Genomic DNA, 229,228 nt, shown 5'->3' on the forward strand with positions numbered 1-229,228 from the left:
TTGGGCTGGGAAGGTGGCTCAGTGGTAGAGTGCTTGCATTGCAAGCCAGAGGCCCTGGGTTCGATTCCTCAGCACCACATAAGCAAAAAGCAAAAAGCCGGAAGTGGCGCTGTGGCTCAGTGGTAGAGCGCTAGCCTTGAGCTGAAGAGCTGAGGGACAACGCCCAGGCCCAGAGTTCAGGCCTCACGACCGGACAAAAAAAAAAAAAAAAAAAGAGTTTCATGGACTTTCCTGCCAAGGCTGGCTTCAAATATTGATCCTCAGACTTCAGCTCCCTGAGTGGCCAAGATTATACACATGAGCCACTGGTACCTGACCATCATGTACTTTTATGCATTAAATAGTTCTGAAATGCATAAAGAAAAGCTATTGGAAATACTTTGGAAGAGAGGCAGATCATAAGGCCTAGCGTTCAAGCCACAGTACTGGCATACACACGTGCGCACATGCACACACACACACACACACACACACACACACACACACATACATGTCCTTTCTTCCTGGTTGACATCCAATGGAAAAGAAGACTTTGGTTGTGATATTTTTTCTTTCTTTTTTTTTTTTTATTAAAAAAAGGAAGGTCATAAAATTCTTTTCAATTCTCAATTGGTCTACCAGATGGACATAAATGGGTTCTGTGGAGTTTGATCTGGGTAATGAATATAGCATCTTATTTATAATGAGATTGAAAAAGATAAGGAAATCAAGTCTGTGACCAGTCTACCCCCAAATGTAATTTCTTCAGTCTAAGGGACAAACCAGTAAAGAACTTAGAGAACTTTCTTAATAAAAAGCACTGAACTGCCACAAGTCTAATGGACTATTTAGAGCTTTAGAAGAAGATGGAAAATTACCTAATAAAAAATGGCAATTTGCATAGATTTGCCCCATAATTACAGAACTTAATAAGCTCCATTTTCCTGATAGACTATAATGGGGTTCACCTTTCATTTAATGTGATTTGTGATCACTGACTATACTGCGGGCAGCAAATGTTGGGAAAATCAAATCCATAATTATATTTTTGGTTCAGACGTGAAAGGCTGAAGTATTCATTAGCTGATACATAATCTATTTGTTAAAATTAAGTAGAAGGAAAAATCTGAAAGGGAGATTTCCATTTATTTATTTATTTATTTATTTATTTATTTTTGAGTCAGTCCTGGGGCTTGAACTCAAGGCCTGGGCACTTTCTCTGAGCTTTTTGCTCAAAGCTAACACTCTACCACTTGAGCCCAGAGCTCTATTTCAGGGTTCTTATCTGTTTGTTTGTTTGTTGCTGGTTCATTAGAGATAAGAGTTTTTACAAACTTTCCTTCTCAAGTTGACTTCCAACCTCAATCCTCACATCTCAGCCTCCTGAGTAGCTAGGATTATAAGCACAAGCCCCCAGCACCCTACAATAGACTCTATTTTAAGAAGAAATTGTAGGTAGAAGGGCCAGGTCCAGCCAAATGGGAGCTTGCTTTCTTCAGGGAAAGCAGATCAAGACATGAGCATTCTACCATTTGAGCTGCATCCCCAGCCTTCAAGAAAACAAATCTAAGAGACAGAAGAGACCAGGACTCTGGGAGGTGGTCATCTATTCATGAGCAGAACCCCCAGATCACAAGGCAGAAGGGGGAGAAGGGGGAGGATGTTTCCAGAAGAAGAGTGATAGAATCCAGTCCGCATGCTGTGAGCGTCTCCCTGGTAATCAGCTTCAGACACAGCCAAGTCCTTTGTGCAGCTCAAAACACAAATGTCTGCCTCCAAAAGAGAGGTTGTTATAGCAACTTTTTCAAAGACAATGTCTTCACCAGAAGCCGGTTGCTTAGACTCTAGAGAGGTCAATCCTTTTCTTAGTTTTCTTTCTGCAATGACAATTAGAACCCAGCAGGAAGGCAGAAGCAGGCAGCAACAGTAAAACAGCACCAGGAGAGGGTTAGAGGCATGGCTCAGAAGGTAGAGTGCTAGCCAATGCACAAAAGCAGTCTCGGGTATGGAGTTCGAGTCCCCATCTTGGACTAGAAATGAAAAAGCACTAAGAGTTTTCAAAACATTCAAAACTCAACAGAAACAAGGACTTACAGACATATGGTTACCTTTAACAAAAAATAAGAATTAAAAAAAAAGAACTCATTTATTGCTTAGATCAAGTGTTTTACTCAGGAGGCTGAGATCTGAGCGTTGTGGTTCAAAGCCAGCCTAGGCAGAAAATTCCCTGAGACTCTTTATCTCCAATGAACCACCAAAAAATGGTAGAAATGGAGCTGTGGTTGAAAGCTAAGGGACAGAACTCATGCCCTTGAGTTCAAGCCCCAGTACCAACACACACACACACACACACACATACACACACACACACACACACACACACACACAACTGGAGGAAAGCTCTTGCCCAGTGCTGCATACAGCAGGCACTTGATAAAAGTTTAACTGGATAGATGGAAACCAAAACACAGAGATGGAAAAAAGTAACTTTTTCCTAGTGGTGACAAAAGAATTCTGTTGATGAAGGTCTTAATAAAAATCTACATGCACTGGGCACTGTGGCTCTCACCCGTAATCCTAGCTACTCAGGAGACTGAGATCTGAGGATTGTGGTTCAAAGCCAGCCTGTGCAGGAATGTCTGTGAGACTCTTATGTCCAATTACCCACCAGAAATCCAGAAGCGACGCTGTGACTCAAGTAGTAGAGTGCTCACCTTGAGCTGAGAGACAGCGCCCAGACCCAGAGTTCAAACCCACGACTGACAAAAAAAAAAATCTACATGGTGTGTGTGTGTGTGTGTGTGTGTGTGTGTGTGTGTGTGTGTGTGTGTGTGTGTGTGTGTGTTTTATTGGGATTTGAAGTCAGGACCAAGGTACTTTCCCTTAGCTTTTTTTTTTCTTTTTTAATCAAGGCTGGCACTTGAGCCACAGCTCCACTCCCAGCCTTTTGGTATTTAATTGGAGAGAAGAGTCTCAGGGACTTTCCTGTCAGGGCTGACTTCAAACTGCAATCCTCAGATCTCAGCCTCCTGAGTAGCTAGGATGCCAGTGACAAGCACCCTGTTACTTTTCTGCAGCATTTATTCATTGATTTGCATAGTGTGGCCACCACCTCCCCCCCACACACACACACCTATCCTGTGCTAAAAGCAGCCAGCCCCAATCCTAAATCTAAAGAATTGAAGAAACAAAATGTGTTTCAAAAACTATGACAGGCATATGTGGAAAAAACACTACAGACACAACAAGACTCCATGTAAATTGCTTTGGCTGAAGTTAGACACTCAATTAGGCACTTAATTATCCTGAAGACTTATTGATGCCCCATTAGAGGCGGCCCCACCCCTCAGATTGAAACAGACAGAGACAGGTCAACTCCCTTGAGGAGCTGAAGGCTGGTGGCTGGCAGCTAGGGCAGAAACTGTCAATCAACAGCTAGAGGGAGTGGGGGGCTCCTCCCCTTCTATGAGCCTGCTCGTGCTACTTATGGGCAAGCTTCTCACCCCAGAGATCCCCTAAAATCTAAATTCTTTTTTAATTTCATTGTGCTAGGACTGGGGCTTGAACTCAAAGCCAGAGCACTGTCCCTTAGCTTTTTCACTCAAGGCTGGTGCTCTACCCCTTGGAGAAACACCTCCACTTCTGGTTTTCTGGCTGGTGAATTGGAGATAAGAGTCTCTCAGATTTCCCTGCCTAGGCTGGCTTTGAACCATGATCTCAGATCTCAACCTCCCGAGGAGCTAGGATTGCAGGCGTGAGCTACCAGCACCAGGCTTGAAATTCAAATTTTCAATGCAGGACTTCATTCAGAGCTCCAAACACACAAATGGTTTATGTGATCACCCCGCCCCCATCCACCTGACCCTTCTCCATCCCCAAGGGTCATCTAGCAAGCCACTCGGACATGCTGCTGGGAGCTTGGCTCTGAGGAATGGAGTTAATGGTCCACACCCCCCTCTCAATTAGAAGTTCCAGAACTCTACCCTTGAGATCACATTACAGGATCATTATACTCAGATTAGTTTTGCATAGCCTTTGGACACGCATGCTAATTTGAATTCTTATACATTCAACTCATACAAAGTTTGCTAGTGACTTTAGGATCCATTTCTCTCTCTCTCTCTCTCTCTTTCTTTCTTTTCCTTCCTTCCTTTCTTTCTTTCTTTCTTTCTGTGGGTATTCTAGTTTAGAGGAAAGGCATAGCTGTCAGCTTCCTGTCAAGAATTAAGCCAGGTGCCAGTGGCTCACACCTGTAAATCCTAGCTCCTCAGAAGGCTGAGTTTTTGTTTTTGTTTTTGTTTTTTTGGGTCCGGTCGTGGGGCCTGAACTCTGGGCCTGGGCGCTGTCCCTCAGCTCTTCAGCTCAAGGCTAGCGCTCTACCACTTGAGCCACAGCACCACTTCCGGATTTTTTCTTTTTGCTTATGTGGTGCTGAGGAATCGAACCCAGGGCCTCAGGCATGCAAGGCAAGTGCTCTACCACTGAGCCAATTTCCCAGCCCAGAAGGCTGAGTTTTGAGGATTTCCGTTAGCAGCCGGCTCAGGCAGGAAAGTCTATGAAAGTCTTATCTCCAATGAACCATCAAAAAGCTGGAAGTGGAACTGTGGCTCAAGCGGCAGAGTGCCAGCCTTGAGCAAAAAAGCTAAGGGAAGCCCAGCACAGGTGGCTCTTGCCTGTAATCCTAGCTACTCAGAAGGCGGAGATCAGAGGCGCTCTGTTCAAAGCCAGCTCAGGTAGGAAAGTCTGTGAGATTCTTATCTCCAATAAACTACTCAGACAAAATCAAGAAGTGGTCCTGTGGCTCAGTGTTGGAGCACTACCCTTGAGCAGAAAGAAGCTCAGAAACACTGTCTAGGCCAAGTTGAAGCCCCAGGACCAGCAAAAAAGAAAAAGAAAGAAGGAAGGAAGGAAGGAAGGAAGGAAGGAAGGAAGGAAGGAAGGAAGGAAGGAAGGAAGGAAGGAAGGAAGGAAGGAAGGAAGGAAGGAAAGCATGCATCTGGGAGTATATGGCTTAGTGATAGAGTGCTTGCCTAGCATACATGAAGCCCTGGGTTCGATTCCACAGGACCACATAAACAGAAAAAGCTGAAAGTGGTACTGTGGCTCAAGTGGTAGAGTGCTAGCCTTGAGCAAAAGAAGTTGAGGGACAGTGCCCAGGCCCCCAGTTCAAGCCCTGGGACTAGCAAAAAAAAAGAAGCAAGCTAGCTAGCTAAGAGACATTGTCCCAGCCCTGGGTTTAAGCCCCACTATTGGCACAAAAAATATCAAAACAAAACATAAAATATGAAGTATGGAAGTAGACATATACATACACACATATACATGCACATATACAGATACAGATACTGATACAGATACATTACCTAAACTGGCAAACTACCATTAGGCCATGTTTCCAGCCCAGTATATTTGATATAGATGAGGGGTACATTTCTGTATATTTGACATTTTATGCAGGCATGGAGGCATCCACCTGTAATCCCAGCTACTTAGAAGGCTGAGATAGAAGGGTCACAGTTTGAGGCAAGCAGAGGCAAAAGCTAGAGACCTTATGAGAAAAAATGAGGGATTAGAGGCGTGGCTCAGTTGGTAGCGTGCTAGCCAATAGCAAAAGAGGTAGGTATGGAGTTTGAGGCCAGGTCTCAGACTTAAAGAAAAGAAGAGAAAAACAAAAAGAAAAGGAGCTGGGTGCCGGTGGCTCACGCCTGTAATCCTAGCTACTCAGGAGGCTGAGATCTGAGGATCACAGTTCAAAGCCAGCCCGGGCAGGAAAATCCATGAGACTCTTATCTCCAATAAACCACTAGAAAACTGGAAGTCGTGCTGTGGCTCAAGTGGTAGAGCACTCAGCTTGAGCTGAAGAGTGCAGGGACAGCGCCCAAGCCCAGAGTTCAAGCCCCATGACCGACCAAAAAAAAAAAAAAAAAAGAAGGAAAGGAAAAGAAAAGAAAAATGACTAAAAGCAAAACACTGGGGACTTGGCTCAAGCAAACTAGAGGCACTGATTCCATCTCCAGGACAACAAAGAAAGGTAAAAGAGTCTGAGGGAGTTCTTAACAAGGCCCTCAGTCTGTTCATCTTTTAGCCAGGAGAAGGAAGTCCTGCTGTAATCCAGCCTTTGTTCCCTGGCTCTCCGGTGTGAAGGAAGCTGGTATCCTAGTGAGTGACTACAATAATTTAGGCACAGCTGCTCCTGAATTCAAAGACTCTGAAACAAAGACTCTTTCAGACCAGGAATTCTTTTCTGGCTGGGAAGGTGGCCCAGTGGTAGAGTGCTTGCCTTGCATTCATCCTTAGTACCGCATAAACAGAAAAAGCCAGAAGTGGCGCTGTGGCTCAAGTGGTAGAGCGCTAGCCTTGAGCTGAAGAGCCGAGGGACAGCGCCCAGGCCCAGAGTTCAGGCCCCACGACCGACAAAAAAAAAAGATTTCTTTTTGTGCCCAGTCTGGGGCTTGGACTCAGGGCCTGGACACTGTCCCTGAACTCTTTTTCTTTTCTTTTCTGTCTTTAGCTCAAGCCTAGTTAGTGCTCTACCACTTGAGCCACAGCTCCACTTCTGGCTTTTTTTCATATGGTTCACTGGAGTCTCAAAGCAGATTTTCCTGCCCAGGCTGGCTTTGAACCCAGATCCTTAGAGCTCAGCCAACTGAGTAGCTAGGGTGTAAGCCATGGGTGCCTGGGTTACTTTTCTGGTTTCTGTTGGACTCTCCAGCTAGTCCTGGGTGGCAGCTGGTCTGGGGTCAGGACTAAGTTAAGAAGGGCTTCTTTTGTGTGCTAATGTTTTAGAGCCAGGTGCCCTTAGCTCATGCCTAGCATCTGTAAGGCCACACTGCTTAGGTAAAAATCAATGATAGGGCCGAGTGCCTGGCTCACACCTATAATCATAGTTACTCAGGAGGCTGAGATCTGAAGATCATGATTCAAAGCCAGCCCTGGCAAAAAATAAAAAATAAATAAAAGTCTATGAGACTCCAATGAACCACAAGAAAACTAGAAAACTGGAAGTAGAGCTGGGGCTCAAGTGGTAGAGCACTAGCCTTGAGCAAAAGAGCTCAGGGACAGCACCCAGTCCCTGAGTTCAAGCCCCACAACTGGAAAGAAAAAAAAAAATCAACTCTGGGGTTTTCTCCCTCCTGGTTTAAAGAATCCCTCCCTTTCCATAGTGTGTGAGCTCCCTCTGCTGCCTGCAGGAGACACCGGGACTCCAGACGCCAGGGGCTGCTGGGATCCAGCGATGGTGATTGAAACAGGTGACCTGCCTTGGGGAGGGGAAGGTGAGGCTGATAGGGGCCGAGGGACCAACTGGTCATGTGGGCTCTGCTCTTCGGGTTCTAGAATTGCTCAGCTCCTGCTGCTCATGGAAGATGCACAAAATGGGAGGGAAGATAGACTGCATGGCTGTGTGCCTAGCAAAGTGTAATGAAGCCTCCAAACATGGCCTCCCCGTCCTCCCTCCCTGCCTCTCCACTCCCCGCCTCCCTCCCTCCTTCCTTCTATGCTGTGGGCCTCGCCTCACGCTCTCCTCCTCCTCTTCTCTTCCTTCTCTCCAGATCTTCCTTCCTTCCTTCTTTCCTTCTTTCCTTCCTTCCTCCCTCCCTCCCTCCTTCCCTCCCTTCCTTCCTTCCTTCCTTCCTTCCTCCCAATATGCGATTTCTACCCCCTCCATCCCTTCCTCCTTTTCTTTTTTTGTGGTTCTGGACATTGGAAGTCAGTGCCTTATACTCACAAGGTAGCATTCTTACCACTTGAGCCATGACTCCTAGCCACTTTTTTTGGTTTTTGCCAATCCTGGGGTTTGAACTCAGGGCCTGGGCACTGTCCCGGAGCTTCTTTTGCTCAAGGCTAGCACTCTATCACTTCAGCCACAGCACCACTTCCGGCTTTTTCTGTTTATGTGGTAATGAGGAATTGAACCAGGGCTTCTAAGCCACATTCCCAGCCCGCCTGCCCTCCTCCGCCATTTCTTTTAGAATTTTATTTACCTTTTTTGCTTTTTAAAAAATATAATTTTAAGCTGGGCGACGGTGGCTCACGCCTGTAAGCCTAGCTACTTAGGAGGCTGAGATCCGAGGATCGAGGTTCAAAGCCAGCCCAGGCAGGAAAGTCCGTGAGACTCTTATCTCCAATAACCCCCCCCCCCCTAGAAAACCGGAAGTGGTGCTGTGGCTCAAACGGTAGAGTGCTCACCTTGAGCTGAAGAGCACAAGGACAGCGCCCAGGCCCAGAGTTCAAGCCCCACGACCAAAATAAATAAATAAATTATATACATATATATATATGTGTGTATATGTATATAATTTTAGGGGCTGGGAAGGTGGCTCAGTGGTAGAGTGCTTGCCTTGCATGCATGAAGCCCTGGGTTCGATTCCTCAGCACCACATAAGCAAAAAGAAAAAAGCCGGAAGTGGCGCTGTGGCTCAAGTGGTAGAGTACTAGCCTTGAGCTGAAGAGCTGAGGGACAGTGCCCAGGCCCAGAGTTCAGGCCCCACGACTGGACCCAAAAAGTAAAAATTAAAATTAAAAAATATAATTTTAGCCAGGTGCTGGTGGCTCACACCTGTAATCCTAGCTACTCAGGAGGCTGAGATCTGTTCAAAGCCAGCCCGGGCAGGAAAGTCCATGGGACTCTTATCTCCAGTAAACCACCAGAAAATCAGTAGTGGCACTGTGGCTTAAGTGGTAAAGTGCTCACCTTGAGCTGAATTGCTGAGGGACAGTGCCCAGGCCCAGCGTTCAAGCCCCAAGACCAACAAAAATTTTTTTTTAAATTAAAAGTATAATTTTAGGGGCTGGGAAAGTGGCTCAGTGGTAGAGCGCTTGCCTTGCATGCATGAGGCCCTGGGTTCGATTCCTCAGCACCACATAAGCAGAAAAAGCCAGAAGTGGAGCTGTGACTCTAGCAGTAGAGCGTTAGCCTTGAGCTGAAGAGCCAAGGGACAGTGCCCAGGCCCAGAGTTCAGGCCTCACGACCAACAACAACAACAAAAAAGTATAATTTTATTATTATTAAGGCATTGTACAGAGATGTTAACAAGTTCATAAATCAGGTAATAAGTACAATTTTTCTAAGATGTCACCTTTTCCTTTTGTTTCGATGCCTTATATTTTTAAATTCTTGTGTATTTTATTTTAGATTTTATTGGTGGTAGGTGCTGGGCTGTGAACTCAGGGCCTCCAACTTGCAATGTCCACAGGTGAACTGCAATTTTCTCTGATTTTTCTCCTCCATGCTTCCACGACAACCCCTCAACGTACTTTATTATTTAATTACATATGTAGTTTTCATTTATTTTTCTTTGTTTATTTACACTGTTCACTTTGGTGGTGTGCAACCATAGCAACAATTAAATTCTAGATCTCCACCCCATGCTCAGCCTCTCTGGAACCCTGGCTCCTTGTCCATAAATGTGGAGTCAATAAATCTAGCACATATATATATATATATATATATATATATATATATATATATATATAATTTATTCATTCATTCATTCGTTTTTGTCGGTCGTCGGACTTGAACTCAAGGCCTGGGCGCAGTGGTTAATGGAAGTTAAGCGTCTCACGGACTTTCCCGTCCAGGCTGGCTTCGAACCTCAATCCTCAGATCTGAGCTTCCTGAGTAGCTAGGATGACAGGCGTGAGCCACCGGCGCCCGGCCCGGTATGTTGTTTTTTTTTTTTTCCAATTATTATTATCTTTAAGTAGTTGCACCAAGGAGTTGCCTTTCGACAAAACAGTTCATGAATAGCACGCACCTTGGATCCAGCATCCCATCCATCACGGAAGACGGCTGGGAATTGGTTTGATCCAGCCGCCTCCAATCGCGAGATCGGGCATCTCCTCGTCGCCCTGGCGACGGCCAGGGAAAGGACGGGGAGGGCGTCAAACGGGGAGGGGAGGAAGGGGGAGGGATCCGGAGGCGGGGGACTCGGGGCTGGATTGGCGACGCCTGGTCGCCCGGTGCGCCTGCGCAGCGTGCGGCCGCCGTCGTGCAGGCTCGCGCGAGGAGCCGCGGGATCCCCGCCGGGTGGACGGACTTCGGGGCGAGGGTCTCGGCGGCCGTGAGACACCCCCCCCCAGTCCCCGCTCCCCCGCCTCAGCCGCACTTCCCACGGCCAGAGCCATGGCGGACGAGGAGCTGGAGACGCTGCGGAAGCAGAGGCTGGCGGAGCTGCAGGCGAAGCACGGGGTGAGCGGGCGGGGCGTGGAGGGCGCGGCCCTGACGGGAGGCCGCGGGGGCCTCGGGGCGCCCCGAGGGCCGGGGTGGGGGCGCCGGGAACGCCGGGGGCCCCCCAGCACACGCCCGGCCGAGGGGCGCTGCCCAGCGGCCGGAGGTGCAGACTCTTCTTCCAAGGGGGCCCGGGACCTCCCGCCTCACCGGGTTAGTCATTACCACTCTAGTGAGAGCCAGCGCCCAGGAGCAGCTCGTGGGGCCCGAACTCAGGACCTGGACGCTGCTGACCCCGAGCCTTTTTTTTTCTTTTCTTTTCTTTCTGTTGGCTCAGAAGCCTGTCCGTTTCCTCCTGGTTACCTGATGCTGTGGTCTGAATAAAAGGCACTTCCCAAATGCTAGCTATCATTCCCCCCCCCCCTGCCCCCCAGTCTCTGTGTGTGTGCTGGTAGTGGGGCTTGAACTCAGGGCTTGGGTGCCGTCCTTGAGTGTTTTGGTTCGCAGTTAGCACTCCACCACTTGAGCCACAGCACCACTTTTTATGGCTTTTTTTTGGGGGGGGGGGCGGGGAGGAAGGTGAGGAGTCATGAAAGTTTCTTTTTGGATTTTTTTTTTTTTTTCCTGCCCAGGCTGGCTTCAAACCTGTGATTCTCAGATCTCAGCCTCCTTCCTGAGTACTTAGGATGGCAGTCGCAAGCCACCGGTGCCTGACATTCAACATCCGCATTTTTAGGCATTATTCTTTTAAAAAACAGGAGCTCTGGTAGTTAGTATAAGGGAGACATTTTTCCCCTGGGTAGGCTGGGGGCGGTGTGTGTGTGGGGGAGTAATGGTGGTGGTTGGTGTTCTGGAAGGTTCTGTTACATTGTGACTCCTTTAGAAGCCCACTGAAAGTTCCCCTTGGGAATTGGAATGGTGTGCTGGTGGCTAACAGGGTGCTGGCCCTGGGAACCCCCCTACTCCCCACCAAACAAGCCAGAACATGGCAGGTGAAAACTTCTTGATTTATTGCTCCTTCTTGATGGATTGGTTGTTTGGTCCCTATATCTAGGCTTGAACTCAGGGCCTGCTTGCTTGCTCATGGCTCTGCTACTCTACCACTTGAGCCACACCTCCAGTCTGACACTTTGCTTCTTTTTTATTGGGGGGCTGTTGCAGGTAGTGGGGCCTCAACTGGGTGAGAACCTTTACCTTCCCCCCCTCCCCCAAAGCTGTCACTCTTATTTATCACTTGAGCTACACCTCCACTTCTGGGTTTTTGGTATTTGATTAGAAATAAGAGAATCTCACAGACTTTCCTGCCTGGGCTCACTTTGAGCCTCAGTCCTCAGACTGGGTAGATAGATGAGCCAGACACCCAGCTTGCTGGTCATTTTGGAAATGGAGTCTCATAGACGTTTCTGACTGGGCTGGCTCAGAACAAAAATCCTCTGCATTGCCAGGCACCAGTGGCTCACACCTATAATCCTAGCTACTTAGGACGCTGAGATCTAAAGATCTCGGTTCAAAGCCCAGGCAGGAAAGACCATGAGAGTCTTACCTCCAATAAACCAGAAAACCAGAAGTGGCGCTGTGGCACAAGTGGTAGAGCGCTAGCCTTGAGCTGAAGAGCTGAGGGACAGTGCCCAGGCCCAGAGTTCAGGCCCTACTACTGACAAACAAAAAATCCTCAGCCTCTCAAGTAGCAAGGATTGTAGGTGTGAGCCACCAACATCTGGCAAGAGAGCCAGTTTTTAGTAATTAGGCGGATTATTTACTCCTGTGAGGACTCTATTATATCAGAAGGAAAAGAGAATAGGTCCTCCCTTCCCCCTTTGGAAATTGTACTCAGTGCTAAGGTGAAATTATTATTACTATTTTTTTAAGGATCCCGGAGATGCAGCACAACAGGAAGCAAAACAAAGGTACGTGCTAGAAAACTGAACTTCCTTCACCACGGGATTCCACCACCACCACCACCTCCATTTTAGTAATTTTGATAGGTGTGTGAATGACAAAGGTTTTTGTGGCAGAGTGGTCTCTCCAGAAATCTCCCATCAGAGTACGATCACTTTTGTTGTTTTGTTTTTTTGTCATGGGGCTTGAACTCAAGGCCTGGGCGCTGTCCCTGAGTTCTTTTGTTCAAGGCTACTTAAGCCACAGTTGCACTTCCACCTTTGTTTGGTGGTTCATTGAAGACAAAGCGTCTCCTGGATATTCCAGCCTGGGCTGGCTTTGAGTCATGATCCTTAGATCTCAGCCTCCTGAGTAGCTCGAATTACAGGCATGAGCCACCAGCACCCAGCTATTTGTTGTTTGCTGGAGATCTTCCTGTTTGGCACCCTTGCTTTAAGAAGGGGATCTCTTACTACGCCCTCACTGAAGGTGTCTTCATCCTTCGAGGTACTGGACACTGGTGTGTCACAGCTCCTGGCATGTTAGGTGCAGTGACATAGAGTGACAGTATAGTGGCTCAGCAGTTGTCAGCAACTACAAGGAGATGGCCTATGGCAGAAGCTACATGTTTGGGCACAGCCCACTCCAGCCATATCACCTCTGCTGTAGTCTGTGCTGTAACTGCTTTCTTGGGGGAGGGGGGGGCTTCATTTACAGAACAAAAAGAAGAAAATCTACTTTCCTGCCATTTGGGGCAGGAAAACCCCTGAGACTCTTTATCTCCAATTAGGCACTAAAAAGAAAAGAGGGGGCTGGGAAGGTGGCTCAGTGGTAGAGCGCTTGCCTTGCATGCCTGAGGCCCTGGGTTTGATTCTTCAGCACCACATAAGCAAAAAGAAAAAAAGCCGGAAGTGGTGCTATGGCTCAAGTGGTAGAGTGCTAGCCTTGAGCTGAAGAGCTGAGGGACAGTGCCCAGGCCCAGAGTTCAGCCCCCACAACTAACAACAACAAAACTAGTGGCAACAGTATTTTGAGGGAATTGGGGAGTGAACTCAGAGCTTGATTGGCAAGTGCTCTTGTCACTTGAGTCACACCTGAGTCTTTTAGATTTTTAGTGTGTTTTACATACCTCACTTTGGAAGGGCTGGCCTCTAATGGAGATCCTCCCATCCGCACCTCCAGAGTAACTGGAATTATAGGTGTGCAACACCATGCCTGGACCAGAACTGAGTTTTCTTGGTGGTGGTGGTAGTGGTCATGGTCATGGGGCTTGAACTCAGGACCTAGGCACTGCTTCTGAGCTCTTTCACTCAAGGATAGCACTTTACTACTTTGAGCCATAGTATCACTTCTGGTTTTCTAGTGGTTCATTGGAGATAAAAGTTCACAGAGTTTGCTGCCCAGGCTGGCTTTGAACCATGATCCTCAGATCTCAACCTCCTGAGTAGCTAGGATTATAGGTGTGAGCCACCAGTGCTCAGCTCTGGTGCCAGTTTTTTCTATTATTATTATATTGGTGATATACAGAAGAAGAACTGAGTCTTTAAACATGAGGTCTGGTTCTAGCTAGGCCACGGTTGCCTTTGTCTCTTTGACACAGCTTCCTGGGCCTGAGCTTGCTGTATGAGTACATTACACAGATCAATCACTGTCCTCCTTAATCGTCTGCAGTCCTCACAACACATTACTGGCATGGGTCCCCCACAGTGGTTATGGCAGTTGGAAGGGTTTGGTGTCTGCCTGGCCAGCTTATACCTTGTAGTGCAAAGCTGGCTCTTGGAGCAGTCACTGCCGGGGTTGCAGCCTCGTGCCTGCCCTACTGTCTCAGGACTCATGGAGTGCACATGTGCCAACAGCTGATTTCTAATGTCTGACCTGTGTTCTGTTGCAGGGAAGCAGAAATGAGGAACAGTATCTTAGCTCAAGTTCTGGATCAATCCGCCCGGGCCAGGCGTAAGCATCTTTTTTGTTGTTGTTTTGTTGGTCATGGAGCGTGGACTCAGCCTGTGCGCTGTCCATGAGCTCTTCAGCTCAACCATTTGAGCTACAGAGCCACTTCCGGTTTCCTGGTGGTTAATTGGAGACTTTCCTGCCTGGGCTGGCTCTGAATTGCGATCCTCAGATCTCAGCCTCCTGAGTAGCTAGGATTACAGGCATGAACCAATGGCACCCAGATTGTTACTTTCATAGATGGGCCAGAGTTATTGCTATTCACTGAGCATAGAAATATTCAATATGCATTGTTTATATGAAGTGTGAAGTCAGTAAACCAGAGAAAAGTACTTAAGTCCTTGTCAAAGCTGCCAACAAGTTCTTTGCTTACCGGGGACATGATGTCTACATGCATTTCCATCAACATGCAGAGTTTCATAAGAAAACTACGTCAAAGGCTGGGTACAGTGGCTCATGCCTGTAATCCCAACTACTCAGGAAGCTGAGATCTGAGGATCACGGTTCACAGCCAGCCCAGGCAGGAGGAAAGTCCATGAGACTTAACTGCTAGTGAACCACCAAAAAAGTTGGAATTGGAGCTGTGGTTCAAGTGTAGAACTAGCCTTGAGGAGGAAAGCTCAGGGACAGGACCTAGGCCCAGAGTTCAAGCCCTAGGATGGTACCAAAAAAAAGTTTAAAAGAAAACCTATCCAAATGGTCCAGTGCCATCTTTCTGTGTAATTCCTTGAAGCCTAGGGTAGAAGACACAGCTGGACAGTGACCCACCATTCTGTCATGTCAGAATAATAAATTGCTTTGATGAAAATGGTCATGCATTTTACACAGGAAGGCACAGGGCTTAGGACATGAGCACCCACAGTGGCCTTTCCCACTATCTGAGACTGATGTGGCTGAACTTTGCTAATACTGGGGTTTGAACTCAGGGCCTCATATTGGCTAATCTAATGCTCCAGCACTTTAGCCACACCACCAGCCCACAGCTGAACTTTGGCTTTTGTGGGTTTGTGGGTTGTTTTTATTGTTCTTTTTGGTTTTTGGTTTTGGTTTTGTTTTTTTTGGCCAGTCCTGGGGCTTGAACTCTGGGCCTGGGCACTGTCTTTGAGCTTCTTTTGCTCTCTACCACTTGAGCCACAGCACTGCTTTCGGCTTTTTCTGTGTATGTGGTACTGAGAAATCGAACCCAGGGATTCATGCATGTGAAGTAAGCATTCTACCACTAAGCTACATTCCCAGACCTGGGTTTTGATTTTTATTTTTCCATTTTTAATAGATACAGTGCCATGGACCTGACTGGTGAATTGTGAGGTGTTTAGGGAATATTAGAGCTTAGTTCTTTTGTTTTTTGTTTTTTTTGTCAGTTGTGGGGCTTGAACTCAGGGCCTAGGTACTGTCCCTGAGCCTCTTTGTGCTCAAGGCTAGCGCTCTACCACTTGAACCACAGCACTACTTCCAGTTTTCTGGTGGTTCATTGGAGATAAGAGTCTCACAGGAACTTTTTTGTCTGGGCTAGCTTTAAACTGTGATCTTTAGATCTCAGCCTCCTGAATAGCTAGGGTTAGAGGCGTGAGCCACCAGCACCCAGCTGTTCTTATTTTTATTTTTTTGTCAGTTTTGGGGCATGAACTCAGGGCCTGGGTGCTATCCCAGAGCTTTTTTCTTTTTTTTTTTGGTCGGTCCTGGGGCTTGAACTCTGGGCCTGGGCGCTGTCCCTCAGCTCTTCAGCTCAAGGCGAGCGCTCTACCACTTGAGCTACAGCACCACTTCCGGTGTTCTGGTGGTTTATTGGAGATAGGAGTCTCACGGTCTCTCCTGCCTGGGCTGGCTTTGAACCGCGATCCTCAGATCTCAGCCTCCTGAGTAGCTAGGATTACAGGCGTGAGCCACCAGCGCCCAGCTCCCAGAGCTTTTTTCGCTCAAGGCTAGCGCTCTACCACTTTGTCACAGTTCCACTTCCAGTTTTCTGGTGGTTCATTGGAAATAAGAGTCACAGACTTTCATGATCAGGCTGGCTTCGAACTGCGATTCTCAGATCTCAGCCTCCTGAGTAGCTAGGATTACAGGTGTGAGCCACCAGTGTTCAGCAAAATTGTCCTTTTTTTTGGGGGGGGGGGGGGTCCGGTCGTGGGGTCTGAACTCTGGGCCTAGGTGCTGTCCCTCAGCTCTTCAGCTCAAGGCTGCACTCTACCACTTGAGCCACAGCGCCACTCCTGGCTTTTTTTTTTCTGCTTATGTGGTGCTGAGGAATCAAACCCAGGGCCTCAAGCATGCAAGGCAAGCACTCTACCACTGAGCCACCTTCCCAGCCCCTGTCCCTTTTTTTAAATGTAAGTGGGATTAGTGTTGATACCTCTCCCCCATATGTATATAAATTTTTTAACCTCTTTTCAGTAAGTAACTTGGCACTTGTGAAGCCAGAAAAAACAAAAGCAGTAGAGAATTACCTCATCCAGATGGCACGTTATGGACAGCTGAGTGGGAAGGTAAGCTGGACAGCTACTTCTGGAGGTCCTGAGTGACTCCAACTTTGCTAGAGATCACTTCTTTCTTTCCTGGACCTTGTGTGGCCCACCCACAGCTTGGGCCAGTTGGCATCGGTTTCTGCCCAGAAGCAAATCTGGCTGGCCAGTGATGCCACGTTCAGCCCTGTGTACACAGCCCTCACCCACTGACTGTGTGGGGATCCCTCCACTTGCCCTGAACCTTTCCACCTTATGTGCAGAACACACAGCTGGTTGATTTTTTTTTTTTTTTTGGGTCCGGTCGTGGGGCCTGAACTCTGGGCCTGGGCGCTGTCCCTCAGCTCTTCAGCTCAAGGCTAGTGCTCTACCACTTGAGCCACAGCGCCACTTCCGGCTTTTTTCTTATTGCTTATGTGGTGCTGAGGAATCGAACCCAGGGCCTCGAGCATGCAAGGCAAGTGCTCTACCACTGAGCCACCTTCCCAGCCCGCTGGTTGATTTTTATATATATGTATGTGTGTATATATATGCATGTATGTAAATGTATATATAGATATACATATATATGTATTATATATACACACACACACTTACATACATACAGCTTTTTTGGTCAGCTATGGACCTTGAATTCAGGACCCAGGCATTGTTCCTGAGCTCTTTTGCCAAAGTAGTAGCGCTCTATCAATTGAGACATAGTACCACTTCCTGATTTTTTTTTTTTTGCCAGTCCTGGGGCTTGAACTCAGGGCCTGGGCACTGTCCCCGAGCTTCTTTTGCTCAAGGCAAGCACTCTATCGCTTGAGCCACAGCTCTGCTTCCAGCTTTTTCTGTGTATGTGGTACTGAGGAATTGAACCCAGGGCTTCATTCATTTGCCACCTTCCCAGCTCTCCTGCGATTTCTTTTTGGACAGTACTAGGGCTTGAATGCCCTCTACCGTTTTGAGCCACCCCTCCAGGCAGCCATCTTGCTTCAGTGTGGGTCTCACGCTTTGTCTAGGACCAGATCCTCCCGGGTGTGCTCTCCAAGTCCCTGGCTTACAGGTGTGCGTCACCACACCCAGCCCTGGTGGATCTTTTGTTTTTGAGAGTGACGTCATCTCTAAGATGATGTTTCAATTGTGGGCAGAAATTGTGTAGCTTTCCCTGCAACACTGAATGGGCTGAAGCGTGGGCTTGTCTGCTGGTGTGATGCACAAGTCCTTCCATGTGCTCCATCAGAAGCTTCTGAGGAAACGCGTCGGTCAGTAGTCCTCCTCTGAGATGGCATCATCTCCCACTGCCATCCCAGCTGAGGTAAAACAGCAAAAGCCAGTTCTTTGCAGCTTGAATCGGTTGTTGAGTTAATGGTCCGCTTTCTGCCACCCCTTCCTCCCCTTCCACCATCCCTCTCAACGCCCTAGAAAGATCACTAAGTAATTAATCCTGCTAAGATTTATTCTTGGTTTTAACGGGTACTTTTTTCTTTCTGGTTACCCTAGGTTTCAGAACAGGGCTTAATAGAAATCCTTGAAAAAGTAAGCCAACAAACAGAAAAGAAAACGACAGTAAAAGTAAGTGCTACCCCCACCCTCACCCCCGTGTTGCTGCAGAAGAAAAAGTGTTGATATTTAAATGTTGAGTATTGAGCTGAGTGCAGTGGCTCATGCCTGTAATCCTAGCTACTCAGGAAGCTGAGATCTGAGGATCACAGTTCAAAGCCAAGCCCAGACAGGAAAGTCCATGAGTCACCTTATCTCCAGTTAGCCACAAAAATCCAGAAGTGGAGCTGTGGCTCAAGTGTTAAAGCACTAGCCTTGAGAAAAAAACAAAAGTGCTTAGGGACCAGTCCCTGCCCAAGCCCTGAGTTCACGCCCCAGGAATAGCACACATACACCCCCCAAAAAAAGTTGAGTGTTGAATGTGTATCTACTATATCGGCATCTTGCAGCCTGTAGACTGATTTGATGGAAGTCCTAAGGGCTGTGGGGAGGTCTGGCTATATCAAGGGGCTGTGTCTAAGGCCCCTGTGCCGCTTCACCCACCTGGCAGCCACGGATGTTTCTGCTCAGGTCTGACAATGTTATGACGCCTTTAATCCTCCCCAGTTCAACAGAAGGAAAGTAATGGACTCAGATGACGACGACGATTACTGAACTCTCAAGCTTAGCGGCACAGTTCTAGGATGGAGGTTAAAGCTCTTCAATGTTTACTTTGTTTATTGTCTATATGCTTTTACGAAATTAAACTTGTTTATGCAAACGAAAGCATGGAGTGAGTGGTTTTCATGCCATCTCCAGTCACCAGAGGTGTGTGCATCTCACTTTGCTTCTAAGCAAATGGCAGCGTGGACGAGACCTTCATGAAGCATCCAGGCACACTGTGGACATTCAAATGGCCTTGTTGTCCGAGCATATCTGAAATTTCTGGACGTAGGTCCTCCAAGCAGGAAGCAGAGCTCCTCTTGGAGGTGGCACTGCCCTTGTACAAGAAGTTCCTACTAAGGGGGATTGGCTTAAGAGGTAGAAATGCCTGGCTCGGATTTCAACTCCATAGTACTCCAACAACAAGAAGCCAGGTGTGGTTATACATCTTTATAATCCCAGATGTCAGGACATGGAGGCAGGAGGATTGCAAGTCTGAGGCCAGTGCAGGAAATGTTAACAAGACCTTGTCTCAAAACCAAACCATAGCCAGGCACCAGTGGCTCATACCTGTAATCCTAGGTACTCAGAGAGGCTGAGATCTGAGGATTGCAGTTCAAAGCCAGCCCAGGCAGGAAAGTCCATGAGACTTTTCCTTTCAATAAACCACCAGAAAACTGGAAGTGGTGCTGTGGCTCAAGAGATAGAGTGCTTGCCTTGAGCAGAAGAGCTGAGGGACAGTGCCCAGGCCCAGAGTTCAAACCCCATGACCAGCCAAAAAAAAACATAAAAAGGCTGGGGCACTTGCCCAGCAAGGCAAAGGCTCTCTGTTTAATATCTGGGGTGCCACCAAAAACGCTTTCCAGGCTTTGTTAGGGTGGGAAAGGAAGCAGTGATGCTGAACTCAGATCCTGAAGCGCTGGCTCTGCTTTTCTGCTCAAGGCTGGCACGCTACCACTTGAGATTTTTGGTGGTTCACTGGGGATAAGTCTCACAGACTTCCTGCCTGCTGGCTTTGAACCCAGTCCTCAGAGCTCAGCCTCCTGAATAGCTTGAACTACGTGTGAGCTGCCAGTGTCCAGTTAGTATCAAGGTCCTTAAAGGCAACAGGGTAGAGATGTTATAGGTCAAATTGTGTGGAGTAGATATTCTAAGTTTTAGCTATACTGCCAGTACTGGTGTTTGAACTCAGGGCCTTGTGCTTGCTTGCTCAGCTGTGCTCCACTGCATGAACCAGGCCCCCAGCCTTTTTGCTGGCTATTTTGGAGGTGGAGTCTTTGGGATTTTCCTGCTTGGGCTGGAAACCCTGGTCCTCCTGTTCACTGCTCCCTGAGTTTCTAGGATTATAGGTATGAGCTTGAGGGTCTCCTTTTCCCTGCCCCCAAACAGGGCCTTGCTGTGGCCCAGCCTGTCCTCGTGTGCTGGGGTTATAGGCATTTGTCACTGAACTGGGTGCCCAGCTTTTTTTTTTTTTTTGGTTCCAGTCCTGGGGCTTGAACTCAGGGCCTGGGCACCGTCCCTGAGCTTCTTTTGCTCAAGGCTAGCACTTGAGCCACAGTGCCACTTCCGACTTACTCTGTGTATGTGGTACTGAGGAACTGAACCCAGGGCTTCAAGGAAGCTAGGCAAGCACTCTACCACTGAGCCACACTCCTAGCCTCATCATTTCTTAATTAGGATGTTACAGAGCCACAGCAGCCAAGCCCATAAGGTGGTTTGTATAGAAGTGGAGAAAGGGAGGAAAACTCAAAACAAGAAGTAAGGAAAGCAACAGTGCTTATCAGAAACTTGTATGCTCATTCTAAAAGATGCTAAAATGGTGGTGTGAGCCCCAAAAAGTACTGGGGCCCAGGAGCTGTGTGTGCTGCATCCATCAAAGTCGGTCCATCCTAGCCAGGCGGATGGACAATCAAGGTCCCCGTGCAGCGGGGACGCTGTGTACAGACCAGGCTGAGAAACAGCAAAATGGAAGTACAACAGACACCCGGACTCACTCAGCAATCAGCGTTTACTGTTTCCTCTCCATCATTTGGCACACATCCAAGGCACGTTAGAAAATTAGAAATCATAAATTACTTTGTAGAAAAATACTGCAGCCTTTTTCCTCTGTACAGACACAAGTGTTTCCAAGGACATGCAGAGCCATCCTCATCCCACAGCTACAGGGAATGGACTCGAACAAGCCCCACGGGCGCAGCGCTGGGCCAGGAACAACAGAAAAATAGTGTCATCTATAGAAATCCATAAAAAGGAGGAAGGGACAAGACACCTGAACTCAAAAAGTAACTTTGACCTGCTTTGTGCTGTACGTGTGAATGTGAATCAAGACGAAGGAAACACGTGCCAAATGTACGTGCTAGTGACCATCTGCGGCTGGCGGGCCGGGCTGCGTGCGGCGTAACAGTGCGTCTGCCATGGGACGGTGTGTGCTCATGGCGGCGTCTCCTGATGCATGGGGCAGGCCAGGTGGGGCAGGCCAGGGCTCCCCGCCACCTGGCACTGAAAGGAGCGGCCACCAGGGACTCCAGTGGCTTCCAAAGGTTCCATTCTTCTTTTGAGGAACCATTCTTCCCCGGCTTCCCCAGCCTCAGGCAATGTCTTTCAGCTCCTCTCAGGGTTTGCCCATTTCTGCTGTTCCTGGTGGCTGGGTGCCTTTGGAACCAAGGCCGGCAGAGTCTGACACCAAAACCTATCCCCTAACCAGGAAATTGTTTTACTTAGAAACATCTGGGATGAAGGATCTGGATTCAGGGTTGTCATACATTAGCTTCACTCAATGGTGGCTGTTTTTCTTGCTCACCCTCTTGCCCCCAGCCATAGAAAAACTCTTGATTTTCTCCCATGGTGGGCATAAAGTCTGTCAAGTCTCTTTATAAGCATCGTAATTTCCAAGCCACATTCTCCCACAGCATCTCATCTCACACCTTGGTAGCAGGCCTGTCAGTTCCTTCTGATGGCTTAGATGGGGAGAGGCTGGGCTCTGGGGACGCGGCCGGCTGGCTAAGGGTCTCAGGCGTCTGCGGGTCTGGTGTGTCGTTCACTGTGTCTCTGTGGATAACACACTCAGGCGCCGGAACAGCTGGCCTCAGCCCAGCACTCTGCGCAGGCCCCTCGTCTCCTCTGTCTGCAGCTGCACCTCTGGGTGGCTCTGGTGGGTGGCTCTGCTTCCCTGTGACTCCTTGCTTCTCTGGCTGAAGGAGAGGTATAATTTGGTTTCCAGGTGCACTGTGCATAAAGCACCATTTTCACAGTGGCTGCCATGGTCAGACAGTGGGCTCAGGACCCCTCATAAGGCAGAATCCACATCTAACTTAAAGTGAGTCACATTATAAATTTTGTGTATGTGTGCGTGCCATGTATGAACGTGCACAAGCACCAGTACTGGGGCTTGAACTCAAGGCTGACATTTTTTTGGGTTCAAGGCTGACACTCTTACCAGATGAGCCACAGCTCCACTTGTTTTGTTTATAGTGGGTTCACTGGAGATAAAGAGTTCTTCTCGGGCTGCGAAAATGGCTCAGTGGTAGAGTACCTCACATGCATGAGGTCCTAGGTTCGATAGCACCACATAAACAGAAAAAGCCAGAAGTGGTGCTGTGGCTCAAGTAGTAGAGTGCTAGCCTTGAGCTGAAGAGCTGAGGGACAGCGCCCAGGCCCAGAGTTCAACCCCATGACTGACCAAAAAAAAAAGAAAAAAGAAAAAAAATTTAAAGAGTTCTTTTCATGGACTTTATTGTCTGAGATGGCTTCCAACCACACTCCTCAGATCTGTCTCTTGAGTAGCTAGGATAACAGAGGTGAGCCACCAGGGCCTAGCAAGAAATGTAGCTTGAGTGACTCTAAGAAAGCTCACTTTCCTGTCTGTCCCAGTGGAGGACTGCAGTTGTAACTGTTGCTAACTCTCAATGAAAGAAAAAGAAAGGGAAACAACTCATCTGAAAAAGTAGGCTTTAAAATTTAGGATGGTGGCACAGTGCTGGTGGCTCAGGCCTGTAATCCTGTATTGAGGAAGCGAACATCTGAAGATAAGTTTGAAACCAGCCTGGGCAAGAAAATTTGTGAGACACTTATCTCCTATTTATCACCAAAAAGTCAGAAGTGGAGCTGTGGCTGGCAAGTGGTAGAACACTAGCCTAGAGAAAGAAAACAACTCGGGGACAGCATCTAGGCCCTGAGTTCAAGGCTTGGACTGGCCAAAAAAAAAAAAAAGAATTATTAGCCAGTATATAACAACTCACCTCAGTAAAATTAGGGACACTTCTACCTCTTGCCATAATCTCCTTTGAAGTTTTTTTCCTAAAACTCAAAAGAAATGAAGTGTTAACCATAAATAAACCAGTATTTGCAACAGCAGTATGCAGTACTGTGGTTGACCACAAGGTGGTGGCATTGACCGCGGATTCCCCAGGACTGCTTTGAGGCTCAGACTGTCCTGGGGCTTGAACTCAGGGCCTGAGCACTGTCACTGAGCTTCTTTTGCTCAAGCTAGCACTCTACTACTTGAGCCACAGGACCACTTCTGGCCTTTTCTGTGTATGTAGTACTGAGGAATCGAACCCAGGGCTTCGTGCATGCTAGGCAAGCACTCTATCACTAAGTCACATTCTTAGCCCAAGGCCCAGATCTTTAAACCTAAATTCCATACTCACTCAGATCCACCAACCGAGGGCCCGCAGTAAAACTGTCTTGTAAAAGGCTCATCAGGGAGATCATACAGTGTTGAGTTCCCTGTAGATAAAAGGATAAACACTGGAGAATTCCAAAGTGACCGTCTTACAAGTGCAAGCTTTCCAATTTCTTAGCGTAACAAAATTGAGAAAATAAAGCACCAACTTTGCTTAAGGAAATCTAGTAGCAGATACCTGTTTATTAAGACATGAACTGTGAGACAAATAAACCCTCATACACTCAAACTTGCCAGTCTTATTGGGGTCACCTCCCAATTATCCAGATTGTATATTTGCTCACACATTTTAAAAGGCCATGGAACAAGGACACCCCATTAAACTTTTGAGAAAAGAATATAGCCAGGGACAGGTGACTCACACCTGTAATCCTAGCTACACAGGAGGCCGAGATCTGAGTACCACAATTCAAAGTCATCCCAGGAGGCAAAGTTTGTGAGACTCTTTTTTTTTTTTTTTTTTGGTTGTCATGGGGCTTGAACTCTGGACTCGGGTGCTGTCCCTGTACTCCAGCTCAAGGTGAGCACTCTAATGACGTGAACCACAGCACCACTTCCGGTTTTCTAGTGGTTTATTGGAGATAAGAATTTCACAAACTTTCCTGCCCAGGCTGGCTTTGAACCGTGATCCTCAGATCTCAGTCTCCTGAGTAGATAGGATTACAGCTAGTTTGTGAGACTCTTTTTTTGTTTGTTTTTTTATTTTTGGTCCAGTCATGGGCCTGAACTCTGGGCCTGAGCACTGTCCCTCAGCTCTTCAGCTCAAGGCTAGCGCTCTACCACTTGAGCCACAGTGCCACTTCTGGCTTTTTTTCTTTTTGCTTATGTGGTCCTGGGGAATTGAACCCAGGGCCTCATGCATACAAGGCAAGCGCTCTACCACTGAGCCACCTTCCCAGCCCCATAGTTTGTGAGACTCTTATGTCTAGTTAACCACCAAAAAAGCCAAAAGTGTGATGGGGCTGGGAATGTGGCTTAGTGGTAGAGTGCTTACCTAGCATGCATAAAGCCCTGGGTTCACTTCCTGGTACCACATAGACAAAAAGCCGGAATCTCAAGTAGTAGAGTGCTAGCCTGAGCAAAAGAAGCTCAAGGACTGCACAGGCCCTGAGCTCAAGCCCCAGGACTGGCAAAAAAAAAAAAAAGAAGAAGAAGAAGTAGAAATGTGGCTCTAGTGCCAGAATGCTAGCCTTAGCAAAAAAAACTAAGAGCGCCTAGGACCTGAGTTCATGCACAGGACTGGCACAAAAAGGAATATATAGTGCCATAGCTGTCTGGCAACCGCTAGCACTCACCAGGCCCTGGCTAACCTGTGCATCCTGGTGCTGGAACAGAAGATGGCTGAGACTACAGATCTGTGCCTCCTGTCTGGTTAGTAATTAGAGCTTGAGCCTTCAGGCTCATGCTATGTGTGCCTATTCTTAACTCCAGGAAACAACATGACAGTCAAGCAGAAAACTAGTATCAGATTTCAGCCTCACCCCTGTCATCGTAGCTACTAAAGAGGCTGGGGATCACAGTTTGAAGCCAGCCAAAGCAAGAAAATCCATGAGATTCTTATCTCCAATGAACCAGCAAAAAGTTCAAAGTAGAGCTATGGCTTAGGTAGTAGAGCACCAGACTTGAAAAAAGAAATAAGCCCAGGGACAGCACCTCAGCCCTGAGTTCAATCCCCAGAACAGGCAGAAAAAAAAATTATTAATAACCCTTCCACCTGAAGAGTCTGATCCTCACATTTCTGTGGTTCCCTCACACCACGATGCAGTTTGCCTTGAGTAGTAAACGAACCCTGGGCTCCCACGAGAGTCCCAGTCAAGGCAGGTAGAACTTTCCAGAAAGCAGGAACACTTACACTTTTTCCGGATCTTGACAGTCACGTATTCCCCGGCGTCTGATTCTGAAACATCGTCTAAGGAGGTCACACAACTTGGTACTACCTGAAGTAACTCCATGATTTTTGACTTCTGCAGTTCCATGGGGAAAGGGAGCGGTAGAATGTGAACATCAGTAACCCACGGGGCTATGCGTGCTCTAAGCCACTTTGGAGGCTGTGGTGCTTGGTAGCCTGTAGTGTGCATCCTGGCTCTGCTGTGTGTCACTGGGGACTCGGGACTGGCTGGGTATGTAAGCACTATGTGCAAATGACAGGGCCCATTGCTGCCTGGGAGCTGCCACATGGCACTCAGACAAAATTACCACTATCACCCTTTGAAATAGCACGAAATTGGAAGTTTAAAATGTTTCTACTACAGCCAAGCACCTTGCCTATGACTCACGCTACTTAGGAGGCTGAGATCAAAGGATCGTGGTTTGAAGCCAGCGCCAGCAGGAAAATCCTTGAGACATCTCTAACCACACACACACACACACACACACACACACACACACACACACACACACACACACACACACACACACACACACACACACACACACACACACACACACACACACACACACACACACACGAAATGTAACAGGCCCTGAGTTCAAGCCCCAGAACAATAAAAAAATTCCATTCCAGCTGGGCACCATGTGCCAGTGGCCCACACCTCTAATCCTTGCTACTCCAGTGAGATCTGAGAATCATGGTTCAAAGCCAGCTTGAGCAGCAAGTCCATGAGACTCTTAACCACCAAAGAAAAAGCTGGAAGGCTGGAAATGTGGCTTAGTGGTAGAGTGCTTGCCTAGCATGCTTTAAGTCCTAGGTTCAACTCTTCAGTAGCACATACACACACAAAAAAAGCCAGAAGTGACACTATGGCTCAAGTGGTAGAGCGCAAGCCTTGAGCAAAAGAAGCTCAGGGACAGTCCCCAGCCCCTGAGTTCAAGCCCCAGGACTTGCAGTAAAGAAAAAGCTGAAAATGAAGTTGTGGATCAAGTGGTTGCGCACTATCCTTGAGCAGAAAAGCTCAGGGACAGTGCCCAGGCCCTGAGTTCAAGCCCCAGGTCCAGCACCAACAAAAAATAGAAGAAAAGCATGACAGCAAGCTGTGAGCACACTAGTGGGTTCCTAGCGTAAGAACTGGGCCCAGCATAGAAGACGAGATGTGGGGAGACAGCGGTGGCCAAGCTGTCCCAAACTGGGGTTGCACAGTTCCTACGCCACGTGCTCACCTGGTCAGCGCAGTCTATGGCTGTGCGCTGCCTCTTGTTCATGATATGAACCGATGCTCCGTGGAGCAGAAGCAGCTCCACCACGAACACATGGTTTCCTATCACTGCCTCGTGCAGGGCCGTGTTGCCCTTACTGTTTGAAGCATTCATAGAGGCCCCATGCTGGAAAACAGAACACCAGAAAGGGATGGTGAAGAATTCCTGCACAAAGGCCAGGCACTCTGGTTTATACCTGTCATCCTAGATACTCAGGAGGCTGAGATCTGAGGATTGTGGCTCCAAGCCCACCCAGGTAGGAAAGTCCATGAGACTCTTATCCCCAGTGAACCACCAAAAAAAAAGCCAGAAGTTGCTGGGTGTCGGTGGCTCACACCTGTAATCCTAGCTACTCAGGAGGCTGAGATCTGATAATCACAGTTCAAAGCCAGCCTGGGCAGAAAAAGTTTGTGAAACTCATCTCCAATAAAACCACCAGAAAACCAGAAGTGGTGTTGTGGCTTAAGTAGTAGAGCGCTCGCCTTTAGCTGAAGAGCTGAGGGACAGCGCCCAGGCCCAGAGTTCAAACCCCATGACCAAAAAAAATTAATAAAAGCCAGAAGTGGAGCTGTGGCTCGAGTGGTCAAGTGCTAGCCCTGAGCACAAAAGCTCAGAGACAACACCTAGGCCCTGAGTTCAAGCCCCAGGACCAGCACCAAAAGAACTGCACAAGCGAGGTGGTAGTACTTTGATGTTTACTATAAGATTCTTCCCAGGTTGGGAAGAATTTACTAGAAGATTCTTCCCAGGTTTAGTGGTAGAGTGCTTGCCTAGCATGCATGAAGCCCTGGGTTTGATTCTTCAGTACCGCATACCCAGAAAAAGCTAGAAGAGGCACTGTGGCTCTCAAGTGGTAGAGTGCTAACCTTGAGCAAAAGAAGCTCAGGGACAGTGCTCAGGCCCTGAGTTAAAGGACTAAGACTGGCCTTGAGCATTTGTCACTGCAATGGGAAGACCAGAAGCCATCCACTCATGTAGTTACTAATGGACCAAAACATGGCTTCCGCCATACTTGACCACTGTTTTTTATTTGGGGTATTGTTGCTTAAATTCAGGACTTCCTGTATGCTATACAAATGTTCTTCTACCTGAGTTAAACCCCAGTCCAAAAATCAAGATTTTCATCAGTTTTTTTTTTTTTTTATGTTAAATGAAACAAAACAGTGGGAATCTAAAATTAATCTTTTTTTTGTTGTTGTCAATTGTGGGCTGGGCGCTGCCTGAGCTTCTTTGACTCCAGGCTGGTGCTCTACCACTCTGAGCCACAGCTCTACTTCTAGGCTTTAGGTGCTTCATTGCTTTGACCCTCCATCCCCAGATCTTAGCCCTGGGTAGCTTGGATGGCACATGTGTGCTACCAGCACCCAGCATCATCAGTTTTTTAAGTGTTGAACGAAACAAAACAATAGCAATCTGCAACTATTCATGTTCCCTTTTGAGACAAGGTCGCTCTCTGGGGGCCTAATCCTCCTGCCTCATCCTCCTAGATGCAGGCATTACAGCTGCGTGCCACTACACTAGTCTATACATACACACGAGTCTATACACATATTGTTCCTTTTTAGGGGGGGTTGTGGGCCTGAACTCTGGGCCTGGGCGCTGTTCCTCAGCTCTTCAGCTCAAGGCTAGCGCTCTACCACTTACGTGGTGCTGAGGAATTGAACCCAGGGCCTCGTGCATGCAAGGCAAGCACTCTACCACTGAGCCACCTTCCCAGCCCTCTCTCTCTCTCTCTCTCTCTCTCTCTTTTTTTGCCAGTCATGGGGCCTGAACTCTGGGCCTGGGCACTGTCCCTCAGCTCTTCAGCTGAAGGCTAGTGCTCTACCACTTAAGCCACAGCACCACTTCCAGCTTTTTCTGCTTATGTGGTGCTGAAGAATCAAACCCAGGGCCTTATGCATGCAAGGCAAGCACTCTACCACTGAGCCACCTTCCCAGCCCCTCTCTTAGCTTTTTTTGATTAAGGTTAGTCACTCTGCCATTTGATCCACAGCTCTACTTCCCATTTTTGGTGGTCCATTGAAGTTAAGAGTCTCACAGACTTTTCCTGCCTGGCTGGCTTTGAACCCTTATCCTCACATCTCAACACTCCAGAGTATACACTTTTTTTTTTTTTTTAAAGTCCACCCAACCAGGTTCCTTAACAGATGAATCGGATTTTTCCTTTTTTCTTCTACCTTCTGCCATCAACTTATATAACCTTGTGGGAAGAGGTGCAGTGACATAGAGGGACACGTTAGCTAACAACTCCACTCATCCTGCTAGGTGAGGCAGGGCCTGAGCCTTCAAGCAAAGCCCAGCCCCGTCCTGAGGCTGCCTCCAGAATCAGCATGGACACAGAGGTGCTGGCCCATGCTAACACAGATCCTCACATGACCGCAGCAGGTGCAAGCCCCTAACAGGTGAGTGGTGGGTGGGCTGCTCCAAACACAGGGAAAATGGCCTAGTGGCTTATGCCCTTACCTGTAACAGTAGTGCTGCAACTTCGTGATGGCCCTCAGCACAGGCACAAATCAGGGGTGTGTTCCCGCTCAGGTCCTTTTTATCAGGCTTCACATTTGAGTCCAGCAGACATTTCACCACCTACTCCAGAGAAGCATTTCAGCTTTCATGAAAATCCTCTACCTGGATGCTGGTAGCTCACGCCTGTAATCCCAGTTACTCAAGAGGCTGGGATCTGAGCCTCGTAGTTCAAAGCCAGCCCAAGCAGGAAAGTAGGACTCTTATGTCCAATCAATCAGGAAAAACCCAGAAGTGGAGCTGTGGCTCAAGTGGTAAAATGCCAGCCTGGAGCACAAAAGCTCATGGATAGAACCTAGGCTCTGAGTTCAAGCCTCAAGACTGGAACAAAAAAGGAAAAATAAAATTCCTAAAAAAGAAAGGCTCAGCCTTTCTTTGAATGGATCCAAACTTCCCCCAGGACTCCTCTGCATAATACACATTTGAGAAAATCTTACGCCATTTGGCACAGGCCAAGGGTGGTGGTAAGTCCAATATCTGGCCACCAGAGCCAGCTCTTACTGGGTTCAAAATTGGAACTCATGGCTTTGGGCCACTCAGGTTGATAGAGAGTGGAAGGGAGTTTCTCCATGCCCTGGGACCAGAGTTGTGTGTTCTAGGGTCTGCATCTCAGGATCTTAGGGTAGGAGAAGGAAGCAAGCCGGTCCTCTGGCCAAGCCCTGGCTTTTCTCTGTCCACTGTCACCGGGTGAGGGTCTAGCCAGCCCCTGCGGTCCATGAAGGGGCCAGAAGCCATACCTCAAAGGTGCCAGAAGCCATACCTCAAAGTGGCCCTTCCGGCAGGCCAGGTGGAGGGGTGTGGCTTGCGCCTTGTCTCTAGCACTTGGGCTGGCGCCATGCTTCAACAGGAGGAGAACGAGGTCGGCCCGGCCATGAAGGGCAGCCACATGCAGGGGGGAGGCACCGTCTTGATTGGTCACGTTCACCCCCAGCCCACTGGCAGGAACCTTGGCCAGCTTCTAGCAAAGGCACATGATGGAGAGAAGAGTTGTAAGGGTTCCAGAAACCCACCTGAAAATGGATGCCTTGTGCCCTGGGGTCCAGAATTCCATCCCACTGCCCTGGTGGATCCCCTACTCTTTCAGCCTTGCATAACAGATTCATTTCTCTTTTTCAGCGTTTTGTTGGGATTTTTTTTTGGTTTGGTTGGTTTTTTGGTGCCAGTCTTAGGCTTGAACTCAGGGCCTGGCCACTGTCTATGAGCTCTTTTGCTCATGGCTGGTGCTGTACCGCCTGAGCCACAGCTCCACTTCCAGCTTTTTTGCTGGTTCACTGGGGATAAGAGTCTCACAGACTTTCCTGCCCAAGCTGGCTTTGAACTGTGATCTTCAGATCTAAGCCTCCTAAGTAGGTAGGATTATAGTTGTGACTCACCAGAACCAGGTTTGTTTTTTGTTTTGTTTTGTTTTTGCCAGTCCTGAGGCTTGAATTCAGGGCCTGGGCACTGTCCCTGAGCTGCTTTTGCTCAAGGCTAGCACTCTGCCACTTGAGCCACAGAGCCACACCCAGCTTTTTCTGTTTATGTGGTACTGAGGAATTGAACAGAGGGCTTCATGCATGCTAAGCAAGCACTCTTCCACTAAGCCACATTCCCAGTCCCCAGCACCAGGCTTTAACTTCTGTGTTTAATAAAGCAATCTCCTGAAAATGAGCCCCACCCCACCCTCCAGTGACAGGCAACTCAATAGTGAAAGTCTGTGGCTAGCCCCAGGAAGAAACTGAAACACCTCATCTCACTCCCAACACAAAAGGTAAGGGTAGCACCGTTGCTCCTACCTGTAATCAAACCTACTCAGAAAGGCCAAGATCTGAGGATTGTGGTTCAAAGCTAGCCTAGGCAGGAAAGTCTGTGACACCCTTATCTCTAATGAACCAGAAAAAAGCCCTAAGTTGTGGTTCAAATGGTAAACTTTACATCAGCCTTGAGTAGAATAAGCTAGGGGCTGGAATGTGGCTTAGTAGTAGAATGCTTGCCTAGCATGCATGAAGCCCTGGGTTCGACTTCCTCAGTACCACAAAAACAGAAATGGGAAGTGGTTCTGGGGCTCAAGTAGTAGAGTGCTAGCTTTGAGCACAGAGATGCTCGGGGATAGATCCCAGTGTCTGAGTGCAAACTTCAGGTCTGGAAAAAAAAAAAGAAGAAAGAAAAAAGATAAAAGCTAAGCAAGAGTGTGATGCCCTGAGTTCAAGCCCCAGTACATGCACATTAAAAACAAAACAAAAACAAAACTTAGGAAGGACCCAATTGATTGGGACATGCCCTGTGAGACCTGTAATTACGATGACATTTTTTCCCAGGCTACTAGACTTGAACCACAATCCTCCTAATTCTGCCTCCAAAGTAGCTGGGATTACAGGTGTGACCCACCGTGGATATTGAACCAGGCTGACAAGGGTCTCTCCCTCGAGTCTACTTGAACTGCGTGGGCTCACCCTGCCCACTCGGTGCCACGTGGCAGGCAGCCAGCCCAAACCCCACCCTGCACCGTGTCTGCAGCCTTCCATCCTCTGCTACGGAGACACCAGCACTGGGGGCCATTTATTCACCGACACTCCGTCATCACTGGCTGAGAGGCAGAGGTGAGGCATACTTCCCCCTCCCCCTAAGGACAGAACAAGAGCAAACCTTCTGAGCCGGAGCACACTTTGGGCACTGGCACAAGGGGTGGCAGAATTCCACACCTGCCACACCAACAGCATCATCGGCTTCATCCAGGTCCTCCTCTGTCCACTCCAGAAGGTAGCGCACCTGGTGGTGGGCAGTAAGGAGACAGGGACTAAAGGCTATCCTGAGTGACACATGCATGCACACATGCACACTCATGTGCGCACACACACACATATGTGCGCACACATATGCATACACACAAAACTGCTGCAAATTGACCTACACCTCACTGTTGAGCCACCAAAGACATTAAGACATGGCTTCCCAGAGAAGACTCCAGGGTTCCTCATGTTTGAGCTTTTCTATGTTTTTTCAATGGAAACACAGGGACCAACCTACCATCATCACAGCTCACACGAACTCTCTTCCTCTTTCTCAAAAAAGCAACAGGTGGCCAGGTACCAGTGGCTCACACCTGTCATCCCATTTACTCAGGAGGCTAAGATCTGAGGATTGTGGTACAAAGCCAACCAGGGCAGTAAAGTCCATGAGACTCTTATTTCCAGTAAACTACCCAAAGAAGCCACAAGTGGCGCTGTTGCTCAAGTGTAAGAAGGTGTGCACAGACACACACACACAAAGTGGAAAGAAGCCATGCACTTGTAGCTCACACCTGTAATCTCTACCATTTGAGCCACACAATTTCACTTCCTGCTTTTTGGTAGTTAATTGGAAAAAAAGAGTCTCATGGACGTTCCTGCCCACACTGGCTTTAAAACCATGATCCTCCAGATCTCAGCCTCCTGTGTAGCTAGGATTACAGGTGTGAGCCATTGGCAGCTGGCTTCTTTTGGCTTTTTAAAATGTGCTTATAATGCTGACCACATTTGGTGAAAACCACAGGTAGTAATCCATGATATTTGGCTTACCAAATATATTAACAGTACCCTCTAGATAGAGTTGAGCAAAGAGTCCACACCACTTGAGCCTGAGCAGGGAAGACCCTGGGATGTAAATGTTTTACATCCCAGAGCCGAGAGCAAGCTTTAGGCATTACATGTCCAAAAACTCACCATTTCTAGATCTCCGTCTGCAACAGCTCTTAATAGTTTTTCTACCTTAATAAAAGGAAAAAAGAATGTCAGGGAAAGATTTTAATATAAACTAAAAAACCAGAAGTAACATAAATCTTCTGAAATCTTAACAGCCTCTATCTGTACACTTTGATGGGTGAGTTTATTTTTTGCTTTTGTTTGGAGCCAGTACTAGGACTTGAACTCCGGACCTCATGCTCTCATTTGGCTTTTTCACTCAACACTAGCACTTTACCACTTGAACCACACCTCCACTTCCAGCTTGTTGGTGGTTCATTGGAGATAAAAGAGTGTCACAAACTTTCATGCCCAGGCTGTTTTTTTTTTTTTTTTATTGTGAAAATACTGTACAGAGGGGTTACAATTACATGGGCAAGATAATGAGTACATTTCTTATCAAGCATTGTTGTCTCCTCCTTTGTTTCCCCTTCCCATCTCATGCTCCCCCTCCCCCCCACCAAAGTTGTAAAGTTCGTTTTCCACATAACGACTTGTACGTCTCATTGTTGCAATGGATCCACCTGTATCCCTAGTTAAACGATTTGTTTTTTCCCTTCCCCTCCACAAATTATAACAACATCAAATACAGTGAAAGCAGGGGTTATACAGTGGGGGAGGGCCCAGGCTGGTTTTGAACCAGTGATCCTCAAATCTCAGTCTCCTGAGTGGCTGTGATTACAGACATGAGCTCTTAGCACCTAGCCAGGCTACAGTTCTTTAGCCAGCCACCATGATACTAGGATCCCAGAATCCTCTTCACCATCTCCCACCCGAGACTCACCTCTCTGAAGTCCTTCTTGGCCTCTTCTTGCCGAGAGCTCACCAATGCTGAGGAGAAGCTGGAGGTGGATGAGTCCTGGCTGACGGAGTCCATGGAGCGCTGAGGGGACTGGGAAGGGACCTAGGAGGAACAAGACACGTGGAGCTGGGGTTGGAGGCATGGCTCCAAAGTTGGTAGAGTTCTAGCCAATGAGTAAAAGCCTCAGGTACAGAGGTTGAGTCCCAATCTTGGACCAAAAAAACCCCCACAAAAACCCAGGTGCTGGTGGCTCGTGCCATCCTAGCTACTCAGAAAGCTGAGATCTGAGCAGCACAGCCTGGGCAGGAAAGTCCTTGAGACTCGAATCTCCAATGAACCATCAGAAAACTAGAAGTAGCGCTGTGGCTCTAAGTGGTAGAGCACTAGCCTTGGCACAAAAGCTCAGGGACAGCTCAGACCCTGAGTTCAAGCCCCTCGACTGATTTTTTTTTTTTTTGTTGGTCGTGGGGCTTGAACTCTGGGCCTGGGCACTGTTCCTCAGCTCTTCAGCTCAAGGCTAGCACTCTACCGCTTGAGCCATAGTGCCACTTCCGATTTTCTATAGTTCATTGGAGATACGAGTCTCATGGACATTTCCTGCCCAGGGTTGGCTTTGAACCGCGATCCTCAGATCTCAGCCTCTTGAGTAGCTAGGATTACAGGCATGAGCCGCCAGTGCCCAGCTACGACTGATTAAAAAAAAGAAAAGAAAAGAAAGAAAGAAAAGAAAAAAAGGAGACAAAGGGCTCAACAACCTGTGAGGCCATAAGAAGAGGCCAAAGACACCACTGTCAGCAAGCAGCCCGGCTTGAAGGACTTACCTCACCAAGTGTGGGCCTCCTGTCTGAGGGCAGCTGGTGGGCTTGCATTACAGACAGAATCTGGAGGACAAAGAGGTAGGGAGAGCATTAAGCAGAGGCCCCACTGACTGCCTGCCCTACAGAAAACAGCACAGCCAGCGTCCTGAGGCCCTCATACCAAAAACCAAGAGCCAGAGTGAGTGGGAAGTTACTGGGGTACACAGCAGATAAACCTGGCTCCTCAATAAGAATGAAGAAATGCTCAACTCCTCTAGCCATAAAAGAAATGCAAATCAAAACAACATTGAGATTCCACCTCACCCCAGTTAGAATGGCTATAATCAAGAACTCTAATAACAACAGACGCTGGAAGGGATGTGTACAGAAGGAAACCTTACTGCATTGTTGGTGGGAGTGTAAACTTGTTCAACCACTTTGGAAAGCAGGATGGAGGTTCCTCAAAAGACTCCACATAGAGCTCCCCTATGACCCAGCAATCCCACTTTGGGGCATTTACCCAAATGATCACAAACAAGACCACACTAAAGCTACCAGCATTATTGCAACATTATTTACCATAGCTAAAATATGGAACCAACCCAGATGCCCCTCAGTAGATGAATGGATCAAAAAAATGTTGTACATATACACAGTGGAATTCTATGCCTCCATCAGAAAGAATGACATCGCCCCATTTGTTAGGAAATGGAAAGATTTGGAAAAAATTATATTAAGTGAAGTAAGCCAGGCCCAAAGAAACATAGGTCCCATGGTTTCCCTTATTTGCAATAACTAGTATATGCCTGAGACAAGCAGAAAAGGTCAGATAAGATGATGTTAAGCGAAATGAACCCCAAGATAAAGACACAAGTAGTTTTTTCTTTCTTGCTATTGTTTCTAACGTATTTATAAGGTACTACGTGATTTTTGTGTTGCTTTGTATGTCCCTCCCCCACGGCATAACCCCTGTTTTCACTGTATTTGATGTTGGTATAATTTGTGAGGGGAAGGGAAAAAAACAAAATGTTTAAATAGGGATACAGATTGATCCACTGCAACAATGAGCAATGAGATGTACAAGATGCTATGTCGAAAAACGAACTTTACAAGTTAGGCATGGGGGTGTGGGTGGGGGGATGGAAGGGAAAGGATGGGAGGGGAAAAACAAAGGAGGAGGCAACAATGCTTGATGAGAAATGTACTCATTACCTTGTTCATGTGATTGTAACCCCTCTGTACAGTATTTTCACAACAAAAAACTTATTTAAAAAAACAAAAACAAAAACCTGGCTCCTCCACTGCCATGGATTTCCTGTCCAACGCAGAGTCCATTTTCCCTAGAAGATCTCAAAGACTCCATCATTCCGGGCACTGGTGTAGGATGCCTGTCATCCTAGCTACTCAGGTGACTGAGCACTGAGGATCATGGTTCAAAGCCAGCTCAGGCAGAAAATTCGGATTCTTTTTTGTATGTGTGTATGCTGGTCCTGGGGCTTGAACTCAGGGCCTGGGTGCTGTCCCTGAGCTTTCTTGCTCAAGGCTTTCTTGCTCTATCACTAGAGCCACAACTCCACTTACAGCTTTTTGCTGGTTCATTGGAGATAAAGAGTCTCATAGACTTTCCTGTCCATGCTGGTTTCGAACTGTGATCCTCAGGTCTCAGGCTCCTGAGTAGCTTGGATAACAGGCTGGAGCCACTGGCGCCCAGCTAAAACTTGATTCTTATCTCCAATGAACTACCAAAAAGCCAAAGTCAAATGTAGCTGAGCTAGCAAAAGAGACAAGAGCCTAGGGTCTGAGTTGAAGTCCCCATGATGATACAAAATTTGAATACGTATTAAAATAAAGCTAGGGGGTCTGGGAAGGTGGCTCAGTGGTAGAGCGCTTGCCTTGCATGCATGAGGCCCTGGGTTCGATTCCTCAGCACCACATAAGCAAAAAGAAAAGAAAGCCAGAAGTGGCGCTGTGGCTCAAGTGGTAGAGCCCTAGCCTTGAGCTGAAGAGCTGAGGGACAGCGCCCAGGCCCAGAGTTCAGGCCCCACGACCGGACCCAAAAAAAAAAAAAAAAAAAAAAAAAACAAATAAAGCTAGGGGCTGGGAAGGTGGCTCAGTGGTAGAGCGCTTGCCTTGCATGCATGAGGCCCTCGGTTTGATTCCTCAGCACCACATAAGCAGAAAAAAAGCCAGAAATGGTGTTGTAGCTCAGGTGGTTGAGCGCTAGCCTTGAGCTAAAAATCTAAGGGACAGCACCCAGGCCCAGAGTTCAGACCCCACGACTGACAAATAAATAAAATAAAGCTAGTCATATTGAAAGCCATTAAGTAAAACCCAGGAATAGTGAGGCCCTAAATGAAGCAGAGAGAGGCAGGCCATGTGATTGTAACCCCTCTGTTGGCCTAGGGCTGTGTGCCCAGTGAGGCCGCTCTATCACCCTGACCCTGGGTTATTTTTTGGTTGTTTTTTAGTTGTTCCATGGCGGGCTACCTTTGCGTTTAATGCACACTGCAGTGGTGTTTCTTTCATTCTGTTCTGGACATCCGTGGGAGCCCCATTCTGCAGGAGCGTCTCGATGATGCCTTGGTAACCCCAACGCGCAGCTATGTGGAGAGGTGTGTCTCCTTTCTCGTTGCTGATGTCCAGTCGGCACGACTGCGCGTCATAGTATACCAGCGCCTTCACACACTGCAAAGCAATGGGACAAAATGGCTGGGTGCATGGTGGCGCACACCTGTAATCGCAGGTGCTCGGGAGCCTGAGATCCACCTGCAGTGGAGGTATGGCTCAAGTGGTAGAGCACAAGACTTGAGTGAAAAATCCAAGGGACAGAGTCCAGGCCCCGAGTTCAAGCCCCGTGACTGGCATTTCTCAAAGGAAATGCTGAGTGACAGTAGATAGGAAATGACGTACGTCCTCATGGCCGTGGGTGCAGGCCAGGTGGAGTGGGGTGTGGCCGTTGTTGTCCTGGATGTCGGTACTGGCCTTGTAGTGAAGCAACAGGAGCTTTGGGGGACAAAAGACATCAGCTGAACCCCAGCTAAGGGCACAAGCCCTGACCCTGAGCTCAAGCCCCATTACAGGAAAACCTAATAATTATTATTTTATATATTATGTTACATATGCATATAACATTTATATAACAGCGATATATTTATGTAGTATATTAAAATATATTTATAAATTTATATATGAACATATATATATAATTATTAATATAGCACTATTGTATTATACACTACATATAAGTGTATTATAACATATGTTGTATACTTATACATTATGTTAACCTATAAAACATTTCTCTATTATATATTTTTATATTACTATATGATACCTACTATATATATTTTATTACTATTATTAGTATTGTATAAAGCTACCTTCTATGTATCAGAAACATAAGTGAATTTTGGGTTTGGAATTGGATCCTATCCCCAACAGACATCATTATGCACATGTAAATTCCAAAATTTCCAAAGGATCTGAAATCCAAAACATCCCCCGCCCCCCAAGTGTTTGGCAGATGGCATTGCTCAGCCTGTGCTATTATTAAAATTATGCCCCCTCTCACCCTTCCACCAGAGTTTAGAGACACGGAAGGCAAGCATCTAGAGCCCTGCCCTTCCCTCTGCCAAATGATCAGACGTTTCCCCAGTCAACCCAGGGCTGTGGTCTAGTGAGGCCAGGCAGGCTCCCCACTGCCCTGCGAGGACAAGGCCTGTGTGGCTCAGAGAAGTGTGGCTCTGGGAGCAGGCAGCACAGTATACACTGCCAGACCATCATGTCGCCTTACAGATCTGAGCTCCTGTGGGCACCGTGCCACCCCTACCACTCACCGTCACGCTTTGATAGCCCTTCTGACATGCCAGGTGCAGCGGGGTAGCACCATGGTAGTCTGTGGCATTCACTGCCGCGCCCTTGGACACCAGCAGGTCAACGAGTGACGCCTGTCCTGTATAACAGAGGGACATCAGGCTGGGGAAGGGAAGAGAGGGGCTGCCCAGAGAAAACAAACCCACACACATGCTCACCCTCTTGGGCCAGGCATGACAACTGCTAGGTAAGAGCCGGAGCTAAGAAAGGCACCAGTGGTTCACACTTGAAACCCCTGCTATGCAGGCAGTGTTGGGATGTTTTGTTCTGTTCGTCACATGTGCTGGGTAAGGGGCCTGCCACTGTGCTACATCCCAACCTTGTACTTTTCTCCCTTAAAAGTCTAGCTGGGCACTGGTGGCTCATGCCTGTCATCCTGAGATCTGAGGATCGTGGTTCTAAGGCAGCCAGGATCAAGAAAGTCCATGAGACTCTTATCTCCAATTAATCAGCAAAGAGCCAGAAATGGAGCACAAATGGTAAAGTGCCAGCCTTGAGCACAAAAGCTCAGGGACAGCACCCAGGCCCTGAGTTCAAACCCCAGGATCAACATGTATACACACAGACACACACACACACACACTAAAAAATTCATTTATTGATGTAGTTTTGCTACGCTGCCCAAGCTGACCTTGAACTTGTCTCCTTCCTGCCTCAGGATCCCAAATAGCTGGGATTACAAGTAAACACCATTATGGCCCCTGACTCCAAAAGATTTTCTAAAGGAGAGCTGCAACAACCAACTTATCATTCTCAATGAGCTGAGACTCCAGCTCATGAGGTGCAGGCTCCATGTAGGGAGAACCATAAACAGAGTCCTCTGGGCCAGGAGGGGGTGCAGTAGCCAGCAAGGCCTGGGGCCATTTGCTACTCTGCCCTTTCCCGGCCCAAGGAGTAGATCCAGGACACAGCACCTGCTGCATCGCCGTCAGCTGGGCTTCCCTGGGGTCCCAGGGTTCCAGAACCCACGGGAACCAGCCACGGCCACCTACCGCACAGAGCAGCCATGTGGAGAGGCGTGTAGCCACTGTCATCTCTGGAGAATGGAGTGACAACTGAGGGATCGTTCATCCTGCTGTAATCAGAGACAGAAGACACAGCAATGAACCCTAGGGGAGATAGGGCGAGGCTCTCCCTCGGCCATGACCGTCTAGCTGGGGTCTGGGACCATTACATAAACCAAACATTCGATGCCACATGCGTGACGGGGAGAACCTTGAAACCTCCCATCCTGAAGCCGGTTTCCCCAGGCTGGGCAAGCCCTACAGCAGCCTGCTTCCCTGAACAGACAGACACAGCCGATTGCAGATGCTGGTGGAGGCAGGCAAGAGGAGGTAAGAATAAAGAATAAAGCCTCCATCCCCAGGGCATGGAACACCAATGGAAAGTTCCACCAAACCCCCATGTGTGATTGCCTTCTCTCCTCTGTTCTTTTTGGTGCCAGTCCTGGGGCTTGAACGCAGGGCCTGAGTGCTGTACCTGAATTTTTTCTGCTCAAGGCTGGAGCTCTACCACTTGAACCACAGTTCTACTTCTGGTTTTTTGGCTGGTTTAATTAGAGAGAAGTCTCCTGGACATTCCTGCCCAAGCTTGGATGCACAGATCTCAGGCTCCTTGAGTAGCTGGGATTACAGGCATGGGGCATGGTGCCAGCTCCCAGCACCCTCTTACCCAGACACAAGTTTCTCGCAGTCATCACAGAAACACAGCGGGTGGCACATTTTCTGAATGACATCCCTGTCACAGTCCTGTTGGCTCAGAAGCTTTTCCACTTCCTTCTGGTTACCGGATGCAATGTGCTGAAAAGCCACATCCCAAATGCTGTCATTCTTCTCCAAAACCACCAACCATTTGTAGACTTAGTGTGCATGTGCACGCTTGCACACACTGGCAGTGGGGCCTGGGTGCCATCCCTTCGTTTTTCCACTTAAGGCTGGTGCTCTACCATGTGAGCCACAGCTCTACTTTGCAGGGTTTTTTGGTCAGTTGTGGGGCTTGAACTCTGGGTGGGCGCTATCCCTGAGCTCTTCAGCACAAGGCAAGCACTCTACCACTTGAGCCACACTGCCATTTCCGGTTTTCTAGTGGTTTATTAGAGATAAGAGTCTCATGGACTTTCCTGCCCGGGCTGGCTTTGAACCGCAATCCTCAGATCTCAGTCTCCTGAGTAGCTAGGATTACAGGTGTGAGCCACTGGCGCCCGGCTACACTTCCCAGATTTTTAGCTTCTCTTTCTGGATTGTTTTTTTAAATGTGTGCCAGTCCTGGGGCTTGAATTCAGGATCTGGGTGCTGTCCCTGAGTTTTGCTCAAGGTTCCACTTCCAGCTTTTTTGCTGGTTCACTGGAGATAAGCATTACATGGATTTTCCCGCCCGAGCTGGCTTGGAACCAAGATCCTCAGGTCTCAGATTCCTTGGTAGTTTGGATACAGGCATGAGCCACTAGTGCCTGTTTTTTTTTTTTGGACACTGAAAGCTGGGCCATTTGCCCATGAAAAAGCCCCGGGACCTTACCTTAAACAGGCAGTCAGTAGGAGTGGAAGCCATCTGTGACAAGAAGTTCATTTTCTGCTTAAGGAACAGTCTGTCCCCCAATCCTTCAGACTCCTACAGGAAACACAAACAACCTGTGATCACAGACCAACTGAGCTATCAGTACCGCTGTCCAGGCCCAGGTAAAACCCCAGTCATGTAGCTCAGGGCAGGACAGGAGCAGAAGGGCCCTCTCACCATCCCTGGTCCGCACACCGAAAGAACACAGCAGATTCTCCTTGGGTGGGTGGAGGTGGGGCCATAGAGAGCTGCTGCCTCCAGGGACCAATCAATCTCAGGGCAGTGGCTTCATGGGTGTGGAATGTGTCACTTCCAAATGTGGAATGTCCCATCCCCACGCCATCAGCCTCCAGATGGACATCTGGACCCTGCAGGCCCTCTGTACACCTCTGTCCTGGTCTACGCTAGTGCCTACACGGTCCTCCCTATGTTGTGCCAACCAAGGGTTCTGTTATAGTCAGGAAGCCATCTGATAGGCTGGATTCTGCATCCCAGTGATCAGTGGGAGGACATGGACCAGACCTGTGAAAAGATCAGGCACCAGAGGTGGAACTGTGGCTCATGTGGTAGAGCGCCAGCCTTGAATGGAAAATGCTAAGGGACACTACCCAGGCCCTGAGTTCAAGCCCCACAACTGACAAAAAATTAAAATTACAAAATCAGGTATCAAATAGAGACCAAAGTCTAGGAAGACACTTCAAATTCCTGGCTGGGCACTGGTGGCTCACACTTGTCATCCTAGTTACTCAGGAGGCTGAGATCTTCAGCTCAAGGTAAGCATGCTACCACTTAAGCCACAGAGGCAATTCTGGTTTTCTTGTCTCATGGACTTTCCTGCCTGGGCTGGCTTTGAACCGTGATCCTCAGATCTCAGCCTCCTGAGTAGCTAGGATTACAGGTATGAGCCAAAAGCGCTGGGCTTCTGTGGGACTCTTATCGTCAATGAGCCTGCAAACAGAAGTGCAGCTGTGGCTCTTGTAGCGTACCAGCCTTGAGTGAAAAAGCTCAGGGACAGTACCCAGGTTCTGAGATCTCTTTCTTGGGGCAAAGGAAGGGAATGATGTATGAATGTAGTATGAATGTAAGAATGCTCTCACCTATAGCCAACCCCAGAGTCCCACTAATGATGCTAGGACACCCCCAAAGCACAGTGGGGTGGGAGAGCTTACAGGTGGCTTTGCAGACAGGCTCCCTTGGCGGATATACTGGATTGCAGCCTCAATGGAGGTCAGGCAGTATCCCAATTCATCTTTCGCTGAGCTGCAGAATCGGAAGCTTTTCATATAACTCAAATTTGCCATCCTGACAAAAAACAAGCAAACAGTTTTACTGCCTCAAAACATGATGCAGCTAGGGCCTGTGGCTTGCATCTGGGATTCCAGCTACTCAGGAAGCTAAGATCTAGAAGACCATAGTTCAAATCCATCCTGGGCAGGAACCACCATGAACCACCAAAAAGCCAGAAGTGAAGCTATTTATGGCTCAAGTGATAGAGCACTAGTTATGAGCAAAGAGCAGGTCAGGGACAGAACCCAGACCCTGAGTTCAAGCCCCAGGACTGGCACATACACATGCACACACACAAAAAATATTGCAACAAAAAAGAAAAGTTACCAATTAGGGATTTCTGTCTTCACAAGCAAATACAACAGGACTGATAGAAGATCATCGGCACACATGGTCTCCAAGTTAACTACAAGGGGAGAAAACACAGTTCAAAGCCAGCATGTGCCTGAAACAGGAGAATGTTTATGAATGGTCACAAAACCAGGCTCCAGAGAGCTTGGACATCGGGAGGGATTTCATCACAGTTTCCTTTCAGGTGTCTAAATCACCTGTCAGATTCAAAGGGATAAAATACACAGCACTAGCTGGGCTTGGTAGCTCACGCTTTTAATCCTAACTCCTCAAAAGGCTGAGATCTGAGGATCCAGTCACAGCCAGCTTGGGCAAGAAAGTCTGTGAGACTCTTGTCTTCACTAAAACAGCCAAACAGCCAGAAGTGGAGGTACAGCTCAAGCAGTAGGGGACTCACTAGCCTTGAGCAAAAAAAAAAAAAACAAAAACAAAAACCCACAAACAAAGAAGCAGCAGCTTAGGGTTAGTGACAGGCCCTGAGTTCAAGTCTTAGGCCTGGCACGCGTGCGCACAAATATACACACACACAAAACACATAGCACTGCTAGGTATTGTTGGCTCAGACCTATAATCAAGAGGCTGATATGTGAGGATTATGGTTCAAAACCAGCCTGGGCAGGAAAATCCATGAGATTCTTATCTCCATTCAAAGAGTCAAAAAACTGGAATTGGAAGTTTGGCTCAAGTGGCAGCCTACCAGCCTTAAGTAAACTAGCTAAGCAAGACTGTGAGGCCCTGAGTTCAAATTCAGGTTTGGCACACACACACCCAAAATTGTTTTTCAAGCAAACAGGTGAACACTGCTGCTTCTTGGTCTGTATTTCCACAGACTGAGCCTAGTCTAGCCCTCCAAGACGCTTAGGGCAGCACGCCATCAGGTAGGGGTGTGGGCGCTCCCCCTCCCCACCCCTGCCGGCCCCTTCCCCAGGCATGCACCTCTGTGGCTGGGAGACTGGGTGATGAGCTGTATCACCTTCCTCAGGCAGAGCAGCTTCTGCTGTGGGGAGGTGCATTTGTTCAGCTGGGCCAGCTCTCTCTTCGCACGAGGGATGTTGAAGCTGTGAAATCATTGGGAGGGACAACTGCAGATGACTGCAAGAGGGCCACTTCCGGTCCCAAGAACGGAGCTCACATTATCCATCTGACTTTGGGTCACAGGCCAAACAGAACAGGATTTAAATCCTACTCAGGACAGGTGTAGTGGTTCACGTCTATAATCACAGCTACTTGGGAACCTGAGATCTGAGGATCATGATTCAAAACCAAACCAGGCCAAGAAAGACCAGAAGAATCTTATTTCCAATGAACCACCAAAAAGGCAGAAGTGGAGCTGTGGCTCAAGTGGTAAAGCACTAACCTTGGGCAAAAAAAAAAAAGCTCAGGCCCTGAGTTCAAGCCCCAGCCAGTACTACCACCAAAAACAAATTAATCAATCCATCCCATTCAGGCTTCTTGGGTGGCTCAAGTGGTAGAGTGACAACCTTCAGCAAAAAAGCTAAGCAAGATTGTGAGGCCTAGTTCTAGCCCAAGTCTGGTACATAAAAAAAAAAATCATCAAGTATAAACAGAATTAGGGGACCAGCCTAACAAACAGATGAACCCTGTTGCACCAAAACTTTGGAAATAAAAAAATCTCAGCCCTAGGGATTAATAGCCCATAAGAGGAAGGAGCTTGATGTGTGTGTGTGTGTGTGTGTCCTGGGACTTAAACTCAGGGCCTGTAATAGCCCATAAGAGGAAGGAGCTGGGCGCGTGTGTGTGTGTGTGTGTGTGTGTGTGTGTGTGTGTGTGTGTGTGTGTGTGTGTGTGTGTGTGTGTGTGTGTGTGTGTGTGTGTGTGTGTGTGTGTGTGTGTGTGTGTGTGTGTGTGTGTGTGTGTGTGTGTGTGTGTGTGTGTGTGTGTGTGTGTGTGTGTGTGTCCTGGGACTTAAACTCAGGGCCTGGGCTCTATCCCTGAGCTCTTTTGCTCAAGGCTGGTGCTCTACCACTTTGAGTCACTTCTGATTTTCTAGTGGTTTATTGGAGATAATAATCTCATCGACTTTCCTGCCTGGGCTGGCTTTGAGCCGAGATCTTTAGATCTCAGCCTCCTGAGTAGATAGGATTCAGGTATTAGTTGATTCGGCCTGAGTTAATTTATATTTCATTAGAATGCAGAAATGAAGTTGCTCGGTGACATGTCACCCTAGTTATTCGGGAGGCTAAAAGCTGAGGATCTCAGTTGGAAACTAGCTCAAAAGGCTGAAAGTAGAGCTGTGGCTCAAGTGGTAGAATAATAGCCTTGTGAGAAAAAGTCCCCATGAGTGATAAAAATTAATTAACTCAGAATTAGGTTCCTCTATGGCAGGATTCCCTTCCGTTGAGGAGTGAGAGGTCCTGCATGTAGACTACCTGGGGCCAGAACTCCTGTGAGTTCTAAGCCAGTGGAACAGCAGGTATGGAAGGCTAGCAAACACACACAAGTAAGTGTCAGCCTTCTGCAGCTGCACAGGTCATTAATGGTGACCACATCAACTCAGGCTGGCCAATGCCACTGAGAGACTCACTTGTGGGGAAAGACTGTACCCCATGTCTAGGGATCCTGACCTGATGTAGGCACTTACCTGAACTCAGGTTTTACACCAAGATCTTTCTGCTGAAGATCTTGAAGGCTTCTTGTGATTTTGTTAAAGGCAGCATCCTAATGACAGATTTTAAAAGGAAGCTTCAGATTTCTTTTATATTTTGGTGCTGGTCCTGCGGCTTGAACTCAGGGCCTGGGCTCTGTCCCTAAGCTCATTTTGTGCTCAAGGCTAGAGCTCTACTACTTGAGCCATGGCTCCACTCCCAAGTTTTTGGTAGTTCATTAGAGATAAGAGTCTCAGGGAGCTGGGTGCCAGTGGCTCATGCCTATAATCTCAGGAGGCTGAGATCTGAGGATCACAGTTCAAAGCCAGACCAGGCAGGAAAGTCCAAGAAACTCTCACCTCCTATTAATCACAGAAAAAGCCCAGCAGTGGTGCTGTGGCTCAAATGGTAGAGTCTTTGCATTGAGCAAATAAAGCTTAGGGACAGTGCCCAGGCTCAGAGTTCAGCCCCCAGGACTGACCAAAAAAAAGACTTATGGACTTTCCCGTCCAGGCTGGCTTTGAACTGCAGTCCTCAGAGGTCAGCCTCCTAAGTAGCTAGGATTACAGGTATGAGCCACAGGTGCCTGGCTAGATTTTTTTAAATTTTGGTCATGGGGCTTCAACACAGGGCCTGGGCACTGTGAGCTATTTTGCTCAAGACTAGTGCTCTACCACTTTGAACCACAGCTCCACTTCTGGTTTTTAGGTGTTCAATGGAAATAAGAGTCTCTTAGTAGCCGGGCACCCGTGGCTCATGCCTGTAATCCTAGCTACCTAGGAGGCTGAGATCTGAGGATCAAGGTTCAAAGCCAGCCTGGGCAGGAAAGTCCATGAGACTCTTATCTCCAATTAATCATCAGAAAACCAGAAATGGCATTATGGCTCAAGTAGTAGAGTGCTCACCTTGAGCTGAAGAGCTGAGGGACAGTGACCAGACCCCAGAGTTCAAGCCCCATGACCAACAACAATAACAACAACTTTCCTGCCTTGGCTGGCTTCGAACCAGGACCCTCAGATCTCAGCCTCCTGAGCAGCTAGAATGACAGCTGTGAGCCACTGGTGTGAAGTTAGATTTCTTAAAAAGAAGAGGGCGGAGTTTCCACCTGCAAGGGGGCCGGATTTGCAACCTACCTCACTTGCTTCCATGGTCCCCACGGATTTAAAGATGCGATCATAGGTAGCATGATGTACATACATCTGGGAAAACAAGGGACTGGCTCAGCAACAGAGAATGCCTCCCCACTCCCCCCTCCCCCCCACACCCCCCCATTTCCCCCCACTGCCCCCCCACTCTACCCCTTCTCACCTCTACTGCCTGCTTCATCAGATTCATTTGAGCTTCTTGCTTCGCAAGAACCTTCTAGAAAGCAAAAGAAGTGCAGCTAGAGAGCCATAATCTACATGTGGGCCAATGACAGGTCTAGCGTTTGAAAGTCCTGCCACTTACCAAATGAGAGTCTCTCAGAAGCTGCTGGAGGCATTTGGTGTAGAGTGCATTCACTGAGTCCTGTGAACACATGTGTGTGTGTGTGTGTATGTGTGTGAGAGAGAGACAAAAAGAGAGAGAGAAAGAGATTCTCTTAGAACAGAAGCCTGACGACAGGACACATAACATACTGAGATAAGAAAATCCTCAACAGCTCTATCTCCTGGGTGACAAGCCTGAAGGAGCAATGCAAACTTCTTCAATGTTTGTGTGTGTGTGTGTGTGTGTGTGTGTGTGTGTGTGTGTGTGTGTGTGTGTGTGTGTGTGTGTGTGTGTGTGATTGGGGCTTGAACTCAGAGCCTGGGTGCTATCCCTGAGCTTTTGTGCTCAAAGCTAGCGCTCTACCACTTGAGCCACAACTCTACTTCTGGCTTTTTGGTAACTTACTGGATATATGGACTTTCCTACCCAGCCTGGCTTTGAACTGTGATCCTCAGATCTCAGCTTCCTGAATAGCTAGGATAACATGTGGGTGCCACCAGCCCCTGGCTTGCTTCATTTTTTTCTTTCAAGTTGGGCATTCTACCATTTGAACCACACCTCCACTTCTAGCTTTTTGCTGGGTGATTGGAGATAAGGTCTCACAAACTTGTCTGCCTAGGGCTGGCTTTGAACTGTGATCCTCAGATCCTAGCCTCCTAAGTAGCTATACAGGCATAAGCCACCTGCGCTTGGCTTCAAACAATTTTTTTAAATCAACTGTCAACACCTTTAAGTGTCCATGCATTAGAAGTAGGAAAAAAATCCTGCCTTATGTTAACTTAGATGATAATAACATTCTGTTGGTGCCGGTGGCTCATACCTGTAATCCCAGCTACTCAGGAGAGTGACATCTGAGAACCACAGCTCAAAGCCAGCCCAAGTAGGAAAGTGTGTGAGACTCTTTATCCCCAATGAATCATCAAAAAGCCAGAAATGGAGTTGTGATTCAAGCAGGAGAGAGCTAGCCTTGAGCAAAAAAGCTCAGGGTCAGCTCACAAGCCCTGAATTCAAGCCCTAGAATTGGGACAAAAGAAAATTAATTTTAACAACACTCATATTTCCACTTCTCCAGGATTCTCAAGTTGTGGTAGTTGCAAATGCCACTTTTATACTTAGACTCGTTTAAACACCTCAGCAAGGGCAGGAGAGGGCCTAGCTGGGAAAGGGGAAGAAGGACATCTGGGCTCTGAGCTGGCTCAGACAGAGCCACCAGGCAGAGATAGAAAGACAGGGCCACTGACTATGAGGTGACGAAGGCTCTTTCTGTCACATTCCCGGGATGTCCGGTGGAAGCAGGCGATGTTCTTGTCAAACCTCTCAGAGTGTCTTCCCAAAAATTCTCTCACATCTTCAATGGTTTTCAGGAAAAATGGATCCGAAGGCACTGAAGGCTCTTCTAAACAAAAAGAAGAAATAGCCGGGCACTGTTGCTCATGCCTGTCATCCTAGCTACTCAGGCTGAGATCTGAGAATCGTAGTTCAAAGCCAGCCCAGGCAGCAAAGTTCATGAGAGTCCTATCTCCAATGAATCACCAGAAAATCTGTAACTCAAAGTGGTAGAGCACTAGCCTTGAGCAAAAGAGCTCAGGGACAGTGCCCAGGCCCTGAGTTCAAGCCGCATGACTGTTGCACACGTGTGTGCACACACACTAAGAGTCCCAAAGAGAAAGTCAATGCTAAAGTTCTATACAGCTCAGGGATGGACATTCACACCACAGATTTATCCCAGACATGGTGAAGCTGACATGGAATTGTCTAACACCCAACCAAGGCAACCATTCATGCACCGACCTCCAGTCCACTTCTCTTTAGCAAGACATGACTTTAAGGTTTCTAAAAGATTTTACAATGCTATGCTATGCTTTTTTTTTTTTCTTTTTTTTTTTTTTGTCGGTCGTGGGGCTTGAACTTTGGGCCTGGGCGCTGTCCCTCAGCTCTTCAGCTCAAGGCGAGCGCTCTACCACCTGAGCTACAGCGCCACTTCCAGTTTTCTGGTGGTTTATTGGAGATAAGAGTCTCACGGTCTCTCCTTCCCCAGGCTGGCTTTGAACCGCGATCCTCAGATCTCAGCCTCCTGAGTAGCTAGGATTACAGGCGTGCCTGTAATCCTACACCAGTGCCCGGCTATGCTATGCTTTGTGTGTGTGAGAAAGTCCTGGAACTTGAAGACAGGGCCTGAGCACTGTCCTTGAAGTGTGTGTGTGTGTGTGTGTGTGTGTGTGTGTGTGTGTGTGTGTGTCATAGGGCTTGAACCTCAGGGCCTGGGGGCTGTCCCTGAGCTCCTCTGCTCAAGGCTAGTACTCTACCACTTTGAGTTACAGCACCACTTCCAGTTTTCTGGTGGTTAATTGGAGATAAGAGTCTCATACACTTTTCTGCCCAGGCTGGCCATGAACCTTGATCCTCAGATTTCAACTTGAGTAGCTGGAATTACAGGCATGAGCTACCAGTACTTGGCTTTGTGTCATCTTTCAACATGTGTGCGTGTGTGTGTTTTAACCTTTCAACATGAAGCTCAACATGCATGCTTTCCCCCAAGTACCTGGGCCTCCCCTCTTCTCCAAAGGATGGGCTATACACAGGATACTGAAACTTTCTTCTTTTTCATTGTAGAAAGTCTCTTCAAAGAGGATGGGCACCGGGAGGAGACAAGAAAACCCAGCTCCTAGTTTAATCCTGTTTCCTTGTATAAAGACATCCTGGAATAGAGACAGTGACTAAAATTTAAAATAAAATAAACACGGGGGGGGGGGGGGGGGGGGGGGGAGGGGGGGGAGTTAGCCGGGTGCCAGTGGCTCACGCCTGTCATCCTAGCTACTCAGGAGGCTGAGATCTGAGGATTGTGGCTCAAAGCCAGCCCAGGCAGGAAAGTCCATGAGACTCTTATCTCCAATTAACCACCAGAAAACTGGAAGTGGTGCTGTGGCTCAGATGGTAGAGCACTGGCCTTGAGCTGAAGAGCTGAGGGACAGCACCCAGGCCCAGAGTTCAAGCCCCATGACCATAAAAAAAAAAAAAAAAAAGAGTTAATAGTTGGCTAATCTGGGAAAGAGTTCAAGAGCCTTTCAGTGTTCTTTGAACTTTACTCAGCTTTCTGTGGTGGGGGAATGAAATTAATTCAAAATGTGTGTGTGCACACACATGCCCATGTATGCTATTTGAGGGTGGGGTTTATTTTGTGGAGACAGGGTTTCACTATGTAGCTCAAGCTGGATTAGAACTTTTGATCCATATGCTTCAGCTTCCTGAATGCTGGAATTATAGGTGTGCACTGCCATGCCCAGCCTGAAGATGTATTTTTGTCTTGAACAAGACAAAATATCCAAGAAACTGCCTCAGCATCTCAGCCTGACAGGGACCTCACTAAAGAGGACGACCATGACTCCACAACCCTCAGGAAAGGGCCCACCTCAACTGAGGGAGAGGCAGCCCCTCCCAGCCTCAAGACTCACTGGTACCACAGCCTTCTTCCCTCTAAGGCTCCATTACATGGGCGGTGTCTCCCCCGACCCGAGTCCACCCCCACTGGTGCTGTGTGCCTGCCACAGCTCGCATTTAAACACAACGTCTGTGGAAGGGTTGGAAAACAAGATTCTCAGTCCCTCCAAATACTGACGGAGCCACCCAAGAAACAAATACCTTTCCATCGAAGGTCTGAAAATGTCCTTCTGCTGGTATCAAAAGGTAGGACTCGAACTGATACGTGGGCTTAAGGTTGCTAGACAGGCTCCCTTTGCAGGGCACTAAGACCTTGAGAGGGTAAGAAAGAGAGCATGAGAGCGCTGGAGAGGAGGGTCCTGGGCAGTTGGGACAGCCCTAGAGCGGCTCCAAAGATGGCTGAGTCACTCCTGGCCGGAAGCTGCTGGCCCAGATGCGGCTGGCAGGTCTCCAGGAGGCCACACTGGCTGCCCACGGGGTATATCTGTCATGGAGGTGACATGACAGAAGCAGGCAGACCAAGGATGAAGGTCCTTGTTCATCCTGACTTGGAGGCTGTTGGGCCCAGCAGATATTTGCTCAGCGTGCCCTACCGCTGGCTCTAAGTACCACCCACCCCGAGATCTGAGTGGCTCTGGAGGCAGTGCAGGGACAGTAATGGGGGACACAGAAGGGGAAAAGTCACATGGGGCTAAACACCAGTGACTCATGCCTATAATCCCAGCCACCCAAGAGGCTGAGATCTGAGGATCACAGTTCAAAGCCAGTCTGGGCTGGAAAACCATGAGACTCTGATTCTGCAATAAACTACCAAAAAGCCAGAAGTGGAGCTGTGGCTCAAGTGGTAGAGTCTCAGCCTTGAGCAAAAAAGCCAGGGCAGAGTGCAAGGCCCTGAGTTCTAGCCCAAGAGTCTGTACATGCACATGCACACACACACACACACACACACACACACACACACACACACACACACACACACACACACACACACACACACACACACACACACACACACACACACACACACACACACACACACACAGGGAACTGGGAAAAATTAGCTCCTGGCTACAATCTCAGGAGGCTTCTTGGAGGAAGCAGCTCCAGGCTGCCCCCGGTTGCTGGTCTACCATGATCTGGACATCATCTGGGCCTGGAAGATAGTCCTGAGCATCAGTGCACGTACCACACCGTGGATCTGCGCCACCCTGCTGCACAAGTCTGGCCGTGCCTTCTGAAGAGCCACATAAAAAGGATTTTTCAGGATGTCTTCATCATACAGAGCCATATGGACTTCCCAGGGGTCAGAGAGTCTCCTGGGACAAAGGACAAGAAAGCAGTGAATGACCACCTTCAGGGTTGGGTGGGTTTTTATGGGGGGGGGGGGGTGTTTTTGTCGGTCATGGGGCTTGAACTCTGGGCTTGGGCGCTGTCCCTGTGCTCTTCAGCCCAAGGCGAGTGCTTTACCGCTTGAGCCACAGGATCACTTCTGGCCTCAGCTGGCTTTGAACCATGATCTTCAGATCTCAGCCTCCTGAGTAGCTAGGATTACAGGCATGAGCCACTGACACCCAGCTGTGGTTGTTTTTTTTAACTGCCAGTCCTGTGGCTTGAACTCAGGATCTGGGTGCTGTGCTTGTGCTTTTGTGCTCAAGGCTAGCATTCTACTACTTGAGCCACAGCTCCACTTCCGGCATTTTTTGGTGGTTCATTGGAAATAAGAGTCTTTCCTGTCTGGGCTGGCTTTGAACCATGATCCTCAGATCTCAGACTTCTGAGTAATTAGGATGACAGGCGTGAGCCACTGGCGCTGTAACATTAGTCCTTAAAACCTCAGGCTGAAATTGGAGGATCATGGTTCAAAATCAGCTCAGGCAGAAAAGCCCATGAGACTTTTAGCTCCAATGAACTACCAAAAAAATAAAAAGGTGGAAGTAGAGCTATGGCTCAAGTGTAGAATGCTAGCTTTGAGCAGAAAAGCTCAGGGATAGTGCCAAGGTACTGAGTTCAAGCCCTGAGACCACCACTACCACCACCACCCCAAAAAAAGAAAGTCTCTTGTAATGTCTTGTCCACATTGGTTTCAAAGCCAGCCCAGGGAAGATAAATCTGAGTTTTTTGTTGTTGTTGTTGGTTCTGGTGCTTGAACTCAGGGCCTGGGTACTGTCCCTGAGCTTTTATGCTCAAGGCTAGTGTTCTACCACTTGAGCCACAGATTCACTTCCAGCTTTTTTTTTAAATTTTTATTTATTTTTTATTGTGAAAATACTGTACAGAGGGGTTACAATTACATGGGCAAGATAGTGAGTATCACTTCCAGCTTTTTGTTGTTAACTGGAGATAAAGAGTCTCACAGACTTGCCTTCCCAGGCTGGCTTTGAACTGCCATCCTCAGACCCCAGCCTCCTGAGTAGATAGGGTTATAGGAGTGAGCTACCAATGCCCAGCTATTCATCTATTTTTAATACCAATAGAAGCAACTCAGTGATGTGATGTATTCTTTATAGTCACGGTGTCCTCTGGCCTGTAACATTTATAGATGTGATCCATTTTTTTTTCTTAAAGTTCCTCATTAAAATGCTCAGTCCTGCATCCAGCTACTATGAGAACTGTATGAACTGACCATTGGGGTAGTTAAGAGAGGAAGCCAGGGGGAGTTTATCTCTCTCATGGGGGTTCCCAGACCCTTGTTCATGTCACATTTGGTGAAGGGCTAGACCCAAGCAGTAGCCACTCGGGTACAAAGGCAAAAAGCCCCAAACAAACAATACACTCAGAGCTGCTCAACCACAGTGGAATTTTGAATGTGCAGAGTTCAGAGAGGGAAGAAAAGCCGGGAGCTGGTGGCTCATGCTTGTCATCCTAGCTACTCAGGAGGCTGAGATTTGAGGACTGCAGTTCAAAACTAGCCTGGTCAGGAAAGTCTGTGAGACCCTTATCTCCATTAACCACCAGAAAACTGGAAGTGGAGCTGTGGCTCAAAATGTTAGAGTGCTAGCCTTGAGTGAAAAAGCTCAGGGACAGCACACAGGCTCTGAGTTCAAGCCCCACAACTGACCAAAAAAAAAAAAAGACAGGGAAGAAAAAGGTTCCCGGCCTGCAAGAACAGTAGGAGCAAGATACCTTCCCACTTGCAGCTGAACCCACTAGGCAACCATTTTTCTGCCAGGATCTTTAGCAGAAGTACAGGCGTTCCCAGGGCCATTTCTCAGCATCTTTCAGAAGTAGAATCAGACAGACACCATGGCTCACACCTGTAAGCTACCCAGGAGGCTGAGATCTGAGGATTGTGGGCCAGAAAGTCTATGAGACTCATTTCCAATGAACCACCAAAAAGTCACAAGTGGAGCTGAAGCACAAGTGGTAGAACACCAGCTGTGAGTGAAAATTCTGAGGAGCAGCACACAGGCCCTGAGTTCAAGACCCCAGTACTGCACACACGCACCAGAAACAGGAAGAGTACCTATTCCTCTAAATATTTTTTTGGGTCAGTCATGAGACTTGAACTTGGGGCCTGGGCACTATCCTTGAACTTTTTCACTAAAGGCTAGCGCTCTACCACTTTAAACTACAGCACCACTTCCGGTTTTCTGGTGGTTCACTGGTGATAAGAGTGAAATAAACTTTCTTGTCGCAACTTGTTTTGAACCACGATCCTCAGATCTCAGCCTCCTGAGTAGCTAGGGTAACAGGCCACCAGTGTCCAGCTAGACTAAACTCTTTCTAGGTCTGGTCCTATGATCATGTGGTCACATTTCCCTAGAATGTCTCTAACAGGACAAAGTTATTGGACCCCAGCCTAATGCCAATGACTAATGAGTAGGAAGAGTCCCAACAAGAGAGATGCCAAAAACAAATACTCAACAGCATAAAAACACATCAATAAATAAAGACCAGGCTGCCTGTCCAAGAAGCCCATGGAAGATCAAGGTACAGACAAAACTTTGACCTTAGTCAGGCGCTTGTGGCCCTCATGCCTATAATCCTAGCTACTCAGGAGACTGAGATCTGAGGAGGGAGGCTTGAAGCCAGAAGTTCTTATTTCCAATACACTACTAAAAAAAGAAAAAAGAAAAGAAAGCCAGAGTTGAGCTGTAGCTCAAGTGATAAAGTGCTAGCCTAAAAAAAAAGCTCTCAGGTACAGTGCTCAGACCCAGAGTTCAAGCCTTAGGACAACACACACACACACACACAAACTATAATCGGCTAGAGCACTTAATTAAGGCTCAGTGTGAAGGGTTTGCTGTTTAGTCAAAATGAGGGCCTCACCATGATTAGCAAACCCCAGCTCCGGCGCATTCTCATAGTCCCTTCCATCTTGCCACTGTTCCCCCAATTCCTACATCCTCCCCTGCTCCACCACCACCTAGCAAGCATGAGTCTCTTGACCCCAGAGTGTCACAGCCTGGCTCCCATGCCAGCCGGGAGGTCTGTTTGCAAAGTATAAGCTGAATAGATGCAGAATCTGAACATCTGGGGGAAGCGGGACTGAAGTTTTCCAGAAGTGATGGTTACGTAGTGGACCAGGGGACCCCTCCTTTCCCCCATCCCACAAAGGGCAGGCAGGCAGGCTGGCAGGCTGGCAGTGATCCCCCCACACACACCACCACCACCAACCCGCAGCCACACGGCCTGCCCCCACCCCACGGGCCACCAGGAAACCTTAGAGGCGACTTCCAGGCGCTGCCCACTGCCCCTAAGTGCAAACTATCTCCCCACCCACCCCCGACACACACAGCTGGACCTAGGTCCTGAAATCCGGAGGATCCGGAGTACACATTCTGAGAGCCACCTCCCTGTCCCTGTGGACACTACAGGCAGCGTGGAAAGAGTGCACCCCACTGTGGACCGGATGGGGTGGAAGGGGTAGGGGGTCCAGGACCCCCCCCCCACACACACTCCCAGCTCCCAGGGAGGAGCCCCTCCCCCCTCCGCTCCCAGGCCCCGCCCGGCCTCGGGCCGCCCCGAGGCTCTGCCGCCGTCCCGAGAGAAGGGGGGACCCGGGAGGACCCGGGACGCGAAGACACTTACTCCCGCGGCTACATAGTTTTACTCCGGGTGGCCTCAGCACCTTCCGAGGGGGTGGGGTCTCGGCTGGGACCGCGGTGCCCACCACCCTGGCGCAGCGACTCTCAACACCACCCACCCCTTTTTACTCCGCCGTTGGGTGGAGCCGCGCCCGTAAAGCTTCCCAGATTGCCCAATGAGCAGCCAGTCTCCTCCAGAGTGACGGGGGTGCGGAGCAATCCTCGCATCCGGCTCCCCGCAGGGGGCGGGCTCAGCGGCCTCCCAGACGCTTCCTATTCAGGCTTAGCCCCGCCCATCCACGCCGACTGCGCTTGCTCCGAGATGGGAGGGGGCGTGGCTTCGGCAGGGCTGATACTCCTTAGGGGTGGGGTCCAAACACCAATGCTCCGAGTCGGGAAAACTGGGCCAAGTTGGGAAGGAGAGACGCACCCCCTAGGGAACTGGCGGGTCCGGAGGGGTCACCCTTCAGTGCTTGTTTTGCAGGGACAAAGATGTCCAGTCTTACGAGCTGCACCACTTAGTGTGGCCGACAGTGAGTTGTAGTCAGGGTCCCTGGGTTCGAAACCGCCCCCCTCCTTATTTGCAAAGACTCCACGTGAGCTAAACTTTTTTTTTTTTTTAAACCGGATCATTCGTTTTCTTATTGTCAAAAAGAAGGAAAGGTTGTGTCTGCCGCCGACCTCTCGAGACTTGCCAGAATGTTATAACCGAGGGAGATTAGGGGAACCCACACGTGACTTCTCCATCTGCGCCCCCCCCCGGGTTACCCCGGGACTGGGGGGGGGGAGCACTCAGGACGGATGAGAGTGGGCGGATCCTAGGTAACGACCCGACCGCCCTTGGCAGAGGCTAAGGCTCTGCGCTCGCTCCTCTGGAAGGCCTGCTCACCAACCCTCCCCGGGGCTGGGGCTGGGAGGAAAGATGGGTCCCGCACCCCCAGGCTTCTCTGGGAGACGCCGTGAAGGCTAGATGACTGGGTTCGTATCTGGGGGAGGATGGATAAGCCGGTGAGAAGCAGCTAAGGGGACTCGGGGGAGAGTCCCCCTCCTCAATCTCTTCACGCCCCCCCGGAGTTCCCGGGAAGGGGGGGGCATCAAACATCGTGGATCTCACTAACTGCCTTTCCGTGGGACGGAGTCTGCAAACGCACCCGAACGAGTTGGACGGGCCATGAGGAAGCGATCGGATCGCCCAGCCTGAGGCTGGCATCGAACCTCCATCCCGAGTCGCCGCGGGGTTTGCGCGCGGCGCGGAGCGCGCCGAGATGGCCAGGGAGGAGTGCAAGGCGCTCCTGGATGCGCTCAACAAGACCACCGCGTGTTACCATCATCTGGTGCTGACGGTGGGGGGTTCGGCGGATTCTCAGAACCTCCGGGAAGAGTTACAGAAGACGCGCCAGAAGGCCCGGGAATTGGCGGTGGCCACCGGAGCTCGACTGACGGTGGTCCTCCGTGATCGCAGCCTGGTCGCCGAGGAACGTGCCGAGTTCGAACGACTCTGGGTAGCCTTTTCCGGCTGTTTGGATCTGTTGGAAGCCGACATGCAGCGCGCCCTGGCACTGGGCGCCGCCTTCCCTTTGCACGCGCCCCGCCGGCCGCTGGTGCGCACCGGGGTGGCGGGCGGCTCGTCCGCGGTGGCCGCGCGCGCCCTGAGCGCACGCAGCCTGCGCCACGAGGCCGAGGGTGACTTCGATGTCGTAGACCTGCCCCAGTTGGAGCGAGAGATCCTACAGGTGGGCGAGATGATCGACGACATGGAAATGCGGGTCAACGTCCCCCGATGGACGGTGCAAGCTCGCCAAACGGCTGGCGCCGAACTCCTCTCCAGTGCCAGCGCTGGCGCTTCCTCGGCCGGGGGCATGTCTCTAGAAGAACGATCCGGATCGTGCGATCCCAGCAAAGCCCTGGCTGCCACCGTCTTCAGCGCCGTGGTGCTGGTGGCTGTGGCCCTGGCCTTGTGTGTGGCAAAGTTGAGCTGACCCCTGCCCGGTGGTTGCCAACCGCGCGTCTCCCCCTGCTTCCCAGGGATGCATTCACTGGGGAGAGACTGGAGGGGTTCTGGCTTGTTCAGGGTGGAGGGCTGAACTTTGCAGGGTGTCGGGGGTGGGGAGGGGGGAATAAACCTGGGTGCATATGCATCTCAAGGCACATCTTCCGCTTTGGCTAAATGAGGTTTTTTTCCTCCTGCTGGGCTGCCCCCCCTCCCCCCCCCCTCGCCACCTCCAAAGAGTTAATTTTCGGGCGTCAGGGCATTATGGCTAAGATCTACCGGAGCTTTGTCTCCTATTAATAGAAAATGGTCCCCGGTGACCCTCCCAGCTCCCTCTGAGTTAGGAAATTAACATGTGTGCTCCTGGGGCATCTTTATAGGATGGAGACTAAGTGTGGTAACCCCCTCCCCTCCCACCCCTGCTAGCGTCTCCCCCTCTCTGCATTTGAGAGGGAGGGGGAAGTGGAAGGGGGTTCAGAGAAGGACAGATAATGTTGCTCTTTGTGGGTGATTGGTTTGGTTTGCTGGGGACTGGAAACCAATTGCAATCGGATATAAGCACCTGTTATTACCTTAATCCTTCGGGGCCCTCAATTTAGGCGAGTGTGCAGTTAAGAGGTTTCCACCCAGTCTTTTTGTCGAAAGGTGAAAATGATTATTTCTACTTCTGGGCACAGTCAGTCATTGAAGGCAGTTCTGAGAGGTTTAGGATTGTGACCCTAATTGGGAAAGGCTTGGTTTGCCTCCCCCCCAGAGCTGGGATGGGAAGGAGGTAAACACGAGAGGCTTACAGAAGGGCCATCCACTATGTAAACAAACAAGGTACTTTCTTCCTTTCTGGGGGCTTTATTTTTGTTCCCTTAAGAGACCAGAGTGTTTGATCCTCCTTTGAGGTAGGGCTGGGGAATCCTCTTTGGAGCACTTAATCCGGTCTATCCCCTGGAATTTGCTGGCTGACCAATAGGCTGGAAGCTGTCTGACCCCCACACAGTCAGAAAGGGCATTGTGGCTTTATTGGCCCAACTGAAGCTGTGAGGCCATCAGTTGTGAAACTGGGTTAAAATGTAACTGCTTTAATGGGGCACCGGTGGCTCAGCCTGTAATCCTAGCTACTCAGGAGGCTGAGATCTGAGGTTGAAGGTGTAAAGTCGACCCCAGCAGAAAAGCCCCTGTGAGACTTTTACCGGTCCATCAACTACTCAAAAACCGGAAGTGAAGCCGTGACTCAAAGTGGTAGAGCACTAGCCAGAAGCAAAAAAAGAGCTCAGGAACAGCATTCAGGCTCTGAGTTTAAGCCCCACCACCCACCAAAATAACACACACACACACACACACACACACAGAGTTCAATTTGGAAATAAAATCATCATCTGAAAGGATATCATATCATGAACTATTCAAAGCTATTAAAAAAAGAAGCAAAGGACATTGGGTCACATTTATATGTGCCAATGAGCCAAATAAAAGTCTGGCACTAGGTGACTCATCTGTGATCCTAGCTACTCAGGAAGCTGAGATCTGAGGATGAGGTTTGGAAACCAGTCCAGGGAAGGAAAGGGAAATCTGGGGCATTGTGTGATCCTGTGTTGGGAAATCTTTAAAAATCCAATCCCTATTCTGCTGTTTCTAAAACTGAGATGATTTGTTCTTATCAAGGCTTTTTTTGGCCCATAGAGGAAAAAAAATTGCCCAGCAGAATCTATTAAAGGAACAACCCGTCTGTGCAGGAAAGTCCAGGAGACTTTTATCTGGATTTAACCAGCCAAAAGATGAAAGTGGAGTTATGACTCAAGTCATAGAGGGCCACACTTGAGCAGAAAAGCCAAGTGAGAGCATGAAGCCCTGGGTTCAAGACTCAGACTGCCACACAAACAAATAAACAAAAAGGGAACAACCCATTTCACTGTTGGGTAATCCATTGAGAGTAGAGAGTATTTAATTAATCTTCATAATCAGTTATGTATTTGATTCTGAGAGTCTTCCACTCACTGAAATTAGTGATGTTACAAAAGGGCCAGGTGCCAGTGGCTAGCACTGAGATCAAGGATCATGGTTCAAAGCCAGTTTGTGAAGGAAAGTTTGAGACTTTTATCTTCAATGAACCACCAAAAAGTTAGAAGTGAAGCTATGGCTCAAGTAGTAAAGTGCTAGCCTTGAGAAGAAAAAAAAAAGTGCTCAGAGACAACACACAGGTCCAAAGTTCAAGATCCAGGATTGGCACATATATGCACACACATAAGTCACACAAGAGGAAATGCTGAACTAAACATATTTATTCTGTTGACTGTTAGCCTAAAAATGTTGTTTGAAATTTTTAAACATTAGAAATATTCATTGTAGTTATAACATTGTCTAATACAACTTCTGATACATAACACAAGCAAATTTACTTTCTGCCTGTGCTTTCTAACTAGTATCTTCGCTCTCCTTTTCTTAATATATAATTCAAAGACAGGTTTTTTGATAGTAGATGGATTCAATTTAGATGTTTTGCCATTGAAGTCATTATTTTTCATAAGCATTTGGTATGATCTTATACCATGATACAAATATATATATATATATAAATTTTTTAAAAAAAAACCTCAAGATGCATTAACTTGCCCAGTGAAGATGGCTCATGCCTTTAATCTTAGCTAATGTTAGCTGAGATTAGGGTTCAAAACTAGCATAAGGCTGGGACTGTGGCTTAGTGGTAGAGTGCTTGCCTAGCATGCATGAAGCCCTGAGCTTGATTCCTCACTACCATATAAACAGAGAAAGCTGGGAGTGGTGCTGTGGCTCAAGGGTAGAGCGCTAGCCTTGAGCAAAAGAAGCTCAGAGATAGTGCCCAGGTTCTGAGTTCAAGCCCCAGGACTGGCAAAAAAAAAAAAAAAAAAAAAGCCAGCATAGGCAGATAAATCCAAGAGATTCTTAACTCCAAATAGCCAGTAGAAAAGCTGGAAGTGGAGGTATAGGCTCAAGTGGTAGAGCACCAGCATTGAGCAAGAAAAGCCAAGCAAGAACCTGAGGCTCCAAGTGCACGAGCACAAAAATAAATAAAAAATTTAAAAAGTAACTTGGAATGTCAAGGTATCTATCTGCTTTGTTTGCTGATCTATTGCTATTAGAAAAGTAATAGTCATATTTGTAGCAGAAAAAATGTCTGGGAAATTCTCTGTATGTTCTGAAGAGATATGTTTTTAAATTGCATGAGGGAAAATTTTTTGACAAAATCATAAATTTAGCCAGGAGCAGGAGGCTCACACCTAGTCCTAGCTACTCAGAAGGCTGAGCTCTGAGGATCTTGGTTCAAAGTCAGTCTAAGCAGGAAAGTCCATGAGACTCTTATCTCGAACATTTAAAAATCCATGAGACTTTTATTTCCAAACCACCAAATGTTTAAAAAAGCCACAAGTGGAGCTCTGGCTCAAGTGGTAAAGTGCTAGCCTTGAGCAAAAGAAGCTCAAGGAACAGTGCTCAAGCCCTGAGTTCAAGCCCAGGCCCGGCACCAAAACAAAAGATTAAATCATAAACTTCATGATTTACCTAAGGTTTACAGTAACATGTAAAAAGATATGCGATAATGAATGATTGACAAGTGTCTGATATTAACAAGTAGTTCAGCTGAAGAGAGTCCTGGTCTGCATGAAGACCCTGGTAATGCTGCATTTGTTTTCCCTAATGTTCACACTGATCTGTTTTTAGCTATTCAGTCTCCCTCCCCTCCAATGTCCTACTCTGTTGTGTAATGAATGTTTCATAACAGTGTGAATGCTGAAGTTTGAGCCTGTGTGACAACCTGAGGAAAAAGTGTTGTACAACACACTTGGGCATCGCTTTGGGATGTGCCTCCTCCTTCAAACCCTAGCCAGCTGTGATGGCTGGGAGCGCTCTCTCTCTCTCTCTCTCTTCAAGTACCTCAAGTCATTGATCTCCTTGTGCCTATTTGTGAAATGGAGGTCATGACTGCTTGGCTCAAGATCCCTTCTAAATTTTTTTTTTTTAACAAAATGCAGTTAAGCAAAAAAGGGTGATTTTTGTTGGTTTTAGTTTTGAGTTTCTTGTTTGGATGTGTCTTGGAATGCAGTCTGATAATTTAGTGGTTACTGTCTAGAAGTCGTGAACAAAATAAATAAAATTTATTTTAAACTCAATATTCATTTTAAAATGATTAGTCATTCTTTGGTAAGTATTTTTATTGTTATTATAAAGGTGATGTACAGAGGGGTGGCAGTTACATAAGTCAGGTAAAAGGTACATTTCTGTTTGGGCAATGTCACCCCTTCCCTTTCTGCTCTCCCATCCCTACCTACAAGTTGTATAGTCCTTTTTTGTTGGTGGTGGTTGTGAGGCTTGAATTCAGAGCCTGATGCTATCCCTGAGCCTCTTTGTGCTCAAGGCTAGTGCTTTGTCACTTGAGCCACAGCACCACTTCCGGTTTTTGAGTGGATAACTGGAGATAAAGCATCTCATTGGGACTTTTCTGCCCAGGCTGGCTTTGAACCTTGATACTTAGATCTCAGCTTCCTGAGTAGCTAGGATTACAAGTGTGAGCCACCAGCGCCTGGCTGTATGGTTCATTTTCAACTGTGTCCAGTGAGTACCATTGCTGCATTTTCACCCTTTGTCCCTCCATTTCTGTGCCCCCCCCAACTCCCCATTTGCCCTCTCAAAGACAGATAAACAAGACAAAAAGAAAACACAAAGAAAAAAAAACCTCATTTCCATTTCCTGGAGTTCATTTCAGTAAAGATTATTTTATATGATCAGCAACACGTAGGCATTGCACCTTTGTGTCCCTCTCCTAAGAATGCCTACAGTCCTGTATCATTTATCATGTCCTAGTATATTTTAGATCTAACTTCCACATGAGAGAAAATATTTACAGTTTGTTGATTAATCATTTTAATGATCATCATTAACTGATCTAGGCACCAGCGGCTCATTCCTGTATCCTAGCTACTCAGATGGCTGAGGATGGCAGTTGGAAGCATATCTGGGCAGAAAAATCCATGAGACCCTTATCTCCAATTAAGGAACAAAAAAAGCCAGAAGTGGAGCTATGGCTTAAAAGTGGTTGAGCAAAAAAGCTAAGGGACAGTACTGGAGACTCAAATTTAAGTCTCACCCCCCACCCCCCCACACTACCCAAAGCTATTTACAGAGTCAATTCAATCTATCATAATCTTTTCTGGGGCCTGAACTCTGGGCCTGGGCGCTGTCCCTCAGCTCTTCAGCTCAAGGCTAGCGCTCTACCACTTGAGCCACAGCGCCACTTCCGGCTTTTTTCTTTTTGCTTATGTGGTGCAGAGGAATCGAACCAAGGGCCTCATGCATACAAGACAAGCACTCTACCACTAAGCCACCTTCCCAGTACCAATCTATCATAATCCTAATGACAGTTTTGTAGAAACAGAAAAGATCATTCTAAAATTCCTTTGGAATCTCAAAGGAACAGCCATAATGTCTTAATAACAAACAAAGAAGTTGTAAGACTCATACTTCTGGACTTCAAAACTTAATTATAGCTGTTTGCCAGAGGCTTAGCCTATAATTCTAGCTACTTGGGAGGCAGAGATCTGAGGACTGTGGCTTGAAGCTGACCAGGGAAGAAAAGTCCATGAGACTTTCATCTCCAATAAATTACTCAGAAAAGGCCTGACGTGGTGTTGTGGTTCAAGTGGTAGAGTGCTAGCTTTGAGCAGAAGCTCCAGGACAACACCCAGTCCCTGGGCTCAAACTCCAGGATCTGTAAAAACAATTAAAAAAACAACAACACAAAAAACCTTACTCCAAAGTCACCATAGTCAAAACAAGGTGGTACTAAAATAAAGACAAATATATAGACCAATAGTGCCCAGAATAAACCTTTGTGTATACAGTTAAATAATGCAGAAAGAAGTGGGTTTTTTGGCTGGGCACTGGTGGCTCACACCTGTCATCCTAGCTACTCAAGAGGCTGAGATCTGAGGATCATAGTTCAAAGCCAGCCCAGGGCAGGAAAGTCTGTGAGATTCTTATCTCCAATTCACCACCAGAAAATCAGAAATGGCTCTGTGGCTCAAGTGATAGAATACTTGCTTCGAGCTGAAGAGCTCAGGGACAGTGCCCAGGCCCAAAGTTCAAGCCCCATGGTGGAAAAACAAAACAAAAAAAGTGAATTTTGTGTGTACTGTCTTTTTGCTGATTAATTAGAGATAAGAGCTCATGGACTTTCCTGCTTGCATTGAATTGTAATCCTCAGAACTCAGACTCCTGAGTAGCTAGGATAGGCATAAGCCACTAGAGCCTGGCTGAATTAGGTCATTTTTAGTTATGAAGTGAGCAACTGTTGTCATAATCAAAGCCACCAATTCTCTGGAGACCTAGTGGCACAGAATAATTGGTAATGCTCATAGTGGTATGGCTGTGTGCACTTGGTGAGGCCTGGAACAGCTGGCCTGGTGCCATCCCCGTGGCATTAATGGCAGGGCACTCTGGGAAAATGCTGGTAGGTTCAGAGAGAGATCCTAATACTGGCTAGTCACGAGGGACAAAGTAAACCACTATCAATAGCCTCTATCATGTTGAGTTTTCTTTGCAATCATTTTTTTTCCTTTCCTCTGAGAGAGGGAGAGTGTACTGGAGCTTGACCTCAGGGCTTTATGCTTGTTTAGCTTTTCCTGCTCATGCTTGTGCTTTTTTGAGCCACACCACTTCTGTCTTTTTGCTAGTTAACTGGATATGAGATATAGATTTTCCTGTCTAGACTGTCTTCAAACTTACAACTCAGACCTCAGCCTCCTGAGTAGTTAAGCATTACCGGTGCCACTGGTGCCCAGTTGTACCTCTTTTTATACTCAGGGCTGTCCTTTATGTTCTGATTCTTGGCTACCATTCAGGTAATTGAGGTTATATAATTTCTGGTTCCATACATAAATCAGCATTGAATCATTTAAAGAGCTCTTTGAGTAGAATAGACGCAGCAGTGTGCTGTTTTTGTGGGTTTTTTGGTTTTATTGGTTAGTCAGGGGGCTTGAACTCTGGGCCTGCACGCTGTCCCCTAACTCTTCAGCTCAAGGCAAGTGCTCTACCACTTGAGCCATAACACAACTTCCGGTTTCTTGGTGGTTAATTGGAGATGAGTCTCATGGATTTTCCTGCCTAGGCTGGCTTTGAACTGTGATCCTAATCTAAGCCTTGTGAGTAGCTAGGATTACAGATGTGAGCCACTGGTGCCCGGCTTAGTGTGCTGGTTTTGAAGATGGTTCTGCATTGGTCAAAATCCAGTTGTTTTCCCTTTGCTCTCCACTCTGGGAGTGAGTCAGAAGTGACCAGCATTTACTCAGGAAAACCAGTTCAAATGAAGACATTTAACTCACAAAGCCATTATATTGTTCTGTAGTGAACAGTGTCCATTATTAAAGATATTTAATTCTGGGGCTGTTAAGATGGCTCAGTGGTAGAGTGCTTATCTTGCATGCATGAGGCCCTGGGTTCAATTCCTCAGCACCATATAAGCAAAAAGAAAAGAAGCCGGAAGTGGCGCTGTGGCTCATGTGGTAGAGTGCTAGCCTCGAGCTGAAGAGCTGAGGGACAGTGCCCAGGCCCAGAGTTCAGGCCCATGACCGGACCCCCCCAAAAAAAAGATATTTAATTCTTCCTTAAATGGCTAGTAATATGTGAAACAGTGATAACTTTCTACCATAAGTCCTATTTCTTTTGTGCCAGTTCTGGCACTTGAACTCAGGGCCTGGACCCTGATTCTTGGTTTATGGGGAGTTTTGCTTGTTTTTTTTTTTTTTTGGGGGGTCCGGTCGTGGGGCCTGAACTCTGGGCCTGGCTACTGTCCCTCAGCTCTTCAGCTCAAGGCTAGTGCTCTAACACTTGAGCCACAGCGCCACTTCCGGCTTTTTTCTTTTTGCTTATGTGGTGCTGAGGAATTGAACCCAGGTCCTCATGCATGCAAGGCAAGCGCTCTACCACTGAGCCGCCTTCCCAGCCCTTGTTTTTGTTTTTGATCTGCTGTTGCTCTACCACCTAAATCACAGCTCCACTTGTAACTTTCTCAGTGGTTGTTATGAGTATATTAGACGTTGTCAGAAAATCATGCAGACATCCAGGTACAAAGAACAAAGATTTATTGCCAGCAAAGAGACAGGCAAGAGACCCACAAGAGAGAAGTGAGAAGTGCTGCCTATTGTCTGAGATGACCTACATAACCTACTGAGGCTAGGAGGGACTAGAAGGGTCTAGGAGGTGGAGACCCTAGTGTGGACATGAGGACCAGCGGCTTCATCATGGTGGACTAGGATTTACGGCTGCTGCCCAAATAGTAAATAAGGGGCCTTGCAGCTGCCCAGACCTGAAGATCACTCTAAGGGGATCTTGCTGCCTTCTATGGTGGTAACTGCCCCAGAGGGGTGCTATCTCAAAGTAAAAGGGGTTGGAGGCTGATTATTTACTGCCTTTACTAAATGGGCCCTAGTGTTGCCTAGGGAAGGAGCATGCTAAGCTGTGAGAAGAGAGCTCACTGGGCTAACAGTGGTTAATTGGAGATAAGTCTTAAGACTTTCTTGCCAGAGCTGGCTTCAAAATGTGATCCTTAGATCTCAACTTCCAGAGTAGCTAGAATTACAGGCACGAGCTCCTGGCTATAGGGTTTTGTATTACATAACAAACTTGAAGTTCCTAGTGCCTTATGCGGAATCCAAGCAACAATCATGTTCCTCTCTTTTGCTGTGAATATTTCATCAATTATCACACCGCATTAAGTCTTCCTCCTAAATGCTCTCTATTTCTCATGCCTAGTACAGGCTTTTGAAATCAGGGCCTGGCATTCTGGCTTACCTTTCTGGCTCAAGGCTGACACACTACCACCTGAGCCCCACCTCCACTTCCGGTTTTTGTTGTTGGTTCACTAGAAACAAGAATTTCTCAGGTTTGTCTGCCCTGGCTTGGCTTTCCCACCATGATCCTTAGATCTCAGCCTCCAGAGTAGTCAGGATGATAGGCTTGAAGGCATCAGGGCCCTTCTGGAGTCCAAACGTTCTGAGTGAGAGACAGGTTAAGTCTCCCTATTAAGGCCAATCGCTGGATCCCTGGCAGTGGTTGACAGCCCAAGTGTTCCAGGAGACTGACCAGGGGGCAAAAACAGGCCTTTGGTGGGACGGGAAGGAGGAGAGAGGTAGAAAGCGGAGGAAGGGGTAGAGACAGAGGAGGGAGGAAGAAGGGGGAGAGGAGGAGGAGGAGAAGGGGAGGAGAAGGGTGTGAGGAGAGTGGAGGAGGGCAATGCTCCTCCCACGGGCCGGCGTCAGTCTGAGCAAAGGCTGACTAGGTCAGCTTGCTGAGCACCGGGTGCTGCTTCTCCCGCTCGGGAAGGGAGCCGGGATTGGCGCCCAGCCCTCCAGGCGATCTAGGGTCGGAGCCGAGCTCCGTCTCCCTCCATGAGCACCGCTCTGCCTCCCGGCCCCAGCCTCTGGCGGCGGGCAGCCACGGTGATCCTGGCGGCCGGCTGGACCCGCCCGGCCGCGGCCGGGTCGTTGCCCCCGCCGCCCGCCGAGGACTTCCGGCTATTGCTGCTGAAGCGGGCAGCCAATCAGGGCTTTCTGCCCAACGCTCACGTCTTCCCGGGCGGCGTGCTGGACGCGGCGGATCGCTCGCCGGACTGGCTTCGTCTCTTGGCGCCGCACCACGAGCCTGCACGCTTCGGCCTGGGCCTGTCGGCGCGCCCGCGCGCCGCCTTTCTCCCGGGGCTGCCTGACTTCCAGCCCGACGCCGCCGACCCCGCGGCGCTGCCTGATGATGTGGCCGAGCGCATCTGTGCCATCCGCGAGACCTTCGAAGAGGCGGGAGTGCTGCTACTGCGGCCCCGGCGTGCTCTGCCGGCCCGAGGCGCCGGGGCTCCGGCTCCCGAGCCCGCCCGCGCTCTCGCCCCGCCCGCCGGCCTGGACGCCTGGCGTGCGCGCGTCCGCAGCGACCCGCGCCAGTTCCTCAGCCTGTGCGCGCACCTGGACTGCGCCCCCGACGTCTGGGCCCTGCGCGACTGGAGCGGGTGGCTCACGCCGCCCTTCCCGGGCGCCCGCCGCCGCTTCAACACCGCCTTCTTCCTCTGCTGCCTGCTCGAGCCGCCGTCCGCCGATCCCGACCTGAGCGAGGTGACCGAATGCCAGGTAGGGACGGCGACGCGTGGTGATCGGGAAGCCAGAGAGCCGCCTGGACCACCCCACCCCACAGACACACCTCTCCCTACCCTGCCTCTCTCCTGCTCCTTTGACTCCTCTTCCCTCTTCTTCCTTTCCCACTTGATTGCTTGCTTTCCTGCATTTTTTCTTTTTATGTTTCCTGGGGCTTCAACTCAAGGCCTGGGTGCTGTCCCTGAGCCTTTGTGCTTCAGGCTCACTTGATCCACAATTCCACTTCATGCTTTCTTGGCCATCTGGTTCATTGGAGGCTAAGAGTCTCCTGGACTTTCTTCCTGGCTTTAAACCTGGAACCTCAGATCTCCACTTTCTGAGTAGCTAGGATTAAAGGCGTGAGCCAGTGACGCCTGTCTCTCCCCTCCCCTCTTTTATTCCCTCTAGTACTGAGATTTGAACTCTGGCCGGCCATCCCGCATTCTAGGAAGTTCTCTTTTGCTTGCGACATACTCTGTTTTTCGTCCCCTCCCCCTTTATATTCTGGTTATTTTCAAAAGAGGATCTCACTTTGACTTGTACAATTCAATCTATTTATGCTTCCTGCCATAGCTCTGATGATAGGCACACCTTTTCTGTCTCAAGAACTAACCAATCATCTGTATACTAATTTATACTAATCAACCATTTATTTGCATGTGCATGGTAATCCTTTACATTTGTAGCGCCATTCAATACTACTGCCAAATTTCTCATTTTAAGCCATTTCCCAATCTGTTATTTATTTATTTATTTTTGGATCCGGTCATGGGCCTGAACTCTGGGCCTGGGCGCTGTCCCTCAGCTCTTCAGCTCAAGGCTAGCGCTCTACCACTTGAGCCACAGCGCCACTTCCGGCTTTTTTTCTTTTTGCTTATGTGGTGCTGAAGAATCGAACCCAGGGCCTCAGGCATGCAAGGCAAGCGCTCTACCACTGAGCCACTTTCCCAGCCCTCCAATCTGTTATTTAAGGGATTCACTTGGCAGACAGATTGGCCATCATTGACTACACTAATTTCAGATTGGCTCTAAAAATTGATCAGTTTGTGTCAACTGGGATGTGATAATTTGGGGCGGCTATGGGTCACTCTGGAAGAATAAACAGGAAGAATGTTGGGGGACTTCTCTTTCAGGGCACAGATCTTTATTTATTTTTTTCCCTTTTCCATTTTTTTCCTGTGGCCATTTGCTGAAGAGCTCTCCAAGCCCAAGCTTTGGGGATCGGGATCTGTCCTATTCATTTATTGGTTCTCAGGGCTAATGTCTCAAAAACCAAGCTCTTAAGAACAGACCGAGGAGCCGGGCGCCCGTGGCTCACGCCTGTAATCCTAACTACTCAGGAGACTGAGCTCGGAGGATCTCGGTTAAAAGCCAGCCCAGGCAGGAAAGCCCGTGAGACTCTTATCTCCAATAATCCTCCCCCCCTCCTCGAAAACCTGAAGTGGTGCTGTGGCTCAAGTGGTAGAGCTCTCACCTTGAACTGAAGAGCCCAAGCCCAGAGTTCAAGCCCCATGACCATCACCAAAAACAAAAAAGAATAGACTGAGAGCTGGGGAGATGGCTCAGTGGTAGAGTGCTTGCCTTGCATGCATGAGGCCCTGGATTGGATTCCTCAGCACCACATAAGCAGAAAAAGCCAGAAGTGGCCCTGTGGCACTAGTGGTAGAGCGTTAGCCTTGAGCTGAAGAGCTGAGGGACAGTGCCCAGGCCCAGAGTTCAGGCCCCACAGCCAACCAAAAAAAACTGAAAAGCTGGGTACTGGTGCCTCACACCTATAATCCTAATTACTCAGGGGACTGAGATCTGAGAATCCTGGTTTAAAGCCAGCCAGGCTGGCCTTGGTGCTGTCTCTCTAAGCCCCTTTGTGCCTCAGGCTAGTATTCTACCATAAGCCACAGCACCACTTTTCTGCACCAGCTGGCTTCAAACCATGATCCTCAGATCTCAGTCTCTTGAGTAGCTAGGATTACAGGCATGAACCACTAGCACCTGGCAATAAACATGTTACATTTGTTTTGTTTTGCTGTTTTTCTGTTAGTTGTGGGGCTTTTTTTTTTTTTACTTCTCCTGAATGCGGACTGTCAGCTCTTCAGCTCAAGGCGAGTGCTCTACCACTTGAGCCACAGTACCACTTCTGGTTTTCTGAGTGGTTTATTGACTTTACTGCCTGGGCTGGCTTTGAACTGCAATCCTCAGATCCTAGCCCCGAGTAGCTAGGATTACAGGCGTGAGCCACCAGCACCCAACTTCGTGGAGCTTTTTAACTCAGGGCCTGGGTGCTGTCCCTGAGCCTCTTTGTGCTCAAGGCTAGCACTCTACTACTTGAGCCACAGTGTCACTTTCTCTACTGGTTTCTTTCAGCATCTTTAAGTTTTGTCACCCACAAAGTCAGATTTGCTAATACACATCTGTCATCCCAGCACTCTAGAGGCTGAGGCAGAGGATCATGAGTTTGGGACCACCTTTAGTTAGATAGTAAGATCAAGTCTTGCTGGGTACTGGTGGCTCACACCTGTAATCCTAGCTACTCAGGAGGCTGAAATCTGAGTATCTTGGTTCAAAGCCAGCCCAGGCAGGAAAGTCTGTGAGACTCTTTTTTTTCTTGGTCGTGGGGCTTGAACTCTGGGCCTGGGCGCTGTCCCTCAGCTCTACAGCTCAAAGCGAGTGCTCTACCACTTGAGCCACAGCGCCACTTCCGGTTTTCTAGTGGTTTATTGGAGATAAGAGTCTCTCCGAGTTTCCTGCCCGAGCTGGCTTTGAACCTCGATCCTCAGATCTGGGCCTCCTGAGTAGCTGGGATTACAGATGTGAACTACGGTCGCCCGGCTTGTGAGACTCTTACCTCCAATTAACCTCCAACAAGCCGAAGGTGGTAGAGCACTAGCCTTGGGCAAAAGAAGCTCAGGGACAGCCCCCAGGATGGGCATAAAATAAATGAAAAAGACTAGAATGAAAGTTGAGGTGGTGGCTCATACCTATAATCCTATTTAACTTTGGAGGCTGAGATTTGAGAATCTTGAGTCTCTTGCCTTTAATAAACCATTGAAAGGCTGGAAGTGGATCTGGGGCTGAAAAGGTAGATGCTAGCTTTGAGTAAAAAGGCTAAAGACAGCATTCAGGCCCCAAGTTCAAATCCCAATACCACCACCCACTTCCCCTCTACCCCCACTCTCCCTCCAAAAAGGTTTAGTCTCATTGTGTTGTGTAAGCTAGTCTCCTATACTGAAGCAATTCTGCCTAGATTTTTTTTTTTTTTTGTCATGGGATTTGTACTCTGTGCCTGGGCGCTGTTCCTCAGCTCTTCAGCTCAAGACTAGCACTCTATCACTTGAGCCACAGAACCACTTCTGGTTTTCTGGTGGTTTATTGGACATAAGAGTTTCACAGGGGCTGGGAAGGTGGCTCAGTAGTAGAGCGCTTGCCTTGTATGCATGAGGCCCTGGGTTCAATTCTCAGCACCACATAAGCAGAAAAAGCTGGAAGTGGGGCTGAGGCTCAAGTGGTAGAGTGCTAGTCTACAGCTGAAGAGCTGAAGGACAGCGCCCAGGCCCAGAGTTCAGGCCCCATGACTGACCAAAAAAAAAAAAAAGAGAGAGTTTCATGGACTTTCCTGCCTGTGCTGGCTTTGAACTGCAATCCTCAGGTCTCAGCCTCCTGAGTAAGCTAGGATTACATGTGTGAGCCACCGGGGCCTGGCTTTAGGAAGATTTTGTAAGATACTTCAAGGAATTAATGTTATGTCTGTCAGTAAACCTCATCTCCCAAACCTAACAATGTCAATGAAATAAATCTGACCAAGCTGACCCTTTATCTCCCACAGTGGTTATCTCCATCAGAGGCAACTGAAAATTTCCTTTCCAAAAATATTTGGTTGGCCTGCCCACAGTTCTATGAAATAAGAAGACTTGCAAACTTCACTTCCTTTTCTGCCTTACATAAATTTTGTTTGGATCATGCATTGGAGGGGCCTGAAACATGGATGCCCATCACACTGAAAACTGCTGACTCTACCATCAGGCTTTTTCCGGGTAAGTAACAGAGCACCAGTAATAGTTATTGCTTTGATGCCAATACTGGGGCGTGAACCTAGGGTCTGGGCGATGACACTTAGCTTTTTTGCTCAAGGAGGTGCTCTACTACCTGAGCTATACCTCAGTTCTGGCTGTCTCACTTTTCGCTGTGGCTGGCTTTGGACTATAATCCTCATATCTCAACCTACAGAGTAGCTAGGGTTATAGGCATGAGCTAATGGCATTGGGTCAGTCATATATCTTTATGTGCCTAAAGAAAACACTTGGCTAGAAGGTAGAGATATGAAAAAGTCCAAGAAAGAAGTTGAACTTAGTGTTATTTAACAAGTAATTCAGTTCCCAAATACACAAAATACATACAAATATTGGTTTATATGTCACTAAATATACTGGGATGGTGATATACAAAATAACATTTTATAAAGTCTGGATATTGGGGGTGGGAATGTGATTTAGCCTAGCATGCCTAGCATGCATGCAGCCTTCATAAACAGAAAAAGCTGGAAGTGGCACTGTGGTTCAAGTGGTAGAGCACCATCCTTGAACAAAGGCAGCTCAGGGACTGTGCTCAGGCCCTGAGTTCAAGCCCCAGAACAGGCAAAAAAAAAAAAAAAAAGGCTGGATATGTGGCTTAAATTGTAGAGTCCTCATCTAACTTGAGGCCTGAAGTCTTGTATTCAAACTTCACTGTGGGGAAATAGAATTTCAATTCTAAGGAATTAATGCTTTTTTTAAAAAAAATTTATTTTTCAGGAGATGAACTGTATATAGAAGATTCATACTTTGTAGACAATTGTATGTCTACTGATAAAACAACTGAAGAAATCATGAAAGAAGGCAAGAAATTTCACCGAGTAGTAATGCACAGTAACTATCTTTATAGTCTCCATGTGACTATCCAGCCAAAGTCTAAACATATTTATCCTAAGAACTACATAGTAAATAAAAGCCGTTTGTAGAGTGTTGCCTACTTCAGCTGTGCTAATGAACTTGATTGAAAAATTCTAAGGAACTCTATATCTACAAAAATTAGAATGTAGTTTCTTAGTTTATTGTGGTGCTTTCCTTATTCTTTCAGCTGTAGTGTATCATGGGAGTAAAGTTTATAAAGTATTAATTTATGACTAGAATAAGAAAATAATCACAGTGGTTCCCACTTTTTTTTTTTCTTTCTTGTGCCAGTCCTGGGCTTGAACTCTTCTGAGTTTTTTGGCTCAAAGCTAGCACTACCACTGGAGCTTCAGCTCAACTTTCAGCTTCTTTGGTGGTTCATTGGAGATAAGAATCTGATGGACTTTACTTCCAGGTTTAGTTTCAAACTGTGATCCTTAGAGCTCAGTCTCCTGAGTAACTAGGATTTATAGGGGTGAGCCACTGGCACCTGGTAACTTAATATTTTAAATATAAAGCCTGGCAAAAACCACTAACTTTTATGCTCTGAAGTGGCAGGTAATGAATAAGTAGAAGTTAGAATGGAACTAAATGAAGTTTATGTTTTCCAGATTAATCAAAAAAATTTCACTTCCATTAACTTTTTTTTTTTAAGGTGGTCTCACTTAGGTAGCCCAGACTGGCTTCAAAATCAAAATCTTCTTGCCTCAGGTTCCTGAGTGCTGGGATTACAGGCATGTACCACCATGACCATGTAGTTCATTGTTGGTACTGAAGGGGTTTAAACTAGCTAGGCTGGTACAATATTGCTGGCTATGCCCCTGTCCCTGGTTTTTCAATGGCCATTTTAAGGAGAGAGTCTCCCATTTCTACCCAGGCATGTGTCTGATCTTTGATCCCATATTGCTGGGATCCTGGGTACATGTCATCTTTCCTGTGAACATGGAATCTTGTGGATTTTTCTTCTTGAGCAGGGTTGGGATTGAGGTCCTTTGACCTTAGCTTCCCATATAGCTTGGGAAGACAGGTGTGAGCAGCTTCACCCAGCTTTCAGTTAAGAAGGGAATCTCTTGAGCTTTTAGGTCCAGGCTGTCCTTGACCCTTGGGCCTACTGATAACAGCCTCCCATATAGCTAAGGTTATAGATACAAACTACTTTGGAATAATGGCTTTGGAATAATTTTGTTGTCAAAGAAAGATGGGAAAAATTATGAATGTACTGATTCTATTTTAAGGTATTTGGCTAAACTATATGTACAGTGAACTTATTTTTTCTTGAAATGTCTTGATTTTGCTACTAATAAAGATGATAAAATAAGACTTCTATATATTTCTGATTAGCGGAATATATCTGGAGCAGTGGTTCTCAACCTGGACACTGAGTTGGGGACTTTGGTTGTCTGGAAACTTAGTTGTCACAAATATAGAAGAAATGCTACCACTACCTAGTGGAAGGAGGCCAGGGGTGCAGCTAAATAGCCTGCCACAGGGGAACCACCCATAGCAAAGGGTTAGAACAGTTTAGTGGGGGTGCTGGTGGCTCACACCTATAATCTTAGCTTCTCAGGAGGCTGAGATCTGGAGATTGAGGTTCGAAGGCACCCTAGACAGACAGATTCAACGTTCTTATTTCTTAATGAACCAATAAAAAGCCAGAAGTGAAGCTATGGTTCAAATACCTTTGAGCAGAAATGCTAAGGGATAGCAGCCAGACCCTGAGTTCAAGCCTCTACAGCACAATATATATACTCATATATGTTAGGCTGGTAAGTTATACTCATGTTCTTTGGGACTGTAGTTCACTCACTTTCTAACAGGGTCTGAAGCTTCCAGGTGAGCTCATCTTTGCCATGTGCCTTGATTGGGTTCAAGGCCTTGTTAGCCCAATGTCAGCCGACAGGTGGACTTAACGTCTTCTACAGCTGTGCTGTCCTGAGGTGTACCCACAAATCTATTCTACAGTCTGGCAGAGGCTTCAAGCACAGGTTATTTGCAAAACATGGTAACTGATGCTTACTTTTTTTTTTTTCTTTTGCTGGTATTGGGGTCTGAACTCCAGGCAGTGTTAAGGTTCTCAGCTTTTTTTGCCCAAGACTGGCCCTTTACCACTTGAGCCACACCTCCACTTCTAGCTTTTTGCTGGCTAGTTGGAGATGAGACTCAGGGATGTGTCTGCCGAGGCTAGCTTTGAACCAGGATGTGCAAACTCATTCTCGACCCTTCCGGTCATGCTCCGCCCGCCCTTTCCTGTTAGTCCAACCCCTTCCTGTAGTTTCAACCCCCTCGTTGCCACGCCCCTTCCAGTAGTGACAGCCATTCCCCGCCCCTTCATAATGCCACGCCCTTCCTGGAAATGTCAGCCATTCCCTGCCATCTCCACTCGTGTCATTCCCCGCCCCTTCGCCTCGCCACGCCCCTTCGCCACGCCCCCTCACTTCGCCACGCCCCTTCGCTTTGCCACGCCCCTTCCGGTTGCGCCCACCTCTTCCCTGCGGTTCCCTCGCTTTTCTGTGGCGCTCCACCCGGCAGGCAGTGGGGCAGCGTGCCCGGCCGTTGTCAGGGCAGTTAACTCCACGTGCTTTCCCGAGGCCTCGACGCCTGCGCGGGCGTGGGTGGCGGGGTGGACCGTTGGGGACGCGGGCTGGGGGTGTCTACAGGCACGCGGTGCGGGCCGAGGCCGGGGGGTGGCGGTCAGGAGCCAGAGCGGGAGGAGCCGGAGCGGGAGGGCCGCGTCGGGTTGGAGGGCGGAGCACGTGGTCCCGGAGGCGGCATGGCGGCGGCGGCGTCCTCGGCCTGCGGCACGGCGTGCACGTGCAAGACTCTAGGACGAGGCCAGGCCCGAGTGTGGGTGGGCGCAGCGGGTGGACTGCCGGGAGCGGGGAGGGGGCGGGTGCTGGGGGCCATCCAGGGCGAGGGGCCGCGGGCCGCAGGCGCCTCGGTCAAGATGCTGGAGATCCTGGTGCTGAAGGTGAGTGGGGAGGGCAGGGAAAGGGGCGGACCCCGACGGGTGGCGGGGTGGGGGTTGGAGATGGGGGGGGCTGGGGGAAGGGGGCCCCCTGGGGATGGCAGGTGCGGAAGGGGAAGGGAAGGGGGGCGAGGGAGGGGGGGCTGCTGGAGATCTGGCGCTGCAGTCGGGGAGAGGGACCCGGACCCCCGTGGAATGGGCTTGAGGGCCTTCTCAGGCGCAGAGCCCAGTCTTGATTTCAGACAAGCAAGGAATGTGAGTTTGAGGGTGGACGAGCAATTTGGGGCCGATTCTGAGCTCATCCCAGGTGATTTCTCAGAAATAGGAAGACAGCTGTGTCTTATGCCCAGGGATGAACGTTATTTCCTAAGCCTTCCTAAGGGTTGACTCCAGCAGAGCACTGCCCTGACTCCTGTTCCAGGCCCCTCGGAACTTGGCTCCTTGGGCAGGATGGAGGTGACTTGGGCCTTTCCCCAAACACACCCTTTCCCCAAGGTCTCTGCCCTACTGGTATCTTCCTACCTTCTGGAGGAAGGAGTTAAGATCTAGCAAAGAAGCTTGGGTGATTGAGAAACATGTGTCAATCCCTTAAAAAAAAAAATCACACTTCAGCCGGGTGCAGGTGGCTCAAGCCTGTAATCCTAGCTACAAAGGAAGCTGAGATCTGAGGATCACGGTTCAAAGCCAGCTCAGGCAAGAATATCCATAAGACTCTTGTGTTTTTTGTTTGCTTGTTTGGTTAGTTTTTGTTTTTGTCTGTTGTGGGCCCTGAACTCTGGGCCTGGGCACTGTCCTTCAGCTCTTCTGCTCAAGGCAGCACTCTACCACTTGAGCCACAGTGCCACTTCCAGCTTTTTGTATTTATGTGGAGCTGAGGAATCGAACCCAGGGCCTCATGTATGGGAGGCAAGTACTCTACCACTGAGCCACCTTCTCACCTCCCATGAGACTTTCCAGTGAACCACCAGAAAACCAGAAGTGGCCCTGTGGGTCAAGTGGTAGAGTGCTAGCCTTGAGCTGAAGAGCTGAGGGACAGTGCCCAGGCCCAGAGTTCAAGTCCCAGGACCAACCAAAAAAAAATCACATTTTAAAACTGACCATCTGTAGCCCACACCTTGAGACAATATTCTGAGGCCATCCTGCATTGAGATACTTCTGTTTACATTTATATATAACTAGGACAATGGATGTGTGCCACCACACCTAGCTTCTTATTGGTGAAGATAGGGTCTTGTTAATTAGCTGTGTTTACAGGCATGACCTATAATGCCAGACAGTCAATGATTTTTATTTTTTTGTCAGTCGTGGAGCTTGAACTCTGGGTCTGGCCACTGCCCCTCAGCTCTTCAGCTCAAGGCTAGTGCTGTACCACTTGAGCCACAGTGCCACTTCCGGCTTTTTCTGCTTATGTGGTGCTGAGGAATTGGACCCAAGGCCTCATGCATGCAAGGCAAGCACTCTACCACTGAGCCACCTTCCCAGCCCCTAATCAATTTTTTGTTTTGTTTTTTTGTTTTTGGGTCCGGTTGTGGGGCCTAAACTCTGGGCCTGGGCACTGTCCCTCAGCTCTTCAGCTCAAGGCTAGCGCTCTACCACTTGAGCCACAGCGCCACTTCCAGCTTTTTTTCTTTTTCTTTTTGCTTATGTGGTGCTGGGGAATTGAACCCAGGGCCTCATGCATGCAAGGCAAGCGCTCTACCACTGAGCCACCTTCCCAGCCCCATCAATAATTTTTTATACTTTTTTATTGTAAAAATACTGTACAGAGGTCAATTTTTTTCAAAAATACTTTTGACTTTTTTGTATTTTCACTTCTAACAATGAATATTTTGGTTTCTAATAATAACAGTAATACATAACAAGCTACATTCAGGGAATTCTAACTTTTTCTCTGTTTACCATTTCTTTTTCCCATAGATAATAATTCATAAGTATTTTGGTGTATCTGCCAAAATTTTAATATTAGCAGATCATATATATATTTATTTCCCTTAATTAAAATATTCTGAACCTTTTGTATATTACTATATTTTCCCAATACAGAAGAACAGGGACATCTGCTTTTTGAGTTATAAGACATATTTGAGAATTCCGCATCATTCCTTAAAATGCTCTAGAATATTACCTTTGACAGGGGGGACTGTCAATTCATTTGGCCAGACACTGGTAGCTCACACCTATAATCCTTGCTACTCAGGAAACTGAGGTCTGAGGATTGTGGTTTGAAGCCATCCCAGGCAGGAAAGTTTGTGAGATTCCTATGTCTAACTGACCAGTAAAAAGCCAGAAATAGAACTGTGGCTCAAGTGGTAGAGTGCTACTCTTGAAAAAAAAGTCATGGCCCAGGTCTGGCATAAAACAATTTGTTTTATGAGAAGTAAGCCACAGGCTTTCTTAGGGTACAGACCTGCTGGGCTGCTCCAAGCAGGAAAGGAGGTAGCACTTCTCCTAAATTGAGATTGAACTGCTCCTACTACATTTACAAGACAAAAAAGACTAGGCTTATGCCCACCCCCATCCATGCCTCACAGGCCTTGGAGGTACAGGGGTGAAGTTTAACAGAAGGAGTTTGCTTAGAGAGAGAGATAGACAGGATGAGCAAGGAGAACCAAGAAAGCCTGAATGTATGGAAACTTGGACCATTTACCATTGTTGGTAGAAATTGTCCAGCTCTGCGAGTATTGTAATGTGGCCAGACTTGATTGTATAGTAGAGTCTTTTTGGCTTTAAGTATGTAAAGGGAGTCTGTGAGCATGTAGAGGGGGAGGAGGCCACAGAAAGATGGAGTCCCCGATGAGGGGGTGTTGGGGCCCTCCTCAAGCTTTAGTTTTTTTCTTCCCATATTGGGGGAGGACTGAGAAATAAAATAGGAATGGAAGAGAGCCATGCCCATGGGAATGGATTCAATGCGGGTGAAGCGCTGGAGGGTGTCTGCCACACAGCTCAAAAATTTACTGGGAGTCTTGTTGGGACACTGAATTACCTCCCTCAGTTTGTCATAGTTGGACAGACTTGCAAGCAGTCCAGTCAAGTCTATAGAAGAGGTAGAGGACCATGTCATCCCTAAGAATCAGATAGGGGTGATCAGGATGGTAATTTCACCCTGGGTCGGAGTGAGGTACAGCTTCCTGATCAACAGATTTTAGATTAAGGTATTTAAACTTCTATTTGGGACCGGTCAGAGAGGGAGAAAGGAATGTGAACATGAACAATGCCTTTAGAGCCAGCCATCTCCTGAAAGGGAAAGATGTGGGCTAGTGTCACAGCAGATGATTGATGGGCAGTGCAGTAATGGGTGTGAGGTAGAGAGAGATGGCAGAAAGGGGTGGCAGGAATAGAAGAAGGTGGGGGTTGATAGAGTGTAAGAGAGGGAGGAGGAGCTCAAGATGAGGAGTTGGTTGGGGAATTTGGAGGAGGGCAGTGGTCAGTGGGGTTTGAACAGCAAGTCTGCATCAGGGAGAAGGGGCATGAGGAAGTGTAGGTTGTGAATGAGCTAAAAGGATTTAAAGAGTACTACAGGATTCACAAAGAGAGGGATGAGATCAGAAATAGGAAAAACAAAACAAAACATCGAGTATAAGGGATTTTTTTTGCCACGTCAGTGACAGAAGTTATCCAGGTCTGTGAGGATATTAAAGGAGAAGGTGCCATTTTCAGGCAATCAAGACCGATTGTCCAATTGATATTGAAGCCATGCCATATTACAATAGAAAATGAGTCACTTGGGTTTATTAATGTCCAAGGGACCCTGTTCATGAAGATTAGCCAAGAGACAGCCCAAAGGGTGTTTTGAGGCAGTTTAGATTGAGAGGTACCCATTTTAAGCAGTGGATGGCCATTGAGATCCTGGTAGAGGAATTTTCTGTCACTCTGGTAGCCTTGGGAGCACAGAAGAATTCCTAGTAGAGTTAAGGCAATGGCGCAAGGTGTCATTACCCAGTGAGACAAGTCAACCGAGCATTTCCTGGCCAGGCACCTGGTCTTTGGAGAATGAAGTGAAAGTTGGCAGGGAGGTACGTAGAAACAGGAGGTCAGTGCTCACCCTTGCAGATCTAATCATGAGCATGCAGAAGTCTGAGGAGGTGTTTGGGAGAAGGGCCGGGGAGCCAATCAACCCCTATAGGGGGATCATCCAAACCCACACTATTGCTGGGTTTCAGCACCAGGAGGTAAGTAATGAGAAGCGAGTGACCCATACTGGCTCAAGGCTTTATTGGGTGACAGACTTGCTGGGCTGCTCCAAGCAGGAATGGAAGCAGCAGCAGTAGACAGGGGTGAGTGGAATTTAAACAGAATTTTAGGGGCCAGTCACATGGGTCACATTACATGGACTATGGGAGTTTGGGAGTAGGGCAATTCCAAGAAGTATGTGGACTATAGGAATTGGGGGGAGAGTCAGAACAATGTAGATTGTAGCAACTAGGGTAGGGCTTTGTACATCACACCAGGAAAACAGTATATGGGGAAATAGAAACTTAACAGATTTTTGCCAACAGGGGACCTAGGGTAGGGACTTAATCAGCAAGCTGACTCTGAGACTTTAGAGGGCTTTTTTGTTTGTTTTGCCAGTCCTGGAGCCTGAACTCTGGGCATGGGCACTATCCCTCAGCTCTTCAGCTCAAGGCGAGCGCTCTACCACTTGTGCCACAGCACCACTTCTGGCTTTTTTCTGCTTATGTGGTGCTGAGGAATCAAACTCAGGGCTTCATGCATGCAAGACAAGCACTCTACCACTGAGCCACCTTCCCAGCCTCAGACTTTAGAGTTTTGATCACTGGGCTTAAAAGTTTTGTCATTCTAAGGTTTATTATTTCATAATTTCACTGTTAAATCATGCATTATTTTCATTTTAAACACTTTACAGGTTGAAGATCCAGGTTGTTTCTGGGTTATTATCAAAGGATCTGGGAACTTTTCAGATAATGAAGTCGACTATCAGAAATTAAATAGTGCCATGAATGATTTCTATGACCACATGTGTCAGGATATAGAAATAAAACCATTGATCTTGGAAGAAGGACAGGTATGTATCTGATTGTGATTTAGTCACTGTTTCTTTACAGTTAGTTGTTATTTGAGACAGGGTCTTACTATGTAGTTCTGGCTGACATTGAAATTGAGATTCTTCTGATTCATCCTTTCAAGTCCTTATACTACAAACACGCATCACCTTGCCTGGTAATAACTGCCTTGAAACACTATTTAAAACGTAGAATATTGTGCACTTAAGATGAAGAAAGTGCTGGGTGCTGTTGGCTTAGGTCTGTAATCGCAAGAGGCTGAGATCTGAGGAACAGGATTCAAAGCCAGTCTGGGCAGAAAAGGCTGTAAGACTCATATTTCCAATGAACCACCAGAAAAACTGGAAGTGGATCTGTGGTTCAAAGTCATAGAATGCTAGCCTTGAGCGAAAGAGTTCAGGGATTGTGCCTAGACCCTGAGTTCAAGCCTCATGACCATCAACAACAAAAAAAGATGAAAGTTTTTCGAATATTTAGTCGCTTTTAATCATTACTTTGGAGGTAGGTTCTTAGACTGTTTTAAGATTCAGAATAGAGGGGCTGGGAGTGCTTGTCTTGCATGCATGAGGCCCTGGGTTCGATTCCTCAGCACCACATAAGCAAAAAGAAAAAAGCTGGAAGTGGTGCTGTGGCTCAAGCGGTAGAGTGCTAGCCTTGAGCTGAAGAGCTGAAGGACAGTGCCGAGGCCCAGAGTTCAGACCCCACGACCGGACCAAAAAAAAAAAAGATTCAGAATAGATAGTTTGTGGAAAGTGCTTTTTTGCTCAGGGCTAATATTTCACCACTTAAGCCATAGTTCCACATCTGTTTTTTTTGATGGCTAACTATAGACAAGAGTCTCATTACTTCCTGCCTGGGTGCTTCCAGCCAGATTGAGCTCAAGCCCCCTGAGCTCTTGTTAGACCCCAGCTCTGGGCTTCCAAAGTGTTGTGGGGTTTTTTTTGTTTGTTTTGTTTTGTGTCATCCATGGGGCTTGAACTCTGGCGCTGTCCCTCAGCTGTTAAGCTCAAGGCGAATGTTCTACCTCTTGAGCCACAGCTCCACTTCCGGTTTTCTGGTGGTTGATTGGAGATAAGAGTCTCAGGGACTTTCCTGCCCAGGCTGCCTTTGAACCATGATCCTCACATCTTAGCCTCCAGAGTAGCTAGGATTACATGCGTGAGCCACTGGCGCTAGCTCCAAAGCAGTTTGTTTGTTTGTTTTTGGTCGGTTGTGGGGCTTGAACTCTAGGCTTGGGCGTTATCTTTCTACTGCTTGAGCCACAGCACCACGTTGTGGCGCTTGAACTCTGGGCTTGGGTGCTATCTCTCTACTGCTTGAGCCACAGCACCACTTCCAGTTTTCTAGTGGTTTATTGGAGATAAGAGTCTCATGGACTTCCCTTGCCCGGGCTGGCTTTGAGCTGTGATCCTCAGATCTCAACCTCCTGAGTAGCTAGGATTACAGACGTGAGCCACTGGCGCCTGGCCCCAAAGCAGTTTTGAAAGAAACTTTTAGTTCTCTCATTATGACTATAGAGATTTTTACATTGACCGTAGAAAAGAAAGCTTTACTTTTCCTCTTTTAGGTTTGCGTGGTCTACTGTCAGGAGCTGAAGTGCTGGTGCAGGGCCATTATTAAGTCAATAGTTTCTTCAACAGACCATTATCTGGCAGAGTGCTTCCTTGTGGATTTTGCCAAGTTTATACCAGTAAAATCTAAAAAGTATGTATGTATTTATGTTGCCTTACACTCTTTAAATGTTGTTTTTGTACTGTGGTTTGAACTTGGCTTCATGCTTGTAAGCTGGTTCTCTACTACTTGAGGCATGCTACTAGCTTAAATGTTGTGTTGTGTGCGTGTATGAATGTATGTATACATGCATGAACTGGAGCTTGAATTCAGGGCCTCACACTCTTGCTTCCTTGTTTTTATTTTTCTCCTTAAGGCTGATGCTCTACCTCTAGGTACACTTCCACTTCTGGCTTTTTGCTGGTTAATTGGAGATAAGTCTCATGGACTTTACTGCCCTGGCTGGCTTTAATTGGAGATAAGTCTCATGGACTTTACTGCCCTGGCTGGCTTTGAGCCATGAACCTCACATATTAGCTCTCTGAGTAGCTCAGATTACAAATGTGGGCCACCAGCCACCTGGCTTTCTGTGTGTTTTTACATTAAATATATTAATAATATAGGTATAGTTAAATGAATTTGTGTCTAATTTTTGTTTATAATAATCTTTTCTGCCTTTTAAGTATCAGAGTTGCAGTAGAATCTTTCATGAAGCTTCCATATAGAGCCAAAAAATTCAGACTTTACTGCACAAAACCTGTTACATTACACATTGACCTCTGTGAAGACAGTGCACAAATTGTGTAAGTATTGCTTTTTGACTTGGTGAACCCTGAGAAGAGCCTTAAGTGTATGGTGTTCATTTGAAACCACTTGCTCTGTACAAGGTCTGAACTGACTATAGGCCTGTCTTTTGTAGGAGGCAGGAGGTGAATTCTGGGTCTGTGGGTGTCAAACTTGCCCCTGGGCCATGGGATACCTGAGCAACCCTATTACTAGAGGAGAACTGAGTTCTGTGCTTTTGTCTGTTTTTTGAATTTGCAAAAAGTAGTGAATTCACTGTAAAGAAAACCATAAGACATAAGTTCATAGATCATAAAAAAAAAACATTAGCCAAGCATAGTAGCCAGCACTAGTAGTCCCAGCTGCTTGAGAGGATGAAGTGTGTGTGGGTGTCTCTTGGGCATAGGAAACCCTGACCAAATCAGGAAACATAGACTGTTTCCTCCCCCACCCCACCTCCCAACAAAGAATGAATGTTGATTGCATTCCTCTCTAGCCCCATGCCACCCTCATAAGAGGCCGTGTGGTCTTACCAAGACTGAACTTCCAACTGGGTACTGGTAGCTCACACTTGTAACCCTATTTATTCAGGAGGCTGAGATTTGAGAATTGCATTTTGAAGCCAACCCAGGTAAGAAAGTCTATGAGAACCATTTTTGTTGTTGGTAGTAGTGGTGATCATGTGGCCACTTCCTGTTTTCTAGTAGTTTATTGGAGATAAGAATCTCATGGACTTTCCTGCCCAGGCTGGCTTTGAACCATGATCCTCAGATCTCCTCAGTCTTCTGAGTAGTTAGGATTACAGGCGTGAGCCATTGGTGCCCAGCCCGTTTTTTTGTTTTTTTTTTTTAGTTTGTTTTCAGGTAAAGTCTCACACTGACTTGGCTAGGATTGTGATCTTACTGTTTCCATCTCCCAACTAGCTGGAATTATAGGCTTGTGCCACTTTGCCCAGCTGTGGAGCGTTTCATGAAAACTTTGTAATGCTATTTCATTTGTAAAATTAGTTTACAAAGCTATATTGAAGCCATTTACCAATATGTGTACCTTTCCTTTTAGTTTTTTAGTGTTTTTCATGGTTGTAGTTTTCATACTTTAGTTCTGGACACTTGGTAACTCCGGGGACAGTGTTCTTGCTGCAGAAAGTGCTATGTGTTGGGCTGGGTCATGTCAGCAGGGTTTGTGTGTCTCGAGTCTCTGCAGTGCAGTGGTAGCTCCCGTAGTGTGAGAGTCTTCCCCCACAGAGCAGCCCTGAGCATACTGTCTGCTAACCGGCTCATGACTCTGCTAGGGAATAGCAGAAACACCCAGTATATTGTCTGCCAGATGATGTTAGTGCACTAGCCAGGAATTTTATTGAATAAAGTTGCGTTGTGTCTGTCTACTGTTTCAGCCCTGCCAAGAAGTGGGACAGTGCAGCTATTCAGTACTTCCAGAGTGTTCTAAGAGGTAAGACCAGCTGTGTTCACTACTGCCTACTTTGACCTGACACCCATTGTGGGCTTCCTATCTGCTGGCAAGGGGTTTAGGATGTACCAGCTGAGATTTTTATCTGTCAGACTCTTACCTGAGTCTTTACACCCTCCTCCTAATGGCTCCATGTTTCTTAGAGCTGCTTCCATGCTAAGTATTACAGTCCCTGTGTTCTTGCAACTACAGGTAGATCTGGACACCAGTCATTGTCAGCTGAAATCAGAAAAGTTGTGTTAAATTTGTATAGTCCGGTTATGTAGAAGGAACCCTATGCAATAATAACCCCTGTCTCTTAGCTTGCTTAAAAGCTTAAAAGGGGGCTGGGAAGGTGGCTTAGTGGTAGAGTGCTTGCCTAGCATGCATGAAGCTCTGGGTTCAATTCCTCACTACCACATAAACAGAACAGGCTGGAAGTGGCGCTGTGGCTCAAGTGGTAGAGTGCTAGCCTTGAGCAGAAGCTCAGGGACAGTACGTAGGCCCTGAGTTCAAGCCCCAGGACTGGCAAAAAAAAAAAAAAAAGCTTAAAGGGGCCAGGTGTCTCACACCTGAAATTCTAGCTCCTTAGGAGACTGAGATCTAAACACTGAGGTTCAAAGCCAGTCGAGGCAGGAAAGTCTGTGAGACTCTTGATCTCCAGTTAACCAGCAAGAAGCCAAAAGTGGAGCTGTGGCTCAAGTGATCTAGCACCAGCCTCGTGCAAAAAAGCTAAAGGATAATACCCAAGCCTTGAGTTCAAGACCCAACCTTGAGTTCAAGACCCAGTAGCAGTGTGCATGCATGTGTGTGTGTGTGTACTCACACACAAATCTAAAAGGATGCAGATATGTGTATTAAGGCAAGAGTCAAGAAAAAGCCTAGTTTCTTTTTGTAGGGAAAAGCAGATGCTATGAGCTGGGAAGTGGTGGTCAGGATTGGGGTTGAGCTCTTTTGAGACCATCACAGGTGTTGGAGAACTTGGGTGAGGAAGAGGCCGGTGGCCTGAGGTCAGGTTCTGCCTGCCCCTTTCTGTGTAGGCTCACCACCAGTTCTTGCCTGTGTGACACCACCAGTTCTTGCCTGGAGCACTGCGATGATGGTGAAGCACAGAGAGGTGTACAAAGGGCTTGGCGCAGTGTGCGGCAGTCCACTTAGCAGAGCCGCTGTTTGGTCATTAGGTGACCAATAGGTCACTCTTGCTGGCACATTGAGGGCAAAGGGGCACTCAGTGGAAACAGTATGCCTGAGAATTTGGATTTGAGTGTCGCGGGGGAAGAAGAGAAGACCCCAGTGTTGAGGCATTTATAGAGTAGTAGTAGAGATGCTGCTGATGGGACAAAAAGTGGAGGCTTACTCCAGCTAGGAGAGTTGTTTCCATGGCTTGTCCACTCCATCTGCCCTCTGCCTGAGAGCCTGTCCTGCTCACAGTCGTTGCTGGCCTTTTTGGTGCCGGTGAATACATAGTTAGCAGAGATTGACTAGTTGGAAATCATCATGATGCCATAGTGTGTATATGCACATATATGTGTGTTGAGGTTTGAACTTGGCCTTTCAGCTTTTTCCATTACTGCTGGCACTGTTATCAGCTAAGCCATGCCTCCAGCCTGGAATTTAGCTAGTTATTTTGGAGCTAGAGTCTATGGGAGTTTTTTGCCTAGGTTGACCCCAAACTGTGATCCTCCAGATCTCAGCTTTCTGAGTAGTTAGGATTACAGATGTTAGACTGCAGTGCCTGGCCTCAATTACACTTTTAATATAAGCTCATTTGTGCTTTCATTTAGCAGCTACTCAGGTTGAGGCCAAATTATGTGCTGTGGAAGAAGATGCTTTCGAGGTTTACCTCTATGCAACAATAAAAAATGAAAAGGTGAGATCCTTGTATTTTTTAAATATTAAAATTACTTGAGGTTTTACTTTAATGAACAGAAAGTTCACACATGATAGAAATCTTTTTTTTTTTTTTTTTGTCGGTCATGGGACCTGAACTCTGGGCCTGGGTGCTGTCCCTCAGCTCTTCAGCTCAAGGCTAGCACTCTACTGCTTGAGCCACAGTATCACTTCAGCTTTTTCTGTTTATTTGGTGCTGAGGAATTGAACCAGGGCCTCATGCATGGTAGGCAAGCACTCTACCATTGAGCCACCTTCCCAGCCCTAGAAATATCTTAATCTTTCAAGGTCTGCCTTACAAATTAGCTAGTTTCTTCTTTGAACTTATTTATTTGTTGTGCTGGCAGATGAAACCAGGGCCTATCACACATTAGGAAAAGGTTCTAACACTGAACTACACTTCCTCTTTTGATTACTTAAAACAATTACTTCAGCAATCGTTAAGATAGTATTTTATTTAGGCATGGGCACAGCGACTCACACTTTTATCCTGGCTACTCAAGAGGCAGAGGAATGGAAGATTATGGTTCAAGGCTAGTCTGGCTAAAGTTAGCAACATTTCATCTCAACCAAAAAAGCTGGGCACTAGGTATATGAGACATGTGAACAGAAGGATCTTGGTATATGATGGCCCCAGGCAAAAACTCTTATCTGGAAACTAAAAGTAAAAAGGAGTAGGGGCTGGCTCAAGTGGTAGTGTGCCTGTCTAGCAAGCATAATACCTTATTCAAACCTAGTACTACTGCTGGGCGCCAGTGGCTCACACCTGTAATCCTGGCTACTCAGGAGGCTGAGATCTGAGGATCACGGTTCAAAGCCAGCGAGGGCAGGAAACTCCATGAGACTTATCTCCAATAAAGCACTAGAAAACTGGAAGTGGCTCTGTAGCTCAAGCAGTAGAGTGCTAGCCTTGAGCTGAAGAGCACAGGGACAGTGCCCAAACCCAGAGTTCAAGCTCCATGACCTACAGAAAAAAGAAAAAACAAAAAACAAAAAATGTAGTACTACCTAAAAATATTTTGTAATGAGACTGGGAAGGTAGCTCAGTGGTAGAGTGCTTGCCTTGCATGCCTGAGGCCCTGGGTTCGATTCCTCAGCACCACATAAGCAAAAAGAAAAAAGCCGGAAGTGGCGCTGTGGCTTAAGTGGTAGAGCGCTAGCCTTGAAGTGAAGAGCTGAGGGACAGCGCCCAGGCCCAGAGTTCAGGCCCCACGACAGACCCTCCCCCCCCCAAAAAAAAATTTGTATTGGACAAGGAATATGTAACTATAGTGATGTTTGTAAAATGTTAAGACTTTTTTTGTAAATACTTTCATTTGCTATAGTGTTAGTGCTGTTTTTAACCCCTAGATTTTCTTGTATGTAATTTGTATTATGAAGCATTCAGATATCAACGGTGTGCTGTGGCTCTTGCCCCTGTGAGATGGAGATCAGGACAATTTCTCAGTTCAGCAAAGTTTCAAGTTGTGATAAAATATAATTTAGTAGTTTCTCTTTTTTTTTTTTTTTGGGGGGGGGAGATCCGGTCATGGGGCCTGAACTCTGGGCCTGGATGCTGTCCCTCAGCTCTTCAGCTCAAGGCTAGCTAGCACTCTACCACTTGAGCCACAGCGCCACTTCCGGCTTTTTTCTTTTTGCTTATGTGGTGCTGAGGAATCGAACCCAGGGCCTCAGGTATGCAAGGCAAGTGCTCTACCACTGAGCCACCTTCCCAGCCCTAGTAGTTTCTCTTTTATCATTAGTGATCTCCCTCCTAGCAGATCTCTGCCAGCCAGGTCGCATTAGCTTTCATTAGTCTTTCATTCAGACTCTTGCTATTTTCTTGACAGGCAGCTGGTAAGAAGTATTTAGTTGACCAATACTAGACTGGAGACAAGATATGTTTCTATCAAATCATGTCATGTAAAACAATTTTTCTGAAGATAGAGTTCTAGCTAAGTTTGGAACACTTGCCAGTCCCCTGACTACACTTGTCCTGTTATCTCTGAAATGTTTCACATTTTGCAGGTTTGTGTGAATGATGACTTGGTGGCAAAGAACTTTGCTTATTACGTGTCACCTATGCAGAATAAAAAGCGTGATTCTTTGGAGAAACCAGCACTCAGTATAAAGTCCACGTCCCTTTCCAATCCAGCGTTTACTCTGTGGCCAATGCTTTGGCAAGGAAAAGACTTTCAGGCAATGAAGAGTGAGTGGGTCACCATTGTCTTAACTTCTTGCCCTGGTACATGGATAGAAGTGGTTGCTAAGCCCTTCCCTATTCCAAGCCCTATGTGGTGTTTAATGATCCCTTGGATTCTAATGAGCCTGTGACAGGTTTTGAGATTCTAAAGCTGCTACAATTTGTCTTTATGAAGCCAGGGGGAAAAAAAATCAATTTCCTATTAATATTGAGTTACATTTTCAAGCAGCCCAAATGTTTATAGTTTAAAGATAACTTAAGAGAACATAGTTCTGAATATTTACAGTTTTAAGCACTCTTTAGTGAGAGCTATTGATAGCAAATGATACTTAACATGAAAGTATGAGAAGAGTTAGTCATGGACTGTGGAAAGAAATTTACACTGTTCTTTCCTATTTTAGATGTTAGCTTCCTTGTTAGGTCTCTCCTATACGCTAAAGCAAGGGTAGCGGTAGTAAGCCAGCCAGCTTAGATTTTGTTTTAGTTGCGTCTCATGTTTTAATGTTGGAGTTGATTCTTCTCAGATTCACATGGTCTCAGTTTTCTGGCACAATCTCTCCCACGTTCATGGTGCAAGGATGTTGCTGGTGAGCGAGGGCCCACTGCTGTGATGCTGGGTGAGTCCTACCTCTTTGGTTTATTTTCCAGGCAGCAGACAATAATGCTGTATGTATAGTATGAGCAGGTGTGCACGCGCACACACACACACACACACACACACACACACAATCTAGGGCGTGGTCATGCTTCACCTCTCAAACCACCCATGGAACCATCTAAAGAATATAAATATTGCTTAGAAGGGCTTATTCCTGACTTTAAAAAAATTTAATGGCCGGGCTCTGGTGGCTCATGCCTGTAATCCTAGCTACTTAGGAGGCTGAGATCTGAGGATCATGGTTCAAAGCCAGCCAGGGCAGAAAATTCCGTCAGACTCTTATCTCCAATAAACCACTAGAAAACCAGAAGTGGCACTGTGGCTCAAGTCGTAGAGCGTTCACCTTGAGCTGAAGAGCGCTGGGACAGCGCCCAAGCCCAGAGTTCAAGCCCCACGACTGACCAAAAAAAAAAAAGGAAGGGCTGGGAAGGTGGCTCAGTGGTAGAGTGCTTGCCTCGCATGCATGAGGCCCTGGGTTCGATTTTTCAGCACCACATAAACAGAAAAAGACAGAAGTGGTGCTGTGGCTCAAGAGGTAGGGCACTAGCTTTGAGCTGAAGAGTTGAGGGACAGCGCCCAGGCCCAGAGTTCAAGCCCCACGACTGATTAAAAAAAAAAAAAATCATTGGTTTGGGAAGGTGGCTCAGTGGTAGAGTGCTTGCCTTGCATTCGATTCCTCAGCACCACAAAAGCAAAAGAAAGAAAAAAGCCGGAAGTGGCGCTGTGGCTCAAGTGGTAGAGCGCTAGCCTTGAGCTGAAGAGCTGAGGGACAGCGCCCAGGCCCAGAGTTCAGGCCCCATGACTGGACCCAAAAAAAAAAAAAAAAATCAATGAAATCAATTTATGCTAACAGTGATTGTCCTGTAGTTTGTACTTAATATTTGACTGTAATGTGAAAAACTTAGGTGCTGGTTCTCCCATTTGTAATCCTACCTATTCAGGAGGCTAAGAACTGGAAGATTGTGATTTCTGCCAGAATAGGCAGAAAAGTCCTCAAGACTCCCATCTCCCATTAACCAGTAAAATGTTGGTCTAGAGGTATGGCTCAAATGGTAGTATACCAAGTATGAACAAGAGAGCTAAGTGAGAATGAGAGGCTCTGGTGCCAGCATACACAAAAAGGACACAAAAGGCATTGCACACCTGTCAACCCACCTACTTGGGAGGTGGAGGCAGAAGAATGGCATGTTTGTGGCCAGTCTGGACAACCTGGCAATGCCTTGTCTTAGAATAAAAGTGTGAGCCAGGTGCTGATGGCTCATAGCTCTTTTGTTTGAGCTATACTCTTGGTTCTCTTATTGTTGAATTTTAAAGGTTCTTGTATTTTTTGGTTAATAATTCTTTTACAGATTTTTTTGGGGGGAAGGGGCAGTGCTGAGACTTGAACTCGGGGCCTAGGTGCTGTACCCAAGCTGCTTTTTGCTAAAGGCTAGCACTCTACCACTTGAGCCATGATGCACTTCTGACTATTTCACAGTAGTTTATTGGAGATAAGGGTCTCATATCTAAAATATACCTGGAACTCAAAAATTTAAATCCCCCAACGTCAAATCCTCAAAGAAACAACTGCCCAATAAATAAGTGGGCTAAAGACTTAAAGAGAAACTTCTCTGAAGAGGAAAGAAGGATGGCCAATAGACACATGAAGAAATGCTCAACCATAAAATGCTCTAGCCATAAAAGAAATGTATATCAAAACAACATTGAGCTACCACCTCACTCCAGTTAAAATGGCTATAATCAAGAACTCTAATTAAACAACAGATGCTGGAGGGAATGTGTACAGAAGGGAACCCTACTGCATTGTTGGTGGTAATGTAAACTTGTTCAACCACTTTGGAAAGTAGTATGGAGGGGGCTGGGAAGGTGGCTCAGTGGTAGAGCGCTTGCCTTGCATGCATGAGGCCCTGGGTTCAATTCCTCAGCACCATATAAGCAAAAAGAAAAAAGCCGGAAGTGGTGCTGTGGCTCAAGTGTTAGAGTGCTTGAGCTGAAGAGCTGAGGGACAGAGCCCGAGCCCAGAGTTCAGGCCCCACGACCGGACCCCAAAAAAAAAAAAGTATTATGGAGGTTCCTCAAAAGACTCCACATAGAGCTTCCCTATGACCCAGCAATCCCACTTTTGGGCATTTACCTCAATGATCACCAACAAGACCCTACTAAAGCTACCAGCATTATTGCAGCATTATTTACTATAGCTAAGATATGGAACCAACCCAGATGCCCCTCAGTAGATGAATGGATGAAGAAAATGTGGTATATATACCACATTCTATGCCTCCATCAGAAAGAATGACATTGCCCCATTTGTTAGGAAAAGGAAAGACTTGGAAAAAAATATATTAAGTGAAGTAAGCCAGGCCCAAAGAAACATAGGTCCCATGGTTTCCCTTATTTGCAATAACTAGTATATGTCTGAGACAAGCAGAAGTGGTCAGATAAGTTGATAAGCGAAATGAACCCCAAGTTAAGGACTCAAATGTTTTTTCTTTCTTTTCTTTTTTTTTTTTGGTCGGCCGTGGGGCTTGAACTCTGGGCCTGGGCGCTGTCCCTCAGCTCTTCAGCTCAAGGCGAGCGCTCTACCACTTGAGCTACAGCGCCACTTCCGGTTTTCTGGTGGTTTATTGGACATAGGAGTCTCAGGGTCTCTCCTGCCCGGGCTGGCTTTGAACTGTGATCCTCAGATCTCAGCCTCCTGAGTAGCTAGGATTACAGGCGTGAGCCACCAGCGCCCGGCAATGCTTTTTCTTTCTTGCTATTGTTTCTAATATATTTATAAGATGATTTCTTTGTTGCTTTGTATGTCCCTCCCCCATGGTATAACCCCTGTTTTCACTGTATTTGATGTTGGTATAATTTGTGGAGGGGAAGGAAAAAACAAATTGTTTAAATAGGGATACTGGTGGACCCATTGCAACAATGAGATACAAGTCATTATGTTGAAAAACGAACTTTACAACTTTGGCAGGGGGTAGGGGGACACCCGTGGGTGGGAGATGGGAAGGAGAAACAAAGGAGGAGACAACAATGCTTGATAAGAAATGTACTCATTACCTTGCCCATGTAATTGTAACCCCTCTGTACGGTATTTTCACACACACACACAAAAAAGAGTCTCATAGACTTTTCTGCCCAGGCTGGCTTCTGTGATCTGAGTAGCTAGGATTGCAGGTGTGAGCCACCAACACCTAGCCACATTTGTCTTTTACAAATATTTCTTCTAGGGGCTGGGAAGGTGGCTCAGTGGTAGAGCGCATGCCTTGAATGCCAGAGGCCCTGGGTTTGATTCCTCAGCACCACATAAGCAAAAAGAAAAAAAGCCGGAAGTGGCGCTGTGGCTCAAGTGGTAGAGCGCTAGCCTTGAGCTGAAGAGCTGAGGGATAGCGCCCAGGCCCAGAGTTCAGGCCCCATGACCGGACCCAAAAAAAAAAACAAAAAAAAACCCAAATATTTCTTCTAGTCTATGGCTTGTCTTCTCATTTGTTTGACGGTATCTTTGCATGCATGTTTGGCTTTTTTTTTTTTTGCCAGTCGTGGGGCCTGAACTCTGGGCCTGGGCGCTGGCCCACAGCTCTTTAGCTCAAAGCTAGAGCTCTACCACCTGAGCCACAGCTCCATTTCTGGCTTTTTTTGCTTATGTGGTGCTGAGGAATCGAACCCAAAGCTTCATGCATACGAGGCAAGCACTCTACCACTGAGCCACCATCCCAGCCCCACATGGTTGCATTTGATTTGCCTGTGTTTTGTCAAAAAAGTTTCACATCTGTGCTCATGGCAGGGTTAGTCTGAGTTTCTTCTATTGTCTTTTTCTAGTTTGAGTATTGATTAGTTAATCCTACTTTCATAGAACAAATCAGGAAATATCCTACTCCATCTTCTGGAAAACCATGGAAAATTGCTACATTTTTCTTTTTTTTTCTTTTCTTTCTTTTTTTTTTTTTGGGGGTCCGGTCGTGGGGCCTGAACTCTGGGTCTGGGCACTGTCCCTCAGCTCTTCAGCTCAAGGCTAGCACTCTACCACTTGAGCCACAGCGCCACTTCTGGCTTTTTTCTTTTTGCTTATGTGGTGCTGAGGAATCAAACCCAGGGCCTCAGGCATGCAAGGCAAGCACTCGACCACTGAGCCACCTTCCCAGCCCCTACATTTTTTTCTTTAGTGTTAGGTTGAACTTACTAGTGAACCCACCTGGACCTGTTTTGGAAGGCTGTGAATTATTGGTTCTGATTTTACAAAACATCTTGTCTTACCTAGATTGTCCATTTCATCCTGTGAGAGTTTTAGCAGATTGTATCTGGAATTAGTGATCTCATCAAGTCGATTGACTTCTTGAGCATAGTTGAAAAAAAAAAAGATCACCAGTGGCTCCAAGCCAGCCCAGGCAGACAAATATGTGAGTCTGTTATCTATGCAGCAAAGAGTCCAAAGAAGTCTGGCATCTGTGGTTCATGCTGTAATTCTAGATACTCAGAAGGCTGAGATCTAAGGATCACAATTTGAAGCCAGCTCAGACAGCAAAGTCCATGAGACACTTATTTCCACTTAACCACCCAAAAGCTTGAAGGTATAGCTCAAATGGTAACTAACCTTGGGGGTGCAGGGAAAACTCAGGAACAGCGCCTTGTCCCTGAGTTCAAGACTCAGGACCGGCAAATACACAAAAGTCCAAAGTGGAGGCATGGCTCAGAATGGTAACGCCCCTCAGTATTGAGCAAAAAAGCTAAGGGAGAGGGTGATGGCTTGAATTCAAGCTTCAGTATCTGCACAAAAAAGGAGAGGGGGTAATCACAGTTGAGGTTCTGAATCCATGACTGACATAATTCTAGTTGGCAATCAGTTATATTCTTTGTAGCACACAGCTCCCCACATGCAGGGGTGAGAACCTGTGACCATCTTGTAGTGTTGTGTGTAGTCAGCAGTTGAGAACAGATACCACAGGAGCCCTTCTCTAGGGGCTGTCACCCAGAGCACCCACAGCAGCCATTCACTGAGGCTGCTTGGGTTCCTCACAGCACAACACAGCATGCACTGGAGAGAGCAGGTTGTGCACATGGCATATTTGTGACCTGTAGCAGCTCTTGGGTTTGTTTCTGCCAGTGGGAGTCAGAAGAGCTTGAGTGTTACACACAAAGTTGTGGCCTTCATTGGAAAATACAGCCTGTGGCATTGAGGAAACAAATGCTGTTTCATTCTTAACCACGTGGGTGTGGGAACTTTTATAACTCTGGTTGTTTTGTGTGTGTGTGTGTGTGTGTGTGTGTGTGTCTGTCTGTCTGTCTGTCTGTCGTGGGGCTTGAACTCCCTGAGCTCTTTTGCTCAAGGCCTCCAGTCCACCACTTAGAGTTACAGCTCAACTTCCAGTATTTAGGTGATTATTTGTAGATAATAGTCTTGTGGGGGCTTTTCTGCCCCAGCTGGCTTGGAACTGCTATCTTCATAACTCAGCTTCCTGATAGCTAAGATTAGAGATGTGAGCCAGCAGCACCTGACAGTTTTTAACTTTTAATCCTTCCAAGTAAAATTTAATGCTAAAGCATTTTTTATAACAGTTGTTTCTGTTGTACTTCTTTTTTTGTCCTTTTCCTATCTATGTTTTTCAAGCCATTACCTTTGTTTTTTTTCCTCAGATAAAGCTATGAAATGTGACAGGGATCCGTTGAGAGACTCACCTAAGCGGACTTGTGAAGCAAAGCAGCACTGCATCTCTCTGAGAGAAGTAACCAGGGTTACATTCTTAAATGCTCATTGAAGTTCATATGGTATTGGCACTATTATATTGACCCAAAATTGATTTCTGTTTGGAAATTCTGGGCTAACATGGTTATTTTTATGACAAAATAAGAGATTTCTGGTTTACTTGTTTTTTTCTTTGTTTTGTTAATCCTGGACCTTGAACTCAGGGCTTAGGTGCTGCCCTTGAGCTCTTTTTCTCAAGGCTAGCACTCTACCACTACCACTTTAAGCCACAGTGCCGCTTCTGGTTTTTGAGTAGTTAATTGGAAATGAGAATTGCACCGGGACTCTTCTGCCAGGGATGGCTTTCGACCACCATACTCAGATCCCAGTCTCCTGAGTAGGATTCCAGACATGAGCCATTGGTGTCTGGCTTACTTGTTTTTTATTTTATTTTATTTTTTATTTTTTTTCCCAGTCATGGGGCCTGAACTCTGGGCCTAGGTGCTGTCCCTCAGCTCAAGGCTAGTGCCCTACTGCTTGAGCCATGCGCCACTTCTGGCTTTTTCTGCTTATGTGGTGCTGAGGAATTGAACCCAGGGCCTCATGCATGCAAGGCAAGCACTCTACCACTGAGCCACCTTCCCAGCTCCATGGCTTGCTTGTATTTTAAACACATAACTTCAGTTCTCCTCTTACCAAGCTTTTGTTTTGGGTAACTATGAAATTGGATATTTACGAGCTGGACACTATGGCATGTAATTGTAATCCTAGCACTCAGAACCCCATACACATGTCTGTAACCCTCACTGCACTGAGGTATGTGGATCAAGAGTTAAAAGGTCAGTCTGGACTCCATAGGGAGACCTTGTCTTTAAAAACTTAGGTCTTTACACTCATTTGAGCAAATATGTAAAAATCAGCATTTCTTGGGGTTGGGAAGGAAGCTCAGTGGTATACACTTATTTTTTGGGGGGGAGGGGGGTGCAGTCGTGGGGCCTGAACTCTGGGCCTGGGCGCTGTTCTTCAGCTCTTCAGCTCAAGGCTAGTGCTCTACCACTTTAGCCACAGCGCCACTTCCGGCTTTTTTTTTCTTTTTGCTTATGTGGTGCTGAGGAATCGAACCCAGAGCCTCAGGCATGCAAAGCAAGCACTCTACCACTGAGCCACCTTCCCATCCCCTCCAAGACTATATTTTTTTGTATGTGCTGGTATTGGGGCTTCGAGTTCAGAACTTCATTCACATTCTCTCTTGGCTTTTCTGCTCACAACTAATGTTTTATCCTTTGAGCTACACCTCCAACCTGGCATTTTTTTGGTTACTTGGACTTTTCTGCCTGCACTGGCTTTCACCTACAGTCCTCTTTATCTCAGCCTCCTGAGTAGCTAGGATTACAGGCATGTGCCACCATGTAGTGCCTGGCTCCAAAAGACTATGTCCTGTTCAACAAATATGTTCTTTCTGAATTTGTTTATAGGGTGTTGAATCATCAGTGGACTGGCCTACAAAGAGAGGCATCACCATATATGCCGATCCAGATATACCAGCAGCAAGGTACAATTAGAAAATTTTCTGATCTGACTGGAGCCTAAGTTGCACTGGGTTTTACATACTCAGCCCTAGGCATCTATCTGCATGTATGTGTCGGGGGTGGTGATGGTATCTGGGTTCTCAGGACCGCTGATGATACCAAAATCTACATATGCTTGAGCTCCTCATGCTCATATATCTTGTTATCTCTAGATTACTTACTGTGCTTTGCACAACATACATGCTACATACGCAGTTGGGTTTTTGTTTGTTTGTTTTGTCGGTCGTGGGACTTGAACTCTGGGCCTAGGCGCTATCCCTCAGCTCTTTAGCTCAAGGTGAGCGCTCTACCACTTGAGCCACTGGGCCACTTCCGGTTTTCTGAGTGGTTTATTGGAGATGAGAATCTCAGGGACTTTTCCTGCCTGGGCTGGCTTTTAACTGTGATCCTCTGATCTCAGCCTCCTGAGTAGGTAGAATTACAGGCGTGAGCCACCAGCGCCTGGCTATATGCAGTTGTTATATAAGCATAGCTTAGATCATGACAATGAACAAATCTTGTACATTACTAGCACAAGCAGGATATGTTTTTCCAAAATATTCCCAACCTGTGTTTGGTTGAGTACACAGATCCTGGAGCCCATGGGTACACGGGGCTGACATTATAATGTTCTAGAAGTTTGAAATGGGGAAGCATTCTGCCTCAGGACACCCTCAGATCAACAGCAATAAATAAGGAAAAAAGCCCAAGAAATTCTAGGATTCTTTGTTGTTGTTGGTCATGGAGCTTGAACTCTGGGCCTGAGTGCTGTCCCTGAGCTCTTCAGCTCAAGGCTAGCGCTCTTCCACTTGAGCCACAGTGCCACTTCTGGTTTTCTAGTGCTTTATTGGAGATAAGAGTTTCACAGCAGCTGGGCACTGGTGGCTTATGACTGTAATCTTAGCTACTCAGGAGGCTGAGATCTGAGGATCGTAGTTCAAAGCTAGCCCAAGCAGGAAAGTCCATAAGACTTCTCTCCAACTAACCACCAGAAAACCAGAAGTGGCTGTGTTGCTCAAGTGATAGAGTACTTGCCTTGACCTAAAGAGCACAGGGACAGTGCCCAAGCCCAGAGTTGAAGCCCCATGACCAAAAAAAAGCATTTCACAGCCTTTCCTGCCCAGGCTGGCTTTGACCTGCCTCCTGAGTAGCTGGATTAGAGGCGTGAGCCATGGGCGCCTGGCTAGAAACTTCAGGATTCTGTGTGTCCTCTCCCTACTACTTTGTTTCCTATGTGGAGCTCCTAGCTGTGATTGGGACCAGACCATGTGGCCAGCACTTATTTCATACTTGGCAGAGCCAAACCTGTATGTTCTGAGGTCTCAAAGACCACTCAGGTCGAAAGTGGCGCTGTGGCTCAAGTGGTAGAGCGCTCACCTTGAGCTGAAGAGCTGAGGGACAGTACCCAGGCTCAGAGTTCAAGCCCCACAACTGACAAAAAAAAAAAAGAAAGAAAGATCACTCATGTCAATAAACTAAGGGACTGAAGTTTTTCACCAGAAAACACAGATAGTTTCAGATGTAGGGTAAATAAATGAGTTCACAGATCTTTTTTTTTTTTTTTGCCAGTCCTGGGGCTTGAACTCAGGGCCTGGGCACTGTCCCTGAGCTTCTTTTGTTCACGCTAGCACTCTATACCACTTGAACTACAGTGTCATCTCTGGCTTTTTCTGTTTATGTGGTAGTGAGGAATAGAACCCAGGGCTTCATGCATGCTAGACAAGCACTCTAACACTGAGCCATATTCCTAGCCTGAGTTCACAAATCTTAATAACTTCTTTATGGTTTTGCTTTTTAGTGCTTTAAGTCAGAAGCCAAATGAGAAGCCACAGAGACTGGCAGAAAAAAAAGACTATGATGAGAAAAATGTCTGTGTGAAGTAAGAACTTTTTTCTTGGTCTAAATTGAACTAATTCTAATGAAACTATATGTAGTTTCAAACTGGTGTTCCCATGACAAAAACATCAAGGAAGTGCCCTGTGGGTGTCTCCATTCTCTGGGGAGGGTTTTTCTGTCTGATACTTTATTCCAGTAGAATGAGCTTTCCTCCCCTCTTTACCCCCTTGGTGAGGTGAATAGTTTTATGTGGTGTTTTAGGGCTGTTGATTGGTTTGTGGGGTGGTTGCTTTCTTTGTAGTTTGTGTCTCTGTCCTGCTTATTAGCAACAGTAGTAATTTCATATTTAATCCACAAAATATTTTGTGTCCCTTCTTGAGATTTTTGCTTGTTTGTTTACATTATACTAGCCTTTACCAGGTTAAACAATTTTATATTCTAAGCACCAGCCCGCTCTGCAGGTACCTGAGTGACAGAGCTTGTGGCAGATTACTGGGGTTGTGTCATATTACTATTGGGTTGTGGGTCAGCCAGTGGCCCCATGAAGATCCTCTGTCTATCCTGGCCTACCACGAGCTCCTCCTTACCATGAGCTCCACTCTGTGTTTGGTTGTTTGGTTTTTTTTTTAATTGTATTTTTTGTATTTTTTTCTTTTGTGGTACTGGGGATCGAACCCAGGACGTTGCACTTGCTAGGCAAGCGCTTTGCTACTGAGCTACATCCCAGCCCCCTCTCTGTGTTCTAGGCCCAAGCTTGCCATGGATTTCTCAGCCTGTGATGGCTCAGCAGCCATCTGACTTGCCCCCTCCCAGACCTTGTTTTGCCTCCTGATGCCTGCAGGTTTTCCTGTGATAACTGGCTGTTTTCCTTAGAACAGAAAGCCTTTCCTCATACTACTCTACTCATAACCTGCTACATTAAATTTTATTTAAAAAAAAAAAACTATTTCGTCTTCTATTCTGTATCAGAAAGTTTTGTTTTACCTCCTGTTCTGCTAAATGGCTTTTACTGAGAAGCCATGATGCGACTATATGGATTGTTCTTTCAGTGTACTGAGGTTTTCAGGTAACCTTGAGGCAGTTGGTTAAGAAACAGGCTAGGGAGGGTAACCTGGCAATGGTGTGATGTCTGTGACACAAGCAGGTGATCCTGGGATTTGGTGATACTCTGTCCAAAGCCTGAGAAACAGTGTATCTGTTATTTCTGGTCAGAGTGGCAAAGACAGCCTAGAAAAGACACTTTTTCTCAAACGTTGGTCCATTGGGAGTGTGCAGGTTTCATAGAACCTCACACCTGACAGTAACAACAACAAGGTTAGAGGAGGGACACAGGGATGGTGGCATGTTGGCAAGAATCCTGACTTGCCTTGGAAGGCCACCATCAGCCCTCTTCCCTTGGCTACCTCTGTTGGGGTCTGTTTCTTGTTTCTTGATGCATTGCTCAGTCTGTGTGTGCCAGTGGCCTGTTAGATTTATGGCCTCTATATAACTCACTTAGAAATCTAGTCTTCCCCATTTTCTTCTCTGGAGTCCTGGATCCTTGAATGGCAGGGAAAGTGTTGGGGTCTGCATCAAGAGAACAAAGCCCACACACAGCAGGTTTCCCTCAAGTGCTTTTGTTTTTGTTTTTTGGTCATGGGGCTTGAACTCTGGACCTGGGCGCTGTCCCTGAGCTCTTCAACTCAGGGCTAGTGCCCTACCACTTGAGCCACAGTGCCACTTCCAGCTTTTTTCTGCTTAGGTGGTGCTGAGGAATGGAACCCAGGGCCTCATGCATTCGAGGCAAGCACTCTACTGCTGAGCCAACTTCCCAGCCCCGCCCTCAAGTTTTTACATGTCCAAAAGCATGCCCCATTCCCCTGAGAGCTTAGTCTCTCAGGGGCTGAGACCAATTTGTTACTGTCCCTCAGGCACATGCTGGGGGTGACAGATGACTTCTTACTCCATTTGGTTGGTAGTGACTTCCTTATATTGAAGAACATTTTGACCCTGTAGCCGGATATGCTGGGAGAATGCTCTTAAGATTGAAGTGTCTGGGTCAGGCGCCCTTGGCTCATGCCTTCAGTCCTAGCTAAGGAAGGTCAGGTCTGAGGATCATGGTTCGAAGCCAGCCCAAGCAGAAAAGTCCATGAGACTCTTATCTTCAATACACTACTCAGAAAAAGTTGGAAGTGAAGCTCAGAGACAGCACCCAGGCCTGAGTTCATGCCCCAGAACTGGCACAAAAGAAAAAAAAAAGATTAAAGTGTTTGAGATGGGTGTAGGAGAGTAGAGTGATGTCCCACTTGCAACCCATTTATCATCTCTGATGTTTAAAACCTTGTAGATTTCCAGTAAGCATTTTAACATTTTCCTACTTAGAATCATCTATTTATTTAAGACAGAAAGTTTCTGTATAGTCTTCTGTCCCCTTACTCCCCCACAATAGGGATGGTACTGGCACTAGATCTCAGCCCACACTTCTTTATTATATTGTTTCAGTGTCAGTTTATATACCATTCCCTGAACTGGAAAAGCTGAGCAGGAGCTCAAAGGCCCCTGAGTTCAAAGCCCTAGTACTGGCACCAAAATACAAGAATGGGGTTTGAGGGAAAAGTACAGTTTGATGTATATATTAAACTACCATGTTTTTCCCAGTCCCCAACCACTGAAAATGGTTGGGAAGTCCTCTGCTGCTATCGTAGTGCTTGCCTATATGGAGATTGGGACCATGTCTAAAGGAAAGCAATTTCAAATCTCTTTTTTTCTGAGCTAGCAGAGGTGGTAGTGAACAAGTTTGTTCTGGTCTGGCCTTCTTTTTTGTACCAGTCCTGGGTCTTGAACTCAGTGCCTGGGTGCTGTCCCTGAGATTTTCTGCTCAAAGCTAACATTCTATCACTGGAGCCATAGATCCAGTTGCAATTTTTCCTTTTTTTTTTTTTTTTTTTGGTGCTGCTTAATTGGAGATAAGAGTCTCACAAACTTTCCTGAACTCTGATAATCAGAGCATAGCCTCCTGAGTAGCTAGGATTACAAACACCACGGGTGCCTAGGTTGGTCTTGACTATGAAGTAAAGCCAGTGAAGTATCCCAGTGGTTCTTGAGTGTGCTTGTGCCTCCCTGTCTGATTTTCTGGATAGTAGAGTTGTTTGATCCCAAATGTAGGCCTAGGGCTAGAGTCTGCATGAGGGGCAGGAAGCTGGCATGACCGGCGTGGATGGCCTATGTGGTATCTTTGTTGTTTGTTTGTTTTTGGTCAGTTGTGGGGCTTGAACTCGGCCTGGGCGCTATCCCTGAGCTCTTCAGCTCAAGGTGACCTCTCTACCGCTTGAGCCACAGCATCACTTCTGGTTTTCTAGTGGTTTATTGGAGATAAGAGTCTCGTGGACTTTCTTGCCTGGGCTGGCTTTGAACCACGATTCTCAGATCTCAGCCTCCTGAGTAGCTAGGATTATAGGCGTGAGCCACCGGCGCCTGGCTTCTATGTGGAATCTTAATGAAGTGACATAACACGCAGTCCTTTGCTGTCCTTGGCATCTGTGGTCTGTTTTGCCAAGAAAGAATTCAAATAATAGCTCATCTGCGAAAACTATTTTTAAAAATTATTTTACAGGTTACTGCAGTTTTTAAATCCTGATCCTTTGAGAATCGATGGAATCTCTGATCTACAGCAGGTACTTAACAGTACAAATCCTAAAAAGTTACACCAAAGAGAACACTTGGCTTTTAAAATCTTCTTCCTCCTTCCAGATTTAAGGTTACAGGAGAAACTGATGGGGAACTTTGCCTGAAGCCATGCTTTTAACAGTTATCTAGTGAATTTCTGCTGCACACAGAGTGTTCTTTAATTAGTTAATTAATTTCTGCTGGTCCTGGGGCTTGAACTCAGGGTCTGGGTGCTCTGCCTGAGCTTTTTTGCTCAAAGCTGGTGCTCTACCACTTGAGCCACATCTCCACTTCTGGCTTTTTGGAGGTTAATTGAAGATGAGTCTTACACACTTGCCTGCCTATGCTGGCTTTATAGTGCCATCCTTAGATATCAGCTTCCTGAGAATGTAGGATCACAGGCATGAGCTCCAGTACCTGGCTGAAATGGCTTTTTTTTTTTAATTGTGGTAGTGGGGATGGAACCCCAGAGCACATGCTAACCTATAGGCTCCATTCCCAGCCTTTTCTTCATTGAGGTAATAAGATAATCTTCCTTTCATTTTGTTGGTTTGGGGGAACATATATACCTGGGTTTTTGTACATGCAACTTGTTAAGTTCTACTGCTGTCTTACAGTAGGTCCTGGTTTCTAACGTGTGTTGCTTAGTTGCAGAGGTTGACATTGGGCACACAGCATCCTGTTATGGTATTCCGAAACAAGATTGAGCCCTGCCTGACGATTGACAAGTCACCCCTGTCTGCAGACCTGAAAAAGGTGAAAGTGCACATAAAACTCAGGAAGAAATATCTAGCTTTTTCTAACATAGAGAGTGGTGGTGGTAGTGTTTTTGCTTTTCCCAGGGTGTTAGTGATGGAACTCAGGGCCTCAGGCATATTAGCTACTCAAGTACTGTGCTACTGGGCCATATTCCCAGGCCTGTAGAATGCTGTGTACTAGGGTAAAGTCCCTTTTTTCTGCTCAAGGCTGGCAATCTACCACTTGAGTCACATTTCCACTTCCTTTTTGGTGATTTAATTAAAGATAAGAGTCTCATGGACTTTACTGCCTGCCCTGGCTTTGAACTGCAATCCTTAGATCTCAGCTTCCTATGTAGATGGGATCACAGGCATGAACCAGTGGCACCGATTTTAGAATTGTTTTTAATAGTTCTAAGATTGTATTATATGATTTCTTTGCTTTTGAAATTCTGTTTTAAGCTTTTGTTATTTCTCATTTATTCTTAAGACCAAGTTAATATCCTTTAAGTGGAAAAGCTACTGTATGGATGTAATATTCTTTTCTGAAATGTTTTAAAATGTGCTTCTAAAAGGGTCTTAGAAGAAGCAACAATTTGCCAGTGCATTTGTAATATTCTTAGCCATTTTCAAAACCATTTTGTATTTATGTGGTTTGACTTGGTAAATTGATCAAACATCCTTACCTATAAAACTTAGCTAGGTTCCTGTGGCTCACACCTATCAGCTACTCAAGAGGCTCAGATTTGAGGATCACAGTTTGAAGCCAGTTTGGGCAGGAAAGTCTGTGCTCATCTTCAGTTAACCAGCAAAAGAACCAAAGTGGAGCTGTAGATTAAAATGGTAGACCACCAGTCTTGAGCAAAAAAGCCAAGCAAGAGCATAAGGCCCAGAGTTCAAGCCTCTATACTGACAAAATGTTCTAAAAGGCTGGCTGGGGATGAATAGACTTGTCTACCATGCACGAGGCTAGGACTCGACTGGCTGGAGCCTGCTCAGCCACACCATGGAGTGTGGACTTAGGCACTTTGGTGCAAAATCACTTTAACTTGCAGGCCCGCACTCTGGCTATCAGTGATATAGACAGAAAGTCTCAAAACAAGTGTACGTTCTTTGTCCTTTTTGTCCATAAGCCCCTGAAACTCGTGCTTTGTAAAACAAGTCCTCCAAGGAAGAAGAGCCAGGGCGGCTCCCAGGCTGATGAGGAGCCCGCAGTCTGGCAGTTGGGGAGGAACCCAGGCAAAGGCGCAGTGTTGTTGAGAATTATTAGAACATTTGAGTTTCAGTGACAATTGGCTAGGAAAGCAGATAAAAGCGCGCTTCTAAGAAAGCTATTTACAAGTGAGACTGATGGACTGGCAGGTGTTAGGAGAATGATGTGAAAGGCCACATCCTTGATCAAATGCATGTGGATGGGCTGCCTGTTGGCCCAGAAAAGCAAGGGATTATGATAGGAATTTTGTACCATGAAGATTAAGCCATGTACACCATGTGGTGAGATCATTTTGTTTTCCCTGCTCCATGTTGATTTGGGGTGATTTTTCTCTTAATAGGCTCTTCAAAGAAAGAAGTTTTCAGGACCTAGCCCCACCGAGTCTTACTCTTGGCCTCCCATCGCACGTGGCTGTGATGTAGTGGTCCTTTCTCACTCTGGAAACGATCCTCTGTTGTACCTGCCACCATTGCTAACCATTTTGCAAATTGGGGGCTGCTACAAATCTTTACCAAGTAGAAATGGGGTAAGTCAAGGACATTTTTATTTCCCAGCCAAACGTTATCTAAAGTGTTTTCCATTGTGCACCTACCATTCAGTAGCAGTGAAGTTCACACTGCCAGGATAGAAGCTATCCTGTGAGTAGGCTTGCTTAACTCGTTTCTGGGTCCTTAGCCCAAGCCACAGTTGGTGGGGTGATGGCCGGGCAGCACAGCCCTGGCTTTTGGAGGTGAATCTAAAGGGCTTATAAAATGAGTTTATTTAATTCATGTAATTGTCCTGATAACCATGGGAGGATTAGGCCATGTATTGTTAGGAAAATGAGGAAAGGAAGGACACAGGCTGGACTTGATCTTGCATAGACGAGGACTGTTTATTGAGATAGAGTAGTGAGGGACATAGCCTTCTGACGGGCTTGAAGACTGTGTGTTTGAGCTGGGACAGAAGCTGGGTTTGATGAGGTCTGAGCAAGGAGGCAGAGGTTAATGAAAAAGCCACTAGGTCAAGGGAGGTGGGGGCTTTTCGGTTGTGCCCACAATGGATGGTTACAGCCAGGCTTAGATAGATTGTCCTGCTGGAGTCAGCCAGTCTGCACCTGCCTTTGGTGGGTTGCCTGGTATCTGTATGCACCTGGGAAAGCAGCATGGGAGTCAGTCCTTCATGTATTGTTGTCCTCATGTACAGGAAAACAGAACGTGAATACTTAACTCCTTGTAAGTGGTAGACGTGGTGTTAGAGTTCAGTTCCTGTTGTCTTGTCCTGTAGCCTTCTGAGTTTTTCATGACACCCGATGCTGTTTTACCTTCCTGCTTCTCCTATACTTAAGAATCGACAAAAGCCAGGCACTGGTGCCTCAGGCATGCAAGCCAAGCACTCTACCATTGAGCCACCATCCCAGAGCCTGGAAGGCAGGATTCTGAAGAAATAGGTGTTACCTTTTGACATCCTCATAATGAGAGCAGGAAATCTGGAATCATATTTCGTACACTCATAACCTGTTGCCTTTAGGTTTTAGCTGTGCACCCTTGTGCATTTGACTTCACCTCTCTGTGCCCTGGGGCTTATCTGTGACATGAAGGAATAGGCCCTGCCCTGCAAAAGTGGTTTAAAAACTGCACGAATTACCTTTTCAATGTGTCCAAAATGTGTTTGAATGAAACTTTATTTTAACTTGTCTGACCTGGATGGCGATGGCAATGGTGATGGTGGTAGTGGTCACACACGCAGCTTCCTCTGTGTGAGGTGACACCCTGGTGTTGCATGCACACAGGGCTGCTGGCGCCTCTGAGATGTTTGGGTGTGGTTGTCATTGCAGCCTCTGGCCGTCATCGTGTGCCCCAGGTGGAGGAAGGCTCAGTTCATTTTTGAATTGTTGGGAGACTACAACATGTCCTCCAGGCCCCTTCATCCCGTCTTACTGACAATCGGCCTTCACAAAGATGAAGCCAAGAACATGAAGCTGCCTCGCGGGTGTAAGCATCCTTTCCAAGCTGTTTGCTTCTCCCCACAGAAGGCAACTTGGCCTGTATGTCACTAAAGCCCTCCTGCCTTTCAGGAGGGAGGATCTTGTTGTGGGGGTCAGATGCCAGCAGGGCTCAGCCACAGTGGGCAGGGAAATTCACAGAGAATCTGAGCAGAGGACACACTGGGGAGACATGCGGACAATCTGGAGTGCTCATGTGTCTCCTTTTAAAATGTAGGCGACGTAATTATTACCACACCGCACAGCCTCCTGAGACTGCTCACGTACCAGAGCCTGCTGTTTCTCAGACTCTGTCACCTGGTTTTGGATGAGGTGGAAGTGTTATTCTCTGAGGCCAATGAGCAAGTGAGTATGGCATCCTACACACAGTGTGTGAGCTGGGCATGTCTCTGTCCCTTCCTGCTAGAAGGATCAGGAAAAGTGGCCAACTAGGAAATAAGCTGGGCAATCTACAGATAGACTTTAACTCCTGTCATCTAGAAATTTCTTAAACAATGTTAATATTTTCTTTGAAGAGCCAAAACTTTGTTGCCAGGGAGAGTTGCTAAAATATTTATTTTTTTCATTATGGAAGCCACCATCTTTTTTTTTTTTTTTTAATTTGAGAAACAAAGTCAGGTGCTGATGGCTCACGCCTATAATCCTAGCTACTCAGGAGGCTGAGATCTGAAGATCGCGGTTCAGAGCCAGCCAGGGCAGGAAAGTTGGTGAGACTCTAATCTCCAATAAACCACTAGAAAACCGGAAGTGGCGCTGTGGCTCAAGCTGTAGAGCACTCTCCTTGAGCTGAAGAGCGCAGGAACAGCGCCCAAGCCCAGAGTTCAAGCCCCACGACAGACAGAGAAACAAGCTGGGTGCCGGTAGCTCATGCCTATAATCCTAGCTACTCAGGAGGCTGAGATCTGAGGATCTCAGTTCAAAGCCAGCCCAGGCAGAAAAGTCCGTGAGAGGGGCTGGGAAGGTGGCTCAGTGGTAGAGTGCTTGCCTTGCATTCATGAGGCCCTGGGTTTGATTCCTCAGCACCATATAAGCAGAAAAAGCCAAAAGTGGGTGCTGTGGCTCAAGTGGTAGAGCGCTAGCCTTGAGGTGAAGAGCTGAGGGACAGCACCCAGGCCTAGAGTTCAGGCCCCACAACCGACCAAAAAAAAAGTCCGTGAGACTCTTATCTCCAATAAACCATTAGAAAACCGGAAGTAGCTCTGTGGCTCAAGTGGTAGAGCACTAGCCTTGAGCTGAAGAGCTGAGGGACAGTGCCTGGGCCCAGAGTTCAAGCCCCACAACCAACAACAAAAATTTGAGAAACAAACTGTAGGCATAGTTCAGTTGGTAGAGCACTAGCCAGTGAGTAAAAGCATCAGGTATCAAGTTCGAGTTCTGGTCTCAGACAAAAAAAAAATATTTTTTTTTGAGAAATAGAGAAGTGCACTTGGAAAACTTTGAAGAAAAACGATTTATTTATTTATTTTTGTTTATGTGGTATCAAGGAATAGGGCCTTATGCACTCTAGGCAAGCACTCTACCACTAAGCCACATTCCCAGCGCTGGAAAACTCTTTAGCACCAACTTAAATCTTACCCTCAGGTGATGATGACTCATTATTTTGGAGTCTTTAAAAAAAAAAAAAAAAAATTCCTAGGGCTGAGAAGGTGGCTCAGTGGTAGAGTGCTTGCCCTTACATGCATGAGGCCCTGGGTTCAATTCCTCAGCACCACATAAACTATAGAAAAAGCCGGAAGTGGCGCTATGACTCAAGTAGTAGAATGCTAGCCTTGAGCTGGAGAGCTGTGGGACCGTGTCCAGGCCCCGGAGTTCAGGCCCCAAGACCGGCAAAAAAAAAAAAAAAAAAAATTCTAGCTGGGCTCTAATGGCTTATACCTGTAATCCTAGCTACTCAGGAGGCTGAGATTTGAGGATCACAATTCAAAGCCAGCCCAGCCAGAAAAGTCCCTGTGAGACTCATCTCCAATTAACCACTCATAAACTGGAAGTGAGCCGGGCACTGTGGCTCACACCTGTAATCCTTGCTACTCAGGAGGTTGAGGTCTGAGGATCTTGGTTCAAGGCCAGCCCGGGCAAGAAAGTCTGTGAAACTCTTATCTCCAGTAAACCACCAGAAAACCAGAAGTGGCACTGTAGCTCAAGTGGTAGAGCACTAGCCTTGAGCTGAAGAGTTGAGGGACTGCACTCAGTTCAAGCCCCACGACCGACAAAAAACAAAACAAAACAAAAAAAACTGGAAGTGGCACTGTGGCTCAAGTGGTAGAGAGGTAGCCTTAAGCACAAAGAGGCTCAGGGACCATGCCTACGCCCCAAGTTCAAATTTCACAACTGACAGAAAAATCCTGTGTCTGTTGATATATACAATTAGTATCATGACCATATTCTGTATGGTAATTTATCTTTGAATTTAGGACCCCACCTTTGCTAGGCTGGTGCTCTATCACTTCAGCCATACCTCCAGTTCTTTTTACTTCCGTGATTTTTTTTTTCAGATAGAGTCTAAGACCTCTTGCCCAGCCAGCCTAAACTACAATCCCCCTATTAATGGTTCCTGCAGAGCTGGGGTTTTTTAAAGAGTGCTCCTACCACACTGTGTTTTGGAGTTTCACTAACTTTTTGTCTGAGCTAGCTTCAAAATCACGACTCTCCCCACCTCTACATCTTCCTGAGTTGCTAGGGTTACAGGTTTGAACTATTGTATCTGATAGTTTTTTAAGTTTTTTTTTTTTTTCCGGTCATGGGGCTTGAACTCAGGTCCTGGGTCCTGTCCCTGAGCACCTTTTGCTCAAGGCTAGTGCTCTACCACTTGAACCATAGGCACCACTTCCAGCCTTTTCTGTTTATGAGGTACTGAAGAATTGAACCCAGGGCTTCATGCATGCTAGGCAAGCACTCTACCTCTAAGCCCAATTTTTTTAGTTTTTAATGTGAACACGTTAATCTTGTTGTATGCCTTACAAATATTTACCAGGATGTTGTTTGTGCTTTAATTCTGTTCAGAGTAGAGTTTTATTTACTTACTTAAAGCATTTCATCCTTTTTAGTTTTTTTTTCCTTTTATTTTTGGAAAGGTTCTCTCAACTCTGAAGATGAAAGAATCAGTCTCCTACATTTTATGTTCTAACTAATTTTTACTTTTTAGAAATAATGACATTAACTATACTGTTTTTTTTAGACATTTGCTATATTAGATAACTTCAGAAAAAACATTGAGGTAGAAGAGCGGGAGTCTGTACCCCACCAGGTCATTGCGGTCGGCGTTCACTGGAGCCGACACATAGAACACCTGGTCCAGGAGTTCCTGAATGACCCATACATTGTGATCACAGCCCCCGAGGAGGCTGCACTCTATGGCAGCGTCCAGCAGGTGATTGGGGTGGGCTGGCGAGCACCAGCAGCCACCTGTGTTCTATAAACTGTCCTCTTCCATGGTTGACCGCGCAGTGAATTTTGATTATGGCTTAGGTATAAAACCTAGGAACACTTGGAACATTAAAAAATCTTGCTGGAATGTTTAAGATCCATAATCAGCTCAGGGTATTTGCCAATCTAAAATAAAGTATGTCCTTCAGATCAATGCTGAAGTCCCCTTTGCTGCAGTGTTTGAGAGGTATGTTGTATGTGGATGGGTGGATGTGTGTTTGTGTGCATGTTTGTGCACATGTGACTGTACATGCTTGTCCATGGTGGAAAAGATTGGAAATGTAAGCTTTTGTCTATGTTTAGAATGTGATGTAATGAGCAGCTACCCTTGGGGGAGGGGGAAGGGAGTTAAGCTGTGACAGACGGCTCTAGTTGCCTTTAACTGTACACAGAGCTAAGTGACCAAACTTCTTGTTTTGATTTGAAAAAGTGCATTGTTTTCTTGTCCCTCCCTTCAGTGAAACATTACCCTTTGGTGGGCCTTTTCATGTGAACACATGTTTTCTAGGACCAAAATCTAAGGACTAATTTTAAATGGAAAACATTCCACTTTTGTAATTTGTCTTAAATTATTTTATATATAATTAATCTAGTTATAAGAGAAACTGGTGCTTTCATTTAGTTATAAGAGAAACTGGTGCTTTCATTTGTATTTCCCTTGTTACTGTGAAAGACTTTATTATGTTCACAGTTTGTTGCAATAGCCACTTTCTTGGGAGAAAGCTTGAGTGTAAAGCCATTTGCAAAAGGCTTTGTCATACTCATTTTAATATGCTCCAGTTTTTGTTAAGATCTTTTTACAAAAAATCTCCTTGCTCTGTATTCTCTTGCCCAGGTAGTCCATCTTTGCCTGGAATGTGAGAAAACCTCGACTTTACTCCAAGTTCTTGATTTTATGCCAAGTCAGGCCCAGAAGACCTTGATCTTTACCTGCTCTGTAGCTGAAACAGAAATAGTGTGTAAGGTGAGCCCAGCTCCATGGTAAAACATACTCACAAGTGGCTGGATCTCAGGCAGTCAGAGTGTCTTTGAAACAGTCAGCTATGTGGCTTAGGTACAGCCTCTCAAGTTTATCTACCAATGGGAAAGGAGGTGGGCTGTAGAGAAGGTTGGCACCAAAGAAGGAGCCACACAGGTGGCCATGCCTTTCAATGGAAACAGGAGCGTGAAAGCATCTAGTAGATGAAGAAATGTCATTGGTATGTGTGTGTGTGTGTGTGTCTGTGGGTCTGTATCTGTATGTGTGGTGGGGGGAGATGGGAAGGCTTGACCTGGGCTTAAACACAGCTCCTTGTGCTGTTCCTGGGTTTTTAAATTTCTTTTCTCACAACTAGCATTGGGAGTTCCAGATGTAGCTTGGGTATGCCTCTAGTCAGGTTTGCTGGCCTGGCCTGGCCTTCCTTTTCTTTTTTGCCAGTCCTGGGCCTTGAACTCAGGGCCTGGGCACTGTCCCTGAGCTTCTTTTGCTCAAGGCTAGCTAGCACTCTACCACTTGAACCACAGTACCACTTCCAGATTTTCTGTCTCTGTGGTACTGAGGAATCAAACCCAAGGCTTTATGCATCCTAGGCAAGCACACTACCACTAAGGATTCCCAGCCATCTAGTCAGGCTTGTAACTGGTTACTTACAGAAATTTTCTGTCTGAAATGAATTATAGCTAGGATTACGGGTGTGAGCCACAAATGCCCAGCAGAAATGCCAAGTTCTATATGCTTTAAGAAGATAGCCATACTGTGGCTCAAGTGGTAGAGCGCTAGGCTTGAGCTGAAGAGCTGAGGGACAGCGCCCAGGCCCAGAGTTCAGGCCCCACGACCGGACCCAAAAAATAAAAAAGAAGATAGCCATAAAGGTCACTGTCATGTACACCCCAAATATATGAGTTAATGATTGATTCAGTTTAATCTACTTTTGTATACATTTAGGCTAAAATGCAGAAACAAAGCCAAATATAAAATGAAATAATCAAGGCTGGGAATGTGGCTTAGTGGTAGTGTGCTTACCTACCATGCAGGAAGCCCTGGGTTCAATTCCTCAGTACCACAGGAACAGAAAAAGCCAGAAGTGGCACTGTGGCTCAAGTGGTAGAGTGCTAGCCTTGAACAAAAGAAGCTCAGAGACAGTGTCCAGCCCTGAGTTCAAGCCCCAGGACTGGCAATAAAAAAAATATGAAATAATCAGTGGTACTTGTCCTGTTTGCTATAAAGATCTAAAAGTTACCTGTTGGCATTCCACAGATCTGGTGTATCCATGTGCACGTTCAACATCTGTGCATGCATTTGCATGTGCACCAGTAGCTCACATCTGTAATCCTAGTCACTAAGGTGGCTGAGATCTGATGATTGTTTTTTCAAAGCCAACCATCCAGGAAAATCCTTGAGATTCTTATCTCCGATTAACCAGCATAAAAGCCAGAAGTGGATGTGTGGCTCAAGAGGCAGAGCATCAGCCTTGAGCAAAAAAGCTCAGGGATAGTATCCAGGCCCTGAGTTCAAGCCCAAATACTAGCACCCAGAAATAAAATGGAAACAGATTTAGCAAAATAATGTTTCAACCTTGAACAAGTTTGTAGGTAAAAATTACGGATTTTTGGAAATTGGGCTGTTTGTGTTGAAGAGGTGTCTTATCCATGAGAGATCCTGGGTCACGGAGGTGGGACTTCCAGGTCGTGTGATGTCAGTCACACTGGCCATACCTGGTGGAGGCAGTTGGCCACGGGCCTGACCATGACTGGCCTCTTTTGTTATCATCTTTAGGTAGTAGAAAGCAACTCAATATTTTGCTTGAAAATGCACAAAGAGCTTGTTTTTAACTTAAAAAGTGTCTTAGAACAGTGGAAGAAGAAATTGAGTTCTGGTTCTCACATTGTATTAGGTAAGTAAGTGTTTTGATTTCTACTTACAGGTAGACGATGCTAAGGCCATAGTATCAGCACTGAATTTATGTATCTCATTTTATCTCAGATTTTTTAATAATGACTTCAAAATGAAAATTAACCTCGAGTTTCTCATGTTGAGGTAATTCTAGGTGCACTTCTCCAACCAAGTTCACCTTGCTCTAGATAAAATCCACATGAATATATCCTTGTATATATGTGCAGAATTAAACATGGTCAGAATTAAGATTCCTGTTATAGATATAAAGTCAAATACACACAATAAATGAAAAATACATAGCCTAGGCTATGGGTATGGGTGACTCACACTTGTCATCTTAGCTACCTAGATGGCTGAGATCTGAAGATAGCAGTTCAAAGCCAGCCTGGGCAGGAAAATCTGTGAAACTCTTAACTTCTAGTTAATAGCCAAAAAGTGAGAAGTGGAGTTGTGGCTCAAGTGTTAGTCCACTAGCCTTGAGCACAAAAGCTCAAGACAGGGCTGGGAAGGTGGCTCAGTGGTAGAGCACTTGTCTTGCATGCATGAGGCCCTGGGTTCGATTCCTCAGCACCACATAAGCAAAAAGAAAAAAGCCGGAAGTGGCACTGTGGCTCAAGTGGTAGAGCGCTAGCCTTGAGCTGAAGAGCTGAGGGACAGCGCCCAGGCCCAGAGTTCAGGCCCCATGACTGGACCCCTCCCCCTCCCCCAAAAAAGCTCAATACAGCACTCAGGCCTTGAGTTCATAAAGAAATGCCCCCCCCCCAAAAAAAGAAATGCCCCCCCCACACACACACAAAAGCTAGATTTATGATAAAAAAAAAGGCATTTCCATGGAAGTGGCGCTACGGTTCAAGCGGTAGAGAGCTGGCCTTGAGCTGAAGAGCTAAGGAACAGCACTCAGGCCCAGAGTTCAAGCCCCACAACTGACAAAAATAAAGGCATTTCCAAGCTTAAAAAGAGGTCACTTTCAACGTCGGTGCGGGGGGGGCGGGGGGGGGGAGGAGGAGAGGGATTGGGATTGGGGGGGGAGGGGGGAGGCTGGGAAGGGAGGTGAAGGGTAAACAAAGGAGGCTGCAATGCTTGGTAAGAAATGTACGCATTATCCTGCCCATGTAATTGTAACCCCTCTGTACAGTATGTTCACAAATAAAATTAAACTTAAAAAAAAAAAAAAAAGCCGGGTGCCGGTGGCTCACGCCTGTAATCCTAGCTACTCAGGAGGCTGAGATCTGAGAATCGCGGTTCAAAGCCAGCCCGGGCAGAAAAGACCGTGAGACTCCTATCTCCAATAAACCACTAGAAAACCGGAAGTGGCGCTGTAGCTCAAGTGGTAGAGCGCTTGCCTTGAGCTGAAGAGCTGAGGGACAGCGCCCAGGCCCAGAGTTCAAGCCCCATGACCGACAAAAAAAAAAAAAAAGAGGTCACTTTCTATGGAATTTAATCAGTGGGCTGTAGAATTTGGTGGGGTGGGAGATGTAAAAAAAAGTCACATCTAAAAAAAAAATGCAGGAGTACAGGTAGCTTACTGGTAGAGGCTTTTAGCTCCATTATACTAAGCAAGTTCAGAAAACTTGAACTCATGGTAACGTAAGCAAATCCTCTTCCCCAGCCTCTACTGACGACTGCATCCCACTCCTGGCCATCACCGACGCCACGTGCGTGGTGCACTTCAGCTTCCCCGCCTCTCCCAAGGTTTTTGGTGGACGTCTTTATTGCATGTCTGATCATTTTCAAAGTTTTACTCAACAGGTTTGATCCTTTTTTTAAAAAATTCTCTTCAGTATAGTGACAAATTCAGAGCCCACGGTTTCACTGAGTTTGATCTGGATAATCTCTTGGTTCCCTTACTTACCCCCCACCCACTTGTAAGGGTTCATCGGTAGAGTGTGGAGATAAAAAAACCAAGTCTGTCTTGTTGCTGACGGAGAGGAATGCTAGCCACGCAGTAGGTGTCCTGCGCTACTTGGAGCGAGCAGATGCCAAAATACCATCGGAGTTATACGAGTTCTGTGCAGGGGTCTTGGAAGCCAAAGAGGACAAGAAAGCCAGAAGACCGCTCTGTAAACACCTGAAGGCTTTCGGCTTCTGCAAGTAAGTCAGTGCTCTTGGTCTAAAACTGAAGGATGGTGTACAGTTAAATTGACAGATGGGAAGTTTACAGCCTGGCATCACTCATGCCTGCCCCTAGTGGCCAGCCCCCAGCCTTGAGGGAGCAGGCATGGGCCCTGCGGTAACTGTTCACTGACAACGTGTGCATTCTCCTTTTTCCATTTTTCAAATCTTCATGTATTAATTGCACATGTTAACAGGACTCAGTGTGCTACTTCCATACGTGCATGTGTATGCTCTGACCAAATTTCTATCGCCCTCCCATAAACCCTTCCTAGCCTCTAGTAATTGTATCTTACTTTTTGATGAACTTTGTTTCTCATAACAGGGTTTCCTCCGGTTCCATCTACTTTGCTGTAAATAACATTTAATTCTGCGTGGCTGAAGAGAACCACACTGTATTACTATGCATTTCATTTTCTTTCCCTGTCTGTATATTGGTGGTACTTGGGCTCTTTTTTTTTCTCATTGTTTTGCTCATTGTTGATGGCTGTCTAAATGGAATTGCAGTGTGTATTCTTGTGTCAACATCTGTGACATCTGTCTATACTGGGTGCACTGACCTTTCCTTAGTTTGTGGCTTGGTGTTGTAGGAAAACATCACGGTGCACACAGTTGCTCACCTGGTGATGGCCTGTGGGACTTAGTCTAGGCTGTTGTGTCTGGAATCGCGTTGAACACTTACAGTCTGCACATCTTCCTAGAGAGGTATGTGCCCACTCCTGTAGGCAGTCTGAGCAGGAGCAATGAGCGAATGCAAACTGTCTGTGTCCGCACCACCTCTGGAGCAGTCTAGTTCAATCGGCGTGTCTGGTGACACAGTGGATGGTCAGCTCTTGTTTGTTTTTGAAGGACTTGCGTTGACGTCCTTTTCCCATTTTAAAAATGCCTATGGAGCTAGATGCCATTGGCTCATGACTATCATCCTAGCTACACAAGAGGCTTAGATCTGAAGATCATGGTTTGAAGCTAGCCAAGGCAGAAAAGTCCATGAGACTCTTAACATGCGACAAACTACGTAGAAAAAGCCAGAAGTAGAGCTGTGGCTCAAAGAGTAGGGTGTCACCCTTGAGCTCAGAGAAGCTCAGGGACAGCGCCCAGGTCCTGAGTTCAAGCCCCAGAACTGACACACACACAAAAACATTGTAGAACACTTTTTCACCCGTTTATAACTTGATAGTATCCTGTGGGTACTTAATATTTAAGGTGAGTTGAATAAACCTCTAATTTCAGTTCAGACTTACTTCTTTTTTTCCTACTTTTAAAATCTGGTCATATTTTTCAGAGACAAAAGGGTATGTCCTGATCGACACTATGTCAGTACAGAGCTGGACATGCCAAGGAAGTTGTCTGACCAGGCTCTGCCAGTGTATGGGTACATCCAGGTACGTTCTGTTACGACCCTTTATCCCCCAGGGATTTTCTTTTCATTTTGGTGGTGTGGGGGTTTGAACTTACGGCCATGCTTGCTAGGCAGAGATGTTCTACTGCTTGAGCCATGCCTTGAACTCCAGGCCTTTTTGCTTTCATTCCTTTTTGATCAAGCTTTTTACCCATCCAACCTGGAGAACGATCCTCTTGTTTATACTTTCTGTATATGTCTGGAATGACAGGCATGTAACTACATGTTCCATTTTATTATTTTTTTGCCAGTCCTGGGGCTTGAACTCAGAGCCTGGGCATTGTCCCTGGCTGCTTTGGCTCAAGGCTGGCACTTTCCCACTAGAGCCACAGCCCCACTTCCAGCTTTTTCTGTTTATGTGGTACCAAGGAATCAAACCCAGGGCTTCCTTCATGTTAGGCAAGCACTCTCCCACTAAGCCATATTCCCAGCCCTCCATTTTATTTTTAAATATGATTTTGTTATTAAGGTGTTGTACCAGGGGGTTACCATTTCTTAAGTCAGGTAATGAGAACAATTCCTTTTGAATAATGTCACCCCTTCCTTTGTGTTCCCCCGCTTTCTCCCTCCCATTCAGCTTTTAATTTTATTTGTTTTTTTGTTGGTTATGGGGCTTGAACTCAGGGCCTGGGCACTGTCCCTGAGCTCTTTTGTCCAAGGCTAGTACTCTACCACTTTGAGCCACAGAGCCATTTCCAGTTTTCTGGTGGTTAAATGGAGATAATTGTCTCATAGCCTTTCTTGCCCAGGCTGGTTTTGAGCTGTGACCCTTAAATCTCAGTGTCCTGAGTAGCTAGGATGATAGGTGTGAGCCACCAGTGCCCGGAAGCTTTTATTTTTAATCAGTTGGGTGGTGTCTTATGAACTTTTTTGCCCAGACTGGCCTTGAACTTTAATCTTTCCATTCTCTGTCTGGTGAATAGTTAGGATTCTAAGTGTGCACTACAGCATCTAGCTCTGCTCATTTTCTTTTCTTTTCTTTTTTTTTTTTTGGGGGGGGGGTCCGGTTGTGGGGCCTGAACTCTGGGCCTGGGCGCTGTCCCTCCGCTCTTCAGCTCAAGGCTAGCGCTTTACCACTTGAGCCACAGCGCCACTTCCGGCTTTTTTCTTTTTGCTTATGTGGTGCTGAGGAATCGAACCCAGGGCCTCTTGCATGCAAGGCAAGCACTCTACCACTGAGCCACCTTCCCAGCCCCGCTCTGCTCATTTTCATCAAACTGTTTTAAGTAGTAGACTCTTAGTACAATGTAATTATAACTTCTACTACCCAATATTAACATACTACCATTAATCTGATAATAGGAATGACCCTTAGAGATTGTTATTTTAGAACCCCAGTTTATATATACAACCAAAACCAGCTTCTGTAAATGAGTAACAATGTAGGATTTTTTTTCTAATTATATATTTTACAGTTATTTTCATTTAGAGGTAGTTAAAAAACAATGCAGTATTGGATGTGTGATTCAAGTTGTAGAGTGCAAGCACCAGGTCACGAGTTCAATCTGTAATACTGCTTTAAAAAGATACAGCGATTGGGGCTGGGAAGGTAGCTCAGTGGTAGAGTGCTTGCCTTGCATGCCTGAGGCCCTGGGTTCGATTCCTCAGCACCACATAAGCAAAAAGAAAAAAGCCGGAAGTGGCGCTGTGGCTCAAGTGGTAGAGTGCTAGCCTTGAGCTGAAGAGCTGAAGGACAGCGCTCAGGCCCAGAGTTCAGGCCCCATGACGGACCCCCCCAAAAAAAAAAAAAAGATTTTCTTTCAAATCCTTTGTTTGTTTTTTTTTAAGTGCCAGTCCTGGGGCTTGAACTTGGGGCCTGGGTGCTATCCCTGAGCTTTTTTTTTTTTTGTCCATCATGGGGCTTGAACTGGGCCTGGGTGCTGTCCCTTAGCTCTTCAGCTCAAGGCTAGCACCCTAGCACTTGAGCCACAGCGCCACTTCTGGCTTTTTTCTGCTTATGTGGTGCTGAGGAATTGAACCCAGGGCCTTACGCATGCGAGGCAAGCAATCTACTATTGAGCCAAATTTCCCAGCCCATCCCCTGAGCTTTTCTGCTCAAGGCTGGTTGCTCTGCTTGAGCCACACTGGCATTTCCAGCTTTTTGGTGATAAATTAGAGATGGTCTCATAGACTTTACTACTTGGGCTGGCTTCTCAAACTGTGATCCTCAGATCTCAGTCTCCTGTGTAGTGAGAATTAGAGGCATGAGCCATTGGTGCTTAGCAAGACTGTAATATTTCTTTTTATTTTTTTTCTTCTTTTTGTCAAGTCATGGAGCTTGAACTCTGGGCCTGGGTGATGTCCCTGAGCTCTTCAGCTCAAGGCTAGCACTCTACCACTTGAGCCACAGCGCCACTTCCAGCCTTTTCTGTTGATGTGGTGCTGAGGAATTGAACCCAGGGCTTCGTGCATGCTAGGCAAGCCCTCTACAATTAACCCACATTCTCTACCTGAGAAGAATCTTTTTTTTTTTTTTTTTGGTGGGGGAGTGTTGGTGTTGGTTGTGGGGCTTGAACTCTGGGCTCTGTCCCTCAGCTCTTCAGTTAAAGGCTAGTGCTCTACCACTTGAGCCACAGTGCCACTTCTGGTTTTCTGGTTGTTAATTGGAGATAAGAGTCTCATGGACATTCCTGCCAGAGCTGGCTTTGAAGCACGATCCTCAGATCTCAGTCTCCTGAGTAGCTAGGATTACAGGTGTGCGCCATCAGCTCCCAACAAGACTGTAATATTTCTGAATATGGTAAAGGTTTCTTCTGTTATGGTATCTGGCCTTTGTGGCTAATTTTCAACCTGTTTGCATATGAGTTCTTAGGTCAGGCAGATGAAATGTGCACATGTGTGATTTAAACATTTTCTGCTGTTTCAGATAATACCTTCTTACATTTCAAATGCAACAAATTACTTTGGTCGTATTATTGATAAACATGAGGATCTTTATGTCACTCTGAAGGCAGAAATGAATGAGTATTTTAAGGATTCTAGTAATAAAGTAGCTGTTGAAAAGGTGGAGAACTTGGGATTGTATGGCTTGGAAGAGAAGACATTTTTTCACAGGTACAGCACTATTCATCGGTGACACATGAGGCAACTTAAGCTGTGTGGAACACTTATTTTCACCACACACAGTGAGGCTTGATCCACTGGCTTCTGACACCGAATACTCACACTCCAGCTGTCCACCAGGCCACCACTCCACCTTGTTTAATTTCTACCAAGTTCCCGTCAGATGGGCATTTTATAGGCAAGCCCGCTGAGCTGTGGCCGTGCCAGTGAGGGGTCTTGGGCAGGCAGTGTATACAGCAGGTGCCACTCAGGCTTGAGTCAGAGTCCTCAGAACTTTGCTGTGTTCATTTGTATTCGTTTTCCTGATGAAGGGATTGAGCCCATTCGAACCACCTGTGAGTCATATAGATAGTCCATCACTGAAGGCTTTCCAAGGTCTTCATTTGTTCAGTTCCACCGCAGAGCACACCTGTGTGGTGCAGCTACATTTTTGCGTGTTTTCCATGTGCTGGGTAGGTTGAGGCAGAGATGACTTCCTCTTGGAACTTCTGCTCATGTAATGGCCTGCCGTTCTCCAGAGTTCAGGTGCTGGAGACAAGCCAGAAGGAAGACGCAGGAGGCCTGGGGAGCATCCTTGTGACCTTCTTGGATGAAGGCAGGACGGGGCTGGTGACAAAGGACCAGCTCTTGAGCCTCCCGGAAAACTTCCGCACACTGCCCCCACAGGCTGTGGAGTTCATTGTGTGCCGAGTAAAACCTGCCGATGGTGAGATGGAATGGAATCCTAAGGTGACTGATTGTCTCTTTCCCTCTTCCGTCGATTAGGAGGATATGTTTAACCCCAAATGCACCCAGATTACACATTGTCTGAACTTATTTCATATGTCCACATACAATGAGGCTTTTTTTGAGGTAAGGGTCTGGAAGAGGGGAGGTTTCAACTTGTATTGCCCAGACTGGTCTTGAATTCCTAGCCTCACATGATTCTCCTGCCTCAGTTTCTCACATGGCTTGGACTGCCTGAGAGTTAAGTGGGGATGCAGGCCCCACAGCCCCAGCACCCCGGGGGAGCAGCTTCATTGTCCCATGTCCTTGGGTGTTCAGGGAAGTAAATGCCATTTGACAGGGTGCATCGTCCACATGGGGACACGTTCAGAATCTGGGGTCTGAGGGTCCCATCTCCCACCAGCCCCTGGGCCTCTCTGGCAAGAGCCCTAGGGCAGGTTCCTGAACCTCTCTGCACTTGTCCTCACTCAAGCCCCACTGCTACCAAACCAGAATTGTTTATGAGTTATCTTGGTCTGTCAACCAAAAAGCACACAATAAGCCAGGTGGCTCATGTTTGTAATTCTGGCTGCTCAAGAGAGTGAGGTATATAGGATCCCTGGGCAGGAAAGCCCCTGAGACTCTTATCTCCAATTAACCACCAAAAATCAAGAAGTGGAGCTGTGGCTCAAGTGGTAGATCACCAGCCTTAAGTCAAATTGCTAAGGGATAACATCCAGGCCCTGAGTTCAAGCCTCAGTAACATCACACGTGTATGTACACGTGTGCACATGCACACACACGCGCACATGCACACACAGCTTGCAGTGTCTCTGCAATCCATAGCCACATGTCCTTGCACAGATAAGATTTGGCACAGGTTCCATGGAAGGAATCTAGCTCTTCCTGCCTCCTTCCGGCATTTCAATCCATCTCCACACAGGAATCAACCCTCAGCCATAACCTTTAACTACAGGCTCCTACCAGCAAGTTCTAGATAGCAGCAGAGACAGCCACCATGTGTCAATCACCATCACTTTTCACCAGGCTGAATAACTGTACCTCACACTATATCTGGAATCATCAAAATCAACTTGATTTGGTGGTTCATGCCTGTAATCCCAGCTCCTCAGGAGGATGAGGTCTGAGGATTATGGTTCAAAGCCAGCCCAAGCAGACAAGTCTGTAAGAGACTTAGCTCCAATTAACTAACCATCAAAAGCCAAAAGTAGAGATATGACTCAATTGGTAGGGTGCCACAGTCTTGGGCAAAAATGCTGAGAACCAGGCACTGGTAGCTCATGGCTGTAATCTAGCTACTCAGGAGGCTGAGATTTGAGGATCAAGGTTCAAAGGCAGCCCAGGAAGGAAAGTCCTTGTCCAATTAACCACAAAAAGCTGTCATGGAGCTGTGGCTCAAAAGTGGTAGAACACTAGCCCTGAGAAACAAAAGCTCAGGGACAACGTCCAGATCCTGAGTTCAAGGACTGGCTAAAAGAGCCAGAGGTGGATCTGTGAGTCAAGTGGTAAAGCACCACCTCATTCATGCCCAGTGCTACCCCCACTGAGGGATGGGGCTCCGTGACCCCCCCCCCCCGCCCCTCCGTGATGGAGCCGCCTATAGACAGATCAGGCAGCATAGGCAGAATACAGAAGGTAGGTTTAGGGGTGTGAGGACTTGGTTATAGTGGGGTTTGAACTCAGGGCTTCTTGCTTGCTAGGCAGGCAGTGTACCACTTGAGCTGTTCCTCCTGCCCTTTTTGCTCCTTTTTTCCCCCAGGCCCACGTAGACTGCCATCCTATGTATAGTTCCTGCAATTGCTGAGGAGACAGGGATAAAGTATCACACCCCAGCTTTCTCCACTGAAATGGAGTTTTAGTAACTTTTTTTTTTTTTTTGTTAGTCATGGGGCTTGAACTCTGGGCTTGGGCACTGTCCCTGCATTCTTCAGCTCAAGGCGAGTGCTCTACCACTTGAGCCACAGTGCCACTTCCAGCTTTCTAGTGTTTTTTATTTTTTATTTCTATTTATTTTTGTTTTTTTGGTTCCGGTCGTGGGGCCTGAGCTCTGGGCCTGGGTACTGTTCCTCAGCTCTTCAGCTCAAGGCTAGCGCTCTACCACTTGAGCCAGAGCACCCCTTCTGGCTTTTTTTTTTTGTTTTTTGCTTATGTGGTGCTGAGGAATCGAACCCAGGGCCTCAGGCATGCAAAGCAAGCGCTCTACCACTGAGCCACCTTCCCAGCCCTCTAGTGTTTTTTATTGGAGATAAGAGTCTCACAGACTTTCCTGCCCGGGCTGGCTTTGAACCGCAATCCTCAGATCTCAGCCTCCTGAGTAGCTAGGATGACAGGCATGAACCACTGGCACCCAGCCTTAGGAACATTTTTTTCTTGATGTGACCTGAAACTATGATCCTCCTGGTCTCAGCCTCCTACATCACTGGGTAAGAGAAGCATGCCACTGTGCCCTGCTGACTAGCTAGCTTGAGGCCTGACTAGTCTCACCCCGTCAGCTCCATACCGCACTTCTTGGGTGGCGAGGACCCAAGTATGAGCCACCGGGCCCAGCCTGCAAAGAGGTATTTTGTTAAAGCTGCAGATTACATTAAGTGCTTTTTTTTTCAGGTTACTAGGTACATTCATCATAAAATTGTTGGAAAATTGCATGATGCAAAAGTAGTGTTGGCTCTGGGGAATACTGTTTGGATTGACCCAATGGTAAGTGTGAAGTTTCCTTAAAATCTCCTAAAATGATGCCTGTTCTTCTTCAGTAACTGTTGGCTTCCAGAACTGGAGGCAGATTTGGGTTGTGTTGGAGGAGGTGTTGTTCATACATAGGTGTTGCTCATGAGTTTTGTTGTGGGGTTTTGTTGTTTGATGGATTATCTTAAGCCGTGGCCCAGTACATACGTGTGTGTGTGTGTGTGTGTGTGTGTGTGTGTGTGTGTGTGTGTGTGTGTGTGTGTGTGTGTGTGTGTGTGTGGTACACACTCCCACACAAGTGTCACAAAGGTGTTCTTTAGATGCAGCAGTTCTACTTCCACCTTTTCAAGTGTTGATTTCACAGCTGGCAGGCCCCGCCCGAGTCAGTGCCCGCTATGTGTCCCTCCGATCTAGACTGTAAATGAGCCTAAAGACATGTGCCATGCTCGGTGATGCCTAGAGTTCTATCTCAGAGCACCCAAAGATAAAAGATACCTTTTGATGTGTTTATGCTGGTCAGTGGGGCTTGAACTCTAGGCCTGGGCATTGTCCCTTAGCTCTTTCACTAAAGGCTGGCTCTCTACCACTGAAGCCACAGCTCCAGCTTTTTGTTTGTTGACTACAAATAAGTCTCCTGGACTTCTTGCCTAGTTTGGCTCATGATCCTCACATCTCACCCTCCTGAGTAGCTAGGATAACAGGCACGAGCCAACAACATCTAGCTCAAAGATAGCCTTTTATATCCTCACTTTCTCATCTGCTCACTACCTGCTCCTTGCTAGTAGTGCAGGTGTCAGGTTACCTCTGTGACCCAAGCAGATGAGGTCCTGCCTGGGGCTGATGGGGCACCAGATTGCACTGCTGCGGATTCTTAGTTGACTAAATTTCATGTAAATTGAAATGGATGAGAAAGTTGTGGTCGCAGAAAAGGAAAACAGGAAATGGTCTGAAACACAGAAAGGGGAAGGCCCTTTTTATAGAGGTGAAACAGTTGAGTAAGAATCTTGAAAACAGAACATTGAATGTGGTTCCACCAGTCCAGACTGGCGTGGGTATGGATTTTATCCCAGGAGTTGACCCCACACTTCATGTGCCTGTGCCGTGTCCCCTCCGCTGTGAAATGAGCATTTGCTGTAGTGGCAACCTGCTCAGCAGGACTCCTAAAAATGTCCTTTCCCACTCATGCTTCAAGGTGCATGTTACAAAACTTCCAAACCTGAAAACTTCCATCATTGATTATAATGTTCGTGCAGAGATTCTGTCCACGGGGATGGGCATCGATAATTCAGAACACGTGCAAAAACTGAAATTGCTCTGCAAGGGAACGGACATGCCGGCTTGTGATGGTGGCCTCGGCCAGACCACGTAAGGAAGTGCCTTTCTTTGTCTCCTTTCTCAAGTGTTTGGGTCCTGTGTGTTAAGTTACATGCATCTCTGTGGTGTCTTTGGTTTTTGCCAGTCCTGGGCACTGTCCCTGAGCCTTTTTGTGCTCAAGGCTAGCACTCCACTTGAACCACAGCACTCTACTTGAATCCCAACAGCAAGCCAGGATGGGGGTTCCCTTGCTTGCATTCTGACTGCTTGGGACTCCCTTACCCTGTGTTGTCCATCTCTGGCATCCCAGCCAGTCTGGAGGGGGGGAGGGGTTCTGAAAACCCAGCACTGGGTGGCGCTTTGTCATCTGCCATGTGCCTGCTGCAAAGGCAGAGGCTGGCAAAACTGGGCGGCTTGCCTTCCTGCAAACAGAGCACTGGGCGGCACTTTCTTTGTCATCTGCCCTTAAGTCACCAGCCATGGAGGGCTGCCTGTGGAGGTGGTGACCGAGCCCAGCCATGAGTGCCTTTGGGATCCTCCTGAGGTCAGTGCTAACCCAGGGCCTCTTGGTCTAGGGTGACTTCCCCAGAGAAAGAGGCTGCTGCTGCATCTGGGGCTCAGCAGGAGGATGCGCAAGCGCCAGGGAAGTCCAGCTCCAGCTCCATGACTGACTCCGCTCACCACAGTCCAGGTTTGTACTTGTTACTGAAAGGACGCTGACTTGAAATCATTAAACCTCACATTTTGGCTCTTGAGATGAAGTAAGATATTGACACAGACTGTTCCATTTTTTGGTGAATCAGTGTTAGAAGATGACATAAGCTGACTTTATCTGTTTCTATTGGTTTTTTTTTAAACACTTTTTTGTATCTGTGACACATAACAAATACCCAGGCAGGCGCGCGTGGATGAGACCCAGCTCCTCAGCGTCCATCTGGCCACTTGTGTCACCGTGTGCCTTGCCGAGTGGGAAGCATGACATAACACTCTTGGGGCTTCTGTCCATCAGGGTGTCTGTGTAAAATTCACATCTAGTATTGCAAGAAGCGATCGCTTGCACATAACTGCTAAGTAGTTATTTTCTGTAACAGGAAGGAGCACAGTTTATGGGGTGGCACTGGGTTGTTTTCCACTTGGGGCTACCGTGATTAAAGCCGCTGTGCCTGTGTCCTTAGACTGGGGGGATGCTAGCTTTAAATGTTTTAGGTTGTGGAGCTTACGTTGTAAGTTCACTGGCTGTGCATGCTGTGGCTGTGCGTGCTGTGGCTGTGCGTGCTGTGGCTGTGCGTGCTGTGGCTGTGCATGCTGTGGCTGTGCTACAGAGTCACATTTAGCAGATCCCAGCAGTAGCTAGGCTTACAGGCGTGAGCCACCAGCGCCTGGCCCCTTCCTCTGCTTTCTTGCTTCATTTTAATGTTTGTTAATGCTTGTTTTTTATGTTAAAATAACATGTTTGTTTTACTAAGTGATACTCATTTTCATTTCTTTGTGATGCTCATTTCATTTCGTTCTTTGCATCTGAATATTTGAACTACCTATTACATTAATGATTCCTCATCTAAAAGTTGCCTACAGTGCCAGAAAGTGTGTGTAAGCCAAGCCTGGTGGTGTATGCTTGCTGTCTCGAAGATGGAAGCAGGAGGGATATGAGTTTTTGAATGTAGCCCCAGGAAAGTTAATGAGACCCAATCTCAAAAACAAATGGATGCCAGGCGCACTGGTGGCTCAAGCCTATAATCCTAGCTTCAGGAGGCTGAGATCTGAGGATCACAATGCAAAGCTAGCCCAGGCAGGAAAGTCCATGAAACTCTTATCTCCAATGAACCACCAGAAAACGAAGTGGTGTGTGGCACAAAGTGGTAGAACAGAAGAGCTCAGGAACAGCGCCCTGCGTTTAAGACCCATGACCAGCACCCGCCCACTCAACAGCAAAAGCTGGACTAGGGGTATAGCTTAAGTGGCCTGGTGCTTGCCCAGGATGTGTAAAGCCCTAGGTTCAGTCCCCAACATTGGGGAAGAAAAGTGTTTTACATACAGATAACCTGTGGGAAAAAGCTGACTTTGAATTTTATACAGAATCTGAATCTGCACCCACCAGAGATGCTTCTGCTAGTGCAACTGCACCTCCACATCAGAAAAGGTATGTCCACCCACGCGGGAACACTTCCTTCCCTCGGCCACAGCCTGGCAAGCATGTCAGGACTTCCCTTCTCTTCTAGCTTACATCCACAAATAAAGTGGTTCCAAAAAGAGGATGTTGTCATCTTAAAGATACAAATACGGGATGTCCGCGATTACAGATGTAAATACTTTCAAGACCGAGTCATTTTCAGGTGGGTCCCGTGGGCAGGTGGGCCATGAGAGGGGCCACGCCCCGTGCTCGGGGCTGACGGCTATCTGTGCGCAGCGCCTCCGTGGGAGACAAGGCGTACCTGGCTGATCTGGAGCTGCAGGCCAACATAGTAAAGGACGACTGCAAGTGCATCATTGAGAGCCATGAGCCCGTTATCACACTGACCAAGGAGAAGAAGGAGCCATGGCGTGGCCTCCTCAAACACAAGGTGAGCCCCCTGGCTGCGGCCGGCCCGCTGCCGTGCCATACCCACCCGCTGAGCTGTACTGTTGTGTTGCACAGAACCCTAACGTGACCTTTGACTTCGACCACTGGGAGGACTGTGAAGAGGACAGCCCCATCGCCAAGGGTGAGACGTGGGGTCCTGAGTGCCTGCCCGCCAGTGAGAGGTTAAAGCAGGGCCCCTTAGAAAGATGCTCTGCTGTGCATCCTACCAGCCCTCGCCCACAGACACACCAGCTCCGCCCCAACTGCCCATGGCACCCAGGTCTCCTATCACAGCAAACAGTGACAATACACACCGCAAGACGGGAAGGGTGTGATCGTTGGTGTAGGCTTAAATTGCTAACGATGTGTGACTCTTCCAGTTGCACATTCTAGAAGCCTGTGGGGCAAAGTGGCCGAGGTGGTGAAGAACAGCAGCAGCTCTTCAGAGGATGCGGGAAGCGAGAGTGAATGAGCTGCGCTGGGAGGTTGAGGAAGCAACTAGTCACGTCAACCTCATTACTGAAGCTTCTTGGGGCACTGGGATAGGTCCTGGTGAGAAACGCAATGTAATTGACTTAAAAATAGGCAAACATTAAAGAAGATGGCCAAAGGAAGGGAGAAGCAAGGTCTGGGAGACCCCAATAATCCCAGTGCTCAGAGGACCGAGGGCAGCCTAGGCGCCATAGGAAAACCCTGCTTTTGTCTGACAAATGCACATCTAGCACATGCTTGCCAGTCCTTTTTTGCTGTGACTGCATTCACGTACTATTGCCTGTGAAGGTGCTGCTTAGAGTGAGTGGACTTTTCCCAAGGACAGCTGCGAGTGGCCTCGGCATGCCCAGGGCTTTTTAGTGGCATGCCCAGGGCTTTTTAGTGGCATGCCCAGGGCTTTTTAGTGGCATGCCCAGGGCTTTTTAGCAGCAGGGCCGCTGGTTCGGGTAACTGCTCCTGAAATCTTGGGCAAACGGGGACAAAGACTTAAGGGATTTGTGGCCAGGTACCAGGGGCTCACATGTGAGGTGCAAAGCCAGCACAAGCAGACAAATCTGTGATACTCTTATCTCCAATTAACCAGCAAAGTGCTGGAAAGTGTAGGAGCATCAGTCCTGATTTGAAACACCAGTACTGGCACAAAAAAGGACCCCATTAATCACCACCAGGAACAGCAGAGTGAGAGCACCTGGAAGCCATTGGCGATTCCTCCTTGGGAGAGGTGAGGAGCTGGAAAGGTCAGATAAGCTGTTGGCGGTTGAAGCCCCATGCGCTTCTCCATTCCACTTTGCCACGTCTCCTGTGTAGCCTGCATGTAAACTTTTACCTATTCTGGCTATGAGCTGTGCGGTCTTGAGATCCCAGCCTCCCGAGTCGCTGCAGTGACACGTGCACCCCACTGCACCCCGCCAGACGTTCTGATTTAATTTTTCCCTATGAGCAAAAACCTGCACCCTTGGTCTCTCTGAGCCTGACCTTCTCCAGGTCCAAATAGAGAAATGGATGAATACTGTGTATGGCACGCTTCTATTTTCTGTACTGCTAATGTGTCTAAAGCACTACTTCCACACTCAGTTGTGACATGACTGCCTTTTGCAGTATTGTTTAAAATAAAAGTTGTTGAGCACTCTTTTCCCCAAGTACGTACAAAGTAGAATTTTATTCCCCACACTGTGCCTTGTGCTGCAGGCATGCTGGGTTTGGTGGTTGGCTGGGCCGTGCGGCCTGGTGAGTTGGCCTCGCCATGATTTGGGACTTAGAAACAAGAAATGTGACTAACTTTATATGAAAGATTAGTCTAATCAATGTTGGCCCTTTGTTGTTTTCCAGTACTGGGCAGGACATTGAATTTGCTAGGAAAATGATCTGCCCTACTCTTAAAACCCACACTTTTTCTTAGTAAGGCACCCTTCCTAGATCCTTGGTGACAGCGTCTCTGCTAACTGGCAAGCACCTGTCACCTTTCTAGAACCTGCTCCTGGGAGTGTTGAGGGGGCATCTTACATTAGGAAACACACATATTGCTTACAAAAATGACTTTGTCAGCGCGTTGCCAGGGCCGCAGTGGCTAGCGTGCTACTCGGGGTCCTTCTCCGGGGGGACTACTTCCATCAGCATCTGCAGGTGCATGGTCACTGGCCCTGGAGAAGGGGCACGGCAGAGGTGTGGCCGGGCCTCACGCAGCCATATGCTCAGTCCCCCCCCCTCCCCCCCCATGCTCTGCTTCTTCAGTCCATTCCCATTAGAAAGTTGAGGACTGGAATTCTTTTTTTTTTTTTGGTCGGTTGTCTGGGGCTTGAACCCAGGGCCTGGGCGCTGTCTCTGAACTTCTTTTGTTCAAGGCTGGCTCTCTATCACTTGAGTCATAGCACCACTCCAGGCTTTGTGTATGGGGTACTGAGGAATTGAACCCAGGGCTTCATGCATGCTAGGCAAGTGCTCTACATTTTCAGCCAGGAAATAGACTTTCTTATAGTGATTTTCCTCATATGGGCATGCAGTCAGTTCTCTGGATTCTAAAACTTTGGGGTAGGGGGTTCCTCAAACTTCAGAAAGGTACATCAGCCCCATGGGCTATGCCCAAGGCTCCCCTTACCTTCTTGCCCTCTAGCCCTAGCTGAGGATTAGGACTGCAGAATGTAGGTGCTCTGTCATTTGTGGATCTCTATGGCTTAAGCACCCTGAGGGGAAGCTGACTCAACCTATCAACCTAGGTACTCAGGAGCTAAAATGGAAGGATTGTGGCTCCAAGCCAGAGGTGGAGCTGTGCCTCCAGTGATAGAGCACCAGCCTTGAGCTGGGGAAAAAGCTAAGCGACAGTGCCCAGCCCTGAGTTCAGCCCCAGTACACACACAACACACCCCTGGTTTGGGAGACTTCCAGGAAGGATGAGGCGGCACAGCACGCGCCTGGAGGCCTCCCCTGGGGAGCAGGACGGGGACTGCAGCTGGGGACACTTACTTGAGATTTTCTGAGCCCATGCGAATTTGTAGTGGACAAAAAGGAAGTAAAAGATAAGGCCGCTGAGAATGAAGAGCACGCAGTAGAGGTACTCCCACGCGGGCTCGCTGATGATCGGGGCCAGAACCAGGAACACCGAGATGAGCACCACCACCACGGGGATGGCGATGGGCACCTACAACACAACGCCACGTCGGGGCGTGCTTCCACGCGCCCCGCCCCCCGGGGTGTTGCTCCAGCCTCGTGTGAACGTGCTTTGCTCCTTTGCATTCACGGCTGCAGCAATCCAGTCTTTTGTAACCCCTCAGACAACACTGTCTGGTGGTGCTACTGGTGAATTGCTGGGGTGGGTCAGTGGGTGTGGGAGAGACACCCCTCAATCTCTCTCCTGGAGCTGTAAGCCAAACCTAAAGCCAAAGCTCCCTGACAACCTGTGCCACCCGCCCACCCCGGAGCTGCGCAGTGAGGTACGCCAGCAGTGGTGCTCTCCACCAGGCTTTGAGGCCTTGTGCAGGAGATGTTCTGGCCTCCAGGGGTGACACGGTTGTGTCATGACATTTCTCACCCTCCTTCCCCATCATCCAAGTCCCACTGCTGGCTTTCCTGCTTTGGCCACGGAGCCTGGAGAGTTGGATCCTAAGTTAACCACGTCCCCACCCCTCCAACCATGGCACTCAGGAGGCTGGAAAGCAAGCGCGTACCTTGATGGGCCTTTCCAGGTCTTTCTTCGTGAACCTCATCACAATGAGTCCTAGAACTGTCCCGCCATAGAAGAGCCAAGAGGCGAAGCTGAAGTAGTTGACCAAGGAGTTGATGTCTCCGGGGATGATGTAGATGGTGGCAATGATGCCCTGTGGCGGAGGAGATGGGAGCTGCAGGCCATCAGCGCCTGCTTTCCTGTGGAGCAGCTTCCTGTGCGTGCTATGTCATCCAGAGTGCCAGCTCACGCAGGGTGCACTCTATGTCTAGAGTTTCAAGTACAAAGAAAGTGCCGGGCGCTGGTGGCTCAGGCCTGTCATCCTAGCTAACTCAGGAGGCTGAGATCTGAGGACTGTGGTTCAAAGTCAGCCTGGCCAAGAAAGTCCCGGAGACTCATCAGTTAACTTCCAAAAAGCCAGAAGTGGAGCCATGACTCAAGTGGTGGAGTGCCAGCGTTGAGCAAAAATAAAGGACAGCACCTAGGCTCTGAGTTCCACTCCATGACCTGCGCAGAACCTGCAGAACTGTGATGATGGTCACCTGGGGCATTCCCTACCCAAAGGGCAAGTAGGTAGTGGGGAGAGAAGTCAAGGGCAGCAGATAGGTGCCCTAAAACAGCTCATACCAACTCTAAGCCCCAGCTAGCAGGGGGTGGAGACCTCATGACTTCCATGTGCCAGGCTGTTGCCAGTGCCCCATGCTGCCCTGCCCTGCCCTGCCCTGCCGGTGAGTGGCCTTACATACATGTTATCAGACATGTAGCACACAGCGCATATGCAGGAAGACTTGTATCTGAAGGTAGAATTTTTAAAGAGGGATCTTGGGATGTGTGTGTGTGTGTACACACAGGTACATTGCACACCAGTCCTGGGGCTTGAACTCGGTCCCTTAGCTTTTCTACTCAAGGCTGACATTCTGCCGCTTAAGCATGCTACCACACCTCCGCTTCCTCCCTTTTGCTGGTTAATTGGGAATAACAAGTCTCACAGGGGTTGGCCTCCAATCGTGATCTTCAGATCTCAGCCTGAGTAGCTAGGATGACAGGTGTGAGACTCCAGGGCGTGGCTGTCTTGATGTTTTAATGTCATGGAATGAGCAAACCTGGCTTGTTTAAAGCCATGAACCTAGGACAAGAGGAGGACTTCACCTCTTGAACAAGGGGCCTCCCCCAAGAGCAAGTGTGGTGGTGGTGGTGGTGGTGGTGGGTTTGTACTCACGTAGAAGATGAGGGCTGGGGCAGGTGTGAGGCGCCTGATGCTAACGTAGGACAGCACTTTCAGCATGTGGCCTTCCCTGCCAGCAACATAAATGAGCCTGGAAAGCGATCACATGGCAGCCACTGAGGAAGGGGTGCCTAGTTTCACAGACCAAATAGTACCTGGTTGTATTGAGTTGCAGTGGGTTCCCTGGGGAGGGAGAGGTGGTGAAGACTCATCTGCTAGGAACAAGGCAATCACCAACACAGAGGGCACAGTAGGTGCCCTGGCAGGGTGCCAGTGGCTTGCACCTGTCATCCCAACTACTCAGTCTGAAATCTGAGGATCATGGTTCAAAGACAGCCGGAGCATGAACTCATCCCTAATCCCAAATAAAGCACAAAGTGGCACTGTGGATTAAGCATGTCTAGTAGAGCACTAGCCTTGAGCAAAAGGAGTTCAGGAAGCTGGTGCTAGCTGTCCTGTCTGTAATCCTAGTTACTCAGGAGACTGAGATGTGAGGTCAACAGTTCAAAGCCAGCCCAGGCAGGAGAGTCCATGAGACTCTTATCTCCAATTAACCACTCAAAAACCAGAAGAAGCACTGTGGCTCACAGTGGTAGAGCACTAGCCTTGAGCAAAAACTCAGAGAGAGTACCCAGGCCTCAAGTTCAAGCCCCACTACTGACCAAAAAAAAAAAAAAAAGTTCACGGACAGCACCCAGGTCCTGAGTTCAAGCCCCAGGACCAGCAAAACTAAACAAAAAGCAACACTGGGTGGGGCACATGGCTCAAGTAGTAGAGCTACTTAGCAAGCTCAAGGCCTTAAGATCAAACCCTAGTTCATCTCTCCAACCCCACAAAACAACCAACCTGCACTGAGTCCTAAAAACTACTCAAGAAGCCAACATGGAAGGCAGCATGATGCCAGAGACCGTTGTGCCAGGGGTGCCTGACACAGAACAGGAGAGACTGGCACTTGCAGAACCCAAGCCCATAATACTCCTAGATGCCAAAGTCAGGTGCACTGCAGAAGTGAGCAGACATGAAGTGACAGGCATAGGTCTGAAAGATCACATTTAAAACAGTAAGAAGCCAAGCAAGCTGGGCACCCGGTGGCTCGTGCCTGCAATCCTAGCTACTCAGAAGGCTGAGTCTGAAGACTGGTTCAAAGCCAGCCTGGGAAGGAAAGTCTGTAAGACTCTTCTCTCTAATGAACCACCAGAAGGCGGAAGTAGAGTCATGGCTCCAGTGGTAGAGTGCTAGCCTTGAGTGAAAAAGCTAAGGGAAGTGCCCAGGTCCTGAGTTCATGCCCCAGGACTAGCACAAAACAAGGAGAAAAGAGAAAAATCAGCTCTGGAAATAAGGCCAAAAAATGGCAGCTATTGTTAAGGCAGCAGTTTGAACAGAATAAGTTACGGACACACATTTAGAGAAAACTATAAAAACACTGCTTTGAAAATCACACAAAATTCAGCAGGCCACAGTTTGAAAGCTTTAGAGAATTGATGTCAATAATAAAGGTCACACTTAACTACAGAGTAACTAGATGTAAGAAGTACAAAAACCCAAGACTCTCATGACATGTAGCAGTCATCATTTCAAGAGTCTCAACACGGGGCTGGGAAGGTGGCTCAGTGGTAGAGCGCTTGCCTTGCATGCCTGAGGCCCTGGGTTATATTCCTCAGCATCACATACGCAAAAAGAAAAAAGCCGGAAGTGGCGCTGTGGCTCAAGTGGTAGAGCGCTAGCCTTGAGCTGAAGAGCTGAGGGACAGTGCCCAGGCCCAGAGTTTAGGCCCATGACCAGACGCAAAAAAAAAAAAAAAAGTCAGAAGGGCAGAATAACTTTGCTCCATTTTATTCTTCACTTAAAACTTTGCTGCATCCTCAGGTATTTTAATAATACTGTAAACAAGAAAGTTGTCTTTTTAAATAGTCACATTTTGGGGAGGAACATGTTGATCAAACTCAGAGCGTTGCAGTCTTTAGCCGTTGGCTGAGGTCAGAAGGATCACAGTTAAGCCCAGGCAAAAATCTCATCTCAACCAGTTTTAAAAGAAGGCTGAGGGCTGGGAATGTGGCTTAGTAGTAGTAGAGTGCTTGCCTGGCAGCTAGCATGAAGCCCTAAGTTTGAATCCTCATACCACATAGACAAAAAACCAGAAGTGGAGCTGTGGTTCCAGTGATAGAGTACTAGCTTTGAGCAAAAGAAGCTCAGGGACAGTGTCAGTGTCCAGGCCCTGAGTTCAAGTCCCAGGTCTAGGGGGCGGGGAAGAGCTATAGCTGTTAATAGTTCACACCTGTCCTCCCAGCTGTATGGGAAGCAAAACAGGATGACCCCACATTCAAGACCAGCTAGAGAAAAAGGCTAGAACCTACTGAAAAAAGCAGAAAAGGCTGAGGGCCTGACTGACGTGGTAGAGCACCTGCTTAAGCAAGCCTAAGCCCTGAGTTCAAACCCCAGTACCACTTAAAAAAAAAAAAGACTCACGTGAAACTTGAAAATATTTCTAATAGAATGGGCAAGTAGAAATGGAATATCTAGTGTCCAAGACAGATGAATTAGATCCATCAGATTAAACAACAAAAAAGGTGGGGGCCGTGGTTCACACCTGTAATCTACTCAGGAGACTGAAGTCTGGGCGTCACAATTCAAAGCCAGCCGCGGCAGGAAAGCCCACGAAACTCTTGTTGGGTTTTGTTTTTTGTCGGTCGTGGGGCTTGAACCCTGGGCCGGGGCGCTGTCCCTCAGCTTTCTCACTCAAGGCGAGCGCTCCACCACTACAGCGCCACTTCCGGTTTTCTGGTGGTCCATTGGAGATAGTCTCGGACTGTCCTGCCCGGGCTGGCTTTGCACGGCGATCCTCGGATCTCAGCAGGCGCGGGCCCCGGCGCGCGGCGCGGTACCTTCGTGCGGCGGGACTGGCGCACACTGGGGCCTGAACTCGGGCGCGCTCGCGTGGCTTTTTCGCCCATGGCTGACCCTTCTAGCCAAACCTCCAAGGTAGGCACCTTGCTGGTTAACTGAAAAGGCCTCTCCGTCCTCCCAGGACGGTGGCCGCCCCTACCTGCCCGCGGTGAAACAGGTCCCGTTGGCGGCGCCGATGGTGGAGAACGCCACGAAGAGCGGAACCACCCAGGAGGCCGGGTAGAGGACGCGGTCGCCAAAGGTCTGCGGAAACCAAACCGGAGGGAGCTCCAGCCCCAGGCCCCGCCCCGCTGTGCCGGCCCCGCCCACCCGCCAGTCCCCGCCCACCCTCCAGGCCCCGCCCCGCTGTCCCGGCCCCGCCCGCCCGCCCGCCAGGCCCGCCCCGCTGTCCCGGCCCCCGCCCACCCGCCAGACCCCGCCCATCCGCCAGGCCTGGCCCCGCCCACCCGCCAGGCCCGCCCCGCTGTCCCGGCCCCCGCCCACCCGCCAGTCCCCGCCCATCCGCCAGGCCCCGCCCCGCTGTCCCGGCCCCGCCCGCCCGCCAGGCCCCGCCCACTCGCCAGGCCCCGCCCCGCTGTCCCGGCCCCCGCCCGCCCACCTGGCCCCCATCCTGTGGCCCCGCCCCCTACTGCCTCCCCGCCCCCCCATTGGCTCTAGCCCAGTCCAGGAACGCCTCGGTGCCCTGCCCCCCCCACTCCGCCCTGGCCCCGCCCCGGCCCTCTTAGCCAGGCATCACCCCTGCGTCCAGCCCACGGCTGTGGGGTCGCCTGGCCCAGGCCTCCCCTCATCTGCCTACACTCACCACAGCCACGGCCTGGGACTGCAGCAGCTCCGTGGGGGTCATCACCGTGAAGTAGGAGACGTTCATGAGGATGTAGCACACCATCACCAGAGGGATCCCCAGGATAATGGCCAGGGGCAGGTTTCTGGGAGGGACAGTGTCGGAGGTCACCCGGGCGGGACCAGTCCTTCTCCCCCCTCCCTCCCCACTTCACCGCCACCCGCCTTGCAGGGTGGCCGGGGCGCACAGGCCTTGGCTGGGGCTCGGCCGGGCAGCCGGGCCGGGCCACAGCCGAGCCCAACAGGCATGGGAAGCCGGGTGCTGGCAACCTCAGGTGTGAGCCCTGGGCACGGGCCGCCCATGCTTTCTGTGTTTTTGTTTTGCTGCAGCATTCTTACCTGTAAGGATTTCTAAGTTCTTCCGTGATGTAATTGAGTTGGTTCCTTGAGAAAGAAAAAAGATGGGAGACACGTGACTTTGTTGGCTACGCCTGTGGGATGCGGGATGGGATGATAGATGTTGGCCTCCACCATCCTCCAGCCAGGGCCACCCTCCATGTGAGGACCTCCCGCAGGATCACTTCTTCCTAGGAAGCCAACTTGGTGGTGGGAGCAGAGGCCTGCCAAGAGCCCATTTATCTGCAACCTGGTCAAGTCTTTGTCTCCAGGATTTCCAAGAATATCTGGAGCGGGCCACCCCAGCTGCCTCTAATTCACCAGAACCTGTTATTTGCTGATAGTGGATCTAGCTGGGACCTTACTACTGGCACCTACAGGGCACTGCTGGGAGCTGCAGCCATAGTCAGGCCTGGGAAAGGAGCCCAAGGTGTCTTGATAGGGGTTGGGGTCACAGGGAAAAATAAGAGTCAGGGGTTGTACACTTCAAAGAAAAAAAGAAAGACGTGATGAGGAACTTGTGTGTCACAGAAAAAACCTCACCCAGAAGCCGACTGGGAGTCTTGGGAGATCCTTACCATCCATCGTATGCCCACAGGCCATTGTAAAATGCCAGGCTGATGGCACCCACTGATGTCTGTGTTCCGGAAAAAGAATTTTCAAAATTCTTTGTATTTCCTGTAATTAAGCCAGACAGAGAAGAGTGGATACCAGCTATCAGATTTCAACTTTGCACTCAAAAAAAAGTCAGGTGCTGGTGGCTCACACCTGTAATCCCAACTCCTCAGGAGGCTGAGATCTCAAGATCTCAGCCCAAGCAGAGAAAGCCAGCCCAAGCAGGAAAGTCTGTGACATCTGCAATTCACTACCAAAAAGTTGGAAGTGGGGCTGTGGCTCAAAATGGTAATGCAAAGAGACAAAGCCCAGGCCTTGAGTTCAAGCCTTGGTCCTGGCACACAAAACAAGTGTTAGCCTAACCTCTTCCACCTTAGCAGCCACTCCACTATCTTAGGCTCCAAAATCTAGTGACACAGGCCCTTCCCTGAAATTAGCTGATTCTGGCCTTATCTTACCAGCTGAAGCCATAAACCTTAGCCCTGCCACCACAAAATCCCTGCCCCAAAGCCACATAAACCCCCTTGCTCCAGGACAAGGGCTGTCCCTGCCCAGGAGGGCCAGCCTGTCAGCTTGCTGATAATAACCTTTGCTGTACGTGACTCAATGTCCCCGTGGTCTTCTGGGCTTAGTCTTTCAACACGTACTGTACAAATACTAAACAGCTGGGCAGCTTCAGATTCTTTCTAGAACATAAACTTGCTGACAAGACTGCTCCAGAAGACGAGTGGCCTCCCCACCCTCCCCCAGGCCACAAGTCACCTTGGGCCAGGAGGACAATCCCACTGACGATGATGATAGCTACGATGACTAGCTTGGCCGCGGTGAAGATGTTCTGGACGTAGCTCCCGAGACGCACACTCAGGGCATTGACCGTGGTGATGAGCCCTGGGGAGGGGTGGGGTGAGGTGGGCAGAGGGCAGTCCAAGGTCACGGTTTCTCTCACCTGCCCCTCCTCTCACCCCTCCCCTCCCTACTCAGGTTCGACTGCAAACAAGGAAGTTCATTAATGGCCTTTTAAAAGGCACAGATGGAACAGGAAACAGGTGGCTACCACCTAGTTACTCAGCGGGCTAAGATCCAGAGGATTGCCATTTAGAGCTATCAGAGGAAGAAAAATAGCCCAGATTCCATCACCCAATTGACCAGCAAAATGTCAGAGTGGAGGCATGGATCAAGTGGTAGAGTGTCATCCATAAACAAGCTGAGAATGGGCGGCGACCCTGAATTCACACACACACACACACACACACACACACACACACACACACACAAAGCAGCCTTAGGGATTCACAGCCTCACTGGCTGAAGGCTAAGAAGCCAGGCCTTAAGCCCAGGCCCCTTGAGGGGCCTGGGGATTTTCCACACCTGCCCACTTAGCCTCCTTTTAGGGAGGCCGAGGCCAGAGCCCCTTGTCCCTGGCTGTGCTGGGTGTCCTCAACTCCTGTCCCAGAACTCGGGCTGGGTACTCACAGATGGCGGCAGCAGCGAGACATTTCACAACCACATTGGGTGGCTGACAGCCCGAGTAGAAGGCGGCACACACGTACTCGGAGAAACTGAGGCAGATGATGGCGAAGGACGTGGGCTTTGTGACTATCAGGCTGGTCCAGGAGAACAGGTAAGCAGGAATGGGGCCAAAGGCCTCCATCAGATAGGGGTACTCGCCCCCCGACTTGGTGATCATTGTGCCCAGCTCGGCATAGCACAGAGCGCCTGGAACACGGGGGAAGACAGGTCCCGGAGCTTGTGAGGTACCCACTCTCTCCCAGACATTTTCCCTCGAGGCTGGTGCTCTACCACTCGAGCCACAGTTCTACTTCTGGCTTTGGAGGTAGGAATCTCCCAGACTTGTCTGGGAACCTGGATCCTCAGAACTCAGCCTCCTGAGTAGCTGGGATTACAGGTGTGCACCCCTGGCGCCTGCCTTATTCCCGCATGGGACAGAGGGTGTTGCCATGCCTCGGGGCAGGGGTCTCAGTACCTAGTGTTGCCAGGACCCCGCAGGCAGCCCATATGACCAGGCAGGGCCCCACGGCCTCCGTGTTGCTGAGCACAGATTTGGGGGAGATGAAGATTCCGGAGCCGATGATGGTGCCCACGATGATGCAGACACCGCTGAGCAGGCCCACCTAGGTGCGGGAGAAGGAAGGTGCTCACAGGGCCTGGCACCCGCCTCTGGCAGTGTGTCCAGTGGCCCTCTGAGGGCCTCCCGTCCCTGACTTGTCCTTCCTGGCATCATTCCTGAAACTTCAATGTTATTTAGTCAACGGATCCAACAAGTCCAGGCAGCTATGCCTGCGATGCTAGCAGGGAAACACACAAGTGGACCTTGTGTGTGTGTGCATGAACTTCAAGTCAGAGAAAAAAAAATCACTGCTGAGGAGGGTGGCGCATGCCTGTAATTCCAGCAAAGGGAGGCAGGGCCGGAGGATTGTGAGTTCCAGGACAACCTGGGCTACACAGTGAATTTTTAGGCCACCCTGGGCAAAGTTGCTTGGATAAAAAATAAAAAGCCAGGCATCAGTAGCTCACACATCATCCTAGCTACTCAGGAGGCTGAGATCTGAGGATCGAGGTTTGAAACCAGCCTGGGCAGGAAAGTCCAGGAAAATCTTAACTCCAGTTAACCACTAAAGAGCTGGAAGTGGAGCTGTGGCTCAAGTGGTAGAGCACCAGCCTTGAGCACAAAAGTTAAGGGACAGTAGTCAGGTCCTGGTACAAAAAAGGGGGAGAGCTGTTTCTAGAGTGGTAGAGTGCTTGTCCAATGTGTGCCAGGCCTGAGTACTGCAAAAGGAAAGAAAGAATGAGAGAGAAAGATGGAAGGTGGGGGCGGGGAGGGAAATGAATAAAGAAAGGAAAAAAGAAAGAAGGGAGAAGGAAGGGAAGGAGACAAGTTCCAAGAGCCAGTGACTACCACCACTTGCGGTCCACTCCTATAATCTTAGCTGCTCACGAGGCTGAGATCTGATGATTATAGTTCAAAGCCAGCCCAGACAGTCTCACATCCAATCAGCCACCAAAAACCCAGAAATGGAGCTGTGATTCAAGTGGTAGAGCTCCGGCTTTGAGCAGAAGAAGCTCAGAGACAACACCTAGGCCCTGAGTTCAAGCCACAGTACAACCATAAAAAAGCGGGGGGACAAACCCCCAAATATCATGTGCTTTGTCCATTTTTTGGTCACTAGGGTTTAGTGGGGACTTTGCGGGGTACTGCGCAGCACCTCCCCCACCCCTGGACCCCCAATTACCTCTTTCTGGAGATTCGTAGTCTTGGGTCCATTGTTCTGGACTGACTCCTCCTCCTTGGTCCGTTTCCGAAGGCTGGCCTCCCCCATCACGTCCTCCCTCTGCTTCCAGGAGGCTGCAAGAAGGGCATGGGCTAAATCTGAATTCAGTGAAAGCCGACGGGATGCCCAGGGCTGGGGCACCGGGGTGGCAGGCTGCTGCCAAAAGCTCTTGTTTGAGAGCAACACTTGCTTGAGGTCAGACTTGCAGGTGTACTTTGCTCAGCTGCAGGATAAAATCCTGTCAGCAAGATTATTCACGGCCATGGGAAAGCCTGTCTGGTCTTTGCAGAGTTCAGGTGCTCATGCAGCGCCCTTCCCATTGGGCCCTCAGCTTCCTGAAGTCTGGGGTTTGCAATCTTCAACGGTGACTCATCCTAGCTCCATGGCCCAGATTGCTTTCAAAAGGTTAAAAAAAAAAGTATTTTAGCTGAGTAAGGTGGTACACACCTACAATCCCAGCATTTGGGAGGCTGAGGCAAGAGGATCGAGAGTTCAACTCTAAATCAGACGCTGATGGCTCACTCCTGTAATCTTAGCTACACGGGAGGCTAAGATCTCAGAATCAGGGTTCAACGCCAGCCCAGGCATGAAAGTCTGTGAGCTTCTGATCTTCAGTTAACCAGCAAATGCCAGAAGGAGAGCTGTGGTAGAGCACCAGCCTTGAGTAAAATGGACAGATCTCAGGCCATGAGTTCAAGTCCCAGTGTAATCACCAAAACAAAAACAAAAAAACCCACAGGAACAAAACAAACAAACAAAAAAAAACAAAAGCCCAAACACGCCAGAACCCAATCAACTAAAACTACGTAAAAGCATCCTGGAATATACAGAATTAAACCTAAAATCAGGAATGGATTTTTCTTTCATTCCTCCCAAAGTCTAAGGTACCCCTCACACATACATCTACGGAGTGAGACAGCTTTTTTTCTTTTGAGTGGGTCAAGGAAAGGGGAGGAAAAAGTTGCCATGGAAAGCAATTTAAGGCAGAGCCCCATCTCTAAGGAATGTCCCAGGTCAGGAGTGCAGGGAGCATCACCCGCTTCCCCTCCTCACCCCACCCCCCCAAGCCCAGCCTTACCTTTCTCCCTTGACTCTGTGATGGCTGAAGAGCTGAGCCTTGGCATCTGCACCCCCAGGAGAGGGCAATGCCTTGTGCCCAGGAGTGAAGGAAGCCAGCAGGTACAGAGTTCGTGGAGGGTAATTATTAAACACGTCTTGCTTTAAGCAAGTGAAACATACATTCTCCACATCCCTGAAGAAGCCAGGAAAGTAGGACTCTTGCCAAGAAATATTTTATTTGGGTCTAAAAAAAAATAAAAGATACATCGTGTGTGTGTGTCTGAGAGAGAGAGAGAGAGAGAGAGAGAGAGAGAGAGAAGGAGATCTTCCAAGAGGTAAGATTTATACTGGCAAAGAAAAAAATATTACTTGTTTTTCTCTTGGGGGATTAAGAGATAAACTTTGGAACCAGGAATTTTACTACTTTAATAAACTATATTGTTAAGTCAAGCCAGCTCCAAAGGTAACGTGTTTACGTAATGTAGTTTTCTTCCCCAGGTAAGCCATTCTTTCCAAAATTCTAGTGTTGTCCAGTGCTGGTGGCTCATGCCTGTCATCCTAGCAACTTAGGAGGCTGACATGTGAGAAGTGAGGTTCAAAGCCAGCCAGTGTGGGAAAGTTCATGACACTCTTATCTCCACCAGAAAGCGGGAAGTGGTGGTGTGGCCCATGTGGTAGAGCACCAGCCTAGAGTGAAAAAACCCTCAGGAAGAGTGCCCAGGTCCTGAGTTCAAGTCCTCTGGCATGCACATACAAAAAAATTCTGGTTGTTGGAGCAGGTAGGGGAAGGGGAGCCTCTACTCCCAAAATGCTGGAGCGTCGGGGCTGGGAAGGTGGCTCAGTGGTAGAGCGCTTGCCTTGCATGCCTGAGGCCCTGGGTTCGATTCCTCAGCACCACTTGAGCCACAGCACCACTTTGGCTTTTTCTTTTTGCTTAAGTGGTAGAGCGCTAGCCTTAAGCTGAAGAGCTGAGGGACAGCGCCCAGGCCCAGAGTTCAGGCCCCACAACCGGACCCAAAAAACAAATAAACCGAAATGCAGGAGCGGCACTGAAGCACCCAGGCCCGGGCATGACCCACGCATCAGCACCTGCAGCCTTGTTCACTCATGGGGTCTTTTAAAGATCAAGGACCCAGTCCAGTGCTGGTGGTTCAGATCTATCATCCCCACTACTAGGAGTCTGAGATCTGAGGATCACAGTTTGAAGCCAGCTCAAGCAGGAAAATCCCTGAAATTCTTATCTCTGATTAACACCAAAAAAGTCAAAAGTGGCACTGTGGCTTGAGAGGTAGAGCACTAGCCTTGAGCAACAAAGCTCAAGGACAATGCCCAGGTTCTGAATTCAAGCCCCAGAACCAACAAAATCTAGAAATAAACAATAAAACTCCAGGACCAAGTTCACTGGACTACAGAATGGAGAGGGACATCAGAGTTGTCATCTGCTCCGTGACCACATGTCCCACGGGGCAACTGAGGCCCAAAGGGAGCCCGAATTGTGAAGGCAGGGGCCAGCACGGCGTCTCACAGGGGTGGGTGAAGGGGCACAGCACGGCAGGGCAGGCAGCTTTCTGGATGCAGGCAGCCTGGCCGTCCTGGAGTTTGCCATAATCCTTCATCTCAGGCAACGAAGGCAGAAGGGTTGCAAGGTCAAGGGCAGCCTGGCCTTGACCCTGTTTCAAAAACTCACAGGTGGCTGGCATCAGTGGCTCACATCTGTAATCCTAGTTATTCAGGAGGCTGAGATCTGAGGACTGCAGTTCAAAGCCAGCCGGGGCAGGAAAGTCTGTGATATTCTTGTCTCCAATGAACCATCAAAAACTGGAGCCGTGGTCTCAAGTGGTAGAGTAACCAGTCTTCAGGGAAAATTCTAAGGGACAGTGCCCAGGCTCTGAGTTCAAATCCCAGAACAGGCACCCACACAAAAACAAACAAAACCTTCAAGGGTGGCTGGCGGCTCACGCCTGTAATCCTAGCTACTCAGGAGGCTGAGATAGGAGGATCACGATTTAAAGCCAGCCGGGGCAATAAAGTCCATGAAACTCTTATCTCCAATGAACCAGTAAAAAACAAAAAACAGGAGTAGTAGCTTGAGTGGTAAGAGCATCAGCTTTGAGGAGAACACGCTAAGGGACAGAGCCCAGGCCCTGAGTTCAAGCTCCAGGATAGGCACACACACAAAAAGAACAATTCCATGTCTGAGATAGTTTATTTCTACTGGCCTGCAGCTCTCGGTGGCTTCTGATTGTGCTCTGGTCTTGGCCTAGCCCACGGGCTCCCACATGCTGTGGTGGGTGGCAGGGACGGGAAGCTGCACATCACAGTAGCTGAAACTGGAGCAGTCCAGCAGGCCTGGGTCCAGGCAGGGGCCCCGGCCAGCTCCGGGGGAGGCCCGCACACCTGCCCTTTCCTGGAGGAGTTCACGCATCCTGCGGTTTTCTTTGAACGTGGATTCCCACACGATTTCAAGTTCACCTTCCATGTCCCTTTAATAAGATAAACACAAAATCAAGGGCAAGTTAAAAATAGCACCATTTATGAGAAATACGGACAGGGTGCGGTGGCTCACACCCATAACCCTGGCAACCCAGGAGGTGGAGGTTGGGAGGATCGTGGTCTGAGGTCCTCCTGTGCCAAAAAGGTGAGAACCCCAGCTCCACATACAGGTCAGTATGGATCTACCATCCTAGCTACTGGGGAGGCACAGTTGGGAGGGGTGGGATCTGAAGCTGGCCGCAGTGAGACTCTACTTGAAAAACAACTCATAGCCAGAAAGGGCTGTGGACAACGGGGCTCCACTTCTGGCTTTTTGCTGGTTAGCTGGAGGTAGAGAGTCTCTTGGATTGGTCTGCCTGGGCCCGAGGCAGCTGGAAAGGTCTCAGGATACTGAGGTGTCATATAGGAATAAGGGCTCTAACTCAAAAGGCCAAGCTTACATCTGCAGAAGGACATGCTACTGACAAGAAAACAAGCAAGCACGTGCGTTGGATGGGCAGTCTGCCCAGGTTTTACCTCTAGAAGGCAGTACTGCCCTTTATTCTGATTGGTTCAATCTTGTGTGACCGGCCCCTTTGAAATGGGTTAAAAGTTTATACAACCAGAACCAGGATATCTGGCCAAAGTAGGAACTTGTCAGAAAAACAATTCCTACTCAGCTGGCATTCCACCACTTGAGCCACACTGTCAGCCCTGGGAAAAACAACTCTCCTAACAGCATATGGTTTATCTAAAAATAGCTCTTGTTGTGGGCTGCTGGTGGCTCACGCCTGTCATCCCAGCTACTCAGGAGGTTGAGATCTGAGGATCATGGTTCAAAACCAGCCTGGGCAGGAAAGTCTGTGAAACACTTATCTCCACTAAACTATTCAAAAGGCGATTAAAGCAGAGCTGTGGCTCAAGTGGTAGAGCTCTATCCTTGACCAAAAGATGCTTGGGGACAAAGCCCAGGCCCTGAGTTCAAAAGCCCTGGGTTCGGTGTGCCTGGGCTCACACACACACACACACACACACACACACACACACACACACATACAATAGTAGTGCATATGTCAAACAACCACTTCGACAGACAAGATTCTACACTTTGAACTGTAAATCTCAATCTCCTGAGTAGCCTGGATTACAGTGGGAGCACCAATACCCAGCCCCTTGATTAGGTTTCATGGGAATACTTCTTATGGGAAGGACTGAAGGCCCAGGGAAGACCAACAAAAGGAGTTTAGACACGTGAATCACTGATGCTTTTTTTGTTTTAGAACCAATCAAAGCCAGGCAGTCTGAATTAGAAGAGGAGAAAGTGGGAAGACACACTGGGTGTGGTGTGGATCCTGTGCTGTGACCCACCTCTTCTGCTGCAGCGCCTGGTCCAGCACCTCTTGCTTGTCCTGTAACATCTGCTGCAGATATCCCAGCTCCTGCTGGTACCGGGCTGCCTTGCCTGCGAAGTCCTCCTCCTGCTGGGTCAGCAGGTGGCTGATGTCCTCCAGCCGCAGGGCTGCCTGCTTCTTGTAGCCCTGGGGAGGAAGGGGGGCTCTGTGAGCAGGGAGTGCAGCCTCTGCCATGTTCCTGCTTGCCCCTGGCCTGGCAGGGCCTCACATCGTTAAGATTGGCACAGGGAGGGCAAATTTGGATCTTAGGAGCCGGGTGCTGGGGGCTCACGCCTGTCATCCTGACTACTAAGGAGGCTGAGATATGGAGGATTGTGGTTTGAAGCCAGAGCGTCAACTCCATCTCCAGTGACCAACAAAGTCAGGAGGCGTGGCTCAAGTGGCAGAGCACATGTCTAGCAAGTGCAAGGCCCTGTCTACCTGAATTCAATTCTTAGTATGTGTGTGCATGCATGTTTGTGTGTATATATGCCTACGTACATGTGTACACATGTATGTGTTTATCACAAATACATATATATATATATAATATATATATATATCACATATGTATTTTTTCCCAGGTAAAACCACTCTATTTTGCAGTATTAGGAACTGAACCCAAGGCCTCCAGAAACCTGAGCAAGTTGTATTTTTTTCCCAATGGTGGTCATGGGATTTGAACTCAGGGCCTGGGTGCTGCGCTGAGCTCTTCAGCTCAAGGCTAGCCCTCTACCACTTGAAGCCACAGTGCCACTTCTGGTTTTCAGGCGGTTCCTTGGAGATAAGAGTGTTGCAGACTGTCCTGCCAAGTGTAAGAACAGAATGGGTTACGAGGTTGGAATGGAGCCTGGTCAGCACTCAGCAGGCTGAGAACTGGACCCTGGAAAGGTGGAAACAGACAAGGTAAGATACATGTCTAGGGCTGGCGATGTGGCTCAGTGGTAGAACGCTTGCCTATAGAATGCACGAGGCCCTGGGTTCCATTCCTCAGTACCATATACACAGAAAAAGCTGGAAGTGGTGCTGTGGCTCAAGTGGTAGTGTTAGCCTTGAGCAAAAGCAGATCAGGGACCATGCCAGCCCCTGAGTTCAAGCCCCAGGTCCAGTAAAAAAAAAAAAAAAGCAGGGACAGTGGGGGGGGGGGGGAGTGGGGGCTGGGAAGGTGGCTCAGTGGTAGAGTGCTTGCCTTGTATGCATGAGGCCCTGGGTTCAATTCCTCAGCACTACATAAGCAGAAAAAAGCCAGAAGTGGCGCTGTGGCTCAAGTGGTAGGGTGCTGGCCAGAAGAGCTGAAGGACAGCGCCCAGAGTTCAAGCCCCAGGACCGACACACACACACACACACACACACACAAACACACACACACACACACACACACACACACACACACACACACACACACAAGATACATGTCTACATTACAATGAACTGAGCCTATGGTATTTTTTTTTAATACAAATTTTCTTTATGAACACAATTGAGCATTTTGGTTATACAACAGGTTTTTTTTGTTATACAAGCATGATTTTGCTTATGTTATAATGATACCATCTAAAGAAGCAAGAACAGAAGTCAAACCCTTCTGGATTTCCTTCGCAGTATTAAGTATTTTCAAGTCTCTGGTGATTTTTAAGAACCTTTCATTGCTTATAAATAACATATTTTCAAAGCTTAGAGACATAAAACCAAGATACAATACAGAATATTAGAATTCCAGACTTTGTGATATGCATTCTATATATACTTAAAAAATAGTTTTCTATACCTGTCAGGTTCCTTTTCATCTTTTCTATTTCTGTCAAAAACAAACCATTTTAAAATTTGCATTTGAAATTAGTGATATATTAGATAGTGATTAGATACAGTGCCTCTTAACTGTATGGCCAGGAAATCAATCAACTAGAAGTAATTCTGGATTATCTGCAATGTGAGCCTATGGCATTTAAGTTCGCAGCTGACTGGACCCCGTGATGCTTGAGACAATGGTGTAGACAGGTGTGTAAGTTACAGCTCCGGATTTCAATGAGGGAGGCAGTTATGACAGCAAACACCGAGTGCCTCATGTCAACAGCTGCAGCCACGGGAAGCTGCTGCCTTGCTCTGTTATCTTCCCTGGCCTGGACTAGGTAAGTAGGCTTGCTTGAGGGAGCTCGGGGTTCAAAAGCATGACCTCCACCCCCCCACCCCCAGGTCCCCGCTTGCTTGACTCTCTCTTGGTCTGTTCTTTCTTTGGCTCTGGTATCCTCTTGTGCTGTCCCAGGTTGCAGACAGCAGCAGACTGGTTTTGAACTGTGATCCTCTCAGCCTCCTGAGCAGCTAGGATGACAGGCGTGAGCCACCAGCACCAGGCCTGTATTTTGTTTTTGTTTTTAACAGCTTTTGTTTTGTCTTTTGTTTTTTTACTACTAGGGATTGAGACCAGGATGCTGCACTTGCTAGGCAAAGTAGCTTTGTCACTGAACTATATCCCAGCCCCTGTATTAAGTTTTTCATATTTTTTTTCTTTTGTTTTGTTGGTTGAGGGGCCTGAACTCAGGGTCTCGGTGCTGTTCCGGGTACCTCCTTGTGCTCAGGGCTAGTGTTCTACTACTTGAGCCACACATCACTTCCCTGTATTTTGGGGTTTTTTTGGTCAGTCATGGGGCTTGAACTCTGGGTCTGGGTGCTGTCCCTGAGCTCTTCAGCTCAAGGATAGCGCTCTACCACTTGAGCCACAGAGCCACTTCTGGTTTTCTGGTGGTTAATTAGAGTTAAGAGTCCCACAGATGTTCTTGTCCGTAGCTTTGAACCACGAGCCTCAAATCTCAGCCTCCTGAATAGCTAGGATTACAGGCATGAGCCACTGGCGCCGGCTGTATTTTGTTTTTAAGAGATTTTTGCTAACTTTTCCCAGGCTAGGATTACAGGAATAAGCCACCATGTCCAGTCTTTTCTTTTTCTTAAAAACAATTGTATGATATATTATTGTGTGGAAGAAAAATAGCTTTTTAATCAATTGATAAGTCTTTTTTTTTTTTTGGTGCAGGTATTGGGGATTGAACTCTGGACCTCAACTTCTTCCTTGGCTGGCTGATAGTCTACCACTTGAGCTATAGTTCTGCTTCTGGACTTTTGTTGGCCCATTGGAGATAAGAGTCTCACTGGGCAGGCACCAGTGGCACATGCCTGTAATCCTAGCTACTCAGAAGGCTGAGAGCTGAGGACTAAAGTTCAAAGCCAGCCTGGGCAGGAAAAATCCATGAGTCTCATCTCCAACTAACCACCAAAAAAAAAAAAAAAGCCATTAATGGATGTTCAAGTGGTAGAGCGCTAGCCTTCAATGACAAAGCTCAGGGACACTGCTCAGGTTCTGAGTTCATGCCCCAGGACCAACACACACAATAAAGTCTCACTGTTTTGTCTTCAAACTGAGGCTGGCTAGGTTGGCTCTAAACTGAGATCCTCTAATATCAGCCTCCTGAGTAGCAAGAGCTATTTCTGTCAGTAAAATCTGCCATTGCTTTTTTTTTTTGGGGGGGGGGGGTGCTAAATGTTTCTCCGTCCCTTCTTCTTTCCTCCTTCCCACACCTCCATCTCTTTTCTGCAGTGGTTACTCTGAGTTAGGAATTACCTCCTCTTTGCAGAAGCAGGGCGGGGATGTAATTTTTTTTTTATTTTAATTTTGCTTCCCACTGTAGCTGGAATGACAAGTATGTGTGACCATACCTAATTACAAGTGGAAGAATGGTCTGGTAAGTTTTCCTACGGACAGGCCTCCACTCACAATCCTCCCATTCTCAAGCCTCCCATGTCACTGGGATTACAGGCGTGCACCCCCATGCCCAGTCACACCGCCCATGTGAAAAGCCCCTTTTCCTATGGGAAGGTGGATCTCCCAGGTGACCAGGACACTTACTTTGACTTTCTCCTCCAACTTCCCCAAGCGGATATTGCTCTTCACAATTGTGTTCAAAGTTCCATGTTTCTCGCTTTCTAGACATTTAGCCTTAAGAAGAATGGTAGAAATCAAAATCAATGAGCTGTCCACTTATAGAAAATGATTTTTTTTAAATTCTTGGGCTGGGGAAATTTTTTTTTTGGGGGGGGGGGGTTTCTTTTGGGTCCGGTTGTGGGGCCTGAACTCTGGGCCTGGGCGCTGTCCCTCAGCTCTTCAGCTCAAGGCTAGTGCTCTACCACTTGAACCACAGCGCCACTTCCGGCTTTTTTTCTTTTTGCTTATGTGATGCTGGGGAATCGAACCCAGGGCCTCATGCATGCAAGGCAAGCGCTCTACCACTGAGCCACTTTGGGCTGGGGAATTTTTTGTTTTAGTCATGGGGCTTGAACTCTGGGTCTGGGCGCTGTCTCTAAGCTCATCTGCTCAAGGCTAGCGCCCTACCACTTAAGCCACAGCACCACTTCCAGTTTTCTGGTGGTTAATTGGAGATAAGAGTCTCACGGACTAAGTGGCGCTGTAGCTCAAGTGGTAGAGCGCTCGCCTTGAGCTGAAGAGCTGAGCGACAGCGCTCAGGCCCAGAGTTCAAGCCCCACGACCGACAAAAAAAAAAAAAGAAAAAGAAAGAGTCTCATGGACTTTCCTGCCCCGGCTGCCTTTGAACTGCAATCCTCAGATCTCAGCCTCCTGAATAGCTAGGATGACAGGTGTGAGCCACCAGCGCCCGGCTGGGGAATGTATCTTAAGTGGCAGAGAGTTTGCCTAGGAAATCTAATGCTTTGGGTTCAAGGTCCCATAAGCATACATTAAAAAAATTCTGCTGAACACTGGTGACTCACACCTGTAATACTAGCAACTCGGGAAAAACCGGAAGTGGCACTATTAGCTCAAAGTGGTAGAGTGCTAAGCCGGGCACCGGTGACTCACACCTGTAATCCTAGCTACTCTGGAGGCTGAGATCTGAGGATCTCGGTTCAAAGCCAGCCCGGGCAGGAAACTCTGTGAGACTCTTATCTCCAGTAAACCACCAGAAAAACGGAAGTGGCACTGTGGCTCAAGCAGTAGAGCATTCACCTTGAGCTGAAGAGCGCAAGGACAGCGCCCAAGCCCAGAGTTCAAGCTCCACAACTGACAAAAAAAAAAGTGGTAGAGTGCTAGACTTGAGCAAAAAGTGCTAAGGGACAGCACCCAGGCCTTGAGTTCAAGCCCCATGACCAACAACAAAAATTTCTTTTGTGGATTGTTCACCTGGCCTCATCCTATTCCCCTCCACATTCCTCCCTTCCCCTCCTACCCCACACACCCTCCCCCCCCCCCCGCCTCCTCCCCCCCCACACACACACTCAGCTAACTTCTGTCATCCCTGGGTGAGGGCGGGCCATGTATGGATCAGCCCCCAAAGACAGGCTGAGGGTAGGAAGAGCTGCCAGAACCTTTTCTTTCCTTGTAGCTTATGCAATTGCTTCCATTACAGCTAAGGTAATCAGTGCTCAAGTGAAATCTGTTTGTAACTTGGCCACTGTGATCCATTCTGACAGAATAAAGGATGGTAACACCGTACGCAAAGCTCTTCTCCAGACTGGAGCAGACATGTTGGTTTATCCAACAGGGCATCAATGGAAGTGGAGATTTTATGCTGTGGTCCAGTTGGCATGGACCACAGGCGCTATTAACCATTGCCATTGCTAAAATTAGAGACAAAAGTTAACAGTGAGAATTCCCTCCCTGGTAACCTCTGGGGGCGCATGGACTTGGCAAAAAAAGAAAGAAAGAAAATAATAATGGGGCTGGGAATATGGCTCAGTGTTAGAGTGCCTAGCATGCAGGAAGCCCTGGGTTCAATTCCTCAGTACCATATAAGCAGAAAATATCAGAAGTAGTGCTATGGCTCAAGTGGTAGAAGGCTATCCTTTAGCAAAAGAAGCTCAGGGACAGTGCCCAGGCCCTGACTTCAGGCCCCAGAACTGGCAGTAAATGAATGAATCAATGAATGGATGAATAAATAATATATGACCCACATGCCTGGCACTGGTGATGCACACCTGTAATCCCAGCTACTCAGGAAGCTGAGATATGATCATGGTTCAAATCCTGCTCTGGTAGAAAAGTCTGGGAGATAAATCTCCAATGAACCAACAAAAAGCTAGAAATGGAGCTGTGGCACAAGTGGCACACCACCAGCCTTGTGTGAAAAAGTAAGAGACAGCGCCCACAACTGGCACACACAAAGAAAAAGACAGGAGCAGAAAAGACAGTTTACCGTCTTCCTCGGCACTACTGAAATTTGAACTCACCATCTCCTGCTGGCCAGGCAGGCAGGCCCCCAGCCTCAGACAACACATGTTTATTGTCTTGCCAGTGCTGGGCCCTGAACTCAGGGCCTGGGCTCTGTTGCTGAGCTTCCTTTGCTCAAGGCTAGCACTCTACCACTTGAACCACAGTTCCATTTCTCACATTTTTGCTGGTTAATTGGAGATAAGCGTCTGACTTTCCTGAACTGCTATCCTCATATCTCAGCCTCCTCAGTAGATAGGATTTACAGGGGTGAACCCCCCAGAACCTGGCTCAAATTTCTTTCTCAAAGAGTCAGGAAGAACTTAGCAATCTTAGAACTTAGGTACGTATAGGCAGGTCTGCCACAAAACTGCCAGCCGCTGTTGTGATGATGAAACAAGGTTTCAAAAATTAAGTACAGGAGGGCCTCAATGTAAGTTGAATTAACAATTTCTTTTATTAAAAATAAAGGTGAACTTTCCCCCCCAGGAACATCCTGCCTCTTATGCCCATGTTGTTCTAGAAGACTTTAACATCTCTCTAAGAAATAAAACAGCACCTTTGCAACCTGACCACCCTCCCCACAGCCCCCAGCTCTGGAGAAAGGACACAGATCTTCAGGCTCCTTGCTTTCTCCCTTGCTCAAAAGGTCCACTGCTTCCTTTGCATGTGACATTCATTAACACATGACCTCTGACCTCTGACTGAGCCGGCCTGAGCTCACTGGAGGCTTGGGAGAATTAGGTGCGTGCTTCATGTAGAGAAAGGAAGACGCGGAGGAGACCTGGACACATCACCTGAATCAAGGTCCCCTCCGTGGAGAGGACACATTCTTTAACTGTCTGGGGTAAATCCTACCAGATCTTTCTCAACACAGTGTCTGTCTTCTGTCGCTGTATGATCGCTCGCAATCAAAGTGGAAAGGCCCTGATCGTGCCTGCTCACTGCTCCTGCTGGCTGGGCTCCATCATCTAGGATATCAATAATTGACTTAATATCCCTCTATGGGAATAATGTCCCCATGCAGCTTTCCGCTATGCTCGCGGGATAAATTCTACTTCAGTGGTCTATGGGTGTGTGTGTGTGTGTGTGTGTGTGTGTGTGTGTGTGTGTGTGCGTGCGTGCGTGCGTGCGTGCGTGCGTGTGTGTGTGTGTGCACAAATACACAGGGTTCTATTATACGCACGAGGCTCCATTACTGGGGCGTTTGAACTCAGGACCTTGTGTGCTCTTGCTTTGCTTTCTTATTCAAGCCTACTACTCTACCACTTGAGTCACAGCTCCACTTCTGGCTTTTTGGAGATGAGCCACTCTCCTGCCAGGCTAGCTTCAAATCGAGATCCTCAGATCTCAGTCTCCTGAGTAGCTACGATAACAGGTATGAGCACAGATACCAGGCTTCAATTCTGTTTCGTCTTCAAATAAGGAAAAGATTAGACAGCTTTATGGAGATGACATAATGCTATGTCTGTGGGATTATAAACACACAAGGGCCACTATTTCTACTTAGATCCCTCAGTTTACCTTCTAAAATAATCTCTGACTTTACTGTAAAGTGTGGGTTGTTTGACTTTTAAAAATGTTTTGAAGCCGGGCGCCGGTGGCTCATGCCTGTAATCCTAGCTACTCAGGAGGCTGAGATCTGAGGATCTCAGTTCAAAGCCAGCCCAGGCAGGAACTCATGTCCAATGAGCCACCAAAAAGCTCAAGGAAAGCACCCAGGCTCTGAGTTCAAGCATTAAGACTGGCACAAAACAAAACAAAAAATCCTATTTCCATTTTACTTTGCTGTTAATGTAAGGTCACATTGAGGAAACTTACCAAATGTTTGAGGCCATCTCGTTCCTGGGCTAGATTCTCTGTCAAAGTAATGAGGTTGGCCAGGTAGTTATGAGCACAGAGTTCGTTCTTCAAGGCTTTTTCTGCATGCTTTTTGAGAGAGTCAATTTTCTTCTGGTATTTTCTAAATGGTTTCAAATGGGGAAACACAAACTGGTCAGTGTGCACAGCCAGGGCTCAGGGAAGTGCTGCATTACAAAACAGCAAGCATGCTCACATTTAAATGCACCTCTTAGCTGGGAGCCTGTAGCTCATGCCTGTAATCTTAGCTACTCCAGAGGCTGAGATCTGAGGATCTAGGGAGGAAAGTCTGTGAGACTCTTTACTTAACCACCAAAAAGCTGGAAGTGAAGGTGTGTCTCAGGTAGTAGAGTGGCAGCCTTGAGCGAGGAAAACCTAAGCAGGCGTGTGTGAGGTCCTGAGTTCAAGCCCCAGTATGGCACAAGCAAATATTCTTTTTGAGGCTGAGTAGCTCAGAGTGAGATCTTGTCTAGCATCATGAGGTCCTCTGTTTGTAGTTGAACAAAACAAACACATAAAAAAATTTAAAAAACTGCTCTGCTCGGCAACTTAAGTCTATTATGTTTCAAGGTAAACAGAAGGAAATTAATTTGCTGGGACTCATAATTATTGAGTCCCAACAAATTAATAGGATTTGCAATAAGCCTGCCAGTTGACAGGTTAGTATTATTCTATTGATTCTTTTGGCTGACATTCTGAAGGATATTTGTGCAAAAAGGGAGTCCAAAGTACACTTGGGGGACACAGTAAGCTTGTAAAGGTCCCTGAGTCTCAGGCCCATGGTGTGACATGCAGCCATATATGAAGTACAGATCGGAACTCAGGACCTCATCATCTCCCTTGGCTTTTTTCAGTGACGGCTGAAGCTCTACCACTTGAGCCATGCTTCCAGTTCCAGGTTTTTTGCTGGCTAACTGAAGATTTGTCTGCCCAGGCTGGCTTAGAACTGAGATTCTCACACCTCAAGCCTCTTGATGAGTTTAGATTACAGGCATGAGGGCTGGGAATGTGGCTTAGTGGTAGAGTACTTGCCTAGCATGCATGAAGCCCTGGCTTTGATTCCTCAGTACCACACACACAGAAAAAGCTGGAAATGGTGCTGTGGCTCAAGTGGTAGAGTGCTAGCCTTGAACAAAAGAAGCTCAAGGACAGTGCCCAGGCTCTGTGTTCAAGCCCCAGGACTGGCAAAAAAAAGAAAGAAAGAAAAAAAGATTACAGACATGAGCCACCAGTGCCTGGCTGTATTTAATATTTTGGTTCCCACTCATCTTGGCGACCCTTTTCCATTCGATCAGAAAAATGAGTGAGAAAAGAAATACAATGGGAGATACTTCATGCTTGGTTTTTTTCTTTAAATATTGAGAAATGGAAGAGCTCAGGAGAAAGCACATCTGGAGAGAACCTGTTTTTCTTCTGCGCCTGCTCCAGGTTGGCCTGAAGTGCTTTGTTCCTAGAGGCCCAGCTCTTCTTTTCTAACAACAGACTCTTGTTCTGCACCTGCAGGACCGTCAGCTTTTCCATCAGCTCCTCCAGCTCCGCCCGCTCCTTCTCTTCCTCCTTCTGCAGCTGGCTGGAGGACAAAGAAACATGCAGGCATAATTAGCTGAGCACCGTTGCCTGTCATCCTAGCTACTCAGGAGGCTGAGTTCTGAGGATTGTGGTTTGAAGCCAGGCTGGGCAGAAAAGTCCATAAGACTCTTATCTCCAAAGAACTGCCAAAAAAGCCAAAGTGGAGCTGTGGCTCAAGTGGTAGAGCATTAATCTTGAGTAAAAAAAAAAAAAGCTCAGGGACACTGTCCAGGCCCTGAGTTCAAGTTCAAGACCAGCACAAAATAAACGAGTAAATAAATAAAATAAAATAGCAGTTATTCTTACTCTCACATACCTGGCTTGTAGGTTAAAAAAAATCATCAGGGGTAGAAACCTAGAAACTATTGGATATACACGGCAGGACTGAGCGACCCCTGTCCACTCTGCCTTTACAAACATACAGGGGAAACTCCTTTCCACTCACCGGAGACTCTACCTCCTTACCTCTGTAATTCGTTTACGATGGAGGTATGCAGGTCCATGGCAATCTTGCTGTCCAGGTCTGTTTTGAGCTCTTGGCAGGTAGCCTGCAATGCCTCCAGCTGCTCCTTGCGTTCTGTCAGCTCCTTCTCCTGGCTTTGAGACTTCATCTCCAGCAGCATGAGTTGTTTAGTCAGCTTAGACACTGAAAAGCAAGAGAAAGATAAAGACATGGCAGGAGAAAAGACAAGAAAATGTATTAGCCGAGTGTTGTGGACTTGCCTGCAATCCAGGCACTTAATAGGCTGAAGCAGGAGGATCAAGAGAGTTCCAGGCTAATCTGGGCTACATAAGGAGAACCTGTTTCCAAAAATCAAAACCAGCCAATCAGCCAAAACCCCTCAAGAGTACTGATTACTAGGCTGGGAAGTTGGCTCAGTGGTAGAGCGCTTGCCTTGCATGCCTGAGGTCCTGGGTTCGATTCCTCAGCACCACATAAGCAAAAAGCTGGAAGTGGTGCTGTGGCTCAAGTGGTAGAGCGCTAGCCTTGAGCTGAAGAGCTGAGGGACAGCGCCCAGGCCCAGAGTTCAGACCCCACGACTGGGGGAAAAAAAAAAAAGAGTACTGATTACTAGGAATCAGCTAATAAAAATATACTTTGGGAATAGTTAAGGCTTTATATATAAAAACTGCTTTCCTGGTACTAGGGTTCTGCTAAATGAATGGTCCACACCACAGATCTACGCCACTGGATTCCACACTGAGAAATGAGTGGACACCATGTGGAGAGCTCACAGGAAAGCAGGCAATCATGAGGTGCGCGGCCATTCTGTGTGTGGAGGAGGGGGAAGGGTCTGCCATCCTTGCTTGGTCCCAGCTCACCTTCCTGCTGCTGCTCCTGGTGGATGTCCTGGGCTTTGTTCTCCTGGATCATCAGTTGCTCTATCAGCAACTTGTTTTCCTCCAAAACCAGCTCGGCTTGTGTCTGCAGCTGCTGCCTGTGATGATGGGTAAAAATGAACTAAGATCGCTGGGGACAGAGTGTGTAGGCATGCAAATCTCCAGATCTGTGCAACCAACCAAACATTGAAGATCGTGTATGTGCAATGTGAGGGGGACTGGGCGGGGAGGGGAGACAGTGACGTCTGAAATTGGACTCCCCACGCTAAACATGTCTACACACAAATGGGGAGAGAAGGGAGGAGTACCCAATGTACACAGGACCTAGGAAGCAAGTCAAAATGGCCAATCCTGATCTGTTTTTGGTGTCAGTCATTGAACTCAGGGCCTTGGCACTGTCCCTGAGCCTTTTCTGCTCCAGGCTGGTGCTCTACCACTTGAGTTATACCTCTACTTCCAGCTTTTTGCTGGATAATAGGAAATAAGCATCTCATAGATTCTTCCTGCCAGGCTGGCTTTGAACTGTGATCCTCAGATCTCAGCCTCCTGAGTAAGCTGGGATTACAGGTGTGAGCTACTCTCCCTTCAGATACCTCAGCTACGTGAAGAAAATGCACGTCTGTATTTTTACGTTATTTCGTACAGCTTATCCTGGGGCCTGTGTGCTCTGGGGACAAGGGACACTCGGGGCTGACACTTGCCGTTCCACCGCACTGACGACCGTGCTCTTTATCACCCGGTGCAGGCCTTCATTCTCCTCCACCACCTGCTGCACCCGCATCCTGAATGCCCGCATCTCCTCCTGAAACACGGGAGGCACCCATGCTGACTCCACAGCACTGCCTGCAGTCCTGTCCGGCCCCCCGCCCTCAGCGAGGAGCCAGGACACCTGCACACCACTGAGCACTGGGCAAAGAGCCCACACTCTCTCTCTCTCTCCCTCCCTCCCTCCCTTCCTTCCTTGCTCCTTCTTTCCTCTCCCTTCCCTTCCTTCCTCTCCCTCCCTTCTTCCTCCCTCCCCTTCCTTCCTTCCTTCCTTTTCTTCCTTCCTTCCTTCCTCTTCTTTCCTCTCCCACTTATTTATTTCTGTGCCACTGCTGGGGCCTTAAGTCAGGGTCACTTAATGGGGTCCCCAGAGGCACAGGACAACTCTTGTGCATCCCAGGCCTTCTGAGCAACAATGGCCAAGTTAGAAAGAATGATCTTCATGGCCAGAAGCTGTCCAAAGACGTGGGAGAGCAGGCAGGGACAAGTATGGTGTCAGCAGCTTAAGTGGTGAACTTCCCTGGGGCTAGAGCACTAAGTTTACCTAAAACACACATGGCCTGTGCCTCTGACTGACTTGCCTGCCTCTACCACTGGAACCACATCTCTAGTTCCGGCCTTTTGCTGGTTTGTGGGAGATCAGAGTCTCATGGACTTCCTGCCGGGGCTGGCTTCAAACAGTGGTCCTCAGATCTCAGCCTCCTGATTAGCTGAGGTGACAGGTGTGAGCCCCTGGTGCAAGGCTGGCCCCTACCTCGAGGGTGGCGCTCAGCTGGTCCTTCTCGTTCATTCTGTCTTCATAAGCCAGCAGCAGCGGCGAGAGGTACTTGATATCCACCTGAACAGCACGGAGGAAAGGGGGGTTAACAGAAGCTGGGGCTGGTGGCTCACAACTGTCATCCACGTAGCTACCTGAGGGGCTGAGCTCAGGAGGATGGTGGTTCAAGGACAGCCAGGCAGAGGCATTCCATAGGCCTCCTTCAAACCCACAGCTGGTGCAGGGGCACATGTCTATCATCCCGAGCCACATGGGAAGTTGGAGCCAGGAAGATCACGGTTCCAGGCCAGCCTAGGCAGAAAAGTCCACAGACCCCCATCTCCATGAGAGATGCTGGGCTTGGCGGCCCTTACCTGTGATATTAGCAACAGTGGGCACCTCACGTTCCAGGTACCAGCCTGGGTGGAAAGCGAGGCCTTATACTAAAAACAACTGCTGAGGAGCACTGCTGGACGAGTGGCTCAGGGGTAGAGTGCAGGTCTCACAAGCACAAGCCCTTGAGTTCAAGTCCCAGGACCAACTCTCAGGAAAAAAAAAAAAAAAGACGGCTAATGGAGTTCTTCAGTCTAAACCCAAGCAGAAAACTGTTTTTTCTGTGCTAGTCCTGGGGCTTGAACTTAGGACCTGGGCACTGTCCCTGAGCTTTTGTGTTCAAAGCTGGTGTTCTGCCACTCTTCTGGCTTTTGGTGGTTCATTACAGCTAAGGGTCTCATAGACTTTCCTACCCAGGCTGGCTTTGAACCATGATCCTCAGATCTCAGCCTCCTGAGCAGCTAGGATGGCAGGTGTGAGCCACTGGCACTTGACCAACAGCAAACGTTATTCAAGGCAAGAAAATAAAGAGGGTTTTTTTTGGAATGGATTTCAATTATTACATAAACAGCACGCAGAAAACGCGGACCTGCAATTCAACAGCCATCTCTTACCAGCCAGGGGGGCGTGGGGCCATTTGCTGGGAGGGCACCAACGTGTGAACTCTAAGAACAAAACATGGCAGACAAAATAAACTGTGTCCTCCCACCACTCCAAGCAATAGATTTCCTTACTTCTTTCTCTCCCTCCCCTCCCCCCACCTTCTCAGCAAAGGCCAGGCATCTCCGTGTCCTCTCCTGGGTTCAAGTCCCTGCTCTGTGTGGCACCAGCCTGTTGTGCATATGCCTATAAGCACAACTCCACACAGTGACACCCATGGCCATGGCTGCAGTCACAGCCTGGACTGAGGACAGCACTGACATGCAGTGCCGACTTCACATCCTGAATCTGGTATTTCTCTGTTTTAGTATCTGACAAAGGGGCTTTACTGCCTTTCTTCTGGGGAAAGAACAAAATGGGTCTGGTCCTGAGAATGACTGTTTTTGACATTAAGTGTTTTGGGTTTATTTGTTTTTTTTTTTGTGCTAGTCTTGGGTGTTGTCCAAGTTTTGCTTTGTTTGCTCAAGGCTGGTGCTCTACCATTTGAGCCACAGCTCCACTTTTGGCTTTTTAGTGGTTCACTGACGATGAGAGTCTCACAGATTTTCCTACCCAGGCTGGTTTCAAATCTTGATCCTCAGACCTCAGCTTCTTCAGCAGATAAGATTACAGGTGGAAGGCACTAGCACCTGGCTCTGAATATTTTATATATAAATGTAATATTGAATTGTAAAAAATAAGAAATCAGCTCAACCCTAAAGGCTGGGAGGAAGTCTGAGAGCTTTTCCTTAGTTAGAAACATTACCTCTTCCTCAGACAAATGCCTGAATTTTGTTTGGTAGCGACTCAGTTCCACGTTCAAACGATGGGCGATTATTTTCAACTGGTCATTTTCATGTTCCAGCTCTTCAATGTGCTTTCTTAGAGAAAGCAACTCAAATGTAGCAGGTACTAAAGAAAATGGCTATGATTACACCGTGACGAACAATACTGGCCAGCATTCATATAACATGCTTATCACTTTGCCTTTGTTTCCCTTCTAGGTTCACAGCGAATCTATACACAACCGCTATCAAAGTCACAAAGCTATCTGGTAAGAGAGGGCTATCTGCATGCAGAGGCTCATGCTTGTAATCCCAGCTATTTGGGAAGCTAAGACCTCAGGATCACAGTTTGAAGCCAGCCCAGGTCTGTAAGGCTCTTCAAATGAAGCGCGCACACGCGTGTGCGTGCGCACACACACACACACACACACACACACACACACAAACTATAGGTAGGGTGATAGAGTGCTTGCCTTGCATGCATGAGGCCCTAGGTTTGATTCTCAGCACCACATAAGCAGAAAAGGCTGGAAGTGGCACTGTGGCTCAAGTGGTAGAGTGCTAGCCTTGAGCCAAAGAGCTGAGGGACAGTGCCCAGGCTCAGCGTTCAGGCCCCACGAATGACAAAACAAAACTGTAGGTATAACAATGGCTTAAGTAGTAGAGCACCAGCCTTGAGCAAAAAAGCCAAGAAAGAGCATGAGGCCCTGAGTTCAAGCCCCAGAACCAGCATAGACAAAAGAAATGATGGATATTAATGAATCTTAAACATGACAACATAAAATCCAGACATTCACATGAAATCTTACCTCTCAAGGCAAGGGAGGTTTCCCCGCCCTGACCGGAAGCCTGCGCAGCCTCTTCTGGCCCTTGGTCACCATGTTCCAGCTTCTGAAGTTTTGATTGTAAATCTTTCACTAGTTTCTTCGTAGCCTTTAGATGAGCTCTGAGATTGTGATTTTTCATGTTCAGGTGCAAATTTTCTTCTTTCAACTCCTCAAGCTTTTCTTTGGTTATTTCTACACATCTCTGTTGTACTCGGCTAGCTGGATATGAGAAGCATGGGGGGTGGAGCTTAAAAGGTTGGCTGTTGGCTGTTTACGTCAAAAGCATGTAATAAAGCTGCGCGCCCCTAGCTCACACCTATAATCTCAGCTACTCAGGAAGCTGAGATCTGAGGATTAAGGTTCAAAGCCAAGCCCAGCCAGAAAAATCCATGAGACTCATCTCCAATGAACCAGCAAAAACAAAAACATGGGTTTGCATGTTTGGCTGCTGGTCTTGCAGAAAGATGCCTAATTGCTGTTCCACGTAGGCTTGGCTCCATTTCTGCCATGCCAGCTCAGTGTTTGGTGCTGTTGGCAGGGAGAGAAACTTCTAGCCCACCAGATTCATTCTGCATAGTAGAGTCTTTTTCTGGGCTGGGAAGGTGGCTTAGTGGTAGAGTGCTTGCCTTGCATGCATGAAGCCCTGGATTCTGTTCCTCAGTACCACATAAATAGAAAAGGCCGTGCCCCATGCCGGTGGCTCACGCCTGTAATCCTAGTTACTCAGGAGGCTGAGATCTGAGGATCGAGGTTCAAAGCCAGCCCAGGCGGGAAAGTCCATGAGACTCTTGTCTCCAATAAACCACTAGAAAACAGGAAGTGGTACTGTGGCTCAAGTGGCAGAGGGCTAGCCTTTTGTGCTAGCACAAAAGCTCAGGGACAGTGCCCAAGCCTTGAGTTCAAGCCCCAGAACTGGAAAACAAAACAAAGCAACAACAACAAATACCCTGAAAGGCACTGGGGCACCCCGATCCCCATAAAGCATCAGCACCTTAACAGAGCCCTCACTTTCTCTCAGCTCCAAGTCCACCTGGACCCCAGGACCTTTGTACCTCCATGCACATGGATACCTACCACCCAATGTGGCCCCTTTTACTTTGGTCAGTTCCACAACTACTACCCGTTCCCCAAGGAAGGCAGAGGGACTTCATTTGTGATCAAGGCCATTTTGGGACATGTCCTAAATGGAGTTGGTCAGTCCTGATGACCCTGGAGGGCAAGTACCTGGGGAGGGGGGTGGCTTGTCACACAATGGCGTTCTGTCATCCTGGGAAAGAAAAGAAGGAGACTGAGCAGAGTCTGAGCAACGGGTGCCAGGTGCACCTTGCCCTGCACAGTGGCTGTTCTAGCTTTAGGACCCCCATCTCCACCTGGCAGGGCGCCCTCTGCTGGTGGCTCAGGCGACTTTTTCCCCCCCGTTTTAGCTTTAGGACTCCATCTCCACCTGCAGGGCGCCCTCTGCTGGCTGCTCAGGTGAATTTTCCTCAGCTTTAGGACCCCATCTCCATCAGCAGGGCATCCTTTGCTGGTGGTTCTCAGATGCAGTTACCCTGGGAGAAAGTCCATCTTCACCTGGGTGTTCAGTGGCTGTATCTTATATGTAGGCTGCCTATGAGTGACATAACTTCAGTTCTCTTTCTACATTCATCATGGAACAAAGCTGTAACAGGCAGAGATGCACCGACAGGGCTTTTGCTAGCTGGAGAATGTAGGAAAAAACTCCCCAGCCACTGCAGCAAAACACATTTCCAAAATTTCAAGGAAGGAACAGGACAGGTGGTTCATGCCTACAATCCTCAGAAGGCTGAGATCTACGGATCATGGTGTGAAGCCAGCCCAGGCAAGAAAGTCCATGAGATTCTTATTTCCAAGTAATCCCCAAAAAGCCAGAAATAGAGCTATAGCTCAGTGGTAAAGGGCCAGTCTTGAGTGAGAAAGCTAAGGGAATGGCTGGGAATGTGGCTCAGTGGGAGAGCGCTTGCCTCACATGCATGAAGCCCTGGATTGGATTCCTCAGTTCCACAAAACAGAAAAGGCTGGACGTGGCACTGTGGCTCAAATAGTAGAGTGGTAGCCTTGAGCAAAAGAAGCTCAGGGACAGTGCACAGGCCCTGAGTTCAAGCCCCAGGACTGGCAAAAAAAAAACCCACTATATTTTAGAGTGCTTGCCTTGAGCTGAAGAGCTGAGGGACAGCACTCAGGCGCAGAGTTCAAGCCCCATAACAGAAAGAAAGAAAGAAAGAAAGAAAGAAAGAAAGAAAGAAAGAAAGAAAGAAAGGAAGGAAGGAAGGAAGGAAGGAAGGAAGGAAGGAAGGAAGGAAGGAAGGAAGGAAGGAAGGAAAGGAAGGAAGGAAGGAAGGAAGGAAGGAAGGAAGGAAGGAAGGAAGGAAGGAAGGAAGGAAGAAAGGAAGAAAGGAAGCAAGCAAGCAAGCAAGCAAAGGGAAAAAGCCATAGGTCTTGAGTTCAAGCCCCAGTATAGGCACCAATTATTTTTTAACTTTCCGTTCTGCATTGGTGTAATATTTAGTTTCTAATTTCTGCTGAAAAAGTAGAAAAGGTAATTATCTCTACTGAGAAATGTTTTGTAAGACAGGGTCTTATATAGCCAGGCTGGTCTCAAATTCTGTCTTCCTTCCTCAGCCACCAAAGTACTGGGATTACAGGTATTTCCCACTCTGCCTGATGAGAAATGCTTAATATTTAAATTCTGGGAGGGCTCACAGAGAGGGCGAATGAGAATGAATGTGGTCAAGGTAACTGATTTTCACGCATGAAAATACAACAATGAAACCTGTTGAAATTGCCGGGTGTTGGTGGCTCAAGGCTGTAATCCTAGCTACTCAGAAGGCTGAGATCTGAGGATAACAGTTCAAAGCCAGCCTGGGCAGAAAAGTCCATGAGACTCTTATCTCCAATAAACCACCAGAAAACCAGAAGTGGCGCTGTGGCTCAAGCGACAGGGCACTCGCCTTGAGCTGAAGAGCACAGGGACAGAGCCCAGGCCCAGAGTTCAAGCCCCACGACCAAAAAGAAAAAGACACCTGTTGAGGTGAGTGAGATGGAGGGGTGATGCTGATGGGATACAATGTCACAATGAAACCCCCTTATACAATTAATGGATGCTAATAAAAGGTTCTCACACCATCCACAATGAAAAACATAAGGACTATTTGTATATTTGCAAAGTAGTTACTAAAACTGTCCAGTGCTTCTATAGGTAAAATTGATTGTTAACCTTTGAAGACATTTCTTTTGTTACTAAAACTTTGGAAAATATGAGTTTCATTTTTTTTTTAAAGACAGGGTCTTGTTCAGCTCATCTGTCGGAGAGATGCGCTCATCATACTTCACAAGTATTTAAGTGAAGGCTGGGCATGGCGGTTCATATCTATAATCCTAGCACTCAGGAGGCTAAGGCAGGAGGATCAAAGGGTTAAGGCCAGTGAGCCCCTGCTGCAAAAAAAAAAAGTAATGAAACACTGAATAAGAAAGAACTTTTAGGGAAAGATTTCTCCCATCCTATAAATCACAAGACTACTTAAAAAATATGGCATAGGCTGGGAATGGGGCACAAATGGTAGAATGCTAGCCTTGAGCAAAAGAAGCTCAGGGACAGCGCTCAGGCCCTGAGTTCAAGCCTCAGGAGTGGCCATTCTATTGATTGAGAATATTCTTTGCAAAAATAAACTTACCAAGTGACACTGAGCAAGAAGCACTGTACTTCCTAACCTGACTTGTGGAATAAGCTCTTTGTACAACTACTTAATAAATAAATAAGCTTACCTTTAAATTCAGACCACAGTATGTACCATCTGATTAAAAAAAGAAGAAAGAGCTTTAACAGTACATTAAAAAACCTGACAAACTCAAGAAGAGTACATTCAGAGGCGCTCTGACAATTACCTCCCGCCCAGCAAGGTCCAGCTGGGACAAGAGATGCATTGCAACCCACGTGGCAGGTGGCTCCTGGGGTAAGCCAGAACCTTCCCTGTTGTTCACTTACTCTTATTGTCTTCAACCTGAACCCCTGTGGTAGTTATAGCACCCCAGAGCCAGGCTAGACCCTCCCACAGCCCTGAGTTCTTCCCACATCTCTAACTCTGCACCAGTGCCCAAATAGGCCACACTGACTGCTGCAGCCATCCTGCCACAAGCACCATCACTCTAGGTAGAACATAGCACCTCGGCTCATAAAGACACACAAAGACCAACCTGCCCAGGACTCAGCTTCTACCCAGAGGAAACTGAGGTGCCCCCAGAAGAAGGTAATCCCACACTCGAGTGGGCTGAAAATGGTTGAGGCTAGGTTGCTTCTAATGGTCCAATACGGATCTGCATAAGAGTATAAGTAACTGGCTGAATATTAAAAAAAAAAAAAAAAAAAAAAAGACACAGAAAGCCAGAGGCTGGTAGTTCAGTCCTATAATCCATGCTACTCAAAAAACTGAGCTCTGAGGATTAGGGTTTGAAGCCAACCTAGGCTTTTAGAAAAGTCTGTGGGTTTTTATCTCCAATTAGCTAGCAAAAAGCTAGAACTGCTGGGCACTGGTGGCTCATGCCTGTAATCCTAACTACTCAGGAGGCTGAGATCTGAGGATCAGGGTTCACAGCTAGCCCGGGGAAGGAAAGTCCGTGAAACTTTTTTTTTTTGGGGGGGGGTCCAGTCGTGGGGCCTGAACTCTGGGCCTGGGCGCTGTCTCTCAGCTCTTCAGCTCAAGGCTAGTGCTCTACCACTTGAGCCACAGCACCACTTCCGGCTTTTTTCTTTTTGCTTATGTGGTGCTGAGGAATCAAACCCAGAGCCTCAGGCATGCAAGGCAAGCGCTCTACCACTGAGCCACCTTCCCAGCCCCATCCGTGAAACTCTTATCTCCAATAAACCACCAGAAAAGCGGAAGTGGCACGGTGGCTCCAGTGGTAGAGCGCTAGCCTTGAGCTGAAGAGCTGAGGGGCAGCGCCCAGGCCCAGAGTTCAAGCCCAGCAACCGAAAACAAAACAAAGAAGCTAGAACTGCAGATTCGACTTAAGTGGCAGAGTGCCAGCATTGAGCAAAAATTCTGAGGGTCAGCACCCATCCCCAAATTCAAGCACCAGTACTGGCACAAAAAACAAAAACAACAACAAAGCCACAGATTTGCAAAACACAGAAAGAAAGAAGCTCTACAGGACTAAAAAAAAGAAACACACACACACACACACACACACACACACACACTCACCACTGATAAATTTGCTTAAAACATGATATAATATTCAAAATCTAGTTTGGGTGCCAGTGCCTCATGTTGGTCATCCTAGCTACTCGGGAGGCTGAGATCTGAGGATCAGAGTTCAAGGCCAATCCAGGAAGAAAAGTCCTGGAGATTCTTATCTCTGTTAACCTGAAAAAAAAGAAAAAAGAAAAAAAAAGCCAGAAAAGGAGCTGTAGCTCCAGTGATAGTGTGCTTGCTTTCCTTGAGCAAAAAAGTGCAGGAAAAACCTCAGATTCTGAGTGCAAGGACCAGTACTGGCACAAAAATAAATTAATTGATAAATGAATGAATGAAAGCACAGAGCCACAGCATGGAGACGTGGACACGCAAGCGCTAGCGGCCAACATTTAGCAGGACCATCGCTGTTCTTGTCCAGGTGACTACACTAGGTGTGGCTCACCTTGCTGGCTGGTGAGAGGAGAGGGGCTGGAGAGCCCATCCAGCTCCAAGCCATCATCATCCTGCTCACCGTCCTCTTCACTCGATAGCAGCACCTAGACGTTACACAAGAACAAGCACAGACTAAGTGCTGGCTGGGAGGAATGTGCTCCTGATGGGTCCAGTCTTACCAGGACTTCTCCCCTTCCACCTGCCTCCCTAAACAACTAAGCTGATTTTTTTTTTTTTGCCAGTCCTGGGGCTTGAACTCAGGGCCTGGGCACTGTCCCTGAGCCTCTTTTTTTTGCTCAAGGCTACTGCTTGAGCCACAGTGCCACTTCCAGCTTTTTCTGCTTATGTGGTGCTGAGGAATTGAACCCAGGGCCTCATGCATGCAAGGCAAGCACTCTACCACTGAGCCACCTTCCCAGTCCTAAACTGCTTTTTTTTTGTTTGTTTGGTGCTGGTCATGAGACTTGAACTCAGGGCCTGGGTAGTATCCCTTAACTTTTTTACTCAAGGCTGGTACATTTGAGCCACAGCTCTACTTCCAGCTTTTTGTTAGTTCACTGGAGGTAAGAGTCTCATGGAATTTTCTGACCAGGCTGGCTTTAAACTGTGCTCCTCAGATTTTGGCCTCCTGAGTAGCTGGGATTACAGGTGTGAGTTACCAGCACCAGGAAGCTCTGCTTTCTTAAATGACACTAAAAGGGTGCCGTCTGGTGGGCTGGGAGAAAATCTCACAGATCTCAAGAAAAGCCTGCACGGCAAGGACAAGACTTGGGCCATGAGGAGCTTCACACCACACCAGTGCGGTGCTGGTGGCTCACACCTGTCAGCCTAGCCCCTCACGACGCTAAAACTGAGCATCACAGTTCAGAGCCGGACCAGGTAGAAAAGTCTGAGACACTCTTATCTCCAACGAACCATCACAAAGCCGGAAGTGGAGCTGTGCTGTGGTTCAAATAGTGGAATGTTAGTTTTGAGTCAAGAAGCTCAAGGAGAGTACCCAGGCCCTGAGTTCAAATCCCAGTACTGGCAAAAACACACAGACAAGAAGCATGAAGAACTTTACCATTTCCTTTGAAGAACAAGGGAAAAAGGTTTACATTTTCAGCAGAAGCAGACAGCAATCAAGCTGGACACATTAAAAGCCAAATCAAAAAGAATCAAATGATCAAATGTGACAATTGGAGAGCAGGTTGCAAACGCCCCCTCCCCTCCCCCCGGCCTACATTAATCATGGCCTAAGGTCAAGGAAGGACCCTGGAGGGTAGCAGTTACCTGGCTTCTGTGGGATGCAGAGTGCACAGCACTGCCGTCCCCTGACTCCTTGTTGCTGGCAGACACCAGCATACCGCCTTCCTCTTCTTCCCTGTAGTCCAATGTCTCAAAGGAGGGCAAAGAAATTGCTTTGCCCAAATTGTTCTCCCAATTCAGCCTATATTAGAGCAATAAGGAGTTTCTAAACAAGAGAACAAACATTGACATCCATTTCTACACACTGTTGTTTGTTTTTGTCACTACATAGCCCAGACTTGTTGAACAGTGCCAGGATTACAGGAATGCACCATCATACTCAACTGCTGCATACATATTAAGGCAGGTCCCTCCAAGTTCCCACCATCGAGGTATTACAACACACTCCAAAATAGATAGAAGCTGGCCAGGTGCCTGTAGCCTACACATGTAATCCTTGCTACTCAGGAGGCTGAGATCTGAGAAATCTGGTTCAAAGTCAGCTGGGGCGGAAAAGTCTGTGAGACCCTTATCTCCAATTAAGTACCAAAAAGCCCAAAGTGGAGCTGTAGCTCAAGTGGTAGAGCACTAGCCTTGAGCACAATAGCTCAGGGAAAGTACCCAGGTCTTCACTTAAAGCCCAGGGTTTGAAACAAAAAATAGATCGGCTGGGAATGTGGCTGAGTGTGGAGTGCTTGCCTAGCACTGGGTTTGATTCCTCAGTAACACTTAGATTAAATTAAAAAACAAACAAAAAAATAGAAGCTTAAACACTAAAGCATCCACTATCCATTCACTTCTATATACTTCAAATTTCTTGCTAGGTTTGTTTTGTTTTAGAGCTGGTACTGAGACTTGAACTCAGTGCCTCATTCTATCACTTTAGCCACACCTCCATTTCTTTGTGCTGATTAATTCTGCTCCAGCTGGCTTTGAACTGGGATCCTCAGATCTCAAAAACAGAGGTGTGAATCACCAGTTCCCATTCAGCAAGATCTGCTCTAGAGCTAGTTCTGATTCAAGAGCAGTGAATAGGGCTGGGCACATACCACAAATGGTAGAACATTTGCTTAGCTACTCAGGAGGCTGAGATCTGAGGATCTTGGTTTGAAGCCAGCCTGGGTAGGAAAGTCTATGAGACTCTTATCTCCAATGAACCACCAAAAAGCTGGATGTGGAGCTATGGCTCACTGGTAGAATGCCAGACTTAAGTAAAAAAAAAAGCTCAGGGACAGTGCCCAGGTCTTGAGCTCAAGCTGAGGACCAGCACATGCACACGCACACGCACACACATACACACAGAGTGACCACATTGACCCCTACCGAGGCCTGGGCTCAGCGGTGGCTGCCTGGAGCTCAGTGGTGCTGTCCTTTCCGACAGAGAAGGTGTCACTCTCAGACCAGGATCTTGGACGAGGCTGGGGAATGGCAACGGTCCGTCCAGTCAATGTGGTTGCCAGAATGGCTGCAGCCAGAGCAGATCTAGGGACAGGAAGATCCCCAGGAGATATTGAGCCAGTTCACACCTGCACTGTGGCCCGATGGCCCTGTGGCTGTGGGGACAGATATTTCCCACTTGTCCACTACTTGAGTCTCGTCCTTGCCGGCTTGGGCACAGGGCATAGGCGTTACTCAATCTGGACTCACCGGGGTCGCTCTGGAGAGGGGTCTGGGCTGCGGGGAGGAGGCGTGCGGGGCACAGCTGGCTTTGGAGCAATGCTGGCTGCAGGGAGGAGGCCATGGATGATGTGTTTCTGCCCAAATAAAACCCAGGAGAGGTCACAGAGGAGGGAAAAAAAAAATCACTGGATCCTGTCATCCACTATCACCTCCTAAGCCCTCCCCCCCCAGCACCCCACCCCCCCCCCCCCCCCCCCCCCGCTCTTCTCTCATCTCCGATATCCTTCTGGGCAGACAGTCCCTGGCAGATGCTATCACAAGTGCCACCACCTCAGTGCCGCTTCCCTGATGTCCCCAAGTCACCCTCCAGCCCCTCACCAGTCCCAGGCACTGGCCCCTGTGGTGGGTTCCCTGACTCCCTACAACAGAACACGCTCCCCTGGGATGCACAGCCGAGTGTGCTGATCTGGGGCAGCTGATCTCTACATCCGGGGCCATTTGGATGTTCCTTCACTTGCCTTAGTCTCCATTTTCTGGGCACTACGTCATTCACTTCCACCCACTTGAGGGGGACACCACCACAGCAACAAAGACCTGGGGTCCCCTTCCTCCAAAACACCCACACTGCTGGCATAACAAGTGTGCCAAGGGACACTGACAGCAGAATGGAGGTGAGGGAAGGGCAAGAAAACCCATGTAATGCTTTAGAGAAAATCATAGAGGATAGTGGGCTGCCTTCAAGGTAGCACTCTGCCACACATGCAGTGTGATGAAAAGGACAAGGAACAGCATGAACAAGGAGAAGAGCAAGGCACTGGAGGAAGTGCTCTACGAACAAGGGATCCTGTTTGCTAGGATTTGCTGTGATGCCCCAAGAGTCATGTGGGGGAGAGAGGCCAGGGACCAGGGGCTCCGGGTGAGCCAGGAGGGAGGGGGACTATTCCCAAAAGGCCAAAGTGGCCCTTCATAGAATCAACTGGGCATCAGAAGGCCTAAGATACAGGAGAGGAAGGGAACGGAAGTAGAGGGACCGGTAGATTTTAAAAGTCTTCCACAGCCTCTATCACCACACGAGTTGCGCTCCCGAGAACTCATGGGAAACCGAGGACCAGTGGTTCTCGCCTGGAATCCTAGCTATTCAGGAAGCTGAGATCTGAGGATGGTGACAGCCCAGGTAGGAAAGTCCCTGCAACTCTTATTTCCAATAAACCACTCGGAAGTGGTGCTGTGGCTCAAGTGGCACAGTACTCGCCTTGAGCTGAAGAGCTGAGGGACAGCGCCCAGGCCCAGAGTTCAAATCCCACGACTGACAAAAAAAAAAAAAAGAACCCATAGGAGCAGGCTTTCTAGACATATCCCTCCATGCCCGCCTCTCTCTATGGAACTCAACAGTTCGTGTGTCTGTCCCCTCTCTTGCCCTGCCACAATCTAGAGTGACACTCAAGAACAAAAAATGGCTTTGTGGGCTTGGAACACTGTGTGTGTGTGTGTGTGTGTGTGTGTGTGTGTGTGTGTGTGTGTGTGTGTGTGTGTGTGTGTGTGTGTGTGTGTGTGTGTTGGTTGTGGGGGCTTTGTGGGCTTGGAACACTGTGTGTGTGTGTGTGTGTGTGTGTGTGTGTGTGTGTGTGTGTGTGTGTGTGTTGGTTGTGGGGCCTGAACTCTAGGCCTGGACGCTGTCCCTCAGCTCTTCAGCTCAAGGCTAGCGCTCTACCATTTGAGCCACAGCACCACTTCCAGCTTTTTCTGCTTATGTGGTTCTGAGGAATTGAACCCAGAGTCTCATGCATGCAAGACAAGCACTCTTTTTTTTTTTTTTTTTGGTCCGGTAGTGGGGCCTGAACTCTGGGCCTGGGCGCTATCCCTCAGCTCTTCAGCTCAATGCTAGCGCTCTACCACTTGAGCCACAGCGCCACTTCCGGTATTTTTCTTTTTGCTTATGTGGTGCTGAGGAATCGAACCCAGGGCCTCAGGCATGCAAGGCAAGCGCTCTACCACTGAGCCACCTTCCCAGCCCAAGACAAGCACTCTTACACTGAGTCACCTTCCTAGCTTCTTGGAAAACTTTTGCTAATCCCAACCACTTGGAAAGTGGAAATCACAATTTGAAAGCTGGGACATGTTACAAAAACAAAAAACAAAAACCACCAAAAAACAGCTAACAAGACCTTAGGTCAAAAAATAGGCCTGGGGCTGGGAAGGTAGCTCAGTGGTAGAGTGCTTGCCTTGCACGCACGAGGCCCTGGGTTCTTGAGCTGAAGAGCTGAGGGACAGCGCCCAGGCCCAGAGTTCAGGCCCCATGACCAGCAAAAAAAAAAAAAAAGGCGTGGTGGTGGGACTCATCTGTAATCCCAGCTATGTGGGAGTCAGAAGTAGGAGAATCACAGTCCAAGACTGTCTAGGCAAAAAAGCGGGAGCCTACAGAAAATAACATATTTTATATAGATAACTATATGTGTATATATACCATACACATTATATTTTGTAAGTGGTATGTATATAATTTTTAAAGGGCTGGGGACATGGCTCAAATGGTAGTGCTCTTGCCTAGAAAGCCAAAGGTCCTGAGTTTAAACCCCAGTGTCACCAGCACACATGGCCCCAAAAGTCTTCTTAATCTCTGAATCCTAAGGGACTAGTCTCTAGTTAAGCCTTCCAAAATGGGTTTTCCTTTTTTTTTTTTGGGGGGGGGGGGGTCAGTTACTGCGGTTTGAGGCCAGGACCTTACATTTACTAAGGAGGCGCTCAACTGCTAAGCTTTCAGCCTTATTTTTAGTGCAATCACTGAGGCTTGATCTCAGAACCTGGGCACTTTTTTCTTTTTTTCTTCAGTGAAAGCTAGTGCTCTACCACTTGAGCCACATCTCCATTTCTGGTGGGTTTTGTTGTGTTCTTGCTGCTGCTTAAAAAGAGTCTCACAGACTTTCCTGCCCAGGCTGGCTACGAACCACAATCCTCCAGAACTCAACCTCCTGAGTACCTGGGATTACAGGCACACAGTTTATATTATATTATTTTATTTATTGTCGGTCCTGGGGCTTGAACTCTGGGCCTGGGCGCTGTCCCTGAGCTCTTCAGCTCAAGGCGAGCGCTCTACCACTTGAGCCACAGCGCCACTTCTGGCTTTCTGGTGGTTTATTGGTGATGAGAGTCTCACCGCCTTTCCTGCCCGGGCTGGCTTTGAACCGCGATCCTCAGATCTCAGCCTCCTGAGTAGCTAGGATTACAGGCGTGAGCCACCAGCGCCTGGCTTTTTTCTTTTTACAGTTTATATTTTGATCACAATAATTCTGAGAGGATTCTTCCCATCCCGAACGCACAGGCCAAATCCAAACACATCGACCTGTCACCCCCAAAACTCCCGGGGCCAGGGCGCAGGGCGGGTGAGGGGGTCACTTACGAACTGCCTCTTGCGGCCCCTCCGAAAGCTCAGCAGCATCTTTGTTAAGGGATTGTGGGGGTAGGCAGGCCTGGAACCTGGATCTTCCTGGTAAATATTCCCACAGCCAGAACCGCACCCCTCAGCTGAGCCTCTCCGCGCTGGTTTAACGCCAACCGCTGTTTTCCCTTCTAGACTTTGCAGTATCCGCGCTTGCTATTGGTTCCCGTTTGTCCTGGACCAATCACAGCTGAATTTACTTCCATGCCCCGTCGCTCTTGGCAACTAGCGCGCTTCGTTCAAATTCCCACCAGTATGAAAGCGATCTGCGATATAGATGCTTCTATTGGTCAGAGTAGATGTCAATCTTCATCACAGCCTATCCTGTGCTGCTTGAGGCGGGAGAAGGCGGGGAGGGCGGGCGGCATGAAACAGACTGGGCGAAAAATGTAGTTCACGTAAGCTCGGAGTGGCGCAGTGGTCACAGTAGATGTCAATCCAATAGTATAGCCTATCCAACGCTGCAGAAGGCGGGGAGGCGGGCAGAATGAAATACATTAGGCGAAACCGCAGAGCGTGGGAACCCGGAAGTGGTGAGGTCTCAGGTGGGCCTTGGGCACAACGCGGGAGTCGATCAGGTACCAGAAATGAACCATAAAGCCATCTGGGGGGTGGGGGTGAGTCTCCTCGTTCTTAGACTTTGGCAAATAATGCTGTTGTTTAGAAAGTCCACACGGGTAGAATGGGGCAGGGGTATAGGATAGAGCTTGTTCAAGGATTTTGGGTTTGTTTTGTTTTTGCATTTCCCTCATGAGATTGAGACCGCCGATGGAAAGCGATCCCCCTGGTGACACTGGCCCTGTGCACGTGCCTTTGGGGTACGTGGTGGCCCATGAGAAATGGCGAGGGTCACAGCTGGCTCAAGAGATGCAAGGTCGGTATGAAAAAAAAAAAATCCACCCTTGATCCCTCATCCAATGTTTAAGCTGGGTGCAGGTGGCTCACTTGTAATCCCAGCTACTCAGCTAGTATGAGATCTGAAGATCAAGGTTCGGGCAGGAAATATTGGTGAGCCTCATCTTCAATTAATCAGCAAAAAAACTGGGAGTGGAAGTGTGGCTCTAGTGGTAGAGCACCAGCCTTGAGTGTAAAAGCTAAGGGGCAGTGCCCAGACCTGGAGTTCAAGCCACAGGACTGACATAGAAAAGGGAGGTGGGGGGAGTTTAAACAACTCATTTTGTTTTCTTTATTTCAAGGAAAAATTAAACTCCTTTTTGAGGATGGCCTGAACTTGGCAGATTTTTACCTGTCCAGTAGATCTTGCATTATTTACATCACCGAAGCTGAGTTGGTGGCAGGAAATAGCTACAGAAAGAGACTTGTCCGGGTTCGAAATGTACGTATTGAATTAAGGAGAACTAGAACATTGAATTGCACCCCCATCCTTTAGAATAATTTGTATAATACCATGGGACATTGGGAGCCCACAGTGATAGTTCTCTTGTACTAGGGTTTGAACTCAGAGCCTGGGCACTGCTCATTAGCTCTTCTGCTCAATGCTGGAACTCTACCACTTGAACCACACAGCTCCACTTCTGGGTTTAGACTGGTCTATTGGAAATCAGAGTCTCACACATTTTCCTACCCAGGCTGGCTTTGAACTTCAATCTTCGGATCTCAGCTTCCTGAGTTGCTAGGATGACGGGCATGAGCCATTAACATGGGGCAGCTGTCTCAACTTTGGAAGGAATTCTGTTACAAAATGCTCTACTGTCTTTCTCTTGGAAGTGTGGTCATCTTCAAGGGATTGTAGTGGTGGAAAAAACACAGATCAATGAACAGTACTTCCCAGCCATACAGAAGTTTGTGGTGCTGGATCTTGGGATGGCCTTACTTCCTGTAGGAAACCAGATGGAAGCAGCCTGTCTTATTGTCCAGTTTGTAAGTACCTAATCCTCCTTCACAATTGTCCTTCTGCAGATTCTCAAGGGCTTGGTGGCTCCTCTGTGCTGGTAGCGGTCCTTTCTATAGTTATAAGCTATAAGTCCAATCCTTGACATTCCTTCTATTGGTTTATCACATCTTTTTTCCCCCTCATTCTTATGCCAGTACTGTGGCTTGAACCCTGAGCCTAGGCATTATCCTTTAGCTTTTTCATCGCTCAAGGCTGGCGCTCTACCATTTGAGCCACATCTCCATTAGTGGCTTTTTGCTGGTTAATTTGGGAGAAGTGTTTTATTGAGTTTTATGCCTGGGAGGCTTCTAAACTCCATTCTTAGCTCTCAAGTCTCCTGAGTAGCTAGGATTACAGGTGTGAGTTATCAGCACCTGTCTTGGTTTATTGAATCTTTTTTTGGAGATGTTTAGGTTCAAAAGCTGCCTCTGCTGCCCATAGAGGCTGCCCCCTCCTCTAGATAACCACATAACACAAGTGATGAAGTTTAAGGTCTGCTTTTTGGATGTTCAGGCTACAAGAACTCCATCATTCACTATCTTGCATTTCCACTGGTGAAAAATCTTAATTCTCCATATTACATTTAGTAAGCACCGGTATCTCTGTGTGTAGCTTATTACATTTATTTACTTAAGAAAGAAAATTGGGGCCTGGGAATGTAGTTCAGTGGCAGAGTGCTTGTCTTGCATGCATGAGGTCCCTGGGTTCGATTCCTCAGAACCACATAAGCAGGGAAAAAAAAAAGCCGGAAGTGGCACTATGGCTCACGTGGTAGAGTGCTAGCCTTGAGCTGAAAAGCTGAGGAATAGTGCCCAGGCCCAGAATTCAAGCCCCATGACCGACAAGAAAGAAAGAAAGAAAGAAAGAAAGAAAGAAAGAAAGAAAGAAAGAAAGGAAGGAAGGAAGGAAGGAAAAAGGGGGGGAAAAAAAGCAAACTGGTTCTTTTAAGTAATTTTTCAACTTGGCTCATTAGAATTTCTTAGAGACCTTTTTTTTATTTTTGCCAGTCCTGAGGCTTGAATTCAGTGCCTAGGCGCTGTCCCTGAGCCTCTGTGCTCAAAGGTAGCTCTCTATCACTGGAGCCACAGTGCTAATTCCGGCTTTTTCAGAGTAGTTTATTGGAGATAAGAGTCTCAGGAGCTTTCCTGCTTGAGCTGGCTTCAAACTTCAGTCCTCAGATGTCAGTCTCCTGAGTAGCTACAATTATAGGAATGAGCCACCAGATGCCCAGCTCCCAGAGACTCTGATCTCCAATTAACCACCTGAAAACCAGAAATGTGGCTCAAAGTTGTAGAACACTAGCCTTGTGTAAAAAAAGCTCAAGGGCAGTGCCCAGGCCAAGATCAAGCCTCACAACCGGGGGCGGGGGAGAATCCCAGTAATAGGGCCCTCTGTACATCACCTTTATAATAACAATTTAAAAATTTTTTTAAAAGGGCTGGGAATGTGGCTTAATGGTAGAATGCTTGTCTAGCATGCATGAAGCCCTGGATTTGATTCCTCAGTACCACATAAACAGAAAAGGCTGGAAGTGGCGCTGTAGCTCAAGTGGTAAAGTATTAGCTTTGAGCAAAAGAAACTTAAGGACAGTGCCTAGGTCCTGAGCTCAAGCCCCAGGACTGGCAAAGTAAATAATATTAAATTTAGAAACTAGTGATGGGGAAACTGGGTGCCAGTTGTTTTTGCCTGTAACGTAGGTACTCAAAAGGCTGAGATCTGAGGATCCTGGTTCAAAGCTAGCCCAAGCTGGAAAGTCCATGAGATTCTTATCTCCCATTAACTACCAAAAAGCCAGAAGTGAGCCAGGCACCTGTAATCCTACAGGCACGCCTGTAATCCTAGCTACTCAGGAGGCTGAGATATGAGGATCACAGTTCAAAGCCAGCCCTGTGAGACTCTTATGTCCAATAAACCACTAGAAAACCAGAAGTGGCACTGTGGCTCAAGTGGTAGAGCGCTCGCCTTGAGCTGAGGGACAGAGTTCAAGCCCCACGACTGACAAAAAAAAAAAAGCCACAAGTAGAGCTGTGGTTCAAGTGGGAAAATACCTTTGAATGGAAAATGCAAAGTGACAGTGCCCAGGCCCCTGAGTTCAAGACCCAGTATTCATTCTCTATTTCTCTTCTCCTCTCTTCCCCCTGTACCGCCCCCTCCCAGCCACTAATAATAAACCTCCTTTCCTCCAGAGGGCGCTTATGAGCTGTTCTTTTAATTTCTGGTTCAGGTGGAAGAGCAGAGCCAAGTGATCAGGAAGAACCCTTTCCTCAGGAAGACAACACGGGTTGGGCTCTCTGAAACTTCCCTTGTTCGAACTGTTCAACAGATCCCAGGAGTTGGAAAAGTTAAAGCTCTCCTTCTTCTTCAGAAGTTCCCAAGCATCCAACAACTCAGCAATGCTTCTATCCAAGAACTGGAGCAGGTGGTAGGCCCAGCGGTGGCCCAGCAGATCTATACCTTCTTCACCCAGTCCAGGTGACCTGACTTCACATCTACTACTGTTGTCTTGCCTAGACCACAAGCTTCTGCTTTTCCTATTTAAAAATCAAGAAACAGCTGGGTGCCAGTGGCTCACGCCTGTAATCCTAGCTACTCAGGAGGCTGAGATCTGAGGATCGAGGTTCAAAGCCAACCTGGGCACGAAAGTCCGTGAGACTGTCCTCTCCAATAAACCACTAGAAGACTGGACATTGTGCTATGGTTCAAGCAGTAGAGCACTCGGCTTTGAGCTGCAGAGTGCAAGGACAGTGCCCAAGCCCAGAGTTCAAGCCCCATGACCAACAAATAAAAAAAGAAGTCAGAAACAGCACCAAGCCCTGAGTTTACCCTCTGGGACTGGCAAAAAAAAAAAAAGGCAGGGCACTGGTAGCTCACACCTGTAATCCCAGCTATTTAGGAGGCTGAGATCTGAGGTTTGCATTTGGAAGCCAGCCTGGATAGACAAATTTATGAAACTCCTATCTTCAATTGACCAGTAAAAAGTCACATGGAAGAATAGCTCTTGTGGTAGAGCTCCAACCTTGCGTGAAAAAGCCAAGCAAGAGTATGAGGCCCAAAGTACCAGAACTCGTCTTGATACCAGCACAACCAGTCAAACCAAGAAATATGATTTCCTCTCAGAGTAACCAATGAAAGACAAGTCCTTGATGTTCCTTTGAGGTCTGGATTTGAGCATAGGTGTCAGTGCTCATGGTCTGTTACAACAAAAAGGACCCAGTGAGGACCTCTTTTTTTTTTATCGGTTGTGGGGCCTGTACTCTGGACTTGGGCGCTGACCCTCAGCTCTTCAGCTCAAGGCTAGTACTCTACCACTTGAGCCACAGCGCCACTTTTGGCTTTTTCTGCTTATGTGATGCTGAGGAATCGAACCCAGGGTCTCATGGATAGAAGGCAAGCACTCTACCACGGAGCCACCTTCCCAACTAGTGAGGACCTCTTGGTCTCAGCAAAAACTCAGCTAGGACATATTTATATGAGGGACCTTGACCTGTGCCTGTCATAGAAGGGAATAGAAGGTTCCAGGCAGCAGTTGTAGGCATGTACAGGAAACAAAGCTATAATGACTCACTTATATCTTCAGGTCTTGTCTGCAGATCTGTGCTCTGGGGCTGTTGCCCATGTAACTAAACTAATGTACAATAGTTCCACCCTTGAGTCCTTTGTCCCTGTATTTTTATTTTATTTTATTTTTGCTGGTATTAAGGCTTGAATTTAGCTTCACATTCTTGATTTAGCTCAGCTTTTCCATTCAAGATTGGTGTTCTACCACATGAGCCACAACTCCATTTCCAGCTTTTTGTTGGTTAATTAGAAATAAGAGCCTCATATAGCCTTTTCTGCCTGGGCTAGCTTTCAACCTGAATCCTCAGATCTCAGCCTCTAGAGTAGCTAGGATTACAGGCATGAGCCACTGGCATGCAGCTTATATGTACAACTAATAATGGCATGTGGTTTAAAAAATACTAAACATCTGAATGAAAGCTCATTAATTTTGTCAAATGTTAGTCGTTTTTGGAAAATAAAATGCAAGAGAAAAAACCGGTACATGAGATTGATAATGATTTGAGGGAAATGAAGTAACAAAATCTTAAATCAGTTGAACGAATGCATTTATTTATATATTTACACAAACACAGTCGTAGGAGCAGCGGGGACACATTTCCTAAAGGTGGTTGCTTCCTTTAAGATATTGCACAATAGAAAAATATGGTCAATCCTTGTTAATTCTCTAAACAAAGACCACAATGCTCTATATTAAGCCACATGGCCTTTCCTGTGTCAGCCATGAATCCATCATTAGAGTCACAGCGTCATCCATCTTATAGCCGAAGAAGTCAAACTGGTAAGAATGTTCATTAAAAACAATAACAAAAACAAAAAGGTCAAAAACAGCTTAAGACTTGAACCACTGACATCTTTACCTACTCTCTTGCCTAAGACACTTAAAATACAGTTATGTACTTTTTACTTTCAAGAAGGTACTGAAAGGTTTGGAGTATAATAATACGGTATCTATACTGGAGACAAAATGGTGTATCAAACACTCCCACAAGGCCAGCACCTTCTAGGTGGAGCCACACTAAAGTACAAGCTACTTGTAAATTGTTTTTCTTTTTTCTTTATTTTTGGCAGTGGTTCAATCCCTACCACCACCAAAAAAAAAAAGAAAGAAAGAAATGAATTTGGCACTAGACTTGATCTAGAAATAGCATTCATAGAAGAGTAAAATCTTATTTTAAGGTAATAAATTCCCCAGAGGAAATAGCTTTGAGGGCCATATTTATGTATGTGTGTGTGTGTGTGTGTGTATAATGTGTGTGCTGGTTCTAGGGGCTTGTACTCAGGTCCTGGGTGCTCTCCCTTAACTTTTTTGCACAAGGCTGGTGCTCTACTACTTGTGCCCCACCTCTACTTCTGGCCTTTTGGTAATTCATTAGGGATCAGCCTAATTTTCATACCCAGGCTGGCTTCAACTGTAATCCTTAAATCTCAGCCTCCTGAGTTGCTTCAATTGCAGCTGTGGGCCAATAGTGCCCAGCTTGGCAAAATTTTCCTATACAAATTTCCCTATCTTTTGTTGCCCTGACCTATCTTTAATTCAAGGGTCCACTGGACTCTAGATGAAGGACAGACTTACCCCTGTCTGGACACTTAGAAATATCACAAATGTAGTAAGGTAGCCTCAGTTTACCTCTGTTAGCTCCTAACAAATAATTAAAAGCAGCCATCATCTGGACATTGTTCTATGTACAATACCTTCTAAAATAAATAATCTGCAGCAATATAGTGAAAAATAAATGTGCTTCCCGCAGATGTCCAGAGGATTCTTGTCACTTCTCTAAAAGCTCACCAAAGACAAGTTTATACTGGGAAAAACGGGAAGTAACGACATTTAGATATTTTCTCCTATGGCACAGATTGAAAGGCCTTGACCTGCCAGCGGATAAACATCTGTTTTGTCCATGTGGTACTTAGTACAATGAGCTTTCAGAGTTGAGCAGGCTAAAAGGAGTCAGCAGCTTCTTCTTGACTTGAGGCCTTGCTCTTGCCACTCCAACTGCTGGGAGACACAAGGTGCTGGCTGACTTCTGTCTGTTCTTACTGGTACCCCAACTCAAAAAGGAGAGCTTCTTGGAGACCTTCTTGGTTTTGTAACTTTTATCATCATCATCATCGATGGATAAGCAGATCATGGAGTAGGTTTTCTGCATTCCCACAGAATATGTGGCACACTTACCAGGCTGTATGGAAGAGAGGAAGGATGAAGATTGTAAGGCGTGGCAAGACTATCTGGTAAAGGATTACTAAGGTAGAGGCTTATGTCTTCACACTTCACAGGACCCTCAAATAGAAACCTGAAACTGAGACTGTATGTGTGTATGTGGTTTGAACTTGGAGCCTCGTGTTCTTGTCTGACTTTATTTTTTCTGTTCAAGGCTTATGCTCTACCACTTGAGCCACACCTCCACTTCCAGCTTTAACTAGAGATGAGAGTCTTTCAGATTTCTGTTCCAGCTGGCTTTGAACTTCAATCCTCAGATCTCTCTGCTACTTGAGCCACCAGCACCTATCATGGGACCATTTTTCAAAGCTGCATGTTGCTGGGGATATTTTATCAAGCAGACTTGCTTTCTTTGAAATTCAAATCCTCTAAGCAGCACCGTCCCCTGGCTCATCTGTCTTGCCCTTCTTCCATCAATCAACCTTTCCTCCTCCACACACCTCCTCATGCCCTATCTTCCCTGCCTACACCCAACTCCTCCTCTTTACAGATTCCTCAGCCTCTCTCTTCCAGTACCAATCTGCCTGCATTCCTTCCTCAAAGACTTCCACCCCTAACCTGGCTCTGCCCTCTCTGTCTGCCTCGGTGCACACCACATTCTTTGAAAAGTTTCCTTGACCCCACAATTCTCCCAGGACCATCCCAGAGGCTCTGCTTTCTTTCACTCGTCTTTTAACCCTTTTCTTTTCCTTTTTGCCCCCATTACTGGCTCCCTCAGTCTTTTCTGCACCTTTTTGGAAGTGTGTGTGTGTGTGATATCTAGCCTTGAATTTGTGTGTGTGTGTGTGTGTGTGTGTGTGTGTGTGTGTGTGTGTGTGTGTGTGTGTGTGTGTGTGTGTGTGTGTGTGTGTGTGTGTGTGTGTGTGTGATATCTAGCCTTGAACTCAGGGCCTGGTACTATCCCTGAGCTTCTTTACCACTTGAGCTACAGCGCCACTTCTGGCTTTTTCTGAGTAGTTTATTGGAGATAAAAGTCTCATGAACTTTCCTGCCTGAGCTGGCTTTGAACTACAATCCTCAGAACTCAGCCTCCTGAGTAGCTGAGATTACAGGCATGAGCCACTAGCACCCAGCTAGAATTCTTAAGTTTTTAAAGGGAACATGTTTTTAATTGTTTTTGGTTTTTGTTGGTTTTTGGTACTAGTAATGGGGCTTACACTTGTGTATTTTTCTTGTGTGTTTTCTTTTCCTGCTCAGGGCTGGTTTTCTACCATTTGAGTCATATTTCTACTCCTGACTTTTAGTGGTTAATTTGAGATAAGTTTCTCAGAATTTCTGCCCAGGTTAGCTTTGAACCATGATCCTCAGATCTCGGTCACCTGGGTAACTAAGATGACAGGCAATTTCTGGCTTGGGTGTCTCCCTTTAAGCCTCAAATACCCAGCTGCCTAAATAGATTGGCATGGATGACCAACATCATGGAAAGCTCAGAGCATGACTATTCTCTTTTCTACCTCTTAGCTCCATTACAAAACAGCCTCTGAGCCAGGCATAGTAGCTTATGACAGTAATCCTAGCTAGTTGTTCAGGAGGCTGAGATCTGAAGATCATGGTTCAAAGCCAGTGAAGGCAGTAAAGTTGGTAAGACTATCTCCACAACCATCCAAAAGCCTGTAGAGCTATGGTTCAAGTGGTAAAGTGCCAGAGGCAGAGCACCTACTTGAGCAAAAAAAGCTGAAGGACAGCACCAAGGCCCTGAGTTCAAGACTCAATATCAGCAAAAAAAATAACAGCCATTGCCCATGCAGCTGTTCAAGGCTTAGACTGTGATATCTTTCCTGTTACCATAGTTATACAAACTCTCAACAAATCCCTGCAGGGTGTCAGTGTCTCATACTTGTAATCCTAGTACTCAGGAAGCTGAGATCTGAGGATCATGGTTTGAGCCAAAAAAAACCAACAACAAAACTGGAAGTGGCATTGTGGCTCAAGTGGTAGAGCCTTGAGCAAAAAAGCTGAGGGCTAACATACACACAAAAGCACATTTCTGAAGCACCTACCTCTCCCTATCCCCCAGCTAAAGCCATTGGCCAGGAGGATCTGTGACCAGCCTCCAGAGAGCAGGTGTCCCTCTAAAACAAACATCAGATGAGGTCACTGCCCTTCCCAAAAGGTTCAATTGCTTCTAGCCTCAGGGCACTACCACAGAGGCCCCTATCTCTCTCCCTCCCCTGCCCTCCTCATAGTGCTCTCCTGCATCTTTTTAGTGGTTTACATCCAGGTTCCTGCCCTGTCTAGGAGCATCTCCTCAATCCCAGATGTTCAACCATGAATTCTTTCTATTACATCATTTATCAAGATCACCACTTTGGGATGGGGTGGGGGGGGGGGTAGGAGATGGGAAGGGATGGGAAGGGGAAACAAAGGAGGAGGCAACAATGCTTGATTAAAAAAAATGTACTCATTATCTTGCCCATGTAATTGTAACCCCTCTGTACGGTATTTTCACAATAAAATTTTTTTTTAAAAAATCACCACTTTCTAGTGCTGATTACCCATTTTCAGAGCAAGAACCTCTCTAATCTAGAGGAAGCTGGGGTTCTCATACTTAAGACAGTGTGAAATACTTTCCCTATTTTTTGCTTTTTTTTTTTTTTTTTTTGTGCTGGTACTGGGAGTTGAACTCAGGGCCTGGGAACTGTCTTTTTTTTTTGGTGGGTTGTGGGGTTTGAACTCAGGGCCTGGGTGCTATCCCTTGCTCAAGGCTAGTGCTCTACCACGTTGAGCCACAGCTCCACCTCCAGTTTTCTAGTGGTACATTGGAGATAAGAGTCTCACAGACTTTCTTGCCCTAAGCTGGCTTCAAACTGTGATCCTCAGATATCAGCCTCTTGAGGAATTAGGATTATAGGTGTAAACTACCAGCATCTGACCCTTAACCTTTTTGTTCAAGGCTGGTTGCTCTATCATTTGATCCATGTCTCTAGTACATTTTTGCTGGTTATTTTGGAACAGATGGGAGTCTTACAGACTTCTCCGTTGGCTTACCTCAAACCTGTATCCTCCAGATCTCAGTATCCTGAGTTAGCTGGTATTATAGTTACAGTACCCAGCTTCCATCTGAACATATATTTTTTTTAACCATAAACGTGATATAAATTAAATGGATTTTTTAAAGTAATCAATTCATTAATATGGAACTAGGAAATTGAAAGTTTTTAAATTTGTCTCTTGACTTAGGCTGAGTGCATTCCAGGATTTCAGTTTAGGAATTGGCAGTTTGTGCTACACTGTGCCAAGTTGGAAGGCAGAGGTCCCTGGGGTGGAACTCACACTAAGCTCACATCCCCGCCACACTCACCATGGAAGATGTGGAGTCCAGGAGGCTCACCACCTTCATGTCAATCTCATCCCCGCCAAACCCCTTCAACAGCTTCATGACCTCAGTCACTGTTAGCCACTTACAATCCACATCTTGAATGGAAATGATATAGTCTCCCTCTTTGGTTCCTGCCAGCTAGGAGAATTATTTAAATAAAGGTTAGTGTTGCTTCATTTCTTTTTTAAAATCTGTACCCATACTGGGGTTTGAACTCAAGACCAGGATGCTATCCTTGAGCTTCTTGATTTTTTCTCTCAGGCTACCATTTTAAGCCACAGCTCCAGTTACTTCCAGCCTTTTTTGGTGGTTCACTGGAGATAAGAATCTCACAGACTTTCCTGCCCGAGCTGGCTTTGAACCACAATCTTCAAATCTCAGGATCCCTATAGGTTCTTCCCATTAAAAAAAAAAAAGGGGGGGGGGGAGGTGGCTCAGTGGTGGAGCGCTTGCCATGCATGCAGCCCTGGGTTCGATTCCTCAGCACCACATAAACAGAAAAAGCCAAAAGTGGTGCAGTGGCTCAAGTGGTAGAGCGCTAACCTTGAGCTGAAGAGTTGGAGAGCATTCAGGACCAGAGTTCAAGCCCCATGACTGACAAAAAAAAAAAAAAGGATAAGTTAGCCAGGTGCTAATGGCTCACACCTGTCATCCTAGTTTCTGAGAAGGCTGAGATTTAAGGATCAAAGTTCAAAGCAGTCCGGGCAGGAAAGGCCATGAGATTTTCATCTCCAATTAACTACCACCACCAACAACAACAAAAAGCAGGAAATGGAGCTGTGGTTCTAGTGATAAAGCAAGGCTCTAGCCTTGAGCAAAAGAGGCTCTAGGACAGGGTCCAGGCCCTGAGTTCAAACCTCAGGACCAGCACAAGGCAGAACAACATGATAGGCTTACTGCAGCAGAACATTGAGGGTCCAGGAAGTGGACCTGCACTGGGGTGTTTCCTCTCAGCGTGAAGCCCAAGTCCCCTTCTTCTGCTGTGAAGTGAATATTCCGAGGAGGAGTCCACCTCTTGCTGGCCGAGAACACGGATAGGGGGCCCTGGGAAGACAAGAGTCATTAGGCTGGAGAGGTTAGAGACTAAAGCACATTTGGTTCTACTATATATATATTTTTTGGGGGGGGTCCAGTTGTGGGGCCTGAACTCTGGGCCTGGGCGCTGTCCCTCAGCTCTTCAGCTCAAGGCTAGCGCTCTACCACTTGAGCCATAGCGCCACTTCTGGCTTTTTTTTTTTTCCTTTTGCTTATGTGGTGCTGAGGAATCAAACCTAGGGCCTCAGGCATGCAAGGCAAGCGCTCTACCACTGAGCCACCTTCCCAGCCCCTATTATATTTTCTTATGCTAGTAGTAGGGCTTGAACTCAGAGCCTAGAAGCTGTTCCTTAGCTCATTTACTCAAAGCTAGCACTCTCCTTACTTGAACCACAGTTCCAATTCTAGCTCTTTAGTGATTAATTAGAGAATAGAGTCTCACAGACTTTCCTGCCCAGGCTAGCTTTGAACCATGACCTCAAATTTTAGCCTCCTGAGTAGCTATGATAGTTTTATTTATGTTTATTATTTTTCCCCAAAGGGATAGATGTTTTGGCATCTTGCTATGGTCCTTAGGATAGTCTTGACTTTCTGGGCTCAAAGGATCCTTCTGTCTCTGTTCCCCAAGTGTTGTGATTACAAGCTGTAAAAATAGTGCTTTATATATAGTCTAAATATGTGTGTCCTGCCAAGATTTGCATGTTAAAACCTAATAACCAGCCAGGTACTGGTGGCTCATGCCATTAGAAAGCTGAGATCTGAAGATCACAGTTCTAAAGCCAGCTGGGGCAGGAATGTCTAACTCTCCAACTAACCAGCAAAAAGCTGGAAGTAAGGGCTGGGAAGGTGGCTCAGTGGTAGAGCACTTGCCTTGCAGTCATGAGGCCCTGGGTTCGATTCCTCAGCACCACATAAGCAAAAAGAAAAAAGCTGGAAGTGGTGCTGTGGCTCAAGTGGTATAGTGCTAGCCTTGAGCTGAAGAGCTGAGGGACAGTGCCCAGGCCCAGAGTTCAGGCCCCACGACTAGACCAAAAAAAAAAAAAAAAGCTGGAAGTAGAGCTGAGGCTCAAGTGATAGAGCACAAGCCTTGAACACAATGGTTAAGGGACAGTATATAAAGGTCCAGATTGCAAACTCCAGTACCGGGTGTGTAGGTGGGTGTGTATACAAAAAAAAAACGCTTGTCGCTTGTACCGGTGTGTGTGTGTGTGTGTGTGTGTGTGTGTGTGTGTGTGTGTGTGTGTGTGTGTGTGTGTGTGTGTGTGTGTGTGTGTGTGTGTGTGTGTGTGTGTGTGTGTGTGTGTGTGTGTGTGTGTGTGTGTGTGTGTGTGTGTGTGTAAAAACAACAACAGGGGCTGGGAAGGTGGCTCAGTGGTAGGGCGCTTGCCTTGCATGCCTGAGGTGTGTGTGTGTATAAAAACAACAACAGGGGCTGGGAAGGTGGCTCAGTGGTAGAGTGCTTGCCTTGCATGCCTGAGGCCCTGGGTTCGATTCCTCAGCACCACATAAGGAAAAAAAGAAAAAAGCCAGAAGTGGCGCTGTGGCTCAAGTGGTAGAGTGCTAGCCTTGAGCTGAAGAGCTGAGGGACAGCGCCCAGGCCCAGAGTTCAGGCACACGACCGGACCCAAAAAAAAAAACAACAACAAAGGAAAAACAGTAACAAAAAAAACTAATTACCCATGATTAGTAGGTTGGGCCTTTGATGGCCCTCGTTAACTGAATCAATGCTCTTGCAGTTAGGTTCAAAGGAGCTCACTAGCCCCTTTCACCACTTGAGGATACAGCAAAAGGCCATCTATGACTTAGAAAGCAGCTCTCAGTGAATGCTGAAATCTGCCAGCACATTGACCTTGAAATTCTCAGCCACTAGAACTGGAAGCAGCTTAAGTTTCTGTTGCTTATAATAAGTCACCCATTGGATGGTATTTTGTATAGGGTACTAGATAAATGAAGACAGCTTATGTATGAAACTTACAGGCCATCACCTTAGGTCATTTATGAAGGAAATACCCCACATACCAGCTTCTGGAAGTAGTCTGTGACCGTGACCTTGGAGAACTGGGGCGGTATTACTTCTACCTCTTGCTCAGTTTTAGCTAGAAGAGGAAAAATAAAAGGTTAAGAGTTTCTGTAAAGAGAAATGATCCTTAAAAGACTCAAGCTGCAGTAGGGTACTGGTGATTAACGCCTGTTAATCCTTGCTACTCAGAGAGCTGAGACCTGAGGATCATAGTTGGAAGACAGATGGGCAGCTGAGTCTTTGAGACTCTTATCTCCAATCATCATAAAAAGCCAGTAGTGAAGCTGTGGCTCAAGTGGTAGAGCATCAGCCTTGAGCAAAGTAGCTAAGGGACAGTATTCAGGCCTTGAGTTCAAGCCTCAGTATGAGGAAAGAAAGAGAAAGGAGAAAAAGAGAAAGAAAGAGAGGAGAGGAAGAAAAGAAAACTAGATGGAAGATAGACTGATGGATTGATCTGGCACAAACTCCTCAGTGGAAGAAGAGGGAGCTAGAGGAGCTACAGGCCCAAAGGAGGGCCTGAGACTTCACTGAAGAATCTAGAAAATGAAAGCAAGAGTATGCTGGACCTTTAAGATACAAAGACTCTAGAGGTAGGTGATACTGGGCAAGAAGAAATAATCAGCTCAGAGGACAGGACCAGGATGACAAGCATCAGAATGACAAGAGAAAGGATCACAAAAAAGCCACTGGAGTAGGAATGAGGGGAGAAAAGGGCAAGGGAAGGGAAGCCCATAGTCCAGCCCTGGTGCAGTGCGCTTCAGGGCCCTCACGCAGAGAGCTGCCTGGGCCTGCAGGATAGAAAACACAGGCTGGGGGCTGGGAACGTGGCTTAGTGGTAGACTGTCTAGCATGCATGGGTTCAATACCTCAGAACCACATAAACAGAAAAAGCCAGAAGTGGCGCTGTGGCTCAAGTGCTAGAGTGCTTGCCTTGAGCACAGAGAGGCTCAAGGACAGTGTCTAGGCCCTGAGTTTAAGCCCCAGGACCAGCAAAAAAAAAAAAAAAAAGAAAAGAAAAAGAAAAAACAGGCTATATGCAACTGGGGTGCTGAGGCCTCCCATGACAGATACATCTGCTTTTTGGGAGCAGACCCACTCACAAGAATAAGACCCAGATCATAAGTATACAGGCCACACCTATAGACATGAGGCCCTGTCCATCAGCACACAGGTCCTGCTGACAGGAATAAGGCTCTGACATAGGCATACAGGGCCCTCCCACAGGCACTCAGGTACTGCCCACAAGTCTATAGGATCAACTAGTCACACAGGACCAGCCCATAGGCCTCACTCATAAGAGTAAGGCCCTGCCCACAGGCAAAAATGCCACACCCATGCGCTTACAAGTCATACCCACTAGCACAAAGGCCTGGTCTTGCCACTCACACACAATGTCAGGGGCTTCCATCAAGTTCAGGATATCATCTTCCTCTCGGTGTTGATCGTATTTGAGCCTGGTCCGTTGGTGGGCCGCTGTTAGCACCTCCTGAAGCACATGGATGTTGCGTAGTTTCTTGCACAGGCTGGCTTCCCTCAGGGACTCTTCATGGTGGGTGATAGCTCTCTGTAGATGGCACTTTCCTGCAGGCAGAAACCACAACCCACAAGGCGTGTGAATCTTATCACAGAGCAGGCAGAAGATTAGCCCTTTCTAAATTAGGAGCTACCTATAACTATTCAGGAGGCTAAGATCTGAGGTTTGTGGTTCAAAGCCAGCCCAGGCAGGAGTGTCCATGAGATCCTTATCTCCAAATAGTCAGCAAAAAGCTTGAAACAGAGCTGTGGCTCAATAGGGAGAATGCCAGTCCAGTGAAAACACTAAGGGATAGCACCTAGGCCTTGGGTTCAAGCCTCAGAACTGGCACAAAGAGAAAAGAAGGGAAGAGAAGGAGGGGTCATTCCTTCCATACTGTTCAGGGAGAATGACAGCCATCTGGCTCCAAGACTGGAACCCGGGGCACTCATGGGGCTGTGAGAAGGCATTCTGGGGGCCTCTGAGATGCTATGCCTCCTGATTCTGAGAAGTCACAATGCTTGGTCCGAAAGTCCTGTCCCCCACTTCTCCATGGAGAAGAAATCTGGAGCTTTGTGCGCAATACAGGCTGAGATCCAGCGGGGACAGTTCAGGGTCCATACGCACCCAGCTGCTGGCGCTGCTGCTGATTCTTCAGTGTGGCCAAGGGCGTCAGCCCCTCTGGCATTTGGGTGTAGAGCTGAGACAAGCATTTCTCCTGGTGGTCCTCATCTGCACCTGGCTTCACTGTGAACACAATCACAAGGGAAATCTCCCTTTCCCTCTGCACACTCACATGGGTTCCCTCCCCACCCCATCCTAGGGCTCCTTTTGATTCCAATACACAGCCCAGGCAACCTGGCCCCCCAATCCCTTTGCAGGGACCGGCCAAACTCAGGGGATTTGAGACATGACCCTGACACACACACACACACATGCGCGCGCGCGTGCCCACGCGACCACTATGTGGCCACTACACAGCCCTGAGCTTCACTGCTGGTATGCACACCTTTGTGCCTTGTGATGTGGCCCTTCTTCTGCTTCAGCCTCAGTTTCCCTGGAGCATGTCCTGTGAACCTCACCCACCACTCACCACCCTCTACGTTCTGAGTTTCTACCTCAGAGCTCAGGCTTACTCTCCCTAGCTACATGTGTGTGTGTTGTGTGTCCCTGCTCAAAAGCCCAGCTCAAAGGTCACTACCTCCAAGAAACCATCTAGGATTGCATCAAAGAGTCCACCAGGCTGCCTTGCCCACATCCACAGCAACTACAGTGTATTTCCTTTGTTGCTCTATCTTGTCCGACTACACAAATGCTAGTGGTGGCACCTAACACATTCAAAGAGCTTTGTACAGAGGTACTTAATTTTCACAACAGCCCCCCTGCTCCAAGAAGAAGGTTTTTCTTGCTACTTCTATATAGCAGATGAGAATAAGAAGAAAAGGAAGGCACAAAGCAGCTAAGTCACCAGACACTGGTGGCTCATGCCTGTAATCCTAGCTACTCAGGAGGCTGAGATCTGAGGATCGCAGTTCAAAGCCAGCTCAGGCAGGAAAGTCCATGAGACTCTTACCTCCAATAAACTACCAGAAAACCAGAAGTGGAGCTGTGGCTCAAGTGATATAGTGCTCACCTTGAGCTGAAGAGTTGAGGGACAGCATTCAGGCCCAGAGTTCAAACCTCATGACCCACAAATAAAAGCAAAAAAGCAGCTAAGTCACTTTTCCAAGGTCACATAGGTGATTAGGGACAAGGCTGAGATAAGAACTCAAGCAGTCTGGCTGCAATGATTGTTTATTTACTCAGGGCTGCCATACTTCAAACATGAATTATATAAGAAATCCTACCTGACCATTAGATCTGAGCCAGCATTAGGGTGAGGAGGGAGAGGCACCAGATTCAAGCACAACATTTAAGAGGATGATAAGACCTCTGTCAAAAAAGTATATGAACTCCAGGCTGGGAATGTGGCTCAGTGGTAGAGTGCTTGCCTAGCATGCCTGAAGCCCTAGGTTTGATTCCTCAGTACCACATAAACAAAAAAAACAGAATTGATGCTGTGGCTGTGGCTCAAGTGGTAGAGTGCTGGCTTTGAAGTTCAAGGACAGTACCCAGGCTCTGAGTTCAAGCCCCAGGACTGGTAAAAATAAAAACATAAACAAACTTTCTGGTGTTTTTTTTTTTTTTTTTGGTGATACTGAAGTTGAACTGAGGGTCTCACACTTGCTTAGCTTGTTTGTTTGACAAGCATTCTCCCATTCTCCCTGAGTCAAACCTCCAACCCAACATTTTGTTTACTAATTGGAGATAAAGAGTCTCATGGACTTTTTTCTGCCAGTGCTGGCTTTGAATCTTGGTCCCCTGGATCTCAAGTCTCCTGAGTAAGGAGAATTGCAGGTAAATGCCACCAGTGCATGACCTTTAAATTATTACTTATCTTCATTATTAATTTTTTTCCTTTGCTGTTCCTGGAGCTTGAACTCTGGGCCTAGGTGCTGTCCCTGAGCTTTTGTGTTCAAGTCTAGTGCTCTATCACTTGAGCCACAGCTCCACTTCCAGCTTTTTTGGGCAGTTTACTGGAGGTTATGGAATTTGTGATACCCTTGGCATTCCAGATTCCAGTTGAAAAACCATTTGCTTGGGGGGAGGGGGGAGGCTGGGAAGGGAGGTGAAGGGTAAACAAAGGAGGAGGATGCAATGCTTGGTAAGAAATGTATGCATTATCCTGCCCATGTAATTGTAACCCCTCTGTACAGTATGTTCTCAAATAAAATAAAATTAAAAAAAAAAAAGAAAAACCATTTGCTTGGTTCCAAAAACAAAATGAAACTGCCTTTGAAAGAAACTGGGTCCTTCCATAAAAGTTGATCATCCTTAATCTGGGCTTGGCCATGGGCTATGTGTTCTCCCCACCTCCTGCCTTCAGGCTGGGAAGGTTAGTGGCGCTGTAGCTCAAGTGGTAGAGCGCTCGCCTTGAGTTGAAGAGCTGAGGGACAACGCCCAGGCCCAGAGTTCAAGCTCCATGACCGACAAAAAAAAAAAAAAAACTATATAGAGCACTCAGGCTGGGAAGGTCTGCAGAGCCAGGAGGGAGCACAGGGAATACCCACTTAGCTCAGAAATCCTCCCCTCCCCCTATTGAGCTGTTAAGACCACAACCCTGATCCAAGCCCAGAGCCTCAAATCTTACACTGGTGATCCATGAGGAGGGTGGCGGTGAAGTAGTGGGCTAGAGCTCCATAGTGATGAGCCTTCAGACAGGCCAGGCTGGTCCAGGAGTAGGGGATATTCTCTTTCACTGGTGCCTGGCTCATGGCTGTGTGCAACTGCCGGTAGACCTCTGCCACCTGAAACAAGGGTCATGGGAGGGGGGCAGCTCAGCTTCAGAGAAAGAGCTCTTATTTGTGTGTGTGTGTGTGTGTGTGTGTGTGTGTGTGTGTGTGTGTGTGTGTGTGTGTGCGCGTGCGCACCCACGTGCGCATGCGTGTATACACATACACACACGTACCTGTACTGAGGGACTTGAGCTCAGAGCCTGGGTGTGTTCATGAAATTCTTTTGCTTAAGGCTGATGCTCTACCACTTAGGCCACACCTCCACTTCTAGCTTTTTGGTGGTTCAATGAAGAGTGTCCATGAGGGCCAGATACAGGGGGTTCACATGTGTAATCCTAACTACTCAGGAGGCTGAAATCAAGGTTCAAAGTCAGACTGGGGCAAGAAAAGCCCATGAAACTCTTATCTTCAACTAACTACAAAAGGACTTTACCACAAAAGGTCAAAAGTAGAACTGTGGCTTCAGTGGTAGAGCGCTAGCTTTGGGCAAAAGAGCTAAGAAGTTAGGCCCTGATGGCTCATGCCTGTAATCCAGGAGATTTTAACTCCAATTAACCATCAGAAAATTGGAGGTGGAAGGCTAGGCGCTGGTGGCTCACTCCTGTAATCCTAGCTACTCAGGAGGCTGAGATCTGAGGATCGAGGTTCAAAGCCAGCCCAGCAGGAAAGTCTGTGAGACTTATCTCTAATAAACCACCAGGGGCTGGGAAGGTGGCTAGAGTGCTTGCCTTGCATGCAAGAGGTCCTGGGTTCGATTCCTCAGCACCACATAAGCAAAAAGAAAAAAGGCAGAAGTGGCGTTGTGGCTCAAGTGGTAGAGCGCTAGCCTTGAGCTGAAGGACAGTGCCCAGGCCCAGAGTTCAGGCTGCACAATTGGACCCCCCCCCAAAAAAAAATCAGAAAACCGGAAGTGGCCTTGTGGTTCAATTGGTAGAGCACTAGCCTTGAGCTTAAGAGCTGAGGGACAGCATTCAGGCCCAGAGTTCAAGCCCTACAACTGACAAAAAGAAAAGAAAATTGAAGGTGGAGCAGTGGCTCCACGTGGTAGAGCACTAGCCTTGAGAAAAAAAAAAAAAAAAGCTCAAGGAGAGCACCTAGGCCCTGAGTTCAAACCCCAGTACAGGAATGCTTGCATGCACACATATGCACATGCACACACACACAATCTCTTTGCTATCTAGGCAAAAGAGCTTCAGCTTCCTGAGTAGCCAGGATTATAGGCATGAGCATTAATGCCTAGATAGTTGGAGCCCTTTGTCCTATACAACAGTCCTGCCAGAATATGGGCATCATACTGAGTGATTCTTTGTGCTGTCAGGCCAGAGTTAATAGGAATCAGGCAAGTGTCATGGTGGCTTTAGGCTATGCTGTGGAATGAAATTAATGATCCATATCTGAAATTGCCAGAAGCTAGGAAAACACATGCCAGCAGCCTCAGCTGGGGAGGGCAGGCTGCCCAGATTGTGGACAAGCTACTACCACAGGACCCCATCAATGCTCCCTGGGGCACGTGGGCACATGTGCCAGCGTACCTGCCCAACCCCGGAAGTCACAAGAAAAAGGAAGCCTCACCTTTGCGGCCTCCTGAGCCACCTTCACCAGCATGAAGAATTCATTCCGGATCCCAGAAAGAATGAATTTCTCAAATACGCATTCCTGGGCTTGTACAAGCATCATTTTCACCAGCACACTCAGCATGGCAGGGCTCATGTCGTAACTTGGGGTATGAGTGAATGTCTCTTTCAGGTAGTTCAAAACCCCTAAAAATGTAAGGATTTTATTCATGAGTCAGAGACCATGCTTACATCACCATGCTGCTATTAAGAATAACAGAAATTTTAAAAAACATAAAATTGGGCATGGGGGTGTAGCTCAGTGGTTAAGCACTTGTCTAACTTGCATGAGGCTAAATTCAAGCTCCAGCACTCCAAAATGTGAAAAAATACATGCATGTATGCACATGTTACTCGTGTACATATATGCATATATGTGCAATATAAGAGCATGCATAATACATATACTACAACAATATATTACATATCCTAGGGTATATTAAAAAATCTGATTCTTGCTGGGTATCAGTGGCCTATGATGTAATCCTAGCTACTCAGGAGGCTGAGATCTGAGAATCACAGATCAAAGCAGCCTAAGCAGGTAAATCTGGGAGGTTCTTAACTCAATTAACCAGTAAAAGAAGTGCAGTGGAGTAGGTTCAAGTGGTAGACACCCAGCCTATGAGCAAAAATGTCTAGTGAAAGCTCAAGGCCCCTGAGTTCAAGCCCTTAGTATTGACATGAAAGGTACACCACGTGTTAGCATTAAAAAGCCAAAGTACAGGTGTAGATCAAGTGGTAGAGCACTAACCTCAGACAGGAAAAAAGAGAAAGGATAGCACTCAGGCCCTGAGTTCAAGTCCCTAGAACATGCCCCCACCACACATACACACCTGCACAACATACTGTGTGTGTATATATATATACATTATATATATATACACACACACTTTATTATGTGTTTTCCATTTAGTGAGATACCTGGGAAGGGTCAGTTTGCGATCAGGAAGTAGACAGGTTACTAGTAGGAGCTGTGAGAGAGGACGAAGAGGAGGTTCTACTTTAGCAGATATAAAGCCCCACCTTGAAGGGTAGACTTCCTCTGGAGTAAAGGTGATGCTGATGATATAAAGGTACGAAATGTAAAACAGAAATATACACCTAAATTGGTTACAGTATTACTTCGACCTAACTTTTCTTCTGTGCCAAACACTAGGGCTTGAACTCAGGGCATTGTGCTTTTCACTTAGCTTTATTGACATGAACCCATCGGTGACCCGTCTTATGTACATTTTGCCACCTTAAAAATAGATAAAACAGTTGGACACTGGTGGCTCACGCCTGTAATATGGAGCTGCTAGGAGATATTATCTGAGGATAACAGTTCGAAGGCAGCCCAGGCAGGAAAGTAAACTACTCAATAAAAGCTCAAAGTAAAACTGTGGCTCAGTGGTAAAACGTTAACCTTGAACAAAAAGCCCATGGACAGCACCCACACAGAGTTCAAGCCCCAGGGACCAGCACAAAAAAGAAAAGAGTTAAACAGACTGGGCACCAGTGGCGCACACTTCTAATCCTAGCTCGCTAGGAGGCTGACTGGAGTACGTAAGATTCCATCTCCACTAACCAGCAAAAAGCCAAAACTAAAGACATGGCTCAAGTGGTAGAGCACAAGTGTGAGCAAGAACACCCAGGGAAAGAGCAAGTCCCCTCAGTTCAAACCTCAGTACCAAGCCTCAGTACCAAGCCGGATGCCAGTGGCTCACGCCTGTAATCCTAGCTACTCCAGGAGGCTGAGATCTGAGGATGACGGTTCAAAGCCAGCCCGGGCAGGAAAGTCCATGAGACTTATTTTTTTTTTATAGGGTCTGGTCGTGGGGGCCTGAACTCTGGGCATGGGTGCTGTCTCCCTCAGCTCTTCAGCTCATGCTAGTGCTCTACCACTGAGCCACAGCACCACTTCCGGCTTTTTTCTTATGTAGTGCTGAGGAATCGAACCCAGGGCCTCAGGCATGCAAGGCAAGCGCTCTACCACTGAGCCACCTTCCCAGCCCCATCCATGAGACTCTTATCTCACAATAAAAACCACTAGAAAACTGGAAGGGGCATTGTAGCTCAAGTGGTAGACGCTCACCTTGAGCTGAAGAGCTGAGGGACAGCACCCAGGCCCAGAGGTTCAAGCCCCACGACTGACACAAAAAACATAACAAAACAAACCCCAGTACCAGCAAAACCAAATGAAAAAACAACAAAAAAGTTGAGGGGTTGGAAGCATGGAACAGTTGATAGCTCACTAGCCAATGAGTGAAAGCATCAGGTACCACCAAGTTGGAGTCCTGGTCTCAGATTAAAAAAAAAAGCTGAGGGCTAGGAAGGTGGCTCAGTGGTAGAGCGCTTGCCTTGCATGCATGAGACCCTGGGTTCGATTCCTCAGTACCACATAAGCAAAAAGAAAAAAGCTGGAAGTGGCGCTGTGGCTCAAGTGGTAGAGTGCTAGCCTTGAGCTGAAGAGCTGAGGGACAGCGCTCAGGCCCAGAGTTCAGGCCCCATGACCGGACCCAAAAAACAAAACCAAACAAATTAAAAAAAAAGCTGAAATGAAACATTTTATGATAGATATGTTTTCACACAATTTTAAAGACTTTTACATGGGCTGGGAAGGTGGTTCAGTGGTAGAGTGCTTGCCTTGCATGTATGAAGCCCTGGGTTTGATTCCTCAGCACCACATAAGCAGAAAAAGAAAAAGCCGGAAGTGGCGCTGTGGCTCAAGTGGTAGAGTGCCAGCCTTGAGTTGCAGAGCTGAGGGACAGAGCCCAGGCCCAGAGTTCTGGCCCCACAAGACTTTTAATTTCCTTAGAAACATTCACATGCACTGGTGGCTCATGCCTAGCTATTCAGGAGGTCGAGATCTAAGGATCACAGAGGAAGGAAAGTCTGTGACACCTTTATCTCCAACTGGCCAGCAAAAAAGGCAGAAGTAGAAGTGTGGTTCATGTGGTAGACCGCCAGCCTTGAGTAGAAAAGCTAAGAAAAAGAGTTTAGCCCCAGTACTGGCACAAAAATAAACAAACTAAATAAACAGGCAGACATCATCACTGTAACCTTCCTCCTCCATGTGAGATTTCCCTTATGGTCACTCTCAGTCAACTGTGATACAAAAATATTACATGGAAAATTCCAGAAATACTCATTAGGTTTCAAGAAATTTTCTGACAGTACATTGTTAGAATTGTCTGTTCTAGGTAGGTGCTGGTAGCTAGCACCTGTAATCCTAACTACTTAGTAGGCTGAGATCTGAGGATTGTGGCTCAAAGCTAACCTAGGCAGGAAAGTCCATGAGACTTTTTTTTTTTTTTATTTTTTGGGGGGGGGGGTCCGGTTGTGGGCCTGAATTCTGGGCCTGGGCGCTGTCCCTCAGCAGTTCAGCTCAAGGCTAGTGCTCTACCACTTGAGCCACAGTGCCACTTCTGGCTTTTTTTTTTTCTGCTTATGTGGTGCTGAGGAATCGAACCCAGGGCCTCATGAATGCAAGGCAAGCGCTTTACCACTGAGCCACATTCCCAGCCCTCCATGAGACTCTTATCTCCAATTAACCACCAGAAAACCCAAAGTGGTGTTGTGACTCAATTGGTAGAGAACTTGCCTTGAAGGGCTCAGGGATATCACACAGGTCCAGAGTTCAAACCCCAAGACGGACCAAAAAACAAAAACAAAAAAGAATTGTCTGTTCTGTTTTTGTCCCAGTACTAAGGCTTGAGAACTCAGGACCTGAGCACTGTCCCTTTAGTTGTTTTTTTTTTTAATTTAATTTTTTTTGTGGCTTTAGTTTTTTTCTACTCAAAGCTGATCTCTACCAGCTCTATCACTAACTTTTTGGTGGTTAATTAGAAATAAAGAGTCTCACAGACTTTCTTGCCAAGGCTGGCTTCAAACCATGATCCTTAGATCTCTGTCTCCTCAGTAGTTAGGAGTACAGGTGTGAGTCACCAGTACCTGGCTTATAATTATTCTAGGTTATTATTTTTTTAATTTTTATTTTTATTGGTATTCTAAAGGTGATATACAGAGAGATTACATTACAAAAATCAGGTAATGAGTACATTTCTTTCTGGACAATGTCCCCTTCCCTAGCTTTCTCCCAGTTTTTCCTTCCTGTTCCCACAAGTTGTTTAGTTGATTTTCAACATAGTATCGAGTACTACTGTTGCTTCTGTTCACCCTTTGTCCTTCCATTTCTATGCCTAGTTATTATTTTTGTTATCCTCTTACTGGGCCAACTCTGTCAGGTGACCTTTATCATAGGCGCATGCACATACACACATACACACGGGAGAATGTAATGTACACAAGGTTCAATAGTATCTGTGTTTTGGGGCATCTACTGGGGGCAGATCTTACAACAGACCCTCCCCAAAAACAATTGGGAATGAATGGACATATTGATAATGTATTTACACTGCATGGGTAAAGTCTGTTCTGACAGGAGCAGGTGTTTACTGCTGTGGCTGTGGCCACTCACATGGGAAGATTACCCATTAACCACAAGAGCACCACAGACGGATGCCCTGCTATGACCCATTAAGCAAGTCTCCTGAGGGGAAGCTGATCCAAGGCTGGAAACTGGCTGGGCCCCAGAGGCTGGGGAGGCTCCAAGCCTCCGTTTAGCTGGGATCTGTGGTGCCATGGGATGGGGCTGAAGCCATGTGTTACAGACCTGCTGGACACATACCTGCAGCTTTCTGGAAAGCATCCACAGCACTCTCTAGCCCAGCTTGTGTCTGCCGATTGCACCGGGTTCCGATCTGAGTGTAGAGGGCTCCAGTATTGAACAGGATGCTAGCTTTCTCTAGCAGCAGGTTCTGCTGGCTCACAGGGACCCCAGTAAGTGAGTCATACCTAGTTTAGAAAAAACAAAACAAAGCAAAACAAAACTCAATGGGATGGAAAACTAGGAGAGAGCGAGGGAAGGGGTGATATTGTCCAAAAAGAATATGTAACTGTGATCACCCTATACATCACTTTTTTTTTTTTGGGTCCAGTCGTGGGGTCTAAACTCTGGGCCTGGGTGCTGTCCTCAGCTCTTCAGCTCAAGGCTAGCCCTCTACCACTTGAGCCACGCACAGCGCCACTTCCAGCTTTTTTCTTTTTGCTTATGTAGTGCTGAGGAATCAAATCCAGGGCCTCATGCATGCAAGGCAAGCACTCTACCACTGAGCCACCTTCCCAGCCCTATACATCACTCTTATAATAACAACAAAAAACCCTCAGCTGAGAATGTGGGTGATTTGGTCACTTCTTATCACTTCTGAATAAATGGATAAAATACACATGCAAGAAGCTATGATACTGGGCTGGGAAGGTGGCTCAGTGGTAGAGCGCTTGCCTTGCATGCCTGAGGCCCTAGGTTCGATTCCTCAGCACCACATAAGCAAAAAGAAAAAAGCCGGAAGTGGTGCTGTGGCTCAAGTGGTAGAGTGCTAGCCTTGAGCTGAAGAGCTGAGGTACAGCGCCCAGGCCCAGAGTTCAGGCCCCACAACCGGACCCAAAAAAAAAAAGAAGAAGAAGAAGAAGCTATGATACTGATTAAAAACCCTCCCACAAAGCTGGGTGCTGGTGGCTCATGCCTGTAATCCTACCTGAGGAGGCTGAGATCTAAGAATCTGGGTTCAAAGTCAGCCCAGGCAGGAAATCCCTGAGACTCCTTTTTTTTTTTTTTTTTTTGGCCAGTCATGGGGCCTGAACTCTGGGCCTGGGCACTGTCGCTCAGCTTTTCAGCTCAAAGTGAGCACTCTACTACTTGAGCCACAGCACCACTTCTGGCTTTTTCTGCTTATGTGGTGCTGAGGAATCGAACCCAGGCCTCAGGCATGCAAGGCAAGCCCTCTATCACTGAGCCACCTTTCCAGCCCCTACTTGAGACTCTTATCTCCAATTAACCACCACAAAACCAGAAGTGGGGCTATGGCTCAAGTGATACAGCACTCCTCTGGAGCCAAAGAGCTCAGGGACAATGCCCAGGCCCAGAGTTCAAGCACCATGCCCAACAACAAAAAACAACAAAAAACAAAGACTGTCCCACAAGTTGGTCCAGTGGAGTACCAGTGTAATCCCAGCACTTGAAAGGCTGTTAGGAAAGGATCTTCAGTTCCTAAACAGCCTGGGCTACAGCAGAAAGACTCTTTTTCTTTTCTTTTTGTCAGTCATGGGGCTTGAACACTGGGCCAGAGTGCTTTCCCTGCACTCTTCAGCTCAAGGCGAGCGTTCTACCCCTTGAGCCACAGCACCACTCCCAGTTTTCTAGTGGTTTATTGGAGATAAGAATCTCAAGGTCTTTCCTGCCGGGGCTGACTTTGAACTGTGATCCTCAGATCTCAGTCTCCTGAGTAGCTAGTATTACAGGCATGAGCCACTGGCACCCGGCAGAAAGACTCTTCTGAAAGATTCCTTTGGACAATTAATTGATAGTTTAACAAAATGAATACCAGGAAGTTGAAATGTGTCTTGTCTGAGTGGGGAATGCGGGGAGGGACGTAGATGAATGGAAAAAAGAAGGGTGAGTGAATGCAGTCACAACATGCTTTTTTTTTTTTTGGTCAGTCATGAGACTTGAACACTGGGCCTGGGCACTGTCCCTCAGCTCTTCAGCTCAAGGCTAGCACTCTACCACTAGAGTCATAGCACCACTTCCAGTTTTCTGGTGAATACTTGGAGATAAGAGTCTCATGGACTTTCCTACCCTGGCTGGCTTTGAACCATGATCCTCAGATCTCAGCCTCCTGTGTAGCTTGAATTACAGGCATGAGCCACCAGCTCCCGGCTTTTTGCCAGTCCTGGGGATTGAACACAGGGCCGGTACTGTTTCTGACCCTTTGTGTTCAAGGCTAGCACTTACCACTTGATCCAAAGCTCCACTTCTAGCTTATTTTGGCAGCTAATTGGAGATTAAGAGTCTCACAAACTTTCCTGCCCAGGCTGGCTTTGAACCATGATCCTCATATCTCGGCCTCCTGAGTAGTTAAAATTACAGGTGTGAACCACCAGTGCCCAGCTTGCAGTCATAATATTCAATGTATAATGTGAAAATGTAACCAGGTTACTTCAGGGGATGGGTGGAATTGGGATAAATGGGGGTGGGGATGGAAAGTGTGACAGTGATCGATATGCATTTGTACTCATATATTGATGTACTGAATTGAAACTCCTTTGTACAACCACTTTGTGTGTGTGTGTGTGTGTGTGTGTGTGTGTGTGTGTGTGTGCATGCCAGTATTAGGGCTTGAACTTAGAGCCTGGGGACTGTCCCTTAGGTTTTTTGCTAAAGGCTTATGCTCTACTATCTGAGATATACAGCTCCACTCCAGCTTCTAGATAGTTAAGTGGAGATAAGAATCTCACAAACGTCCAGACACCGGTAGCTCACGCCTGCAATCCCAACTACTCAGCATACATCCGAGGAATGCAGTCCAAAGCCTGCTTGAGCAGGAAAGTCTGTGAGACTCTCATCTCAAATTTACCACCAGAAAACCAGAAGTGAGCTGTGGCTCAAAGTGGTAGAGCACTAGCCTTAGCAGAAGAGTTCAGGGACAGCGCCCAGGCCCTGAGTTCAAGCCTCACAACAACAACAAAAAAAAAAGACTCTCAGAGACTTTCCAGCACAGGCTGGCTTTGAACTGAGATCCTCAAATCCTAGCCACCTGAGTAGCTAGGGCCAGTTTCACCACTGGATCTGCTGCCTAAATGCTCCTTCAGAAGCAGGATCCTATGTGAGATGGGTGCTAAGAACATGGACCTATGAAAGTCCCAGAAAGATCTCAGCCACCTTACCAGGTAAACAAGAGCCCCATCTGGCAGGTGGGCGGGAAGAATCTGCTCTCCACAAAGCCCAGTTGGATGAAGTAGGACATTAGCAGTTCAACCCCAGCCTCATCCCGGCTGGGTGTCCGACAAGCCTAAGAGGGAAAAGAAAGACAGTAGTGTGAACAAAACATGGAACCCATGGCCTGTATATGCACACAAACAGATGGTATTTCTGTAATGTGTGGTACCCAATATCAGCATCATGAACCCTAGGAAAGGTACAAAGGGACTGGGGTGAAGTCAGAGATCTTGGGATCCAGCCCCAGACCCAACACTAGAAGGACTCTCCTATGTTTTTCTTTTTTTTTTTGGTCTTGTCTTTTGGTCTGTTGTGGGGCCTGGAGACTGTCCTTGAGTTTGGGGGGGGGGGGGAGGGGGGGAGCCCTGAACCCTGGGCCTGGGTGCTGCCCTCAGCTCTTTAGCTCAAGGCTAACACTCTACCACTTGAGCCACAATGCCACTTCCGGCTTTTTCTGCTTATGTGGTGTTGAGGAATCGACCCCAGGGCCTCATGCATCCAAGGCAAGCACTCTACTACTAAGCCACCTTCCCAGCCCTGTCCTTGAGTTTTTTTGCTCAAGGCTTTACCACTTTGAGCCATAGCTCCACTTCTGATTTTGGGGTACTTAATTAGAGATAAGCATCTCATGGACTTTCTTGCCCAGGCTGGCTCTGAACCAGGATCCTCAGATCTTAGCCTCCTGAGTAGCTAGAATTTCAGGTATGAGCCACCAACACCTAGCCTATGGTTTTCTTGTATAAGATATAAAATAGTGATTGATTGAATGATTGATTTGCTGGTACTGGGGCTTAAACTCAGGGCCTAGGTGCTCTCCCTTAGCTTTTCTACTTAAGGCTGGCACTCTACAACTAGAGCCACAGCTCTACTTCCAGCTTTTTGGTGGTTAACTAGAGATAAACATCTCAGGATTTTTTCCTGCTTGGACTGACTTTGAACCGTGAATCTCAGGTCTTAGCCACCTGAGTAGCTGGGATTACAGGTAAGTACCACCAACTCCTGGCTATGGAATAATGACTCCCTGTCCATTACCTCCAATCTCCCTTCATTCTCTAAGGCCACAAGGAAGGTGAAGACTCAGTACCCAGTACCCAGTCTTCTCTACTTGTCTTCACATGAAACTTACCTGCCTCAGATCCATCAGATCAGCAATTTCATCTTCATACAAATAGCTATCTTCACTATAATGTTCCAGGATAAAATCCTGTAAGAAAAATTAGACAAGATGTGATTCAAGAGGCTGGGATGCAGACCAATGGCAAAGCTCATGCTTGGTCTAAGGGCCTAGGTTCCACACCCAGGGCCAAAATAAAAATAAATAAATAAATAAAGCTGAGGGTGCTGATGGCTCACGCTTGTCATCCTAAGCAAGAGGCTGAGATCTGAGGATTGCAGTTCAAAGTCAGCCTAGGCAAGGAAGTCCATAAAACTCTTATTTCCAATTTACCACCAAAAAGCTGGAAGTGAGCTGTGGCTCAAGTGGTAGAGTGTTAGCCTTGAATGAAAAAGCCAAGACAGAATGCTACCCAGGCCCTGAGTTGAGCCTTAATATTGGGACAAGAAAGAAAGAAAGAAAGAAAGAAAGAAAGAGAAAGGAAGGAAGGAAGGAAGGAGAGAGAAAGAGAGGAAAAGAGGAAAGGAGGAAGGGAGGAAGAGAGGGAGAGAAAGAGAAGGAAAGAAGGAAGGAAGGAAGGAAGGAAGGAAGAAAGGAAGGAAGGAAGGAAGGAAGGGAAGGAGGGAGGGAGGGAGGGAAAGGGAAAGGAAAGGAAAAATTGCACATGAATCAAAAGTTTCAATGTGTCAAATTTTCTACTTGTATCTCATCAGTACTCAAAAAGTCATGGAATTCAAAGCATTTCTGATTTTCAGATTAGGGATGTTCGACCTAAGAGTCAAGTTAAAGGAAAACAAATGAGAGTAATATGAGAGGCCTAGAAAGTGTTACAAAGAGAGAGCTCTCACTGGTTGCACAAATGATGACAAGATAAATTGTTCCAAATGTATTTTCCTACAAGGCTTGAAGTATTCTCTCTTTCCCTGTCTGTCTCTGCCTCTGTCTGTCTCTCTCTTCTCTCTCTGTGACTAGATCTCACTATATAGTCCAGGCTGGTCTTGAACTGCAGTCTCCCCTGCATTTTCCATCAGTGTGTGAGCATTCTCTTCACAAACTTTTTGTTTTTGTGTACACAAACACATTACACACAATACACTAAATTTATACAACAGATGTGGATGAAATGTAATTTGGGTGTGCAATTTTTTTTAACTTGGAAATGGAACTCAATCATTTGCATATGCCATAAAACATTCTATGACTTGACTCCCACCCGCAGACCCTCAGTATTGGGTTTCAACTCGGAGCCTTGTGCTGGCTAGGCAGGGGATCTTACCATACTCTAATCACTCTTTCTTTTTGCTTTTGATACTTATTTATTATTCATTCATTCATCCATTTATTGGTACTAGGACTGGGGCTTGAATTCAGGGTCTGAATGATGTCCTTTAGCTTTTCCACTCGAAAGCTGGTGCTCTACCACTTGAGCCACATCTCCACTTCCATAGTATCTCAGTTTAAAACCAACCTAGGCAGGAAAGTATGAAAGACTATTTATCTACAATTAATCAGCAAAATCTGGAAGTGGAGCTGTAGCTCAAGTGGTAGAACAATAAAATGAAGTAAAATAGAAGTTTAAGTGGCCAGTAAGAAGCTGGCTGCTGGCCATTGCTTATCTCCTGTTTTCTACCCAGAAAATAGGACTTTTTCAACATCTTGAGTCTTGGAATATCATCAACTGTGCTTCTCTAGCTGCAACATAAACCCAACTCACAAGGAGCCAGACCTGGATTTCAAAAAAGCATCGGTCAAAAAGGCCCAGGGCAAAGGGTGTTATACTGTCCAGAAACTCAGTCTCTGTTTGAGAACAAAGGTCAGTAATTGATGTGTTCAAAGTATTAACCACCTCTTACAAAAAGTGAGATTTTTTTTTGTAGCAGTCAAAATGCCATATAACTGATTTTCTTTTCTCAAGTAAAAGAAGATGAGCAGGATTTGAACAGAAAAAACAGAATTCTTATCTGGGTGCTGGCACTTCTCAGCTGTCATCCTAGCTACTCAGGAAGGTGGGATTTGAAGATCAAAGTTGGAGACCAGCCTGGACAGGAAAAAGTCCATGAGACTCTTTATCTCCAACTACCCACCAAAAAGCCAGAAGTAGAGGTATGGCTCAAGTGGTAGAACTCCAGCTTTGAGTGAAAAAAGCTAAGGAAGAGCAAAAGGTCCTGAGTTCAAGCCCCAGTACTGGTACGTGTGTGTGCATGCATGCACACACAGCCTTAATTGATTATACCATATAAGAATAATGATACTTGGGCTGGGAAGGTGGCTCAGTGGTAGAGCGCTTGCCTTGCATGCCTGAGGCCCTGGGTTCGATTCCTCAGCACCACATAAGCAAAAAGAAAAAAAGCCGGAAGTGGTGCTGTGGCTCAAGTAGTAGAGTGCTAGCCTTGAGCTGAAGAGCTGTGGGACAGCACCCAGGCCCAGAATTCAGGCCCCACAACTGGACCCAAAAACAAAAACAAAAACAAAACAAAACAAAAAGAATAATGATACTTGGGGCTGGGCTGTTGGCTCAGTGGTAGAGTGCGTGCCTCGCATGCATGAGGCCCTGGGTTCGATTCCTCAGTTCCACATAAGCAAAAAACAAAAAATGGAAGTGGTGCTGTGGCTCAAGTGGTAGGGTGAGCTGAGAGACAGTGCGGAGGCCCAGAGTTCAAGCCCTACGTCTGACAAAAAAATTTAAAAAAAAAAAAAGAAGAATGATACTGCCTAAGCACGGTGGTACATGTGCATGCTGTAATCCTTATAAGCAACCGGGAGGCTGAAGCAGGAAGATCAAGAGTAAAAGGCCAGCTCAGACTCTGTCTCTGAATAAGTGATTAAAGTAAAACAGTGTATAATCCACTTTCTTTAGGCGTGTAAGAGGAGTTTGAAAAACTACTCAGGAGAGCAAGGAAATGAGAGGATGAATCCCAGGTTCTCCACACAGCTGACAGAGAGGGCTCAGTACCACTGAGCCTAAGGCCTTGCAAAGAATACACAATTTACCTTATTTTGGTGTACTTGAATTTGAACTTGGGGCCTCACACATGCTAGAAAGACCCTATACCACTTCAGCAACATAACCACCCCTTTTTAGTCACTTTAAGGATAGGGTTTTATGTTTATGCCTGGGCTGAGATGAACTACAAACGTTCTAGTTATTCTTCCCATATAGCTGGTATGATACATGTCCAGCTATTTGTTGAAATGGGGTTTCAATACTTTTTGTACCAACTGGCTTCTAATTATGATCCTCCCAAACTCTGCCTCTTGAGTACTTAGGGTTATAGGTATAAGCCACTGTGCCTAGTCCAACAATCTATTTCCTTTTTTTTGGCCAGTCCTTGAATTTGAACTCAGGGCCCAGGCATTGTCCCTGAGCTTCTTTTGCTCAAGGCAAGTACTGGATCACTTGAGCCACAGTGCCACTTCTATTTATGTGGTACTGTGGAATCAACCCAGGGCTTTATGCATGCTAGGCAAGCACTCTACCAGTAAGCCACATCCCCAACCCTCTATCCATATTTTAAACACTGAGTCTAGGGCCCGCTCCTTTGAGATTTACCTTGAGAACACCTGAGAAGTCCACATCTTTGGTTTCCTTCAGGCCAAGAGGAATCAAGGGGATGGTAAATGCCTCCCTACAAGGAATAAACACACAAGGTATAGAACCCCTGTACCCCAACAATGCCCCCCAACTCCCAAGTCAGTCCAGCATACACCTGGCTGATAGTTCATGCTCCATAAAGACAAGTCTTTTCTTCCAATGTTTTTTTTTTGGGGGGGGGTCTGGTCGTGGGGCCTGAACTTTGGGCCTGGGCGCTGTCCCTCAGCTCTTCAGCTCAAGGCTAGCGCTCTATCACTTGAGCCACAGTGCCACTTGCGGCTTTTTTCTTTTTGCTTATGTGGAGCTGAGGAATAGAACCCAGGGCCTCAGGCATGCAAGGCAAGTGCTCTACCACTGAGCCACCTTCCCAGCCCCTCCACTGTTGTTTTTTGTTGGTTTGTTTTTTTGGGGGTTTTTTTTTTGGTCTGAGATTGGGACTCTAATTTAGTACCTGACATTTTGCTCATTGGCTGGTATTAAACCACAACTCGAACCCCCATAAAGATAATTCTGACCTTTCCTTTCCTTTCCTGTTGTTGTTTTGTGTGTGTGTGAGTGTGTGTTTGTTTTTCTGTGCCAGTATTGGGGCTTGAACTCAGGGTCTGCATGCTGTCCCTTAGTTTTTTCACTCAAGGTTGGAGCTCTAATATTTGAGCCACAACTTCATTTTGCCTTTTTGCTGGTTCATTGGAGATAAAAGTCTCATGGACTTTCCTGTCTGGGTTGGCTTCAAACTATGATCCTCAGATCTCAGCCTCCTGAGTAGCTAGGATGACAGACATATCACTGGCACCTGGCTAATGATTTTCCTTTTCTAAGACAATCACCAACCACCTCCTCAACTCTGATTTACCAGTCCAATTTTGACCTCTCTTTCAACAGACCTGTTTACTGTACCAACTGCACTCACTCTGCTCCACTAAGCTCACCCTGCTTCACTGGGCCCCTCCTGGTCCCTAACCCTTCCCATTCTCTCTTTCCTTCCCTCCTAAGTAGCCTTCATCACCTCCCGCCCTCTGGGGGAGGGAGGGGTTGTCTCTTCTTTTGGGACAAAGTCAGTGAATTCCTCAAGGTCAGGGGCCCCCATCTGATACCTAAATATGGCTTGCTCCCAACACAGGTTCAGACTCCAGAAACCACTGCGCCACCCCCTCCTGCAGCCAGGACCTCTGGGTCACCTCATACTGGCCCTACCTACATTCCTAGGACAGGGCTGGCAGGAAGTAAACCTGTGCTTAGGCTTTTACAAATAGGAATCCAGGGGCCTAACCTGTAACAGGAGACCTCATGGGCTGCTCAGCCCAGCCCAGAGAGGAGTTCAGGAATGCCAGGCAAGGTAGGTGGACAATGGACGTAAGCTGAAACTACCACCATGGCAAAGTTGTGCTGAAAGCTAGTGGGACCCAGTCTAGGTGTGTGGCTGACTCAATGTCCCCTGGCCCCCACACCAGAAGGCTGGCCCTGGTGGAAGGAGATAAGGATCAGCCAGACCTGGCTCTTCTGGGCCCAGTGCCCTAATGGCTGGATATATGGTCTGTTCTTCCCATGACTATCTTGAAGACTCCAACACCAGGCATTCCACCCCAGTGTGGCACAAACATGACTCTCTCTGTGATCTGAGATCCCTACCTTTTCTTACATGCCCAGTGAAGATCATTTCTTCTCTGCCTATTGTGTAGACATATAAGATCTGTAGTATAGCTGGGTACTGGTGGGTCACACATAATCCTAGTTACTTAGAAGGTTGAGATCTGAGGATCACTGTTCAAAGCCAGCCAGGCAGGAAAGTTAATAAGAAACTTTTATCTCCAATTAACCACCCTAAAACTGGAAAAGTGTGCATAGGCTCTGAGTTCAAGGCCCCAAATTGGCACACATGCAAAAAAAAAAAAAAACCCAAAACATCAGAACTACTAGAAGCCAGTGGCCAGTGACTTCCTAGCTACTCAGGAAGCTAAGATTTGAGGGTCACAGCTGGAAGCCAGCCGGGCAGAAAAGTCTGGAACTCTTAACCTTCGATTAATCGTGGCTAAAGTGCTAGATCACAAACCTTGAGCAGAAAAGCTAAAGGATAGCACCCAGGCCCTGAGTTCGAGCTCCAGTATTAACACAACAAAAATAACCAACAACTTGAAATGAAAAGTGAAGAGATATGTCAGGTGTCCTTTATAATCTATTCCTAATTTCCTTCCCTCTTTCCAGTGACCCATGATATGGCCTAGGGCCACAGGGTCACCCTGCTCTTATGTGAACTTGGCACTGGTTTACCTGCTGCAGGAATTTGGATGGACTCGAGCAGTGGAATGTGTGTGTGTGTGTGTGTGTGTGTGTGTGCGTGCGCGCGCGCGGGCATGTATGCATCAGTACTGGGACATAAACTCGGGGCCCGAGCACTGTCCCTTAGCTTTTTCACTTAAAGCTGATACTGTAACACTTAAACCACACCTCCACTTCCAGCTTTTTGGTGGTTCATTAGAAGTAGAGAGTCTCACAGATTTTCTTGCCTAGGATGGCTTTGAACCGTGATCCACATATCTCAGACTCCTAAGTAGCTAGGATGACAAGCATGAGCCACCAGCACTCGTCACAATACTGACATTGAACACCAGAGCAGAGATGGAAATTTCTGCCATTTGCTGTTGGTCTGATAAGGGTGTTGGAACTGCTGGACAGAGGTAACACAAAGAAAGGAGCCAGAGGCCTGGCTTGGGGCACAGATGTTTGACTTCAGCTTACACCACCACCCCAGGTGTCATGTGAAAGGTTAGGGTCAGGAAATGTACATTCCAAAGCGACTCAAAAAATTCCTAAAGGTCCTCCCTCTGTTAATCCAGGAAACTATTTTCTGTCTGAGTTTCCTTGAGGGCCTACCCGTGTTGGAGAAGTTTTACTTACCCCACACAAAAACTAGATAAACTAGATAAGTTCTTTCTTGGGATTTGTTGGTTAGTTCTCCTTGGTCCCCCCTTTGGCAGGAGACTTACTTTCTTATTTTTTTTCAACTTATTAATAAATTTGTGTGTGTGTGTGCGCGCCTACACATGCACGTACACACACGCTAGTACTGGAGCTTCAATTCAGGACCCTGGGTACACCCTCTTAGCTTTTTTGTTCAAGACTGGTGTTCTACCACTTGAGCCACAGCTCTATTTCCTTACAGCTTTTTTGGTAGTTAATTAGAGATAAGAGTCTCTCAGACTTTGGACTTTCCTGCTAGCTTTGAACTGTGATCCTGAGATCTCAGTCTCTTGAATAGCTAAGATTATAGGCATGAGCCACAGGTGCCTGGCTATGACTTTCTGAGCTTTTCTGTAGTTCACATCTCAATATTCCTCCCAAGGAGCACTTTGGAATCAAGATATTCATTTCTCTATATTGCATGGAGACACTTCTGAAGTGTCTCTGTGGGGGTCTCAAGGAACCTAGACAGGTCTAACCTTAGACATAAAAGATTCCCATTCAAGAGCTGGTGCTGGTGGCTCATGCCTGTAATCCTAGCTACTTAGGGAGCTGAGATCTGAGGATCACAGTTCAAAGCCAGCCCAGGAAGAAAAGTCTGTGAGACTCTTATTTCCAATAAACCACTTAGAAAATCAGAAGTGGGGGGCTGGGAAGGTGGCTCAGTGGTAGAGCGCTTGCCTTGCATGCCTGAGGCCCTGGGTTCGATTCCTCAGCACCACATAAGCAAAAAGAAAAAAGCCGGAAGTGGCGCTGTGGCTCAAGTGGTAGAGTACTAGCCTTGAGCTGAAGAGCTGAGGGACAGCGCCCAGGCCCAGAGTTCAGGTCCCACGACCAAACCCCCCCAAAAAAAGAAAGAAAAAGAAAATCAGAAGTGGTACTGTGGCTCAAGTGGTAGAGCACTCACCTTGAGCTGAAAAGCTGATCTTGTACATTTTGGAAGGGAAGGGGGAACCAATTACAAGGGCTTGAACTTAGGGCCTGGACATTGTCCCTTAGCTATTTTGCTCAAGGTTGGTGCTCTACCATTTTAGCCATACCTCCACTCCCATTTTTTTTTGGGGGGGGGTTTCATTAGAGATGAGAGTCTCATACATTTTCTTGCCCAGGCTGGGTTCAAACCATATTCAGGTCTAAGCCTCCTGAGTAGCTAGGATGACAGATGTGAGCACAGGCTCTTGGGCATTCTCTCAATAGAAAGATCCAGAACCAGGCTTTGGGCTTAGAGCGAGGCTAAGAGGGGAGAAGGCAGGGCAACTGAGCCCCATGGGGCAGATCTGACCTCACAAACTGTTCACAGAGCACTTTCTAGGGTATCCTCACAGATGAGACAATACCTCAGTCCAAGTAACAGATGCCATTACCTTGCCTGGATCCAGACACACAGTTCTGCTGTGTGGCTGTCTGGCCAACACTCTAGTTTTCTCCCTATAAACTCCACAAATCCAACCCTATATACCCTAGCACTTGGTTCATTCTCTGATGGGTGAAAACTGAGTATTCTCTCCCTGCCCAGAGTGGGGGCTACTGGCTCCCTTGGGACCACAAGATTTGGGATGCAGGCAACTTCTGGCTTAAAGAACATCCATTGGGAAGGGTGTGGCATACTCACTCTGAGTTTTGGTACACGCCCACTGAGATGTTGAGTCCCTCCAGCTCCTCCTTCAACATCTGCAGGTCTGAGTTGACAAAGCTGAGCTCCAGGCGCACCTGTTCTCGTACCTTTTGGTTTGTGGCTACTCTGTTCAAAGAGAAGAGGGAGAGGAGCACTGTCAAGCAACCTAGATGAACAGACATTAACCCAATCCCTTCAGGGAGGTTCAGTAGGCCAAAGACAGATGAATATTACAGGTGCTCAGAGAAGCCGCTCAACAAGCTGGAAGTGAAGCTGTGGTTTAAGTGGTAAAGTGCCAGCCTTGAGCAAAAAGCTAAGCAACAGTGTCCAGGCCCCGAGTTCAAGTCCCAGTACCAGTGCACATACACATGTGTATGCACACATGCACTTACACATACACACACATACAGCACAAATAACTGAAAAGTCCACTAACCACTAAAACACTGTATAGAAGAGTATGCAGTATAAGAACAAAGGACCAGCTGGGCGCCAATGGCTCATGCCTATAATCCTAGCTACTCAGGAGGCTGAGATCTGAGGATCGAGGTTCAAAGCCAGTCCAGGCAGAAAAGTCTGTGAGACTCTTATCTCCAATAAAAAACCACTAGCAAACTGGAAGTGGCGCTGTGGCTCAAGCAGCAGAGCGCTCGCCTTGAGCTGAAGCACTCGGGGACAGCGCCCAAACCCAGAGTTCAAGCCCCACAACCGACCAAAAAAAATAATAAATAAAATAAATAAAAATAAAAAAAGAACAAAGGACCTACTTTCAACAGCAACTCAAAAGACTTTGCAGATGGGTCCTTCAACTTACAGATTACAAATCACCACCAAAGTAACAATAGGAAGACCAGGCACTGAGTCAGCAGGGTCCTGCACATACTTATAAACCAGAATCATTGTTATCTGACTGAGGAAATACAAAGCTTTTCTACCACAAGCTGGGCCTTCGCTTACAAAGACTGTCTGTCTACATTGTTCCTTCATTGCTGCATAAAAACCTGCTGCTCATTTGCACCCATACATCCAGAGAGCAGGGTGCTGGCCATCTTCCTACACCCAGACAGGTATGGGACACTGGGTTCCTTCTCTAACTGCTCAGAGAGTTTCCATACCTGAATGCTTAGACTCTAACCAGGCAATGAGGTTGAGGAAACTTGCCTTGGTGACCATTGTTCTGCAGAGTTTGGATTTGTTTTTTGTTGTTGTTGTTTTAGAGGACTTATAATCATTAGTACAATGTGGAGAGGGGGGGAGGGGGAGTCCTGGAACTTGAACTCAGAGTCTGGCACTGTCCCTGAGCTTTTTTTTTTTTTGTCGGTCGGTTGTGGGGCTTGAACTCTGGGCCTGGGCGCTGTCCCTTAGCTTTTCTGCTCAAGGCGAGCGCTCTACCACTTGAGCTACAGCATCACTTCCGGTTTTCTGGTGGTTTATTGGCGATAGGAGTCTCACAGTCTTTCCTGCCCAGGCTGACTTTGAGCCGTGATCCTCAGATCTCAGCCTCCTGAGTAGCTAGGATTACAGGCGTGAGCCACCAGCGCCTGGCTGTCCCTGAGCTTTTGTGCTCAAGTCTAGCACTCTACCAATTGAGCCACTGCTCTACTTCCAGATTTTAAAAAAATTATTTATTGTTGTTTTAGAGGTGATATACAGCAGGTTACCTTTACATACCTCAGGTAATAAGTACATTTCTTTCCTTTTGCTTACTATCATCTGTGTCCCCATTCTCTCTCATTCTTTCCCTCCTGTCTCTGCCCATGAATTCCTTGGTTCACTTTCATCAATGTCCAGTACAGCCAGTGTGCCCACTTTCTGCTTTTTAAAAGAAGTTTATTAGAGATAAAAGTCTCATGGACTTTCCTGCCCAGGCTGGCTTTTAACCATGATCCTCAGATCTCAGCCTTCTGAGAAGCTAGGATTACAGTACAGGCAACCAGTGCTTGGCTAATTAGTACATTTTATATCCCCATGCAGCCCATGTGCACATACACTCATCCCTAAAAAATAAAGGCCTCCCAAAAGCTAGAGGGACACATGCACTCCAACATACTCTATTCTACTCTAAATTGTCCTTTTTCTTTTCTTTTCTTGTGCCAGTACTGGGGCCTGAACTCAGGGCCTGGTCATTGACCCTTAACTTTTTCAATCAAAGTTAGTGTTCTACCACTTGAGCCGTAGCTCCATTTCTGGCATTTTGGTGGTTACTTGGATATAAAGAGAGTTTCAGCCTTTCCTACCCCAGGCTTGTCTCAGATTTCAGCCTCTGGAGTACCTAGGATGACAGCCATGAGTCACCAGTGTCTAGATAGCCAGGTCTTCTCTCTCTCTCTCTCTCTCTCTCTTCTTCCATCCTTCCCCTCCCTCCTCCCCTCCCTCTTTCTTTCTTTCTGATGTTTCCAGAGCTCCTATTCCTGATTCCCAGCAGCAATTGAGTTTCCAATAACTTCATCCAATTCGGACTCCCAACTCTCTGTTAACCCATCAGTTAAAGGCTTTGTCCTAATACAACTGTCCTGTCCCCACTTCAGGCACCAATCACAAGTCCCAGAGAAGGGGGCCATCTAGACTCTGACTGACCAACTAGATAAAGCACTAGGCAAGACTCACAGAAGTGAGGGAAACTTTTCATCTAAGTTCTTGATCAGGGGAAATGTTCAATCCAAGAATAGACCAACGAGGAGGGCACCAGTGGCTCACGACTCTATAATCCTAGCTACTCAAGAAGCTGAAATCTGAGGATCATTGTTCAAAGCCAGCTGGGGCAGGAAACACCATGGAAGCAGAGCTGTGGCTTAACGTGGTAGAACACCAGCCTTGAGGGAAAAAACCTCACAGAGCTCAAGCCCTGAATTCAAGCCCCAGGACAGACTAATGGAAGTGATACCCAGAGCATGCTATCAGAGGCAGACAGGTGTACAGAGCTTTCCTCCCTATGGCCTCTCCAGGCAGGCCAACTTCCCTGTACCCCCAGTATGTTCCCCAGCCCAGAAACTCCTATACCCTGTCATCTAGGGCTTTTTATGGAGCTTTCGTTCCCTAGATATACGAGATGGTTAAAGTTACTGGCCACTAGTGGTTGACCTCAATCTCTAGGCCCCTCCCACTTCTGGAAAGGAGGATGGAGGGGGAACAGATTGTGAAAACCCCTCTACATCCTGGCTGAGTCCTTCTGAGGAATCAGTCCTTAGCCTTAAGGTCTCCCCAACAAGACACAGTCTCAGTAGATTGGAGATAACTCTTATCACAAGAGTTTTAAGGAGGCTTGGACCAGGAACTCAGGAAACAAAGACCAAATATTTACGTTTGGATTATACCACAGCAACATAGTGAATTGATTTCATAACACAAAATGGGTCCCAATCTACCGCTTGTAAAACCTGTGCAACAAAGGTGTTACTGACAAAAAGAAAAAAAAAAGAAAAAGGAATGATTTACCAGTAGATCTTATCCCACAAGAATTCAGGGAAGAAAAAAATGTCTCAGCCTTCTGGGTATATGGGAACAGGTTCACCAAGTCTTAGGGTACGTTTCCTTCAACTATCGGTATGAAAGGTGCTCCAGATCAATTTTCCCTTTTCCTAAGGCTGCCAGGAAGCTCAAAGGCTCACATAAACAAAGTATATCACCAGCAAAGCCTCTCATACATTCTTCCTTCTCCAGGCCCACCCACTACTTGAAAGCTTACAAGTCTTACAAATGTCCAAAGTGCCTCAAGCCTACTTGTGGACTAAGGCAAAATAAACAATGATTGTTTCCCCAAGAACAAGCCCAGTAAAGGCCAGTGTATTACCCTGGAGGCTAACACATGGTCCTTTATCTATATAAGTAGTTCAACAAACTTCAGATCCTGCAAGAAAAATAGCCAGCCAGGCTCCAGTGGATCACCCCAGTAATCCTAGCTATCCAGGAGGCTGAGATCTGAGAAAAAACAGTTCCAAGCCAGCCCAAGGGAATGAAAGTCTTGTGAGACTCTTATCTTTAATGAACTAGTAAAAAGTCATAAGTGGAGCTTTGGCTCCTGGGGTAGAGTACTGGGGGGGGGGGGGTGGGGGGGGGGGGGGGGGAATACAGAGCTAAGAACAAGCTCCAGTACCTATGCCTTCCTGCCTACTCAGGTCTGTAAGACCAAGTCATCAGGAACTACCCTATCAGTTTCGTCAACAGCACTTTTATGAAAAAAATCACTTCCTACAGTTACCCAGTTTGTTTACTTCTGTATTAAAGTTAGGGTGTGGCTTAGTGTGAGGTATTTGTCTAGCATGCACAAAGCCCTTGGGTCAAGAATTCCTAGAACTTCAAGAAAAAGTCTACCTGGATACCTAAGGCTCATGCCTGTCATCCTAGCTATTTAGAAGGTTGCCATCTGAATATTGTAGTTCAAAGCCAGCCTGGGTGGTATACTCTCTACTTGAGCCACATCTCCACACCCTAACAGATTCCTTTTAATTTTTTTTTATAGCACTGTTATTCTTGAGCAAAAGAAAGATTGCTTATATTATTCTCTGTAGCATTTCACCATAAAAGTGAGGAAAAGAAATTTGTGTACCCAATTTAAAAAAAAATGGAGGTGGAGCTGTGTTTCAAAGTGATAGAGAGCTAGCCTTGGGCAAAAAGAACTCAGAGGCAGTGCCCAGGCCCTGAGTTCAAGTGCCACAACTGACTAAATAAATAAAAAAATAAAAATATCACTCAAAACTCAGTAGCTCATGCCTGTAATCAAAGCTAGTCAGGAGACTGAGATTTGAGGATCAAGGGTTGAAGCCAGCTAGGACAGAAAACTCAGAAAATCTTATCTCTCTAATGAACTAACAAAGATAGAAGTAGAGCTAGGGCTTAAGTGGTTAGTGCTCTAGCCTTGAACAAAAAAGCCAGGCATGAGTATGAGGCCTTGAATGCAGGACCCAATGGCAAGCACCGCTTGTGTGTGCGCGCACACGCGCACACGCACGCGCGCACACACACACACGGATAAATTTTGCAGAAGAAACTCCACACTCTCCAGAAAGAACAGAGAGCTGACCCAGTTATAGTTAGTTGATTTTAGGGTATGGAGGAGATGACAGCTGCCCAGAAGGAGCCAAGGTTTATCGATGGAGCTGTGCAATTGATAACTATTTTATCATCAGGCTACTGAGTATTCCAGAGCACAGGCTGTCCTGAACCACATTGATTACTTTCCTTTTGTTCCTTCTTTTTATTTGAGACACAGAGTAGTTGGGTTGTCTAAGCTGGGTTTTGTTGTTGTTGTTTTATGCCAGTACTGGGGCCTGGATTCTGTTCCCTAGATTTTTTTCCCCCTCAAGGCTGGCACTTGAGCCATACATACCTCTAACTTCTGGCTTTTTTATTGTAAATTGGAGATAAGAGTCTCACAGACTTCCCTGCCTTGACTGGCTTCAAACCTGGATCCTCAGATCTCAGACTCCTATTTGCTAGGTGTAAGCCACCAGCTTCCAGCTTCAGGCTGGTCTTGAATTCCTGGGCTCAAGTATTTTACAATCTCAGCCTCCTAAACAGCTGGGACTACAGGTATACATCACCATGCCCCTGGCTTATTACAAAGGTGGACACTGGTACCAGAAATGTCCCTATTCCTCTCTTTTCAGCCTTCTCTTCCTTCTTTAACTAACATGAATTTTACCAGTGACTCCATATCAGGCACAGCTCTAGGCAGTGGAAAAACACAAGTCCCATAGAAAGCAGGAAAAACAAATACCAAGATCATAAATGGATTTGAATCAAAATTGCTAATTCTACCATCTGCCAAATACACAGAATGAGCAAAATATTCCCCCCCCCCCCCCCCCGCTTTTTTTTTTTTTGTCCTGGGGCTTGAACTCTGGGCCTGGGAGCTGTCCCTGAGCTCTTCAGCTCAAGGTGAGTGCTCTACCACTTGAGCCACAGTGTCACTTTGTTTTCTTGTGGTTAATTGGAGATAAGAATCTCATGGACTTTCCTGCCCAAACTAGCTTGACCAGAGATCCTCAGATCTCAGCCTCTTGAGTAGCTAGGATTACAGGCATGAGCCACCAGTGCCTGGTTATCTGCCCTTTTTTTGTATATCTGTGCCAGTACTAGAGCTTGAACTCCGGGCCTGGGCACTGTCCTTTACCTTCTGAACTCATGAGCTACAGTTGTACTATCCAGTTAACTGGAAATAAGAATCTCACAAACTTTCCTGCCCAGGGCTGGTTTCAAACCATGATCCTCAAACTCCAGCCTTCTGAGTAGCTAGGACTGTAGGTGTGAGCCACTGGTACCAGGCAAAACATGGATCTTTTAAACATAAGGAAGCTCTAGGCCTCCAGAAATAAGAAGAAATCCTGAAGCTGAAACCAAGAACCAGGTCTAGGAATATGGTGAAAAGGTAGTCACAAGGCAGTAGGGGAGCCTAGGATTCCCCCACAGCAGTAGGGTCAAGAGACACCTACTTCAGAAGGTTCTCGGCTCCTGTCCGCATCCGCACAGCCTTCAAGATCTGTTGGTTCAAAGCAGCCCTTTCATTCTGCAGCTTGCTCCGGCCAGTCTGTGCCAAAGGATTACAACCCTAAGGGAAAGAAATAAGAGATGTCCTTTTACATGTCAGCCACTCTAAAAATGATGACAATGCCTAAAAACAAAAAAGACTAACAAAAAAAAAAAAAAACTTTTCTGAGAAAATCAAAGTAATTCCAAGAGAGAAAATGCTTAGCAGATGGAAGGGTATCAAGAGAATTAAGAATCACTCATGAGCCAGGTGCTGGTAGCTCACACCTGCAATCCTACCTATTCAGGAGGGTGAGATTTGAGGAGTGAAGTTCAAAGTAAGTGTGGGCAGAAAAGTCCTTAACACTCTTATCTTCTATTAAGCACTGAAAAAATAAAACAAAAAACCCACAGAAATGAAGCTGTGTGTGGCTCCAGTGGTACAGCACCAGCCCTTGGTGAAAAAGCTAAATCAGAGTGTGAGGCCCTGAGTTTAAGCCCTAGTACCAGTGCCTTTCATTCCTGGAGAATAACTGGGCTAGTTCACAGATAGCTTCAAAGAAGGTTAAAAGTGTAACCCTGCTCTAGAAATATATATTTAGGCATAGAGCTTATGCCTGTAATCCAAACTCTTTTTGTTGTTGTTGTTGTTAGTGTAGGGCTTAAACTCTGGGTCTGGGCACTGTCCCTGAGCATTTCAGCTCAGCACAGCTCAGCTCAGGGTAAGTGCTCTACCACTTGCACCACAGAACCACTTCCAGTTTTCTGGTGGTTAATTGGAGATTAGAGCCTCAGGGACACTCCTGTCCTAGCTGGCTTTGAACCATGATCCTCAGATCTCAGTCTCTTGAGTAGTTAGGATTGCAGGCATGAGCCACTAGCACCCAGCTCCAAGCTCCTTTTAAAGGATAAAATTGGGACAATCATGATTTGAGGTCAGCCTGGGAGATTAGATCCTAACCAAAAAAAGTCAGGTGTAACCTCAATTATGTAATAATAAAATTAAATTAAAAATTAAAAATAAGCCAGGCGCTGGTGGCTCACACCTGTAATCCTAGCTACTCAGGAGGCTGAGATCTGAGGATCTCGGTTCAAAGCCAGCCCGGGCAGGAGAGACTGTGAGACTCTTATCTCCAATAAACCACTAGAAAACCAGAAGTGGCGCTGTAGCTCAAGTGGTAGAGCACTCGCCTTGAGCTGAAGAGCTGAGAGACAGCGCCCAGGCCCAGAGTTCAAGCCCCACGGCCGACAAAAAAAAAAAAAAAAAAAAAAAAAAAAAATTAAAAATAAGCATTACTTCATTACCCCTAAAAGAAATTAAACATCAATTTCTCATTCTTATCAACCTCCTCCCACCCCAAATTTATTTTCTGTCTGCATAGATTTACATAATCTGGACATTTCATGTAAATGCAATCACACAGTATGTACAGACTTATGTGTTTTGTTTTGTTTTGTTTTATATGGGTACTGGGGCTTGAACTCAGGCCCTGGGCCCTGACCCTCCATTTTTTTAGCTCAAGGCTAGAATTCTACCACTTGAGATACACCTCTACTTCCCAATTGTTGGTGGTTTATTGGAGATAAAGAGTTTCAGGGATGTTCCAGACTGGGCTGGCTTTGAACCTCAATCCTCAGATCTCAGCCTCATAAATTACAAGGATTATAGGGGTGAGCCACCAGCTGCAAGCTCAAAAGTTTCCTTTAAACCTAATGTTCTCCCTTCCCCCAGATAAGTGGAAGTTAGGGCCACATTCTTTGGTGAAGCTTATCTGGAGGCCCTGCCCACTGGGGTCACTCCCTAGGAGTGGTGTGGCTACAGCAGACAGCAGTTCACACAGAGATTGCCCTTTCCCTCTAGCTGCCTCACTGCCAGCTCAGTTCCATCCACACCTGGCCAAACCAGGACCCAAGGTGAAGAAAAGAGGTGGGTTATCAGCACCTCAATCTTCTCAGAGGCTCTGTAGGTTCAGAAATGAGTTATGGCTGGGTGCTGATGGTTCATGCCTATAATCCTAGCTACTCAGGAGGCTGAGATCTGAGGCTCAAGATTCAAAGCCAGCCTGGGCAGAAAAGTCTGTGAGACTTTTATCTTTGTCAATTGTGGGGCTTGAACTCAGGGCCTGGGCAATGTCCCTGAACTTTTGCTCAAGGCTAGTATTCTACCAGTCTGAGCCACAGCTCCACTTCCTAGACTCGTATCTTTAATGAACCAGTGAAAAGTCAGAATTGGAGAGTTGGCTCAAGTGGTAGAGTCTTAGCCTTGAGCAGAAAAAGCTAAGGGACAGGACTTGAGTTCAAGCCTCAGTACCACCGTCCATCTGCCCGCTCACCCTGCCCCATCTTCTTCCTCCTCCCCCCCCGCCCCCCCCCCAATCCTCATCGTGAATCTAATTTAATATCATAGGGCTAAAATGATGGCCTTTTCCCTCTCCCACTTATAGAAAGTACTACGCAGGGCTGGTTCAAAGTGATGCAGAATTCCATGGCTCACCTATGTAGAGATTACTTTTCACAAAGGAACATTAATAACTAATTCCTTTATGTACTTTTCCAAAGCTCAGATAAGCAGCCATTCTAGCCCATGGTTAAGAACTATTTCTGTTTCCTGCTCCTACTCTACCAATTTCTGGAATCAGTCTGCCATGAACAGCCCATGGACAGGGGGAAGAGAAGTGTCAAATTTCTAGATTAGTCACAGAGAGACTGAGGATTAGATAGGACTGCACTAGATAAGTGAGCCCAAAACTATATGACTTCATTTTTTTTGTTTTGGTTTTTTGTCAGCAGTGGGGCCTGAACTCTGAGCCTGGGTGCTGTCCCTCAGCTCTTCAGCTCAAGGCTAGCACTCTACCACTTGAGCCACCTTCCCAGCCCCACTATATGACTTCTTACAGACAGGTAGGAGGGCTGGGCCTTGCTAGGGACAGCAAGAACACTCAGAAAGCTGTTAGAAAATTAACACTGCCAGGAAGAGCCCCTAGCATCCTCTGGGGCTTTAAGTCAGCTGGTAGCTCACTGGAAAGTAGATAAGGGGTCCTTTACTGGGAGAAGACACTGTCTGGGCATACATACACACACATACATGTGCACATACACATACACCACACTTCTCTATCTTCAGTAACTAGACCCCATTAATCAGACCCCAATACCTAAGCAAGAAGCTTCTAGATCAACTCTTACACCTCTGCAACTTGTGTGTGTGTACCAGTACTGAGGCTTGAACTCAAGGGTCTGGGTGTTGTCACTTAGCTCCTTCCGCTCAAGGCTGGCATTCTACCACTTTAGCTACACCTCTTCTTCCAGCTTTTTGGTGGTTCACTGAAGAGTTTCAGACTTTCTTGCCTGGTCTGGCTTTTAATCATGATCCTCCGATCTCAGTCGCCTGAGTAGATATGATTACAGCACGTGGCTTCTTTTAATACTAGAGCAAAGATTTGCACCAAGGATCAGGGAAGTGGTTACAACAACCTGGCTGGAGAATCAGAGTCACCAATGGTAAACAAAGATCTACCATGAAGTGAATTCTGATCCCATACACACAAATTGTCTATTTAGTTCCTTTGAGGGACTAACTTTGGGCATTTCAACCTCACACTGTGAAAAGGTTGTCAACAGCTAACGCTAAGAGTCTGAGTCACAAGTCTTTGTGGGCACTAATGGTCCATGCCATTGTTATGCTAGCTACTCAGGAGGCTGAGAGCTGGAAGATCACAGTTCAAGGCCAGCCTGAGCAGAAAAGTCCATGAGATTCCATCTCAGAGAGATTCCTGTACAGATTGACACTGGCCTGGCCAGCTGAAAGGCAGACATCTTGCCAATCTTGTGGGGCCCCATTCACCTCCCCCTCTTTTACCTCGAAACCAGGTGGAGCTTTCATCCACATGACCAAAGATATGATCCACAAATGTAGTTGTGTTTCTAGCAAATGTGAGGGCAAAGTATATGTTTGAGATGTAGTAAAACTGAGTACAAGCTTACCAGTTATGCGTGTGTGTGAGTCCTAAGGCTTAAACTCACAATCTCAGCACTATCCCTAAGCAATTATACTCAAGGCTGGTACTCTACCACTTGAGCCACAGCTCTACTTCCTGATTTTTGGTAGTTAATTGTATATAAGAGTCTCAGACTTTCCTGCTTAGGCTGGCTTCAAACTGTGATCCTCAGATCTCAGCCTCTTGAGTAGCTAGGATTATAGGCATGAGCCACCAGCAAATAACAGACAGTATTTTGATGATGTTGCTTTTTTGGGGGAGAGGGGGATTTTTGGAATCACAATGTCACTGTATAACCCAGGCTGGTCTCAAATTTGCCATCTTCTTGTCTAGAGTGCTAGGATTATGGGAGTGTGCCACCTTACCCAGCTTAACTGGTGTTTTTAGTTACAAAAGATATTTTTCTGTCTTATCTCTTCCTGGTTTTGCAACTCAACTCTCAAACACTGGAAACCAGAATTGTTTATGAGTTACCTTGGGCTGTCAACCAAAAAGCACAAAAATAAGCCAGGTTTGGTGGTTCACATCTGTAATACTAGCTACTCAAAAGAGTGAGGTATAGAGGATCCCTGGGCAGGAAAGCCCCTGAGACTTATCCCCAATTAACCACCAAAAATCAGGAAGTGGAGTTGTAGCTCAAGTGGTAGATTACCAGCCCTGAGTCATATTGCTAAGGGATAATATCCAGGCCCTGAGTTCAAGCCCCAGTAGCATCATATGTGGATGCACGCGTGTGTACACGAGCGCGTGTGCACACATGTGCACACACACACAGAGCTTGCAATGTCTCTGCGATCCATACCTACATGTCCTTGCACAGATAAGATTTGGTGCAGGATCCATGAAAGGAATCTAGCTCTTCCTCCCTCCTTCCAGCATTTCAATCCATCTCCACCTACATATCAACTCTCAGCCATAACCTTTTTTTTTTTTTGGGTCCGGTCGTGGGGCCTGAACTCTGGGCCTGGGCGCTGTCCCTCAGCTCTTCAGCTCAAGGCTAGCACTCTACCACTTGAGTCACAGTGCCACTTCCCGCTTTTTTCTTTTTGCTTATGGGGTGCTGAGGAATCGAACCCAGGGCCTCAGGCATGTAAGGCAAGCGCTCTACCACTGAGCCACCTTCCCAGCCCCTCTCAGCCATAACCTTTAACTACAGGCTCTTATCAGCAAGTTCTAGATAGCAGCAGAGACAACCACCATGTGTCAATCACCATCATTTTTCACCAGGCTGAATAACTGTACCTCACACTATACCTGGAATCACCAAAATCAATTTGATTTAAATAGATTTACACTCTAGGCACTAGTAGTTCATGCCTGTAATCCCAGCTACTCAGGAGGCTAATGTCTGAGGATTATGGTTCAAAGCTAGCGTAAGCAGACAAGTCTGTAAGAGACACTTAGCTCCAATTAACCATCCAAAGACAGAAGTGGAGCTATTACTCAAGTGGTAGAGCTCCACAGCCTTGGGCAAAAAAAAGGTAAATGAGAACTGGGCACTGGTAGCTCATACCTGTAATCCTAGCTATGAAGGAAGCTAAGATCTGAGGATCATGGCTCAAAGGCAGCCCAGGAAGGAAAGTCCATGAGAACCTTATCTCCAATTAACCACAAAAAGCCATAATGGAGCTGTGGCTCAAAAATGGTAGAGCATGGGCTGGGAAGGTGGCTCAGTGGTAGAGCGCTTGCCTTGCATGCCAGAGGCCCTGGGTTGAATTCCTCAGCACCACATAAGCAGAAAGAAAAAAGCCGGAAGTGGCGCTGGGGCTCAAGTGGTAGAGCGCTAGCCTTGAGCTGAAGAGCTGAGGGACAGCACCCAGGCCCAGAGTTCAGGCCCACGACCGGACCCAAAAAAAAAAAAAAAAAATGGTAGAGCACTTCACGCCAGTAATACTAGCTACTCAGGAAGCTGAGCTTTAAGGATCTCGGTTCAAAGCCAGCCAAAGCATAGAAGCCTGTGAGACTCTTATCTCCAATTAACCACCAGAAAACTACAAGTGGTGCTATGGCTGAAGTGGTAGAGCTCTCACCTTGAGCTGAAGAGCTGAGGGACAGTGCTTAGGCCCAGAGTTCTAGCCCCACGACCGACGCCTCCCCCCCCCCCAAAAAAAAAGAAGAAAAAGAAAAAAGAAAAGAAAATGGTAGAACACTAGCCTTGAAAGAAGAAAAAGAAAAAAGAAAAGAAAATGGTAGAACACTAGCCTTGAACACAAAAGCTTAGTTTAGAGCCAGTGCCATATCTTGAGTTCAAGCCTCAGGAATGGTGGAGAAAAAAAGCTCAAAGTGGAGTTGTGATTCACGTGGCAAAGTGCCACTTGGGCAAAAAAGCCAAGCAAGCAAGAAGCTCTGAGTTCAAGTCTCAATATCACACACACACATATACACTATATGCTGATGTGTATGTGTTTATATTCACACACCCACACATATGTTTACAGACCCAGCCAATGACCTGCTTATCCCAGCAGACTGGATGTACACCATACTTAAACCAATAGCATGTCTATATGGGGTGGGGTAGTGGCTAATATTTGACCATGACCTTTCCTGGGTTAACTTTTTCATCATCACTTATGTTACCTGTGCAATGCACACAACAGGAAAGAAAAACTAAGCCACCTGAGGTGGTTTGGATCACCTGCCATTTTCTCTTCTTACAAGTAAAATTGAAACCTGGGAGTTTTCCAAAGGTCCATGGTCCTTGCTGCACTCTGTGAATCTCATTGGAAAGCCAGAGACACATCACTCATCCCCTTCTGGGTCCCCCCTGCAACCCTCTCTGCCTCTGGCTGAGGCAGCCCCACTGTACTTTTGGCAACCTTTGTGTCCAGAGTCTCCAGTATCTGTGCCAAAAGGAGGAAGTGTGGATTGGGCTAATGCCCAGCAACATCAGGTGTCTTGGCCACTGTCCAAACAGCCCCAGGAAACAAGGGACATTTACAGTGTTACAGCTCATCAAACTGACTCTCCTCTGAGTCACCCTGAAAATTCTGTTTCTGCCTGGGGACTCCTCCTGGCAGAAATCCCACAACAGGAGATGTGGTGGGGATTAGTATGCACCAGTACAGCTGGACCCTCCCCAAGTCCACCATCAGCCTGAGTCCTGCTTGGCCTTTGGAAGCATGGCTTAAACCATGGTGAGCTATCCAGAGTCAGGGGTAGGGGGTAGGGATAGGATCACCAACCACCACTTGCAATCCTCCTCACCTGAGAAAGGACCCAGGTTCTAATGTCCAAATAGCCCCCCAGTACAGCAGAGATATACACTCTCCAAAAGAAGTTGTGCTCACTCAGAACTCACATGGGGTCCAGCATGAAATCAAACCCTTAGCCAGATTCCGTGGCTCATTGTCTGTCATCCTAGCTACTCAGGAGGCTGAGATCTGAGGATTGTAGCACAAAGCCAGCCTGAACAGTTAAGTTTGTGTGACTCTTATCCCCAGTAAACCACCAAAAAGCTAGAAGTGGAACTGTGGCTCAAGTGGTAAAGTGCTAGCCTTATAAGAAAGGTTAGGAATATAGTTTCTAGGCCTGGAGTTTAAGCTACTCTATGACACAAAAAAACGGAAGGAAGGAAGGAAGGAAGGAAGGGAGGGAGGGAGGGAAGGAGGGAGGGGAAAAAAGGGAGGGAGGGAGGGAGGGGGAAAACGGAGAGAGAAGGGAGGGAGGGGAAAAAGGAGAGAGAAGGGAAGTGAAGAGGAGGAAAGGAAAGGAATGGAAGAGAAAACAAATTCCCAAGATGAAGGAAGCAAAGAGAGGACTAGGAGGAGATTCTGGGTTCAAAAAGGAAAAAAAGAGAGGGGAAGGGGGAAGAGGGGAGCAAGAGAAAGGGAGGAAGAGGAGGGGAGAAGGGAAGTAGAGAAGAGAAGGGGAGGCAGGAGGGGGTAAAAGAGGAGGCAGGGGAGGGGAGAAGAAGGGAGAAGAGAGGAATTTTCCTCCTTCCTTCTCTGCTGGAGCCTCCCAAAAGCACAGAGTAAACAGAGGCCATAAACCGGGAGACAATGAACCTTGAGGCCCGGTCCAGCCAATCCGTTGGTGAGAACAACAAATAACTTCTCCAGTTCTTGACTAAAAACAATGGGGAGCTAAATTCATTTCGGGACACTGGTGCTCCCTAAGGATGAAGGAGCAGAGAGATAACAAGGGACAATGGTATACTTTGTACTGAGAATCTCCTTCTATAAACTAAAGCTCTTCCCCTTCAGGTTTTTTTATTTTGTTTTGTTTTCCTCAGCTAGGTTTTTCCAAGGCCAAGAACAAGTTTTCTAGGAGGAAGATTTAGAACTACAGCCCCAGGGGAGCCTCAGAGAAAGAATCAGCTCACAAAATACAACCTCTAGGAAGCATAAATGGCTACACACTTAACTAAAGGGCAGAACCAACACCTTCAAAAATGGGAGGAGGGCAGGGAAGAGTTCTGGTTGTAATTGTCCTCTTTAAGAAAGAAGTACTCTCTACAAACAACCCATTTATGCACTTAAAAAAAAAGTTTGAGAAAAATACAGCAAAAAGCCAGAAAAAGATGTAAGACATGATTAACTGATAAATCAGAGAATTTCAGAGTCCTTTCAGAGGGAGAGCAAGGGGGGAAGAAGGAGGAAGGGAGAAGAGATTAAGGTTTGTAAGACAAATACATAAACAGAAAACAGGACTGGGTGGGGGGTGGGAATTAGAGGGGGGGGTGTCCCCATCAGCAGGAGCTAGTTCATCCTTTACTTCTGTATAGCCAAGTCCTACACAATCCCAAAAGACCTGCTTTGAATAAAGACCTGACATATTCTCTATTAGCTTGTATACTTACGGTCCAGGGCCAGCTGGCATAAGGGACTTTGGGCAATTAGGTTTCATTTTGTGTTCAAGTCACACAAAACACAGTTCGAACATGGTCTGTGGAACTACCCTATTTCTCCCTCGCTCAGTGAGCTAAAACAAACAAGCTGGCTACTTTTCAAGCCTTCCCTATTTGAACAAAACATCCAGGACAAGAGGCATGCCCTGCACTGCAGGGTCAAACACTGGCGCTCTAGCTCAGTGGTAGAGCACTTGCCTTGCCTGCTAAAGCCATGTGGGTGAGGGTGTCTCAGACACTAACAGAAGTCAAACACAGAGCTGTCACTCCATAAGCAGTTTTCGAATGGAGTAGTATGGAATTTTCAAAAACTGCGGAAGGAGAGGGAAAACAGAAACTTGACTTCATTAGAAATGACTATAAGACTAGTGTGATAGCTCACACCTGTAAACTTGGTTACTCAAGAGGCTGAGATCTGAGGACTAAAACTGGAAACTCTTATCTCCAATTAACCAGAAAAAGCCAGAAGTGGAGATATGGCTCAAGTGGTACAGCACCAGCTTTCAGTGAAAAAAAAAAAAATAGTAATAATAAAAAACTAAGGGACAGTGCCCAGGCCCTGAATTCGTCCTAGTGCCAACACACATGCACACGCACGCGCACACGCACACACACACACACATATTGAAAAATAAGGCTGGAGGCATGCTTCAAGTGAGAATTTCTGCATAGTAATTGCAAGTCCCTGAATTCAAACTCCAGAACTGTGAATCAAATAACCCTGTAAAAACAAAAACAAAGAAATACTCCAGGACTGCCAAATAACCTTAAAATAAGCAAATAAACAAACACAGAGAGAAATATACCCAAGCTTCTTTCTCTCTTCTGTATTCCTGTCTTCTTCCAGAGGGGAAATCCACCTGTGCCCACCCTTCCCCCCTTTCCATCCCAACAGTTCTTCCTGTCCCTCCAAACTCAGCCTTTATCCAGGTCCTCATCATTCCAACCTCCTCACTGGGAATACTGCCTTCATCTGGACCCTGGTCTGAGTCAAGGGTGCAACTAATTGGAAAGACCAGTAGCCCAGGCAATGCTGACATTGCCTGAAGGATGGGTGGTCCAGGTTTTAAAACTGTCTGAAGTCACCAGCATTCAGTATGGGAGTTAGAAAGGCAAACCTTGTAGGGGCTACCAGGCATCAAATCCTCCCAATTCCTACCTGGCCCACTCTACCCTATCCCCTCCATTATTTCTCCACCACCCCCACACTTACAGACCGCTCAGCTGTCAAAATGTACTCTCCAGGGGCACCGGTGGCTCACATCTATAATCCTAGCTCCTCAGGAGGCTGAGATCTGAGGATCATGGTTCAAAGCCAGCTTGGGCAGGAAACTCCATGAGACTCTTATCTCCAATAAACCACTAGAAAACCAGAAGTGGTGCTGTGGCTCAAGCGGTAGAGCACTCACCTTGAGCTGAAGAGCACAGGGACAGCACCCAAGCCCAGAGTTCAAGCCTCATGACTGACCAAAAAAAAAAAAAAAGTACTCTCTATCCTGGTGCCAGTGGCTCGTGTCTCTAATCCTACCTTTGGAGGCTGAGGTCTGAGAATCAAGATTCAAAGCCAGCCTGGGCAGAAAAGTCCATGCGACATTTATCTCCAATAAGCCACCAAAAAAAAAAAAAAAGCCAAAAATAGAGCTGTGGCTCAAGTGGCAGCGTGCCAGCCTTGAGCGGGATAGCACCCAGGCCCTGAGTTCAACCCAAATACTGACACTCGCATGCATTTACACACATACATTCACACACACACATCACACACATACCTTTCTCTGATCCAAACCTCACATTTACACTTCCAGAGCACCGATGTTTAAGCATAAAATATTAACTTGGCACTCCCACCAGCATAGCCTAGGTGGGAGCAAGCACCCACAATCCCAAGCCTTTAGCCCAAACTGTTCCCTCCAATCAAAATGTTCTTCCCTCCCCCAAATAAAACCCACCTGTCTTGTGTCAAATTCGTTCAGGTCATCAAGACAAGATTCTAGGGGCTGGGAAGGTGGCTTAGTAATAGAGCGCTTGCCTTGCATGCCTGAGGCCCTGGGTTCGATTCCTCAGCACCACATAAGCAAAAGAAAGAAAAAAGCCGGAAGTAGCGCTGTGGCTCAAGTGGTAGAGCACTAGTCTTGAGCTGAAGAGCTGAGGGACAGCACCCAGGCCCAGAGTTCAGGCCCGACGACCGGACCCAAAAAAAAAAAAAATAAAGACAAGATTCTACACTTATTTCCCTCATAACAAAACCCATCTTTGGGTTGGTATAACTTAGACATAGTACATTTGTTCCCAGGTCTCATTTGCTAAGTAGAGGCTTCTAATTGAAAAGCAATGATTTGTGATATTTTACATTTATCCACTACCAGAGAAATTGCATAAAAAATAAAAATTAAAAATTTAAAAACCCACCCAGCTCATGTCTATTATCCTACCTACTCAGAAGACTGAGATCTGGGAATCCAGTTTCAAAGCCAGGCAGGCAAGAAAGTCCAGGAAACTCTACCTCCAATTAACCAGCAAATAAATACACAGGCAGAAATGGAGCTGTGGCTTAAGTGGTAGAGCCACCGGTCTTGAGCAAAAAAGCCAAGTAAGAGCACAAAGCCCTGAGTTCAACCCCCAGTACTGACAAAAACAAAAACACCCAGCTATGCATCCTGTGTCATCCTCTTTTGGGACTCACAGCCGAGGAAACTGATTCTGGAAGGTTTGGGACCAGCATCTACAGAGGTGTGATTCTTCCTTGCTTGCTTTCCTTCTCCTTTGTATCCCACCCACCCCAAGCCAAGATGCTTCCATAGATTCACAAAGCCACCTGTTAGAAATGACAGTCTAAAGAGAATATTAAGTCCCAGCAAAGAGTTTGCAGCAACTTGGAGGCCACAAAGCAATTTTGTGGGGGTGGCAGTCAGGCCCTGGGGCCATGGAATGGACATCTTTGAGAATCCCAGGCCAAGCTTCTTTCTGCCAATCCCAAGGCCTTGTGATCCTCTGTCCCAAGCCCCACATAATTAGAAGTTATAATCCTGTAATTCCATGATGGCATCTTTGAACTTAAATATACTTCAAAATGAGCTTATATAAATATACTAAGAGCAGCAAAAGAGCAGCAAAAAAAAAAAAAAATTTTTGCCTTTTTTTTCCCACTTGGTCTCCACCTGTTATTTATAGATTCTCCTTCAGTCTATCAATAAGCCAAAGAACAAGGTAGTCAGTCAGTGTCACCAGGGAAGGAGGAAGACGCCAAGGGCATTTTACAAGCCGGATGGCCAGGCTCAGAACAATTAAGAATTGATTGTCCTGAGAGGAGTTTCACTTCCCTATTGACAATTACGCACACTGCGCTGGGTGATCACACCTGTTATAAAAAAAATGAAAAAAAAAAAAGCCTACAACCCACCCGGTGACCCCTGAGCCAAGTTCCCAAGGCTATTTTTAGACACCCTGGGAATTTGCAAGAAGAAAGATGTGGCAGGTGTCCCCGTGATCGTCCGCAGCTGGAAAGCTTCCTAATAACCCAGCCCCTTGCTGCCTGCCACCTGTGAAGCAATCCCAGCGCCCCCACCGGACGCGGGCTGGGGGAGGTGGGGGTGGGTTCTCTTTTATGGGACTGTCACCCCCAAAGTGTGTGTTGGGGGGGGTGGACAGTGGTGAGCGTGCAGCAGAACCGACAGTGACCCAGTGAGAGGGAGCCAGCCTGCGTCGCTCGGAGCCCTCCTGAGTAGCCGGGGACCAGCTCAGGCCGGCAGGACCCGAGGTCCCCTTCCACCAAAGGGCTTCCCCTCACCCCTTAAAAAGAAAAAAGCAACTGAGAGAACGCCAACCCGACCTGGGGTGGTCGTTTCCTCACCATCCTCACGGTCCACTGGAAGCTGGGCTGGGGGGGGGGGGTCACATCGTCAGGCCAAGCACGCCGGCGGCCGCCCCCCCCCCCCCCCAGAATCCCTGCCTGGGTCCTTTCTCGAAGCACGCGGGCGGGATGGACAAACTGGACGACCCGGAGTAACCTCTCCAGAACCCCCATCCTCCGCGTAGGGAGGAGCCCCGCGCACCTCGCTGCCACCTGTACCTCAGCCACCCCCGACTTCTCCTCAGCGGGATCCGCCCCAGCCCTGCGCGCCCCCTCCACGCGTCGTCCCCGCGGCCTGGCCGACCCCCCCCCCACACCGGGGCCGCGCGCTTCCACAGCCCCCTCCGCCACCGGCGGAGGAGAAGAAGGTCGCACCCCCGCACCAAGTCACCCCACCTTCCGAAAGTAGTCGTCCCCTTCCTTCTCCAGCCGCCGGGGAGCCGCGGGCAGCAGCGCGTCGGTCATGCTGGCAGCGCTGGCGCCGAGGGCTGGACTGAGGCGACGAGGCCGCCCCAGCGCCCCAGAGGGCGCCAGGACCCGCCCCCGCCCGCCCGCGCCGCCACCTTCCAGCCCCGCCCCAGTCCGAGCCCGCGAGGCCTGAAGCCCCGCCCCACCCACGAGGCCACGCCCCCACGAGGCCTAGCCTGGGAGCCCTGTGGCTCCGCCCACCACAGATACCACGCCCCACACGTAGCCCGAGGCCAAGCCTAGGAGCTCTGTAGTCCCGCCCACTGTGAATACCACGCCCCCCGCAGCTCGAGGGCAAGCAAGAGAGCCTCGTAACCCCGCCCACCCAAAGGCCACGCCCGTATCGGGCGGTAGGCTAAACCAGGGAGCCCCGCCCTAGCCACGAGGCCACGCCCTCATCCCCGCCCCAGGCCAAGTCTTGGCGCCAGGGAGCCACTGAGGCCTCCTCCCAGCCTCAGGTCCAGCCACAGAGCCCTGGAGCTCAATTCCACCCTCTGAGACCAAGCCCCTAGCCCCTCCCAGGCGAAGTCTTGGGGCTTTGAAGCTCAACCCCTAAACCCGCTCTAGGCCAAGTCTCCCAGTCTTGGAGCCCGGCTTCTCCACCCCCTATCCTCGCTGTAAGCCGAGCATGGGAGCCCCGCCCCTCCCGCCGAGACTCCGCCCTCTTAGCCACGCCCATTCGCCGAAGTCACGCCTTCACTCTAGTCCCAAACCAATCCCTGAAGCCCCGCCCACAGAAGCCTCAGACCTCGGCTTCGCATTCTACGTGGGGTCTGTCTAAACCCTCCGCCATCGCCCTGCTGCTGGGAGATCTGAGACGGGTGGCTGGGCGCCCTCCTCGTCCTCTCGGAACCTATGATCTGGGTGGTGTTGGTCCTGTGGGAGCCACGGTGCCACAGGATGCAGTAAAATCAAGATCTCGCGCTCCAGAAGTGTGGATGTTTGGGGGACCAGGACCCACCCTGACGGACATGTCTGGGGACACCAAACACTGGGTCCACGGGTCAGGAAAAGGGACCGTGGGGACCTGCGCCATCGAACGTCCTGGCTGGCTGGTTGACTTCCAAAACTGGGGTTAGGCGGATCCCATGGGAGCCTTTGGGGGTTCTGGAGAAAGGGGCCACCTTCTTCTGGCAGGAACCTGGGGACCGGGTTTGTGCCCGAGGGACTGGGCGTATGGTAACTCCAACTTTTGTTTTCTCGAGTGTAAAATGGGATCCTATGATTTTTCTAGCTGGTCAAGGTTATTGGGAAGAAAATTTGGTTGAGGCATTACAACTGTAATCTGGAGGCTTGAGATTGAAGGAGCAAGGTTCGAAACCAGCCTAGGCGAGAAAGTCTGTGAGAGTCTTTATCTCCAGTGAATCAGCAAAAAGCCACAAGTGGAACTGCGGCATAGGAGTAGAGCACCAGCTTTGAGGAGAAAAGCTCAGGGACAAGCAGGCAGACATTGAGTTCAAGAGAGGCTAGGGCGGTGGAGCCAGGGTTCACGCCAGCCTCCACTCCATCCCACTACAGTATGGTCCTCTAGGAAGAATGCCTGGCTGAACCGTTCGTTGGGAGCTTGGAGGCCCTGGCTCGGGAGGTCTCGCTGCTTCCCCATTGAGATCCGCCATTACCTTGTCCCCTTCCCACCAAGGGACTCCTTTGTGTAGTTGAATTTGGCCATCTCAGTGAAGGCTGCAGCTAAAACACACCATACCTCTTTTTTTTTTTTTTTAAGTGTATTAGGGGTTGTTTGAAATTTTTATAATACAATGGTAATAACCAAGTCGATGTTCGAAATAAATAAATGAGTAAAAACATAAAGTCTCTCATCCCTACGTTAGTCTGTAAAACTTTCTAGAAAAGACGTTTTCATAGAGGGCTATTCTAAGAACCTGCAGAAGCTGGGCATGGCCGTGTACACCTATGAATTCCAGCCTTCTGTAAGGATGAGGGCAGGAGATTCCGAGTTTGAGGCCAGCCTGCATCACCAAAAATCTATATCAGAGACAGACAGATAGACAGAGTAACCATAACTGTAATCC

General features: G+C 47.4%; 9 protein-coding genes across 18 annotated transcripts; 5 read left to right on the forward strand and 4 right to left on the reverse strand.

Moving 5' to 3' along the window:
• The first annotated feature begins 9,953 nt into the window (after positions 1 to 9,953).
• Positions 9,954 to 18,684, forward strand: Pdcd5 (programmed cell death 5). Its single transcript, XM_042667942.1, has 6 exons — positions 9,954 to 10,168; positions 12,017 to 12,054; positions 13,917 to 13,978; positions 16,367 to 16,458; positions 17,920 to 17,991; positions 18,526 to 18,684. The coding sequence occupies exons 1-6, from the start codon at positions 10,103 to 10,105 to the stop codon at positions 18,571 to 18,573; spliced, it is 378 nt and encodes a 125-aa protein (XP_042523876.1). The 5' UTR covers positions 9,954 to 10,102; the 3' UTR covers positions 18,574 to 18,684.
• A 1,867-nt stretch (positions 18,685 to 20,551) lies between these two features.
• Positions 20,552 to 54,949, reverse strand: Ankrd27 (ankyrin repeat domain 27). Of its 6 annotated transcripts, none has more exons than XM_042668124.1 (29): positions 54,825 to 54,949; positions 50,980 to 51,109; positions 49,995 to 50,105; positions 48,898 to 49,054; positions 47,597 to 47,751; positions 46,335 to 46,394; positions 46,194 to 46,247; positions 46,019 to 46,084; positions 44,882 to 44,958; positions 43,216 to 43,337; positions 42,256 to 42,334; positions 41,811 to 41,943; positions 40,603 to 40,695; positions 39,760 to 39,887; positions 39,081 to 39,163; positions 38,052 to 38,167; positions 37,126 to 37,218; positions 36,703 to 36,900; positions 34,240 to 34,299; positions 33,401 to 33,520; positions 32,599 to 32,643; positions 31,544 to 31,666; positions 29,679 to 29,876; positions 28,862 to 28,981; positions 26,363 to 26,524; positions 25,098 to 25,209; positions 23,211 to 23,289; positions 22,800 to 22,857; positions 20,552 to 21,752 (listed from the first exon to the last, which is right to left on the reverse strand). In XM_042668124.1, exons 2-29 carry the CDS (start codon positions 51,079 to 51,081, stop codon positions 21,480 to 21,482), a joined length of 3,177 nt encoding a protein of 1,058 aa, XP_042524058.1. In that variant the 5' UTR covers positions 51,082 to 51,109; positions 54,825 to 54,949; the 3' UTR covers positions 20,552 to 21,479. The 6 variants fall into 6 exon arrangements, with proteins under 6 accessions (XP_042524058.1, XP_042524057.1, XP_042524061.1 ...); XM_042668123.1 differs by having other exon boundaries at positions 22,800 to 22,863; XM_042668127.1 differs by having other exon boundaries at positions 21,549 to 21,748.
• A 1,136-nt stretch (positions 54,950 to 56,085) lies between these two features.
• LOC122097370 (regulator of G protein signaling 9 binding protein) lies at positions 56,086 to 56,799 on the forward strand. The gene has a single exon (XM_042667801.1). The coding sequence runs from the start codon at positions 56,086 to 56,088 to the stop codon at positions 56,797 to 56,799; it is 714 nt and encodes a 237-aa protein (XP_042523735.1).
• A 9,237-nt stretch (positions 56,800 to 66,036) lies between these two features.
• Positions 66,037 to 71,947, forward strand: Nudt19 (nudix hydrolase 19). Its single transcript, XM_042667840.1, has 3 exons — positions 66,037 to 66,943; positions 70,767 to 70,974; positions 71,731 to 71,947. Exons 1-3 carry the CDS (start codon positions 66,218 to 66,220, stop codon positions 71,934 to 71,936), a joined length of 1,140 nt encoding a protein of 379 aa, XP_042523774.1. The 5' UTR covers positions 66,037 to 66,217; the 3' UTR covers positions 71,937 to 71,947.
• Positions 71,948 to 78,891: 6,944 nt separating this feature from the next.
• Positions 78,892 to 126,806, forward strand: Tdrd12 (tudor domain containing 12). Its single transcript, XM_042667759.1, has 32 exons — positions 78,892 to 79,002; positions 79,698 to 79,856; positions 81,422 to 81,558; positions 82,089 to 82,208; positions 83,582 to 83,637; positions 85,419 to 85,504; positions 87,532 to 87,712; positions 88,231 to 88,323; positions 93,990 to 94,078; positions 95,514 to 95,590; positions 97,405 to 97,485; positions 101,035 to 101,095; positions 101,736 to 101,843; positions 103,378 to 103,563; positions 104,854 to 105,010; positions 105,239 to 105,366; positions 108,197 to 108,388; positions 109,280 to 109,408; positions 111,200 to 111,317; positions 112,929 to 113,068; positions 113,190 to 113,410; positions 114,714 to 114,813; positions 117,697 to 117,884; positions 118,412 to 118,622; positions 121,224 to 121,316; positions 122,494 to 122,666; positions 123,191 to 123,306; positions 124,692 to 124,755; positions 124,835 to 124,948; positions 125,023 to 125,176; positions 125,251 to 125,317; positions 125,556 to 126,806. The coding sequence occupies exons 1-32, from the start codon at positions 78,892 to 78,894 to the stop codon at positions 125,645 to 125,647; spliced, it is 4,002 nt and encodes a 1,333-aa protein (XP_042523693.1). The 3' UTR covers positions 125,648 to 126,806.
• Position 126,807: 1 nt separating this feature from the next.
• On the reverse strand, positions 126,808 to 139,167 carry Slc7a9 (solute carrier family 7 member 9). The gene is made up of 13 exons (XM_042667839.1): positions 139,113 to 139,167; positions 137,996 to 138,108; positions 136,729 to 136,876; positions 136,218 to 136,460; positions 135,507 to 135,632; positions 134,708 to 134,807; positions 134,133 to 134,177; positions 133,756 to 133,879; positions 133,093 to 133,196; positions 130,044 to 130,140; positions 128,829 to 128,978; positions 128,128 to 128,302; positions 126,808 to 127,307 (listed from the first exon to the last, which is right to left on the reverse strand). Exons 1-13 carry the CDS (start codon positions 139,156 to 139,158, stop codon positions 127,243 to 127,245), a joined length of 1,536 nt encoding a protein of 511 aa, XP_042523773.1. The 5' UTR covers positions 139,159 to 139,167; the 3' UTR covers positions 126,808 to 127,242.
• A 2,152-nt stretch (positions 139,168 to 141,319) lies between these two features.
• Cep89 (centrosomal protein 89) lies at positions 141,320 to 170,063 on the reverse strand. Of its 3 annotated transcripts, XM_042667835.1 has the most exons (19): positions 169,930 to 170,063; positions 166,560 to 166,666; positions 166,236 to 166,394; positions 164,958 to 165,114; positions 163,696 to 163,789; positions 161,827 to 161,855; positions 159,268 to 159,310; positions 158,026 to 158,262; positions 157,198 to 157,343; positions 156,407 to 156,457; positions 155,457 to 155,540; positions 154,639 to 154,739; positions 153,920 to 154,035; positions 153,062 to 153,242; positions 152,430 to 152,597; positions 150,989 to 151,130; positions 146,855 to 146,944; positions 142,934 to 143,103; positions 141,320 to 141,576 (listed from the first exon to the last, which is right to left on the reverse strand). In XM_042667835.1, the coding sequence occupies exons 1-19, from the start codon at positions 169,966 to 169,968 to the stop codon at positions 141,354 to 141,356; spliced, it is 2,337 nt and encodes a 778-aa protein (XP_042523769.1). In that variant the 5' UTR covers positions 169,969 to 170,063; the 3' UTR covers positions 141,320 to 141,353. The 3 variants fall into 3 exon arrangements, with proteins under 3 accessions (XP_042523769.1, XP_042523770.1, XP_042523772.1); XM_042667836.1 differs by lacking the exon at positions 156,407 to 156,457; XM_042667838.1 differs by lacking the exons at positions 141,320 to 141,576; positions 142,934 to 143,103; positions 146,855 to 146,944 and adding an exon at positions 149,693 to 150,138.
• Positions 170,064 to 170,445: 382 nt separating this feature from the next.
• On the forward strand, positions 170,446 to 174,484 carry Faap24 (FA core complex associated protein 24). Of its 3 annotated transcripts, none has more exons than XM_042668112.1 (5): positions 170,446 to 170,513; positions 170,724 to 170,842; positions 171,165 to 171,304; positions 171,697 to 171,849; positions 174,087 to 174,484. In XM_042668112.1, the coding sequence occupies exons 2-5, from the start codon at positions 170,737 to 170,739 to the stop codon at positions 174,336 to 174,338; spliced, it is 651 nt and encodes a 216-aa protein (XP_042524046.1). In that variant the 5' UTR covers positions 170,446 to 170,513; positions 170,724 to 170,736; the 3' UTR covers positions 174,339 to 174,484. The 3 variants fall into 3 exon arrangements, with proteins under 3 accessions (XP_042524046.1, XP_042524045.1, XP_042524044.1); XM_042668111.1 differs by having other exon boundaries at positions 170,482 to 170,546; XM_042668110.1 differs by lacking the exon at positions 170,446 to 170,513 and adding an exon at positions 170,606 to 170,626.
• Positions 174,485 to 176,710: 2,226 nt separating this feature from the next.
• Positions 176,711 to 227,225, reverse strand: Rhpn2 (rhophilin Rho GTPase binding protein 2). Its single transcript, XM_042668190.1, has 15 exons — positions 227,127 to 227,225; positions 214,003 to 214,118; positions 207,569 to 207,697; positions 202,957 to 203,032; positions 199,419 to 199,496; positions 198,241 to 198,365; positions 195,146 to 195,312; positions 190,436 to 190,623; positions 188,719 to 188,875; positions 186,156 to 186,275; positions 185,402 to 185,596; positions 184,015 to 184,091; positions 181,858 to 182,004; positions 180,943 to 181,098; positions 176,711 to 177,600 (listed from the first exon to the last, which is right to left on the reverse strand). The coding sequence occupies exons 1-15, from the start codon at positions 227,193 to 227,195 to the stop codon at positions 177,331 to 177,333; spliced, it is 2,070 nt and encodes a 689-aa protein (XP_042524124.1). The 5' UTR covers positions 227,196 to 227,225; the 3' UTR covers positions 176,711 to 177,330.
• Between the last annotated feature and the right edge of the window lie 2,003 nt (positions 227,226 to 229,228).

This window comes from Dipodomys spectabilis, unplaced genomic scaffold, assembly GCF_019054845.1.
Source record: "Dipodomys spectabilis isolate Male_0828 unplaced genomic scaffold, ASM1905484v1 ptg000422l, whole genome shotgun sequence".
NCBI classification, from domain to species: domain Eukaryota; kingdom Metazoa; phylum Chordata; class Mammalia; order Rodentia; family Heteromyidae; genus Dipodomys; species Dipodomys spectabilis.

Coding starts and splice junctions, on each gene's coding strand:
- Pdcd5 (XM_042667942.1), top strand. CDS start 10,103: ATGGCGGACGAGGAGCTGGAGACGCTGCGGAAGCAGAGGCTGGCGGAG. Junction 10,169..12,016: donor AGCTGCAGGCGAAGCACGGG/GTGAGCGGGCGG, acceptor TATTTTTTTAAG/GATCCCGGAGATGCAGCACA. Junction 17,992..18,525: donor AAAAGAAAACGACAGTAAAA/GTAAGTGCTACC, acceptor AATCCTCCCCAG/TTCAACAGAAGGAAAGTAAT.
- Ankrd27 (XM_042668123.1), bottom strand. CDS start 51,081: ATGGCTCTGTATGATGAAGACATCCTGAAAAATCCTTTTTATGTGGCT. Junction 47,752..48,897: donor GGAGAAGAGGGGAGGCCCAG/GTACTTGGGGGA, acceptor CTTTTTGTTTAG/AAGAGCCTTCAGTGCCTTCG. Junction 33,521..34,239: donor GGAGGCCCACACTTGGTGAG/GTAAGTCCTTCA, acceptor TGTTCCTCCTAG/GTCCCTTCCCAGTCCCCTCA.
- LOC122097370 (XM_042667801.1), top strand. CDS start 56,086: ATGGCCAGGGAGGAGTGCAAGGCGCTCCTGGATGCGCTCAACAAGACC.
- Nudt19 (XM_042667840.1), top strand. CDS start 66,218: ATGAGCACCGCTCTGCCTCCCGGCCCCAGCCTCTGGCGGCGGGCAGCC. Junction 66,944..70,766: donor GCGAGGTGACCGAATGCCAG/GTAGGGACGGCG, acceptor TATCTCCCACAG/TGGTTATCTCCATCAGAGGC. Junction 70,975..71,730: donor TACCATCAGGCTTTTTCCGG/GTAAGTAACAGA, acceptor TTTATTTTTCAG/GAGATGAACTGTATATAGAA.
- Tdrd12 (XM_042667759.1), top strand. CDS start 78,892: ATGAGCATGCAGAAGTCTGAGGAGGTGTTTGGGAGAAGGGCCGGGGAG. Junction 101,096..101,735: donor GAATCTCTGATCTACAGCAG/GTACTTAACAGT, acceptor TGTGTTGCTTAG/TTGCAGAGGTTGACATTGGG. Junction 121,317..122,493: donor CTGTTTGGATTGACCCAATG/GTAAGTGTGAAG, acceptor TCATGCTTCAAG/GTGCATGTTACAAAACTTCC.
- Slc7a9 (XM_042667839.1), bottom strand. CDS start 139,158: ATGCCAAGGCTCAGCTCTTCAGCCATCACAGAGTCAAGGGAGAAAG. Junction 136,461..136,728: donor CGGGGTCCTGGCAACACTAG/GTACTGAGACCC, acceptor CCCGTGTTCCAG/GCGCTCTGTGCTATGCCGAG. Junction 135,633..136,217: donor TCTCGCTGCTGCCGCCATCT/GTGAGTACCCAG, acceptor ACCCCTCCCCAG/GGCTCATCACCACGGTCAAT.
- Cep89 (XM_042667835.1), bottom strand. CDS start 169,968: ATGCTGCTGAGCTTTCGGAGGGGCCGCAAGAGGCAGTTC. Junction 166,667..169,929: donor GGGGCCGCAAGAGGCAGTTC/GTAAGTGACCCC, acceptor TTATTTGGGCAG/AAACACATCATCCATGGCCT. Junction 158,263..159,267: donor CAAGCCACCCCCCTCCCCAG/GTACTTGCCCTC, acceptor TCTCATATCCAG/CTAGCCGAGTACAACAGAGA.
- Faap24 (XM_042668110.1), top strand. Junction 170,843..171,164: donor GCTGGCTCAAGAGATGCAAG/GTCGGTATGAAA, acceptor CTTTATTTCAAG/GAAAAATTAAACTCCTTTTT. Junction 171,850..174,086: donor CCTGTCTTATTGTCCAGTTT/GTAAGTACCTAA, acceptor TTTCTGGTTCAG/GTGGAAGAGCAGAGCCAAGT.
- Rhpn2 (XM_042668190.1), bottom strand. CDS start 227,195: ATGACCGACGCGCTGCTGCCCGCGGCTCCCCGGCGGCTGGAGAAGGAA. Junction 188,876..190,435: donor TGGCTCAGGAGGCCGCAAAG/GTGAGGCTTCCT, acceptor CCCTTGTTTCAG/GTGGCAGAGGTCTACCGGCA. Junction 181,099..181,857: donor ACCCTCAATGTTCTGCTGCA/GTAAGCCTATCA, acceptor TAATTCTCCTAG/CTGGCAGGAACCAAAGAGGG.